This window comes from Scomber scombrus, chromosome 5, assembly GCF_963691925.1.
Source record: "Scomber scombrus chromosome 5, fScoSco1.1, whole genome shotgun sequence".
NCBI classification, from domain to species: Eukaryota; Metazoa; Chordata; class Actinopteri; order Scombriformes; family Scombridae; genus Scomber; species Scomber scombrus.
The window spans coordinates 7,730,462-8,018,819 of NC_084974.1; the positions used below are offsets into that span (position 1 = coordinate 7,730,462).

At 39.7% G+C, this 288,358-nt stretch overlaps 3 protein-coding genes across 3 annotated transcripts in view; 2 read left to right on the forward strand and 1 right to left on the reverse strand.

Annotated features, from left to right (window-relative positions):
- Positions 1–10,769, forward strand: part of mpzl3 (myelin protein zero-like 3) — a 19,610-nt gene extending 8,841 nt beyond the window's left edge. The window contains exons 2-6 of the mRNA XM_062419847.1: positions 383–549; positions 7,313–7,526; positions 8,467–8,623; positions 9,490–9,559; positions 9,824–10,769. Coding sequence (XP_062275831.1) covers positions 383–549; positions 7,313–7,526; positions 8,467–8,623; positions 9,490–9,559; positions 9,824–9,904 — 689 coding nt within the window. The 3' untranslated portion in view covers positions 9,905–10,769. The remainder of the gene's footprint in view (positions 1–382; positions 550–7,312; positions 7,527–8,466; positions 8,624–9,489; positions 9,560–9,823) is intronic.
- Positions 10,770–19,499: 8,730 nt separating this feature from the next.
- gap43 (growth associated protein 43) lies at positions 19,500–32,071 on the forward strand. Its single transcript, XM_062419299.1, has 4 exons — positions 19,500–19,604; positions 20,629–20,838; positions 25,665–26,313; positions 30,804–32,071. Exons 1-4 carry the CDS (start codon positions 19,500–19,502, stop codon positions 30,872–30,874), a joined length of 1,035 nt encoding a protein of 344 aa, XP_062275283.1. The 3' UTR covers positions 30,875–32,071.
- A 6,149-nt stretch (positions 32,072–38,220) lies between these two features.
- On the reverse strand, positions 38,221–232,953 carry lsamp (limbic system associated membrane protein). Its single transcript, XM_062419047.1, has 10 exons — positions 232,940–232,953; positions 230,648–230,749; positions 102,782–102,926; positions 101,131–101,218; positions 71,258–71,383; positions 59,106–59,126; positions 50,737–50,850; positions 49,556–49,676; positions 40,537–40,688; positions 38,221–38,438 (listed from the first exon to the last, which is right to left on the reverse strand). The coding sequence occupies exons 1-10, from the start codon at positions 232,951–232,953 to the stop codon at positions 38,341–38,343; spliced, it is 981 nt and encodes a 326-aa protein (XP_062275031.1). The 3' UTR covers positions 38,221–38,340.
- Between the last annotated feature and the right edge of the window lie 55,405 nt (positions 232,954–288,358).

A 288,358-nucleotide genomic window follows, 5' to 3' on the forward strand; every position in this document is an offset into this window, starting at 1 on the left:
CTTGTTAGAGGGTTCATCCATAGTACTGTCGTCGGTTTCCGGGGCCTCCGAGTAAGGTGTGCTCGGGGCTTCTGGGCCTGTCTCAGGTGACTCGCTCTTCTTGGCCTTCGTTCTAACCATTACGAAAAACGAGCAGAATATTTTGTTCCGGTGATTACCTAAACGTTTATATACTTAACGAAGTGGGTAACATTCAGTAGATTTGCGTTTTTGCTCAGTTTTGAACGGATTTTTGACGAGCTACCTGGAGGTGCGTCTTAGTCTTCCATTGCTCGCTCCTCCCCCCCCATATTACATTCCTCCATTTCATCTTTCACCCCTGTCCTCTTTGTCACTCCACCTTCACTTTTTTCTTTACTCCTCTCTACCATTTCACCTCCAGCCCCTTCCCTAGTCTCCTCCATCACAGTAAATTCTCCAGCTGAGATCCATGCATCCAAAGGGGACACCGTCACCTTGTCCTGCACTTTCGCCTCCACCAGTAGACCGACCAGTAAGATGAATGTTGACTGGTCTTACAGGCCCCAGAGTGGAGGACCACCAAATACAGTGAGTATACAGAACTACTGTGTGAGCGAAGCTGAATTATACATACTACTGCAACAGTTAAACTTAACATGTTTCCATTGAAGCAGTCCATTCAGAATATAAAGATACTCTCTTTGTACTTGTATTGGTGAGAAATTCATTTTTCCCAGGACAATTTTGCAGAGGAAAACATATCTTTAAAACACATGTATTGATTGTTCTTGGGTCTGATATAAACTCTGACGCTTTAAAAGAACAAAGAAACAGACACTGCGCAGTGTACTAGATGAATGTTGATGCAAGATAGGAAGAAATGGGATGAATGTAATGCTACTGATAGTTACATTTAGTTTCACTGCTGGAGGAACCATCTATGATTTTCTAAAAAAGAAAAGAAAAAAAAGGTGCATTTGAAAGTATCAAAGTATTAAGTTCATTAACTTTATCTGGTTACAGATTCATGGGTTTTTTCCTCTTTTAATTGGGTTACGATCCTGAGGGAAAAACTCACTTATTCTCTGGTTGTACTGGATTGCATTACATATCAAAAGGAGCTGAAGCGATTACTTGATTTTGATTGAGAGAAATGTATCAATTTATTGTTTCAGTCATTTGCTAATTTTCTTATGATATGATAATACGATGAATTTGGGGTCTGGGAAACTGTGATGGATATTTTGTGCCATTTTCTGACATGTTTCATTATTAATAGATGATGAAAATAATTAGTAGTCATGGTCCAACTCAGGTTTAAATGATTTAATATGCACTGAATTCAAGGCATCATTATATTCTCACCTCACACAGACTGTATTAAGTGTGCAGGTATGTGACGTTCATTGCTCACACTTTACAAACATGACTTGTTTGAATATGTGCTTGCTTTATTTGCATTCTAGCTTGCTTTACTCCTGTTGACTTTTTCTCCTGCATGTACAATATGCCATGATGGAAATACTTTGTGTTTGTACGCTTTATCAGCATCCCTCTTATACAAAAAGCACATTCCCACCCAGCCTCCATGTCTTTCAGAGGCTTTCCCAGGAAACCCCGGCTGGTCAGCTACCTTAATCCCCCTTCCTCTTGTAGTGGTATTGTGGTCTTGTTCTAAATGCGAGCCGATGTTTCCATCCCAACCCATAACTGCACTCAGTCCTTTAACCCTGCACACTCAGGGTTCAGTTTCAGTGACTAATCCACTAAAATCTACCACATAATTTAAGCACTTCCATTTTGACTTGAAGACAGCCATCAAATGTGGTTTTATGTAATTGTATTTGCACCACTGGAATCCATAGTGTGGTAGTTGCAACTGTATATGCCATAATTTCCTATAGGAGCACTCAGAGTTAAGTGGAGCCTAATGTTTTGTGGCTCCACTGATATGGAGTGCTGTTGGTGGAGTCATTAAGATGTAGTTGTCTGGTTTCAAAGTGTGTAAAGGGAGGAATGTTATATCGAGAGGGTGTTAGCTTGCATGTTTGTCTCAGTCGGCAGACAGCATGGTGTTACCTCACAGAGCTGCAAAGGTATTAGCGAAAAGGTGTGCCATCTGCTACCTAAAAAACTGCCAGTGTCCATATTCCCATTCGACCCAACCAGACTGGTTTGTTCTCTTTATCACAGATAAATAATGTGCGGCAGTCTCCTGATATGGTCCACTGATGGAACCAAGTCTGGAAGTTTCTAATTTCTATTTCTATGCCTTCATTTACTTTCCATCCAATTTCATTAGCAGTTTTGGCTGGTTTATTGGCTTGTGTGTCCCTGGCCGTATATCACACTGGGAAAGACCATGAATAAGCATGCGAAAAGCTCCATCAGAAATATAGTTTTGCAGCGAAAGCTTTAGTGTCAATCTGAATTGCTGCAGTGCTTCAGTGGCTTGCATAATAACCTCAGTCCTGATGAGAATTAATTTTGTAGATGGGAGAAAGAGAGGCTGAATGTTAAATCAAATATCAGTGGAAGCTGATGGTATAATTGGAGGATTTGGCAATTGAATTCTGTTGAATAATGCTCTAAATAAATCCATTATGATGATCTAAAACTTTAGACACTGTCGTTAATAAGCCAGTGAATGCTGGCTATGAAGCGATCGTCTAAATGCTCGACTAGGTTTGGAGCATAGGTGGCCCCAGTTGAAAACAATCCTTGGCAGTGTTTGCTGTATCTCCTGAGTTTGAAAGCACCATTGGGTCTTGTGTTTGTTTTCATACTGAGCAGACTATGCAGTCATTGGACTCAAGCTGCTCTCGTGTAGGCTGAGCTGTGCCAAGCCCTCAAATGATCAGCCGAGGATGAATAAGTGAGCAGGACTAGCTTTATCTCTGCTATGCCAGCAATCAGGCTGCCTGAAAAATGCAGTTTATAGGCTGTAAAACCATAAAGCTGTGTCAGTGATTGTTCAGGTGAGTCTATGTTTGCTTTTGATTTTTTTTTTGCCTCAGTGTATTAAAATGACATACAGTTATCTTTGCTGACACTGTAAACTTTTAGGTAGTATAAGGAGGCATACAGTTTTTTCACGCCATAATTATACATCTAGATCCTGTACATACTATATATAGATTTGATTATGAAAACACAGATTTAACACATTTTAAGTAAGATGAAAATGCTTGTTTTTCTTTATATTTTCATTTACCGTAAAAAAACGTGTATATGACACACCTTCAACGCAACTTTTTTTCATTTAAAAGTGGGGTGTGTCTTACACACTGGTGTGTCCTATTCAGCAGTAATATACAGAGAGAGTCTGGATCTGGATGTGATTATAGGCATGTAAAAGGCTGTCCACACTAAGAATGATAACTATAACAATAACTATAAACATAATCATGTGAGCATCAACACTTATAAACTATAACATCATAAACAGCAGTGTCAGGACCCATTAGGCGGGTTCACTGGCAGGTGTTGATTCAGTCTGTTGATCAGAAGTATTTCAGGACACTAGTTCGAGACTGCAACAGATGTTGAAGTGTGATATGCAAAAGATGAGCAGGTTTTATTGAGCTGTGGCAGAGACACACAGTATTTATTTATTTTATGGAATTTAAATAGTTCAAATTGAGCTGATTTATTGCCTGCATTTGTTTTCATGAAGCTTGGTTACAGGGCGATGAATAATTGATTTAGCAGTCTAAAATGGGATGTAACACTGGGTGTGGCATTGATAAAAAGATAGTGAGTTTCATCTCATTTTGTTTTAAAGTGCAAAGTGCCTTTTAGAATAATAGTTTAAATTAGAGCAATATCACAAGGCTTTCTGTGCTCACATGTGTTACATTGCTGTCTGGGAAGTTCCAATCTTGAGATAAAGAAACATCCTGATCTGGCACATCCTCTGAGTCCATTAATAGTGTGACAGGGACAGTGCATATAAATAACATATCGGAAAATATACCGGAGTTAACCAGAAAGGCTCATTTTCAGCTGCAGTCCCTGGGCAAGAATATAGTAGAAAGCACAAATGTTATGCATGAAAGCACTGAAATTAGAATGAACAATAAACCCAGTGAAAATATGCAAATACAAAAAAAGCCTGCACTACACTGAGACGACAAGATAGCTCTTAAAACACAAGTCTAGTCTTGGACTAGATTGAATCCCTGTCCGGGAAATCGACTCATTGTCTTCTAGGAATAAGGTAATCTCCTCGATCTAGTAGTTCAGCTTGTTTTTAATGTGATGTAGGTACAGAGTGGTGGAGGAGCCATATTGTGTAATACCTTGAAAACAGGACACAGTCTACTGTATTTAACCATGTTTTCCCAGCTTAGTAAATTGTGCTTTTTCAAAATGTTGATGGTATCCTCTTGGCTTCTTTTCTCAGGTTTTTATTGTTCATTTTTTACAGGGATTCTGTTGGCTTCAGTGGGTTTTATTGACGTGTGTGTCCCTAACTTGTCAGACAGTCCATGATGTGTGGGAGGATTGTTGTATTCATGAACATTTTAGCTACATTAGTGGTCATGCAGCTCCTCGTAAATTTGAAACTGGCCAGCATTCCTTGCAGCTTTTTTTTTAAATGCGTGATGTGAAAAACAGATTTGAATCAACAGTCATGCCAAAAGTATTTAAACTGAAACATTGATCTGTTTCTAGAGACTTTAACTTGATCTAGGTCCAGTGTTGAGGTTGTGAATAACATGCTGACTCTTTTTTTTTAAACTAAAGCTGAAAGCAGGATTGAAAAAGCCACATGGTAACTTTTACCATAACAGCAGACAATTTTTAATGCTTCATCTTTGTTTTTGACATGAACAAAGACAAGTTGATCTTTATTGGCTCTAATAGTTTGTCTCTGATTTCTGGAACATTTCATTTGTAAATGGGTTGAATGTGATGTCAAACTGTGAAGGGAGTAGTCACAGTGTGGCATCCTTCCATGGGTGCGATTTAGGACAAATATTCACAACCCTCCACTTGTTATAATAAAGGTCCTGGAGTGAGAAGGGCATTATTATACTAAAAACTGATGTTCTCTACTCACTAGGGAGGCTTTGTGTCTTTTTAACACACTTTGGGTCAAACACGAGGCAGCTGCAAAAGCATCCATAATGTTTTGAGAAGAAATCGATAGCTTCCCTCTGCTCTGCTTTGACAGTACAGATGATGGCCGTGAGGCTCTGATCTTATCCTGCAAATATTCTGAAAGCTTCTGTTTATTGAAGCTTTCAAGCCCCTCATCTGACTCAACCAGGTCAAGACCAGATGCAATTGAGAAGAGGAATATCTGACTGCTCGTATTACTTAATTACATACTAATTATATTCTGTAATCTTTTCTTTTTTGGTCTTTTAAAATGTTTCTCCCATTTTTAAAGCAGTTTTAAACAAAGTTACTCCTTCATGTTGATGTAGTTTGAAACCTTACTCGACTCAGATTCTACACAAGATTCTACTTGTCGCTTTGTGCTGAACTCTGCAGTCCAGATTTTGCAGTTATTCATACCACTACATAAACAAACTCAATGTACTGCTCAGCTCTACAGTACATGAACCCTGGGTCAGACCCACTTATTATCTATGTCCTTTCTGCTTGTCTCTTTCTTACTTTGCCACAACTTGATCTCTCTTTGAGCTTTCAGTGAGTTAACATCGAATGTATAGAAAGTAAACAAAAGGTTAAACAACAACATAAGACACAATGCAGCACACAAGCGGAATCTAAGACCAATAACAAATAATATTAACACTCAACCTCTCTGCCTCATCTTCACCTCCTATCTGGTTACTAATTAGGGCCTCATTAAACCTACAAAAACACAAACTCTACTCTCTTAGTTCACATATACTGTAGTCTATTCCGCCCCCTCCAATTACACACACACACACATACACACACACACACTCTGGATGACATGTTTTGGAGAGGTCTGGGTCAGCTTTTCTTGCGAATAATGCAGAGATGTAGTTTGATGTTGGTAAAATTTACCAGGGCTCTAAAATGCGACCAATTTGGTCACATATGCAACCTAATTTCTCAATGGTGCGACTACAAAAAATCTGAGGTCGCACCGGTGCGACCAGCTGTTCCAGCTGTGAAAGTCTCCCTGTGGTTCAACCTTCAACAACAGACACACATTAGGCCCATATCGTGGTCTAAACCAATCAGAGATAGTTAAGGGCGGGACCCCCCTCTGATTGGCCGTGGTCCAGATATTCCTGTGTGTAATGCGTGTGCTGCAGTCAGACAGAGAGAGTGGATGTAGAGTGCATGTAGCCGTGGATGACAAGATGAAAAGAACGATTGACAACTTTTTCGTGAAGAATGTTAAGTTAAGGCCTGATCCATCCGAAAATCATAACGAATGCTCTGACACGGAGCCACCAACCTCCCAGGTTATGTCAAGCCCTAGTCAGGAGACGGCATCAGATAATGAGCCACATACCATCGACTCTGTATGGAAGCCCATTTCCGCCACTGTGATGAAAAAAAAAAGATCCTGTAAGTCATTATAATGAAAAACTATCTCAAAATAATGACTTAGTATTTTCAAAATAATGAGAAACTATCTCAAAATAATGAGAAACTGTCTCATAATAATGATTATTTCATTTATCTTGAGATGTTTTAAGTTTAAATTTCAGCTCAGTGAGGCACTTTAAGCACCAACACTTTTCAGTGAAGTTACCTTTCTTGTGGAATTGTTCAAATAAAGAACTTTATGTTGACCAGATTGTTAGTTAATCATTTACATGTCAATACTGCCTATATGGACAGCTATTTAAAAAACGTGAACCTGTAAAAATGCGGTGTTGAATGCGATATGGTCGAAAATTTGGGTGCACCTAACTTTTGTGCTGGTGCACCTAAGAAAAAAAGTTAGGTGCACCAGTACAACCAGTGAAAAAAGTTAGTTTAGAGCCCTGTGTACTATTTTTACATAGTTGGTACACACGTGTGAGTTTTCATTTCTTTTGCTCGATAACATTTGTGTTCATATTTCTTGGATTGAGCGCCTAACTCTCTTCACTCTACTATCGACAATATTTCCAATAGAAAAAGTTCTAATACCATCTGCCTCACCACCTGTTGCTCTAGACACTTCTCCTTAACCAAAAAAAGAGATAACTTAGATGTAGGAGTCATTAGTCTTATTATACGCTTTCTGAACAAGAAGGATTTTCTTTTTTACTTTTGTGTTTTCTCCCTGCACTAACACACCTCATTAAATATTACTATACGCCCTAGCTCAGGGCATACTTCATTTAACCACACCTATCTATTTTAAACAAATAAAATCTCTTTTTTTCCCTCTCTCTTCTCCCTCCAGTTTTTCCACTTCTCCTCACAGTCGTTCCCTCCTCGTACGGGTCAGTTCGCTGGTCGTATCCGGTGGTCGGGAATCCCTGCGCGTGGGGAAGCCTCCATCTCTCTGATCAACGCCACCCTGAATGATAACGGGACATACACATGCTCTGTCAGAAACCCTCCCGATGTCCACGGCGCCACCACATCACACACTGTACTCACTGTCACTCCAAAGGGTAAAAGAGACTTACCACCTCATTATATGTACAATTGAACACATGTAGCATAGCAGTTTTTACAATCTGGACTCTTTTGAATGTTATTGTCTAAGACATCATCGTTTGGCCTGATTTGAACCCAGGTGTTTATATTTGGCTCATCTCACAATAAACTGTATAACTGTGTAAATGAAAAGTCACAGCTGAGTAGAAGATGTTTACTGCTAAACAGGCTAAATAAAGACTAATCCAAACATCTTTTTCTAGTTTGTGTAAGCTTGTCATGATGTTAGCTGTATTGCCTCACATGTTTTAGTTTTTCTCTGCTGTCAGCTGACTGCAGATGGCTGGAGGCAGAGATGTAAATTAGATTAGATGTAAGGTACCCTATTTTACAGGCTGACATGAATGTTTTTGACCTACATTTCTAGTAGTCATACTAAAATGTGTTTAACTGATGCAATATAGGGGTTCTTTAAAGGATAGGTTGACTTTTGCCACATGCTTGCACACAAGCAAGCAAGCAAAGTTAATTTATATAACACCTTTCTCAGATAACAGTCAAAGTTCTTCACAGTCAAATAAATAAAGTTAAATACAATCAGATCAAACAACGACACCTGGTTAATATATATTGGGGGAACAGACACACAATACACAATACTTATTACTTTACCATTATCCAGTGTAAACAGGAGTACCATGTACATTAACTGTTGTAATATACATAGGGGGACATCATTATTGTTTTAAGACAGACTTGGGTAATTTGAGAGAGTTTTGTTTTGTTGTGGCTCTCACAGCTCCACCACTAAATTGTTGAGAAGTGATTATTTATTGCTACTGAGTGTTACTGGATACAGTATACTATATGTGCTATGTGCTGTATATTGTGTGTCTTTGTAACAGCTTGGTAACGTGTTTCTAATGACCTCACATCCACCCTCCTCCTCCTCAGCGGCCAGCATTCGCTTCTCTGATGTTGCGGTCCTCCTCGCTTTCATCCTCCTCCCCTCCGCTATCATCACCCTTGTTCTGATTGGACGGATACTCTGTCCCAAGAAACAACGGAACCAATCGAAAGCCTACAGATCACCCATAGAGGTCACGGAGGGGTGAGTAGATTGATTCAACCAATCGCTGAAGTGGGTCTCCTGGGGGTAATGCTAGTTGTTGCTGGCTTTGATGGTTATGCTTCTGATGGACGTGCTTCTGGATTGCTAATTGAATGAAGGTTAAACAAGAATTTAAGTTAGAGTTGAGGGTTTGATTTCAGGAGGATCTGCTTGTTATAGAAAGGTGCCATGAATCAAGCGGCGTGTCCTGCAGTTAAGTCTGCAGGCTGATTTATAGTGTAGCACTGTGGTCTGAACTCATGTCCACAAGAGCTGGTATTTGCTCTTTTTGCTGATTTAATACAGGAATATAAATGTTAAACAAGCCATCGCTGTTCTAATCCATGTTTAACAGGCGACTGTATTACAGTGACAGGATTATGTAAACAAGGATGTAGCAGCAGCAGCAGCAGCAGCACCTTAAGGTCACTTTGCTTTTATTATTTTTAACAAAAAGGCAATTTATCATAATATGCTCACCATTCTTTGACATTTCTATTTGTTTTCAGCTTCGTTCTTTATTTTCATTACTTCGAGATAATATCTGCCGCACCTCTTTTGCATTTCTCATACATTGTTCTTTACTTCCTGAAACCACAATGAGATGATTTACTCTAAACTGCACACCAACAGGAAAGAAAATAATCTCAGTGTGATTCATCAGTGGGCTCTTTAAAAAGAGTAATAGCTGTAAATCAGTAAACATCAAAGAACCTTGTTGCTGAAATGGCATTTTTCTCATTCGGACTAATGCTTGAAGCATGTAAATACAATGTCAAAAATAACAGGCAGGCTTTTTCATGGTGATTGTACGTATGATTATTGTGATTACTCACTGTCTTTGCTGTCCATTCTGCATTCATCAGGGAGGAGTACAGCATCAATCCACCAGAGGCTGGAGAAAGCAGGATCACATGCTGTGACCTATGTCTGATGGTACAGTACAGAACATTTGATTATGCTTCACTGTCCTCCAACCCCATAAATAACTTAATGAGACATGTCTGCCAGATCTGTTTCAAATGTTTAATTTTACATTCCCTCTGTCTGACAACAGAACTTGAGAGTTTATAAAATATTGATTTTTTTTTTCAGTGTAGTTGCTCTATGTCTGGGTCTATATATATATGTGTGTGTGTGTGTGTGTGTGTGTGTGTATGTGTGTGTGGCTTCATCTGACTGTTTCGTCTGTCTGCCCAGGACTCAGACGGTGAGGATGAGTACTACAGCATAAAAAAGAGGCCTCCTATGGATGAAGACTATGCTGAGTCTCAGTTCTAGAGAACCCTGCTGGTTGGGAAGAGTAACTGCAGTATGTGGACCCGCTGGTGCCTTCTTTTAATGAAAGGTACTGAACAGAAATCAATGCTGGATTCATATCTTCTGTGCCACAGTCAACCACTCACCCAGTCGCTTGGGTGATGATTACTTTTCATGGTGACCGCTTTGGAAGCAACATGAAGAAGTGTATTTTTTTTAATATCTCTCCAGCATTATGAAATATGTCAATAAAGATTTGGCTTTTGTCTAGAATCTCCTAAAGTCTCCAAGCCCTCTCCAAAACAAGTTGACTGTTTTTTTTTTGTTTTTTTTTAATATCAGTGAGCGAAGATATTTTCTGTTTATTTTGTCCGGAAAGGTCCACAGCTGATTCTGTTGACGTACCCTGTAAACACAAACACATAGATTAGCAGTATATATTTTATATCTTAAACATTTATATGTATGTCAGTCTAAAACTTCCTCTTGTGAAGGAGATAGATATGTTTTGTCTAATTTATTGTCTAAGCTGTTGATACCTTTGTTTACCTGTAGTGGAGCATTTCTGTCATATCTTTAATATTTGAACATAAAAGACATAATGGTTTGATTTTGAATGCGGATGTGACCACTTTGTAGTGTTTATACTATACAGTATATTTGCAGTATCTTTAGTCCCCTGCATATTACTATAGGATGTCTTGATTTCAACATCTGCAACTCCCTGCTTGTTGTACTTTGGTGACGTCTGAGTTTGGATGTGGTCTCTTGTGGATGTAGATATTTGATATGACATGAACTGAATTTTGGTTATGGATGTACAACTTTCTTTTGCTGATAAAAATTTTAGCAACATTTTTGCTTAAATAAATTGTTAATGAGCGGATTCGTTTTTGATTTGTGAGGAAATGAACATGACTTGTTACAAAGATGCTTCCATCCACAGAATTTGTTAATTACATCGATGCATTTTCTTTAACAGAGACAATTTGTGATCTGAGAGCATACGGCCACCATTTCTTCTTCTGCTCTTGCTTTGTTTAGTCTGTTGCACTATTCATGAATGAGTCTCTTCCACTATTCATGAACGTTCTTCAATATTCCTTTAAAAAACTCTAAAGGACAGTCAGGGGTCTCTGAGATTCACTCGCAAATTGCGGCAGCATCTGTCTCATCTATGCAGTTGTGGGACTTCAGTGTCATGAAAGCATCTAATGAAAATAACCTTGCTAATAAAACGCACAGAAAGCGATAAGTCCGCATTCTGTCCCATTTTGTTTCTATTTCTCATTCTGCTCATTCATGCCCTTTAGGTTTTAATAATTCACACACTGCTATGGGGAAACAATTATCATTCCCGCTTCATCTGAATTACCATGGCAACAGCTTACTCATGTCAGCCAGGAAAAAAATAAAAAATGTATTGAAGATAGAAAATGCTCAGTTGACTGCCTGGACTCAATTTTTCTGGACAAACGTCATTGGGAAGAAGGCTTGTAGTCCCCAGGCTGATGCGTTAAAATATCATTACTGCCAAATAGTATCACTTATCTGTGAATTCACAGATTCACCATTCCAAATGTACATCTACTCAGCACTTTCTTCTCTAAATGCCCCATTAAGACAGATGTTTTTGTAAAATATCTTATCTCAACCTTAATTATATCCTTGGGCTCAGCAGAGAGGAGGGCCCAATCCTCCCCAGATGAAATTATGTAGATTTGCCATGTTTATCAACATGTATCTCAGCTGCCAGGAAATATTCATATATACAGTGGGAACAAATTTTAACAGTGAAATGCAAAACTCTCCTTAACAGCAGAATCAAAAGAGAAGCAGACGATGGCTGAACCCTTTCTATCTGGATCCACTGTCCAGATAGTTTTGAGTGCTAATACTGTGTCTAGGTATATATATTTTGGCCAATCAAAGTGATTTGGAACAGAACCAATATAGACACAGTTCAGTTTCATTAAAATCTGATATTGGTGCATTGTGTGTGTAGGACAAATGGACAATTCACTGCTCTTCCACCTAGGTTCACTGTGGTTGCATCCTGATATATACTAGTTAAGAGGTGGGAAGCCGGCCTCCTGAGAGGGTCTCCAAACAGTTTCAGGGGAGACTCAGTGAATGGAAAATTTAAAAATGCCAGACGTTTTTATGTATTTGATGTAGTCTGAAGTTATGTCAAACATCAATATTAGCCTCAAATGTTGAGTGTAGAGAGCTTTTTCTAAGCACCCCTGCACTAGTTAGATTGCACAAAGATTCAAGATACAATTCTACAAACCAGTGAAACAGACAATATATAACAAGAGATCACCAACCAGCATGCAAATACAATCAAGTATAAGTGCTTAATAAAGTTGTTACGCTAATGGAGTTTTGGATGCACCTCATTGCCAACTTGCAAAATTATTGATCCCTCCTTGTGCCACATCACAATGAAGTGAGTACATTCAGTCTCCAAAACTATTGACCGAAAGTTTGGGGAGAAAAACAAATCAATTGACTTTGTCCTGACTCAGTAAATTGGATCCTCATGGAAGAACACCTGTGGGACTTTTTGTGTGGGTGCAGCTGTGTCAGATTAGTCCCAGTTTGGGAGTGGACACCTGGTCCACTTTAATCTTTTTATGGCTGGTGGGAAAACCTTTCATTTTCAACCTCTGGGTCTTTGTCCTCTGATGTCACAGATCATACAAGAGAAATAGGTGGAAAAAGAAGTAGTGAGAAACAAAAGGCTAACCTGAATGTTCAAAACTTTGTATAAGGTCAAACTCACTAATGCTACCAGAGAATAAGAAGGATGTCATTTGTACACACTGACACATTATCACTTACATTCACGTGACCGAAAAACATCCATCTTTACTCTTGAAATGACCACAATGCACTGGAACTAGTTAAGTGAAGACTGTTGGTGTATCTGTTCTGAGAGAGAAGCTGCTTTACAACCTCTGCTGTTGATGTCTTTTACCCCAAGGGCAAAAACAAAACTTCCAATCCTCGCATCCTTTTAAATAAAGACATGACTCAGCTGGTAGTGCAACTTTTCAGAAAAAAATTGTTATCACATACAAAATTGTGAGTTTATGATCATTCAACATTTACCATATAAATCGGTGTATATGATGCAAATTTAACGCAATATTTTTTCTGTCACTGTTTCAGGTGTAATATGTGTGTTTTGATTGTGTTTCAGTTCAAAGTAAATTGAGAAGATTTTGGAGTATAAAAATGTGTGTTTATAAATGAATAACATTCAATGGTACATTCAAATAAACCAGTCTGTAATAGAAAATAGTTTCCCCAGCATTTCACCCCCCAAAATAGACTGTGTTGAATGCCAGGTGCACTGGTTTTTACTGTAATATGAATAATGCTAAGTAGGTAAATGTATTTCCAGCTGTTTTTAACATCAGAATTTCACTAGCCTGTTGTTTTGGTTAACATGTACAACAGATCTATCCCTGTATGCTTTTAGTGATTCATTTTTATAACAGTATTTACACTTTCAAGGCTACATTTAAAGGTCGAGAACTCACAATATGACCTAGAGTTACGCCTGCACTCCTTTCCATCTTTTACACTCAACTGGCAACAGTTTCATTGTAATATTTAACCAGCAAGACATGCACATAGCGATAGCTTCATTTTGATGCTTCATTTTGTCTCATCAAATTCCTGCTGCTGCATTGTTTTGTCAGTTGGTGTTCCTCTCCAGTGACGCTCAGTAAGATGTCTTCAACAGTGAATCATTTTCTGATGTGGGACATTTTGGCAGCTTCCACTTCTATATATATTTTTCCCATTGGTGTTTTAGCCATAATAATACTCATAATGTATCACTTAGTATGAAAGAGGTATGAGCGTCTCTCATTTAATAGGTAATAATAATGTTTTGTGCAAAAAGGTCACCTGTGGTTCACTTTCCATCCATTGCAGTTACATTACAGTCTGTGTAGTCTGAGGGTGTAATCAGGTCCTTCTCACAGCAGTGTTGCCATGTCAGTTATTACATCTGTCCAGACAGGGCTGTGACTTCCTATATTCACACCACTATACAACTAATCTTACTTTGTGTTACATTTTCATGACTTTTCTTCTGAATCTTTCTTAATCTTATTTTAGCACTAATGAGGCTCTTTGCTAACCTCTGTGGGGAATTCTTTATGCCAGTTACAGGACAGTATGATTTTCTGTTGAAGATCTTTGATTTTTCAGCAGTTCTTTATCACTGAAAGAGTCTGAATTATTCAAGATATCTTTACACCTCTTTAAGATCACATATTATTTAAAACAAACACATCTTCTGTAGGAATGTATTGTGTGTGTTCTAACCATTAACCCCAGCCACGTAATGTTCTAAAATATACACCCCCCAGACAGACACTGGTGCACAGAATATCAGAACAGTTTGAAGTACCAGGTTTCTCTATTTACAAAAATATATTCTGGGGCGTCACTGAAAATGCCCCCCGCCCCGAACTAGAAAAAAACACACATTTTCAGCAGGCGTGTAGAACTGTGTTTAAATAAATATTAAAAAGCTATATCCTATGCAACACAAGTATAATTGACATACATTTTACTACAACAGATGGTGAATCTTATTAGAGTACTCTTTGCCTTTTACCCTATATAAGTTGCAGCTGGTAGATTGCATTTGAATCTCATTGTCTTTCACAGATACAGTGACCTTTAATACTGCAAATGAGGAGCTTCATCAAAGTCAGTCTGAAAGGACAGACTGCATTGTTGATGTACGATGCAACAAGCAATAAACTATCAATGGGATGTATTCAAAGGTGCACCTGGCATTCAACTAGTTTATCCTTATGCAGATGAAAATTGTAAGGAATGTGAACTGAATGTTAACAGTGTATTAATGGCAGTATAAAAATGATTGTGCACCTTACCTCCATTCTCCAAATGGTCCTTCCCCACCTCAAAGACGACACAGCTTCATGTGCAGCTCATACAGCAGCTACAGCTTAATTTAAATAGTTTACAAAAAGCAGGATGATTAACACTGCTCCATTAGGAAGCACACTCAGGTAGCCTGAAACAGAAATTAAATAAACAAGTATTAGCTGATGATGTGACAAAATCACTGCAGAACAGAGACCTGATTACATATTGTTAACTGGATGTCCCATTTTTGGAGATGTCATGTTTAATAAAAGAAATACACTGTAATCACGCTGATGACTTTGTAATCACAGTAATAGCAGCAACCTTAAGCATTGCCAGAACATACTTCATGACTGTTTCTCAATACTGGCAAGACAGTGTGACATTATTGATCTCAGTGGCCAGTATAGCAGCAGATTCAGCTGCTTAACAGGACAGTCAAATCATTGGACATGGATGAGCATAGACTGGGTCAGCTTTCATTCAACTGCAGGCCAACCTGCTGCAAATGCCTCAGATGGATTGTTTTTGAAGATCATCCCACACTCTCTCCCACTCCTGCTCTGCTGTTTACTTCTTTAGCCACCACAGGCCGGCTTCAACTTGATTTGGCTCTTGGGGATTTGAGTGGTTTGGGGTTTTTTTATTTTTCAGTTGGACAACCCCAATCATTTATAATGGGAGATTACTTTTGTGTGTGTGTGTGTGTGTGTTTTTTCCTTGCCATATTGCTTTCCTCTCTTTAAGAATTTATAGTGGCGCTCAAAAGTCCCACTGTAGGGATTAGATTTAAAGTGATTTGCTGCATGATGTTTAAATGTGGATGCTATAAAGCTTTTCATCAACTTGCAGCAAATAGCTTTGTTGAAATTGGGGAAATGTACCATAATCTGTAAGTACATAGGATGCAATATCTAGTTATATACAGAAGGATGACAAACACAGTGTCTTATTGAGGTGTTGATTCTTCATGAGCCTCCAGAGCTGCTTCAGTACTCCTTGGATTAAATTCTCACAACACCATTCTTCCACACAATATTCCCTCATTAGGTCTTTTAAAGGAGAGTGTTAGGAGAGCAATAAACAATTATTTTCTTTTTCAATGAATCTGCTGATTATATTCTTGGATATATTCTTGGGTGCTTGTCAGAAAACAGTGGAAAGATGTCTATTATAATTTTCCAGGGCTCAATTGTCTCTTATATTTAAAAACTGTCACTTCAATAGAAGATAAGGAAAAACTGCAATTTGAGAAACCAGAACCAATGAATTACTTAAACTACAATTGATTAGCATTATTGCTGATTAATTTTCTGTCCTAATCAGTTAATTGACCAATCAGTTCAGCCTTTATGTGGTGACTGGTGAAGGATTTACATTATTTTCATACGCCTCGTTATGTCTTTCCACTGGTTTATTCAAAATTCTCCTTTAACTCTTTTAATTAACCCATCTGTGCATGTGAAGCTTCCTTGGCATGAACATATGAGAAGTATGATCATAGGAAGAAAAAAAAAACTGGAGTAAAGAAGTCAGTCATTTCCCTTGAGATAGGCACTTATCCTCTCGTTATTCCAGTGGTCTGGCCCAGTAGGGGATTGTGAACTGGCAGCTGTACAGTATGAATGTGCATGGCTGGGTAAAAGTAAAGCAGAGCAGTGCTGAGAAAGATCATGCGCAGTCAGCAGAACCCCGCATTGTGTCACACAGTCCGCTATAGAGCATGATGACACATAGTGATGATGTAGTACAGCCAAGTAATTGTGCTAGATTTGGCTGTATGGCAGCGACCACCGGGAAGGCTGTGGCTCAGCAGTGCAGGTTAATGATTTCCCCTCAGTGAACTGGATGTGGAATAATCCTGTAACAGAGTAGAATAGCAGAGCACAACCCCTCAGGACTCTTCCTCCTCCCTCCCTCTGTCTGTCCTGTTCTCCATCCATCCCTCTCTCCATCTTCATTGTGTCTGTAGCATCTGCTGATGCTCGCCGGTGTCAGAGCGGGGGTGGGGACTCTTCTGACACCATGGTGTGTCTGTGTGTGTGTGTGTGTGTGTGTATTATGAAAGACAAATAAAGTGTGGGTGTTTGCATGAGCATGCGGCTCCCTCCCTGACTGTATGGTAATGGTTATAAATGTAGTTGTGGGGATAATGCATGCGTTGTGCCTGTTCATTAAACCACACTGTGTACAAATGTGGGCACAGAGGGAGGGAAAAAAATGGGGGTAGGAGGGAGAAAGCTTGCCTGTCTGCCACACCCGGCCTTCTTGCTTCCACCTCCTACCTTCAACCCTTTTTCTCCCTCCATCTCTTCCTCTCTCTCTTTCTCTCTCTCTCTCTCTCTCTCTCTCTCTCTCTCTCTCTCTCTCTCTCTCTCTCTCTCTCTCTCTCTCTCACATACACACACTCACTCCTCCTCCTCTGCTCCTCTAGTCTATCTGCTTGTGTTTCCATGAGAACAGAGAGCGCTGGGTATAGGGGAATGGGTGGGTTGGTGGTGCGGGTGACGTGTCCTAAGAGCACTGTGTGTGTGTGTGTGTGTGTGCAAGCGGTGATGTGTGTGCATGCATACACACACACACACTGCTCTCTTTCACACGTCTCTCCTGGCAAGAGCTGCTCCCGGCTGTGCCAGAAAACATGCTTTTGGCATCGCTGTGGCAATTTGGACGTTGAGCTCACAGGCTCACATGACTGATCTGAGATCCAGAGAATGTATAACACACTGTCTGAGATGGAGCCTGAGCAAGCAGAAGAGGCGACTTCCATTTGTGAGCCTCTTTTTTTTTTTTTACACCCCCCCCCAAAAAAAAAGAAAAGAAAGAGAAAGAAAGACATCCTTATGTTTGTGATAAAAACAGAGAGGTAGTGAAGAGAAACAAAAACACAAAAACAAATTAGATCTGTGAAAGTAAAAATTGGAGGTATATAGTCAGTCATTAAGTGAGAGCTTTTTTTTTTTTTTTTAGGGTGGGGCCGCAGTTTTTGCTGGAGCCAGGCTGAAAGAGAGAGGGGGGAGGAGGAGGAGGGTGAGAAGATGTAGAAGAGAGGAGTGCTGATCTAAAAGAGGTGGGGGGGTTCATCACTATGAGGGAGAAGAGGAGGAGGAGGAGGAGAAAGAGGAGGAAGGGGATAGTGTGAAGGGAAGAGGGGAGGAGAGAAGGATGGAGGGAGCGAGAGGAAGGGAGGGGTTTAAAGGGTGGGCTTGTAGTCATTGTCAGGCAGCGAGTAAGAGAGAGAGAGACAGAGGTGCGCCCAGGCAGACCGACTGAAGAGCGTGTGTGTGCAAACTGGGATGAGTAAATGCACTGGGCGGCTTAGCTGTTGATACAGCCACAGAGAGAGAGAGAGAGAGAGAGAGAGAGCGAGAGAGAGAGAGAGAGAGAGAGAGAGTGTGCACGAAAGCGAGCGAGCGAGCGAGAGAGAGAGAGAGAGGGTGAGAGAGAAGAAGTGTAAAGGGAGGAAAAAAGGAAAGAAAGAAGCAGAGCAGAAAAAGGGAGGATACTACAACTACAACTATGCTGTGCTGCATAAGAAGAACCAAACCGGTAAACTGCTCTGATTTGTTTTATATTATATTTCAGCTCCTTTCATGTGTCTAAATGATGCTTTCTCAACTCTGAACTTTGTGAGTGTTACTTTGTTAGTCAGATCAGGGTGCTTGAGGAAAGATTAGAGAAAATGTTGGTGTAATTTCCTTTGACTTGGGGCCCGGCTTGTCTTATAGAAGTCTATACACAGAGCCCAGACACGCCTAGTTAATGTGATTATCCTGCATGAATGGATGTTGCCACAATGCCTCTCAGACCTCACACTGTACTTGCAGAGAGGCACAAGACTGTAACTCGATCTTGGGGAGCCGGGCATTCCCTCCTATTGATCATGCACTTGTAAAAAGTGAAAGATTATTGAAAGACACTTGATAGGTTCTGTATTGTGATATTGTCTTATAGCTCAAAGCTGAAATACTCCATCATGAATTCAGGAGCCCTACTGAACTCATTGTTCATATTAATTAGACTAACCTTTAGTGTGCTCTTAATTGATGCTTTGAACAGGAGTCTTAACATATTTTGTACTTGCATTATCTTGAGCAGAAATGGGTGAACATGGGAAAGTAAATTTCCACAGTGATGAAAAAAAAAGGGTGGGGTACGGATTGAGTGAGCAGCACCATCATGTCAGTGGCCTCCGGGGAATACAATGGGAATAAATGAGTTTAAATGGATTATCATAGCCCTCCAGCTTTATAAGTGGATGCTGTCAATGGAGGGTACAATGAAGTGTGCACTCATTTAAAGGGTGTGAAAGGGTGGTGTTGAGTTTGTAATAAGCCATGTCTATTCTCAGTTGCAGGGAATTTTTAAAAAAAAAAGAAAAAAAAAAGGTGTTGCATGGAAACGGGTGGGTCTGGACACAGTGGAGGAGAGGAGAAGGTGGCACTGCTTCCCCCCATGCTCCACTCTGTTGTATTTCAGCAGCTTTCATGGGTAGTTTTGTGTGTGATCAGGGCTGATTTTTCCTGCTGCTATCTCAAACCGATCATGATTTTATCAGACTCATAACACGCTGGGTTCCGATGGCACTTGATTGCTTCTTAAATGTCAGCCTGGATGAGTCATATTAGCTCTGGTAGGGAGGAGAGAGAGAGGAAGAGGCAAAGAGAAAGGAAGCAAGGCTCGCCAGTTTAGAGGCATGCGGGAAGAACAGGATGCAGAGAGGCAGGCGGGGGAAGAGAACGAGCAGCAGGGTGTGGAGTATAGCTGGTGCACATGGAGGCAGATACGCACCAGTAAAGATGCAAGGGGGGGGGGGGGGGGGGGAGAGAGGTAGAAGTGCAGGTGAGGGGAAAAAAGGGGGGGGGGTTTGCAAGGTATATGGGGGGGGAAGGTAGGGAGAGGCAGGCATACAGCAAAGAAAAAAAGGGAAAAAATGTATAGATGGGGGCAGGAAAACTCTAAGGAAATGTGGTGGTGACAGAAGAAGGGATGGGGAGGTGAGCAGGCGCGAAGGTGAGAAAAATCAAAGGAGGAGGAAAGATGAAGGGAGGAAGGAAAAGAAGCCGGTGTTCTGCACACATCGCAGCCATGTGGGTGAGGCACCGGCTTTTCGGTGAGCTTTTCCCACCAAGCGCCATCGCTGCCGCGAGCATGTGTGTCTCACCACAGGGAAAAATATCCCCCCGGCCTACGAGCACTTATCCTCCTGCTCCTGCTTTTGAGGAGCAGAGGCATAAATTAATCCAGACAGACTCTGCGGTCTTAATGGATGGATGAGCAAAGAGCATGGGTTTTCTGCTTTTGAAACATGGCAATACTGCTGTGGATCCTGCCATTGTAGAGTGTTAAGTGCTGTTGCAACATGTTCACAATGGGAGTGGCTGCTGTTACTTCATTGAAGTCTCCTCGGTAGCCCCAATTTTAAGCTTTATCTTTACTTGTGTGCAGATTTACAGTAAAATTCAACTTGAGTTTCAACCACAGAGCACACTGCTTGTCCTCTCCCCAGGGTTTGGGGGTAAGAACAAGGATCAAGTTCTAAGGCCTGGGTTCTTATTAAACTCAGGTGTTCCACCAACACCACCACCACCAGGCCGAACCACAACTTATCAAATCTCACCTATATCTGCTATTTTAGAGCTCTACCCCAACTCAATCCTTAACTCTCATCCTAGCACCAGGACCATACTTGACTGTCTTGTCCTGTCTCCACTCTTAGCCTTTAGCTAAATCATTCTAAATCAAACTCCAAAATCAAGACCCAGCCTTCTACCTCCTCTCCTCTCATATTGTGGCTCTACATGCACTCAATGCCCTTTCCTCAGATCTGGCTCCAGCTGAAGCGTCAGCCACAGCCCACATTTCCAGTTCCTGTCCGTGTTTCATCCAACACCCCTCAACCCCAGCCTTTTCCCTCTAGCCCCTCTCCCTCTCCTCATCCTCATCCACCGACCCCTATGAGATCAGTGGCGATTGTGGAGCCTTTGTTCAGGCAGAGAGCCGGTGTAATTGAATTAAACACCGCTCCAGAGGATGTAATGATTCTGGCGTATGGCTGCTTATTAGTTGCTGCGGAGCATCTTTTCCCGGGCCGTCGTAAAAAAAAAAAAACAGTGCACCCTTTAACATTGCTCATTTATTCACCGTCAAACGATGGACAGAGAGAGAGGGAGGGAGAGAGAGCGAGATGGCGAGCGGGGGCTGTGGCAGTCACCACCTGAGCCCCCCTTTCCTCTTCTGCAGGAGATAGCTGGCTAAAAGGGTGTGGTGCTCCGCTGTGTCTATCTATGTGTGTGTGTGTGTGAGAGAGAGAGAGAGAGAGGGAAAAAAGGAGAGAGAATGAGTGGGTAGCAGAAAGAGAGTGAAAGGCGACAGAAAGAGAGAGAAGGAGAAGCAGTTGCAGACAGCAGCCAGTCTTTTGGTCTTTGGTGTCTGGATGATTCCTGCAGAAAATCAGACAGCCATTGAAATCATGCTGGGATTTTTAGGAGAGAGGTGTCATTGTAGGAAGTATGTGTACCACCAGCAGGATGGCTAATATTAGCCTATTCCTCTGCCTGCTTGGGAACAGTGGTCATGTGACAAATAATTCATTAGTTTCTCCTTTTTATTTAAATACAATTTTATTACTCAAAAAAAATCTGCTTTAATACACACAAATCTCCAATAATTACACATTTAAAGTGAAATAGATTGGAAAAACATCAGTAGCTTCACCTGTTGGGTTCGTGATAAGAGGGGGTTCTGCAAAGCCACGTTCCTTAACTCCACCATTATAAATGCAAATATTACCTTTTATATTTCTCACCCCTCTTGCTAGCAGCACTGCATTCGATCTATTCCAAGGCTGGGCGGAGCAATGTGGTGAAAAGGGAGTCTCCCGCTTCAATGGATCAGAACTGAAAAAGAAAAAAAAAAAACGCAACATGATTATATGCTTGTCTGTTGCGTGCATTAGCGTGAGCTGTGGTCCTGTTGTAATTCAACTAACCTCGCCGCTCTACCATGTCTTCCCCCGTTTCTCTTCCTCCTCCCCCCACTCCTGAAACAAGTCTCTAATGGCACTGGCAATGAGGCAGTGGGAAGGTGGCGGATTGTTACTGTGTGTCACCATTGGGGGATGGTGTGTGTGTGTATGTGTGTATGTGTGTGTGTGTAAATGTGTGGTTATGGATCTGTCGGTAAAGCCATTGACTCTGGGGTGTGGTTCTCACGATAGCCGGTGCCCACCCAAGGACAGGCAGGGAGAGAGAACACAGACTGCAGCTGATAGGAAAAGCTGTAATAGACTAATAGACACTTCCAGCCGTCAGATAATGTATGCTACTAAACACATTTTAGCGTGGTCATTTATTACCTTTATAGACAAGACACGCAGACGGGTTTGTCCTCTGGTGAATGGCACTTCTGCGTTAATATAAATTAACCTGTGAGCTTTTGTACATTTAGATTCAAAACATGAAGATGGCATTATTTGTCACCTACATACAGTTCTGTATAGTCATCTAAAGGTGAGCTGCATGTTAATGCAACCTACAGTAAGCATTTAAGATCCCTACATCACAGCTATAATAATTGCAGGCTTAATTTGTTGCACTATCAAGTAAGGAAAATTCAGCACTTTACATTACATCACTTTACATTGCAAATATTACACTTTTTGCCAGATAATAAAAAACCCCCAGCTTTTAGCGGTTAACACTGTGTATCTATGGCAACCAAAAAAGAACGTGTTCAAAGAGGAAGCACTGCAGGCTAATTGTAATAAGTCATTTGATTAACCTGATAATGCAAATATGTTGTCTCACTGCAAATTAATCAGGGAAGAGTTTAAACGGTCATGGAGTCTTAGTGTGAAGGCTTGAAGGAAGTGTACCTTGTGGTGCACTGTACCTTTGGGAGGTGCTGCTGTATTTATGAATGAAAATGTGTGCCGCACAGACACCGAGTGGAATAGCGCCTGCAGGAGGGTACGTGACCAGGGTTCAATTAACAGTCAGAGTCTTCCATAATAGATTGGCACTGTTGAGATGATAAACACAAAGTTTTTTATTATGTGTTGCAGCTATTAACCACTGCTACATTGCATAGTATGACATAAATAGTTTGATTTTACAGGTCCAAGTACCTCAGCGGTGAATGGTCAGACTACATCAGTCAAAAAAAATCACAGCACAGCACTTTTTGGAGGGACACACTGAAAGATATCAATAATGCAAATGATGATGCTACAATTGTGGTCAAACTATTTTCTTCCCTTTCCTCGTACGCTGATATGAGATCACTTGGCACTTTTTTTATTACATTTGCACTCACACGCCCTAATCTGTAAAGTAAATGACAACCCCTCCATTCCAATAATGATGTCATACCTCCATATTCCCAAACACCCTCATCCATCGCTTTCTCCTTCCCTCTCTCTGTCTGAATCACTTGATGCAGCCAGTAAGTAATTCTATTTAGAGTTAAGTGCTTGGGTCAAATTTTGGCGATTGTAAGCACCATGAGATCAGACGTAATAAAAGCCCAATGAGTCATCAGAGACCCTGCATACTATTAAGAGCAGAGGGTGTGTTCGGTGGCGCTTTGTCTGTCTCTATCTGTTCTAATAGCAGGACACTTGCTAAAGTTTATATCCACATTTAATAGCTAATCGTTAAGTAAACAGCCAGAGTTCAGGTTTTAAACATAAATCACTATATTTGAGGAGCAGTACAAAGAACCTGAACATCGTCCCTCTCTAGTCAACCGTGTCCTGCTTTTTTTTCATTACATGGCACCGAATTGCTTGAAAAGATGGTATATATTAAAAAATGCAGGGAGGATTGGGGCAGGATTTACACCCTGAACCCTGGGGAGAGCATGCGAATAAAGGTGGAGGAGGTGAATATACCAACACAGCTGCACCTTGGCCTCGCTGCTGCAATATTGGAGTGACACACTGACCCTGAGGAAGACATGTTGGTTTAGGGCCTCTGGCTCTTAAATCATGTCACAGAGATGTGATACCTCACGCAGGCAGCTGTCCAAGTCAGACTCCGTATCCAATATAATGACACTATTAGAGACAGAGGGAATCGGGAAATAGACTGATGGATGTTGCTCCCAAGTCGCATCTCGATTTTCATTCACGTTCACTGACCTTAAAGAAGATACCACTGCTCGGTCGGTGACACAGACCGCAGCATTATTACACACACACACACACACACACACACACACACACACACACACACACACACACACACACACACACACACACACACACACACACACACACACATATATTCAACCCCTCCGGCCCCAACTGGCCCCTCACCACACCCTGCTGCTACATCAAACACAACCCCTCCTTAACCATGCCGATTGCTCTGCCTGATTTACGAGTTCCTATTGGCCCGCTCCCCTGAGGGGTCAGGTGCACTGCCAATCACTGTGACATATAGTCTTTCAGAGCACCAACCAGCAGACAGCGCTGTGATGAGTTAGCACTCTGGTTGTCAAGGTAACCATTGATGGTTGGGAGGGGTATGGCAGTGAATGCTGAGGAGAATCTAGCAGGCAGCCCGTTCCCTAGCAGCCAGAGATGGAGCCGTAGAAAGCTCCTGTACCTAGAGAATTGAAATTGGCTCATTATTTTGGAGAAAGAGCCTCACTTTTTGAATGCTTACATTTCTGTGGTGACAATTTTCGAGGAAATCATTGGCAGAGAATGCAGAAAACATTAGTGGATGCTGTGAAGAGGCTCTGCTTTGAAGTTTAATTATTACACTAAATCTAATTCAGCACCATTATCAAGAGGACAATAACAACCTCATGTCTGGATTAAATAAACACAATAAATGCCTAGAGTCATTTGTTGGGCACCAAATCCCAGTATATCCAATTCATTATGTGGAGAGAATTGACCCACAGACATCTGTCATTCCCTGATTCTCATGATTCACAATAGCACTAAATCTCCCCTCTCCAGCGCATGAAATGATAAAATGCTGTAGATCCATTCTTTTGTGAAACCAGTCGCTGGCTCCCTACAAAGCCCTGAAACCTGGAAGGACAGACACCAATACAAAACCATTCAGTCTCTGCGGTTTTCTCACATCTTTATCATTTTGGCTTAACTGATGCTGCACTACCTGCATGCTGTTTGACAATTTGTGTTTGCTTCATGTTGCTTATACACATTTATTTAAGGTGCACATTTAAGGCTTTTGATTGGTTGAACCTTGGCTATAGAATGTTTTACCTTGATTTGTTTGCCTATTCATTTTGAATGTACTGATTCATTTTGTTTGCCACTTTCAGTGCTCATCATTCATTCTTTTATTTGATTTGATTTCTTTTCATTAGATTTATATGACTCATATAGCACAACCCACTATTTGATGGACAGCTATGGATCCGGTTACCAAAGGTAATATCATGGACCCCCTTTCAATATTTCATTGTGTACTGTCCTATTCCTAACCCTGTTCCTTATCCAGTCCTACGCTTCTACTCAATTCTAAACCAGTCCTGAAACCCTAACCTGTCCTGTCCCAGCCTATAATTCTCCAGTAAGAGTTATAAATGAACTCATAAGTGAACTAACTCCCTCTCATAGCATATACTTTTGTCTTTCTCTTACTTCTGACCTTCCAACTCATCACATATTGTACCTTTTTCCTTCCATAGGATTGTAGGCTCAAATAAAATATGCCAGCATGAGATCTTGGGTTGATCATTCTTGAGCTACATTCCACCACAGTAGAGGAATACTTTGATAGATTATAGCAAACTGTACATTTCCATCCTGGCTACCAGTGTACCTTTATCATGACTTACAGTAGATGTTAAGACGCCTCTTTCTTTTGGCTCCCAGGTGGAGAAGAATGAGGAGGCGGACCAGAAGATTGAACAGGATGGTACCACCAACAAACCTGAGGACAAGGCCCACAAGGCTGCCACCAAAATACAGGCCAGCTTCCGCGGACACATAACTCGGAAAAAGATGAAAGACGGAGAGGAAGAGAAGGAGGGAGACAGTCCTGCTGCTGCAGAAGAGGCAACAGAGGGCGGAGAAGAAGCAAAGAAAGTGGAGGGAGAGGCAGCACCTGCAAAGGAGGAGGAAGCTGCAGAAGAGGAGGCTAAGAAGGAGGAGGAAACGAGCCAAGCCAAAAGCCCAGTGGCAGACAAGCCAGATAACTCTCCAGCAGCTGCCGCTGCCTCTCCTGCAGGCGCAGCAACATCTCCTGTAGCAGCAGCACCCGCTGCTGCCTCTCCTACGGCCGCCTCAGCGACCTCTGAGCCACAGAAAGAGGAGCCAAAGGCAGAGGAGAAAGCAGAGGAGAAACCCAAAGAGGTTGAGGCCCCAGTGGTGGCAGCCAAGAGTCCCACCACAGCCACACCTGAAGAGAAGAAGGAGGAGGAGAAGAGTGAAGAGAAAAATGAGGAGGCCAGACAAGCCGATGTGCCTGCTGCTGTCAGCCCGACAGCTGAGAAGGAGGAGCCTAACCAAACAAAAGATAAAGGTATGCAGATTGCTCTAGGCCTCATAACTGGCGTTAATTACAGCAAGATTTGTGTAAATTAAATCCATTACATGTCAAATGAAACAAGCTTACTTTAATTTGAAGAAGGGCAGATTCCCAACAACCTGTGACTCTATGAATCCAGCACTTAGTTACACATGTTTCTGAGGGCACTGAGTTCAGAGACAAGAATAATTCCAGACACTCACAACAATCGAGAAGTAATTACTTACAGTAAAGGACAAATAAAGAAGAATAGGTGAGCTTTCCTTTACTCTGCTTGGCAAGCACCACAGGAAATAACTGCTTGTCGAGGCTTTGGGATTTAAATATCTTTGGCAGTGCTCCACCATTCACTGGTTAACACAGAGATGGAGCTCAATATTTGATTAGGCAGCCTTGTATTTCAGACTCTGCAAGTTAAAGACTCCCTACTGATGAGATGGAGACTGAAACAGAAACACAGGGTTGCAGATGATTAGCATGGTCAACAATTATGTTATGCAATATGTCAGTATTATCTTGGGAATGGTCATATCTCAGAGGTATTGTGAAAACGTTATTGTGAAAAGTTGTTTTGTTTGTTTACGAGAAAGCATCATGTTTTGTGAGTCACAAAGATTTATGAATACCTCAGATGGGTTCATGATATCAGGACCAACATATTAATATTGCTGTTACAATAATTTATTCCAAAGAAAACAAAAATATTGGTGAAAATGAATGAGCTCATTAAATTCTTGTTACACATTGCGGCAAGTTGAAATATTTAATAGCCTAAAACAACAGCTGATAGATTTCAAAGCAAGCCACCATTTGACATCCAATTACGGCAGAAACTTGTACCTGAGAAGAAATTGGAAGACCATGAAATGACATTATAACACTGATACAACACTCTCCCAACATATACTTGACATGAACTAATATTTCTGGTCCAAGGACTCTCAGACTGGGTCAGACAGGTAGTTAATGGAGCATGCTCAGTCTGGAGTAGATGGGGGTGCAAGGTGGAAAACAAACACACACACACACACACACACACACACACACACACACACACACACACACACACACACACACACACACACACACACACTGGAGAACTACACGGAAACTAGGTCACCTAGGCAGCACTGTCTCCCTGTTGTCATAGTTACACCTCGATGGGATAGCTGGCCTGCATGGAGCTGTGCAGGGATAACAGGTGCTCTGATTTAAATGAATGATTAATGAGCTCTACTGGTCACGATCCGCGCTGGGGAAGTCTGTCACAAACAAACGCAACTTGACAAAGAACTGCTAATTAAGAATCCACTGCTGGGTCACAATCTGCTTTACTAACTGAACTGGCTGAGAGAACCAATGAATATTTATAACTTGTGCTGAAGTCACTTAGTTATAGTTTGTCAGCGCACAGAATGTAGTTTCATACACAAGGACACCAGGTACTATGATCCAATTAAATAATTTATGAGCTAGACTGGGTATGATCCAGATTCTCTGCCAAGGACAGTCTAGTGCCTTGCTTCAACTGCATAAAAGTAATTATACATCATAATGATTAACTTTATTTATATAGCACCATTAATACATGAAATGCATCGCAGTGCATCACAAAATACGACCGACAATTTAAATACAGATCAAATATAAAAATACATTTCCATAATCAGAAAATTACAGTGGACTAGTAATAACAGTTAAAAAGGGAGATTAGTTTTACCTAAATGCATTTTTGCTGTCCTCAGATTCAGAGAAAGCAGGGACTTTAGAAACGGAGTGACATGAGCTATTTTCTTTGTTCCAGTGAAAAACTGGCAGCAGCATCCTATATGAGCTGTAACTGGCTGACTTGTGAACAATGGATTGCAATAGTCGCGCCTACTTCTAATTAAAGCATGTAGAAGCTTCTCGGCAGCTGGAAAGTTAGGTCAGATACTAATTGGTGATAACACCCAGACATCTTACCTGTGGTGTGATGTGCTGAAATGGTGCTGCAAACTGTAGGCACATTTTCTTTGGGGAACTTTGCTCTTTTGAACAAATAAGAATTTTGATGTGATTTTTGGCCATCCATAAATTAATGTCAGAGAGCTCTCAAGGGAGTAAAGGCAGCTGAGGTCATTAGGACCAACAGCTATATAGAGCTGGGTGTCATTTGTGCTTATGGATGACAACCTCCGGCAGTAAAATATAAAGACCGAAAAGCAGAGGACCCAGAACAGAGCCTTATATCACTCCATGTGGAATGTCTATTATTTGTAGTGTGAGGTTTTAAATTCAGACAAGTAAGTTAGGACACGCCTTATGTTGAGGAAAACTAAAACAAATTTAAAAAAAAAAAGCTAATAGAAGCAGGAAAAAGTCATATTGCTTACTTACATTTATAGTTTACTTTAGTTGGGTTTTGGTTCCACAATAAACTATGTGTCTGTACGTCTTGTTCTCAATACATTGTTTTGTTTGGGCGTTTTGTTTCCTCATCTGCAATCGTTATTTGCAAATGACTCAACAAAACCAAACCAACATTTAAGTGGGGAGTATCACGGCTGTAGGTAACTGAAGTGGGACTGATGGCGGAATACTTGAAATGACAGACTTTGCCTCTGCGAATTGGGTGAAATTGTATTTGTATCACACAGTTCAGTGACTGTAGAGAAGGACATTCTCAAATCTGTCATAGTGGCTAACAAGCAAATTACTTTCTACCTGGAAAATCTGCTATGACTCAAGCTGTCTTGAGTCACACATGCACACACGCACATGCACACACACACACACACACACACACACACACACACACACACACACACACACACACACACACACACACACACACACACACACACACACACACACACACACACTTTAGTACAAGCACTAACACAGACATCATCGCCCCACTTCTCTGTCTTTCTCTCCCTCTCCTGCTCTCTCTCTCTGTCTCTCTGGTACACATATGTGCGCACACACACACACACACACACACACACACACACACACACACACACACACACACACACACACACACACACACACACACACACACACACACACACACAGGCGTGCACTCCATCACCCCAATCTCCAATGCAATGATGTCATCCTTTGATGCCTCCTCTTTTTATTAAAAGAGTATGAGATCATTGTAGTGTATGACATCATTGCTTGCAGGGTGCTTCAAGCTTGAATAATAGGTTTGATCATAAATGATGAAATTAATCTGAATCATATTGATTGAGGTAGCCGCAGACCCCAGAGGTATCATTTTGTCATATTTAACAGGTGCTTTATTCTATTATTCCAATTTTTCATGACTTTGTCAATCAATTTGTTGCTAATGGCTTCATATCTTTGTTTTCTGTTTCTGTTTTAATTAGTGCTTCTTTTTTTTTTAAATTACCAATGTATTGGGGTCCTGGGGGACCCCAGTCAAAAGCACCCGATTCTGCCTATGCAGTTTTAATAGATGGAACTATTTATTGAGTTCATGTTTGCCGTGGGTCCTAATTTTAAATATGTATTTATTTAAATATCCATATTTTTTTCACAACAGGCAAATTAACTGTAACTACCCTAATTTAATAATAATCTGTTTTTTCCAATAACATTAATTACACACATAATAATGTTTTGAGAAGAAATAATTTAAGGTGTCCCCAGGGATGCCAGTTTGTAGTCCTTGTATGTTAAATATGTTGATAGGATGACGGTCATTGTAGCTCAAGTGTGAAAACATCTTAACAAAATTCAACTTTAATATTAAATATAATACATTGATAAAATAATAATCTCAATCATTAATATTCTCTCAGCAACAAAATAATATTGAATATAGAATTACAAAAGCAGAACCAAATGTGACAAAGGCAAATGTAACTGAACAAGAGAGATGTATCATGGATCACTATTCAGCAGTATTCACCTCTAGCTGTTATTACTGTGCAGGTCACTATGGGCATCACACAGTATGAGATGTGACAGGCCGAGATGCTGCTGTTAGCGTGGTGATGTCAGTTCAAATGCTTCATGGGTCCATTAGGAGCACTCTCCTTTATTATTTACACAGTCAGTGTGGGATTTCAGCGATAGTCTGCATCCTCTGACTGACGTGTTGTGAGGTTTAGTGAAAATAACATGATGTGAGCAACATGCAGTTACATGCACATTATTCATATTTCTATATGGTATGATCTTTGAATGTTACTTTATGCTTGTTTTTTACTCACCAAGAATCTTTTGAGGGGATATATTTTAAACATCAAACGCAGCAGCTGATGTGATACCTTTGATGCTCAGTATCTCAGAAGAAGCAGACAGAGATTCATTATTTCAACCTCACAATGTAAAAAGTCCTCTCCACAGGCTAATTTTCTCTCTTCTCTCCAACCCACCTTTTTTATCTACCATGGCCCCATCTTTCCACCTTTGCCTCCTTTTCCTTTTTATGTTCTCTTATCTCCTCTTCCTGCCCTCCTTCCACCCAGATGCTGCAGAGGAGTCTAAAGCAGAGGAGGCCACCCCGGCAGATGCAGCGGCAGAGGCCACCGAGGAATAAGGCAAAGTCTAACCCGAAGAAAGCAGAATTAAGAGTATGAAGAATAACACAAAAACAAAAATCTAAAAAGGTTGCTCTTTGCCTTCCCAATGTGAAGGCAGTCCGTTTCTATTTGTTTGTCATTTTTTGTGTGGCAATGATTTTCTCGTGTTGGGGGAGTTTCCAGAGTGAAGTTTTTTGGCTCAAGCTAATACTATGAATAGGTGGTGGTGGTGGTGATGATGGTGTTGTTGATGGTTATGAAAATGATTGTTACCTTGATGATGATGATGATGATGATGATGATGATGAGAAGGAGGAGGAAGATTTGATTTGGAACATCTCCACTATTTAATGTAAGCAAATTAGTGGTGAAATGAGCGCTCCCAACTGGATAATTACACATTTAAAATGCATTGCAAATGCATCGTACTTTATTTGCATTGCAATGCACTTCCTTACAACACATCCTGCAAATAAAATCCGTACTTCTGCAAATGCACGCACAAAAACATGCTGGTTTTAAAATGCAAGTCTAGTTTTCAACACGGTACAAGTGTATCGAGAACACAGCAAATAAGTAATGTACTGACAAATCTGACGGAGAATAGAATGTATAATTAAATGTGTGATATTTCCAGTTGGACAGGTTTTATCCTACATCCAAAAACAACATAGAGGACAAGACTATTACTCTCTCTCTATTCTGCTTGAGTCATTCAAGCTTGGTTTACACCCCTTTTACAAACTCTCTGTTTACTCACATTTACAGTAAAGGACCTGTTGCCATTTGAATGACATAATCATATAATAAACTATAGAAATCAGCTATAGTATTGATGTAACTGGCTCTTACATGAAGATTTATGTTCTGCCAAACAAACGTGAGAACAGTAGCATGAACCATTGAACCAGATGCATGATGGGAACTCTCCCTCTGAGAGGAACGTTTTCGCAGTCACAAAAACTTAAGAGGTGTGGCGGCTTCTTTTTGATGTCTTTGGTGTTGTCATGACAGTTTATATGAATTGGAAACATACTCTTGCACTGATGTTAAGAAAATAAAAAGTGAAAAAGAAAATTCAAACAAACGAGCAAACAAAAAATACTTTTCCTATGTTCCAGTGAGTGCAATGTCCAGTTTCAACCTATCAAGGAGTTCAAACTTGTGAGAAAAAAAAAACATGAAAAAATAAAAATGGTTTCAATGTCTGTTTTCAAAATAAAGCAAATGTGCCAATTACCATCATAAACTGTGGAGTTTGTTTGAAGCTTGTTGTTACATCGGACGGTCGAACTTTTGGGGTAATATAGACTTTAAAGAAATACTTTAACAATTTGGGAAATGAACTCATTCACTTTCTTGGTGAAAATGTTGATTGGTACCATATTTATCAGTTTAATATGAAGCTGGAGTAGTTTGCTAGCTTAGCGCAGCATATTAGAGCTATGGGGAAAAAGGTAGTCTGGCTATGTCTGAAGATAAAAACTGCTAACCAGCACTACTAAAGCTCATTAACTAAACCTTAGTTTGTTTAATCTACACACACACACACACACACACACACACACACACACACACACACACACACACACACACACTCACACACACACACACACACACACACACACACACACACACACACACACACAAACCAAAGTGTGAGAACAATTTATAGTTTTCGGGGGTTATGTGTGTGGGAGTGACTTCTTGGGGCCTCCTGTGGTTGCCTAGCAACCTCAAGGTGCCATGGAGCTATTTTAATTGGTGAGCTGAGGTCTTGACATGCCTTTTTATCTCAGCACATCAGAGTACTCTAGCTAGCATATCAAGGTTTTCTCAAAACTGGGATAAATTCTCATACATTCTGAAACCAGAATATGAAGTTCACATTAAATCCCTGATCATACTGTAAAAGGGACAGTTTACATGTGAACACAGTCAGTCTTAGATATGATTTCAGTTTGTTAAAGGACAGGATCGACATTGTTTAAATCTGTCTTAATAGTCAGTTGCACATATGAACATTGCAGTAATCATTCCCCCTGGTAATACAGGCCACTATAAGTCCCCTTTCAATTATGTTAATAATGAAACCCACAGTCCTTGTTTTGTTCAAAAATGTACTTTTTAATTTATCTAAAGTTAATATGAGGCTTCAACAGTCAGAGTTAGTCAAATAAAGTGGATATATTCCAAAGTTATTTCTTCTTAGTATAAAATTCAATCATTTTGTTTCCGTGGACAGAGTTTCTCTGTTGAGCTGCAATGTAAGAATAGTAAAAAAAAATAATTTGAGAGAATCTGGCACTAAAAACACTGTAAAATTGGAAGATATCCAATTGATTGGACACATTTTGGTGGCTGAAGCCTCATATTAGCCTCAGACGAACTTTTTAATATATTTTTAGCACAGACAGTGACCTCTAGATTTCGTCTCCCATCACTTACATTGGAAGCACATAAGGAAGGAATCTCTAACCATCTTCTCAGTCACCCCTGTTGTAGCCTAAAAATAATGTGCATAAAATAAAAAGGTTACTCTTCATAACTGTCGTCTCATTTTAAAGGTAGACTTGAACAATTGAGCTCAAGATCCAATCAAATGTGAATGCTGGGAGTTCAAATGGGACTTCTGTCATGATAGTATGGTTCAGTAAAAATGAAATAAATAAGAATGACCCCCGGGGTTAATTTAAATACCAGATCAGACTCAAAGAAGTTGCATGACCTTCAAGCTAATGAAGCTGGTTTGCTGAACACGTAGTAATGAGCACAATGCATCTGAAAAGTTTCTTTTATCAGGCTCTACCTTCTGAGTCTTATATTCTCCTATACCATCCTCCCATTATATATGTTATAAGTTATGGAAAAAAACCTCTCTCCTTACTTGCAAAATACTTTTGTAGGTCTCTGCAATTTCAGTTTCACAAACTTCATACTTTTGTGAAAATGTGAAAAATTGAAGCTCATTTTCACAGTTGTGCCCGCTCTTTGTGGATGAAAACATCACCTACAGTAAATATGTAAAATACAGCATCAGTCACAGGTTTTACTCATGAACTCCTAAACAGCTTTTTACAGGAAATTGTAAGTGTCTCATTTGCTTTTCCTGCCCACATTTTCCCAGCTGGTGTGGGGGTGTGTGCTGGAAACCATGCAGACACAAACCTGTTTTTCTAACCTTCGACCTTCAGCATCTACAGACTTGCTCATTTATAAAGTTAGAGGCTAATAATGATGGAGAATAATGCATTTTTTTTGTGCTCATCCTTTAACATACCGCACCACAGTGGGAGGATAATTTGCTATGTTATGACACCTTGTGGAGAAACATTTAACCGCAGCAAGGCTGGAAATAAGCTACCGTTCCCATGGCTGTACTGTGAGCCTGTGCTGTATTATCAGTAATGTGTCACCATATGTGGTTGTGAGCAACTCAGTCTTACCTTTCGCCTTTTGGTACCAAAAGTGAAACTGAAACCTTCCCATGGCGATACCTCAGTTGTATTTCTCACACTTTTCTGAGGACAAAAATGTCTTCCAGAGAGTAAATAACAATACATATATTATTTTATTTGCATGTTACATGGTGATAAACACAACAGTACCATTAAGATTCCGTGTGTTCCAAGCTGTCTCCAAAAAGAGGTTACTTTCCCCGACATCTCAAGTCACATTCAAATACAGAACATTAAATTCAAACAATTTTATTTTGTATTATGAACATTTTCTCATATCCCTTTATTACATACCTTTTTTTTTTAGAAACTGACTGCAATTACCTTATGCCATAATAAAGTAAAGTAAAATAATAATAATAAAAAACAAAAGAAAATGGGACATTGCTGTCATAATGCATGATTGAATCTTAATTTCCCATGACAAAGGGCGGGAGGTACAAACGTGATAGTTACATTTGCTGTTTAAATTGTTCAATGTTGAGTTGTATAAACACGATCTTATGGATTTGCTGACTTTACAACATTCTACGATAGAAACATCATACTGTATATACACACAGAGGAGGAAAAAGGAAAAAAAGAAAAGAAAAATAGAATCCAAACTTAAGAATAGAAGGTTACCACTGTAACCATAGCTCAACAGAAAGCAGAAAGTTAGCTGTTCGGCCAACTCGTCATGTATATCATGCCTCACTTTTCAGGTAGGTTAATAATAATGAACAGAATCAGATAAGTACACGCGCGCACACACACGTAAGCCAGATTTGTACAATGAAGTGATGGTGATCTTTTGAGGCGATGCTCAAGAGTAAACTAGGTAGCTGTTTCTACAGTCTTCAGTAGATATCCAGGGTCTGTCTGCAGGGGGGTTGGTGCTATGTCCATAGGCTGGCTGTTGGTCTTAAAGAGTAATGGGAGGACTTGCTATTCCTTTCTGCTTTATGGATAAAACAGAGCTCAATGGCTTTTACATTAGTGTTCTTAGTACACCAGTCAGTGCTCATGAGCTGGTTTTAACCTGCGTGGATACACTTGGATGTCCACATTGGTGAGACTTGACTCAGGAAAATAGTAAAAAGTTAAGGCAATGTTTTCTGTAACATTGTCCTAATGCTATTTGCCTTGATGCGGCACATACCGAGCAGGTTAAAATAAAATGTTGAGCACAGTTTGACCCTACTCTGGTAGTCTGCCCGGGTCTCCTCCAGCTAAATAAAACACAACAAAACAAAACCTATTTTAGTTTGTCTGAGAGTTACTGCCCAAGACCAGCCTCGCTCTGCCCTGAGGTTTGTTATGTGACACTAAGTGAGACAGACAGACTTACTGGGACATGTAGCACAGACAACTCTCATGCAAACTGCCCACGAAGAACTTTTTCACTACCAGATCATTCACTTCTTATTACAGTAAGAAGATAACCACTGCACACTAAAAGCATCCTCAGCAGAAATACCAATCTCGTACAAAACATCAGGAGTCAAGTTAATCAGCATTAAAGTGGTTACACCAGAGTTGTTCGGTTTTTAAAAAATTAACTTAAAAAGCATGTTTATGATGAAAGCATAAAAACAAGAAGCTTTCTTATCACTTCCTAAACTTAAAAAATCAAATTGATGGTGAGTAACTGTTTAAATGCTTCACTTTTGATTGTGGCCTGTTTCAGTCTCTGCACAGCACTACTTTCACCGTTTCACCCACATGAAAACAAGATGGCACTACAATGTCACACAGCCACGGCCTCAGAAGCATTTACAATGAAAACACTGGGAACAAGTCTTTAATGTATTACAAAGATGACATTAATTACACGTGTGTCTTACAGTACTGTACTGTCTCGGCTTGGTTGTTAGAAGAACCGAGATGTGAACACACATCCAGTCGATGAGCTGAGCTGAGCTGGGCGCTGGAGTCTGTATGCTATTAGTCACCTCACGGTAGGTCAAAATAAATGTCAAAAAATAAAGGCAGCTAATAGTGCACCAGTTCTAGCAATTCTCCATACAACAGCAAGGAGCTATTTTCTGAAGGAATCGCACTGGTTGAAAGATCTCGTGAGTTTCACAAAAATATTGACACGTAGTATTCATTTAACCATTTTGTTTGTAAAGAAAGAAATTCAGCAATCAGCCCAAATATTGGCAGAAGTGTGATGAGAAAATTTGCTGTCAGGCAGCGCAATTTAATGGTAATATTTTGTTGAAGAGTCTCATCAGCAGTGGCCTTCAAGGATGCATTGAGGGGAATAAGCGTTCAATATTCAGTTTTGCTGCTCTCGTGTTGAATTCTTGGTACATTGAGGAACATTAAAAGTTAAACATAATATTCCATTCCCTACATTGTCATGTAAGCCAGCACTTGTATCATCTCAAGGATAGCTACAATAATAACTGCACAAAACTATTTTCTTTTTATGCTAGACCTTTTTTTTTTTTTTTTTTTAAAGAAAAAGAATCATCATTGTCTAATGGGCTTCAGTTCACATGATAGGGCAGGGTTGCCAGTTTAAGATCTACAAGTTATTCATCTTTCAACAAATTGCTACCCTATTCATAAACATGGACACATAAAATTTGCCTTTTCATATATATATGGACATTGGATTCAAGTATATATATATACATAACTAAAATGAATGAGGTAAAGACAGAAAAAAAACCTCAATATCAATATATCATGGATTTTCTGTATCATTTCATATTAAAACACACATACTTCTTTGAAAGAGAGAAACTAAAAGTAAGTCATTCATTGGTGTCATACATTTTTATCCAAATTCCAGCAGTATAGAATAAAGATCCTAAAACTCATGAACTAAATGCAAACACTGTATGTGGTACAGTATATGTCGCTAAATGCAGTGCAGTCTGCTGCGGAGCAGAGACAAACAGCACAGTGCGGTCGTTGGAACAAGCAACACTGCAACAATTCCTCTCTGTTCCCAGTTGTTACAGCGGCAGAACAAGTTGTCTTATAGAGAAATACAAAATGTTACTATGTACAGTACGCATCATTATAACCTACTGTGTATTTTTTTTTCTCTTTTTATTTTCTTTTTGAAAGTGAGAGTCCTGCTGCAAAAAGAAGAAGAGGAATTCTTTTTGGAATAAAGGCGAGTGGTTGCAAAGCCACTGAATGAGGATGTAGATATCCATCACCAGATAAACTAATTTCCTCAGGTTTGTACTCCGCATGGTTTAGCTCAGGAGGATCAACTCGATTCTATTAACTGCATCCTCCATATCTGGACTTGGCAGCAGCGACCCGAGACTGCTGTTTCTAGAAACAATGTCGTACTCAGCTAATGCTGTATATCAGTGTTTCAGTCTAATAGCGTCGGATTATAGCAGTACAGACTTTAATATCAAGCTTTAATCTCGTTATAGAATCACTTCACTGGCTGCAGTATGTTCCTTTTTGATTTCTGCACGCGTTAGTTTGGAAACCTCTAAAGTTTATCGACGTTTGGCAGATACTTTGTTTGCTGCTCTTTAATGCACTGGTTAAAACAGTTTGTTAAATCTACAATTTCAGTTAACATAATGTGACTACGAGAGTGGGGAGAAATATACTTTATGTCTTCAGTAGTTGTAGAGACAAATGATTGTTGGCGTCCCTGTGAGTGGGGCGCCTCTGCTTTCATTCCCCTGAAGACAAAAATACAACATCCCAAACCCGATCCGGACCCCGTACACAAGATATAGCAGAAACAAAGAAGTGCATATGAATTAAAAAGAGCAACGCAATTCTTTAATAGAGCACTGTTTGCTTGTTCTGTCCTTCATACTGTTTTTTTGTTTTTTGTTGTTCTTATAACATTTTACTCGTAACCCAACGCTTGTCATAATATCTGTAAGCAGTACTCGAGAGCACATAAGGTTTTCGTATGATGCAAACAGTCTGGGGACAGTAAAGTTGGTAATAAGGTAGCGATAAGGATGTCGGTGAGTTGGAGAGAAGGAGGAGAGGGAGGAAGGGACGGGGCGGGGGAGAGGAGAGGAGAGGAGAGGAGGACAGCAGTATTAACACTTGAAGAAAAGGCAGGCGAAGCAGGCCAGCAGGAGCCACAGTGATTGAGATACACAGGCAGAGCCGTTGATATCTCGACCTGTCCCAGGTCCTGCACAGAGAGAGAAAAGAGAGAAGAAGAACAGGAGTGTTAATGTAGAAGTCACTGCCAGAGAACTCATTCAGACTGGCAGAACCAACACCTTGAGAAACTGTAGTAGACCAACTGCCAAGTACAATGATCACATATATTTTGATTCTCTTGATTAATCACAATCATACCACTAATGTTTTTGAATCCCTCAGTCTGAATCATTAGATGCATTATGTGCTACTGACTGCAGTCTGTTCAAAGTTGCAAGAGGCTGCAGACTTTAGGTGTCATGGTGACATCTGGTGGCCATTATGTGCTATTTACTCTGTTGCTGTGATGGAAGCCCAGAAAGTACAAAAAAAGCTTGTACTTGCTTTAAATTTTATTTCTAAAATATGAAAAAGAACATTGAGAAGACAACTGGTTGCACCATTTTTCATGGTTTTTTGGGAGCTGCTGGGCTACATTCAACCATGCTAGTGTGCTGGGCCGGAAAACCCGCAGGCGGCAAATGATGCAGCAGGTGTGACACAGAGAGTTTTTATTAACTGATAATCAAGTAGCAGCTGGTAGTGATTCTGCTGTAGTAACCTTGCTTTGCTGGATGTTTCTATTTCAACTCAACCACTACAAACATAAAATACTTGTTTGTTGATCTGTAGTTTGTATGATGCTGCTATTGCATGTGTTTTTTTTGTTTGAGCTCTTTGTGTGCCGAATTATAATGGAGTGAAAACCATGCTGAGCCTACTCAAACCGGCATTGTGCCAATGGAGTTCTGGAGCACACTCATGAAAAACACCTGCTGTGATATCAGTGGGGTGACGGATGTGTTTGAAACAACTGTGTTGGACCTATTAAGGGGTGTGTTCAGAAACTGTGACTTTAAATCAAAATTTTAAAACAATTAACTACTAATCAAATAAGTCTCACTAGTGTGGAAGGAGTCACTCATGCAAAAATCATTCAGAATGATCACACAACTCTGCAGCCCCGCTGGGCTTTTAGTATCCTCTCGGGTTTTGTGGATTAAAACAGGGTTGGTTTCATTCACCGACTAGACAGAAAAAATGGCAATATTTATTACTAATATAAATATTTTACCATTCACATTTCTCTGTGACTGATTGCTAACATGTTAGCCACACCAGCTGGCGTTTCTGTCGGCTTACTTTGGTGTATTTCTGCCCTCTAGGGTCCAAAATCTGATTAAACAGCTCATGAAGCTTTATAACACTGCAAACATTCCCCTGTTAGAGCACTTATTAAAGACATTTATATCTTCATTTTAATCATTAAAAAATGTCCAACCTCTAAAATCTTACTTTAGATATTTATGAATTGTGATTGATTAGACCGGTAGTACATCACATATTGGGTACGTCAGTTATTATGAGATACATATTGTACAAATGGTAATTTCTCTTCATACTGGAGTGATTTTGAATATAACATTACACTGTATTTACACAGTTACAAAGACTTACAGCTTTCCTTTCAATATATTTTGGATTGACAGAGAAATTATTATAAAATGACATATTTTAGGGAAATTGAAGTGGATGTGGATAGTGTGAGAACAATAAAAACTGAACTGAAAACTTTCTCCTTATTTTACCCATATAGTAAATGTCACCTTCCCAATCCAGACAGTTTCTGGCTACATGCAGTTAAGTGCAGAGTTGAGTACACCATTAGCAAAATGACTGAAAATTACTATGTGGGGAGGTTTTAGTTCTCAAACTACCTTCAAATTGTTCAGTTCTTACCACTGAGCTTACAGAAAAGCATGCAAAGCTGTGGCGGGTCTCCTGCCCGCTGAGTTTTCAATGATTCAAAGGGAAATTGGGTTAATACACTTAACACTAGAAAGTCATTCAATCTCGCCTTCACACTCACAATGATTTGAATGACAGTGTTTTCGAACACAGTGTAGATATTATTATAACCTTGCTGTGATATTTCATGTTCAGTGCTTCAGGTGATGTCTGTATTATTAAGGTTATCACCATAATATTAGAAGAGCTGCACAACACACTATTTTCCACGCAAGACTTTGGATTCTAGTGCAATATTCTAGTGAGCTATAATAAATGGCAGCAGTGTGCATACTTACTATAGAGGAAAACGCTGGCATTCTGGACGCCCAGTCGGTTCGAGGCCACACAGGTATATTTCCCATAATCCTCTTCGGTGACGCTGGTAATCATGAGAATAGTGGTACTGCCAAGAAATTGGATTTTGATGCCCTGGGTACCCTGGGACAGCCTTTAGAGGAGAGAAAGATAAAAGGCACGCCAATTTTTTTAAAGTAAACTGCAAAGTAATGAAAATTAAATGAGTTGAAGACAGAAGGGAGTCAGTGACATTTTGGGCAAACTAATAAAGTCTTCACTGTCTGTGCAAGTAAAGGAGAAGGAAAATCCCAGTAGAGCTTAATTAACCAATAAAATATTCCAAATTATAACTAGAAAAGAATAGAAAAAAAAAGTCTTGGATTAAGCATAGTCTTCATTATCGGCCTTAGGGCACAATGAAACTTTTTACAATGTAATTGACCAGATTCGGCTGTTTCCTGAACCCGATGTGACATCCCGGAGGCACAGTGCTTCTCGAACACAATGTGACAACATTAAAAAAGATTTCTGTGAATCTATTAAGAAAATTACTCTAAATGTCACACGAATTTTGGTCAACGCGTTACATTTTCTGTTGTATTTCTTCATTCAAATTATATTTTACAACGCAGCTAAAGTAGAGTGTAAGCGGCCTCATTGTTCAATAGGGCAGAAAAGCCATTCTCATTTTGGAACAAACCTTTTCATTAACAGCTCTGAACACAATGCTGCATTTACTAGAAAGCAATTCATGACCTTTGGATTATGTGGTGAGAGAAGAAAACAGGATGTGGTTTTTCAGAAAGGCAATGTCACAGTCCAGGCGTGTACATTTCTGTTTTTCATTTCAGGTTTACAGAAATGTAATAACTTGTAAAAATGGCAAAACAACCAAAACACATTGCCAAAGCCAAAGAAACACTGTTGAGAATGTAGCTACAATTTTTGTTTATGTATATACAATATTTTGCTTTAATTCAACAATTTATGCTCACAGCAAAATGATTTTCTTTCATAATGACTGCTTACTAAGTGCTGTTTTGTGAGTTGCCATAAAGCAAACAGGATCATTATTATGCAGTTTTTGGGATGAAAGATTTAGTATGCTGCTGAAGTTCTGCTCTGCACTTCAGGGAGCTTTAATGACCACCAAACTTCTGACAATCAATTATGTCAACCTTGAACCCCTTTCAGAGCAAATTAATCAATACAATTTGCTGACTCACACTGTATACATGTAACTTTCTAATGAACTCTTCCACCTCATCATCACAACCAAATAAAACTCTTTTAATAATACAGCACAGATAATGGATTCTGCTTGTTCTGGGCTGATTGAGACCTTTGTATCATGAATGAGGTGAAGTTAATTTAAGGCGCCTCAACTTAATCCTGCTTAAACCAGGGTAATGTGGTAATCGGGATTTGAGCAGGGGAGCGAGACATTTATGCTGACACATACTTGGCTGATAGAAAGTATTAACATAAAAAGGAAACCGCACATCATGGCGCAGCATAATTTGGCTCACTGGGGAGCAGGAACTTGATAAAGTGCTGAAGTCCTTCCCACAGGGACACCTTGAGAACAGTGTGTGTGTGTGTGTGTGTGTGTGTGTGTGTGTGTGTGTGTTGTTGTGTGTATGTGTATGAGAGAGTGAAAGAGAGAGAGACCTAAGGGAGGGCAAGTGCACTAACAATGTCCACACTCCATCTTAAAGCAACCCCCCTCTCCAACGATAAGGCCAGTAGCAGATATATTCTCCAGTGTGTCTTCATGAGAAGTGACTGCACTATTAAAAAGGCTTGCCTGGCCACAGAGCATGCTGAGAGACCCAGATAATACACAGCACCACAGGGAGTTGAAAGCAAACAGCTACTTTTTCTATAGATTATAGAGCATGATTGTAATGCAGTAGCAGGGGAATAAATTGACCTAAACAGGTCAAATGAGATGGAACCATCTTTTGTTTTCACAGCCAGAGTTTCAGCTTGGACTCTGCCTTCATTTGCAAATAGGGTGTGATTCCAAATGCCCAAGGACAGAAAACTGGAAAGCTAAGAAACTGGATCTCTGGCCCCTAAAGTACTTTTCTATTAGCATTTACCGAGCTCAACATTTTGGCTGCCCATTTTAACTTTTAACGTATTGGCACGTGCAGATCTGGAGCCCACAACCTCTCTCGCTTTTGATTTTAAGTTTGTCCTCAAATACACCTGTGTCTCTGCCAGCTTCTCCATCTGGCATAATAGACTGGAATACATTATCATAAAAGTTGGCAGAAATCGTGCACGTTTACCTTGTTGGATAGAAGTTATTCCAAGTGTTTTCATCATTACTGTATTATATGTGACATGCTTCCTTGCAGGCAGAGGGCAGCAGAGGTCTGTTGGATGTCTTGAACAATCATTTATTGATGCACGGAGCCACTCTGTTACATTAAACCCAAGACTGAAATGATTTGACCCCTCTATTTGGCGGAGGGCACGCAGTGTGTGCGCAGGCCTGTGGTTGCAGGCCGGTATAGATGAAAGACCAGAGCAAATCATCAGATGGACAGATTTGATTCTGTAGCGTGTGGGAGCATCTAAAGTAGGTTATCACTGCCAGAGAAAGTGACAGGCCTGTTATGATTCAAGGCTGATGATAAATGAAATCAAGTGGAGAGTCCTGCTGAGACTTGTAACCTAGAGATGATTGAAAATGGCCCAGTGGCTGTGACAGTCATGTATCAGCTGACAAAACAACAAACATATCTGTCTGTCACACTGGCTGACAGCTCAGTTTGGATTTTGTCATATTATAAACATGGATGAAGTGCTTAACTGCACAAAGAGCAGGACTAATATGCTCCTTCAAACATTGCTTTTGTTGACACACACCGGTTGATTCCACAAATACAATTATCAAGACTTAAGTACTGTAATGTGTTATGGAGCTAATAAAATCTACTTGAATAGAAGTGGCTAATATTTTCTCTGTGCACAATCACATTTGTGTCTTCTCCTTTAGGGTCAACATTGAAGAATCATTTGTGAACACATTTAACAGAACCAATATTGTACGATATACAGTGAGGCTCAAATTCCATTATATACAGCCAGTGAGCAGATACAGAAATACAGAGTGTGTTGATGACTAGGAAGCGACAGTTAACGGTCAACTGCTGAGGTCTCTGCTGAGGATAATTGGTCTCCAAGCGCCGTGGAGACTCTCAGATCCTGGTGAAGTCACAGATGCTGTGAAGTCATTTATGTTTTAGAGGATGAGCTATGTTTCATCAGATATGGAGGTCCACAAGTTGGATATTAAAGCTGACAGAGGATGGTTATGTACAAGGTTAGGTACTCAGAGAGTAATAGGATGTGTTCACCAGTTTGTACCTAACAGTTTCAAGTGTTTACTCCTTCAGGTGAGGGTGATGCTTTTTTAAAAATTTGGCACCGAATACTGTGACTGGACCAAAAACATGCCTAAGTCCCCTTCCAAGAAAGCTGTGGTGTGGCTGGTTTGGAGTAACCGATGAAGTGGAAATGATTTCAATAAGTTGCCAAAATGAGCAAGTCGAGATTTCACTCGAAATTTGTGGGATTGTCACAGAGGGAAAATAAAACTCAAGCTTTTCTCCCTGCATTAACAAATCTGAAACAAAAGATATTAAAAAGTATTACAGGGGATTAAGAAAAACAAATGATCACTGTCAAATACAGTAAGACACTGCTAAAATGCTTTTGACTGGTATCAGTAATTAAAATATGAAACATGACAGGAAACATGACAGTCTAGTTTGTTTGTCAAAATACAGTTAAAAGAAGGGATTACAGAAGATTTAGTACAACAAGGCATCAAAGCTAATCAGAAAATGTCAATAAAACTCAACTGTACTTCAGAATTAATAAAGTACAATGTTTGTGTTTAAGGTGGAAATAACGAGAGGTGAGAATCCAAATCCATCAATACATTTTTTGTTATTTTTGTGTTTTGGTGTTTTGGTGGGTGTGAACTGGTTGTTAAATTTGTCAGTTGATGTGCAAATGTGTATACCTGTGAGGGTGCAACCTGTCATGTGTCACAGAAAGGTAAATAAAAATGTTTAACAATGACGAGAATGTACTGGTGTTTTTTTGGGGTGTTATGTTGTTATCTGTTATCACCTGAAGGAGATGCCGAGGCGCTTTGGGGTGCTCTATGTATACAAGGAGCTGCTCAAGTATAGACGCATGTTCACTTGCTTGCTAATAAAGAAGCCAATGCAGTTTGCTAACTTCTTCTCTCTGTCATATTTCACCAGAGATATATTTTCCCACCATATTCTGTGATGCGTAACACAACCACACCTGAGGATTATTGTATTTCTGAGACAAAGGGATTTTTGACTCTTTTACTGCAAACATGATAACCCTGCAATAAATGCTCATTCTGATTTAAAACACGCATTTGACTTCAGTTTACAGTTAGTTTACTTTACTTTATAAAGCAATTTTCTGGCACAGCAAATCTCACCAGGGGTCCAGATGATTACAGATTATGCAATTTAACAACTGACTCCACAACTGATTAAAAAACTGTATTGAATTAGTCCGACGTAATGCAGTATTACAATAGTAGCCAATTAACAGTTCACTAAACTAATCATAGCTCGACAGCTGGCACTGCAGGGTTGTAAAGCTTGGATTTTTCTTCATGGTGAAGTGGTGTGCATGGATCCATACTCAGTCTTTCTCTAGGTCGTGCCAAAACCAAAAGAGCAAAGATTTAAAGAATGGATTACACAACCCATTATCCATCCATCTCTGTTCCAACATGAGATGCAATCATTAGTATATCTAGCCAGCTGCTTTACTACCTGCTGAGTGTTACTTCCTTGAACAAGGACCACATCATTAAAATGTTCCAAGAAGCACATTTTAAAATAACTAAATAAGTAAAATAACAGGTTATATTAAGAAGAAAACATTCTCGTGAGCACATCCCACAGCGTGAAAGCTGATCCTGGATGCTAATCATTAGCATCATCAGGTACTTGAGATAGGTTTAAATTTGCCTGTCAAACACATTGGTTAGTTCTCCTCCTTATCTTGTAACATTAAAAGTGAAACATATAGTTTGAAAATACATGATTGAAAAGTAGTATAATCAGCCAGTTTGACAGAAATTAGTCTTATCTTGTAATTTTTTACTTATGATAGGCTACAAGTTTATACTCTACACTGCTATAACAGAATACTGTTTCTTTTTTTTTTCTTCCATTTAGCATATCATGTATGCACTGTAGCCACCAAGTGCATATTAAAGAAACTTTTTACAAATTCTCATTTTAAATCAAGCAGGAAACATCAAAAAGTCAGCCAGTGACAACGTTTTTAATTAACTCACAAAGCCAGTATCGACCTTAATTAGCAAGCTAGCTGCAGCTGATAAAATCTGAAGGCAACAGTTGCGATTCCAGCTGGCAAAATGGACAGCTGTCTGCAAGAAATGAGAAGCCTGTTTTTGTATAGTTCTGTCTAAAATCAAGGATGAATTGTTTCAAAAATGACTAGGAAATTTGATTGGGGAGTCTGGCACCTGTAAACTGCACATGTGCTGTGTGAGGTTTGAAAGCATGACGCAGCAACCGTGACTAACATTTCCTCTTTGTGATTTATATGCAGATTTCAGGGCGTCCACTGATAACCTGTGTGCTGGTGAGGTTAAACTGATTGAGAGGGAAACAAGCACAGGAGCAAGACCCCACCTTAACAATCATTTAAATAAGACACAACAGGCTACAGTGCATTAGCTTTGATTCTTAGGGACAGGACTATAAAATTAACTATCCAAGCAAGGATAAATTGTATTATTATGGTGCATTAACATCATCATCCAAGGAGAAAGTGCAATAACACTTTCTGCTGGCACAGAGAGAGAGGGGGACCATGAATAGGCACATAGCCAAAATCCTCCAGGGGAAAAACAACGGAGATAGATGGAGGTTGGAAACAATGGATAATGCAAAAATATTTCAACAACCATAAATCTTTCTTCTCAAGAACTGGTGTGATAGGCCTATTACTTTAGAGACCATATCTGTGATAACACTCGTGACACTCCTTCAATATTTCCCCCCCCTCTTTAAGGAAGTTTTGCTGCTGTAGTTTGGTTTACGAGCAAAATTGCAGATCATGACACTGTGTAATTTTCTTATCATTAGCTTCTTCCATTCTCACACTGACTCAGGTGGTGGGAATCTCTCAGGTTATTAAATGACAAGTGTTAAAATCGAGGGACTTGGTTTGTCATTGCCCTTTGAATGTCATCTTCTTCAAGTGTTTTCCAGATACATGCATGACACTTAAATTGATAGCTTTGCAATGAACATCTGTGTCTGGTCGCACAATTTGCAATTTCACAGGAGAGAGTGCAGCGCTGGAAATCTGAATTTCATTTCAGCGGAATAACTTGTGGTATGAGAGAAGGGTTACTGAGACTGCAGTATATAAATTGCATACAAGAGAACACCCAATCTGTTCTCCTTTTTCTCCTTTCAGAAGAACATCACAGAATTCATCCCTGTCTTACACAGTAATGTTCAATTAACAATGGAATAACAGCCTAGTGAGTGATTAAGTGGGTGATTAGTCATTATCAAACTACACAGATGATGTCATCAAATTAACTTTGGGATATGACAATGGAACCACTCTGAGAGCAGATTTAACAAAGGGATCAAAGAGATCCATTATAACCACCGGGTAAAATGATACAGAGCATTCCTGGCACAGAGAACAAAGAGATGAAGCTGCTGCCACAGTGGAGTAGAAATCAACTCACGACAAACCATGTGAAAAGCTCCTGACCTGTGTAATTTCAAAAAGGACAGCCCATGGAAAAAAATCTGGACAACAATGTTGTACTGTGTTGACAACCCAGAAATGAATGCTTACATTCACAAAAGGCTTTTGGATAGCAATGTACAATGTCACTTGTACCCATGCTAGTGGCATGGCTCCAGGGATGGAAATGTGTGTCAGTCAATCCACCACTTTGGTCCAGACTGAAATATTTCAACAAGCACTGGGTGAATAAGCTGAAATCTTTGTGCATTCATTGTTGGAACCCAGACAGTAAATCCTAATTACTATGGTGATTCCTTGGATTTTTCTCTAGTGCCACATTGAGGTTGAAAATAACTAGAAATGTCTCAACAAATATTTGATGGATTGCCACGTAATTTGCTATGTCCCCCTAAGGATTAAGTTTAATAACCTTGGTGATCCCTTCACTTTTCATCTAACATGTTCAAAACTGATGAGTCTCCGATCAGCCTCAGCTGTACTTTGTGTTTAATGTTTAATGACACCAAATTGACTTAATGATGACTTCAGCTTAAAATGCTTTTTAAAATAAGACTGTTTGTAATCCATATGTCAGTTTATTGCCATCTAGTGTACACTCTTATTAGTGAATCAGTGATGGTCAGAAGTTCTGTGAAGTTTCATTTTGTATGTAATTGTAAACTGGGGATTGGTCCCTGTATCTAGGACCATCAGATAAGAAAAGTGATTTGCTCCTAAATAATTGGGTCCAATTCCCAGCTGTGTATTAACTGCTGTTGTGAGTGAATTGAACCTGTATACTCCAAGTGCTCTGAAGAAGACTCTGTGCTGAAACACAGAAGCATTTTTTCTATTGTAATGTGAGCAAAATAAACAAGTGAAATGTTTGTATTTTCTCCTCCTTGACTAGGAAATTTGCATATTTTTGGAAAATATTTGATGGATTGCCATGCAATTTGGTATGTTCCCCTCAGGATGAAGTTTAAAAACCTCGGTGACCCCTTCACTTTTCAGCGAATGCCATCATCCGGTAAAAAATGCAATTTATCCAATTCTCTAGTTTCTGACCAAATCCCTGCAAAACTGATGACATGCCCATCAGCCTCATCTGTACTTTGTGTTAAATACTAATTGACATTATGTTAGTTTTCTAACAGGTGAACATTTTAAAAATTAAATCTGCTAAATTTCAATGGCATGCTGATGTTATCATTTAGCTCAAGGTGCTACTCTACCTAAATTCAATCTTACAGAGCTACTAATGTGATTGTAGACTCACTGTCTTATTAAATCAAATGAAATAGTTAAAGCAATGGTATTCATTAATAATTCCTTAATTGTGCTCATAACAATGAACAGCAAAGTCTGTGTACAGCTGCCATAGTCATGCATAAGTAAATTCAATGCAAATCTCATTATTTTGGCTCATTATTTTTTTTAAATGGTGGCAACATAAATCAAATAAAATTAATACATTATCAACATAAATTATTATAGGTATTAATCTTTCATCACATGTAGGTCACCCACAGGACTGTAACTCATCAGTCAGCCCAAACCAGAATGTTTCAATACAGTATCTACCATTAAAGATGACTAAATGATGCCTGAGACTAAAACGTTAAGACTTTTCCCATACTGTTGTAATGCATGTACAGTCAGGCCTTTCTCAAATACTTTGTTGTTTCCAGTAAGTTTCACATGTACGGGTGAAGTTTTCCATCCCATAGGCATCATAGGAATCATTACAGTAATCAAGAGACTTCAGAGCTAAAGGGTGCTAGCCTTTGTGGATCAGTCATACTTGATATGATATGGTTGATTGTGATAAAGGAGTCTAATCGCTTGTGCTCTATTTTATGGCTTGTTTGAATTGCTGCATACAACTCAAGTATTTTAGCTTAGACTCTTAACCCTTGATTGGGCCAAAATGTCAAATATAAATATCATCTTGGAAGCATAACCCTGTTTTTTTTTTTATTTCAATTGATCTGTAACTAGTACTTGCTAGGTGGTTGTTTGATCTTGAAGTGTCCTAGTCCAAAAAGAAATACTGACAAAACATACTTTGTCATATAACCTTAACCAACTTTAATTGTAATTTCTCACTGAGGAAAGATGAGGTATTAGTGGTTGTGTACAGGTGTTCCTTTGTGACGTGGGTGTTGGGGTTGGTGGTGTAAATGTGAGTCAAGTTTTTACCTTTTTTCGTCTCTGTACCATTCAAACTCTGGTGGGGGCACAGCGGTGGCCTCACACTGCAGCGTCCCCATGCGGCCTACCTGGGCCTCTGAGCTCTGGGTTTTCTTTATTGTCGGAGGGTCTGCAGAATCACACAAAACTCACGTCAGTAACATTTTCCAAACGACGACCAAACAAACTCTAAAGCACGGTAATATGAAGTGAATTGCTGCTCCCTCCCTGTGTAGTACCTGTCGGTTTTTTCCCCAGCCTTTCTTTGAAATACTTCAATTTCCTTTTCCTAAAAAGTCTTATAGTGTCAAGTACCTTTGAATGGCATCAGGGATTTAAGCTTGAGATTGAGTCCTTTCACACACTGACAAATGCTCTGTGTTGAATGTTACTGATAAAAGTAAACCTACAAACAAATCTACTGAATAAGCTGAATGACTTGAAAGATTCTTCTACATGTCACATTTTAATCCAATTGTAGACTGTTGAAGGCTCAGAAATCAGTTTAGATAGAATCACAGCTAAAATGTTCAAATTTCAAGTTAATATATCATTCAACACTGCAAATGCCAGACATACATCCAATGTGGATTAATTCCTATTTTACATTTAAAATGAAAAGTAAAAAATATGTTTAATATAGAAATCTTAATCATTTAATTCAGGCACTCAGACTTAGCTAAAGTACACTTTGGGAAAATAGCCATATATGATTAGTTCAGATCAGATCAATTCTATAACTCCTCTCCACTGGGATTAGTTTGTGATGTCTCATGAGTTGTTCATCAATCCTTAGCAGTCAACGTATATATTACACTCATCAGATCTAACATAGTCCCCTGACAAGATGTAATTAGGCGATCTTGTTTTGAAATGACAAGTGTCTCTTAAATCACCATGTGGTACGTGAGAATTACCATGGAAATGACAGTTGCAATCAAAGCTAGAGCTCTTTCCATTTCTAGCTGGATACATCTTGAGAGAAGTGAAGGGTGCTCCAAAACTTTCAAATATACAGCTTTCACTCCCCGCCACACTAAATACTGTCTGTCTCCACCCTTAACTTCAATCTTGACTTTTGTCTGCTTTTATCTGTGAGTGTATCATCTTTTCTGACATGAAATGTGATGAGACTATTGATCAGTATTCAGTTTGGAATATAGTGCGCCCTGCAGACTGTCGTTACTTACAGTTGACAACCACATTGACGTATTTGACATCAGGCGTTGCGACGTCGTTGCTGGCTTTGCATTCATAACGACCCGCTTGGTTCCGCATGATACCTATAATGTCCAGGTACTCTTCTCCATCCAACGGTTCTGCTGCAGAGAAGGAGAGAAAAAAGGTGGAATAAATGGGGTTTTTTAACCCTTACTTTCCCCAGTGACTTTGAACCAACAAAATCTACCGGCTAACAATTCTAATATAGGAGATATGGATTTCATGTGGATATTTGTGGGTGTTTGTGTTGTACTAAAACTGCATGAAAGTAAAAAGTATTTTTGTTTAAACATCTTGGTCCTTAGGTTATTTTTTAACAGTTGAAATTACACATTAATTTGGGACTTGAAACGTGGTAGCTAAAAAAAAAAAAGATTCACCACATGTGAATGTTCAGATTAAAATTTGCCAGAATTGTCATGATTCATGAGTAAAGCTGGCCTCCCCTGAATCTACTGACATTATAATTGCCACCCATGTCAGATTGTCTTGGCCACCATTAGCATGGAGGGCAATGAGACACAATAATGGGAAGGAAGCAGAATGGGCAGTCTGATTAAAATTCAATTGTCTAATATACTGTATTTTTATGTTGAAGCACAAAAAGGAAAGTGGTTTCTTTTCAACACTGCTGAAATGTCTACATATATGCATTCCATGTATTGGTATCAGATATGGATCTTTATATGTATGCTCACGTTAGAAGATGGGGCGAAAAGTATTCTCCTCGTAAAAGCATGCATGGTGTTACACTCTGGTGTAAGCAGAAAAAAATTCTAAGCAAGTTCTAAAGTAATTGTGTAAAAAATTAAAAGGAGGGCTTGAGAGAGAAGCTGAAACTTATTACTTTCTAACCTCCACACACCTGACCAATCACTGTCTGAAGTAGGCCTGCTTGTGGGAATGTTGGCTTGGGAATGTTGCAAAGATTTTCAGACACAGGGGTCTCAATTCTGATATTAGAAAGGTGTGGGGAGGAGGGGGTTTCATATGCTGTTCGACCATCTGACAAGTTCTCTGATTGAAGCACACTGACAGCTTTTGGTCCTCTGAGACGTGGTTTTGATTAAGGGGGTAAATAAATAGCTGATCCTGAGCTTCTTGGAAAGCACATGAAAATCAAGCAGCCATTTAGACAGGACCATGCTTCCACACTCATATTCTAATACATCAGAGGTAATGCAAATTCACAGCCAGGTCAAGAACTCAGACTGAATGACTCTACAACTGAGATGGTGTTTAATATTCAACAACTTGCTAAGCTGACTTATATTAGTTTGTCTGAAAGCTTCAATTAACAGAGATGATATCTGCAAATGTCAGACAAAACATCTGAACAGAGTGGGACAAAACCGTAGAGACAATCAGACAGATATCTGACTAATTGTTTAATGAGCAATCCAGCTAATTAGCCGTGTAAAGAACACAGCATCTCATTAGGAAAGATCTGCTGTGTCTTATTAAAGATGGGTCAGGAGGAGGAAATGGCAAATTCTTTGATGTTTTGCCACGTTAATTGCACTACATCTTTTATCACATCTGAAAAGAGCGTCGGTGTGACGACCCTGAGATATCATTACTTGTGACGTGACAATTTATTTATTTGGTTTATGTGGGTGTGACATTACAGTTAATTAGACAGAAATGCAATAATTGATGCTGTATATGATAATAACCTGTATTTTCACTCTATACTGAGCACAGCAGGTTAATTTGACTTGATGTCATGAATGTTCATTCAAGTTTTTCATTCATTCAAAATGCAATTACAGTGTGATAGAAAATTAAATAATTGGAAATTGCAATAACTTAATGAGGAATCATCTGCTTGTAGCCAGAATGCCAGCAGTGCAGATCTCTGGGTATTTCTTAGAGAGACACAATTATCTGCACTGAATGAAAGAGAGAGTCTCTGGAGGACCCAGCAAATGTAATAACTACAATAACATCCACTGATACGTTCCTTAATCTAAGAAAATAAGGGTTGATGGAATCTTGGCCTTGAAAATAAATTGCAAAGAGGAGATCTCTGAAATGCAAGGAGAGGGGTTGGTTACTGTTTGTCACAAAAGTAAATGTCAGTAGTCTCAGTTTTGGGCAAGTTCCTGCTCCTGTTCCAAGTGAGGGGCTGCAGGCACCATGAGACCGAAGTGCCCTGCCCTGAGAAATGAACTGGCAACTTCAGGGACTCTGATATGGGAGGGTAGTTGTTCTGCTTTGGTGAGCACACATAAATGCGGTGCCATTTCATGCACTGCTCACAAAAACACCACGTAACAACACCCCAAAAACAACAGTCCGACTTTTAAACAGGCCTGCAGCTCAAATGCCGAAATACCTACAAAACTGGGTCCATCCACAGTGTTTGAAACAGATAGAAAAAATATCCAAATTATCCAAATCAAGTGAATGATGAAGATGGAGGTCAGTTGATACAGTATTATTTCATGATGATTGAAAGATCAGTCGGACCATGATCAAAGTCTAAATAAGATCATATTCAGTTCTCCCTGAGATGAACTGCCAGGGGTAATGTGATAGGAGAGGTACGACTGAAAATCAGTTGCCATGGAAATTCTATTGAAGCTCAATCTCTTCTTCAGTGCTTTGGTTTGGTGCTGGATAAAGACAGAGAGAAAGCCAGGTGACTGCAAAGATCAAAGAATAAAGAAGAGCGAAAAGGGGGAGAGTAGAGAATTTAAATGAGAGATGATAGGAAGTGGCTCGACTCGTTGTTTAAGCGCTGCAATTAACTGTCAGTAATCTCACCTGATGTGTAAAGGGAGCGACTCAATCATAAAGAATGAATGGGACGTGATGTATTGTTGAAAGAAACAATTAATTACAATACAACATTTCACACATCCGTCCGTGCCCACGAGAGAATACCACTTCCTGCACATCGAGTGTGTGCTTTACATGTTATCTATTTAATGAAGCGTAATGAAGATAGATTGGTTAATCTTGTCTAGAGGGAATTGATTAGACTGTACAGTATATGTGTGCACACACGTGCCCACGCTGTTGCTTGGAGGCTTAATGTCTCTACGGTGAGCATGAAGCGTGCATGCGTGAATTGGGGTGAAAACACATTTTCTTGAAGGTTTCCAGGGAACAGTGAGAGCTGTGACTGATTTCGAAGTGAGCACATTAGAAAAGCCCAATGAATCTAGGCATTACAATATACTATGTCACCATATTTCTATGCTAATCTAGATAGAGAAGGAAGAGTGTGTGACAGAGAGGAAAAGAGTATAGTAAGTAAAGGAAGGATGAGTAGTAAGCATCATTTTTATCCACTCTAGCAGCTTGGCTCTAGGGATGGTCGGTATGTTGGTCGGAGTGTGAGGTTGACATTTGTGGTTCTTGAAATATCTTGACTGTTATTGGATTGACTACTCTAGTACCATTATCAGGTCAGAGGTTTCACTTATTTAGTGAAATAGCTTTGCATCTACTGCACGGATTTGCACAAAATGTTCGTACAGACAATCGTGATTCCCAGACAATGTATCCTAATGAAAATATTCAGATATAATCATGGCATTCAAAACTGTCATTCTGTTTACTAATAACCACTACACAGTTTGCCAGTAAAATTAAGGTAATACTGACAACGTCTGATAATGTTTGATATCTGACTGACAACCTCTAGTGATACAGAGGGCAACTCTACACTGTAGCTCCTTAATCTAATATTAGCCCCACTGACCACTGACTAGAATAAGCTGCCTGAATCCTGGATGTTTAAGGTGATCAGCTTAAAATGATCAGATGTTTAAAATTTAAATGGGAGATTCCAACAATTGTTCACCAGCTGTTTATCTGTAATACTCAACAGGTGCTGGGCTACCTGTCTGAAACTGACATGAACTGAAACTTTCAATGTTCTCACCATTAAAAAAAAAAACTTTTTAAAAATGGAAAATGATAAAATGTTGTTTTTCTTCCACAAAACCATCTTTGACCAAGTGTAAATGAACAGTCAGAACCATGCAGAAGCCTTCTTAATGAGACAGCCAATTTTTTGTTGTTGCTTTTTCACCAATCCATCCAATTAACATTAATGAGCTACAGCTGACTAAATTTATATCAACACTGTTATTATAGTTGGTGAGATCAACAGTCTGCAAATTACTGAAAACTTTGAAGTTACTACTACTAATACTTAATCATGTCAGTTATGTTCAGCCTCGGGCGATTTGAAATCTGCATTCTTTGTAATTGCAATTTTGATGAAAATAAACATAAATAGATAGATAGATAGATAGATAGATAGATAGATAGATAGATAGATAGATAGATAGATAGATAGATAGATAGATAGATAGATAGATAGATAGATAGATAGATAGATAGATAGATAGATAGATAGATAGATAGATAGATAGATAGATAGATAGATAGATAGATAGATAGATAGATAGATAGATAGATAGATAGATAGATAGATAGATAGATAGATAGATAGATAGATAGATAGATAGATAGAACAGTAGCTCTTTGTATGGCTGGGATGGATGCTTAGTCCACCCACTTAACTATTGGCATATTCTCAATTAAGGCTATTCATAGAGTGCTTCCTCTTATCTATGGATCAACATCCTACAACAAATATGGGATGTTAATGTCTTCACTCCAAATGTGATCATATTTCTCCCATATTAGCTTTGCTGCACTGACTTCCTGTAAAATCCAGAATAGAATTTAAAATCTTCCTGCTCACTTACAAAGCCCTTAATGGTCAGGCATCATCATGTCTTAAACAGTTCATAGTAGCCTATTACCCCACTAGAGCACTGCAGAATACAAATGTACTTGTGGTTCCTAGAGTCTGCAGAAGTAGAATGAGAGGCCAATACACTATCTACGTTTCAGAGTAGGCTTAAAAGTTTCCTTTTTGATAAAACTAATAGTTAGGGCCATTGCAGGCTTGACTTGGACCAGCCCCTAGTTATGCTGTTATAGGCCTAGGTTGCAGGGGGACTTCCCATGATGCACAGAGCTCAAATCTCTTTCAGTCCCTCTCCATCTGTACACATTCATGTTCCAGTAATGCATGTTACTAAGTTGGCATCTTCCCCAGAATTTGTTAGCTTTCTCGTCTGGCAGGTTCTTATGAATCATGGTCTTAGACCGTCTGGTTATAGATCAAGGGCTTGTATGGACTGTGACCTCATGCTGCTTTGGTCCTGCTTAATGCACATGCATCCTATTATTATTATTAGTCATATTTCTATTATTACTATTATTATTATTTGTACTGTTTCTTATTATTATGTTTTTGCTGTGCTTCTCTGTGCCTATCCTGTCTCTCGAGTCCCGCTTCCCCTCCTTCTTTCTCTCAACCCAACTGGTTAAGGTCAAAGCTCAAGTACTTGCTCATGGGGTAATGTTGGGTCTCTGTAAATTGAAGAGTATGATCTAGACTTGCCCTGCGTGAAAAGTACCCTGAGATAACTTCTGCTGGAATTTGTTGCTATATGAAGTCTGTACAAAACTGGGAAACAGGGCATTTAAGAATGCTGCCCCCTGTGCCACCTGAAACATCAAGAGCTGGTCTCATTGGAGGCATTTAAAGTGATTCTAAATTACTTGGAAGCATGCACATCTGCCTGCGGATGTTTCAAATGTTGAAGTCTGTTTTTTTTAAAGTGTTATTTGTGCTGTTGCTCCTCTTGTCCAGATTATAAGAGCGCAAAATACATTTTAAATCTCAATTAGTGTTTTACTCCTGCCTAAATAAGGGTTAAATAGCAATAAAAATAAGACAAATGCACTTACACACACGCACATGCATACTCAGTGTGTTTGCCTCACTTCTACAGCACCTGTGGATGCTGGTCAGAGTTTGAGCCCTGCCAACCAGCACTAGATTTGTTGCAGGGCCTTTGATTACATTTCCATCTTGCAAGTGATTTCTTCAAAGTTTTCTCCTGGTGTACTTTGAGTTGGGGCACAAAAGTGTCAGTAGCCTTGAGCTACTCTAACAATAGAATTTGCAGTGAGGTAAGCTGAAGGAATAGGTGGCAAAATGCATTGTCTATTTTCTGCTCCAAGAGAACGACGTTAACTGAAATAGACACTCGTGGTTACAGAAGGTGTTTTAGAGCACTGATCTGTGGAATATTGACAGATAAAGCATAACCCTGTCAAAAATATACGCTGAAGTTCATCGTTCACTAAAAAAAAATCAATGTTCTACTGTCTGCAGCTGTCATTTTGCTATGAAAAATGCTAAATGTCAAAATGTGTTCCAATTTTGTGCTTGTTATGTTTCTTTTCAAATGAAATCCCATTTTAGGGGCTGCATATCTAATGTTTGAATGAAACTATTGTATGATTATCACAAAAATATGTAAACCAAGTCCACTAAAATCCAGAGTTACCTGTGCTGTGATGCTTAGTGACTGAAAACCATTTATTTTCAGGAAGCATTATGTTAGGAACTGTTGAAAAGTAATATCTCTGATGTAGGTGTTTGAGCTACTGGGAGTATAATCCCTTAGAGTCAGAGACACAAGGAAACGTCACTCTGCTCCAGATGTGTAGTGTGAATAGAAACCATGTGATGATTGAAAATGACAAGAAACATCTACAAATAATTAAATTATAACATAAGCTGCATTTCAGCTACCTATACTGTAGCTGAGAAATGATAGCCTGAATGAGGCATTTCACCAGTTTCTCTCCAATGCTATTATTAATTGAAAGCAGTGATATTACAGGTATTATTGTTCTTTTTTTCTTAATAAGAAATGTGCTTTTTAAATTGCCTTTCACCTCTACTTGGACATCAAGCTCAAATTGTTTTTCTGCCATTTTCTAATTTGCCGTGCAGCCTGGCACTAACCATGCTGGAAAGACAATGCATATAATTGTTGCCTTTTTCCACACATTATACTGTTGAAAGCCTTGCGGCCTTTGGGATATGCAACAGCAGCCTTTTCGGAGTGAGCTGGGAAGAATTGAGGGGCCTGGAAGAAGTACACTTCTACAAATGCCTGCTGGATACTGATTTGCATTGCACTGACAATTTGAAGTTTGTGTGAACAAACACAAGTTTTCTATGGCAATTGAAGCACTCTGTTGGAGTGGACAACAGTAGGATGGGAGAGCAAACACGCATTATGTAGGGCCATACATGCACGTCATGCCCCCCACCACCCATTGCAAGAGAGGGGACCAGGGGGGGGGAGAGAGAGAGAGAGAGGAAGAGAGGAGGCGGAGGGGTGTGCGTTGTGAATCGCAATCCAGCAACTTCAGTTGGCAACTGGATGGTGCTCATTTGCATATCCTCATGCATCATTCATCAGCATCGCTTTACCACAGTGCAAAACATTACATTTATTTTGCAAATGCTAATTTATGTTAAGCAGCTGATTTGAGAAACTTCAGAGTCGAGTAGCATAAAAGGCCCTGCGACATTTATTTTCTTTTGTCTGCATGAGTGTGACAGTATGTGTGCCGGAGTCCTTATACGTGCACATACCCTCCACTTGCCTCTGGACTTTCATCTGTGTGTGTGTGTGTGTGTGTGTGTATGTGTGTGTGTTGGAGCACTTGTCCATTGTGTTTGGACAGTTGGTCCTGGCTGTATCTAACACAGTCACATGGCAGCTACCTTCCTGTTAGGAGTCGGTGTGATTTAAATGATGGGTCAAAATGACTGAGTAACTATTCTCATCAACACATTTCTAACAAAAGATAATGGACATATGTCTGCTCAGAAACTAAATGAATCTTTAGCTCAATTATGACTTTATTGACAAGTGTGTTGCCAAAAACCAAACATGCTATGAAATGCAAATATCTATCTACAAAGTAAAATACCACTATCTTAATGAGTTACAGCACTCAAAGTGCAAATGCATTTTACTTCAGTGTCTCTGGCATTGGTGTTAAATGCCAAATGTCCTTTTATGACAGCAAAAATGCATTATACACACTTCCTCTCTTAAAATAACTTATCAGTACACCAAGGATGAACCTAAAATGTCTCATATCTTCTAAATACAAGCACCTAAGTTAGAATCCTCTCACTCAACCTCATGTCCTGTTACATTTGGCAGCGGTGCTATATATCTGAGAAAGACATCCTACATGAACAATATCTTTTCAGTAGTCGGAGGACAAAAGGAGAACTTCCACTTCTTTTCACAAGCCATTTGCTGCCACTGCTGCTGGCGGTGCAGAAATAACACAGGTGTTGGAGCCAAAAACAAGACGGCTGTTTATTTGCCGCTTCTTGAGCCGAAGAAATGATACGCACAGCGGAGCGGTGCGGCCGTCTGTTTTTCAGAACATTGTCATTCCTCTCTCTATCTCATTTTCCCACTCTCTCCTTCTTCTTCAACTCCTCACATGCCTTTGTTGTTTTTCTGAGGAAGCTTCAGGGTGGTTCCTCTGGACGTGGTCGCGCATTGTATGGTGCTGGCTGTAAACCTTGTGCTTGTTTGTCCTATTGTAAGTCCGAGGCTTGAAAAGGAGATTAATTGTTGATAAAACAGAATAGGTTTTAGTGATTGAATTCCCACGAAGGGGAGTTGGGTTGTCCGCTTTCTCTCATACTCGTCAGATAAACGGATCCAGGCTATTGTTGTGGGAAGAATTCTCATTACTGTCTGGAAAGATTCGATGGACTGGTGTTGGCTATTAGAGAAGAGGCTTTGTATAAAGCAAGGATAGCAAGGTCAGGCACAGAGTATCACTGCTTACTCCTATATCACTATTTTAATCTGCCCTCTTTCCTTTTTCCTATGCTGTGTCAAGTACACACCAGCACCCATGTGTGCATGCAAAGACACCTCCACACACGATAGCATCATTCATACACCCACACTTCTTCATGTCAAGACCTGACACTGGTGGTAAGATAAATGCGTAACCACATTGCTGCATCCCTGCGTGTAAAATTTGGAGGCCTGGTTTTAGGAAATACATATCACCAGAGGGTAAACATAAAGATACTAGTACAAGGATGTGTTGATGTGAGTGTGTGTGTGTGTGTGTGTCATTAAAGAGATGTATTGACAGTAGGCCAAGGTTCTACCCTTGTTATGTGCACCTATCGCTTCACATGGCCGTGACTCTATCAGTTTTATTTAGTTACTGAACATTGCCCCTGCATAATCGCCTGTAAATCACTTGCTTCCTGCAAAAAGAAATCTTCATTTTACCGTACTGTAGCTGACAGGTGACATTGCTCCATGTCATACACGTAGACCTGTTTTACCATGTCCTATTAGACAGGCCGTTACCACTTTATTTCCTCTTTTAAAGATTGTTAGGGTAACTCTTATGGGGTTGGGGGGGTCTGAGAAGATCTGGAAGAAAGTTATGCAAATGGACTCATAATAAACAATAATTTCAACATTTTACAAAAAAGGCCCAGTTATGACAGTTATAATTGCACAAAAAAAAATTCATCATTTATGAGTTTCCTGTTTACTCTGTGGCTCTGAAAGCTCAAAGTGCTGCATATTAAGACAAAATGACAAAACACAAGCAACTGAAGAAAACATCTTCATCAATGTGACAACACGCAAAGCATTTAGACAAGTGCTACAAAGTGAGAAAACCCAAATAGATACACAAACAAGCTGCTAATACAGAAAACACGACTAAGTACACAAACGCTGCAAGTTTGCACATAGCACAGGGGAAATAAGTCTACTGTCTCTCAAATTATGTTTTTCTTGTAATCAGAATTCACCAATACTTTACACCATATGAGAAAACTGACTCTAAAATAACTATAATGCAATGTCCTAAGGTTTTCACTGCTCATACACAAAACACAAGGAAAAAACAAGACCATACTTAATAAGGTGCAAGAACTTCTAGAACAGCCACAGTGTTCCTCATCATAGAGTCACCAAGTCAGTTGAATGATACACACACTTCTCCACAAGATAGTCTCTACAGAGCACTGTATTTCTCCAACATCTCCCATTCTGTGGGTGTTAAGCTGGGTTTATAGATGTAATTTTCATACACCTCAAACTGTTCAGTGTCCCCTTGTGCCCAGGTAGAGGCATCTGGATTTATATTACTAGTCATTGATTCAGGTACTTGCTTTAATTTGTAATCCGTCTGGAAATGGTTAGCTGCCTATTATGAACGTATTATTTTACTGCTGTCTCCATAATTCTACTTGGGGTTAACTGGCTTGCTCAAGGGCATGTGAAAAGAATAGCATGAGAAGACTATGTGTCTCACTTTTAAATTTCCTGTCCGTACTTCCTTCGCTTGTACGAGGATTCAAACCAGAAACCTTCAAATCATGAGTTCACTTCTCCTTTAGGCTACCAACGCCCAGAGGGGGTGTGTGACTCGAGGCTTTTGAAAAAGTGCTTACGGACTCGAAATAAAAGTGCTGAGTTTCTGTACAGTTGTGACTTTAAGCAAGTGTGAGCTCCAGTGTTCAGCCAGCCCAGCAGTGACTACACCTAATGAGGCTGGGAAGACACAGGGCAAGCTGTGCTCGTGATGTTCTGCTCACGGTGTGACAGCAGACTGATTTCAGACCAGCTGCTGATGGTGCTGATGGTAAACAAACAAGTGAACAGTGACAGTCAGCAGATCTGAGACCTGCTGCGAGATGGATGAGCAGCTGTCTCCTCTTGCTTCCCGTCGGGCTGGTGTTCAATGGATTGTTCACACATACATGCATGTATACGCTAACACACAGCTGGAAACATGGAGGAGGAAGTTTGACCTGGCTTGCTCTGACAAGAACCTGTCACCTCCTAACACTTCACTCTCACAATCAGCAGGCTTGGCAGCCACTCTCTGTCACTGACAACTTGGCACACAATGATGTGCAACCATGTGTGTGTGTGTGTGTTTGTGTGTGTGTCTCCTAATCTGCTCACTCACTCCTACTACACAGGAGCTACACTATCGAGGCACCTATGAATCTCAACACTTCCTTGCTCGACTCCCTCCTGAGAGATAGATATATATGTGTATGTGAGGTTGTGTACATGTGTGTGCTGTGCTCTGTAGCTCCATGTCTCTCCCCAGTGAGATGAGGCAAAGAAAGGAACATGGAAGTGACTGCCATACTCTGCAGAAGGAATAGATGGGCGGAGACAGTGAGAGTGAACATGAGATAGAGGAAGATAGAGTGACAGCTGAGAAGACGGATAGACGGAGGAGTTGCAGAGAGGAACAGGGAGAGTGCTTTCCAGACAAGGTGACAGTCCAGGGGAGACATTCCTGAGTTCGGTCTTGGAGCATGGCCGACACTGCTGAGGCCAGCGTAGGAGGTATGTCAAGGGTACTCAGCATCAAACCTCTAAAAGGCTGCCCTGCCAAGCACTGTTATAAAAGGGTTATGACTTCAATATTCAGCCTGATCATATAGCGTAGGAGTGTGGGCAGCCGTCCAAATCAATTAATTTGGACAGATGTCTTTGTTGCAATGAAACTGTTGTGGTATAATTCATAGCTTACCATTTACAGTTAGCTGATGCTATTATCCAGAACACCTCAAGGGTGTCTTGCTCAAGGACACTGCGTCAGTAAACATGACTGCTGATGGACAGGTAATAGGTGTTGAGGAATTCAAACTGTTATTTTAGTTAAAGGACATTCTTTGTAGCCATTGTATGGTCTCCCGCCAGAGTGCAGCATCATAAATAAGTCAAGGCATCTTTATGACTTGAATTTAAATCATCACTGTCCTTATACTTTCACTGCAAGCTCCTCAGATGTCCAGATTTGTGTGTCTTTGCTTGAGTGGACCCAAGATTCACTGTGGTTGTCCTCTGTGAGGGAAATTACATAAACTACACATATAATCCAGTGTAAATATCCTTATTGCACATGTTTGTATATAGTTACTGCACATGTAATCATGTTTAATTTGATCTTCTGAATCTTACCATGTAACCTTTAAATGAGAGGACTTTAGCTTGATTATGTCATTAAGTGCTTTCAATGTAACAGAGGGGTCTATGGAATGTGTATGACCAAAGATATTTTGATGTTTTGGAGTTTTAGCTAATTGCTAACTGTTTTAGAAAGGCCAAGAATAAAATGTTGCGTCAAAGGATAGAAAGACAGCCACAGTACCTTGGATGGGAACATAACAAGATAAGGATGTTTATTGGAAAAAGCAGCCTTGACAAGAAGGAAGAGTTCCAAGGTATAAAAGATGTGAATACTTTTTCATCTGTGTGCATAATACAGACTAACTTTGTGCTGTGAACCATGCTTTCAGCATTAATAAGGTGTGACAATACCGTATGAGATTTGTGTCTCGTTCCTTTTTTTCAGAGTGGAATTGCAAAATTGCCATGACACCTCCCCGCAGTGCTAAATGACTGACAAACTCTGCTGTACCAGAGAGGTGAGAGGATCTCAAATGCATAATTGAAAATTAATTAACTACTGCAGTTACTATAACTAATGATAAGAATGATTGCACTTCTAATGAAACGGGCCATACTAAAACACAGTTCTGCTTGTCTCCCCTTTCTTTTCCATCCTTCCTTTCATCCTTCCTTCCTTCCCTCCCTGAGGATAGTCAAGTCAAGTCGGTCAACTCAATTTAATTTGTATAGCCAAGTATCTTAAAACACAAACTTGCCACAGTGATCTTTACAGTCTGTACAGCGATACAACATCCTCTGTCTTTAGATCCTTGATTTAAATACAGGAAAAACTCCCTAGAAAACCCCTTTAACAGGGAAAAAAATGAAAGAGACAATAGCATAAGATCTTCCAGTTGCTCCTCTTTTCAGCTCTGCGTGGGTTCCCATGTGTCATGGGATACCAGAGGCAGCCAGAGGGCATGTATTTTTCATACTTGTCTGACTTCTATTTTGGTGGTCTGAGAGGCGTGCAGTGAAGGATTCCTTGCTTGACCAGCGGCTCCATTTCCCCCCTCATCGTGCTCGATGGGGTGCCGCCGTTCCCTCGGCCTCCCACCAGGAGCTCCTGTCTCCGACCTTTAGCAACTATGCTGGGGGAGGCAAAAAAAAAAAAACAACAAAGAAAAAAACCAGCAGTGGACTCAAGCTGGGAAGCAGCCAACTAAAGAGACTAACACTAACATGCTTGCAGATCACATTTGTGTTGTGCACATATGCAAGCTTAGCCCACATGTACTGTGCCCTGTGCCACACACATGCATTCAGTCTCTCCCTCAAACACAAACACATCTCATACTCCCTCCTCAACCGTTTCTTTCATCTTCTTTCCTTCCTCCCATCCTTCTGAATATGCCTTCACCTCTGCAATCCTTCTCGTCCCTCCATGCCCTATTGATCATTTCCCTCACAAGTCTGAGCAATGACCTATTCAGTCAATATTCACAGCGCCCACATAGAGGCTGAACAAAAAGTATTTTGATCAAATGTACAAGAACTACAAAATAGTGCGATGCATACAGTCTGCCGGCTGTCACACAAAGGTAAAACAGATGTCATACTGCTTCTGCGGACTATATTGGTGCCAGCTTCAGATCTTCAAAGTTTCCCTTGTTGCTTTCAATGACTGTGTTCAAAGACACATATCTAATGAGACGCCCATGTAATGAGACACCTAATGGATGTTTTGGTTTTTGTTTTTGTTGTGGTGCACTGAGCTGGTTATCATGATAAACTGAAAGGCCAATGAACGGAGCAACTGTAATATCAGTCGGTATTTCTACTTTGAAATTCTATGCATACAAATTATAAAATGACAGCAACACTCACTCTCTTGATGAATTGCATCGATGAGCGGAATCCAGGTAAAAGCCATTAATGCTTATTGACTTTTTTATAAAACTGTCTTCCCATCAGAGACGAGGAGATGATTTAGAGGAATTTCTTAAGCTCTCCAAAAATAAAGCTGCAACTCAAGATAATGACCACTTAATATTTTGATAAGGTGGAGGCTATGAAATAAAGGGTTAATAATCCCACAGTTTTCATTCAGGCTATTATTTGTGATTGAGGTAATTGTTATACTTTGCTTGTTATCTGCTTCGCCAATGTAAGCCAAACAACAAATAAAACCCTTTAGGTGAACTGGTGCATGTAGAACTTTAATGAGCACCTTGTTTGTTGTGCTGACAAAAGTCCACATCCTTTCTCATAATGAAGTATCGCCTGCCTCATTGTCACTAACACCACGCTGAAAGGGTTGTAATATTTACCAAGCCACAGTGTTCCTCATTTCATCAGATGGCTCATCACAGCAGGTCCAAAAATGTCTACCTCAATGTATTAAGAGCCCTCAGAAAAAGTAATATAATTAATCCCCACAATAACTTAATTACAAATGCAGCTGAATAATGCACAAGAAAAAAGCTGCTCACCTGATTTCTCGTCTCATTGACAAACACAAAAAGCATCTTATATGAGTCTAATTTTATATATACATTTATCTCCTCTGCATTGAAAGCATGCCAGCATGTTTTTTGTCAGAGAAGCCCCTTTCACACTGGACAAAAAACCCACTGAAACCCACTAACATCTGGCTTTTGTCTTCAGTCTACAATTGGCATTCATTTCCATTCTCATGACTCTACAATAGTCATGGGTATTTTTGGCTCCGGTTCTAATCTGCAGTGATGGAAATATGAAACCTGGGTAGACATGCTAATTATTGCCCCTTTTCCTGATGCACTTTCATCTGTTTTTATCCGCGGATATCTGTAAACATATGGTTACATCCAATTTTTTTTATGTATGACCTTTCTGTAATCACAAAGTAATGCGTACTTTGTGATTACAGAGAGAATACATGTAAACATATGCTCACATCCATGTTTACATAGGATTAGCATACAGTCCATGAGCTGTGTTACTTTATGTACACCGTTACATCTTTCAGAGCATAAAAAAACACTGTAAACACAACTGCCACCTACCCAGCACGGTACTGTTAAGCCGTGATAAACAAAGCATGGCAAACTCATCTACTAGCATTGAAAAGCCGTCAGTCGCCTATTTCTTAGCATGTTTACCCTAATTTACACTAATTTTGGTTAAAAAAGGGGTATGATAAAACCTGACAAGTCAATTATAATCTAATTAGCTTTGTGATCACCTAGTAACAGGGACAACAATAACCTGCTTTGAAAGAGTAGTTTTGGCTTGGATGAGGGCATAGAAACAGATGACAACTGTAATCAATGTGTTAGAGAAACCCTGCTATTAACCATCTCAAAAACAAATCCTAGCATGGAATACCAATTTAGGCTGAAAACATTGAACTCCAGCATTGAAGCCATCATTTGTCATTCGGGTAAGAAGAATTGTATGAGATTGTGTTTTATTTCGGAGCACCTGAGAAAAAAGATATTCTTTACAGTCTTCAGTTTGATGTCTTTCTGGGTTCTTATAGTCAGTTTGTCATCTCAAGTTTTACAGTTTTGTCAGTTTGATTTAAAGCAAAACATTTTTTATGCTTACTCCTTTAGACTCTCCCTTGGCATTGATTGCTTTTTCAGTTTTGCAACATTTGAAAATATAATTACACTACGTCATGACCTGCTGTGTTTAATTTACTAGGTAGCATCTGTAAACAGGCTTATGCATATGCATTGCAGGAATGTCATTTGCCACAGCTGAGATACACTTGCAGGTGTGCCTAAATTTGATTAACTGAATGTTCATTAACCTGTCATGTTGCTTCACGCCACCTTCTTCCTGCTTTATATTTTTTATTTTAAAGTTAACAGTCATCAAATCAGATGGAAGATTGGCACAGAAAAAGTGCTGGCATATCTTTAGCAAGAACAGAGTGCTTTGTAAGACTTTAGAAACTAAGGCTTTCAGTTTAGTGCATGCACATTTTTTTTTGTGAGCAGGCCAACCACAAAAATATCAAATGTGGATTGTTAAAACACAGATGACAACAAACCAAGAGCAGAAACTACAGGACTGAAGGTTAATTGTTGGGTTAAGCAAGGCTAAATAAACAATAGCAGTGTTATCCACTAGGGCTTCTTCTTAAAACATGATAAAGTGTCAGCATGTGTTATTTTTCAAACAGTAAGACAGATAAACAGAGTTGTTTTCTTCTAGTCTGTCAGACCAAACTCTCTGGGTGGCTGTCATTCATTTGGACGATTGTTGTGTCATGAGGATTATGCCATAAAGTGCCCTCATTTATAAGAAGATTGCCTGTACGAGTGCGTTTGTGCGTGTAAATGTGTTTAGGTGCTCTTGCAATTCTGTTCTGTGTGAATGAGTTTGGCCTCCTGACAAATGAAGTGTGGATATTTGTAATCATTGTGATTTTAGCAAGGGTTCCTGGGTAAATCTTTGGTTTAGGTTTAGGTTTAAGATTAGGATTATGTTTCAGTTATGGACAGGTTTGAATTATGCATGCATTGCTCACAGTTTAAATCCAAGAGAATAAAGTAGTTACTTGAAGGTTTTAATGAGGACAGAAACACAGGGAATGTGTTTGTGATGAATGTTTGTTCACAGCAACATGTACACAACATCATCAATCTGAATATGAAAGTACATGGGCATGCAAGCATGAGCTCCAGACAGATTACGCACTTGAGTTGGTGACTCATACTTGAGGCTTGAATACATTTGACTTGAAACTTGTCTTTACTGATTTCAGATTTGACCTGGACTTGTTAATAATGAATAATACAAATCTTTTCAAGATTGGTGAGGTAATGTGAATATTCTGACGGTTTTGATACTGAACATATTTACTGCTATATTTAACAGTAATCATAATCTTAGCTCCTTTGCACTTTTAACATATAACAATTTGCTAATATGTAGTGAAAATAGCATTTTTTTTGTATGTCTGTACCACTGTATCATTGACACTTGATCCTTTAAGAACTGAGACTTGACTTGGGCTCTGAATCAAAGACTTGAGACTCAACATATAGACAGTTGTTCTGTGACTCATGAACATCTGTGGTCCCAGCAAATAGTAGAGAGCCCCGCTAGCTGAGCAAAGCCACGTTACGACTCAGGCGAGCAAAAGCGTGAAGCTGTGAGACCACCGGCTGCCAGACATCATTATCTCTCTCAGCAGTCCCACACATGCTCTCGAACTGGGTTAGACTTATGGATTCTAGGGTGAAAGACACTCGCAAAACAACAAAACAACGACAGCGCCAGTGTTTGCAAATGGTGTAGAACGCTCTCTAAGCAGCCATATGTGCCTGTGTGGACTTACAGGATCCAATCCTGCCAGAATGCTGACAGGATTTCCCTTCTATCGCACTGTTTCCATTTCACTATTCACACTATTTCAGTGAAACATATAGAGCTGTTGAAGGTGGTCTGCCCACAACTTCCTTCAAGAAAACAAAAAAAGTGAATAATGAATAGAAAAGCTTCCTCATGGAGGTGAATGTGCAGAAATTGCAGAGGTGTTAGTTACTAGAGCCACTTTTACTCTCTACTGTATCTCTGAAATGTTCAGGAACATTTCCTGCATGGAGTCATGTGTGAAAGGGAGCAGGATTTGATATTCAGGGAAATCTTTCCCACCAATTTCCCACCTCAAGACTTAGTAACATTTCGTGGAAAATGTTGGTATGGGTGTATTGTGAATAAAATAAGTAACACTGCAGGAACAAGCACGTAAAGGGTTACGTCTGTCTGATGAAAGATGATTTCACATAGAGCGAGTGAACCAATCACAAGACACCGCTCGGGTGACCAGATGTTCTGAAACATTCAGGACGGTCCCGAATTAGGAGGAGTTGTCTCTAATCCTGAATCCTGTCCGGTTTGTCCCTAAAATGAACCGTTAAGATAACAGTAATAGATAATATGAACAAGCTAAAATGAGAGCTGTCTGTATGCTGTAAGGCTTGACTCACTTGAGACTTAAAAGCCTAAAGACTTGACTTGAGATTTCAAGGCAAAAATGCTGAGGAGACCTGACTTGGTGACACAGTCATATTGAAAAATGCTGCACTGGATATATTGTGTCTTTTGGAGCGCTGCCAAATTGTCATGAATAATGAATAACACAACAAGCTGCTGCTGTCACCAGAATAAAATGCAGAAGACTCTAAATTCAAATGAGAGAAACCTTTCATTAAATTATCAATTAGTCTACATGAATTAGTAGCTCATTAGTTGTTGTTGTTTTTTTAACTCTATGAATCTGTGAAAATATTGTGATCACAAAACTGTGATGTGTAGGCTACAATTCCTGATTTTAGTCATCAAAAAATGTTCTGTTTTGTAAAATTAGTTTGAGTATTACTGATGTGGTTTTACTTGTCTGTTGCACTGGTTAGGCTAGCATAAATAATGGATTGGTGACGTCATCCGACTGAGTGCAGCCGCCACTGCGTGAGGAATTTGTGGTAAAAATATCTAAAAAGCGTGTTTGTGAACTGCTGAAAAGACATTTAAAATGACTAACATACCTGTCACCTGTACATAATGGTCTTGTTTACACAGCGGTTCATCCTCAGAGCCAATCTATCTCTAAATTATATCCATCTGTACAAACTGATTTTCATAATATCAATAACAAATTACCTGTCAAAGTTACAGTCTTGATTTTACTCTAAATTATTCTAACCATTTTAGTTTTTCTGACAGTTCAAATGAAGCCACCCATTTGAGTCAGTGGTTCAGTTCTTGGATTGCCATGGCATGTGTGAAAATGTGTGTGAATAGTGGAAATCCCACGCGGTGCCTAAAAGGTTATTAGTAATCAGTTATTTAACAGGAACTACGTGTGAAAGAGGCTTACGACTGCATCCAGTGCAGCTTGAAAAATCTACCATTAAATATTGCTTTTTTCTCGCCTCTATATCCACATCTCCATCCATTTCCTTGGAACAAAAGCTGTTTAAAATTACAAAGCAGCTTTACCTACAGCAACATTGTGAGCCATCTGAACCTTGGAGAATTTGAGAATATGAAAAGGAGCTCCCAGTTTCTGTATAGGAGCCAGCCAGATCCATATGGCTCACAGGATTACACTGAACAACTCACTCTCCTTTAATGCAAACAGAAAAAAGAGGCAACTATACCAAACCAAAGTCCTTTTCATACATGCCCTGCAACCCTGAATTCATCTAGACCCAGACGAGCTTTATGTGAGAGGGAAATGTCCAAATCAGTTGGACCGGACATTAAACAGACTTAACCCTGCCAGCTCCCTCGTACATAGTCTGTGTAACTGATTGACCCTACAGTATGTGTGAATAGAACAGGTCATTGTCCTCTCAGCGAGTGAGTGGGTGTGCTGATGACTTCATGCAACTGGCGCGAAAGCAGAACAAAGTCGCCTTGTCCAACATCTTCGATGTGCTGTAAATAACACCCAGCAATTTCCGAGAGTGAAGTTTTGGCATCATGCCCTGCCTCTTGCACGCTCTACCTAGACTCCACACCTCACCTCAACCAAATGGAGTATTCCCAGCAGGTGAGAAGGTGTCTGACACATACGGTCTCCTGCTACAATTGTGAGAGGGCAACTCAGGAGAGTGAGGACCAGACACCAAACGGCTCTAGTTTTTCACCCTCCAGATGCAGCAAACAGACATATTTGATGAAACGTGTTTGGAGTGCTGACAAAGTGGCGCGGTAATTGATAAAGACACACAAACAGAATGGCTTTCAATCAGCACAAGGCTGCTATCAAACTGAGATGCTGTCAACTTGAGTATCTTCATCCATCACCCTACAAGCTTATCAGCGGTTGGAGACATTATTGTTTTTCCCAAAATTGGATTCAATCCCAAAAGAGACAGTATTTCTGCTACCTGACACATATCAACATGCAGCAACTTGCACACACAAGATGACATACAGACATCAACATAGCTATCATACATGAAAAACTACTGGAAAATAAACTTTCCCTAGGGATAAATATACATTATCCACTGGGGATATAAGACAAAGCTGCTGCCTGTATCTCTTTAGAACGCAATAATGTTGAGCTGCTCAAAAATGATAAACAATAATATACTAAACATATACCTAAATGTATCAAATTGCATTGGTCCATGATATTTATAAAAACTACATCATGTATATAATGAGAGGAGGCCAAACCGAATATAAAGTTGGTCTGAAGTGTCTATGATACACCCCTGTGTCTTTAAGCCTATGGCCTACTTGTTTACAATTTGGCATATCTGCATCACAGAAAGTCATGCTGCTTTAGCTTGTAGCGGTTCTTCTTCACACTGTACAGACAACAATCACTACTTGACTTTGATCCTGAAAGAACAGTCAGAATCTAATGACTCTGAGCCAAGATCTGAAGTTACAGCGAGCGCATTTATGACTTCTAAATGGATTTATGGAGCTTATCCTTGATGGATATCTGAGATCTTGACAGCAGTGTAAAGTGTGTTCTGCTGATTTTCTCTATCAGCCCTCATATACTGCAGCAGGCATCACAGATTATGTTCTAAACCAGATTAAACTTTTTAGGTCACTTTAAACAACTAATGTGGCATTTGGATGATGAAAGAATCAGACACACCATTGGACAGACAACTAGATTAACACACGGGGTGATTCTTACCTGAGGGGTTAAGCAGCCGCCAGGTGATTAGTGGGTCCGGCCTGCCACTGGCCAAACAGCTGAGTGTCACGTTACTGCCCTCGTTCACTATCATGTCGTCCGACATCTTGTAGATGTTGGCTGGAACTGGAGACAAAAGATAGTTAGGACTGCTTTTATTTATGAGAATAAAAGGCAGGGTACATCTTTATCTCACAAAGACCTCCATGTTGACCTTACTGAGAGGTCTCATCATTTAAAAGTTATAAACTGACATCTTTGCTCTTTACTTAACTTTATAACAATAATGTTTTATTCATCCTTCTGTAAAACATTTTCACTCAACAAAATACATGTAACAGACTTTTCCATTAAGAAACTGCTGGCTTTTAACAGAGGTTAAATACAAAGGACAAGCTGACCTTGATTCTCTCAGTGAAAGGAAGTGTATAGAAAAGCGTTGGAGAACATTTTTCCTGCTTCTATAGCTCTCAGAGGTACTTACAGTAAACTTTCTCCCAGGAACTAAATATGCAATTTAATCTCCTGCCCTGGGACCTGAGCTCATGAAAACAGATTGCTTCTCTTGTCATATGGAGACACACCAGACACTTGGTGCTGATTCTTCAGAGTTCAGACACAGTCTTTCAGAAAAGTAAACTTTAACGTACTAATCCAAAATTTAAAAGTGAAATGAAGACAGTTTTTAAGTGTGCGTTTCATCTGAACGCAGCGTTTAATGATCACCCTCCCTTTCGATCACCATCTAAATAGTAAATGGTCTGCATTTATAAAGCGCCTTTCTAGTCTTCCAACCACTCAAAGCGCTTTTACACCACATGGCAACAATCACTCATTCATACACTGATGGAACAGCCTTCTGGAGCAATATGGGGTTCAGTGTCTTGGCTGAGGACACTTCAACATGTGGTTTTGAGGAGTCAGGGATCGAACTTCCAATCTTCCTATAAGTGGATGACCCGCTCTACCTCTGAGCCACAGCCACATATACCCTTAATTCCTCTACTTCATCTGTTCCTCACTCCCACTGCACAAACACCCACATAAACCAACAGAAAGCAAGAGAGAAGGAGCACAAGAGAGAGAAAACTTTACTCTGGCACAAACAACTCAGATGAATTAGGTACAGTCTGTTTTAGAGAGTCAGCAGCTAAGATGCAATCAATCATGAAGGATATAGAGAGAATACATCAGTGTTTTCACAAACTGTGGCTGAATTGGTTGGGGGGTAAGGTATCGTATGCAGATATGAGGCAAGAATTGAAAATAATGATCAATGACTTTGGAATATGATGAATGGGGGAACAAACATAATGCAGGCAAACAAAGAAGTATAAATTCATATTTTTCTCTGAACCTGTGACAAGTGGATTTACTATTCTAACTTCAGAAATGGGTACATGTTTGTGTGCGTGTGTGTGTGTGTGTGTGTGTGTGTGTGTGTGTGTGTGTGTCAAGTCTACATTATTATGGGCTCAGCACATTAGCCCATGCTGCCTTTCTTCCATTAACCCTACCAGTCCCAAGGTTACATCTGCACTCTATCCACTTGAATGAACTGATAATGCTGTATCTCTTTGTCAATCAAGAACATGCTTGTGTGCTGTTATGGCCATCCAAGAAACACACGTGTAACAAGTTTGGTTGTGCTGGCTGTAAGGAGTTCACTTTTGCCATGGTGGTCTATATCATTTATTGGTAATGGTGCTTCAAATTCTAGGTGTTGACCCTTATTGAAGTAAGAAGGGTAAACCAGTGACATGGTTTAACTGGTGTAAAAGTGGAGTTACATTTACTGTGAATGAAAATGTGTCTTTTCTTATTGGTTATGATTCTTTTAGAAGCTCACACAGTTACTGTCAATGAAAACAAGACCACAGAACTCCTTGATTTTGGGGATTAGCGTTTAATATATTCGACACCTTCAGAAGTCTAATAAATGAATTCTGTAGCTTGACGTGTAATCCTTCATATATCCTAACTGCAAGTTTCCAAATGTTTTTCCACTTTCAAATTTTACTGAAGAAAGAAGATATGCAAGAGTTTTCATAGACACATAGACTAATGAACCTGGTTTGTTACATGTATCAACTGTCGCTCCTAAACACAACTAAATTCATGACACAATCTGGACTTGCAATCACTGCCTGCTGTGTTTTGTTATTAGACCTCTCACAGCATCGGCCCATCTAAAGAATTGCTAACCTCCTTTTCCCATCAGTCTCACCTGCCTCTGCTGTTCCTGCAATACAATTCTGCCACTATCCTGCACTTACTCTAAACCAGAGAGCCGTACTGTAATGTGTTTAAAGCCACAGGAGGTGTTGCACACGATGAACACAAACTTAAACTCCTTTGGTCTTTTCATTATATTTTATTTCCTTCAGCATTGCACTCAATCACTTAAGAAGAGAGAAAACATGTGCTTTAAATGTCCATGGAGAAATAGCCACACATTTTGTACTGTTCACGTACTGAATAAAGTGTATGCCAGATGAAGTGTGAATTTTGGAGATAAAAAAGATGTGCCAAAATGTCGCTTTATGAATAAAATGATTGCATCAGAGTTATGAGTCTGTGCCCCGCAGACGTGCACGCCTGTGCTATAAGCTTTCACCGCCATGATTAAAATAACAGTCTCTAGTCTCTGCACATTAGTTTCACATTTATCTTGCAATCCAAATCATTTATGCATAAAAAGCAGGGTTGGGAAGTAAACCATTAAAGCTTATGGGATACCTGCTCAAAAATGTGTCAACAGCAGAACAATCAGATGCAAAAAGCTAGTGGAGAAAGTAACATACACTGCAAGCTCTCAGCAACTGTTGTCAATTTTGTCCATAAACAGGGCACTTAAACCCCAACTGCTCCATTAAAGTTACTCAGTAGCCTGACAATAACGAATGTGCTCCAGTTGTACTCCTGTTGTTGGTGCCAGCAGGTACAGCTTCCTGTTGCAGGAGAGATTTTATTATTTTTTTGTTTGCCTAGCTAGGTACAAATAATGGATAATATATGCTGAAAACATTTGGAAACCCACTTGTGAGACTACATCATGCAGAGATTCATATGCTATTTAAACCTGATAGGACTCTCTGTGTTGAATTGAAATAAAGCTACCCTGTTTTTTTTCTGTATCGACCATGTTTTCGAAGAAACAATATTTCAGATTGTTTCTCCACACGTTTTTTATTGAAGATTTGTCTGTGTACGGCATCAGAGCCTCCCCCAAAAAACATCTCTCTCACACACATGCACTCACGCACACACACACATACACACACCACCCGCAAGTAACCCATCTCTCTAATAACAACTGATAAGACAGTCGCAATTGTGCCACACAGCATTTTAAATGAAGTCATACAAAGTTATTGCCGTAGTCTAATGACCAAGCTAAAATGAAGATGTGTTTTCCCGATATGGCGAGATGGAACAGGGGATGCTGGGGCGGAGGCACTCGATTGAGGTGACAAAGAATCCAATTGTCTTTTTGTGCCCCCTTCAAAAACAAACCAAAGGGGGGTGGGGTGTGGCAATGAAGAGGGGGTGGGGGGGTGGGGGGTGGGTAGGGATATTGATTGGCTTAGTACTATGTGTGACTGGAGAATGAATCCTCGCAAGGCTAGATAAAAATGGATCGGGGAGGAAACAACTGCTCGTACACTGATAACCCTGTCAACTGTATAAATGGGAGGGGGGGGGGGGACTAGGAAAGATGGGGAGAAAAGTGGAAAAGAGGAGATGAAGAAAGTAGACAATAGTGAAAGGAAGAAAGTGTGAGTGACATTTCACCTCTCGTGGCGACAGCGCCCGGTGTCCAGCTGTCAGCAGAGACGAGGAAGGAGGGCCAGAGGAAAGGAATGAATTGTAATCTTAGTCATAGGTCAGCTTTCAAGGAACAATGCTGGAAAGGGCAGCTCTTTGAAAAGCACTTTACCTCTGCAACTGTAGGATGAATGAATTCCATAGAGATACTCTCTCTGCACTCTCTGCTAATGTTTTCTATATGGCTGGGTTTGAGTGAATTATGGTGCAGACAGCCACAGGCTAAAAAACGCCTACATTTAATGTCACACTCTGCACACTCACTTTCATATACAGTCACATCTCTCCACCTGGAACCTATTTTCTAACTTATTCTGTTTTAATTTCACTCCCCAAAGAGGAATTAATTTCCATATACAGGCAAATATCACAAGCTGCTGTGGAGTACACAGGAGCATTTTCCTTCTCCAGGTTAGCAGGTTTCACCCTCCTGAAGAATCCCATTGTGTCCTCTCCGGCTAATGATCTCCTATTTGGTTTTCCAATTCCTCCAAAATAATAAATCTCTAATGAAAACTTTATAAATATGCTGACCTTGCTTTCAACTCTAATTTCAAACTTCAAAGAAAGAAGGAAAAGAGAGAGTGAAAGACAGTGAGTGAGAGAGAGAGGGAAATTAATTAGGGGCGAATGTGTTTGTGTGTTTGTAGGTTTGTGCTTTAACTGTGTGCCCATGTAGAGGAGAAACAGGCGCAGCCATGGGCAGCTCCCTCGTCCATGTGACAAGTTTTTCACTACAGGGATAAATGGAAGGCGATGAAAGCAATAAACTTGTATCTCTGCATGATTAACTCCTCCTTCATTACTGCGTGCACTTACTATTGCAACTACTTCCAAAAAGTCTTATGAAGACTATAATGCGATAAATCTTTTAAATAGTTGTATTGCATGGAATCTAAAAAAAAACAAAAAACGTGGCCTGCAATTAAAGTCTAAACATTAGGAACTTATTGATATCGAGGCAGGTACTCCACATACAAATGTGTGTTTTAAGCAGCTATAAAGGATTCATCAAAATAAATAAATGACTGTGTACATTTGAAATGATTAAATTGGAGGCTGCTTATTTATCACGTGTCTGTCATGTTTTCCTCAGGTACGGACTAATTAATTCAAAGAGGCTTTTGAACAGTCTGAAGACAGCTGCGAGTAACAGATAATGGATCAAATAACATATTAATGTTTTAGCACAGTACAGCGTTTTACAGTCTGCCTTGTTATAATCACAAACTGAATAATCAAGTTTTCCATTCGCATTTGTTCACCTGATTATCATCTGAGTGGAGCCTTAAATCCAGCCCACAATCCTTTGGAATTATGTCCACATTGGATGATTCTGTACCTCACAATTACGTTCATACATTATGTGTGCTTTTAGACTGTCCTCCCAAGAAAAAGAGCATTAATCCTTTGAGCAAATTCCCATAAATTACATTTGATTACATTTAAGAGACAAGGTCACTGAACTTGTTCCACTTTCTTTTTCCACAACTTCTTGTTGTAAAAAAAGGGACATTTTATGGAAAAAGAGGCACTGCTAAATGTGGTTCAGCAAAATCAAGATATTTAATTTGGCATATTCACAACTGACTTATCCAATTTAATAAAAGGCACAGCACGCAGGAGTGTGAATAATGCACTGAGTACTGTGTAATCATAATAGGAATACAAGAAAACAGTTTGACCTGGATATTACAGCCACAAAAAATAACTAACACACACACATAGGCATAGTATCTGGTGTTGATGCTGAGACTGAAGATTGGAGCACAACACTCAACAAAAAATGCTGGGTGCACACACATCAAACAAATGGATAGTGCATTTAAAGACCAGAAAATTACCAACTTGTCATTGCACTGCTTGTGGCTTGTGCTACTCTTTGTGCTACCACAAAACCAGAAACCTAATATCTCTATTTAGTGATTTAGTTTAGTTCAGTAGGCAAACTCACAAATACGCTGACAGCCTTGCTTGGTCCACCTCAGATGGAGACATATTGAGCATGAAATTATCCTTTGAACAGAAGCAGAGAAGGCAGCAGATAATGCAGGATGCAACCTCGCCCACCTGGACTCTGTCAGATTGCTTTATATTCAAGCTAAAGTGTTCATTACAATTTAAGGATTACTGTGCCAAACTCTATTCCACTCTTTAGGACACAAACAGTACACAACCAGACAGCTTTGGGATTTGACTGGAAAATGTATTCTCTTCTCACCTCGCCAGATCACAGACTACTGCTTAAAACAACAAAATACTACACAGCGGACCTCAGGGGTGTAAAATAAGAAACAATAACCCCAACCATGCATCTTTTTTTTTTTTACTAGCAGAGCTCAGGAACAGTTAAAATTATTTTATATCAAAGGCATTAAAGTACTGCACATCAATAAATCTACTGTCATAAGTTCTGTGTATACCATTTTACATGTTTTATATTTTTCCCCTTGGGCTCATTTTGCTGCCTCTTACATTTACCCCCCACTGGCTCTCAATGTGACATTTGGAGGAGTGATGTGGCATCAAGTGTAGAAGATGCGTGCGCTTATGCTTAGCTAATTTAAAACCATTAGAAGATAATCAGGAGAAAGCACTCGCAGGTCTTTAACTTTTAGCTTTTAGTGCTTGGAAGCTTTACTGCCAATTACCTGCTTTTTTATAAAACAAGGTCAACCCAAATACTCTTGTCCAAAGGCCCCCAAAAAAGAACATTATTACAAGGCTGTTCGCCACCAGAATGGTTCAACTAAGAGACTGAATAACGTAGCCTTAAACAAGCACCTGCTGTACTCATGATACCAGAGTGTGTTTGTGTTCATACTTGAGTGCCCAGGAATGTGGTTTTTGCCTTTTCTTGGATTCATTTCCACGTTGGCACCTTGACCGAACAAGGCAATCTGTTCTTGTGGGAACTATGAGAGTGATAATCAGGGAGTCTTGACCATTCAATGGCTTGAAAAGAGGACACTATCAACCTCTTTTCTAGATTAAGCCATTTGAGGTCAAAGGAAGAGAAAAGGCATGCACAGACATGCTCACACAGAAATATTTGATAAATCTGCCACAAAATTTGCTCCCTTACAAATATTATGTCTTACTGAAAGACTTTTGAAAGAGTGAAAAGGAAGAAAGGAAAGAAGAGCTACAAAAGGAATGAAGGAGCAAAATGTAATCGTTGTGCTACAACTTTAAATGTCTGCAATGTGCTAGTGCTGATAAAGAGTATCTCTTTAGATTAACACTAAGCTTTTTGGATGAGCCGTTGGTTGTACACTTACTGCTGAAAGATACACACACACACAAGCACACGCACACACACACACGCACACACACACACACACACACACACACACACACACACACACACACACACACACATACACACACACACACACACACACACACACACACACACACACACACACACACACACACACACCTGTATGCATACACACAAGTACAGTTACAAACACACATTTTGTTTTCTGTAGCTTAGACAGTATGTCACCGTACAGTGTGACTCGTTAATATCCACAGTTGATCCCTTCAATTATTCATGCTGACAGTGTTACTCGATATAATGACAAGCTACATCTGCATTGCATGAGCTGCACACGCACACTAACACACAAGCTCACACACACACACACACACACACACACACACACACGCACACACACATTTCAACACACATTTTGCCTGTTCCATCACGTCACCTCATGCAAAATATAAAGGAGCACCGATCTCGTTTGATCTGAGACCTCAGGGTGTATTTTCTTCAGAGACACACACACACACACACACACACACACACACACACACACACACACACACACACACACACACACACACACACACACACACACACACACACACACACACACACACACACACACACACACACACATTATTCTCTGCCTGGCACTGCAGAATTGAAAGGAAGGAGAATGCATAGGTCTGAGAAGTGGGCTGACGCTGCTGTTACTGCTGTAGGAGATGAAGCACAAGTGGCCTGGCGATGCCAGTGGGACCCCCCCCCCACGTGCTCTTTGAGAACAAAAAACAGATGAAGAGAGAGAAGAGGAAAAAGTAGATGAGAGAGGTGATGACAGAGGAAAAGGCACCACCTCTCTCCCATCCCAACGGCAGCCGTCAGCAGCTGCACTAGAGATGCCTGTGAAACTTTCAAAGGAGGTGCTGGATGTGAGACAGATGCAATGGCCTGCTGGAGGCACCGATAGAAGCAAGGGAGGAAAACTAAGCTTTTTCTTTTTTCTGAATGGAGATTTTCTGCATTTGAGACCAATCACACTTCCATCCATTTCGGATATCTAGACCTTGCCCTAGTTGGGGACACTGAGGTGATTAATTAAGGAGATGTTTTTTCTGCTTTGGGAAGTGTTTTTTTCCAATGAGGGTCCTACAAGGGCAGCAACTCGTAAATCACATGAACATCTAATTGGTGTTTGCAATGAAAAAGGAAAAACAACTGAGTTAGAAAGGTATGGTAACAGTTTCTACTATCAAGCTCTACACAGGCAAGCAAGGCAGGTCAAAGAAGATGAAATGCTAAAGATAGTACTTTTTTCATATTATTTAAACCAAATAATGGCAGCTCTTGCCCCTATGAAAAATATCTCTGTTTATATATTCCATACAAGCTGTAATTCTTATCTTGGCCTCACGAAGGTACCTCTGTAAATCCTTTGCCTTCTCAGAAGAAGCTTTGTACTTTAAGCTTGGCATTCACAAAAGTGTGGGAGGCTTGCCAAAAAGGCAAAGCAGATTTTGCATTCAAGCCATCAGATGATTTAAAAGCTTACAATATCACACTGCTCATGATAATGAGAAAAACAAAGATAGCTAGACAAGCTAAATCCAAGGTTAGAGAATCTTGGCTGAAATGGCGGCCTTTCTCTCCGCAGCTTCCATTTCTATGGTTGTTTAATACCACTTCCTGCCCTTTGCTCTTCCACTTCCAAATACCATTCCTCATTATGTCACTTTGTCCAGACAGGGGTTATTGAAGATCACAAGCCCTCCCCCAACCCCATAGCCTATGCAGCTCAGTTTAGATGCCTTTTTTACGCCCCACCATTTACCATTTTCTTCCAAATGTGAAACAACCAACACCTCCTCACTCTTACTCCAAAGCCATTTTGTCCAATACAGCTGGTTCAGCAAAACCTTGGTTGCTGATGGAGTCAAATATGTTGTGCAAATTATTTTTTTCCTTCTTGTGTCTCTTCCATTGCTATTCCAGCTTGTTTGCTATTTAAAAAAAATAAGTTTTACCTATCAATAGTTGAATTATTAATAATTCAGACTAGCTAATTCATATTCAGAATCAAAATTGTTTTAATCAATATGAGCTGTGGTGGTTTAACTGAACAAATTAATATTTTACAAATGATTTGGAGTCTTTTTCATAAAAACAATACTTTTCTATCTATACTTAACAGAAGTACAGATTTAGCTCATAATAACACTAGTAAACCCCGAAAGCATTGTATGGATTAATGCAAGTTCAAGGTGAAACTGATAGTTCAAAGCAACAACATACCGTCTCATTGTTACTTAAGGATTAAAGGGCTTTATGAAATTACAGCTTGACTTAAAGTGGCTGTAGCGATTACTACTTTAAATAAATCATTTTCCTCATTTGATACGGCACCACTATTCCATCCCTCAATTTAATCAATTAATCAGTCTCATTAATCGCAAGTTCAAAACATGAACCACAGGTCTGCTCTGCTCAAAGGAAGCACACAACAAAGACTTCTTTAGATTAATACAGACAGATATTAATAGCTAAATGCCTTAATTATACATGATAAAGAGAATAATAATACATGAGTAACAAGATCTTTAAGTGATAAAAGGAACTGAATTGAAGTGTGTGGTTTGAGGCAAATGTACAGCAATGAGAAGGCTTCAGCTTATCTAAAGAATATTATTAGCCTCATAGTGTGTATCTGAGGCGTAGAGGCTGTAGACAACTATGAGCAGAAGATTTGAGAGGTGAATGTTTTTCTCTCTTTTTATTCCTCACAAGTAACATTGGCTGAGGATTATGGGTAGGCTTATGTAGTCACTCCCGAGTGTCTGAAACAGCCGAAACAAAACGTATTTCTCACAATCGAAGGTGAAATAATTAAAGCTGATGGTCATAACATTCACCCAGCATTTCGTTTAGTTATCTAGGACACTTTCTTGTATTTGTGTGAAGAAATGTTGAGGATATAAGTAAAATCGTCAGTGAATTATCCGGTCTTTCCAAGACTTATAAAGACACAAGAGGGGTAAAATCTCCTGGTCAAATGTTTAATAATATAGCGTTTATATTTTGAAAGTAATATATAATATTTGTGGATTACTGGATTTTAATCAACAGATTAAATTTTGGGGCTATTTTAATAACTACTTGGTTGCACAGGCGCATTGATCACTCGTGTCACTGCATGTATTTAAATTCGTATGATATCGTACGAAAAGTAGTGCACAACTTTTCGTACGATATCCTACGAACCGACAATGAGAACGGCCTGCAGGTCTGGGTGTTGCATCTGGTGGAGCTGATAAGTTAGCTGCCCAAGCCTGCACAACAGGCACTAGTGCAGCACGGGGCAGGGCCACGGGGCAGGGCCACGGGGCAGGGCCACGGGGCAGGGCCACGGGGCAGGGCCACGGGGCAGGGCCACGGGGCAGGGCCACGGGGCAGGCCTGTGCTGCACCACCAGACTCCTCTACGGCATGGGAGTCTTTGGGCTTTTGCTGTGGTGAATGACCAGTGGAGCATTGTCTTATTCTGCTTCAGACTGGACTGTGTCTTTACTGTCGGCTTAGCCTCCTGGCAACACCAGGAAAGAGTCTGTTGCCATATAGGTGAGCCTGACAGCAGGTTACTTAGCAGTTCAGATGGCTGTCTTGCTTTGGCCAGAGAGGTGTAAGTCCAACTGAGTCCAGGCTTTGTCTGGTTGAGGCATTGCTGTCTTCTTCAACAGACCAGACTGAAATGCACCTGCTCTAACTATTGGGTGTCAGACTGTGGCTGCCCACTGCTCCTAAATAGTTAGGATGACTATATAGTATAACATTATAATGGGATGGGTAATGCGGAGTATAAATTCCTGGCATATAAAATGTTTTTGGAAAATAAAGAGATTCTGATTTTAACAGGATGATGAATGGATTTCTGTCAAGTGTCAACAAGCACTAAACAATCCAAGACTATCTGATTATACACAATCCCCGTCAGGTTGATAAATGTGAACACAGAGTTGGAACATCGAATCACAGCTGAGACAAAAAGTGTGTGACTTCTCATCGGGTAAACCCTTTGAAAGAAGTACTACGACCTTTTACTCGGGCCAAGGGGTCTAAGGTTCAGTTTTATTTATCTCTCCTCTGTTTAAAGTTTGGGTATCAATAGAAAAATAGCAAAAGCAACAAAATGATTGGCCATGATACATGTGACTATCTCTCAGTTGTTGTTTCTGAACTATGTAAAGTGATGTTTGTGGGGGAGCATCTGCAAACACCTGTTTCCATGTGCCTTTCCCTGCTGATTCTGACTGTGAACCATTCATAAATTAAAATAAATAACACGAGTGCTCTGCTAGGCACTGATTATGAATGTATTATTTTGAAACAGCAGCCCTATGGTGTTGATTTGCGTTTCTGAGGCAATTGCATGGTTAAATCAATTAATTTTATTCTATTTAAAAAATTGCCCCCTCATTTACCTCACCCTGGCTGGGGCCACTTTTACTGAACAAGTAGCAATACCAACATATAAAAATACTCTTTAACAAGTAAAAGTCTTGCATTAAAAAATCCTATCGTACCCATTTATTATATGATCATATTATATAACTATTAAAGAGTAGTGGGCAGCCACAGTCTGATACCCAATAGTTGAAGCATATGCACTGCACTTCATGCTTTGGGGGAGAGGCTGGTCTGTTGGTTGGCTCTCTGCATATACACTTATCATGTGTGCATAAATTAACCTAAACATGGGAACAAATTGTCTTGTGTGCATGCACTAATAATACTTTGTAATATAGACACATTGAAGATGACTAGGACTATCAAAATATAAGTGGAACTCTTTTTACTTTCTTTCTCCACTTTGCTGCTGTAATGCTGTAAACTTCCCTCTCTAATAAAGGATTATTTTATCTTGTCTTATGTCCTTCAGATTTATGGCAAGGGTCCGGCGATAAGTTGAACCATAAAAGGGGAGCCTGAGTTGTTTGGTCCTTTCTCTGGTTTGAATGATCAAAGGGTCATTAAATGCTTTTAGCGCAATTGTTAATTTAGTTAATTGTCAAAAATGGTCTCTTACGAAGCATTTTTGAAGTCACCGTCACCCCCACTGGCAGAGTTGGGTTGACGTGAAGAAGTCTGTAAGTCAATTCTGCAGACATGCATGGTTGTCTGCACTTACCACGTCCAATGGGATTAGGGTTGTTGTATCATAAGGAATTAAAGAAAAACGGACAAAATGTCCTATGTGGCATTTAGATAGCCTTTCAGCTTAATTCCCCTGATCCTTTGAGGCCCTCAAGGATGTTTTGTGGAAGTCGAACCAGCAATCAGCACTTACTAATCAATACTACCTGATTGCCCCCCATTTGCTACAATTCACCACATTAGAGTGCATTGTGATGAGGGGACTCAAGCAGTGTCAGTCCTTCAGCACCAAGGACAGAGATTCACCTGGTCAGCATTGCATCTGCAGCCATGTTAGCACCACGGCTAGAGCCACACAGCACAGGCTGGGGAGGAACAGGTCGCATTTCAGTTATCACTTACAGCTGGAGCCCATCATGCTTCTTGAGCACCCACATAAAGAGAGGCTTCTCACAGCCAGAGGCAGTACAGTTTTTACCTCACCTCAAACCGCAGCTCACACCTACAGTATACTCTTTGTTCCTAGATGAAGGAGACTTACCAGCTACCTCACTAAGACTGTATTGTGTGGGATTGGGTGTGTGTGTGTTTATTTGCAACTGCCCTAAAACAATCAGAATATAATGCTTCATTTGTCTCATTCACCTGCTTTCTCACTCGCTCTCTTCATTCACACTCTAGCTTGCATGTCTCTCTCTCTCTTCCTCTGATTCTGGTTCAACTTTCTCTCTGCAGGCTGCTGTGGTGCCTCTGTGACCCTAACAACTTCTCTCCTCTGCTGCCTAGACCAGCTGCCCCTCTCCCCCAAACTTACTCCATTGGGATTCACCACGGCCAAGTCAACTACACATTACCCCCCCAGCTCACCACTCTTTCCACTAACCTTTATCTCCAGTAGAGGAGCTCTCTGGGGGAAATGTTTGCACCTTACAACTGTGTCTGTGTTGTGTCACCCCAATGGCCCTCCACCTCCTAATGGGGAAGAGGCAGTGTTTACATGTATGTGGATGCATTGCCATTTATGTGTGTGTGTATGTGTATGTGTGTGAGCTAACCTACCCCAATGAACTAAATAGGACTTAAATGGATAATAACCCAACAGTCCATATTATGGATGTATCAGTAGTTCTCTATGGTGTTATACTGGAATAACCAGTTTACAGCAATCCTTACTCCCGATCCACTCAACACAGTAAGCACTTTAACGGTTTAGTGCCTATGTGTGCACTATAGTACAGCACATTCACAACACAGCACAAGTCCAACGGAGGCTGTCACCAGGACTTTCATGAGTTGGTTGATTTCCTTCCTCAGTAAGTTCAAGCGCTGAAGGCAAACTGCTTGTTAGTAAAGGCCAAGTTGTGATTTCTTGACTGAGTTAAACATTTTCAAAAGGGGTACTTATATATATTATATAATTGTCAGATGTAGATGTTCATTTTTAAATCTAATGTTAAAGCATTAAATATTTCTTATCGTACTGAAATAATTATTCTATTAGTTCATCAATAATCAACAAAAAAGCCACATGTCCCCTGTTTCCAACTGTTAGGAATAACTGATTATCTCTGTTTTGTATAATAAAGAGTCAACCATATTTAGGTTTTAGATAGCTCATTTGACAAAACAAGCAATTTGAAGAAGCCACATGGGCTCTATCAAATTGTGATGAACATTTTTCACTATTACCTGATGTTTTAGCACATGAAAAACTGATTATGTGACAAAAACATTTTTTTTAGGAGCTTTCAGTAAAAGGGGTCATATTGCTCATATTAATGTATAGCTAATATATAGTTAGCATAACTTTTAGAGAGTATCATTGGCTCAGAAATGTGAAATGTGAAAACGAAGCCCTGCCATTGTGTTTGTGTTGATTGGGTTCCAGATCTGTAGACTCTCAACTAGCTTGTTGGTTCTCCCTGCGTGAAGAGCTGTGAACAGCTGGTAGAGTGGAGAGCACCTGACACACTCAGCTGGAGACCACCCCACAGTACTCCACACACACATACACAGACACACACACACACACACACACACTCAGCCTCTAACTGGGCTCACAGCTGCTGCTGGTGCTGCTGTTGCTGCTATAGTAGCTGATGGGAGGGGTGTGTTAGCCATCACATTTCTTTCCTGTGTCTGTGTGGGCTTTCAACTTCTTCTTTTATCAACTCTTTTTCTCTTTCTCACAAATGTGCACACTCGAGTGAAAATGTTCATTTAGTGCAGATACGGCACATACAGACAACCTCAGTCCTTCTGTATCTCCCACCCATCCCGCCTTGCGTCTTTTCTATTCCCTTTGTCTGCTGCCACTCTGTCTCCTCCACTCTTGCCTCATCACTGTCACCCTCTTTCTATCTCCTTGCATCTTCCTTTCTTTCCCTCTCTCAGTTTCTGTGTTTTGCCTTGAGCAGCAGTCTAATGAGCACATGGCTGGTGTTGGGAGAGTATTTTCTAGCTCAGATGAGAGATAACAAGCACATATGTTATTTACCACAGTGGCCACTGCAGCAGCCGACCAGTGCCAACTCTCAAAGACCCTCCCAGGGAAAAAAAATATTTCCCATCAAATCTGTAGCTGCACCATCAAAGTGCTGGGGAAAGGCACATACTCGACAACACTCAGCTTCTGTAGCTGTGTGACGCCAATGCATTAGAGAGCAGCATATTGTAATGAAGAGTCATAAATATTTTCCCTCTATAAGTGATAAGCATTTTTTTTCTCATTAGTGAGATGTATTCAGTTTCTCAGAGGGCCTCTTTTTTGATTACAGTGCATGTGTATGCTTCTAAAAGAGAAACAAAACAGAGTGTAGAATAACTTTAAATGAAGCAATATTGAGACAGAAGTTTAAGTTACTTGATCAAAAATAACTTGAAATCTATTCTGACATCCTACAGTAAGGCAATGACATTTCTGGGAGGCCTTTATACTACTTTTACATTGTTTTCTTTAAATAAATAGTCATGCGGTACCAGTCAGTGACTTGCCACTTAATAAAAAACAGCCAGCATCAGTTTTCACTTCTTTAACTTTGTCCCTAACCCAACATTTTGATAAGCAGTCCTCCATCAAAAAGACATCCAACAAGACTTGCTCCATCAGGAGAAGTATTAAGCACTCTCCTGCCACACACAGAAGTCTTGGTATGTAAAGCACTGCATCAGCGCTGGATACCATATGGTCTGACTGAATAACATGCCAGACATCTGGTGGGGCAGTGGGCACAGGGAGGGGGAGAGGGAGCAGCCAAGTGCACTCACTAGAAAGTATGGATGTGTGGAACAAGGATGTGCATGAGTATTTAATCCATGTAAAGTGCATGATACATGTTAGTCGATGGATTTCAAATCTTTTTTAAATATACCCATCACATACAGTAAGCAATGGCTTTAAAATGATTTCATACATTTCTTCTCTCAATTCAAATTGGTGTACAAAAGAAGGTGTACACTTCTTTTTTCTGATCGCTGACAGTGGAGAGAAGTAGAGGAAAGGTAGGAAAGTATGTTGGTCTGCATGGGCCCGAGCAGTGCTGAGCTCGGTGCAGCTGAGCCATCAGAAAGCCTCCGAAATCAGATATCGCTCAGCTTGCATCTGAAGTGCAGGCTTGTGCCACCGACACACTGAGTGCACACAAAACAAAGAAAATTCTTCCTCATGCTGTTTCTTTCCCCTTCAAGGGTCTATGGAGCAAATAAGTGGAAGCTATTCACAGAGCAGAGCCGTCACATTCTAGTCTCATCAATTCCAAATGAGCAATTTCTGCTAATATTTTGTCCTTTTTTTCACGTGGCAAACACGTGGAGTAGCACCTACGCCTGTGTGCCTCTCTCTGCTCTTATCCAGTCCACGGTGATAAAAATGGGATCAAGCTCTAGCACTGGGATTGACCTGAACACAGACAGGGCTGAGTGGCAGAAAGTTCACACACAAAAATATGCACACACACACACACAGCTGATGACCCTGAGTTATGTAGGGCAGAGACATTGAGGAGAAGGTGACATCATTCTATTAAACCACAGCGAGGTGGGATGTTAAAAACAGTCTTAACAGGCAGTCACAAGCCCATATATTAAACCATACACTGACTACTACATGTCGGGACACACACACAATATACACTGACACAACCTCGACCACTGTTTTGCACACCCAACTTCATCTTTTTCCCCTCAGAGAAGCAGGTAAGGTCAGGTTTAAATGTGCCACTCAATCTCACTTCCAGAGGCATCCACCAGCGTGAGGAGCACCGTGCCAAAGGGCCGTCCATCTATCTGACAGGCCCAGGTCACATAGAGGATGGAAAAAGATGGAGGGAAAGGATACTGGCAGGTTCTATACAAGTAATGGGTATTTGTGCGTAGAGGAGAGAAATAGTGGTCCTCTATATCGGAGATAAGACTGGGGAGACACTGGCCAGATCCGATGGCCACTGGCTCGTCTGGTTAGTCGGTGAAATATGACCACAATGGTTCACCTGCAGCCTTTGTCAATACCCCTGCTGTCATGAATGTCCATGGGATGGCCCCATTTAAATGCATGAGAGCACCTCTTGCAGCCAGCATAAAGAAGATTAAAGGAGACTGCAGTTTCATTTTTTTATTTTTCAGATATTCAGTCTAAGCAACATAAGCTCAGCAGCCCAGGGAGAAAAAGGGGGATGGTAAATTGTTGCTTTCATTAAAACTTCAAGGAGTGAGTTTCATTATGAAGGTTCAAAGGCAATAGAAAAAATGTGAGGGGCTGCATTCTCCTACTCTCTCTCTCTGGCTCACTTTTCCCCGCTTCATTCAGTTGGCTAGCTACATGAAATAATGGGCAATGTGACGACTACATGTAATCTTGTCCCTGGAGGGTGGGTGTATAAGGCTGTGACTGGTCTGCCGTCATGCTCACGGCAAGCATAATAAGGCAGGACAGAGCTTACTGCTGGCCTTCACACAAGCCAATGCTTCTGCAGGGTTTACTGTGGACTTCACTTTTCAAGTCCTCGAGTCTTGGACTTGATTTTCTATTGATATCCTGAATGTTTACAAGCTTAAAAAAGGGCACTTTGTGTGTTCTTAGGGATGGGTAAATCAACTGTGTCGTAATGCATTTAAAGCTGCACTGATCAATATTTTTATATTAACTATGATTCCGTTGAATCGTTGAAGTGTAGTGCGAATGGTGTCGCTCGTTGTAATAAACCCACAGAATCTGACTCTGCAGTTTCTCTTAGCTCTACAGAAAGTTTTAGCGTCTCACCTCATCGTTTTGGTTTTATGGCCTATGACCGGTTCAGTCTAACACCTGTCACTAGTGTAATATCCGGACCCAAGCAAATATACCACAATTCTAGCCCAGAACCCAACTGCAGTGAACACAATCGAGCATCTCCTAGATAAAAAAGATAGATAGTGTCAGCGATATGCTTTACAACAACAGCTCTGACCCCAGCTCTGAAATCATGACATGCATCTCTGCAAAATGTGCAATGCACTTTTGCTGCGGCAACAAATTGTAGAAAATCAATCTATATCATTTATTTATCACATGCTGGATGTAGTATCTAGATATGACTATCAGATCAGTTAAGAGGGATATTATGAACACTTAAAATTAAACCACATGACTGTGGTATCGAGTGGTGTATAAAGAGAGATACTTGGACATTCGAGAGAACCAAAATTATGTTCAAGGATTCAAGTGCCATGCTCCATGCAGAGGAAGAAATGTTGATGATGCGTTTGCTTTTTTTCACTTTGGTGAGCGGAGGCTTCATTGATCTTTCCTAATATGCTTTTTTCACAAAAGTAAGGAGGGAACATGAAGCACAAGGAATGCAGTCTGAGCTCCATGGCTGGCAGCAATACAAGCAATAATGTGTATGTGGGTGTGATCATAGCGCTGTTGCAGTAGAGCCAGACAGACTGCCGATATTTAGAATTAATGATAGCCATACCTAAACTGCAGTATCCCCTGCATCTCTTTCAATTCCTGGTCCTTTCCAAGTCTTTCTATCTCTCCTCCTCTCCATATGACCCCGTAGTAAATGTGAGAGGAGGTAAAAAGACACCTCAGCAACAGCACAGACAAGGGGCGGTCCAGGATGCAGAAGTGTAAGGCATGTGCAGGGGTAGAAGAAACAAGGAAGGAGGAGTCGAGTCGATTGAGAGAGGTGGAGAGGAGGATAGAGGATAGATGGCTTCACAGACATCACTGAAAGGCTCTGATTGTCCCATGATAATTCTTAAAAGGTCAGTCCTTCTCCTTGCCCAGACTATAGAGTAGAAGATATGTGCAAACACACACACACACACTTTATATATAAGGGTGCGCAAACACACCTGCCCCCTCCCCTGCTCGGGTGCTCTTCAGAGTGACATGGCTGCCTTTCGAGAGGTCTGCGGATTAGCTCCTTAAATACCACAGCAATGTGATAAAAAGGTGAAGAATTGAAAGGTAGAAAAGATGAATAAGTGTGGGAGAAGGGGCATTTGACAGTTTCTATCTTTTAGTCAGAAATTCAGCGATGCCAAAGGATAAAGGTTGTTGTCCTGTGAATTACAGTCAGTAATAAGGTTAGGGCATATACTGTTAAAACCAAGGAGAGGATCACTTGCCAGATACCCCTTAAGGGTAAAAACAGGAATGTAGTAAAAATGGGGAAAAAGTTTTATCCTGAGTTCTTTCTTTACAGCGAGATTAAATTAAACTTAAACATTGCACCAAACAATAAATGTAATTGTCCGATTTTGTGCCGTGGCCAAAACGACACACACGACATCCTGTTGCGGCACTAATTTAGTCATTTCTCCATGCTCCAGAGCAAGTGTCCGCAGTACATTAACATGTGCCGCTTCTCAATGGACACAACATATTGAAATGGGGTCACAGCAGCCAGGGAACAGCTGCTTATGGGACCATTCACTTTGTCTGCTACTTTATAGTCACTCTGTTTCTGTGACATTTATGAATGGATAATGCCATCTGTCTTGGAGGGAAATCTGCTCGCAAGGAAGGTTTGGGTGATAACTTGTAGATTTAAGAGCTAATCCAGATTGCCTAGCCAGACTGGTTCAGGCCGTAAACTCAACAGAAATAAGACTTATTACGCTGTATTGAAAAATAAGCAAGAATATTCAGTCTAGTGAATATGATTTGTTGTTGTCATCTGTTCTGCTCTACATTCTCAAATTAAACCAATGCAGTTAAACAAAGAGAATTGTTTGACATGTTAACATCAGTTGAATTTAAATTTTTATCTCTATATATAAAGTCAGAAATCTCTGCCTGTATGTATGTTTGTCCTTCGCATATCTCGAGAACAGTTCATCCGATCTACTTCATATCTGGTAGATGTATTGCTGGGGACTCAAGGAAGTGCAGTGTTGAGTTTGAAGTTGTCTGGATGAGAAATTATTGAGAAATATATAAAATATGCCAAATAAACAATTTGCTCCTCCCCCTTCTTTTGCATGTGAAATCAACAACAGGAAATAGAGACAGCGCCACTCTGCCATTGCAACCCACATTGTGGTCGGCGATAGGATTGCATCCATAATGATAATGATTTGAAAAGGTTTAAGAGTCCTCGGCTTCATGCCCACCTGCCCCATCCCCACTGGAGATTATGTCCCAATGTTTAAGGTTTAAATCAATAAGTGAACTTCAAATTCACTGGGGGGAGTTTGATATACACAATGTCACATCACAGCAGGGTGGGGCTTCTGGTTTCTGACTCGACTTCATACTTGGTGGTGAGCTGCTCAGGACCCAAGGAAGCGCAGTATTGAGTGTGAAGTTAGAAAGAGCAGAGACACACAGACATGTTTGATTGACAGTAGAATCAACCCATGGAAGGCTATAAACTGCTTCTACGGTTCAACCTCAGTTTCATTGCGCTGGTGAATTTTCTGTCTGGATTTAAACCATTTAATTTGTTAATTCTTTATTGTGTTAATTGGTATGTGTGTTGATAGTTGACACAGTTGATACATACATGTGCGATTCTGAGGAAACAATAAGCAATAGGGGCCCCTTCTGAACAGGCATGTTTTGAACAGGCACTGCACTAGTATTAATGATGCTACTTAAATCATTTCATAAAGGTCAATACATAATAAGTGCTGACTTTAATTCAAAAACCACAGCATCAGATCGATACTGATTTGAATCAGCTGATAAAGCACTGTTATCACTAAAGTGAAAGAAAGAAAGCAAGAAAGAAAGCAAGAAAGAAAGAAAGAAAGAAAGAAAGAAAGAAAATAAAAAAATAAAGGGGAGAATGAAGGAGAAGAAAAAATAACCAACAAGGGAGCCTATTGCAATGGGAGACGAACACATGATCAATACTATTGACAAGCTTCAAGGAACACTGGCATCTGGCAAACAACCAACACACACTCTTGTATAATTGATTGCACAGGTTAGTAAACAGCGAGAGAGACATGCATGTATGCACATAGATGCACACACATTCATTTTATGATCACTAGCAGCAGGACACTGTATGTCAAACTCCATCCGGATGTTATAGCTCCTTCAGCTCGGGAGACATGAAGCAACCGAATGACTTTCGATTTACTGGTGGCTAGTGATTAAGTAAGTGATTTAAGACACTGCAAGCTGAATCCCTCACTGGCTGTGGTTGCTATTATTTTCTGAACTGGTGAAATTGTCATGTCAAATGAACAATGACTGTTGGATACAGTAGTGGAAATCAGAGTTCAACAAGCTGTAGTATTTCTGATTGGGGTCAGCAGTCTGTAGGCCGATTGACAGTTACAGTAAGAGCTAAATGGTCGAAAAGTTCCACTCCTGTGGGATGAGTATTATAAGAGGACCTCATGAGATGAATGAATCACTCTCCAGCCTCTGCCTTTTATGAAGCAAATTTGCATAGCATATTAAGATTTGCTGAATTTGCTGAAACACTGCTGCTACAGATGGGGTAACGGAATTATTGGAGTGGGCATTGGGGCTACATTCGGGCTCATGTTTCATATTTTTAGCCATGCAAGCAGCGTGGCTCTGGGAATGGCAATGACAGTGTGTTAGTCGGTCGGTCCACCACTTTGGTTGAGACTGAAATATCTTAACGACTGGATTGCTATGAAATTCTGACCAAACGTCCATATTGTGTAGATGATTAATCCCAATGAATATGGAAGTAGGGTTCTTTGGGTTCCTTAATCTTCCGTCTACCACCACCATGACATAAATTGTTTGAGTTTTCATTGAAATGTATAAAGAACGACTAGATGGATTACCATAAAATTGGGTACATCTATTCATGGTTCCCAGAGAACTAATTCTAAGGACCATCAGCAGGTCAAAGTTTTTACATATTCAGCATCTACTGGCGGAAATTCATGGCGCCCAAATGGTGAATGACTTTGGTGATCCCCTGACTTTTCCTCTGGCACCATCATGAGGTTGACATTTGTGGTTTCGAGGGAAATGTCTTGATGTCTACGGGACAGATTTCCATGAAATTTGGTACAAACATTCATATCCCCTTCATAAAGAATGATTATAAATTTGGTGATTCCTCAACTTTGAATCTACTGCCACAACAAGATAGAATGTGTTAAGATGTTCAGTATCTTGGTTTATCACCAACTTCCTGTAAAACTACTGACATTCCCACCAGCTTTGGTGCTAATTGGCAAATGTTATCATGCAAAGATGCTAAACTTAGATTGCGAACAACAGTATCTACGAAATATAAGAAAATTGGCATTGCAATTATGAGCATATTAATGATGATGCCACATTTTAGCTTAACGCACTCAGCCTAACATAGCTGCTAGAAAGACTTTACTTTAGTCTTGCTTTAAAAAATGAGGCTCTTCCGTTATAAACAGAGCTTATATTTTGACTGTGCACCCTCTTTGAAAAAGTAAGAAAAAAAGCACCTCTCACCCTAATTTCTCAAAACAGTAGTGAGATAAAGAAAAGTGACAAGGCCTATAGTACCCCATACTTTTGGCCACAGGCACACAACACAGAGATTCTTTCTGATAATGTTCACACTCCATGTTTTTCAATACTGTGTACATTTCTTCTTTATCACAAAAGAAGGCACAAATCTAAAGGAACAAGAAAATTAAATTGTAGGTAGTTTGGCTCATATTTTTAAATTATTTTTATCAGAGGATCTGTGTCTTCACCAAAATGTAGCATATAAGTCACCAATTACAGACACAGTAAATTAGATTTTATGTTGTCATATTTTCTAATGCATCTGTATCACACCAAACGATTGTTATGATATGAACTAGATATTTAATAACACTGACCCACAAAAGTGGGTTCATTATCCATGTATATTCTTTCATGATTTATGCTGTTTTAATAGCCTTTATACTGGGTTCTTTCTTGCTTGCTCACTAACTCCCATCTCATTTTGTTTCAGAGTCTGCTATTTAACATAATTATGTTTGTATTTTAATAGTGTCTGTTATATCCCATTACATTTACTAGGTCATGTGTGTATGTGAGAATTTGTAGTGGCTGGCCTGATGATGTTTAAAAAGATAAAATGAAAAAAAGAACAATTAATGGATGTTGAAAACACAATTAATATCAACATATAATATATATAGTTATTGCAGATCATTAGATGTCCCCAAGTTACATTAATCAAATGCAAATGGACCTCCAGAGAGCTTTATCTCATTTAGTATGACAATACTTATATGAAAAGATGAAGTAATGAGTTTTTCAACTTTTTAATTTGTCAAATATATTTCTTTTACATTCTGCGTAATGTATTCCTGCTGTCTGTCCTTAAGGAGTGGAATAGTATCAGTACTGGCAGCCAAGCAGTTTATATGGGCTGCAGACAGGATTTAAAATCACGAATATCAGCATGAGATCCTAGACTGTTCCCCCTGCTGGGATTGCTGTCAAACGCAACGTCCACAGAGTGTACTTTTTCCAAGTTGATCAAGTGGTGGAATATTTCACATGAACTTAATGCAAACTACAAAAATCCCATCACTGCAGTATGGTTATAATTTAAATGTGGTGATGTTTCGACCTCAGTGTATATATCAAGTGTAAATCTTACCTTCCCATAGGTTATAGAAAAGGTGAAATGGTGGATTTACTGATAAAAAGTATAATCTTCCGAATCCTAACCTGCTGTGAGCATGAATCAATCAATGCTCTGAAGTATAACTTTGTAATTTGGCCCATGACCATGCACACACACAACTACGCACACACATATGCACGACCACACATGACCACACATACACTCATAAACATCTCTTGACTGACTAATAGACTTGGCGAACATCAAAGTCAAACCTTCAGTCAAATCATCACAACACTGGCCTGCGCTTGCCCATCGGCTAAACTTCTATGTCTGTGTTTCATAAAAAATCAAATTGGATTGGGTTGGAAAGCTTGCCATTATATTGGGATTTTTGTCATGTGCAGCGACCCTGGTGCTTGCTACCACTCGTCTGAGCCCTGCGAGTCCACCACTTTTTCATCCACCACAAATTTACTTTGTCTGATCATTTGTTTTCCAATTACATCCCTGTCCCTGCTAGCAGAAAATTGTCAGCTTTGGTTATGTGAACCCGCTCTTGGGTCTGTAACCAGGGGCAATGTTTGATGCTTGGAACATTTTCATAGCCATTAAAAGATGAAGGCAGGGTGAATTATTATCCCGCAGAGTTGATTGGGTTTTGTGGGGGTTGATTTAGGTTGTTGCATGTGATGGTATAGTGAAGCCTCAGACAAAGCCACATTCCTATCTGCTCTTAAAAACTGACTTATGCAAGATGGGGCCAAACCAACATATGGAGTAGAAAATGATTGGGTAAAACAACAACAAAGCAGAATGAAGAATTAGAAGTTAAATACGTGGCGGATTGCTCGTGAAGCCTATCTACTCTTGTTATTTAATCAGTATTCCACATTCAGTACTTTCCTATCATTTGTGTTCATTATTTGACCACACTTTAAAAGTAAATAAAAACTTCACCGTATTTGTTCACAGTGACTCTTTCACGGTAATTGGCAGAAACCTTTGCCTTCAGTACCGCTCCACAATTTTGATGAAAGATGCTGAACTGAACCTCAAGGAGAAGATTACACCCACGTGTGTGTGGAAATACAAATGATGAGCATAACAATGGCAGCAAAATGGAATGGGATTTTAAAAGCCACAGCAGAGGACAAAATAGCCGGGAAAGAAAGCAACAGAATCAATGTTTGGCTATAACTGTCGCATTAGCTGTGATAAACGAGCCTGCTGACAGAACTCTGGAAGTCGACGCATGACATTCCAATGATCAAGTACTGAATAATCGGACACAATGGATTCTGGGAAGGAGAGGCAGTTTGCTACCATATATCCCAGAAGAGAAGCATCAATTCACATACTGACCTTTAAAAACGGTAGTAATGGATAATATCTTCGGTTGATAGCACTGTGAGAAGTTCTTTGGGAGCTATTGTGTGCGGCAAAATTATACTATGGTGCATCTCAGCTGAAAGCCTCTAGTATTTATCTAGGGTTGGGTTTCATATCAGACAGTCAGTAGGTTAAAAATGGAAAGGGCAGTTAAAAGAAAAACATACTTTGATTGATGAAACAATCAGCTATGGTGAAATGTGAGCTGAGCATTAGATTTGCCACTGTACTGTACATAAACAGCGCTCTGTGTCAGGCTTTAGCATGTTGTCTCAGGATAACGGACAGATGACAGTTGAAAGATTCAAAGCTGAAAGCAAGCATAGAAAGCCACAGACCCCACAAACATATAAACAAACCAACCCATTTTTGGGCACTCATGTGGCAGGCAGCGTGTTTCTGACAGGTTAAGAGCAATTTCTGTCAACTAACTGTGGCTTTGGAAATCGAGACTACAGATACTTGGCAATGGCATTCTGATGGATAATGAACTTTCTTTTATGGTCTTGATGCATGGCTCAGTGTTTTTATGGCCCTTATTCTTTTTTTTTCACAATGTACTCATTAGATTTCACTTACAGGAATAGCAGACAAACAACAAAGAACAAGTAAGGTGCCAAAGAGTAGGTTCACAAAAATGCAATCATGTACAGTATAAATTATAACAACAGAGCAATACATTGTGTTTTAGTCCAAGAGTCCAAAGTGGGTATCCACGTGTCCAGAAGAGAGTACAATAACATGGCAAAATAACAGCTGTTATGTCACAGTAACGATTAGGTCATTAAGGCCTCTTTGGCCTTCTCCCTTTCTAAAACAAAAATTTAAAAAATTCCCTATCTTCTTAAAAGTAGGATATTTGCCGCTTATCATAAATGTAAGTGTTTACAGGGCTAGGGAATTTAAAATTGTGGCCAACCAGGCTTGTAGACTTGGTTTGCTAATAGGTTTCCAGCAATTGGCTATATTGTGTTTAGCTTGTAGCAAGCAGTAAACTGTAATTTTCTTATTTTCCTTGTTTAGTTTGCATTCACAAGGAAAAATTCCCAGGATACACAATTAAGGACACATTTTTATCTTCACACCTATAATAAATGAAAGTATATTTAGAACTTCTGTCCAGAAAATCTGGTTTTGCGGGCATTCCCATAGGCAGTGAAAGAATCTGCCTTTCACTCCACATTTAACACATACATCTGGGTTATTAGGATCAAATTTATTCAACAAAGAAGGTGTTACATGAGTCCTCATTAACCACTTGTATTGGATTAATTTGAAATGATAATTAATGGATTGTGTCTGATCTTTCAAACAGGCTTTCCGCCAGTCCTCAACAGATATTACACTATTCAATTGTATCATAAAAACCAGAGATCAAACCCCTCTTAGAGTGATTATTCACTACTGTTTCTTCAAGCAAGGTGAGGGTAGGTAAGGTTAAGGATTTTTGTGTCTTAAATATAAAACTTCTAATCTGTTGATATTTAAAAAATGCTTTGGCTGAATATCATATTTTTGTCTCAAATCTTCAAAACACATAAATGTGCCCTTGTCAAATAGATCTGAAACTTTACATATGCCTTTATCGGCCCATAATTTGAAGCCCATATCATTCTTAACAGATGTAAAGGTGCTGTTGGCCCAAATGGGAGACAATTGGGATAGTGTTGGTGTTTCAATTTTATATAAATGCACCTCATACCATACCTGAATTGTATTTCTTACAAAGGGATTGTGCGTGTGTTTCTTTAATTCTTTTAATTTAGTTGAATATAGATATGAGTTGAGTGGCAGAGCAGATGTATTGACTCTTTCCAAGTTTACCCAGGACTGCAGTGTAGCCATTGAGAACCAACAGGAGGCAGCAGAGAGTTGGGCAGCCCAGTAGTACCATTTAAGATTTGGTAGGCTGACCACTTTGAACAGTGTTTGAATGGGTGGATTTAATCTCTCAGAGTGCTTGAGGAAAAGGATGGCTGATTTTGATTCGTTAATTGTATAGCCCGATATGTTGCCAAATACACTAATAGTGTTGAGCAGATGTAAGATTGATTGACTCAAGCAGGATAACATTATAATAATGTCGTCTGTGAACAGTCCAATTTTAGACTCAATATTATTTATTTCAATGCCAATAATATTCTGATTACTTCAAATGGCAATGGCCAATGGCTCTACAAATAATAGTGGTGAAAGGGGACAGCCTTGACGCGTGCCCCTAACCAAATTAAAGGATTTAGAAATGATATTGTTAGTTGTGACTGAGGCTACTGAGTTGTTATACAATCATTTAATCCAGGCTGAGAAATAGCTGCTGAAGCCAAAATGGCAAAGAGATATGGAGATAGCAGTGTTCAACCCTGTCGAAGGCTTTTTCTGCGTTAAGTTGCATGAATAATATTTAGGACCCGACAAATACCATGAGAAGCTTGACACCCCTTTACAAATCCATTTTGATCAGGATCAGAGAGAAAGGGCAGGTATTTTTCCAGCCTACATGCTAGCACTTTTGCTATTATTTTAGCATCAGAATTCATAAGTGAGATTGGCCTGTAGGACTCACATTTTGTTGGTGATTTCCCAGGCTTTAACAGTACAATTATGAGAACACTACGCTGAGAGGAGGGTAGTTCCACTGACTTTAAACTATCTATTGGGGAGTTCAGCGCGGCTTTAGATTCTTCACTGAGTGAAGGCATTTTTATAGAATCAAAGTATTTATGCAAAGAATCAGTGGTTGCATGGCAATCTGCTGAGTAGGCCCTTATCAGTAATTAAAAAGCATTTCAGATGTAACGTATAAAGAAGAAGAAAAAGGTGTTAAAAAGTCCAAAGTCAGCAGCTGCTTTAACCCAGAGAAGTAAGATTATCATTTTAACAAGGTTTCTTTTTCCATGATTACTTTTTTTTTTCTATCTTTGTGAAACTAAAAATCTGCCCTTTCACTATGGTCAAAGGGCAGTTATTTAAACCAGAAAGTTGCAGTAATTAATGTTGCAGACATACAACTTATATATTATAGAACTTATATTAAAAAGGCTGTTTTAGTCAATGGTAATTTTGTAAAAACTTCCTTTGTTGTCTCTTGAGGATGTTATTTTTTTCTATTGTACTTCTCAAGTAAGTAAGGCAAGTTTATATAGTACAAATGACACCTTTGTCAGTGCTTTATATAGGACGTACAAAGACAAAGCAGAGACAGGATGTAAAAGAAACCTGAAATGTAATTAAACAGAAGACACAAATATATAATGCAGCAAGAAATCTGAAAAAAATGGCTCTGAATTTAATTAGCAGCTTGAAGTCTGATCTAAATATATGGTGCATGAAAATTGCTTCTGCACGTTTAGTTTTGACAAGAGAACATGTAAGCACCCCTGTTCACAAGATAACTTGAGAGATAACATAGCAGATCAGGGATTGGCCCTAAACCATTCAGTACTTTATAAATCAATATTAGTACTTTAAAATCAATATTCTGACACTTTCGAAGCTAGTGCAAAGATCTGAGGACTGGAGTGATGTGTTTTACTTTCTTGGTTTTAGCGAGGACTGAAGCAGCAGAGCTCTGAATTAGCTGCAGTTGTTTGATCAACTTTTTGGAGAGACCTGTAAAGACACCATTACAGCACTTGAGCCTGCTAAAGATGAAAGCATGTAAGAAAAAGTTCTTCAAAGTCCTTTAGAGACATAAGTCCATAAGTCATATGGCCTTACATAAGAAATATTTTCTAAGGTGATAGTGAGCTGGGGTTGTAATTGTCTTAGTGAGGAAAATGTAGGAGTCAAGATGAGCACTTAAAGGTCCTTCTTTGGCGCAAAAAGCAATTATTTCTATTGTATCTTTGCTTAAACCTGCCCCCACTAACTCCTGAGGGTAATGTCTGGCTCTTTACTTGTTAAATGCTCCACCATTTTCACTCTCAGTTTGCTGTTTGGTGCAAGGGACGTAGTGTACATTGGGGTGTTTAGTAATTTTTCACTGAAAACAGCAGACTTCTGCAGCCAAAAATGACATTATGAGAGCAGTGAGAGATGACTAAAAAAGTAAAGTTGTGGGCCAGAAAACCAAAACAATGATGTGAAAGATACTATAAATCTTTGCAGAGCTTGGGGGGGAACAGCAGAGTCAGGTTATAATGACCATGTCTCTCTTGAAATAGAGATTTTAATCTCAATGAGACTTTTGTACCTGCAGGATAGAAGAATAACTCATTGTGTGGGTTCATCACAATGAGTGACTCCTTTCACTTATACCTTAAACAAGTGTTAAAAAAAGGATCATGGTCACTTTAACTAGAGGACATTTTGGCACATCTAGTCATTGGTTTGTTGGATGCACCACAGTCACCTGGTGATATTGTTGTAGGTAAATCGGCTTGTCGTCTGCATAATTATAGTAAGCCATGTTTTTCTGAAGTACAAAAGTCGGGATTCCTTTGTTGAAATGACTTGTATGAAATGACTGTCAGCAGATTTCACTTCCTTGTGGAATTACAAAGAAGAGGTCTGAATACAGAACAATACCGTGCCTGTGTGTATGTACCTCTTTGTCAGCCCTCTGAGGTGCAACAATTTGATGATGTTTTAGAACAGCTTTCACTTTCATCTCAACAGCTACAACCTTAAAACTCACAACATAGCTTTCGGTAGACATTTTGCAAAAAAACTAAATTCCCACCTTCCAGGCCTTGGATCAAATCCTGCAGCGCCATTTCTCTTTCACTGTCTTACGATTATCTTTCAGCATTCCAGCTGCCTCCATTCAGGAGAAATAACTTCCTGTTCTTTTGAAATGGAAAACTGGTGCTGAAGGCTTTTCAAGTGCACTTAAGATTCATTTGAACTTGAACAAGAAATTCCGTTGCTGTAGGGGGGCATTCATGACATACTGTATAGCTTTCTTTTCCCTGACAATAAATATTCATGTAGACACTTTAGAAGTAAACATTTCCATAATTAATAATAGAGAGCGGTGACACTAATGTCTACTACATGTGTGCTGTTAATCAATGATGTCTCTGACTCTTACAACATTTGTAATATGATTTAAAATCTGTAAAATTATGATAAAGTTAATTTGTAGTTGATGAGCGCACACTTCTGATTAGTAAATAATGTGCTTTATTGACCAACTTTCCAAGTTTATATCTGTCCAGCTGGCATGGTGGTGTATTACATGTGTATATAGCTTACCTTGTACAATGAGGTAGACCAGTGAAGGCTTGGCTTGCTCCATAGTCTGTATGGAGCAGGTGTAAGACCCCTCATCATACACATCCACCTACACACAATAAAGCAGAATATTGTTATTTATTTATATTACTTTGTCAGTGTTACCTTTTCACAAAGAATAGCATTTCATCTTTAGATCAATTTGCTGGTTCATCATCATTTCCTTTTCAATTCTCATAACGATCAATTATCATGGAATGCTTTTATTTTTTAGTAGTAGTGAGGATACAACGACAGCATGGCAAGATGATGTCGGTCTGAATGAATTTTCTTCTTCTGAACATCAGGGAAAATCTCTCTGAATGAAAATGAATGACCATGGTTATAAATTGATGATTATTAATATATTATTTCCTTCTATTCTCCTGCCATTGCTCCTTTCTCTCTCTTTATTCTTTAAGTCAACACACACTGGCAGATCAGTATATGACTAACTTGTAATGGCGAACACATTTTAAAATAAATGTAATGCTGCCTGGATTATGTTTTCTTTCAGCACAATTAGGAAATGTTGTTAATTAAAATATTTGGCAAGTCACAATATGTTGACACTGAATATCAGCAAAATGTTCACTGACAATGTATTTCATGTGTTTCCTACAATATCTGCTTTTGAAATGCAATATCTACTTGTAACAACTACAGCTACATATTTATGGTTATATTTTGCAGCTCATAGAGACGGTTAACTTGGTTTAAAATTTGAAAAAGTCATCAGTGACCTGAGGCATGAGACAGGATGACTTTATGTTTCTGGCATGTAACCAAAAACTACAACCTAACCTTAAACTAAGTGTTTTCATTGCCTTACACAGGACCACACACAGAACTCAGGACTGTCAATGTAGTGCTTCCTTGATTAAAAGCAAAAAAAAAAAAAAACATTGCTAGGGGACATAACCCACGCAGCAATACAATACATAATTGGGAAAACAAATTTGTTGTATTTAAACATAATTTTTAGTGGATGCACATGCATTAACACTAAATAGAACACCTAAATTTTAACTAAACCAAACATGTACACACCCACACAATGACTCATCTCTTGATTGTGATTGCAGTTGCAGTTAACCTTATATTTGTCCTTTATTCTGTGTTTTGCTCTGTTCGCTTTGTCTTCTACTTTCAATTTGCAACTGAGCGTAAACTACACCCCGCACTACACACTGTCTTTTGTCTTGCACTTATGCTGTGCCTTGTACAAATTTTGTTTGGGATGTTTGATTTAATTCATTTGAGCTGGTCGCCCGCAGATATTTTCTCAGAGTAAAAACATTCCTGTCTTCTCATATTTTCAAGACTGGGAAAGCACATAGGTAGTGTAAAAAACAAAACTTCAGAATGAAATAGAAAGAAAAGAACCTGATTGAACCTGCAGAAATAAATAGTTAAACAAGTTGGCTTCAGATTAATCTTAAAAAGAATACATTTAAGGCAAAGAATGCAGTTTATTAGGGTCATGTTTTATGAGTTTTGAAGGAGGTCCTTGAAACTAAAACATTATGTTCTCTCCCATCTCTAAATGCAACTGTCACCAAATCCAGCTTGTGATAAATCAGATTTGTAAGGATTGTAGTCTAGACTGGTTCAGTTCTTACGTCAGTAGTACCTTTTGTATGCGTAGGCTGTACTCCAGCTGTCCTTTAGTGACCAGATCTATTCTGGGGTCCAGAGACCACTTGTCCTCACCGGCAAAGATGATGTTGGATCGATTGAGCCAGGCCACCTTGGATGCTTTGTCATCAACATAACACCTGCGGGAATATTAAGAACAAGTAAGGTGAGGAGAGGGAAATAAAAATAGAAAATGTGGTTTGTCGTTAGGGGATGCAGTGTGATATGCTTGAAAAGAAAGAGGTTTCTAACTTCTTTCATTCCCTGTAAGTGCAATGCCTGTTCAGAACGTGCATATTCAGAACAGGCCTCTGGTGTTACTGCGTCAATACATTAAAAAATGAATACAGTTGATGTGAAGTGTGAATACACCATCAACATAAAATAAACTGCCATTCTATTATACACAGATGTTAAATACGGAAATGGTGAATCTTTTTTCATTTCAAGTATAATGAGAGCTGCATTTAAAAATAAAATACATAACAGAGAGCTTTTGGAAAAAAAAAGCGCCTCCTAAAATAAAGCGGATTGATCATATTAGGCTCTGAGATGGTTTATTGTCTGTGGTATTCATTTGGATCATTTGAGTGGGGTTTTTTTGTTCAAAAGATTTGTGCGTATATGCGACACACTGGTTTTGAACTGACAATGGGAAGTAGCCTTAGAGTCTGTCCATTCTTGATTAAAATCTGTGTTTTTGCTCTCTTTAGAATGTGCCATGTACAAAAACTTGCTGTACAGCTCTGATAGCCATCTGCACTCATACTTATGGTTTAATTATTATGAAGAGCAAACAAATCAGAAAGATAAATACTTTTTGGTAAAAACAACTCATGCAGGGATTTGAGGGTTTAATGATCACTCACACTCAATACTTCAATAGTTTTTTTGGTTATAGGACTCTATTTCCAGCCATTTGGCCATTTCCAGTTAGGCCTGGTGCAGTTTTCATATCATCAGATTTTATCTTGAGTTAGAATATCCACAACACAGTAATCGAAATTCATTTCAGATTCATAGAAATGCTCCACTCCAGCAGGGGGGGAAAGTTGCCACATCAATACCCTGTTCTTTTTACTCCTGGACAGCATACTGTGCTTAGACACAGAACTGAGCAGTTGGCTTTTTGCTTGTTTGTTCAAGGTTTATTGATATTAAACATGTCGCATGTCCAAGCATGCTATGTGAAAAATAGTTTTCTCCAGCTTGCAGGTCTGACGTCAGGCTGGGCTCATGACACACTGCTGCAAATCACTTCAAAAATCAAAATATATTAATGTTGAAGATGTTGCATGTCCAAAATTGCACCAAATTTGGCACTGCACTCCCTTGGGTCCCCAGCAATACAGTCCAGAAGTGTGAAGTAGATTGGATGAATGGTTTTCAAGATATGCAAAGGACACACATACAGAGACACACAGACAGAGTTTGCTTGCTTTATAGTTATATGTAATCTTATTAGGAGGACAGTAATGTGAAATTTTGTAGAGAGGAAACAAGATAACAGTAATTAAGCAATCCCACAGACCATGTGATCTATATGAAACCCAGAAGTGTTCTAAGTAAGGGTTTAAACACACAATCATGTCTTGAAATAATGAGCCAACTTGGGTATATTACTATTGCAACTCAATTTAACCGTGCGGTTGATACTGCTAACCATAAGTGTATTCCAGAGTTGGTTAACCTCATCAGAAAAGTCAGCATTCCACTCCTGGGATTGCAAAAGAAACCTGAAGTCGAAGAGCATCCTTTTCTCTTTCAGAAAATGTTCCTCTTACTCTTCTCTCATTCTCGCCCTTTACCATCCCATCTCATGTTCTCAGTCTACTTCTTCCTCTCTCTGATAAATACATCTCCTTTAACAGCGAGACTATTCCTGTGGATGAGAAAGGACACCGGTATCCTCTTGTTTACTTCTTGTTGCACACTGTCAGAGCATTATTCCAAGTAAGCGCAGGCTAAGATATCTCGCACAGGAGGGAAGGGAGCCGAGCGTCTGCCCTAATGAATAAATGCAAATGTGAGAAGACGTCGGAATCAATGAGAATGGATATCAGCCGTAATGCAAGCCGACACTGAATGCGCCTCACATGCAAATCCCAGCGACTCCCCGAGCCTTGGCTGCTCATACTGTTGGGATACAAGAGAGTAGATTAGCAAGGCAGTGAAGTGAGGCTGTCTTTGGCAGGTGACCCCGGGTGATGCACAAAAGTGGTGGTGCAGTCACCCCTGCCTGCTACCCAGTGGGAGCTGGATGTCAAGATTTGTTGATGGTTTGTACTCACAGGTTGAATCCCTGTTGATGTTCCTTCCATTTGTGTAGAATCCAGATGACTCACTGTATGTATTGACTTGCTTTGACATCTACAGTCTACTTCCCTCACTGTGGGGTGTACATGTTTACCATGTTAAGTTTCAAATGTTTTCAGGCCTCTAAGGAATACTCAGACTCGATTCAAAGGCATCTTGAACTCAAAAACATTCTTCTTATTATCACTGAGAGACAAACTGACCGTGTGAATGAACTTTGCCCCTGAATCACAACAGAGGCATTTAGTAATTCTAGAGAAAATTCCTGGAATCTTGACTCACTTAATTCTGTCCATATAATACAGATCCTTTTATGACTAATGTTTAGTATGAGTTTTGCGTTTTAACCTCTGCAGATCATCTATGAATCAAGGTCTCCTGCGATATTTGATTCATGCAAGTTGCATGTTGAAACCCTCAGAACTTTATTTTATATTCTAGACAAGACTTCAACACATCCAAAGATAACAAAATCATCTTCTTTAATTACGTGGAAATGTCTACAAATGTGCACAAAAAAAACCTCCACCACCAAACAGCTGTGATATACTGTGCTTTTGTTTCAATTAAGTGTTGGTACAACTGGATGTAAAAGATATACTGTATACAGCTGTATGCATACTGTATACATTATTGTACAGTGTGGGAGAAAAACACAATCAGTTACCGACTTCTGATGTCTGTCTTTGTTCAGCACCTGTTCATACAGCATGCAATTATGCACTGTACAGTTTTATTATAGATCCACTCTTCATCATACCTCAGCTTAGCATTTCCCTTTAATCAAACATTAGTTTGACAAGGCTGGTTTTGTTTCTTCCCTATAGAAAAGAACCACAAGGATGCACATTGTCTAACCAATACAAATATAGAATGTAACACTATTGACAGATTCGTCATGGTTATGTATGATGGGTTTGTTTTTAAATTCAATTTTTAAAGAGGATGTTGCTTCCTATGTGTAAAAAGATACTGTGATTGACAACAATCCCTCCTTTTCCAAAGGATAATTACAGCACTATAGAAGATGGCAATAACAGGCAGATGATGGTACAGTATTTGGTAATGGAATCTTTTGAAAGGGATGTTAAAAAAGAAACAGGCCAGAGTATGTGCAACAAAAAAAGCGTATATTTATTAACTAAAATATTAATGAAACAGAGGCAAAAATGAAAGCCGGAAAATTCAAACAAAAATAACTGAAGCATATAACAAACAAAATCTGCAGCATAGCAGCAAGCTCCAACTACTAAAAATAAATAAACCACACATATCAACCGATGTTTTCGGTTATTTAAAAAAAACCCTAACTTAACAGTAACATCTGGCTGAAAATAAGATGATTTAACACACAAAACTATTATAATGCTGGGGAACAGGAGGTAGTGAAAAAGGCGAAGAGCAGCATTTTTTACAATAATGCTCTATATTAGTAAACCATAGACACTTCACAGCGACAACTTGAACATCCTTTAGGTGTTTGCAGTGGAGCAATAAACTGACCAGGCTGACTGAATGGTTGCATCTTGTTTGCAGATTGCTTCCTTTCCGCCGTCATTACCACTCGCTTCCTACCGTGAAGTAACCGGTGGGAGGTGAAAAATCAACAGCAGGAAAGTTGAAGACAGTAGGAGGAGACGTGAACAGAATCAATGACACTGGATTTTCTCATTTGTGAAAAGAAGACGTTTGTGTCTCTCTCAAAAACTTTGAGTCAAACAGCATGCTGTTACCGAATCCATCTGTAGGGAAGTCTGCACGGGCGTAAGCCAGTGGTATTAGCCCACCAGAGAGTATGGCAGATTTGTCATCATTAGCTTGTGATATTCACCATGTCTCTTAGTGTTACTGATTTTGAAGATATTGTACGTATTCATAGATTCACAAAGGTGTTTCTAATGACAACACCCCTCAGGGCGCGGCCCACGTTTTCTGATTAATGTAGAAAACTCCAACTGCTTCTTTTTTTAATTTGAGGCACTGCATTACTCTACATGGAGATAAAATATCTCCCCATTGTGTGAATTACTCACACAAAATTCATAGGCTCGCTGATAGCACATACTGTCTAACACAGTGTTATTTACTAATACAGGGAACAAAGTGACAGCCCTAGATGATGCTGTCACTCTCTGCAAAGTCTTGGGCAAAAGCTTTTGTTTATCACATTTGAAGCTTTCTTTTTGAGTTGCGAAGCACCCCCGACTGATGCTTTGTAATCGCTGGAAACACAGTTCAGAGGCTACAGAAATAATACTCAGCCAGTTGTAAACAGAGATTCATCATTGCAATTAATATGTAAATGGTAGAGACTTTAAACTCCTCGAGTGGATTTGAGATAAGATGGAATTTGTGTAGAAAATGGGTATTTGAACCAAGCAGCTATTGTAGTAAAATAAGAAGAAACATATAAAAAACAAACTTTCAAAAAAAAAAGAAGAAGAGATAAAGTAAACAGAAACTGTTTTGCATATTATATAAACACATGAGAATGACATTTGTACAGCTGGCAATTTAAAGATTGTGCACTTGAATAGAATTAATAGTTTCTTCTGTATAAATATCCATATAATATTTCAGCTGTTACAGAAATTTGAAATGTGACTTTGTACAAAACTGCAGTATTATGTAACATAACAGTGATATGATATGTATTATGCCTTTCCTGATTTTATTATTTAATTTTAATTTTAATACAACAAAAAGGCCTCATAGTGAGCCTCTTAAACATTTGTCTTGGACAACAGAAATCTACCACACAGATGCATTTTATATGCACCCTTGGTGCAAATATCAATGTATGCTAATTTCACTCCAGTTCAATTAGAAGTGGATGCTATTTGTACCCTGGTATATAAAGCAAACTGTTCTATTTGCACCCGTCTTGGTGCAAATATCAATGTATGCTATTTGCACATGAGTACAATTAGGAGTGCATGCTATTTGTACCCTGATGTAGACAACAATGTGTGTGTGTGTGTGTGTGTGTGTGTGTGTGTGTGTGTGTGTGTGTGTGTGTGTGTGTGTGTGTGTGTGTGTGTGTATTCGGTGAGATCTATCACTTCTCGGCGTGAGAAATGTCAGGTGTGGCGTGTGAATGTGAGAGCAGCTTGAAATGCATGTCTCACGGCCAATTCCTGAGACTTGAGAGGTCTGAAATGTATTTGGTATCCATGGCAACCATAAACTTATCTGTCAAGATTTGATACCCATCATATAACAACCTGAAGGTTGTAAATTCAGATATTTTCGGGTTGTATGCATTTACTTAACAAAGTTATGAAAATGCAGCAGAGTTTTCCTGCTGAAAACATTATCAATATATAACTGGTGCTGTAAAGATTCAAACCCATGTCTCCTGCACTAATGATAGACACGCTGCCCATTACGCCACCGCTTCAGTCCAATGTAGTGATGTGACAGCCCAATATGTTTGCTAATACGGAAGATAGGTATTGGCAACAAATTATTTCTAACTGACAAACTGACGCTTGTATGCATTCACTGAGGAAAGATTATGAAAATATAATACAACTTTCCCACCAGAAATGTCTTTAGAACAAACATAAGAGATGAAACCTTTCTAAATTCGCCCTTCTCTGCTGACGTGGAAAATGAATATCCGCCATGTTGTTATACGTCTAGGGTGAAAATAGCTCAGCTGTGTGGCCGAGGCTATTTGTACCAGGGGTGCAAATTTTATATTTGGGCCAATGAGGAGTTCAGTGGGTTAGCCTTTTTTGATGTCTTATGATTATCACCATGTCAATTTTTGCCAATTAATCTAAGAAATCTGATTCCAGTATGACCTAAATTGTAAAATAAGCATTGACAAAATGATGACCATCGTTATCTATTACTTCTTTGAGGTTTATGAAATGCAGCTGTGTTCTGAGATTTGTTAGTTTTGTGACATGTGGTTGAAATTTGAACTTCTAGGCTACTGTAAAATAACATTAAAAAAACATTTGAAAGGGCACTCCTATATGCTCTGTCAGAGGTACTTTGAACATAATATCAAAGCGGTTTACTATGATTCACAGCTCTGGGACGCATATCAAAATCTTATGGAAAATATCAGCTTGCAAGTCACGCAGGAGAGAGGACATTGTGAAATAAAAGAGGATACATCTGTAGTGTAGTGGGATGCACCCAATTAAAGCCCCTGTTTAAGTGAGACGAGCAGTTTCAACTGTGGCTCCTCCAAAGCATCGTGCCAGCTCTTGGGTAAATACAGGTGACTGGGACTATTAATCATCCAAATGCTCCTAATTGTATTACCTCCTTTCAGTTAGCGGTCACCATATGCTGCTCCATATGGGTAAAAAAAATAGATAGATAAATACATGACACACGGTGCTGTACTGTACATGATGCCACACTGAGAATTAAATCAGAGCCATACTCCACTGCTCCAAACATTCTCATCTTCACTGGCCTTATCTTTATTCCTCTCATCTCTTCACACCTCAGCATTGCCACTCCTCCACTTCACTTCCTCTCACTAGCTTTGTTTTCTCACCCCATCTGCCTGTCATCCTGGCCCTGCTCACTCCTCTCTGTAGGTTCCATCTCCCCTCTCATCTCTCTATCAACACGACAGAACAGAAGTGGACGGCGTGGAATAGAAATCAAAGGGACTATTCAGGGATCTGTGCTATGGATCGTGTTTCTCAGCTACCTCTTGCCCTCTTCTTTGTCTGTCTTCCTTCGAAGTGCTCAAACCCCCAGAGGGTACTGACAACCTCTGGTGCAGAGTGTTGAGCATGCTCAGTAGTAGCTACTTCCTGTTCCCACTAATGAGCGACTGACTGGGGAGCAGAGAACTTCCTATCACTTGTCAGAGTAGTTGTCTGCCTGTAACCCTCGCTTCCATCTAGCAGGGTAGCTGTCAAGGTGTTTCTAGGCAGGGCCGGGTTTCTCTGGCTATGCTGGGGCCCTGCTGGACTAGAATGAGAAATAAGAGCTTGGCTGTCTGCGGCTGCCGGCCTGAACTGAGACGCACTCAACAAGTCGCTTGCAGGGAACACAATTTGATTGGAATGGCGAGCCACGGTTGAACGATTTGTAATGAAAATCCATCCCATTAACTGGCTGCAGCCCTCACAATGATGCAGTAACTCAGCTGTGTTATTTAGCCAGTCTGACTTTATGTATTTGAATATTTGGTGGAAAAAAACACAAGTTTTTTAATCACAACAGCATCTCCGTGTTCACAATCCTCTGCAGAATCCTCTGCGAGCCAATAATCCTCTGCAGAATACATGGTCTATGCTAAAAAGCTCTTAAATGCAAACAAATATTTGCTGATGCTTGTAAACAAAAAGGCTTGTTAAATGCACCTTTTTTTGTTAACTGGATTTTAGTGGCGTTGTTGTTTATCAGTCCCCTCAGACAACTGGGGCTGGGTTTACCCGGGGTCTGCTTGTGATGGATGCTTGGGCTGCTATCCTGCACTGTTTTACCCTGAGCTTTGTTGATGGATGCTCTGCTGTGCTATATTACACTCTCTTTCTACCCCGCTTTGCTGTGCCAATATGGACTGGCCAATAGGCTATGTCTGACAGGGGACTGTGTGGGCTGACAGATGCCTGGGCCGGAGCTGCTGAGCTGGGCTTGTGTTGACAGGAGGGCTGGGCTGGATGGATCCCTGCTCCAGGGCTAGCCGTGGGGGAGGACCAAAGAGCAGGCTGGAGCCAGGGGGTGAAACCGTAATGAGAAGTACGATGTGCCAAGACTGACAGAACAGCCACACCACCCGCTATCCCCATCAATACCCAGTTCTCCTCAACTCACCTCCTCTTTTTGCTCTTTTTTCTGTCTCTCTTTGCCTCTCTGACACCTCTTGCCCCTTAACAAAACCCTTTTTTTCGCCTCTATTTTCTCTTTCTAGTGCGCCTGTCTTATTCTACCCTCCACCCTCTTCAACCTTCCGCCTCAAACTTGTTCCCATCCTCTCCCTTTTCTACCTTTAATCCTCACATTGACTGGCCAAACTTAGTCACAGCATGCATGTGTATGGGGAGTTGTGTGTGTGTGTGTGTGTGTGTTGTACACATCCTGATATACCATCCATACGGAGAGAATATGAAATATTTTCCCCCAAAAGAGTCAAAGAACTTGTTTCAGCAATCAATAAAGATAAAAAGGCACACTGGCTGTTCGATCGACCTCGCACACGCCTGGTGGGCAAGTGCCGGCAGAGCCTAGCCACTAAGTTTTGTGTCTTTGTGCATGTGGCTGGGGTCACAACAGACCGAGGGCCGGAGACGGAGAGATTGCCAATCAGGCTGATGAAAAGAAAGAAAGAAACAAAGTGCCATGAAAGAAAGAAAACGACACTGAGAAAGTAGAGTAAATTAAAGGGACGGAAGCAAAGCCAAAGCTGCATACCAAATCAAAGTCAGGTCATTCCTTTATAGCCCTTATAGCAGTTTCTTGCCCTAGATATTCTCTGTGTAGCAGGTTGAATGCATTTCCTGTAAGGTGTAAGTTTGTCCCCTTGGACTGGGCTTAGAAGAACAAAGCATTTATTGAAAGACTGCAATGCTGTCTTGCTATAGAATACCTTTTTTTTTTCCCACTCTTTTATATCTACCAACAACAAAATGGTTATACATCATTATGTGCTATTAAGACATTAACATGAACAGAGCAACAAACATGACGCTTTCAAAGTGAATGTATCGTACTTGTGCTTGTCCCCCCCCGTGTGTGTCGTGTTAATTGTCAGTCAGCAGGTAAAAATCTTCATTACGCCTTTGTAAATCGGTGTTGACAAGAGTGGCAAACGGGTCACATTAATAACTGCGATCTCAAAAGCTGGTGCAAAGTGTTAGATGCTTGTTTGTGAAAATGTTTCTTTTGGCATGCTTAATGAAGCATGTAAAGACAGGAATGATGACAGTAATGCGTGGAGGGTGATAAATTGTCTGCTTTCATTAACAGTGATTTTAAAACAAAGCTGTTATCAATAGGTGGAGCTGTTCCTGTGGGCCCTAGCAGATGCCACACAGACCTATTTCTCTTTATCTGTCTCTGATTAACTGTCCCTGAAATCCATATACAAAGATGAGGAATATAAAAAGCCATGGAGCTGTTTTAACCCTTTAAATTCCTCAAGACCTTCCATCAGTCACTACAATCCCTTTAGCTCTTGCACTCAGTATTCCCTCCTCATAGTGAAAACCCTGCAGGGAATTCCCCAATGATGCAATTTCATCATAATAGAGTTGAAGTAACCTTTGTTGATTTTTTTATCTCTGCTTTAGAACCACAGAGAGCCACAAATCTTCATATAATTCTCCAATCATGAAGCCCCTACATCTTGGTTGGCATGCCTCAGTGCTTAGAGCAAGCCATTAATCATGGCAGGAATGATTGTTTTTAAGACTTGGCCAGCAGACCTAGCGGGTCGAAATTATTAATCAAAAATGGTTACAAACAACTCAGGTCTGGTTGATTCAAATTTGCTTGGCAAAGGTGTGATTTCACCTCTAAGGCTTTAACAAGTGCCGTTAAATTCTGCCTGTGTGGTGTTTTTCTGCATTTTCTGAAGCCGCTCCAAATAGGAGAAGACGCTGTGCGTCCGTTTACTGTGAAGTGCAACGTTTCACATCTGTTCGGCAACTGTTGGGTTAGGGTTAGGGTTAGGCTTAGGAGGAGCCAGAATGCAAAACATGCACTAGTGAGAATGAACATTTCCTTGCCGATCAAAGTTCATACTGCACATGCCAGCTGTGCAGAAGGTCTGACACTTCTCCTGTCAGTCTAGCTACACCCTGACACCACACATACTCATTCAGTTCCTTCTCCCCTTCCTTCACGATATGGTGTTTTTTAAGCAGGTCTGGAGTTTGAGGGAGAAGTGCTTGGAAGTAACGAGCCCATGACAAATGGTGTCTCATTGAGACGTAGGCAGGAGGATCTATGGCAAGGGCAGGATGCTGCTATTAAATCTCAGGAGACGTACTATGCTTCCTTTTTCTGTCTTATCTTCCCTTTTCGTCACTCTCGCTCGCACTTAACTCTCTTCCTGCTCTTTTGTACTTTTTCTTATCTTTAAATCTTGGCCCTTCTCCCGATGTACTCCTCATTCATCCTTTATGCCCGTCATTGCTCACTCTCATTCTCTCCATGACCATCTGTCTTAACCTGCCTCTTTTGCATCTGTTGGTTGTGCTCCTCTGCTTCTTATTACTCAACCATACAGCTGTGGACACACTGTATGGCATGACTGTCAGCTGGTGTATGTGGGGTGGGTGGACAAAATAACAGTAATACTAACTTAAATCCTACTGTACCTTTGTGAAGTTTATCCATTTAAAGTCAAAAGTGCTCATGAGAAGTATTATTCCAACAGCTTGTATTGCATTGCATTAGTAGATATATATGCATTTATGCCTACAAATATAAAATGTATCTGCGTGGGTTTGTGTGGCTGAAAGTGTGTAAGTATAGGGGGCATAGTGGTATTATTGCTACTGTAAGCCACATGCCTCTTATTGCTGCAAATTATACTAATAATGCCACAATTACTGGATGCAGTGTGTCGACCTTTCCAGCCCACCGATGTCTTCACACAGCAATCTCCTCAACGCGCGCAACCTGCTCCTATTATTAGATGATGTCACATACAGTAGGTCTTGTCTCCAAGTGTGACAGGCCATGGAACAACTACCTCATTTCTCCGGTCTCCACATTCACCTCTTACGCGATCCATCACTGTGCTCTGCTTTGGTGCATTACGGGCAGAAAGAGGTGAATCAGTTGATGATGCACTGCCAGCGAAAAGGAGAGCAGAGGCAAAAGGGAAAAGACACTCTTCTAAGTGCTAAAATTCTCCAGACCTGGCTGCCTCTACTTAGGCTGGAAATGAAATGCAGCATCATAAATTCTTTCTGAAATAAAATAGGCTTATTTGAATTTGTTGGCCCAGCACACTATTTATATTTCTTGGGCAGGCTTCTGATAATATGCTCAAAAGTAGAAATAGCATGACCACCACTACATCTCAACAATATAGATCAAGGCAAGTCTAGTAGAGGTTTAGCAAGCTCAGAAAAATCACATGAATCCAAGCGGCTTTGCTACCTTTTCTTAGTTGCAGTCTTTTTTATCTCAAAGGTAACACTTTGAACTGAAGATGTGTCTTAAATAATTATGGTGTGAATCAGAGCTTGGGGCGCAGGTTGTTTCATCATCATTTCCTATGTGAGAATCGGCTTTTATACACTCTTGCTACACTAATCAGCATTTCTCCCTTGTGGGCTAATTTTTGAAAGCACAGCCTCATTAAGTGGGGTGTGAGGGATGCCATTTGATGTTGCATCTACAGTGTACAGCATTTAGTCTTTGCCTATGGACTTTAAAGGTTAGCCAGCAGTGGCGCGGGAGCCAGCCTATCAAATACAAGACTGACAGGTGTCATGTCAAATGAGACGGTCAAAAAGGTCGCCTGTGATTTGTTGCCAGTGACAGAATGGCTAATTCACATGCCGATGCAGCAGGAGAAGCTGAGAGATTGACGGCTATTCCTCATATCTCATATGAAATCTAACAGGCACTCGAAGGAGCCGCCTTTCTCATTTAAACGCACACATCACCCACTCAACACATGCAACATAGGGGACTTTTTCTTTTTTTTTTAATTTAAAGAAAAGCTGTATTTGTGTTTAGCTTGTCTCACACATGCCAGATATTCTGACAGATGGTGAGTCTGATGAATTATTAAATATTCTACTTTTCCACACTAAATTAAATTTTGCACATTACTCTGATGACACAATTCTAAGAGTTTTTTACAGTTTACTGTTGTTACTTCCAGTGTTAGCTTTATTTATTTGTTTCACTGTTTGTTTTTCACACCTATTACAATACTTAGTTGATGCATGTGTCATTGAATATTAAAGCAAGGACATAACTTGGATATCTGATCACATTGGAATGAGTTGCGAGCTGGGAGACAACGTGTGTTTAAATACGTTCATAGCCACAGTGAACATAATGTCCTAGCTATAGGGGACAGCCACAGGGCTGTAGATATAATCTTAAAGAGGAGATTTGTAGGTAAACATGAGCTCTAATAACTCCAATATTTACATAGAAAATACACCCACATAGCGTATGTACTTTGCTTATTTGATTGCATTCTTCAGACAAAAATTGCTTGTGAGGACCATCCTCCTGTTGTTCTCCCATTACATCAATTGATCGTGCAGCTATGGCAACAATATAACATACCACAATGGTACTATACAGTATGTTACTATACTTCTATTATTATCTCTTTTGCATATGGTATTATCATAATTAGTCTTTAGCAGAGCCATTTCCAAATGTGCTCCACGAATTCAGCATGAATCCCCCTGCTGCTGCTGCAAAGGTCTTTCATAGCGTTTAGCATGAAGGATAACTCCCTGCTTCAAGTGCTCCCCTGAGTCTGTGCAAGGCTAACTAATGTTAACAACCGCTGCATGCTGCAAAAAGCTTAAGTATAAAAAGGTTCTGACTCCGTTGGTTCCAAGCTATTTCTTACACTGATCTTTAATTATGCTGACTTGGTATCTGCCTGCTGATCAAAGAACAAGGAAAACATGAGCCTAATGGACTTTGACATGTAGATGTTGATCTCAATATCCACTGTGCCCTATCAGAATCCCTGATAACATGAAGGCTGTGACGGTATATTCCAGGCTTTAAGGCTCAATCTGATCCAGATCAAAATGCACGAGGATATTGAAATGTAAATCCATTGATTCATTCAGTCACTCATTTAGTTATTCATGTGGCAAGGCACAGCCCCAGATGTGCTATTAAGTTCAGCTGTAAAATTCATTCAATAAAGATACTTTAACGCCATAATTTAGACTCAGCAGGGGACTCATGAAGGAATGCTAATATATTATTATCTTATCTTTGACCTAAATTACTGCTTAATTGCATAGCAGAGGCCTAAGAGATTAACAAACATGAGACACTAGTCTTTTAAGCACCTTGTCAATTACTGTACACACACCTTCGATCACAGAGAAAGATAGAAATCGTTGAATAAACTAATCTAAGAAAAATTAAAAAAAATGACTTGCATAGTGTGAAAAAACTGTAATAACTGAAAGTAGATGCATGATTTAATATTTGTTCTTTGACATGCATTAACCTAATGGCCACACTTAATGTGTCATGTTATACAGAGCTTAGTGATTTTCTATAGAATTCCTTCTATTGCTCTCATTTTAAACCCTCTGTGAAGACATTTATCAGGCCTAAACAGTTTCTTAGTACAGAAGTTAAAGGAAAAACTGAGAAAAAGATAAATTCTGAGAATCTAAAGAAAAGACAGCAAAGGTTTATAACTTGCACAGCACAGAATCTGTGGATGCCCTGTAGTGTGTGGCAGCATGTGTGCCTCCACTCAGAAAGCCCTGAGAGATAGGCAAGAGTAAAACAGAGAATCTGGGTAATGATCCAGCAATGTGTTAGTATCATAACAGCCTGGGATCTTCTCTAAGAATGGTATAAACACAGACAATCTAGCAGATTCCCTTTTAATTGCTTTCTCTTCTGTGCGGGGCAATGAGAAAAGGGGGTCGTCATACGGATGGGGATGAGGATGAGGAGAGTTTGTCTTGTTTCTCAGAGCAACTGTTCCAGCAGATAATGCCAGGCAACCCTGACAGGGAAAAGGGATGAGAGGGAGCAGGAGGAAACAGGAGGCAGAAGGATCAGTTTTTCTAGGTTTGAAATCATCCTTACTCTTTTTCCTTCTTCTGGTCACATCTATGAAAGTGAAAAAGAGAAGGCTTGAAGCTAATAATCATGCTAAAATACTCAACTGCCACTAGAAAATAAACAACCCAGAGAGCGTAATTTCATTGTGACGTTTTAATAACAAAAGAAACTATGCCACAGTTGTAAAACTCTGACTCTGTGTGGGGGGAATAGCCTCTGGCACAAACAAGGATTAGGAGGGTTTTTAGAACATTAAAACAAAATGCCACACACTGTTTGTCTTTCCACATAGCACTACTTAACACAGCTGCCAAAGATCCAGAAATCACTGGAAACAATGACAAACTGCTATTGCCAAGGGTATGGTTTACCAGACCTGTAAGCAAGGTTGAATGGGAAGACCACAGCGATTTCTTCATAAGTCGTACAATAATAATGTGCTGAAAATTGTACAAATCAGACCACAAGTTTGCAGCCATTGGGTTCCTTCATTTTACAGTGAAACGTTCAAAGAATTCAAAGTTGCTTGAATTCTGTAGGTAATCCATCAAATTTAACATTTCATTGGTGGTGTGGTTTTGATTAAAAGTTAAACAGATGTGAGCAGGGACTGTTCTGAGACTTGTGTGAAGGCTGCAGGAAGTTTAAATGCAAGAAACTATGAAAAACTCACATTATCCTTTGCAAAGCATTCATGTTTGCTTATGCTCTGTGTTTGATCTTCCAAAAAAACATATAGCTCAAGCATGCAATGATTTCCTGCTACCATCTGTCAAGTTTTGGGTTTTTGGAACATCTCTCAAAGCTCCGGGAGTTTTCAGAACAATCCTTGCTCAAAAAAACTGCAGAATTTAATGATCACATAAGACAAAAAAATTCAAAACATTAGTAACATTTAGAGATATAGTTACAGAAAACCTTTATAAAACATACATCTCATACTACAACTAAAACCTAAGCAGCAAAACTTCTCTATCGGGGTCAAACTTTACAACTCCAGACACACAGTTTGTCAGAGTGCTGGATGAAAGGAGTTATCATGAACAGAGAGGAGATAATGAACTTATCTTTCCAGGTCCGTAACATCAGCTGCATCTGCCAATAGTATCGCAACACTCCAACAGTATGTACCAGCAGGCCACCAGACCACCATTACAGTGTGAGGCAATCTAAACCCCCACTGATTTTGATTCCCCTCCAAGTCACTTGCTTTGGTGCTCTCGCTCACATCAACTGGAAAAACCATTTTGCGCGGGCTCAGCCCGGCCAATTTCTATCTGTCACAGGTAGTGGGGAATTGACTGTGCGACATGTAGCATATCACTTTAAAGTGACAGTAAAACGGGAAATCACTTTGTGCCAGCCACATGCTCTTGTCGCCTTCCATAAGAACTTTGTTCAGTCAGAGGGAAAAGTCCTTAAAGCTAAACAGTTTGTGGGGGAAAGATAGCGAATCAGTGCCAAGTCCTGTCTGCCTGCACCCACTCAGGACACACAGTGCAACTTGGTCTCGGAGTTGTACACTTTTAAATTGGCGAGAGCATACTGGATGGGAAACAGCCTATGTGTGCAAATACAAAAACTGTGCAAGTGTGGTGTGTTCAGTTAAGACAATGCACATGGTGTTGGGGCAAGTCTAAGTATAGCAGGCAAACTGTTCCATAGCTGTATAAAAAAACAACTGAACCATCTCACCACACTATGAAAGTGCTCTCGACACATGGAAAAGATTTATAACACCTTCCACCAGTGCAAACAAAACACTGATTCACACACCTACACACCTACGCACACACACACACACACACACACACACACACACACACACACACACACACAACGAGTATAAACTTCCCACACTCAGAAACAAATGCAAGAAATGCTAGTGACACGCAGAGCTCTCAGTACTGACTGAGAAGCTTTCCATTTGTATTACCTGCTTACTAATCTAAGATAACTGGATGTGAACTTTAGGAACATTTCTATAGCTACACAACCACCGACAGATGATCGAATTCAATCCTGAGAAAAGAGACAGAAAAGACAGATGCAGTTTTTTCACCCCCGGGTATCATGCAGCCCAGCTTCATTCATGCATAACCTAACACAGCGCAGGTGATTTATAGATTTCTTTCCTTGTCATATTAGATTTGACAGTGAATGAAGCCTGAAACGACTGTAGAAAAGCAGTAACCAAGCCTGTAACCACAGTTATTTTATTATCAACAGAGGTACCCTTACAATTCAAACAATAGAAGGCTTTTAAAATATTGTTTGTGGTATGCGATTCTAAACTGCTTTGACCACGAGCTGAATACAAATGGATAAAATATCAAAGTTTAATGTAACTGGAGAAATTAAAAGGCATTGATCTAGTTTCACAGTATCATTTACATTTTTAATGGGACACAATTACAACTGCACCGGCATGGTGCTTTTACATAAATGGCGATTGAAGTAGTCAAAGTGCAATATAGACCCTGTAAAAAAAAAAGAAAAAAAAGAAAAAAGAGCAGAATTTACTGTGTGCTGTTGAAGGTTTGTGGAAGAGAGAGTCTATTTTGGTGTGTAAGCTGTTTATGCATTTGTTGGCATTTTTGATGTTTCTTTTAAATGATTGTGTCAAGTTTATCGTGTTGAATATCACCCAGTCACAGAAAGTTTATGTGTGTGTGTGTGTGTGTGTGTGTGTGTGTGTGTGTGTGTGTGTGTGTGTGTGTGTGTGTGTGTGTGTGTGTGTGTAACAGAGAGACATAGAAGCAGATAAAAAAGGTTTAAGGGAAGAAGAAAGACTGTATAAGTGTTTCGTGGAAAATGATAAGTGTTTATAATACAATACATTTCCATGTAAATAGGTAGTGTGCAAATGGTTCGGCAGTTCTTATGTGTGTGTTTATTAATATGTATGCGTGCGAGCTGTGATAACCTTGCAGTGTGGGATGCTAATCTGCATTAAAGTGAAAGACAGATCAATTTAAGGTGAATTTCACACAACTTAAAAGTGTCTGTCATCTATCTGATCGAGGACGAGGCGCTCTCTCTCTCTCTATCATAACCAGACTTTGTGTTGTAGCGCGTGGTGCACGCAAGTCGTTAATCACTCGGACAGCGCTCTGCTTCGGCTTCAGTTCAGGCAGTGTCAGAGACGAGCAAGGACCTCACACTAGAAAAAAAAAAAGTACTGTTATTTTTTACCACGGACGCTAGGAGCTGTTGGCTTATAGATTTGCATCTAGTTCTTCTGAGAGGGCCGAGGAGAGGTGAGAGCAGAGCTGGATGAACACAATCAAGTTTGTAAGGCGCATTGTTCAAGGAAAAACTCCTCTGTGATGAAGTAGCTCTGCCCGAGATGTGAAAAAAAACGTTCACTTCATGAAGCACTTTTGATTTATGAAGCTTTTCTTTGAGCCAGCTTGCTGGGATTTTTTTTTGAAAAAAGCAGCACATATCATGCTGTGCTTTAAGGTTGGATCAAGACTATTGTGATATGTTTTGTCCTTGCCGATGATAGTATGTCATGTATTTTTAGTTCTAACAATATGGAGATAAAACAGTGTTTGAATGCAAATCCATCTCAATGTTTTGTCACTGTTTTTGGTTGAGCGAAATGGCCATAATCAATATTTAATATAACAGAGATGTTGCCTGGAGGCTTTATACTCACTGTAAGGAGAGAGCCTGCAACTGTGTAGTACTGACTGTTCCTGATGCTACAGTGTTATAGATATGATAGTGTTAAATATACTTTACCTTCACACTTAGACTGCAGTCACATAATTAACTTAAAGAAAAATAAGCATTTTATAGAAATTTTACATTTACTAGATATACAGTATATTTGTATTCATTTTGTACTTCAATGATGGAATATCCAGTGTAAATGTAAATGTATGACATCAAAATTCAGTGCACGTTCATTTTAATTAGGCCACTTGGTGATGTATTTGGGCTTATTTTGCTTTTACTCTATAAAAGTGTAGCCCGCCTTGTAGCTGCTACAATTTAAGCAGCTAGAGAATAGAACTCAGCCACCATTATTATTTACACCTGTGTTTTTTCGACCGTGACAAAATGTCTTCTGTGAAAAAAGGCCCGTGCCTGTGCTATGTTCATCTATTTTAAATACCACAGTAATTACATCCCCCGCGCTCTGTGTTTGATGAGGGTGTTTTTCTCTGCTTCTAGGCAGAGATAACTTCCCATCCAACTCTGAAAATCAACTCTAGACAAATGCGATGTGAAAAATAAGTTGGTGACATGCAGATCACATTCAAACAAACAACACAAAAAAACCTCAAACATGCTCTGCTCACTGGCTGTGTTTACTAAGAGGTCATTACGTGCTACAAGGGTTTTGGGTTTAGGCACAATGCTGCCTCTGACTGCCTTGTTAAAGTGTTTTGTTGCTCCAAGATGCTGCAGCTGAGATACAAGACCGGCCAAACATCAATCCTTTTTGTCTGGCATGGCTTGCAGTTTTGGACTCAATAAACTGTTTGCACAGTGGCAGATCAACTCGAGCACTCCATGAAAAGAATTTCAAAGGGGAATTCTCTGCAGTTGGTGCTGGCAGCGAGCTAATGGCCAAATCAGATCACTCAAGTCAGAAATCCATCCAATGCCGTAGGAAATAGTTGACTAGAGCCAGCGAAGAGGGCACATTCTCTGAACTGGCCTGGCAGCTTAATAAACTGAGCTGATAAACAGCCAAATAAACGACACCTAGGATATGAATATTGTAAGTCACGTTTTAAGGTAGCACACTGAATTTTGATACGATGGAATTATTACAATTATAAAGAAGAGTTTTATTGATGGATGTGTCTTAAAAAAAACTCCCCCTTCTGTTCCACAGTAAGCTGGGCTGAACGCAGTGTACAAATTAAGACATTTTAGACAGACAGAATGAATTTAACAAATAAGTCATCAAAGTATCAGCATCTCAAAACACATGAGGAAAGCGCCCCTGGCTGTTGGCCCCTCTTTCTGTCCACTCTGGCAGCAAAGATATTAGAAGCTTAAGCTGTTTTTTCAGCAATATTTTTTCCTCATTTTAACAGTACCCTGAGCACCTCAACGTTTAAAAAGAGAGATTCTACCAACCTCTGCTCCATTATTCTCTCCACTCTTACAGAAATACACAAGGCCTTCAGAAAATAAACGATAACTTTTCTCTTCTTTGAATACCAGTCACTTAATTTAACTTAGTTTTGATGTTGACCCTCATTTAAAGGCCCAGAAATTCATTCTTTAATAATGATTGTACATAATATAATATGAATATGAGTAATATTAATGTGCATTATACACTGGAGAGTGATGACCAAAAGGAAGAATAGAAATATAGAAAAATACAGCCACTTTAAATATCCTCCACCAGGGGGCATGTCTCTGCATCTCGGTCTCAAATAGTGTCATGTCAATGACAACAGGTATTAAATGCAGCAGAATCTATTACATAATATGCTCTGTTCACTTTATTCCCTTCAGGTATATGTATATATAGCTTCCTAAGTAAGTTGCTTCCTATAATTGTCCTGTAAGTGTCCTAATGAATTGCAGCAATATTAAGTATGTTATCCATTAGGTAATTACTTAGGCTAATCAGTGGTAGTAAATGAATAGCCACTGAGTTATAAAGATGTAATTATGTTCACTTGTAATACCCCTTCACACTTTCATAACAATACATTTTTTATGTTTTAATATTTTTACTAGTTACTTTTGTTGTGTTTGTACTAGCTGGTTCATGTTGCTGCATTGCTGATCATTAAAGAAGACACTATCATACATAGAAATTAACTTTAAAAGGTAGGGAACATATGTTTGACTTATGTGATATTTGGCATGTAAATATCAATAAAGGGAGGCCAGCTTTTACCATCAAGTAAGGTTTCACGTATCATATTCTTCTATTGATTTATCACTTTCTAAGCCCAGCAGATAACAGCAGATAGAGAGAGTTGTCTGTCCTTCTCCTGGTGAGACTTCTCTTTGTGGCTTTCCTCATGAGAACCGACGCAAACAATCTAATAGCAAAGTAAACTGTTACGTTATGACTCGAGCCAAGGCTGTGTCTGAAGCTTGTCTTCAAAACAGTTGTTCACACTTCAACGTGCCACAGAGGTTACTACATGCATTGGATTTACGTATCGCAACTTTGACTAGATAGTTTAGCAAGACAGTTAAGATGATAGAAAAGCAGAAAAATGTATTTCTCCTGCACCAAATTATATTTCTTTTTTCACATTTCTAATATTTGCTTTTTTCCCCCTCCACATTAATGGATATTTTTTCAAAAATTATACAAGAAACGAAAAAGTCACTTATTGACTGAATTATTCACAGCTGGTGAACTTCATGCAACCAGCAACTCTAGGTCTCAAGCAGGCATGACTGTCAGTGACTGTTGATGACTGTTGACTGTGGGAGCCTATGCATTAATAGATCATAACATACTGCTTGCTTCCACCCATACACAAAAGCTGTCAAGTTGCAGTCCATTCTCACCTCATACTGACAGAATGGGGTAGCAGCTTGGCCACATGGTGAGAGCTGCACCTGTGAAATCTCAATAGTTGGTGTCTGGCTCTGAGGTTGATGTGGGTTAGTTCTCCACTGTGGTTTTTGGCACATATTGAATTTTGCTTCCTCAGGGAGCAATAACAACACAGATAGTTGAAACCAAAATGAAAACAATGTTTGGTTTCTCTATTAAAAAAATGATATCAATAAGAAGCCTGAAATGAAGCTGAGTTATTTTAAAATCAGCTGATGCTCTGGCTAAGCTTTGCCATCACCGATTGATGGGCTAGTTAAGATGTCATCCTCACTGCTCTCTCTGCTGCTGGCTGCTTCTGCATCTCACACCACACCAATGAAACCGCTGCTGATCGTGATCTGTTGCTCACTCACACTTTTGGCTGAGTTTAAATTACGCTTCTCAGGGAGTGATACGAAACAGAGCCTGGGCTACACACACACTCGTTCAGTATACCTGACTTGTCTGATAGAAATGCATTATTCTTTCAATTTTCGATTTGACCTAAATGTTAACAGCACAATTGCTCAGAATGGACTTCTTTCAGGCTTGCCTCTTTCTTATAGAGAGCTGTGATTGCAAGATCATGGTTTAAATCTGTCTGAGAAGAGCCGAATGGTGGAAGTGAATGGGAACAACTGCTGCATCGCCCTTGAACAGTTATACAACTATATAGGGTGCTTATAAAGAGATATATTACTTGTCTTCATGCCATATCTCACATATGCTGCCTTATGTTTAATACTTGTTCACAACATACCACAAAGTTGAAGACTGATTTTCCAAGATTTCCACTCTTCCATTCACATCAATAAAGAATCAATGACAAATGAAAATAAACATGCAGAAAGAAAAAGTTCATTGACAGTGAGAATGTCATTGCTTTTCATTTCTATACTACATATATACAGTCAAATGGTAGGCGCAGAAGGGTTATGTGGTCATGCAGTTGAAGCAAGAAAGACTTGACAATGTTGTTCCCAACGACAATTTCAATGCTATGAACTAACCACTCAATTCATGTCATTTTCACAATGTGTGCTTTTTGTCATAATTTAAAGCCTATCGCTGCTGGTTAGGAAGTCAATTTACAAAACTTATGCTATTCCTTCAAAAGTAGTTTGGAGAAATCATGTGGGTTAAAATGTAGAAAGAGTCCAATATTGGTGTTTGAATGACTGAGATTCCCTCAAACTGGAGCTAAAGCAATGGTGGTTGTGAAATGTACCTCTGGGATAAACCACATGGAGGAAGAACCCTGTGATTTAGGGACTGACGTCGCCTTGATCTTACTCATCTAATAACCAAAAAGAGTGTAAGTGTTAGAGCAATAAGTGACATTGTAATTGCTGCTTTTCAAACACTTGCAAACTTTCAGACACATAATTTTTTGGACATTCGAGGGATTAAGCAAATCCTACATTTATCTACTTTGGCAGCTCGAGGCAGTTTTTTATAGAGGATGAAAACCAAGCAGAGGATCTGTAATGACTGCTTATAATTTAGGAAAAATCAATCCTTGTACACATGTTCAGTGTTAAACTTTGTCAATTTGCGATAGTTCATATCATCTTTGTTTCCCAGAATTCCTTTGAAAAACCCTAGGGAATCGCTGGTGCATTGAGCTGTGAGCTACATGTGAGGAAAATGATGTCGCTTATAACATGCAGTGATTTATTTTTCCACTTTAAATGACTGCTAAAGACAAGAGTGAAACTGCTGATGAAATATATCATTTAACAGTATCTGTTATATAGATTTATATAGGAGCCATTTCCGAGATATGAATGTCATTAAATTGGTAACTAGCCTGGATTGATTTTTAGAGAGAGCACTAACAGATCTTTATAAACTGTCAGTTTACAGTCCTTATTCTTTGGAAATTAGAGACTGACATATGAAATATTACTATTTCCACTATGGATAGTTGAAAATGGTTCCTGCGTCAGATTTCATTATAGTTGCACCAGAAAGTCTGGAAGTGACATCATGTTTGCTCATGGAACCATGAGAATAATCGGGTTTTAAGAGTGAAATTTCCCTCTAAGTACTGGAGTGTAAAGATAAAACTCAAAGATACAACACACAGCTGTTCAAATAAAACCCATGTTATATGCAACGAGGCCTTTATCGCTATTTTGATCACAGCAACATGAAGGAAAGCCAAACACTGATTATGAGCAACTCAAAGATTCTCATCTCAAGTGTTGATCTTCAATCGATATAATGTAGGCTCGGGGTTCCTTCTGATGTGACTTCGGGGTTTGTAGGTTTAGCTTTAATGTTGTCTGGCAAGCCTGGATTTGGCTGTGTGGCACCCTGCCAATACGTCACTGGGAGCCTGAAGCACGGATCTGTCAGTGTGGGACACCGACTGATGGATCTAATCTCTTCCCAAGCACGCTGTCAGCTGGTCTATTCATTAAAGTGAAATTCATCCTCAGTCAGAATAGAGAGGTTTTCTTTCTTTGAAGGTGGAAAGTTATCTTAAATAAAATAAATAAATAAATAAAACTTTAGGTGTGAGAGTCTGGTGATGATATCCACTTTGACAGAAAATGGGAACTTTACTGGTTCATTGAGATGCTAGATGTGACTGGTTTATACTTGTTTGTCAAGAATGGACTTAGAACTTGTTTTGCTATAATCAGTCCACTTATCCATTCAATTATCAATCTATTTAACAAAGTTAGATATTCAGTTTAGCACCTGTCCAGAAAGAAATGCTGTAGCTGCCACACTGACATACCAATTAATATTCCAATGTAAACTCTACAACAGCTTATTAAAATTAATGACAAAATACACATTTGGTTTATGCACTCTAAAGAATGACACATTTGTTTGATCTAACACCCACACTGGCAGTTATCTGCACAACAACATAATTTGTCTGTGCCTTCCAAAACCATCACAGATCATCTTCCAAAAAAAAAAAAAAAAAAAAAAAAATGATGGTGTAACAACACTGTGGTTAACGTTAAGCACAAAAAGCACTTTGTTAGATTTATAGAAAGATCATGGTTTGGGTTAACGTAAGTGCCTCATTAGGGAAGCAGTGTGGTTTGGGTTAAAATGACTACGTCCTTCACATTAGAGGCCCTTCATCATCACACTTACAATTACAACCACGTAGTTGGGAATACTAGATGTCACGGTCATAGGGTTTTTAAAAAAAAGTGTTGACTCCTTGCTGAAATTGGGAAACAAATAGTGATATCACATTGCAAAGCTGCACAAATCAATATTTTGCAATAAATTAGAGTGGATCAAATGACAGTGTGTAATGTGTGAGGTGCCACTTGTTATGATGAACTCACAATTATCACTGACTAATCTGATACCATCATCTCTAATGACTGTTTCGGTGTCTCTCTCAGCTCATCGGACTGTTTTGGTTCAGTCACTGCAGCACTCATTATACAGCCTTGTTACTTATATTTACCAGGTGGCCAGAGACATGACACATAACGGACACCATAACAACTTTGTATTCAGAAAACATGCCAATGTTTTTTTTATAACTTGTAGTGTTGCAAGTAAGTGGCCAAAAAAATACAAAAAAGTTTGGTTGCCACCTACAGATACTTTAAGAATATTCAATAACTCTTTTTAAACAAATGCACAATCATATTAATTGATAGGGGATGTAAAAGTATGTGAGAAGATAACTTGATTTGGAATAGGGAATAGCAACAGTTTTTGAATGCTTTATCTTATCTACTACATTTTGATTTATATATTTAAAAAAAAGTTAATATTGCTTGCAGGCTGCTCTGTGATTAGCTGACACTTGTTCTGCTGTGGTGCATTCAGGTGCTGTGTGAACCTTGAGCGTTAACATTTCAGGATCTGAAAGTTGGTTGTTGGCTTAATGCTAGTTTTATGGGTTTGATTTTCTGACAGCTCAGCTCATGAATAGAACAATGCTTGTGCACACACAAACACACACACACACACACACACACACGCACACACACGCACACACACGCACGCACACACACACACGCACGCACACACGCACAGCTGCACAGGCACAAAGAGTGACCTGTGTTACAACTTGGAGCAAAATCACGACAGGACTTTGCTTTAAGACAGAAATCCAAACACAACCGGTCAAGGCAGATGACCACCCACCCCTGTAAATTAAACAGCACGGCCAAGACTTACTCTGTGTGAAAAGTGCCCGGAGATTACTTCTGTTGTGATTTGGTGCTAAATAAAATTGACTTGACTCGACTGAGATACTCAACGCAGCAGAAATGTACTGTGGCTCAGTTATTAAATGAGCAATAAAAGAGAGGTCAGCACCTCATGGAAAGTTCCCTTCATAGACTTTAATGAAATGATGACATTAAATTGTGTGCTATACAAAAACCTGCAAGAAATTGGTGCACAAAAGGCCAAGTCCTAAACCAGAATAGAATAGAAAAAAAATATATAATAGAATTTTACCCATTAAAGCTGCCTCACCTGGATGCTGATAATCTATAGTAAAGCTCATTCTGAGCAAATCCACATATTTGTTAAAAGGTTATTCTAAATTTTTAATTTTTTGTTTTTAACTTAAAAACAAGGTGTAATCTGGGAGGGAGGAAAGAAAAAAAAGTGAGATATGGGGAAAGGGTGAGATAACAGAGAGAGACAGCACATCTCTTTAAGTTGACTTGCAGCCCACCAAAGTAATTACAAAGAACAATGTTCTCCCGTAGAGAGGTAGAGGTGGAAAGGGACAGACATGGAAGAAGCCTGGCAATTATCCCTCAGATGCCTCTCTAAGGTGAGCGACACAGATGCCATTTTGGTGTGTTTAGACCACTCTCTGCCGGTTGAACAAGTTTGACTTGTGATGCCGCTGTCAGCTTTCCATGGTGGGATTCTCTCTCCATTCACAAACTGAATTGCTTATATAGGTTCACCCTGTGCACACACATACGTGTACCTCTGAGCGCAACTGTGTGAACAACATCTTCAGGAGTCAGGGAAAGGAGAGCTTTTGTCCGAAGCTTATTACCCAGAGTGCACAGCAGCTAGACATTTCTGGCATGGCGTGGCTTGTCAGGGTGAGCGTGCGCGCGTGTGTGTGTGTCTGTGTGTGTGTGAGTACACATCTGTAGACACACACTTTTTTAAAAGCCTGTAGAGAGGAGACAAGGACACTCACTGTCAGATATGGGCTGGATCATAAAAATAATCCTTTCAACCACATTTTAAATAAGATCAGCCGACTGTCACTTCACTCTCAAGGAAATAATATAAACATGTTTCCCCGCAAACAACTTTATTACAGTAATGTCCTATTAAATGCTTCTGGTCTGACACTAACAAAGACATTGATAAATGACTGTAATCTGAAATGCCATATTACCCTACATAACACCCATAACATTTCGAGGGACACTCAATTACTGAGGCAGTCATTAAAATGAACTTCCAGAATAGGTGACAGCATAATTTCCATGCTGTCTCGTGATTGCTGCATAGTTACATCACCGAATTTGTATTATATTGTATTTATTCTCTTGTCAAGCCTACATTAGACAACATATTCACCGTTGCCAGTGGTAGGGGAAAACCTGTCTATCCTGTGGGCTATGACAGTGCAGCTCTTGGCTAAAATAAGGAAAAAACAGTTTCTTTTTCAAAAAGAATATAAAAAAGCTTTCCCAGACAGAACTTATGCCTCTAAATGCCTAAGAAGAAGAATTCCAGAGGCAATGAGAGCACGATGTAGTGGGCATAAAATGATGTTTACATTCTCCTGTCTGCTTGTGGGAGGGAAGTTAAGCGGCTGTGGTCTCTAAAATGAATGAGTTGCCCAAGGCCTGCTCCTGGGTAGCGGTGATCCTGAGCTCACTGGTCTTGCTGCTGCGAATGTGTGTATTTGTAAACCTATGTGTGTGTGTGTGTGTGTGTGCACGTGTGTATTTTAACGCTCCAGGGCTTGTTATTCTGTCAGTGCAGAGAGGAACTTGAAAATGTGAGGATGTTTCCCAAATGTACAACAAATATATATGCATGTGATTTTCCCGCAACTGGATGCATGTAGCAAAATCATTAAACAGGAAATGTTGACAAGTTGTTGCCATATTCCTTATGGGGCTGCGGGAGCCTTGTTTGCACAATTAAAAAAGAAGAAAAAAAAAGAGTGATGTGAGCAAATAGCAGCCAGAATGTCTCATCTAATTTGATACTACTACTTTAATGAAGATCTAGCTGCAAGATGTTGCGGAGGGAAGTGATCAGAGCATTCAAAGGCTAGATGGATGTTTCTAAGTTTGTATTGATGGATGAACAGATGGATAGATAGAGAAACAGATGACTGAATGAACGATTGAGAAATACACACTGAGATGAACGATGGGTTGATGATGGATGGATGTTTTTTGTTATGTTATATACTATACTGTAAGTATACTGACAGATTGTGCTGCAACGTTGCCTCACCACACCTGGCACGCGTGCTGCGCCGACAGCTGTTCAACCACCCATCATCTGCATCCCACACGAGATATATGAACAGCTAACCCCAAATCATTATAAACTTAACAGAGTTACTGTACAAGCCAGTTTAGCTGAGCACTCCGGCTCGGCTCGGCTCGGCTCGGCTCTAATCAGTAATGTTTCTGACAACACGGATGCAACAGGTGTTGGGAAATAAATGGAGCTTTTGTGAATGTTTGTTTTTATGTGTTTGCCTATGATTTAAATGAAGCACACTACCATATATCACAGCTCTACCTCCAGATTCTTTTGATCCTGCTGCCAGATTGAATGCGGGTGTCTGTATGTATTTGCATGTGTATATGTGTATGTCATGATGCATGTGAGTTTGACGAAGGATTACACTTTACTGATCCCTGTGGGGCGAATTGCGTCATTCATTACAGCGGCAGAGCCGAGTTGAAAATCAATGTAGGTTTTGGTAGAAATAGAGACGGAGCAGAGCAGATCAAGAATAGAGAAAAACACTAAACAAATAAAGGGAAATATAAGTAGTACTTTAAATTCATTGACTTCACAGTTACACCAAATGTCTCCTCAAATATCTACATTTGAGACTCCCAGAGAGGTTGCATAATATCACAGTACTGCTATATAAAGATGAACTATGTGACATCCATAAAATGTATAACCGGGGCACTATTCACATACTAGACTGCAAGGAAACAATGTATGATACATATTCTACATTCCTCAAACATTTGCAGTAACATCTGAACAAAGATCATCACAGTGAAGAAAGTAATACAGTTTATTTCTAATGGGAGACCAAAAACAAAGCAAAAGTGCAAATCATAAACTAAACTAGGGTGAGTTCAGGTTCCTGCCAGTTAAATATAAAGCATGTTAAGTCTCTTAATGCCAGTTTAAGACCATTTTCATCCTAAAGTAAACCTGAAGATTAAAAAAAAACAAGAAAATGTATACATGCAAGCACAGTCCTCGTTTGAGGAATAAAGCAAAGACAATGTTTTTGATACCTCTTAAACCAAATCTCAAAAGGCACAGCCATCTACTGCACTGTATATGTTGGCAGAATTTCATTATGATGGGCTCTAGCTGGAATTACCTACTACTTACAGCACGGCTCTCACAAAACAAATGTCAGAAATTCACAAAACAAATATGCTTCTCCAGTTCCTGCCCCTGCGTGCTCTGCCTAAAGTCATGCAAAACAAACATTACCTGCCGAGAAGGACATTTGCAGCCTTGTTTGCTTCTTAGTCTGTTAGTTAGCAAGACATCCCAAAAAGGGCTTGTCAGTTTCCAGTTAAAAATGTGATAGAAAGTGAGGTCACTGGCTGAGGAACGGAGGATGTGCTTTTGGTTTTTTTGTAGGGATTAAGAGAAAAATGGCAATTTGTAATGCCATGACTGTCACCACCCCTATCCTCCGACTAACCCCCCCTAACAAAATCAAAAAAAATTGTCATGCAAAGTGGTGCATTATCATATGCTCATCCCAAAATGTCAACAATGAACCTTTAAATAAAATAAATGATATTTTATTTGCATTTTAATACAAAGGGCAACATCTTTTACTTCATTATCTGTGATGGATGATGAGCATCATTTTAGGGGAATTATCTGTGACTAAAAACTGATTAAAAAAAAAAAAATCAATATGAAGAGGAGGTTTGGGACTTTTACGGCCCTGAGTCTGACATGTATTTCTTTATATAACATCAGTCGTTAAAACGTTAAGCCGAGTTATGCTTTGATGAAGGCTTCCATTTCACAGCTAAATGCTAACCATGTTTAAAGCGATGTTCTTACACTGTATGTGCTAATTGAATATAATTAAAGTAGACGCTGCCTTTTTGCTTCTTCATTATTCCCTTTTATAATACTCACTACCACACATCATTTTGTCGGTTGTCTTGTAACTCTCTTCTGCTTTGCTTCCATATCCAAAACACTCTTACAAATTGTCTAAAAGTCTATCCGTCCTAAACTTATAATATAATCAAATGTATTCATAATGTGCCCCCATAGTGTGAACTTTCAGAGTGTATGTGTGTGGTTAAAGCTAGATAGAGCTGTGTATTCGTCTGATGCAGATTAAAGTTACACAGCCACATCTGGGGAGTTTTTTTGCCTTCTAAGGGCCTGCCTGGAATCTGCCAACTGTGGATAGCAGGGCTTCAAGAGCGCATATGATGATCTTTTAACAATACTGAAGCTCTCTTGACAGAGTTTAAGTCTCCCTGTCATTCCCCATTGCCATCTCCATCGTGAGTATCCCCAGCGTATTCCTCTCTTCCCAATAATCCCCCTCTCTCTTTCTCTTCTTATCACTCCCCTTTGTTGTCTTAATCATCTCTGTTCTCTGGTGAATTCCTCTCTCTTCCTACCAGCTCTTTCTGCCTCTCGTTATGATGTCGGGGCTGTAGCCCGTGGACTCGTCAGAATAAACACAACATCCCCCTATCTATCTTGCCACAGGCCATTCCCTTATCCAAATTAGACAGGACTTTTGGTGAAAGATGCCGCCAACAAACAAGTGTTCCGCTCGCCTACAGACACCAACACGCATTTGCATGGGCATAAACTACTTGCATAAACAAACTAACATTAAAAAACACATGAACGCACAAGCGGATACTAAACTTTCTAACACCCCTGCCTAAGGACAAGCAAACTTTTCTTTAAAAACCTCATTTCATGAACATAATTCAAACGATGATCTCCTATTGCTCTCATTTTGACAATTTGTTTGTTTGTCCAACATGCTTAATGCATTGTGCCTTTAATGAGCCAGCAGTATTAGTTATCCTTTTGGATTCAATTTAAGGGTGTAATGAGGCGTAGTCAAACCCAATGAGTGGACCTTTTAATGTTTGTTTGTATTATAAAAATATTATCATCACAGTTTTGCATAACTTCTGCTCTGTTGAGTGCGTGTTTATTGAGCCAACAGTTCATATTATTATTGATGATGTTTTTTTTTTCTTTTGATAATTCCTTTATCTTGCTGAGGTAACTTCAATACAAAAACGTATTATTACTAACAATACAAGCTTGTGTAGACTGGCATATATTGGCCCGTAAAATCAAGCCGAGCATGAATAACTCATCAGCTTCTGGATAACTTCAGAGTCTTTCTTACATTCTTTGTTTTTTTCTCCCGTCGGCTCTGCATTTGACATCAATCAGACTTTACTTTTGGCAAGCTCGTTTTAAATAAAGTGTGGGAGGAGAGTGGGACTTTCTTCTGCTCTTTTGGGTGATGGAGGGTCTCTCTCTCTCTCTCTTTCTCTGTCTCTTATATACACACACACACACACCACACACAAGTAAACGCAAACAGACAAGAGATTAAAGCATTAGGGTTTTTCAGCATCCAGTGCCAGACTTAGAAGATGACAATGGTGTTTGTTCAAAAAAAAAAAAAAAAAAGACCCCCAAAAAAATGAGATCAATAAGAATAGCACCACTCTTGTTTGTCTTCTCTCCTCCTGTTCTTCCATTTTTATCACCTCCTACCATCCCTCACACACCAACCCTACCGCCATAACGTCAATACTGGATGACTTTGCAATGGCCCTCGTTCAATAACAATGATTTTTGTCCAATGCCAACCATTACAAAGAAAGAAAAAAAAAACTTGGTTAAGGTTAGAGGAAGTATGTAGGATGTGATTATGGTTAATAAACAGGCGAATATCAGCATCTGTGGAGGAACAAAAACTCCCATCTGTATGCTCCACACACATGCACGTCCCTGACCTACCTATTCTTACTTTCTACCTGGCTACATAAAGGGCATCCTTCCATTGGTGCTGAGCCCCACGATAGAATATAAATTATTACGTGCGGAATCATCCTTTATGGTCGTTATTCTGAGGGACACTAACAAACATCCGATAGATGTAACTTCATGTACTCCTTCAGTCCAAATGATTTCTGATGCATTTAAATAGCCTTGTTGCTGGCTGTCATTACAGGGCATTGGGTTGAGAGATATCTTTTATTCAGTGGCCTCGCTCCCAGGATGTATCATTCCTTCACTCATACTCCCACCCAGAGGTGCAGGGAGCAGCTCTTTTTGCCGTAGCACAACTTAAAGTGCGGCACGAAGAAGGAAGCTCTCCCGTAGGGACACCGCAAAGCGTTATCAGTCTGGGACCAGCGATGACAAGAGAAGGAGGTGCAGGGTGGTGGGGGTTACTGTTTCAGTGTCAGTCTGTCACAGCCCTGAGGCAGGGTAAACGACGGAGGGGGAAAGTGAGATTGAAAGGTGGGAGAATTAAGAAGAAAGAGAAAGCAAAGTAAGGGACAGATGGCAGAAGGATGGTGAAGGAAGGGAGAGCTAGAGGGATAAAGACAGGAATAAAGAGAAAGGGAGGTAAAAGGCATCTAACAATCGGAGGCTTTGATAACAAAGGATTGTGACTGAGCGTGTAGGTGTGTGCATGTGAGTCGTGACGTGTGTATTGAAACAAGGGAGCCCAGCTGACCAGACAGGACAGAGGACAGAACTCATGTTGTTTGTGACTGAGTGAACTCCTCCCAGTAACAGTGGTGGGCTAAACACTGAACAAACCTGCCTGTGTGTGTGTATGCTGGTGCAATACGAGTGAACACACACTTTGAATCCATAAGAGAGGGCCCAAAATCTGTATTCCCCCTTGCAGGCATTAGTGAACTGAGGGCGTTACAATATGATTACACACAGAATACGAAGTGTTTTTCCCAAACACTATTTACTGAGACTGTTTCCTGGATAAATACATTACTCGCCATTTAGAACATTAAGGTCTATTTTCAGCAAAGAGATAGAAGCAGTGTTTCGGAAAAGGCACGGTAAGATGGCCACAAGCCATAACAGATATCCATAACCCCCATGTGTGTAAAATTGTGCAAATCTAGTTAGGCAGGGAAATGCTGAAGCTTAAAAGCAATTAGGCCTTGTGTGTTAAAATGTGGACTGGGACCGGAGTAGTGTTACCACACGGAAAGCTCTAATGAGAGAGAGGCTGCATCAAGTGACCTCCTCTCTCTTGCACAGGCCTGCCATGCCAAAAGAAAAAAAAAGATCAGAGATTATTTTCCATCTCCAATTCCATCTGGTGTCACCAAATGACTGTAACACAGAAGTCCCCACGAGAGGCATCACATACTGGAGTAAAAGCTTCTACTCGACACTAGGGACAAAAAGCTGGGGTAATATGATCCATAGCTGTGTAATAATGGGGGTCGTAGAAATTTCTGTTTTCTATAAGCCCTAGACATTGTTTTCATGTGATATTTGATTTTTTTTTAAAGATAAATAACAGTGAAGGGCACGAGGTGAAACAGATTCCACTCGTTTTTTTTCATTTGCAGTTGATACATTGTGTCCTCGCAGGAACGATGTAGCCTTTGTTGCATTTGACTTTTGATTTAACATGTGATTTAGCTCATAGAGGGAAATGTATTTCAGGATTTTTACACAGGCAGATTCATTCTGAGTCCTTTTTAGTCCTCAGCTATTCATTTGAATGTTAATTTAAATTGAAATTGAAACATTTGAAATAGACTACCTGACATGCCTTTTCACTTCAGTTAATTTCATGACTGATTGTTTTTTTATTGTTCTCTTTTGTGCTCATTTCTTTATATCGCTGGCGATTTTTAGAGCTTATTCTATAAAGGAATTTGATTTTATACCAACACTGATCTTACCCGTCAACTGTGCATATGTGTCTTTAAACCCACACTGTGTGTTAATCACCCTCTATCATCACTTGTAGCATTATCCTGTGATGCACCACATATGGCGCACTAAACACCAGTTCTCTCTCTGTGTGTGGTAGATGACTTGGCATGATGGTGGATAACTACTGGCTTTCAAGCCTGCACTTCATTTCCTTTTGTTTCAAAGGCCTGGCCCGTAGCCTGAACAACATCTTGCCCTCGCCGGGTTTCCGTTCATTCAGAACTGGGGCAGTTAATGTCACGGTGGCAGTTCATGTGATGGCATAAAATCAGGGATTAGTGAATAAGGCAAGGGCTTAGGGGGTGGTGTGGGACCTGATGTTCCAGTGAACATCAGGTGGTTTTCTCTTCAGCAGCACGTGACTGAAAATGGTTGCTCACAAGTGAAAATACTTTACAAAAGCTTTAAAAAAAAAAAGAAGCTTTTAACCTTCATGTCGTCCTCCCGGGTCAAATTGACCCTGTCTGTTTGAACTGTTCCTTCCTTCCTCCCTTCCTTCCTCCCTCCTTTCCTTCCCTCCTTCCTTCCCTCCTTCCTTCCCTCCTTCGTCCCTCCCTTCCTTCCTTCCTTCCTTCCTTCCTTCCTTCCTTCCTTCCTTCCTTCCTTCCTTCCTTCCTTCCTTCCTTCCTTCCTTCCTTGTTTCCTTCCTTCTTCCCCCCTTTCTTCCCTCCTCCCTCCCTTCCTTCCTTCATTCCCTCCCTCCTTCCTTCTTCCTCCCTTCCTTCCTTGACTCGAGGACAACAGGAAGGTTAAAAAGATAGGTGAAATTGCTATTGCATTTTATGTAATTGTTAATTGAAATCCCTGTTCATGATTGGCCAGAGGCTGTTGGATGCATCGACACATCAAACGATAAGCAAGCCTGGTAATCACAGATGTTTGATTAATTCCTTTGAATTTTGAGTCCATAAAGTTAAAAATAGACAAATAAATAAATAAATAATTGCTAGTATTTAAATTTTTCGGCCAATGACCGTGATATAAGTGGGATTATCTGTGCTAAAGTGTGCATAACAGGATTTTAAGGCATTCTGCTTCTCTTTGGGTGGCTCCTTCTCTCTGCGCTGTGTATTGAAAATCTTTGCTGGATTATCTCTTACATGTCAGTCAGCTGTAAGAAAGTAGCAAAACTGGATTCATCTCTGGGGAAATGGACAGAAGTACAAAAAAAAGAAAGAAGATAAAATGTTGCATAAACCTAATCTCCTCTGTTTTGACAGATTTTCTGTAAAGTGTCTGGAATTCATTTTGGCACCCTTTACTACAGCGATGCAAAAGAACCACCATCCTATATGGCATGCAATGGATTACACAAGTTAAATTGACTTGCCTCAAGGGGAAGCTACAGCGCTCATGCCTGAAATACACAAAATACCTGCAGGTGTCGTTTTTTCATACACCCCCACTTTGAGAAACCGTATTCTTAGCCGCGGCACCTTTCTGCTCTGTATTCAAATCAGACTGCAGGTTCAAGACGCTTTTCTAAGGTGACAGCTTCAAAGAGAAAATCTCTCTGACATATTGCAGCACCACTAAATGCCACAGAAAACCTGCCTTCTTCTGCTCAACCCGTACTGACACTGACTGGCAAGACAAAGGTTCTGTTTAACGTTTAAGCCCTAGCGCTCACCACAAAAGTTCAAGCTAGAAAGAAAGTTGGGGGAAATAAAGAGAAAAGGGGGGGTGGGTGGGGTGGTGGGATTAAATGAAACTAATAGATTTGTCAACACCCCAAAGAAGATAGAGGACTTTTTTTGTTTCTGTGATTACACCTTTGAGGTTTGTCTCTCATTGATTTCTGCAACACAGTCCAACAAGCTGCAGGGTTTCCAATAGGGACCTGTTACTGTCTATCTGGCTCTGCTGTGTTCAAAGGGTTAGTGGACTCTCCAGTGGAAAGCATCCAGCCTCCACGCCTCTCTGAGTTAATTGCAGACATGAATTAAGTCCTGAAAAACACAGCGCAGGTTCCAGCTGATGCAAACTTCCTCTGTGCGGTTGCTGTGCTGCACAAGCCGGCGGCGTGTGTGTGTGCGTGCATGCGTGTGTGCGTGCGTGTGCCTACACAGCACTCTCCGCTAGCTCTAACATTATTAAGTGATGGCTGGATGGAAGGCACATCAGCTGGGCGATGGAAAACAGCTGTTCAATTTCACACTTCCTCTCCCTACACCCCCCCACCCCACACACACACACACACACACACACACACACACACACACACACACACACACACACACACACACACACACACACACACACACACACACACACACACACACTCCACCCTCAAATCTGTCCAAACCTTATGCCCTCTCTCCCAACTGAATATAGAATGATGTCTGTCAGACAGAGGCCTCTTAGGTATTTCAAACCCACTAGGGTGACACTCAAACACACACGCATTTACACGCACACGCATGCACAAATACAGCTTGTTCTGACCCAGAACACTGGGCTGAGTCAACATTTCAATTATTTATCACAACTCTCCTGCAACACACAGGGGCTGTCCGGCAGAGGGATTGAGCGAGTTGTCGCCACAATAACAACAGTGATGAGTTCTTGTTACTCGGCTCAGCGTTTTTCTACTAATACGACAAACTGCACTTCCAATACCATAGGGCTGAAAAACATTTATTGTCATCATTCAGTGGAATGCTTTCCCCTACCTTCACTTGTTCCTCTGTCTCTCTCTTATTCTTCTTCTTTTTATTTTTTTTTACCTCTGTGGCACACACACACTTACACACACAAAGCTCAACTATTCTTACAGTTATGAAGAGGACTCCTACTGAATCTAGTTCAGGTGAGGGAAACAGACTGTAGAGTGGTATGTTTTTCACATAACTCACAACCCCTTTCCGCATCACTTGCTCACACAGAAACACAGTTAATCCTTCTTCTGTATACCGCTCTTGCTCTTAGATTAAAAAATAACCTGCCTTTGCCACACCTCCTCTGATGAAGCCTCAAGACTAGATTCAATTCCCAGATAGCGATAGGCAAATTAACTTGCATGGAGCCCACTGTTGCCTCCAAATTCCCATCAAATCCAGAGCACACAGGACCATATGGATGGCAGCTTCATTATAATTTGCACAGGGACCAACCGATACTCTTATCACATGATTACGACCCCGCATCTGACTTCCCTTCAAGAAAACAATGTGTTCCTGTGAGAGATTATTTTTCTTTTTGTTTTAAATTTTGTGAATAATTTTTTGTGCTGGTTGGGGGCTGATGCTTGCTCTACACATGCTTGCACTGAAAGTTTGTTTTCCAAAGCATAAACACACACATTTTTTCTCTTGCACGTTGTCTGTGTGTGTATATGTGTGTGGTTGTTTATGATTTACAGTTGTTGTACATTATTTATTAATAATTGATTGCGATTGTGAAAATGTGATTGTGATGTAAATGTGATTTAGAAATAAATAAATATCATGATAACTGACTTTACAGGCTTTGACAAAACTTTAAGAAATCAATGCACCTACAAAAGGATGTGTTAAAGATTTTTCTGTGTCTTTGTATTTTTTTGCAACTGACAATGTGTAAATATGTGCTAACCAGTGGCGGCCGGTCAATGCGGGGCGCTGGGGCGCCGCCCCCATCAAATATCTGGCCAAAATCTACTTAAACATATTAAACATAAATGAATTAGAAAATGCTAAATAATTATGAAATAAATAGTATTTGTTAGCAAGATGGTCCTGTTAGCCTCTAAGCACCTGTCATCATTCATTATAAATCGATTCCAAATGGTATTTTATTAATTTCTATATGTACTTCCTGTATGTGGGGCGCCGGACTAATGGAAGTCAATGCAAGCCCTCAAACTTTTGACAAGCACATGACCTGAGGCTGCTCTCTCATTGGCCTGCATCACGTTTCCCACGGGGCGCAGCTCAGTGCGCCCCGGACACGCCCACTTTTATTGGCAGCGAATTGTTGTTGTTTCATGTTTTTTAATCTACTGTGATTGGACAGTTCCGGCTGTCATTCACGCCTTCCCGTCAGCTGCTGTCACCCAAACTCCTGCTGACGGTAGGTTCAGGAGATGACATTAAAGTGGAGCCGCGGAAATTAAAGAAGATTATTTTGTAATTTCTCTACAAAAACCTAATTTCACAAGACTTTAACTAGAAGAGAGAAAGAGGATAAAGCAGCAGCAGGTGATGGAGGAGCTGAGAGTTTCTCCTGCTGCTGTTATGATAAACGGAGCTGGCTAGCTGGATGCAGTGTGAGTTATTCCTTTTATTGCTTAATCTGTTTGCTGTTTCAAAGTGTCAGCACCGAAGCGTTGTGGACAATGACAGGGGAACGAGACCTAAAACATCTCTCTGAAAAAAATCAAACAGAAAGCTGCAGCCATCGAGACAATAGCATGGAGCTAAGTTGTTTTTAGCAGACTTAGCATTGCTGAGCTCTTTCTGCAGCTGTTTCACCACATCTGGCCACATGTAGACCTCCGCTATGCCAAGCTCCAGAAGAGGAACATAGATTCAGTCAGTGGCTGCATCCAGCAGCTCCAACAGGACATATAAAAGATCAGGTAGTAGCTGCATTGCTGTTATTAATATTGTAAAGTGTTAAAAAAAATACTTTATAAAAGACATAACTATGAAGTGTAAAAAACTAAAATGCATAAATGCAGGATAAGAAATGATGAAAGTAATTTTGACTATTACAGTTGATTTGGGTACATTTCATTATTAAAATAAGTTAAATAAATTATGCCTAATCACAGCAGTGTATAGTGCTTAATGCGCCATCTATTGTCATCTTTAGGTTTTGCAACAACTAACAGATTACAGTGAAATCAGGACTGAAGACACAATAACTAAAATATAGGTGGTGTCTCTTTTTAAGCATATTACGTTATTGGTAACTCTGCTTTAACTGCTGGTATCTTTACGTGATGTGAGTGAAATGGGCATTTTATCATGTCTGGTTATAATTTTTTATTCCTCTCTCTGTGGGTCTGAGATACTATACTGGGACAAACCAGGGGACATTATAGTGTGTTGTGTTGTTTTTAGATTAGTTTTTCTTTCTTATTTATATTTTTTTGCTGCGGTATGAAGTGGTGCTACGGCTTATTTGACACTAACCCTAGGACCACCAACCTTCAAACTGCGCCCCCCCAAACATTTTTGTCACCAGCCGCCACTGGTGCTAACCATACCTTTCTCTCTCTGTCTTTAACTGTCAAACACACACTTACGAGTCCATGGTATTTACTTATCTGAAGATCAGGAAAACAGAGTGGAGCAAACACGACTGCAGTTACCCAAAGAAGACCTCATTTACCTTAACGTGACCTGCCTTCAATTGCTGCTCTAGGCGCTTGATACAACAGATAAGCAACAACAGGCGCGCATAAATACGGAGAATCGGGCACATTAACACCAGGGCCTCAACTAAATTGTCTCAATCTAAATGTTTTTTTAAAAAAAAAAAAAAAAAAATCAGCTTTTGGTCCAGAGGCTGTGGCAGAAAGTCGAGGATGCTCAGAGAACAGGCAATGTGAGAGATAGAAAAAAGAGAGGAGAGATAGAATAGATACAGACGGGGTAACTGGCATATATTGCTCATCTCTAACATCATAATGTATTCATTTCAGTTGGGAGAAGCCTGTTTCCAAGATAGCATGAGTTCCAATTTTATGACCAATTTCCCCATTTTGCCTTGAGAAAAATGAAGAGTGGAGGACAGATGAGAGTGATCAGTCGTGCAGCTCTCGCTTAGCAAAATCTACTGAATGAGGCTCCATTCAGTCTTGGATCAAAAATCTCATTATGTGTTACTCATCATGTAGAGTTTACTATTATTGATTCCTTGACCATAACAGTGGCAGCAGTGTTGTTTTTTTTTAAAGGTATAATTGCTCATGTGAAGTCTGTCAATATCAGAATCTTAACAATGATTTATGGGTTGTCATCATAAAAGCAGGGAATGAGTCAGCACTTTTAAGTCATGGGTTCCCTCGCCAGAGAAGTTGGCTTTTTTTAATTAAGAAAAAAAGGTCAGTAGTTAATACATGGCGGGAAGAGATTTTATCCGATACCGGATTTTAGGACATAAAGTGAACTCGTGATTTGTTTTCCAATAGAAAAACAGTTTGCAACCATGCTTTCATCCATTACCTCCAGGCATGTTAATTCCACCCAATAGAGATACCATCTGTCCTTGGTCAATCTGCACCTCCTGGACACATTTGGGTTTCCTCTTAGGAGATCTGAACTGAACTGGACTGTCCTATCTGTTATGAAAATGTTAGGCAGCAATAACATGGAGTGAAATACATCCCAAAGGGATACGAGGGGCGGATTTGACTGGAAATGCTTGTCAATAGCTCCTGACACCCACTGATGATGTTTTACGCCTCTGGCTGCAAAATTACAGACAAACATCGTTACCGCCTCCTGTGCAACTCATGCAGCTGACTGCACTTTTTATCGTGCACCAGTGATTTACAGAAACATGGCACGTGTGGAACATAATAGTTCTCCCATCTATAAAATGCGAGAAAAGTACACATAAAGACCGTGCACTGATTGTTCGCCTTACTGTTCAACACACAATGCGTTTACATAGCTACCTGTGTGTTTGTTTGTGTGTACATGTTGTTCCACTGCTGTTTACCACAGCTGCAGCTGTTTTGGCCTACCAGCACCTGTGGTCACACCTGAAGTCATATTATTTTGAGGATGACTTTTTTTTAACTCTATTTGAGAGTGAGTGTAAACAGACAGCAATCATCGGGAGATAAAGAGAGGTATGACATGCAACAAAGGTTCCCAACCTGGAATCAAACCGTAAATGTTGCATGTTAGGGTTACGTGCCTTAACCATTAGACCACCAAAGCGCTCCTTGAGTCATTTTCGAGATAGACTCCAAAACACAATGACACACCCAGAATTCAACCGAACTCTCCCCAGAGAGGTGTTAAAAATATGCCATCCATGACAGCAGCCTTACATCAGCTGGTGGATCTCTTTGTTATGTATCTGGTAGTGAGCCTGGCTGCTCTTCTTTCATTTGATTTATTCACTTTTATCTTTGTTGAGAGAGCCACATAATATCTAGCACTGAAAGTACCGCAGATTTAAACACAACCGTGTATTTGCAGGAAAAACAAAAAGGAAGCTAATCCAAGTATATTAGCACAAAGATCGCCTTTCTTTTATGTCATCCCGAGAGAAAAAAGTTAAACAGTTCCCCCCTTTAAAGCTTGACCTCTTAACTAGAGTCTGGAAAATCTATTGTAACACAACAACCCGAAGTGTTTCACATTGTTGGTTTTAGAGGCTCTGACAAATTCTGGTTGAGAGTTCATGTTGTTTAGAAGCAAAGCAGAACACAACATTTTATAGAAGATGAATGTTAAACTATTATAAGATTTGTTCTCCTCTTGAGCAGATTCACTGAAGCAAGAAATGGAGAGCAAAATTGGAAATTCTTTCTCTGCTTCTAAGTGTGCACATTCCTATGATGCAGGGTTGCTTTCAAACTGTTGATAGTCTGTTATTTCTGTTGTAACTTTTAGAAATGCAAATGTCAATTTGTCATTCACAGCAGGGCCTTACCTTTTATAAATTAAATGTCTCCAGAGTTGTTTTCGATGCCATTTGAAATTGGATGGGACTGAATGAGCCCTTGAGGTTTGCAAAAACTAATTTGAAAATCTCTTTAATTTTGGCATTTGCATATACCGTAAAAACCGGTGTATATGTCGCACCTTAAACACAATTTTTTTTTTCATTGAAAAGTGGGGTGTGTCTTAAACACTGATGTGTCCTATACAGCAGTAAAATACAGAGAGAAGTTGGATCTGGATATGATTATAGATATGTAAAAGGCTGTCCACACTATATTATTCATATTAATAATATTGATGACCCGTTAATGCTGTATGTTTTACGGAAAAATAAAAAATAAAACCAGGCCTGTTCACCGGCGGGTGATGATTCAGTGTGTTTCAGTATTTACAGACCAAACTGACCCGACTGACAGCAGCACATGTTGAAGTGCGATGTGCAAAAGCGCAGCTATTGCACTGTGGCAGCAACACACAGTATGAGCACACATCTGAAGAATAAAAGATTAACTAACTTTGTTGTTTTTCACTGGATGGAACAGAGGATGATGCTTTGTTTGACTCTGGGACTGACACAGAGTCAGAGGACAGTGTGCTTGGTGAGATAAGTCTCACCAAGCGACGTGGGCGCAATATTTGCACACAGCGACAGCTCTGATGAAGAGTTTTTGTGGCTGGAGTAAGCACACAGGTACACACTGTATCAAATATGTAAAGTTACTGTGCTCTTTTAAAAGGTTTAATTGAACCTCATAGCCTAACCCGAACCCAGTCTGACCTAATATACCAGTCCAGTTCAGTTAAGCAAATCATTACCGGACCATTAACCATTAACCTGACACATTGTTTCAGGTGTAATATTTGTGCTTTGATTGTGTTTCTAATAAAATTAAATTGAGAAAGTTTTGGAGTATAAACATATGTGTTTATAAATGAATATCTACTGGTGCAGTCAAATAAAACAGTCTTTAATATAAAAGCGTTTTTCCCAGCATGACACCCCCCAAAATAGACTGCGACTTATACACCGGTTTTTAGGGTAATAAGTAAGCTAGTACAAACAAAGAGTGGATTTGATGTTTCATTGTAGCACTAATCACTCGGGTCAGTGAAAATACACATCATTGAGAATTTACCACAACCGCAAACTACCAGATTTTCCCTCTAATACATCATTTACATTAGCGAAAAGAAGGTATGTCTGGTTAGCTTGCCTCCTATGCTACTGATGCCAACAATAAACAGTTCTGTTTCACATTCTGCAACACACCAGCATTGGGAATAAAAATTCAATATGATACTTAAAGATAATCTCCCTGATTTATCACTTCACTGCTGATATTTTGAAACGCAACTGAACAGTAAAAGTTTGAGGGGACTATTGGGGCGGCTTATTCTTAAACACCATTTGTCTAAATGTTTCATGTCTCCACACATTTACATAAAATACTAATGAAAGGTTGCCATCGCATGGTAAAATTAGAAGTTAGAACTCACGTATGCAGATTTAATCAATAGCAAACTCCAGCTTGAGTCACATAATCAGGAAGCTGATTAGGTCAGTCTCCTCACTAATCACTAGTAATAGTATTCACTGGTAATGTGTGTCAATATTCTTAGCAAGTATATGTGGCGGGTGCACTTTTGTAACATATATAGGATTTAATGGCCTCTTAAAGTAATGTTTCTTGCCCTCTCTGGTTGAAAGTGGTGTAACTTGTATGGTTACAAGAGACAGTTTAATGTAGGATTCTTTTATTTTGAAAGTGCATGTTTTTTTCTTTGTAACTCCAATTTCCTGTTAAACTGCAGTTGCAGCCATTTTGCAGATGTCAGAGCACATGGTTTAGTCGTTACCATCTCCATCCATCCATCTTTTATTTGGTTCATGAGGCATCGCCAGTGAGTGTATTTAAAATGACCTGCCAAGTACAACACGTCGCCTGTTCATTGGAGGAATACTTTTTGGAGGAATGAGTTTAGCTTGCTGTTTCATGCTTGATGAGAACAGTATATTTATCATGACATGTTATAAACCACAACATACATGGTACCACTTATGCTTAATTGTACTGTAGCTGAATGAACTGCGATCTGAGAACGTTGCTAAGAAGTTTTAAACCCTCAATTGCAGGAAAGATTAGATTAAGAGAACGTACAATGAACATTAATCATTTTCTGTGAAGAATAACATGAATGTAAATTGTGTCACATAAAGGACATGGTGACATCAAAGAATAAGAGCATCAAAGAGAAGGATTCATCTGCTCCTGTAGGCGTAATGCATCTCACTGAGAAACAAAGATCGCATAATGCCGCTCTTAGTGTCTCAAACCATGAACGAGGTATAAAAATGGCCCTGTGACACTCATGCGCCTTGTTTAGTGCACGCCTCAAAGAATAACATAGCCTTTCATTTCTCTTGTCAATGGACATTAGGCGTCTTTTGTGAGCATAGATATCTGTTGCAAAACAGGCTGAATATATCTTCTGTATCAACCTCCACACACAAGGAGCTTAGAAGCACCACTTTGGACACGCATGGTATGTATTGCATATGCAACCTATGCAGAAATCATGCATATCTTGAGACATCCTTAAACCAAAAACATGAGAAATATTAATGTTATTTGACTCCCTATTGCTGGAACTGTATGCTGACTTGTGTTTTAATTGTTGCTTCTTATGTATAAAAAATATATCCTCGGATTTCAGCTCTGAGCACAACGAATCGAGAAAAAAAATTATATTGTTCTTTTTTCCCTTAACACACATAAAGAGTGTAATTCTGCCAATTTTGCATTTTGACAGAACACTGCACATCTCCAGTCTCCAAAATATGTTTAAAAAATAATGGGTGGCATGAAATACACCATGGGATTTTAAGATTTGCAGAAAAAACCTCACACAGTAAGAATTCAGCATTTGTCACTGGGGCTGCAATTTTGCTCAACAGATGAAATTAAACTATGTGTTAGGCACCCTAGATGCGAATGCTCCCCATTGTACTATTGGTCATTATCGCCCCAGCCCTGCAGGCATATCACTCGACTGGCATGGAGATCAAGTAATACCATCAGTTATGCAGAAAGGTGTGTGAGGCCAGCACACACGTACCTGCACACAAACACACTTGTTGGCTCAAAATACAATAGTGGACATGAGTTTCAATTATTTAGACTGACCTAAGCAGCAGCTTCCACCAGCTTTCTCATTCATACTGGTGGGCATGTAAATCCACACAGCCTCTCACACACAAAAAAACCCTCAACATTAATTCAGTCTCTCTGCAGCTCTCTACCCTTCATCCTTCAAAATGACAGAAAAACAAGTCGGTTGTTCCAGAGTTGAGCTGCTGCTTCAAAATCATTCCTTCACCACACAGGCAATCGTACTGCCACTTGCTTTTCAATGGAGGTCATATGAACATGAGGACTCGGGGGCCGGGAGGGCTTGGCCAGTGGTCGGGGCTAAACAGCTGTCCTTTGGCAGTGTCCAACCCCCTGCTGGTAGGCCACCATCATTAAAAGGCTTAGTGGATGAAGAGGGTGGGTGGGTGGGGGGGTGGGGGTGGTCTCTTCACCCCGAGGTTGAGCAATCTATAATATCCACGGCCTGACAGAGAGATCACATCCAGGCGGACAGAAAGAGCAGAGAGAAATGCAGAGGCGGGCATGCAAATATGCAGAAAAACACATACTGTCAGGGGGAGAAGTGTGAAAAATGTCAGCTTTTATGTATGTCTCCACAAACACAGTATCAGCTAACCCTGCTCACAGCACAACCTTTACCATACTGTTGTCTGCTCATAATCAAACATTCAGTGTATTTCACTTTGGAATACAGTTTTGAGGTGAACATTAGTAATTGCAAGAGACTTGAAATAAATAAACATTTCTACTGCAGATCAATATTTCACAGCAGTGACTTCCATGTACTCTTTTTTAATGGGTGGATTTTGTTGTTATTTAAACAGCAATTAACCATTCAAACTTGCCGTGGTGTGTCAATAGAAAAACTATTAGCAGAGCCAGGTACTGGAGCCTGAATTGCATTAACACCCACATTAGTTCCACATTTTTGGTTCCGAGTAGAACACAAACAGTAATTACTGAAGATCTTTTCTAAATGAATACTAATCCAAGTCAGCCATGAGACCATTCAATGATTCTTGGATAGTCACCATACATCCTCTCCCTTTATAAAAAGCAGGCATCATACTGAGGAACACAATACTAGCAAAAGGAACGCGATGCAGCAATCATACCATCAGCATCAGCTTTGCAATTCTAAATCATTTCCATGGTAAACCGAGAGATAGCAATTTCACAAATTTGGTGTGCTTGTGTTGGATCATTTAAATTAAACAATCAGTGAAGAAAAACACTGGCACATAATTAGAACATATGAATAATAAGAAATGAAACAAACCAATATCACAGTCTGTGTCCCACCTTAGTCTTTAACAGTAGAGTAGCTGTTTTTTGTTTCATTGCCAGTATATTTTTTTTTTAGATAGAAAACGGTTAGAAGCACAGAACAGATCAACACTGTTAGTTTATCTTTTCTCAAAGCCACAATCATGCTGTCTAATTCTCTTGTGTTCCTGCTGTATAATTGGAACTCTATTTCCCTTCTGGACACAAATAATAATTTTATGTTTCCCAGTCCGTATAACAACACTGAAACTACATAAATAACTACAACATTTACTGGTTTCTTGTGGCTCCCTGTGCTCCATCAGACACCTTCAGGTACAGTAATGGAGGCACACGTTATGAAGAACCAGCTGGGTTCTGATGTTTAGAGGAACACATTGCCAGTTGTCAACCTTGTTTCCATGAATAACACATAAGACTGTCATGTCTATAACATCCATACCGTGTGCTGATGTTCTCTGTACTCTGTATCACTGTAGTCAATTGTAGCAGCCTGGTTTACTTTTACTATCCACTGACGTCCAAACACATCAGTGGGATCAGTTGGAAGGACTACAGGAAGAGCTTAGCTAAGATAAGTCTTATTTCCCCCTCCTGGACTTCAGGGAAGTATCATACCCTTCAGTCAGCTTTTGGATCTGAGAATGGCATTTTGGACAGACAAAAATAACTTTCCAGTATATACACACAGAGGACATTATGGGTTGCTTCATATTTCCTAGTGTACTGACAGAGTTGAAGGCTGCTGGCAGGCTTAGCCTGGAAGAAGCCCAAACACCTCCTGACCATTACATTTTTATTTAATTGTATTCAGGTGTTGCTAATCTTTTAATACCATCCAACTAAAATGGCTGCTATTCGGCTTTTCATTTTATATTATGCAATACAGTATGACTGAGTACAATACAATGAAAGATACGCCTAATAAAAGCAACATAATAGCAGCACTGTGAGAGGCTTTTCAGTGTTCACTTTATAAAGGGGATATATAGTTTATTTGAGAATTCTAAAGCTGCATCAGTGCTGACAATTTATTTAAAATGGTTAAGGACAGCAATGCAGTATAGAAAGCTACAGTATATTAACAATACTTTGCAAACAGGACTGCTGGCATACGCTGGAGTGGCACTGCATTGTATATTATGAAATCCTTGACAGACATTTTTGAAGCAATTTTCAATATCCGGACAGAAAGCAAGGTTTTCTATTCAGAGGTACAGCCACTGAACTTTGTCACAGGACTGCTTCTGCTGGCATTCATTTTACTGCCTAGACAGAGAACTGTCCTGCTAGGATGACTAACAGTGTATTAATGCTGAGCCAATTAGTAGATGAATTGATTAGTATAACAAAAACTTAATCTGAAACTATTTTGATGAAAAATACCAAAAGTTCCAGTTCACCAAATGGTAGAATTTGCTTTTCACTGTATATTAAATACAGTAGATCTTACCTTGAGCTTTGGTAAACTGAATAAATGTAACATTTTAAAGACTGAATGATTGAATTGAATCGTTTCCAAAAAAGAGACTCATCAAAGATGAAAAACAACTGTTGCTGAGTTATATGTGTGTTAAATAACACTGATATTTTGTAAATGCCATTGAGAAGAATAAGGGAAAAAACACACAAGAAAACAATGCTTTAACAGCAAGCAATTCAAAGTGTTATAGCTATATTAATAATGTTAAATGTAATAAAGGAAGAACATATAAAACATGGTCAGACAGGGTATATAAAAGTAGAAAGCTGAAATAAATGAGCATATAAAAATCTCTGTACCTACCACACTAAGCAACAGCTTGACTTCACTTGGATGTTTTAATAGATCATATAAAACACTTTGCAGGTAACTTACCAGATAACAACACTGTAAAATTGTTTTACAATTGTGCATGTAATCATTGAATAAAAAGCAATTAATTATTTTTTATTGACAGCTTACACACAGCAGATATGAGAGTCATCAGTTTGAATGGAGTCCAAACAATGACTAGAGTGTTGTTAATGGTAAGTTGTGAGCCAGAGATAATAATAATTAATATGGAGATTCTCAGGCACATATAATCGCCCGACACACAAACCCAGGCTCACACACACACACACACACACACACACACACACACACACACACACACACACACACACACACACACACACGCGCGCACACACTGTCAAACTCCACATGGTAAACTCCTCAGTTTGTTCAACATTAGTTAGAGGTCATGTGGTCCCGCATAGCCAGACCTTTCTCCTCACTTTGTTTTAGCGCAGGAGAAATGTCTGGCTGAACCCATTTTCATTCTGCTTTGGCTTGTTTGTATTTTTATTATACCAATCACAATCATCTTGGGTGGCACTAAGCTAAAACACTGTGGATGTGTGGGTGGGTGGAGGACTTGTTTTGAGGGAACATTTGCACATGAGGAGACGAGCCCTGACATTAAAATGGCTAAATCCTTCCAAAGAAATTCCCACATAAGAAAATAAAATATGTGTCAACGATGTGATATGATTTTACTGATAAAGACAGACACAACTTGATCATCGGTGACTTAGATACACTTTAGCTCATTATTTAACCGATATCACAGAATCTTGTGTGAAATGCAATGGATCAGTACATTGGTTGGGGGCACAGGCACAGGCACAGACTTGATATGTTAAAAACTTAAATTTCCTTAAACAAACCAAACTTAGTTAAAATCCCTAAAACTTATACATATAAGTAAACTTAATATTAAAAGGTTCAAAAGGGGACCACAGATGCAGATAAGATGGCAGGAGCTGTAATCTTATCAAAAATACTTTGGTTCTCCACGATTCCTCCCCTGGTTGTTAAATTAAAAAGTACGGTCTGTTAATATAAAAATTTCCAATAAATACAATAATTTTATATTACATGATTATAACCATAAATAATAAATAAATACAAAATAATAACTGGCAATTTTAATAGAAAATACTTGCCATTTTCAGTGTGTAGGTTGCTAGCTTAGCGGTTAGTGTCGTTGTTTCAAGTAATGACGGGGATTTTGAAAATGCTAACATGCAGATGGCTGAAAAGGAGGAGATTTCCAACTGAAATAGTCAGCCAGTGGCAGGATATACCTCATACCATACTTTACATCCTGTGTGTCAGACCAGAGGTCATGGAGTTCCTCAGTTGGCCTATCAGTGTAGATTATCACTGCTAGAGCCCTATGATGTTGTTTTCACCAGCAACAACACTGACAGCAACATGACGTTGTTTCGGTGGACAAAACAATGTAATTACTGCCGCTGTGCAATGTAATTTTCTGCTAATCTTCTACAATTTTTTTAGGTTAAGCTATTAGGTCCATACGGGAGGTGAGTTTGGGCGTTTGTGTGTGTGTGTGTGTGTGTGTGTGTGTGTGTGTGTGTGTGTGTGTGTGTGTGTGGGTGGTGCGATGTTATGGTTGCTTAGAGGCTTAGATTAAGTGTGCCTGTGAATTTCACAAATTAATTATGCGCCTTGACCTGACCTACAAGGTGGCAGCATTTCAGCATTGCTCTCTTCCTTCTGTCCGTCTGTCCCTTGTGATTTGCTTTTAGCGAGGAGCGGATAAACATGTCCTCACCGCAATTATTACTTCAAATCGGCTGCTGTTTTGGAGATGGGCCCCAACTTCTAATTTAAAATGGGAAAATGCAACAGGTAGGTGTGGGCGTTTATAACAGACTAATGCACCAGGCTGCGCAATAATTTGTTCAACAGAATGTACAATTTTCTGGCAGTTTTAATATGCTGGGGGGAAAAAAAGGTAACCGACTAACAAACAAACACACACACACACACACACACACACACACACACACACACCACACACACACACACACACACACACACACACACACACACACACACACACACACACACACACACACACACACACACACACACACACATTCACATACACAGCAGTGAAGCATCCATCACCTAATTCCAATCAACAAGAACAGCAAAACAGACTTCCTTCACTCACAAAAAAACAAGATCGCTCTTTCGTCCCTTCTTTCTCTTTCTCTCATTATGTGTGTGTATGTATGTGTGTGTGTGTGTGTGTGTGTGTGTGTGTGTGTGTGTGTGTGTGTGTGTGTGTGTGTGTGTGTGTGTGTGTGTGTGTGCGTGCGTGCGTGCGTGCATGTGTTTGAGTGTAGACACATTTAACAAAACAGCAGTGATCAATCTTTCACTCAGGGAACAAATGGTCTGGGTTTGCAATAAGAGCAAAGGGTGATATGTAACAGCACAACACCCACTAAGGAATGAATTCTGTTTCTTTGCATTTAATATAATTACTTTGCAATTACCTTCTGATAATTCCAATGCAAAGAAATAAGAGAAGTGTTTCCTTATGACTAATGACACCCAGGGAAGCTGTGGAATTTCCACCCTTGCTGTGATACTGCCACTATGAAATAATGAGGTGCAATATCTGACTAAGTGTTTTATTAGAAAGAGTCTCTTTACAGGAGGTCAGATTCTTAAACGACCGCAGGCGGAAGATATGGCACAGTGCTGAGTTGGTGAACGCCGTGCAGCTGACTGTTCGCATGTCTCACTGACAGCCTGCCTGAATGACAAGCTGTCTCATTTGATTGAGTGACTGGTCGACCGTCCAACTGGAAAGCGAGCAGGCTCACTTCTGACCGACAGATAAACTGACTGATATGCTGACTTAACTGAACGGCTAACCGGTTGCTGACACGGACCTGATTGGCAGATGTCACTTTAGTCGGTGGGTGGCACAGAGCAGTGGGGAGTAGGAAAGAAAGGGTGGCTAATGCAGAGCTGTTCACCCTGCTGAAGACAAGAGGAAAGAAGGAAGATGGGGAGCAGGTGTAGAGGTATAGTCAGAGAAAGAGAGAGCCCAATGTTTTCCTGCAATGCAAAAACACCTCCTGAATTTGTGTACATTTGTCTTGGACCCAGGCATCCTGGGCAGCCAGACTGCTATAATAACCTCTGGCTGTCAGCATGACACCCTGAGTTGTAGAAGAATGCCAGCGGGCACAAGCGGATTGTGTGAGTGTGTGCATGTGCAAATTCCTTTGCTTAGACTTATATGCACAAGCACATGTTTGGGTGTGTGTTTATCTGTGAAACCAGTTTGTAGCCTTTTAACAGAGCACACCTCCCCGAGTTGTTTCATCACAACAGCCAAAACTCCACAGATCACAATAGCCCCAGCTGTATTGTTTACCATATACTAGAGTATTTTTGACACAGGCAAACTGGGTTTCGCTGGCCCTAACTGGCATTTTGACAGCAACACCTTCCAAGTTGAATAAAATTGCACCAGATTGCCGTGTGTGAAAATAGCATCTTCTCTTCTTTCCGTGATACCTGCGGCAGCCTGTGCCCAGTTAAAGCTAAATCTCTGCAAGCTCACTTCAGGTCTATTGGGATTTGAAATTATATTCTGTTTTACTGGCAGTGGTAGACAAAAGGTGTCAACAAAGCTCATCTCAAGAAAATTGGAGAAAGAGCACGTCAAGCTATTTAACCCAGCTCTGGCATGCAGGTGACATTCGGTGGAGGGGGGATTGGTTCAGGTTGGCATATTTGCAACCATGAAATAACCGGAGGTCTAAACAATTCGCTGTGAAATGTGCATGAAACCAGAGGTGACTGGCAGTGAGAATGATTTCAAGACATGAAAAGGAAAGATGCAGCTGACCTGCAATTGTCAACACTATGAATAAAACATAATAGTTTGATAGTTGGATTTTTAAAGGCTGGTATATTACCAATAGTTTGGAGCAGGAAAAAGCTGATAAATGTGACACTGTTCAAAATGAACAATCTTTATTTATTTCTTTATAGACACTGGATGACTGTTGGACTGAGCATCTAAGTGAAAGTTTAGGCTTAATCTTTATCTTATCCATACTCGTGTTGGCCTGTTTCTTTATCAATACTCTTACTGGTTTATTTTTGATTACAAAAAGATCATTTTAAGAGAAGAATACATTCAGAACAGGATGAGAATTGATTCATATTTTAAATGCAACTAAATCCTTTTTCTAGAGCAAAGTCACTACGTAAACTCAATAATATCTCAGTGGGACTTAATCTAAAACATCAGTAAAATAAATAATATTCATGGCTTCAAAATACTGAGTGAAGTTTAGAAAGAATAAAGAACACAGACATCAGTCAGGATCCGTCAATTATCCTGTCCTCTGCTGCTGATGTGATTCACAGCATGCAAGCATTGCTGCTAGAGAGAGAGGGGAGGGGCTGATTTGTTTCAGCCTGTAGCTACGTTTACAAGAATTTGGCAAATTTTAAGATTTGTGGCAAAGGTAAACAGTTAGGGCTACATACTACATAAATATAGTTAACCCTAACCCTAACCCTAACCTTAATATACCATGATATCGCGGACAGAGCAGGTGTAAATAAGGCTTTTCTACATGTTCATGCTTGTTGAACAGATGGTTTTGATAAAGTAGTTATTGGCTATTTACTCAAGAGGGTTTCATCGCACTTACAGAAACAAGTGTACTGTGTCGTCAGCTCGAGTCATCTTGAGTTAGCATCACTTCACCTGGTTTACTTTGTACACTGCAGCCTCTCTGCTCTGCTGGCAACCATAAATAACAGCAAAACATGTTAGAGAACTCTCAGCATATTTTTTTTTTCTTATCATTTGGCTCATATGCACTGTGAAAAAACAATAAATGCTGTGCCTTTGTCTTATAATGGCAGGAAAACCCTGTTTACATCCCCGTGTGATCAGTGGAGACTATTGGAGCCAAGTTCACACCTTTTCCATAGTTTGTAAAGTGTCCTATCGGCACAATAAGTCAGCCAAGCCTCTATTTAATATAACTGTATATATTTAAAAGGAAATGACAACCTTTGAGAATATCTCAGCTGGTTTATTGTACATCATTTAAGTGACATTTGAGTCGAAACATGAGAGTTGTCATTTCAGTTGCATGCTCCATTCATTTCAAGCACAACCATTTGCCAATAAACAACAACAAAGCAAAGAGGGATTAAATAGATCTGTAACTGCACAGAGACAGAGTTTACATTTGTTATACATCCATTATGTTCAACTGGCAATATTCACTGCAATTTGGTGCCATTCTGTTTTTATTGTGGAAATTTAATGAAAACCATCTATCTCCTTATGGCTTGTTTGGGCCATACGCAAAGCGAGTTTTTGCATCGCGTTACTCCTTTCAGTTTGACCGTGGGATCATTTGTACTTAATCACATTACTCGTGTAATAACCTAGGGATCATTTATGTCAATTTGCCCCAAAAATACATTAGTGTATATTATCTGCAACGACAGGCACCTGCTATGTCTGGCGGTGTGTATGCATGCATGTGTGTTTATGTGTTTGTGTTCAGTTCAGCCTCTGACTAAAACTCAACAGGAACTCTGGTTCTTTCTGTTATTTCCCTCCAGTCTCTCTTCTTTTTCCCCTCTCCTCTCTGTAGGTCCATGGAGTACATTCAAGCACTTTTCCCCTCCAGTCAGCAGTCAACATGGACCAAAAGAGACTAATTACATTATAACACCTGACAGTGTAGGTCAGCACCTCGGCGGCTCGCTGCAGTAGACAAGTTAAAAAGTGAGAGTGAAGATAAATCCACTTTTTAAATCCCAAAAGTAAAAAAAAAACCTCTGACATCTCCTCCTGGTGAACGGCTGCAGATCTGAATAGAATCCAGTGTGACTCTAAGGTGTTTGTTCCTCCACAAGCTCCGGCTTTCCTCCTAGCTCTCTCCTCCAGAGTTCCCCAGCACTCAGCAGCTATTTGTCAGCTCTGTCCCTTCACTTCACCCTGTCTTCCCCACACAACACTCTGTGAAGCCCCACGATATGCAAAAATTCACGAAATCTGAATATTTTCAACTCGCGCTAATATATTTTGTGTATTTGCATCATTCACATTGCAAAATATGTGTCATTCACATCGCCTGGTGCATCTATTCCCATCTTTACATTGATTTAGTATGTAATCATGTCTTAGTGTTTTTGCAGACTATACAATCCAGTGGCAGCTACTTTAGGAGGTGCCCTACAAAAAATGTTGATAATGTTTAGCATGCAGGCAAAAGGAAGATGAGACAATATTTTATCCAAGAAAAATATATTTTGTTGTAGTTCGGGGAAGACGATCAAGAGTTTTCTCTTAACATCCTTTAGGTTTCCTCCATATGGTACTGGTGTGACTTTCTCAATTCATACTTCACACACGTTACTTCATCTCCTTGTAATGGCTCTTCGGGAGCATAGCTGTGCTGATGATAATCTCGACAGATGGCATAAGCGGTAAAACAGTAGAGGCAGCTTCTTTCCTTCATTTAAATAAATAAGTTATAACCTCGATGAGAGCCATTATCTTCCGGTCGCTCAGTCCGGATGTTGCCTTTGAGTTGAAGTAAATGAAAAGAAAAAAAATTGGATTAGGTCTATTTTGAATGCAGGTTCTTATGTATTTTAGCCACATGGTGAGTCAATCCAAACCATTAACCAGCGTCTGACCTGCTTATTCATACAGAGATGTGCAACATCAGTGTTTTAATTATTGCCACCCCACAAAATATTTCATCCTTGGATAAGTGTTTCAGACTAAATGTCTGATCTCTTTCTATAATAACAGAGGGGTTAAAACAGGCGTGCCTGGCAGGCAGTGACATAAAATGGACATGTTATGTCTCAGGGATAAAAACCTTGGATGAGCAAATTATTCATGAGGGCATGTCTTCATAAATGATCCCATCACATTTACATTATTAAAAACCATGCTGGTGGCAGAAAGATGTTCATCGCATAGTTCAGTATCAGGCTAAAGGACACGGCTGAGGTGGAAATTAATGAAAAATGCATCGACATAGCAGCAAAGTCTACACTTAATGCACCACATTTTGCCAATGGAAAAGAAAATTCATAAATCAAATGCTTGTATTTATTTTTATCTTTGCACTTATCATACTCAACAAAAGTGTTCTAACTATTCTTCAGGAATTGTGCAAGCCACAGGGATTCATCAAACTTGCGTGAATAGCTATTCATAAAAATTACCAAGAGGTCAGACACTAACAACTACATTATTCCTCTACATGTTCCCATACATGATAACTTGGTTTGTTGCCATGGAAATGTTGCATGCCATGGCAACTCATATTGCTTGGAATGACAATAAGGTATGTTTTTTGTCACTGCCTCTGACAATATTTTTTTTAAGGACAGTCTATTCTACCCAGACACAAAGAAAAGGAGATTAAATTCAGCTTTAACTCATAAGAATTGTGACAAAGAATATTTCTATACTTAACCATGGCAAGGAGTACGTTTTATAAGGATTGGTAAATCACTGACGCATTCCCCTGGAGAAATAGAGGAGGTTTAAGTCGAACTGTGGAAGTAGACCATAAAACCACAAACACAGCCTCTTTTCCCCTCTCTTTTTTTCTCTAAACCCCCTCTTTCCTAATAGAAATCATTCACTAAGCTTCTCAGGGACAACCTCATTAGAAGAGAGGAGCAGACAAGCAGACTTCCATCTGTCTCCAAGTGTACTAGTTTAATGAGCTTTTATTTGTCTGCTTCACCAATCACATGACATAGCTATATTATTCATTCAAAGCGACACACCGTCCCCGGGAGGCCAATCTACTTACAGAAAGAAAAGATGTGTCATCCTCACCATACACGCATATTTGTGTTCGACATGCCATTTTAGTTTCAGCATATGGTGTCAGATACATCTTGCAATTGACACGAGATGAGTTTAAGAACAAACTTGGAATCTTTTGACAAGGACTTTCACTTATACTTCTGGAGCCCATACCTGCCAGACACCATACGAAAATTGGAGTTTTTGACCAGGACGAACAGGGATCACATTACTCCTAGTCTGACATCCCTACATTTGCCTGTCAGCTTTAGAATTGATTTCAAGGCTTCACTCCTGGCTTTATCTCAGTCCTTGAAACAATACATCAGACAGGCTCAACATTTCGGTCACCCACTTGAACAGGTGTAGATACAGAGACACTAAAATGAACAAATGCCAGCACTCACAAGCTGCATGTTTTCAGTCAGTTTTTTTTATACTGAAGAAGGCCAAAGGCTGATTGCTCATTTCTTTGCAGCTATGCATTTAAGAAAACAAGACAGACAGAAAGAGAAAAGGGGACTGCACTCTGAAAATGTCAGTGTTTAAAACACGTTGTTTTGAATAAGGCTAGTCACGTACAACACCAGCTAGTGGGCAGATACTGGTCGAATCCTCATTTGTAGAGGGTGTATCTACCTTGTGTATTTTAAGAGGGGCTGTCATGGGACTTTTTTAGGTTTAGGTTTATTGAAAACACTCAAATATGTTTTAAAATACATTCAGAGTAGATTAGAACAATAAAGCCTTGTACTTATTTCCATCATTGTCCCTGGTGTTTTCACAGTCCATCACCAGTGAACAAGATGGGGACAGGAGTTCATTGTCTAACATGAAGAAATATTACAACATAAGCACCAAGCATTTTAGGCTGTACTCAAGATGAAGTGGTAACATAGACTCACATAAACATCGCATCATGTAAGAAAAAATGTGAAGGACACATACACACGCACAAACCACTGTCTGACATCTATATCAACACACATAATATTAGTTCTGTATTCATTTGCTACATAATACAAAATGAATGCCCCTAGTGGCCCCTACTGGCCCCGTAGGACAACAAAATGGCACAATATGGTGGAAAATAGTGAAAACTACAATTGAAGCCAGGGCTCTAGATTGAAAGCCTGATATGATAAATTGCATAATTTTATGCTGTAATGGTCATGAGATCAACAATGACAGTCTTAATGGTTTAAATGGGGACATTTTTGTCAACACATTTTATTATAGCTAGATAGAAATCCCAAATTAAAAAGCAAAAATGTCTCCAGTGAGGCATCACTCGATTCAGAAACAGTGTCTAGTAGCCATTGTGTTGCTTTTGACTTAAAGCTACAATTACTTGACTTAATTAGAGGAGGCAACATATTCCACTCCATGGCCCCAGAATACAGAAATGAATGCTTATCCATCTTTGCTACACTGGTGCTGGTGTTATGGCTTCAAGCTTCACACACTTTCCTACAAAACCTCGGAGAACTTCCATTTAATACCCTAAAAACCATGTTTAATTGAATGTGACAAGCTCTGTCCTCAACTGTGAGCCAGTGATGTAAGAACTGACACCTGCCAACATGACTCCTTGGCTGAAGGCCAAGGATTACTCTTACTAGTTTTTTTTTTTTAATTTTTATTATTTGCCCCTCATTAAATAAAGAGGTTTGTTAAATTTGGTAAAGTTGAGTTGGATGACAATTCTATGTGAAGACACCCTTCACATTATGCGTCCTTAAATAACTTTAAAAACTTTGACATGGACTTTCTTCAATTGTTCTTTTAAAAACTCTAGGTTGTGTGTGTTTTCATCAGTACAGAAGAACTGTCGTTTTCTATCCTTACCCTTCACTGAGGCCAATTTACCACCTTCTCATAATCCCCAATAATCCAACTACTTACAGTTCCTGCCAGTGCTGTACTTTGCCAAATCAAAATCCAAGGCAGTCAGCATCACAGGCAGACACTAAGCAAAGGGAATAAATCCACAAATTCGAGTTCATTTAAAAATCAATCAGGTCGTCACCTCAGCAACTTCCTTGTGACACTGCTTTCCATCTCCCTTTCGGTCTCTCTCTCTCTCTCTCTCTCTCTCGCTCCTACACGCCGCTGCCTCTGCCACGAATGATCGGAGCCACTGAGCCGTGCAAGCGTTATAGTGAAAGAAGGAGGTGAGAAATGCATGAAATAAGTGAAGGTATAAAAATTTGTTTTGGGTGTTTATGTTTCAGAGGGCAAAGGAGATGGTGCTGAGACATGAGGCACGGGTGTCATTTCCATCACGTCTGTTGGTGGAAATGGCGTGAAATACAGTCTATTTCACAGGCCGCTGGGTGGAGAGGGGACAAAAATGGCACAGACCTGCTCTTTACTCACTCTCAATTAAACAGTTCACTTTGCAATAGAGCACAAGGTGATGAACCCGCACTCGATATCACCGCACTGTGGAACGGGTGCATCAGAAGTGGGTGGTGTGAGTGTTTGTTGATGATGAAATTTACTGTCCGTATCTGTGTGTTTGCGAGGGGTTATTGCTGTGGTTGAAAGTGTGTGATTTGCGCCACACATTAAATTGTGTGCGCAAATGCATGTGCAAGTGTATAATGCATATACAGAAGCTATCACAGGAGGTTGGCTTTATTCTGCTGACTTTGTAATATATTACACTGTAGCAAAAATCTTCTTTAAAAGGTAAAATCTGCCACCGAAGCAACTGGCAAAGTAGCAAAGGGAGGTTTGCTATCAGTATTGTAGAGTGTTCTGTTTTATCTTACACCATATGTGTTTCCAAGTGTGTTATCAGTGAGTACTTCACATGTAGGTGAATATGCTCAAGCCTTATTCTGACTGAACAATGCTTCATCTGTCACCACACTCAATAGAAACAGAGGAAATAATGAAAGTCTACAATGAAAATGACACACGCTGAGTGTTAATAAAATCTAATTTAAACTATTTTAGCACCATATGGGACATGCAGTGTTCAAACTTCCATAGTTAGTTCAACCATGAAGCTTGAAACTAATTCTAAAGAGTAAATATTAGATTTATAGATGAGGATTACCTCATTTTAAAGTAAAACAGAGCCCTGTCATGGCTCCACAGTGAATGAAAACATCTTGTCAGTATTGGGCAACCTCCTCTGCCGGTACTAGCGTCATGGTTGAAGCTTTGCTATATTGATTAAGTACTGTAACAGCCCACTGGGCCAATAGGGCCCCTACAGCACCTGCCAGTCAGCATCATTCCTTCAATCTGAGAAGTGGAAACATTCCATATCTGGCACACAGGGGAGAAATGAAGTGTGTGGAAGTGCAATGTTGCCTCTTTTCCTCTCTCTGGTAAAAAAAAAAAAAAAAAAAAAAAAACTAACTAAATTTTGCTTTAAATAAAAAAAGTGGCTGAGTGAGAGAATTTTCAAATTACTTTCTGCATGTGAGCTCGCGAAGACACACTTGCAAGCTCACACGCATATGTTCAAACACGAAACAATCCAATTTAAATGTTTATAGCCCCATGAGGGGAACTCGGTTTGCAGACATGCTTTAAAATACAAATCACATCATATACCCTGTAAATAAATATAACATGCTCGCAGAACACACACACACACACACACACACACACACACACACACACACACACACACACACACACACACACACACACAGCCTCCGTAAAACACCCTCCATCCAACTTTTAACAGACGTTGGCCTAGGTTTTCTCTGCTTACTCTATTAACTCTCATGATATATATAGGGGCATTCCCTCATATGTGACTACACTTTGTCAGGGTAATTGTCACTTGGTGGGACAGACATTCACATCCGTCAAAACCAGATCAGGTACATCAGCCAGAGAGCCCTTGATGCCTTCAATACAGAATGAAGTATAGCATACCAGAAGCCGGTCGAATGGCTTCTCTGCCTCCTGCAGTCAAGGTGCACTTGATTCATACTTTCACAAATAACCAAGAGAAATAAAACAGTCCACTGAGGGCAAAGGCATTATCTGAGTAAAGTTAAAGTCAAAGGCACCCGAGGAATATGACTTTGTACATTAGTATTTGATTTGTAGCAAATTCGGGTCAGCTGCACCACTGACCCCTTAACAGAAACATAACAAACTCAATGTTTGAGATGAGACAAATCAACCTCACCTTATTCACACCCTGGTGCCAAAAATATAATAAATGAGCATTAAATATACATGAATCACTCATTAGTTCTGCACTAATAATGGTTGATGCATGAGTTCAGTGCAGAACATGTTCTTTCACAGCAAGAGGGAAAGTCTGTTAAGCTGGAATAACAACACGGACTGAAATTCAGTATCATTTTGATGCTATGAATGCAGCTTGGAACATTAAGCTCCAGTTCTAGTACAACTTGTAGCTTAATAGTCTTCTTCTTATATATACAGGTGCCAACATAACAACTTATGAGTAGAGTGCAGACGCTAATTTACACACATTACTTCAGAAATATTTTAAAATGAGCATCCCACACATTCTCCACAAATGTGTACAGCAGCTTTAAGACAAAATGTGGCTATCTGAGAAAAAAATACATCCAGTCCAGTACAGGTTGCTGTCAGCTCAATACAAGACAGGGTGAGTGTCATGTTCCTGTTGAGCTCCAGTCAAATCAAGCCAATCTCAAAACTCTACAACCGCCTTGTGAAATATGTGTTGCGTCCTAGCTATGCTTTCTTTAAACCACCACCACCACCAGCAGCAGCAGCAGCAGCAGCAGGAGGGGAAAAGCCACACACTCAGGGCATGTTACTATCAAATGTAGTGTGCGTCTAGACTCTGCATATTACAGCAATTTTAGATATGCCTTTAGCCATGGTCAGGTGCTCTTAAAACATTCCTCCGCCTCCTCTTTCTGAGGTGCATTAGTCAATTCCTGTTTACGCTATAGCTTCTGAAAGGCTGTGATAAAAAAAAAAAAAGTATCTAACTATGCCCTCAAGTGCCTCTAGGGTCTTAAACCCTGTTTTCTGTGAATGCATCAAGTCAGTATGCATGTGTCTGTGTTTACCAGGCTCTCCTAAGTGCATGCTCAGTAACGGCCCACGCTAAGATGTATCGTTGAACGAACAACAGAGAGGCACTGCTAAGCTCCTTTTCCTCCACGATTCCATCTCTGTGTGATAACTCCTTCACCATCTTCTCTTCTCCGCCTCCATCCCTTCCACCTCATCCATAATACATGAAGCGCGCCCTCGCTCGTCAGTTGCAACCGGAGGGACGCAGATGTAAAATTCACGGTTGGTGACTCGGTGACTCAAAGGGAATATGAGTATGGTCGTCCCTTCTCGTATCTTCCCATGATATGTATATCATTTCCTCTCCATTAGCAGGGCGCCTTGTGTTGTAATGTATGCTTGCGAGCGCGAGAAAGGATATGTGTGCTTTAAAGCAAGTGTACGTCAGAGTGGAGGTTCAGTCATCTGATGATGCTTTATTTGTTTCTTTACAGAGGATGGCATCACTATGGATGTCTATGTGTGTGTGTGTGTGTGTGTGTGTGGGGGGGGGGGGGTTCAAAATGCATTTTACAACATTCAAGATAGCATCAGGACCTAATTTAGCAGTAAGCCTGGCAGGTTGAGCCATTTCATGTTTATGCAACATGCAGGTGTGCAAAAGGCCAAAGGCATTATGAATTTTGGAACACTCCCATAGCATGTAAAGTGGCTCCTGTTGCAGGGTTCTGCAAAGCACCTTTTTTTGGGAAATAAATACGTTAGAACTGCATTTCCTGGCAATTCCTATTTGGCAAACATCCACATGGAAGTACCAAGGGGGGGTTGGGGGGGTCAAAGCAGAAAACAACAGTTCAAGGGTCACCTTTTTTCTGCCTCTGGATAAAAAAAAAAAAACGTGTCTTGCCCCAGGCCACTTCAGACTGGGTAGAAACAGGCAGTGACCCTCTGGCTACAGAGTGCATGACTGTGCAGCTCCATCTTCACCACTGGAGTCGTCAACTTTTTTTATTTGTTTGTTTTTTTGTGAGATTTAAATGACCACAAGAAAAAAAAAACAACCTCCTGCAATTCACACACACACACACACACACACACACACACACACACACACACACACACACACACACACACACACACACACACACACACACACACACTGCCAGTTTTACCCCAGGACTCAGCCTTAACTGATCAAATCTGCCATTTGTTCTACACTTAGAGATCAGCTTCCATTATGTTGGGCATCAGTCAACTCCAAAGCACTTTTTCAAGATCTAGGAAAGAAGTGCTTCAAATCTACTTAAAAAAAAAAAAAAGTTCCTTCTGTTGATGATTAAAGGAACATGCCAACACATCGATGATAATACTTTCCTCTCAACCATTTGCACGATCTTCTATTCATCCTGCCTCACGTTCACAAGGAAACATAAAAACACAGTGCCATTAATGTCAAAAATAATTGCCCACACTAACTTTCATGTAGCTTCATCAGTCAACTAGTGGGTAATAATTAATTCCATCTGTCCGCTATCGAAAGTGGTTTACATATTTGATATGCGGTCTTCAGGAGTGGAGCCGAGGCCCAGGAGAGAGTCAGGCTCGACAAGCCCCAGCTCCACATGGCTGCATTTAATTAGAAGGGATGCTGGAGTGGATGTGGGGGTGGTGCTTATGTTAACTGATTTCCCTCTTTAATCAGTGCTAATCTCCAGTCATTTTCACTGCACAATGCTGGCTCATTCATGAACTCAATTAATAAGTGAGGAATATAGTGCTGGCTGGCTCAGCCTGGCATCATACGATGTTGGAGTCCTATCTCTTCCTGTCTTGCTTTTCTTGATTATTTTATCTGCACCTCTCGCGGGGTGGAAAGTTCTGCACAAGAAATTGGGGGAAAGAGAGCCTGTGTGCGTATGACAGACATAAAGAACAGTGTGTGCATGAAAGGGAAAGAATTGCTTCCATTGGTATTGGATATTACTTCATGGGAGTATATATTTATGTTTACCTGATGCCCTGTCTTGTCTCTGTCCTGATAGAAGCTGGCAGCAGCCTCGGGTTGATATAGAAATGTTTTCAAATGCATCTTGAATTTTGAAGAGACAAACAGTGCATGTGTGACGAAGCGACACAGAGATGGAGGAAGTCTCTTTATAAGATGAGGTGGAATAACTCAGAATAACTTAAGCTACTATCATTAAAGCAAGCGATGCCTTGATTGTAATAATCTGAAAGCTCTGCCTGTCCCTTGTGTCCTGGAATTAAATTGAATTGGACAGCGGACAGAGATGAAATAGAGTGGAGACAGGAAAGGCTGCAGCTGCTCAAATGAGACAGCAATGGGTCTTCAGACAGGCTTGCTTTACTTAATGTTTTTATAAGGTGCTCACAAACTGTTCCCGTCTCTGTACCTGTGTGGGTGTAAAAGAAGAATAGGGTCCTCTAGCCTTGAGATGTTGGAAAACAAAATGAAGAAAACTATTGTTGGTGAAGGTCAGTGAGCCAACAAAGCCAAGATAAAGCAAAGATAGTGGATCGTAATGTGAGCCAGATACAGAGAGGGTCTCAACACAAGCCAGATTTGTGGATTTGGATGTGGGAGGGAGAGAAAAAATGGCGGTGTGGAAGTGTGTGGAAATGTGAGTGTGAAAGGGAAAGGGAGCGAGAAAGGGAGACAGAGAGAGACAGAGGGAGAGGATTATTACAGGGTGCTTTGCCAGGTTAAATGAGGCAGAAGGCGGGAACATTTGGTGGCACATCTTAGGTAACAGTTTGCACATATGAAAGTGTGCGAGTGCGTGTCTGTTGGGTGCACACACTCATTCATGTTAACATCTCATTTTTAGCATAAAGCACTCTATCAAAGTCATATTCTCTGGACTATGACCTTACTTTTTTTCTATGGCATGAACTAATATAAATAGCAACTGCTCCAATGAGGGATTAGGGATCTATTTAAGGCCCTGTCCTTTTCAGTACTATACATAAATGACATTGGGCTGCATTGTATATACTAGTGCAACCCATGTCTATGCTGATGACACAGTCCTGTATTGTAACGCTAATATGCTAAAATGTAATGCTCTACTTATAGGAATTTAACAACTGAATAACTTCAGCTTCACTCTCAACAGTCTCCAATGAGCACTTGTCAAACTACCAGGCCAATATAAGTGGCTGATTGGCTCTTTATTTATGTATTTATCAAGCTCTAGCAAATAGATTTATCTTTAGTTCTTCCGAGGAAATCTGGTTCTCAACATATTTGTTCTGTAGACTAGCTAAGCCACATGCTTCAACAGTAAATACTGAGCATGGGAAGTCTGCTCAAGCATCCTGATTTTAAAGATTTACACTCTGGTGTCTGGTGGTGGTTTCAACAAACTCATAAAGGTGATGATTAATCTAATTAGTTTTTATCAATGATTCATTGATGTTTTACTCAAACTTATATTTCCCTCCTGTGTATGTTGATACATTTAGTTAATATCTTCGACTTTGTGTCAGTGATTTCTATCTTTACATTTTATTCATAATACATACCATTATCTTTTGTTTTGTGTTTGTGTAGTTTAGTTTTTAAATTGTTTACCCAGCACACTGGTAAATAAAAAAGGCTGGCCAAGGCTGGAATTAATATACCATTCAACTATGATTTTATGTTTGCTGCTGGGAGAAAGAAATGGATAGTTTCTCCTTTAAAATATTTAATGATGTGGTTTGTGCTTTCCCCCAAACAGGTCCCACAACAGCTTCTGTCTGCCATTCCTGATGTCTCTTATTTATTTATTTGGGTGATTAACAAATCATCAAGGTCTGACATATTAACTGTAGCTACACATTATTATGCATAGTATTACATTTGGTCACAAATCAAACTTCCAAGTTTCAGTTGAAGATAAACAGTTGGACTGGTAAAACAGGCATGTCCAGAGTTCAGAGCAGCTTGCATTACTCAGTTTTAATTTACTTTTTAATTATTTCACTCCAGTTAAATCCAGTCTAATATTTAATCATAATTCAATAGCAATGCCTACTTTTCTGTAGTGGTGATGTTGATCAGTTATTCTTTCTGTCTATCTGTCTGCCTCTTTTGTCTAAAGCAACCATTGGAAATATTGACATTATTGACATTATATACTCTAATTAAGGCATAATATGTAACAAGTTGTACATTCCATGATTGCAATCAATGATGCAGGGGCACAGATGCAGCTCACTGAAAAACTACATATAGTTTAAAACTCTTACCTACCCTTTAATACAAGCACATAGGAGTCTAGTTATACTGTCTAGTTAAAAGTTAATCCAAACCTTCCAGTTTATCAGAATTGGCTGATTCATCAATCATTGGCCATTTGAGGAATGGATATTTGTGATCATCTGATTACTCTACTTCTAATGACATTGGTAACCCTCTGCACCACTCTCTGGTCAATTGTCCCATACCAACACTGACTAAAGTATCTTATTAACTAATACCATTGCTGTGGAAACCCATGTGTCCCAGAGACAACAAAAAAAATCAGTAATGCAAAATTATTAATATTGCAGCCTCCATGGACAGGTGGTAGAGGTTTATACTTTTAGTCTTTTTCATAATAAATCATGTTTTCTTTTAGCATTCCCACAAGAGTTAAGCTGTTAACTTCATTTTTATCATAACTAATGGGAATGCTCGCACCAGCTTTAAAAATAATAATTCAGAACAGCAACCTTGAAGTTTCCTTAAATACTGAGGGGGGTTGTACCAGGAAAATGTTTCCTTTAATACTGATCAGGCTTTGCTGGTAAACTGAAAAAAACTGAGAATGTGTGAAGGTGAATGAGTTCAGTTGATTCAAAGAAGCAACACACTTTATATTTCACACCACAAACTCTCTCTGATCTTACATGTAATGCTTTGAATGAATGAATAAGCATGTAATGCAATAGCCAGAAGCTGCATGTGCCTGTGTGTGTGTGTGTGTATGTGTGCGTTTACTGAAGGTCAGTTATGCTCCCTCATCCTCACAAATCCCCCTGGCACTTCTAACATACCCTCACCAAAACACCATTACACGCGCACACAGATACTTTCAGACCAGCGCACATCTATCTCTCCACACTGCCAAGACTGTGTCTATGTTGAGGCTGACAACACAACAGGACTTAATCCCTCTACCTGTGACTTTTTACAAATAGGATTAGTCCCAGTTTCCCCACTAAATTCTCCCTGAAATACCGGTAAATCCAGGGCTGCCGGCTGATCTACGGGCCGTGGCCCAAACCCTCTGTTTCATGTCCTGAATACGCTGCTGCTCTTATCTAAATGAACAGCTCTGCTCTGGATGTGAAGCACCTCCATTCTGCACTCGCATTCTCTTCAGCATGCTGCCATGTGGCCAGAAAAACATAGCTGAATACATGCATGAGCAGGGAGCATCCACCAGTGAGTGTCCAGCACTGAGAAAAAAGAAGACGCGCTAATCCCGTCCCTTTCCACATAAAAAGAAACACATTAAGACGCTGCGACACTCACACACATAATCACCAAATCTGCAGTTGAAACATGGTGTCGGTAACGCAGCAGTGGGTGCCTACCGAAAAATGACAAGCAGTGTATCAACTTGACTTTTTGAACATCAATCGTGCGCTTTAATGTGGGAGAGAGACGGATGGATAGTGGAGGAACACCTCTGATGATTTACTTATCAGGCTTTACAAGTTATACATCTAAACACTGTGAAGTAGCACATTTGCAATTTATGAGCAGGATCAGCACAACCAGACATATAAATGAATCCAGGTACCTTCCCGGGGGTAGCAGGGCTTTGGGATTTATATTAAAACGTATGGCACAGCATTGGAGATAAATGTCTACAACACTGCTCGGCTGGATTATTTTGTCTTATTTTGTCATTTATAATTAAAATGAATGTGACAGAATGAGTAAGTGTTTTTTTCTCTATGATGACTCATATTAATTGTTAATGATAATAACATGAATGTAATGGCCATTATCTAAACAAGAGCTTGTCACAGCTACTTTTTATGATCAGTCACACAAGTAAAGCAAGTTCCTATAATGGGGGCGATACAGCGTTGCTCCACGGTCATAATTTAGCCTTATGATGATGATATGGAATACCAATATGGACACATAGTGTAATGTAATAGTGCAATGTGAAGACAATTATTAATGTCTGCAAGCGAAAGACTGAGCAATGCAAATATATTCATGTAGTATATTGATTTCAGTAGCTACTGTCAAAATATAAAGTACATGGGTCATCTATAAAAAAGATAATAAATAGAAAAAAACTTTATTAACATGAGTAATTGAGAGTTTACTGACATGCTAGCACTCTGTTCTAATGCCCATTGGTGCTTGGAGCTTAATGCTAAGTTCCACTTAGTGACAAACTAACATGATAATGTTTTGCATCTTAATTTAGCTAAAATGTTAGTATGCTAATATGTAGCATCATACACAAAGTGCAACTGAGACTGATGGGTAAGTCATTAATTTTGACATTCTTTGATTATAATCCACATAATTGGACACATTGAACATTTGAATTGATGATGGAGCTAGAGGAAAAGTGAAAGGATCACCAAGTTTATCTCACTTCACCCCAAAGGGGACATTCACGTCTGTGCCAAATTGTGTGGCAATCTATCCAGTAGCTGTCAAGATGTTCCCTCTTCAAATGTCAAAGTCATGGTAGAGCTGCAGGACAAGTCAGGCTCTCTCAGAAGTCATAGGGATTCATCCTCCAGGCACAATAGATGTCTTGACAAAATTTCATGCCAGTCCATCCTAGAGTTGTTGAGATATTTCAGTCTGGATCAAAGTGGCGGACTGACAGACTGACATTGAGACATGAGCGTGGCAAAAAAAAAGAAACAAAACCCTCAGAGTAATGATAATATCAATTGTATCAACCTATTCCTTTAATTCACAGTTGGTGCCTTTAGAAACAAATGAAACTCGGTAAATGCAGAGTAAAATCAGCGACTTTGTGTCAATGAATAGCACAGTTTCTCGTACGTGGCTATATTTTCTTCGGCCTAGATAAAAAGGGTGGATGTAACAGAGCCGACGGCATGTAAGGGATACCAAGACTAGAATGGCATCAATTAATTTTATTCTTTCAGTCCAGTCCTACTTTATTTCCTCCCATTCTCACTTGGCTTTTGTTTTTGCTAATTCTCTCACATTCAGAGTATGTAACCCCAGTTTTCTCGACAAAGAAGCATATAAACAGACAGTATCCAGTATTGCAGACATCAACAATGTTATCACATGACAAATAACTCTTATTTTACTCCTTCTTTATTTTGATTCATTTTCTCTTGTCATATCTACACCCTTCATCCTTTTCCACTCCTGCTCTCCTTCCCTTTTATTCTAATCAGTTTTATTCGGACCACTGACTCTCTCGGACCTTTTGCAATTGAAAACAGTGCAACTGGAGGAAACATACAAAAGTCCCTATCCTGTGCCTTAAAAAGCTTATGAGTATTTCCTCCTTTTAACAAGAAGTGACACTGCTTCTAACATAACGCGATAGGCAAGGGAAATTACCCCAGCAAGGCTGTGAGAGACAGCTTCTAATCTTCTCCACTTTCCACCTCTTTTTTTTACTCTGACTATTGGTTTTTGAAGATAAACACTTTCACCACTTTTAAGAATCCCTTAGTCACATCTGAGAGTGAGTTGAGGAGACTATTTGGATGGATGTGGCATGACACTTCAGGCTTGTAGCTGTCCACTGGGTTTATTAGGTCCTCCCCGTTAGTGAAGAGAGATTTGAGAGTGGAGTGCATCTGAACTGATAGTGTGAGACACATCAAGCTACAAACCCTTCGCTGGGCTTTTCTTAAAACTGTCCCCTGGTTTAAAGGAGACATCTCTTATGCACACAAACACACACAGCAGTGCTTGTGTGTGGCTGTGTGTGTGTGTGTGTGTGTGTGTGTGTGTGTGTGTGTGCATAAGAGATGACAGCAGGCAGCACTGATTACAGTGTCTTCAAGAGCTAAAATTGCTCCGTGATTCATGGGCTGTGACAGCAATCTCTATTTCAAACTCTGAGACTTGTTTTCAGCAGCATATGAATATGCAATGAGATCCAGGAGTGTGCTCTAAGTATGCAAATATGAGTTTAAAGTCAGTCCTCAGTTATACATATGTGTCAATGATGCAAACTTTGATTCACATTGAGGATCACTAGTACTAAATGGACCCTGGAGGGACCATTTTGAAGAAAATTCAAAAGGTCTATTGCCAGGATGAAGTAGCTCTCTTACCTGTAGTAAGGGTTGTGCGTGACATGGATGATTCAGGTGGGCGACAGATGCACACGTTCCCAAGAGACCATGGAAGAAAAGAGTCAGATAAAGGCATGGTTAGCAAGAGGATCATTTCATATGCGTAACCATTTTATAACACTGGACATATATAAGTCTTTGTAGCACACAATCTGTTTTGAATAAAATGGCAAAGAAAAACGGTATCACACATTCTTGGATTGCATGTTCTTACGTAACTCTTACCCCTGCTGTGAATTATTTAGTTTGGCTTGCCATTCGGAACTTTTCATTCGGAACTTGCTATTCTTTTCTGAAAATCCAGGAAAACTCTACACTGCTATACATCATCTAAGATCATTTGTTTTCTGACACATCAGCAAATGGTTGAATAATGACATTTATTATACAGAATAGATAAAACAAAAAAAAGGGTTTAGCTCAGGAAGCCCCATTATCATCACCATCATCATTGTCATCACAGCAGAGGCAGCATCAGCACCACAGCTGCTACCACCATCATTACTGCCTTCATCAGCAACACCACTGACCTCGCCACCACCATTATCAATACCAATACTGGTTACCCCAGAGCTATAATCATCATCAATCTCAAAATACTAAAAACGCTTGTGGTAGAAAAAGAAAAAGGAAAACCCAACTCATACATCAGTTAAGTGTGGAAAACTCATTTTAGATTAAGCTGTTAAAGTACCTCATGTACATTAAAGTTAAAAAGTCACATGTATGTATGAAACTGCCTGTGTAGGTCCTACTCTATTTCTCCAAAGCCACACACACAGAGTCACAATGCACAGAATAATAAACAATTAAGTGTGTGAGATTAGATTCTCTTGCTGGCAGGCACCTCTTCCCTATACTACCTCCGAAAATGATATAGAACTAGTTATTTCACACCTTTTCCTTTTGAAGCAACAGAAATTCAGCTGGTGAGAAAGTTAAAGCAATTTCCATTGCCTGAACTATATCTGACATGCTACCTCATGATGAACAACCCGCCAGATGGAGACGGTTCCATTTCCTGTTCAGGTCGGGATCCAAATCCCTGTCTAGTCTGTTCTCTCGACGGATGTAACCTTTCAACTTCCCCCACTTCTCATCGCAGCTCCCCTGTGGGGCCTCACGAAGGGATAGACGTCTGTTATAAATGGCAGAATCGCTTCTCTTCCGCTGCCGGTGATTTCATGTATCAGCGAGGAACAGTCTGTGACAGATCTCTGCTGTTCCAGGGACAGGAGTTGAATTGTGGAGAGAGCCTAGGCACTATAGAGGTAAAATGGCAGAGTATTGATTGGGAAGATGGAAGTCTAAAAGCCCAAGCAGGAGCGTCCTTGAGCAAGGTTGCGCACCCTTTGTACACTATTTTGACCGACACTCACGACCACACATACTTACACATGTAGACAAGAGCAAACAAACAAGGACCCAGTGCAATTTCTTTCAATAATAACCACAATGCAATGGCAAGATGAGCTTCAGCAAGATGTTTGGTTCCCCTGAGTTATCAGTGTAATGGGAAAATGGCTTTAAGATCACAAGTAAAACAGATTGCTGATTTGATCACAAAGTTCCTGCAGTTGCCTTTGCGATATTACTTCACAATGTGTTACTATTGGTTTACACAATGATTGTCAAGAATTCAGCCAGCAAAGGTAAGAAAGAAGGGTGATTATAATTAAAAATAACATGACTTAATAAATTGGCCAGTCAAATTGGGTTAAGAAGGAATTATTCTGATGCACAACTTTCATGTGTGTACACGAGTAGCTCAATAAGCTGGCATGCCCTAACTGAAGTTAACAGTCCAATGTGTTTTAATAAGGCCAGTCTTGCCACAGGGCTCCATGCAAATAATGAACTTCTTTAGAATCAGGGCATGATAAAATTACACACACTCAGACGATATAACAACAAAAGAACAACACATTTATTATTATAATAAATGTTTTGTGATGGCAAAGTGCCTTACCGTATTCACTTCAGGGTCTCAAAGACCATGAGTGAGTTGTGAAAAGGTTATTTCCTCTGACATATTGAATTGGGGAAGGTTAATCAGCAGGCCAGAGAGATGCTGTGCCACATAGCTGGCATTTAATTAACTGTGCTTTTATATTGAGAGGTTATGGACATCTAGTACTTTCCTCGCAACTAAAGGTCCTTTGCTGTGATATATGCATGTGGATTTGATTGTGAGCTTTACAAGTCACATTTTAATTGCCTGTTAGCTGCTGACAATCTCTTGATGTGTTTAATGTGATGCACTGAGAGTATGTTAGGACATGAGTAATCAGATGCCAGTGGGAAAAAAAATAAAAAAAATTCTTCTGAATTTCTTCTGGATTTTTGAAAATAATACCACTTTTCCACAACTGTTTGTTCAGGGGTTGGTGTTCTTAAATGTCACTAGAAGCACAGAAACGTTTCAAATACAGTATGTTGGACTTGTATTTTGAATTATCGCTAGATGGAAAGATTGATTGAACCTTTAGGAAACTATGTCCTGCTTTGCTCCCAACAATGTAGGATACACCTCTATAAGTTTCCAACACTGACATAACAGATTCCAACTTTTGGTTCGGAAAAAGCATAACCATGAACTCAGTGTCCTCTAAACTTTGAAAATATAATACTAATATCTACTTTTTCTCTCACTGCACCTTCCAGAGTTGCAAAACGACTTGATAGAAGTTCTTGATTTCTTTCGGCATTGACTATGACATATATAAGCAAGGTTGGTCCCAGGGGAGAACAAATATCATTCCATTTAAAATCACTTTATAAGATCTGCTTCAACTGGTTATGTCTTCTTGTGAACCACCCGGCTAACCTTCATCTCAGTATCATAGCGTTTCAATTTGGTCCCGGGGATTGAAAAGGCTTTTTCATCTGCAGGCAGTCTTAGATGGTCGTCTCACAGAGACACCACCTTTCTCTGTGAAAGTGAATCAAGGTCTGGGCAGAAATGAGTCCAGAATGAGACAATGTTGGAAAGAACCTGCTATGGTTTGAGGTTTGGGGGCCATACTGTAGTATTAAGGTGTTGCAGGGATACTGTCAGGATTTCAAGGATACACTTTCAGCAAAGGGTGTTCAGTGGCATAATACAAAAATGATACATTTCAATCAGATGGGATTTTTTTTTAATGGGAAAAAGTTTAAAAATAAATTATTTTTCAGGATTGCTTTAATTTATATTCAGAGCCACTAGGTATCAACATGTCACCTAGATTGCACAGCACTCAGCCTTACTATTTGATATTTCATTTAAGTCAGGGTCCGTCCTGTCTTTTTGTTTGTGCCTTTGAACACTATGTTTGATTTCTATCAGAGAATGTCTCTCCTGGGTGAGAATGGCTGACAATTGGTGTTTGTATTCCGTCTACAGTATGTGTGTTTGATTCAGCCATTGATTGTTTGTGGGATTTTGTTCAATGGTCCAAAGGGGATGACAAGTGTTCAAATTGCACATTTCATTCAACATAGAATGATGATGCACAGTGATCTGCAGTCAACACTTGCACAAAAGCACACAAACACACACGTACAAACACACGCTATCCCAATCAATCTGTCTGACAACCTCTACTGGGCATTATTGGAAAGAGAAAAAAAGGATGAGAAAATCAATAGGCCAGTGACCACCCTGAAATAGCTATTGCTGTACCGTCACACGTCATTTCCACATGTGTGCCCTTCCTGTCTTGGACAGAGAGAGAGGGTAGAAAGAAATGGAAGGAAATACAAGGACGGATGTTGGACATATGGGAAAATGACAGAAGAGTTCCTTATGACAAAGTCACAAAAGAATGCCTTCGGTGATGAGTTCACGGGTCATTCTCTACATTTGTGAAATACGTGGTTGCACATTTGTTTAATTGCTGGAAATCTGATATGTGATTTAAAATAGAAACGAGTCTTCCTACACACAGCAGAGCACACAAAAACTAGAATGGGAGGTGTGAAGCGAGCAATTACTGTATGTGGTCCCCTGAAGGCCGAACACCCACTTGTTTTGTCTGAGCCATGTCCAATTTGCTGAGTTTGATTTACACAATGATGCCAGAACAGTGGGCACAAGAAGAGTATTTGAGGACACAAGGCAAAACTATTCACGTCATGCGATAGTTTAAAAATCATTTGTATACATACAGTATGATCTATGTTTTTTTATTTCTCTCTTCTGGTGCCAGATAAACCAACCAACCAGCCTATTTTTCTTGTTGGCTAGGATATTAATTTACTTACTAAATTCAAATTTAACCAAAGATACACTTAAACACTCACATAACAGTCACACAAATGGTAGTGACAGTTTTTTTTTCTCCCCAGACTGACATAATAAGATGTTTTGGAAGCTTATTTGACATCGACGGGAGTCACATATCTCGCTGTTGTGTTGCTCTCAACAGCAGGTGCCGACCTTCTCACAGCAGGATGGCAACAACAAAGTGCCAAATTTCTATTCTGACGATTTGGCTTTACTTTCACTTGAACATGAATTGATTGAGTTCTGTACTTATTGTAAATAGGCATCGATCATGTGGGAAAGTTAGTAAATAGGGAAAGCAATTGAGCACAAGAAGGTAGATTTTGGACAATTCTGCAGTGTTCAATGACAACATGCCTTTATTTTTACCCATGTCTAACAGCAGCTTTGTCTTTTAAATATAAATCATAAGTTGCAGAATCATCCATTGAGATGTAATTCCTTGTAATACTGTGTTATTTAAATTGATATCTTAACTAATTCATTTTGACTAACAATAATCCACAAATTAATTGTTCCACATTTAGTCAATAGAGGAATGAAATAGAAACAAATTGCACGTTCCTTGATTAAATTACAGTCATACAATGAATCAGTTAATGTCCTAATTCACCCTACATTACCTATATTAGTGTTTTTATTTATCGGAATATTTTTTTATACCAGCAAATAAAAGAGGAAATCCAGGAAATCTGTGGTCGAGATCCTATAACAAAATGTACCTTTTTTTTAGGGCTCAGATCATCCAATATAGATAAAATGAAAGTCAGTAAAAAAGAGTAATAATGTAGTCTTTGAGTTCTTGAAGCTGGCTTTGTATTGTCAAGTTATTACATTAAATCCGACGGAGATACGGGAAGAGATAGGTGAAGAAGTAGGTAGGGGATGAGGGGATGAGAGAGAACAGTAAGGTTTGGGTGTCAAGCCTGGATGAACATGACAAGAGGCTGAGTCTCAAAGGTCATGACTGGACCTGTTGATTAGTTCTCCCACATGCCGCCCCTCTTCACTCCTCTTCTTTCTTATCTCCTTCTCAGTATGTGTCACAGAGGTTCTCCAGATCCTCCCCTCACTGACCTTCTTGAGTCCAGATTGGAAGATAGCGGGAAGAGAGGAAACACATTGTGAATGTGCTAAAGAACACAGACACAAAGGAAGATACACACTCACAAAGGCACACAACACTCTGCAGTACTTGGTAGTTCAACTGTGTGACAGTGGGCCAGGAACAACCTGTACAAGACTCAGCGTGGTTACTTCACATACAGAATCTGAAAGTCTTTGTGTGTGTGTGTGTGTGTGTTTCTTCTAGCTGTGTGTTTGTTCCCCTAGGATTGAAGAGGATGGTGGGTGAGCAACGGGGAAGAAAGTGAGGAGATGAAGAAGTTCATGGACGCATGCAGTGTTATCTCTCTTCCTTCACTGGAGGAAAGATGAGCGGAGAGGTGGAAGATGGGGAAAGAGGGATAGCCAGACACCAGGGATTCGCAGATCGAGTCCACGGGGGTCTGCAGGACCTGAGAGACTTGGAGAAGCGAGAGGACGAAATGAAAGAGGGAGAAGGAGAGCATGAAGGCATGTCCGTTCGAACCGGCTTATCTGTTGGCTTTACCCAGGAGAGGCGGGGAAGGGGGAGGACAAAGGCGGGAGAGGAAGAGTAAAGAAAACGAGAGACTGAAAGGAAGTGAGGTGGAGAGCAAGTCAAGAGGCAGGAAGGAGGTGGAAAATTGCTGCAAGGATGGGTGAAGCAAAAGTGAAAAGAGGCGTGAGAATGAAACAAAAACGGAGAGTGAATGGTAGAGGGGAGCTAACGTACCCGTGACATTTGAGATAATTACTCGGAATGGAGGAAGATAAGACGAAGAGAATATTGCACTCATGGCGAATGATTGGAAAAAAAAAAAAAAGCAAAAGAGGAAATGTGGCAGAAAAGTTGGGAGGTGGATCCAGAGAGTGTGAAAGAATGAATAAAGAAAGCAAGACACGAGAGAGGGTAATGAAGAGTGATTAAAGGGATGAATGAAGATGGAGGAGGTGGAAGTGGAGGAGGAGATCATGACTTTGTGATGGAAAATACACAGCTGAGAGAGACTTTATAAACAATGAGGGACATCAGCCTCTGACAATCCTCAACTCTGTTTAATAAAACATCACCCCACAGCGATCAATACACAGCTCACAGAACACACCCACACAATGCACACATATAAGTATGCACACACACGCACACACACACACACACACACACACACACACACACACACACACACACACACACACACACGCTGCTTTGCATTCTACACCATCACTGGACTGAGAGCCCGAGGAGAAAGGTGAGAAAATGTGTGATCTATCTATCTATCCATTCATTCATTCATTCAGCCTTCCATCGTTTCAGCTCTTTGTCTTTCATTATGAAAAATCAATCTCTCAATTCAGGCTTACATGTCCTGTAGACGTCACACATAAACAGAGATTACGCTTTCAAAAGGCTGCCGCACAAGCAATTTAGTGTGTTCCGTGGGCCAATTTTACAAGCGCTAACTGGAGTTTGTCTTGCCGCATGTTCACTCACGCCTATCCTCCCACACACAGGGAGGTTAGATTGCAAGCATATTGGAATTGTGGTTGTACAAACAGTTTTGGGAAGCAGTGCTGCTTTGAAATAAGAAATTATTGAAATGGGAACAGCCACACACAAAAAAAAGAAACCTAAAGTTTTTACTTTTCATTTCAATTTTTTTGGCTGGCTGTGTAATGTAAGATTGATGCCAGACTGTTGCTAGTTTTACACATATCAGAAGAAAGATGCTATCTATCTGGAAGCATTCGACTTCTATTTTACAGCATGAACATACTAAATAGTTTTATAAATTGAATGTATATTTAAACAGACATGAGCTGAAGCACACATTGAGTTAATTAACTTGTTTGATTGGAATGTTGATGACAGTGGTGCAGCTGGACCGATCCACTTTTGCAATATGTGACGCCAAATGAGAGATGAATGCCTTGTAATTATCACTAGGAGTCTGCTGTAAGCAATCTTGCTTCTATTGGTGTTTAGAAGTAATCTGATATGATGTATAAATATAGCCAGAAGCCCAGCGGCTAATGTTGGGGGGGCTTCAGAGCAGAACGACCAAATGTTAGGAATTTTTTAAACCCCAAATTCCTATGAAAACATGAAAACTAGTCCAACAGTAACCACAGGTATTACTATATGGTTTGGCAACTCCAAGAGTCATAAAAACTCCAAGAGCCATAAAAACTTTAGTAAAAATCATCGGCTCATGTCTTCATACAGTAGAGACTGAACACCAGCTGTTGCAGGATCAAAGGCCCCCTACCACCCTGGACACCCTGTCTTGTCCTGCCAGAACACTAACTACAACCAAAGTTACAGACGGAAAAGTACTAGAGTCCACAAACTGATGGATGAGTGTATAAATTAGTTATCATGTTTTATCATACATCATTTATTATATAGACCATATACTGCCTTTTACAAGTTTATTCTAGTTTAGAATGGGGGGTTAAACATCATTTTCTATGCTAATAACATTCACAAACTTAACTGCTGAGAGTTCGGCAACATCACCAAAAAGAAGACAGACGCGGCAAGACACACAGGCAATCACACAGTCAGTAAAACAGCCAAATAGCTGCCCCAACTGTCTGTTGTAAACACACATCACAGTTTAAAGAAGACTCCCAACAGACAACTAAACGGCCTCCAAGATTGGTGTCAAATGACAAATGTAAACAAGATTACCAGCTGCAAACAGAACGGTAGACCTCTGCAAGTGCCATCTGTGCAGTTGACCGGAAATCAGATGACGTCAGCGGTGGAAATGAGTCATCTTCTTATGATTTGTTTATTAAACAATGTGACCAGGCTATGCTGAACTGGAGGACCCTGTGAGCTACGGATGAAAGGCAGTAACCATTAGCACATTTATTGCATCATCTGTTATCAAAATCAAAATAAGCCAAACTATTATTTTTTTAATGTTTGGGGTCAAATTGACACCAGTAATTTCAACCTACAAAAACAAATGTAATTGGAAGTGTTAGGGTTAGGGTTAAGGTTTAAACATCAGAACATCAGTGAGAAACACATAGCAGTTACTCAATAATGTTAGGGCCGTAAAGCAAGGGAACATTTTTAAGTATCAACAATTGCACAGCTGAAAAAGATCCTCATCCAACTCAGAAATTTAAACCTGCCCGTGACAATGATGGTCCACTTTTACATATTTCCCATCTAGCTCATCACATCTACCAGGCACCCCTCCTCTGGAAGGAGGTTCCAGACTGTAAAGACTTGATCCACCCACCACAAGAATAACTACTTCCCACACACAATAAAGCTCCTAAACGATTAATCACTACTACAATGCACATTCCCCCATTTCCGCTTCCATAATTACCATACATTATTACAACTCGCTGTAATCTATGCGTTCATTCATTTCATCAAACAAATTACTTGGGATGCAATTACTATACTGATCTCATCTGTTCTTCCACCGTTTCATACATACACTTCTTGTTTTGTTTAAGTACATTGTGTTTTATTCTTTCTGTCTTTAATTATACACATGCAATTGCCAAGCTAAATTGTAATGTATGTGTAAATATACAGTAGTTGACCAATAAAAGTATTCTGATTCTGAACATCATAGGATGGTTGCAAACGGTCTCCCTCTGGCAATGGTGACCTCTGCTTGGTACCATGTTTGTTATTGAGCCTCCAGGTCTTTATAGTCATCTGAAAAACGGCTATCAAATGATCCAATCATTCCTTGTGCTGTCCTAGATAATGTCATCTTTTTTCCAGAGGGGTAAAAGATTGACCACACTATCCCCAACATACCTCCCATTTCTCAGAGAAATTCTTGATAGTTTATGGACAGTTACACTATTACTTATCCAATAATAACATCTATGGTGGTTTACAAAGCTCTCACTTGCCTGAAACCAAATTATATTTCCAACATGCTTGTCAGCTATGAGCCAGTCAGGTCTCTTTTTTTTTTTTTTAGCAGATTCTTCTCATCAACTCACCTCAACCTCATTGCATGTTTGATGTGGGAATCCAGGTGTCTCCATATTGTCTTCCCACATGAAGTGTTAAAATTGGAGCACAGAGTACAACCCAACTGTGGTAGGTTTTGCTCTCTAACTGGTTTGCAGTTTTAATTATGAATGGGTGCATCTGGAAAACAGTTTGTACTCTACAGTATGCATTTGAAACTCCTTGAAAACTCAGGATTCATTTACACCCATATTTTTTTTTCAAAGAGTGCTCACATGATCTGCAACAACAAGACAAAAGTTTCTAATGTCAAAAACTATGAAGATGACCAGCTTTCACTGCTGAGGTAACATGATTTCCTGTCAACTGCAGAGATGCTGCTTTTGGAGGTCTAAAATGTCTGCTGCCATTTTGTCTGCAACCAAGTCCCTCTCAATGTAGATAGCCAAAGCAGTGTGCTTCTTTTTTTATAGCATTGCTAGCTTGCCTACTGGTACTGTAGAAGTAAAACACAACTACCCTTGAAAAAACTGGTTAATCTCCAAACAAGCAGCAAAGTGCAACAATCTAACACATCTTATTTATTAACCTCTTGCATTTGTTTTCACCTCAATTTAATTGTGAACAAATCGTGTTTCAAATGCTACACATATTTTAAAATGTAAAAATGTTAATTAGGAGAGAAACAAACTGAAGGAAGACTTGTTCCAAACTAACCTTGCACCAAAATATGACATGATCATTGTGAATATTCATAAAAATGTAGCCTCTAAGTAAATCAGGCAAAAAACATATTCAAGGATAGTGTAAATAAACCTTCCAATTCTTGAATTTTTACAGTTTTCATGTGCAGAGAGACTATTACTGACATAAACTGACTTTCTGTTTTAGCTCAGAAACTGTCTGATCATCTGAGAGTTCATGATTCTTGCCCTGTTGGACTTTGTTGCAGGGATTTGGCTCTGGTCTGAACTCTCACCAATTACTCTGTTCAAAACACTGTTATCTTAACTCAGTAAGACCCAATTTACATTAAACCAGAATAATCTTAATGTGTTTTCTTAACTGATGATTTGTATTTTACTATGATTTTATTTTCATGTTGCTAGTAAAAGAAACGAAAGTAAGGTCAACAGTAATGTCCCATAACCTCAGTCCAGTCTCATGCTGAGAACCACTATATTTATGTAACCACACAATACTTATACATATTACAGCACCATCAAATTAGTTTAAAAAAGTCACACCCTGCGAGTCCATTTGTATTATTTAGGACACATAGTCAAGTCTAATGCTCTCTACACTGGACGTGTACTTCAATAGATTCACAGCCGCAGTCATTTACACAATCCTCTGCAGAGATAACCCCAATTACTGCTTCTTAAGACCCTCACACACACACGGCCACAATATAATTTGTGATGTACTCAGGAATTGAGAGCAGAGAGTCAGCAAGAAGATAAGAATGAGAAGATAAAGACAGCGAAGGACAGAAAGGCAAGCAGAGAGGGAGAGGGAGAGTGCAAGGAGTTGACCATTTGAATTAAAGTGAGGTCAAAGGTCAGAGTACAGGGGGTAGCTGATGATGGCACTGGAGACCTGAACTCAAACAGAACCTTTGTTCTCTTCTTTCCACTCTCTCCTTGAGTGTGTGTGTGTGTGTGTGTGTGTGTGTGTGTGTGTGTGTGTGTGTGTGTGTGTGTGTGTGTGTGTGTGTGTGTGTGTGTGTGTGTGTGTGTGTGTGTGTGCGTGCATGTATGTGCATGTGTGTGCAAGCATGTGTGTAAACACATAGTTCAAATTTGAAACTATCCTCACTAAAAGGACAAATCTGTTCACTGTGAGATGCATGGTAGTCTATGTGACCAGGAGTCATACATTTTAACATACAGTGAAGTAGATTTGTGTCTTTTGGCTCCTGGTTGGTATGTGTGGAGGCTCAGACAAGGTAGCATTGCACTACAGTTGAGTTACACAGAAAAAGCACATATGAACTAAAGTCCAAGGATTATCTTGGATGTGGTCTTCTTCAAGGTTAAACCAGCTATACAGTAGGTCAGGGCTCAACTACTCATGTGTGTATTTATGGATTGTGTTGTTGAGTGGTGAGACGACACAGTAACGACAAAGATAATGTGGGATTATGTTTCCTATTATTATTATGTTTGGTATTTCCAACTGAAAATGTATTTAAACATCAGAAGTTGTTTTTCCTCCTCAAATACATCACTCAAAAGAATGCAGTCCTTTTATCGGTACGGAATAATAAATAACAGTTTACAATACAACCATATTAGGGTTCATCAAATGATGAAACAGTCATATTTCTTTTAGTTTTGCATGATATACTGATAAACAAGTGGGTGTTTGTAGTTGTACGCTACAAGGCACTGATGTATAAACAATGCATACACAAAAAACAGCATACAGCATTTCCTGCACACATGAGAATGTGCATACCTCATGCGTGCTCGAGAGCAGGTGTGTTTTTATTTTGTCCTTAGTTATGACACCCCTTGCAAAGGCGTTTTAGATATGAGCGCTACACACTAATCACTGATTACCTTTCTGAGATGTCCCTGTTGATGATGGTCTGCAGGTCCATGTGATGAATTAATGTTTTGGATGGTATAAACAGCCATGTGTAATGACCACTGTTCTTGCAACCTAGTCTCACATCAATATGTGTAATAGCTGATTCACAGCACAAAATCTTTTAGTCTCACAATAATTGCTCTAGAACGGCTCTTTGATAAAGATATCAATCTACTACAGTCGAAACATATGTTTAAAAAAACAAAAAAAAGGATGTCAGTTCATCAGGGATAGTTTTAACTAGTATTGTTGAAATGAGTTTTTGAGTTGTGTTCACTATCTGTGGGAGTTATGCAAACCTTAAAAGAGCGATTAAGGATCTTTTGTTTTTGTAATTATGGCCTCCACATCTTTGTAATGTAATAAACTTTGTTGAAATAATTCAGGTTCTTTGAAAAGGTCTAGTGGGCCGTGTATATGAAAATGCTTAGATATCACCTAGGTCAACGAGTCCCAAACTGCATTGGCTTGCGAAATAGGCTTCAAATTCCGTTTCCTTCACAGTTTATGGCTGATTAGTTTTACTATACATACATACATACATTATTTTCCTTTTACATTTTCAATATATAATCTGGCTGATGTAGCTGAAACTATCTTAAAATATTGCATTTCCCACTGACAATAATAGGAATTTCAGTCTTTTTCTATTTTAGACAGGAATAGAAAAGAACAGGCCAAAAAAAACATAGGCATCCTGCAATTTTAACGCAGTTATTTTGAAACTAATACGTTTTGTAACGTGGACCAACACAGTGTAATAGCTGTGTTGTTCCACGGTACAAAATGTATTAGTTTCAAAATAACACCTTTATGTGAGACTTTTTTGGTTCTTACAAAACCTCTCTGTTGTAATGCAATCAGTGAAGCTTCACTTCTTTCCTGTTTGCTTCATTGACAGGTGTATAGACTGGTGGAGCAGACAATATTGATAAGAGAACGGCTGGTTAAGGGCGTATCTTCATCCGTTTATATCTAATTGTTGGAGTGGAAATGAGGCTCATGCGTGCATGCCCAGTTATACAATGACTGAGATTTATAAAACAGAACCATGTACTGTATATGCACAGCTTTATAAATCCAATGAAAACAATGTGCATGCATATTTCTGGTTTTGTGAATACACACAGTCACTCATAAATCTACATATACCCAGCTACCCACTGGTGTACTGTTTGCATGGCCTTACACCAAAGATGTGTTGATTTTTGACATGCACCCTTATATATCTGTTCATGTTAATAAGTGAAATTGTCGACTCCTCTGTTGTGAGGGAGGCTGTGAACATCAGCTTTTTGTTGGAGCAAAGATGAGGTTAGTTTTAATGCTAGAGGAGAAACCAACAGTGTGAGCACAGCCTACCTTGCTGTCTAAAGGTTAAACTGTCTGTTTGCTAAAGCATGACGGTACTTCTGGTAATGGCTACAATTATTTCGGTGTAGTACAAGTTGCTGTTGAGCAGGTCTGGAAGCACACTTTAATTCAGCAACAATCCGAGATTGAGTCTGTGGATGTGAATGTGATTGTAGGCGAATGTCTAACAGTCTGTACCTGATTTTGTAATAACTGGGAACAAGCACACAAAAATGAAAAACACAGATTTAAAATGGAATCAACTTTTTCCCCCTAGCATTTCCAAGCGGTAATATTCTTTGCGCCGCTGTCGCAAAGACAACCTGATCGCTTTCTGTTTTCCTCAGAGCGTGATTCCATGAAAAAATGATCAACACCACTTTTTCAAATAAGAGATAAGAAAGAAGCATGTTCACTGAAGAGGTAAATTGAAAATGTCACAATTTTATAATGAATTTGGGAATGGGCCAAAGCTGTTGTATTGACAATACTGCTTCGCACAAACAAGTAACTACATCAGGGTTTAGCATCGTAGTGGAAGTAACGCTAGAAGTAAACAGGAGAAAAACATGAGTTTGTTCATTATTTCAGTCTATAATGGAGACATGAAAGCAAACTCTTGAGTATGTGCTGAGAAAAGCGAACTGGGCTGGTAGCATGTTTAAGTTTTTACTAAATAAACGGCAACAAACATGCTGATAACATATTTTCTGTCCATAGAGTTTCATATGAACAAGTACATCATATAATTATTATTTGTTCATATGATTTTCATATGTTGGGCCTTGGCCTAGATGAAAATACAAAAGCCTGCTCTGAGATGTCTTCAGCCCTCAATCAAAGTAAAGCCAAAGGGGCTCCCTCCCCCCCTTGGACTAGGGTCTAACCACCCTAGAACTCAAAATCCCATAATCCCTCGGTCCTCATCCCTGATTGGCTGTGAGACACCCGACGTCACTTCCAGCCGCTGACGTCACCAACATCTTTAAAATAGGGACGCACGAGTAACGCCTTGCCTTTAAACCATTCATCCAGCGAGCGCAGACGTTGGTCTCCGTTAGGGACTGGCTTAAAAATGTGCAAATAAACGTGTTTTCCTTCCCCACTGTTGCTGCGAAGCTTAAACTCGCTGGACGAGAGAAGAGACTTTCCGTGTGCACCTGAAACACACCTTTCACCAGATCCAAGAAACCCGCGACCAAACACAGCTCTAAAAAAAGGTATGCCTGCAAAAGAGAGGAAAATATGGTTTTCTCTGGTGGATGCCAAGCCTCCACCTGTATGTCCACTGCTTTTTTAGAAAACAAGAGCTACTGTTGCTAACAGGAAGAAAGCCCTTTTGAATATTAAAGACAAGTTTATTCAAGCAGTATTCTCAATGTGATGAAAACATAGTGCGTGCAAATATAATTGGTCTGTCATCAGATTTTCAGACAGAATTGCATAGTGAAAGAGAGGCCTTTAAGAAACCAGTCTTAACACTAATGGTGTAATTATTCTATAGTCATTACACTGTGCAATCATCTTTTAAGATAAGTTAAAGAAAAAAAAAGTCTATTGCCACATTAAAAGAAACTGAAAATGCTTTGTGAAATGAAAGCATTTCTATTATTTCTGTTCATATACAATAAAAACAGGCCAATTGTAGCAGCAAATATAGACTCTAGTGCCATGTACTTATCACTTTGAAGTCTGTAACAGTGAACATGTTCACTGCTTTTAATGATTTTCTCAATGTTTTTGGCCACATAGGGGCAGCGACTTGAAATCACAACATTTATATATTCCCTAATAAAATGCATATGGCAGAACTGTAAGCAAAAGGTAAACCTATTTACACATCCAGTGGACATAGAGTAATTTTATTATTCATTGGGAGTTGTGTTTGGCCACCTTGGAAATGTGCAACTCCAACATTGATTCTCCTTTTGCTCTGGTTTAGTATCCACTAATTCCAATGGGAAAAAGCTCTTTAGCTGTCTAATGCTCAACTATGTTTACCAGCTAAACTCTAACCTTTGGTGTTTGGGCTGGACAAGAAAGTCTACTGAGTGTTTATGAGAGCTTTTTTTGCTCATAAAAGCTGCACACTGCTGCTGCAGAACATGATACTGACGAGAGTTGTGAGACTGAACCAAATGAGAGATGTTCTCAGCTTTAAAACTGAAATATTGAACCGCAAGAGCTAACATTTTAAAATGCTCCATACAGCTGAAGGGAACTAGAGTGTTGGCTTGAGTGATTGTGGAAGTACTGGTTATTTTCATTATCAATTAATCTGTTGATTTTCTTCCCCCGACATATATAATTATTAGACAACATTTAAAATGTTAGACAAGAAAAAGCTGCCAATTATCGCCTTTGGGAAGCTGAAACCACTGGATGTCTTTAATTCTTGCTTATAAAATGACATTAATTTAATTGATTATCACAATAGTTGCCAATAAATGTATTAACTTTCTGCCAATGGAGTAATTGATTCATTGTTGCAAAAGTCGTGATAATTATATGTGGGTTGTCACTATGGGTGACCCCTTTCAAATTTCCAGTACATCAATTTTTAATCTAAACATATTGATCAGTGCAGCTTTAACCACAACAAAAATAATTTACTTGTTCCCTTCCACCAAATTCATTTGAAATCTTTTGAAACATACTGCAAACATATTCTCTGAAGTAAGAGAAAAAAACAAAGCAGTGTGATTCATCAGGCCTCTGATCAGTATAGTCTGAGATCACACATGTATTGAAAAATAAATGAATAGATGTAGAGCAATCAATAGTCTTTCACCCAGTCTCATCGCTGGTGAAAAATGGAGCAACAACTTTTCTCTGACTATGCTCGAAATCAGTTTCAAACCAAATCCCATCGCCTTGTTGTAAATGGTTGCTCAACCTTTCACACAGGCTTCTGAACAGCTACTACTTTATCTTTTCCACTGGAGTAGTAAGATGAGGGACCCATCACTCAAAGACTTAAATCGTGTTTCTCTGTCCCTTCTCATACAGCAAAGCCTTATAAAAACATTGTTCCCTCTAAACTAGACTCGAGCTCCGCTGGCTTCAAGCCATGTCAACAAATCAAAGCTTTAACCACTGAACTGTGTAAGTTTGTTTGGAAATGATTTGTACAGCATATGTTTTTGTAGTGGCACAATTAACTTGCATCACTTGAAGACTGATATCCTTTTCTTCGCATGAAAGTACACAAATTGGAGTTTCTTAACTCAGGCTGTTGAGGTTCTTCATCTGAGGAATTCAAATGCAGTATTTCCTTTCTGCTTTTCCCACCTCTGCTGTATAGTGGGCCTTGATCCTTCCAGCAATGGGAAGTGGTAATTGCATAACAGGATTAAAGGCTGAGACAGTTTCTGAGGTACGACTGGTGGTAAAAGATCATCCTCGATTAGGAACCTCCTCTGCCGCAGCCATCACACCCCGAGGCTTGTGGGTTCTTCTGACAAAATGGCCTGTCTTTATTGATGACAGTGATTGATCACGGCCTCTGGGGAGCTATGAGCAATAAAGTTATTCCTAATTGAAAGTTCACACAGAGGCAGAGTATGTGCTCACACACACACACACACACACACACACACACACACACACACACACACACTCTCATAGTCCTCCACAATGGTCCTGCAGGTGCTAAACCCACGTTAGGGAACGGCACACACAGATCTGGAGACAGTTTGCAAATGTGTGTGTTCCAGATCAAGCCAGACGCCGACAGGCCAAACAGAGAGACACACACACACACACACACACACACACACACACACACAACACACACACACACACAATTTTGTGTCAACCTGCTAAGAAGAGCTTGGCTGACATAATCGATAAGGAGAGGGGAGTCATAGTGCATGCGCAGCCTCATCTAGCCAGCCCACCCCAGTGTGTCATGACCAACATACCAGATAGAATCTATCCGCAAATCCACAAACCACCCTTACTCTGCTCCTTTAATTACATTTTTTCTGTGTTGCATCCTCTGTTTACACATTTTTTTCTCCCCCCCAGCTGTGACTCCCTCCCTCTTTCTCTCTGTCTTGCTCTTTGTGTTTGCACCTAAAATACAAATCTTGTTTTCTGTCCACTCCAGTCTACTTGGTTTTTCCTCTCAGTCTCTTGGCTGCTACCTCTGCCTCCCTCCCCTCCATCTGCTCCTCTCCCACCTGCTTTCCTCCTCCGTATCCCTCCCTCCATACTGAATAGATGTTTGCAAGTGTGTTGGCCTGGCTAAACTATTAATTAATCCCAGAGTGTGTGGATTTCCATGGTTATGGTGGGTGCCCTAAAAAAGCCTTAAGGGGGGGTAGGGAATACAGCAAGCTGACAGTTCAAACATTTTAATCACAAGGCAGCAACTACAATACTAAGCACAGTGTGTGTGAGAATGTATGTGTATGTATGCAGTGTGTCAGTGTGCTGAGATGGATGAACAGCATAAAGATGCACAAGCAGATATGAAGAATGTGCATTATAATTATGCAAAACACACTTCAGTGGAAGATAATGAGAATAATGTTGCATGTGCATATACTCTCTTTCACACACGCACGCATGCACGCACATGCACGCACACGCACACACAGACACACACACACACACACACACACACACACACACACACACACACACACACAGAAACTAACTGAGAGGTGGATTTATTCTGTAAGGGGAAATAAATCCACCTCTCAGGTTGGTTCTTCAGTCAGTAGAAACTGTATATCTCTGGCTGTTTGACAGTGGATCAAACTTGGGGCCATTAAAAACACTGTTAGATACTTGTGTCTGGTGCGTGTGTATGTGTGCAAAAGAAAGAGATAGAGAGTGTTTAGGGTAGAGAGAGACAAACAGAGACAGAGACAGAAGAGAGAGAGACAGAGAGAGCTCATGGCGAGCCCACAGCCAACTCAGTCTAAATGGCTCCTTGGGGAATCACTAAAGCGGAACAATCGATTTCAACAATGGATGGCTTGAAGAATGAAAAAAAAAGAGGACTGTGGTGTCCTTTCCTTGATTCTAACTTCAGTTGTTTCCTTTCTAAACTATTAACTGATTCCCATCACTTATTAACGGATTCCTTTACTAAGAGGGAAGTAATGAGAGAGGCGCCCTTGGAGCCGTAATGACTGCTTCCAAAAGTGCTGCATTACTGTGAGGTGTTCACCTGTCTCCGTTTGGTCTGCTCCAACTGTAATGACGGAGATCATAATTGCATTATTCCTTCAAACCGAATTAATGTATCCATGCGGAGGGGATCATGTGGGTAGCCGCTTACATGTAATCATCTAATTGGAGTACAATCTGCTTATTTACTTTCGCTTAGTTATGTCTTTTGTCTTTTGGGGTAATTGCTTGACTTAAAAATAGTGTAAACAAATGTGTGAAAGTGGTGTGCATGACAGGGTGGTGGTGGGGAGGGGGGGTGTTTCCAATTCATGCTGCACCAGACTCCATGTCCGGTTGTGTTCATGTATTTGAATCACTGTTCATGTACATATCTGCATTTTGGATCCTTTCATTAAATAAAATAAAGAAATAATTGTGAGTCACATCATTCTGTAATATTGCCACATTGCCATCTGGTATCGTGATGAAATGTATGCATTGAGGGTTGCTATTTGTCTAGTGCTATCAGATTTGTCTAGTGCTATCAGACTGAAACACATATCATACAGGAAGCCCACATCCCTCTGGACTGATGAAGTTGATGGGGTTACCTTCAACCATCTGATGTGTTTAGATCAAACGGTTTCAGTTGGCTTGGGGCTCAGCCGTTACTTGATTAATTACGAGGCTGCTACAGTTACAGCATGATAGCAGATGACAATAATGAGTATTTTTCAACATACACAGGTACGCCTGGTGGAATCTGCTTGTAACACTCAGTGTTTGATCAAAGCGTTCATTCTCTAATAACCTGGTTTACATACAACAATATGCATTTCTTACATACATAATATAACACTAATTATTGGAATTGTAGCCCAATTGGAATAAAAATGTCTCATTTAACCACCTCACTTGGAAGAGACTTGATCAGAAGGAATGTTCTGGTTGAGAGGGGTGGTGTAAACCTTTGATAATCCATTCAGTAGGAAAATACTGGTGCCTACTAATGATGTAAACGCTTAATCTGATCATTTCTCTCTGTTTGCAAAATAATATTCTTTCTGTGTGACTTAGTTAGCAATATATCTGTGAATGAAGCAGTGCACTGTGTGCACAGTTTAGGCTATTTGTCAGTGAATAAATGCTACAACTCCTCAAGACCCAAGCCAAGCTCCCATGCCCTGCTTGCCACCTGTTCATTAAAGCGAAGGGGGTTATCATGAGTTTGATTCGTTCCAGTTTAGAAGTTAGAAAACCAGTTCTAGCCAAGTTAGCCATTGATAGCAATACCAGTTGATAATAAAACACATTTTGCTGTATTTTGCTCATACAAATGATATAAAAATGCAAATAAACAAGATATTAATACAACTTTCACACTGCTGATGCACAGGGTTATCATCTTGGATTCTGAGGTCAGAGCTAGTGGGGTATGTTCGACTTTTCGAGTCGGAGATCCGATTTCAGGGGGCGTTCCAAATGGGAATTTGGAAATTCTGACTTCCATATACAACTAGAACGCACCATTAGTGCCTGTATGAACACTGTGATCAGAACAGCTGCGTGACTTGAGCAAAAATAATGCATTATAGTGATATATAATGCATCATTTTTGCTCAAGTCACGCAGCTGTTCTGATTGAATGCGACTGCGTGGGAAAACACCAGATTGTATTGGATCACATCCCATGACCTGAACTCTTCCAATGGGATGATTTCAGTCAGAATGATTTAAAAAAAGCATACATGTAATGGCAGTTATTTAGCAAAGATCTATGGAAGAGTTTACTGGGTTATGCTTAATCTGATTATGGCTCAACTCTAATTAAAACCATCAGATAATGATGTTTACATGACAGTTTATAGCTTCGGTGCTTCATTAATTAGTGTGAATTATACCTGGTTGGTTAATTGGTACTCTATATGCTACTTTATTTTTCCCAAAATACTAACTGAAGCTACAATAATTCTTACAGTGAATCTGACCTCAAACTTATTAAAACAATGACGTCCTCTATACAGTATCAGGACTACCAGCACACATCAGCCATGCGTATCTCTAAGCAGCTTTGGACTCTACTCATGCGCGAGGTCAACCTTGGTCAATTATGTAGTTATTTCTGCTTGGTCAAGCAATTTGGATTTTAATCTCATGGCTGTTATCTCAAAATCCACTTTATGAAGTATGGAAGGAACCAGCCAGCAGAACGAATATTTCATCCTCTTCTGCAGATGTTCTTACAGCGAACGGACCAGAACAACCTCACAGACAATAATAGTGATGGGTCAGGGGAGAGCAGGAGAAATAATCCTTGGATAATTTGTGTAGATTAAAAAAGAAAGAAAGAAATCAACACATAACTAAAAGCGTCAGGATTTCAATAGTCAGCTCGTTGTGTCTGCCTCCTCCTCCCTATTCCACAACAGGCCTTATTATGGAGTGCTCTGGAGATTGACTAAGATGGCTCCGCTTAAGAAAAGAGAACAATTAGTGTCAGAAAGCATCATTCTGTGCATTCTCTGACACTCCGCAAGGGTCATTATCTCACATCAGTTTAGTGCGTACAGACAAACAAGGAGAATCTGGCGCTGTAAACATTTCTGAAGTGAACAAAGGGAGCATACCACTGAGACGGGGAGAGGCTTTTAGTGTGGGGGTACTATCCCCATCTGTGCAGAGCGCCTGTTTAAGAGGCTTCATAAAGACTGGATTGATGTGCATACCAGTGCTTGCATATGTTTTGATGTGTTTTTTTTTCAATTTTGTTGTTTAGAAGAGGGGGAAAAATATATCATACCTTGCACACTTTAAAATTGATTGTTGATGAGCTTTATAGTTTGGCCATCAAAAGAGAAGAAGCAGACGCTGCTCCACGGGCTTAATCAATATCAAGTGTGTGTCTAAATGGGGATGTGTAAGAGCTACTGTCCTTCAAGTGTACTTGCCACACACAAAGCTGTAAACTTGACAAAATTCTTACTCTATAACATCCTTGAAATACAGAGTGGCGAGTCAATACCTCTGAAAGCATAGAACAGACGTAACTGTACTAACTTTAACAGCGCCTTTAATTATTGACAACATTTGTATCGATTCAGAGGGGTAACTGAAAGTTTCTCTCGAGGATAAATTAGAGGATAAGGAATTCAATGGCTGCTATGGGTTAATGGTGATCATTAGCACTAATATACTACAGCTGTGACAGCATAACCTTGTTTAAGTTCACATTGGTCTTTTTTTTTTTCACACATTGGTCAAACCCCAGATAATTAATAGGTTTAGTTCACCGAGAGGAATCTTCTTTTTAATCAGTTCAATTTCACTATCAACGAGTGATGAATCTTACAAGACGTAGTGATTTTTTTTTTTTTTTTTTGCTATTTGGATGACCATTTGGGATTCTGTTTGCCACTTGTTCGCACCATGCTGAAGTTTTCTTGCTGAAAGGCCAGTGCAGAATTAATGCAGATATGAATGTGCAGTATTGTAGCTTGGTATCACCTGACATATCAATAATATGCCAGGTTCTAACGTCATTTTGCATGTTATCACTATGCATCTTGTGCTTTTTATGTGTTTCTGTCTGCAAAAAACAACAACAACCAAAAAAAAGGCGGACATTCCTTTTATGCTCTGTGGAAAATGCAATATTTTAAGATAGGTTCAGCATTAAAATGTTTTTGGTAACATTTCTAGAGAGATATGTGCATTCATTTCCATAATCTACAAACAGTGAATGTATATGATATAACGTATTACTACAGAGATTCTTAAAGGCTTTCTATCATTGCAATGGTGGTTGCTATAGATGCTGCTATTGCTGTAACCACATAGTTGCATGTTGTTTGAATCACTATCTTGCATTTGTAGTTATCTGAACGGTTATGTTAGCTTGTGTTTCAAGCATGTTGCTTCCCTTGATATAGCCTACATCAGGGCAGCAGTAGAAGTAGCGCTGACAGGGACTGCAATAAATAAAGAATTGGACTTCCCAAGTGGGCAATGACCGGAAAGTTGAAATGTTCACGTGCTATACTGTTGATTCATTTCCTGAGGGCATGACATGACAGATAAACTATGTATAGCACTTTAAGTAACTTTTAATTAGCTGGTTTTGACGCATGCTGAAAATATTGGCAACTGAGAGGCACATCATAAGTAATTCTCATTACAGGTACAGAAACAAAAGCACCTCCAGCAATCATTTACATACTTTACCTTTGGGACTTTATCACGCAGCAGATGTGACAATGTGTCACTGGCGATTCTCACAGCAATACCCAACCTGATCTCATGGGATGGCATATAAATAGCACGCCACTTTTAAGGACATTTCACGGATCACGTCTAATCGTTATTTAATGCCTTATTATCATTTAATGTCTTATCATCATTTAATGCCCTTTAGTCCCCATAGGCTTCCATTACAACCCAGAATCACGCCAGTCCACATCATGTGACTGTCAAGTTTCTTTTGGCGGGAAAAAATAAAAAGGGGGGGGGAAAGAAAAAAGCTGACATTCAGTGGAAAAGGCAATATTTTAGGATAGTTGCAGTATTAAAACATATTTTGTATATTTAAACATCATATACGTTCACTGAACAAACATTATGATGATAAGATGCACATTCCATGATATAAATGTTAACAAAATGCATTTTAATGTGGAACATATTGTATTCTCAACAGAATGTCAGCCATATTTTTGTTTTTTAAATGACATTTAGGCATTGAGTAACGATTAGACATGATCCGTGAAATATGTGGCATGCTATTTATATGCCATCCCATGAGAACACGGGTATTGCTGTGAGAATCGCCAGTGACACATTGTCACATCTACCATGGGATGAAGTCCCAAAGGTAAAGTATGTAAATGATTGCTGGAGGTGCTTTTCTAGCAGTACCTGTAATGAGAATTACTTTTGACAAAGTGCCACTCAGTAGGCAGTATTTTCAGCACATATCAAATGGCAAAATCAGCTAATTAACAGTTTAGCACTAACTTTTCCACTTTCTTGTCATGTCTTGTTTTTTTGCCCTTTTTTCTCTCCGATCTGGAAAGGCCAATTCCCTGCGCACTGCAGTCCCTGTCATTGCTACTTCTACTGCTGACCTGATGTGTATCAAGGGAAGCCAAATGCTTGAAACACAAGCTTCAACATGTGCAGAGGTTAACACTGTCCCCACTGCTGTTCCTGGACAAAGAAAGAAAAAAGGACTGTGATCAGATGTCAGAACACATGTAAATATCAGGTGAAACTAGAGTAATTCATTAAATATGAAATTAATAATTCACACATGGCTTGTTTATCATGATTCTCTGTCACTGGGCTTGTCTATGATTTTCATAGAACTGCAGCAGTTTCTACAAACTAAAGAATGGTTACTTCCACTGTTTAGGAGACTGATACAAATGTTTTAAAGAAAACCTGTGAGAAATCTGTTGATTTTGGCCATCCACCTCATACATATTGTGGCAAGCACAATATTTAGCACATGAGCATAAACTATATTAATAATAATATAAATCTCAAATCACTCCTGCTAGGAAAACTCCCTTGGGAGGTTGGATGTTTGCATAGGTGACAGGCAATGGAATAATCCTTCTATTTTATATATGAGGTTATACAACTTTGATGTTGCTTTTTCTTTTTCTCCTACTGGCACTGGATGATTATGTGCAATTTTGTTGAGTGTATCACTGGCTTTGTAATATTTTTTGTATAGATTAATGGATGAGCCCTAGGCATGTTATAGATTCAAGCAATCATACAATAGTGAAGTCAAACAGAACAAAGATGCACTGTGTGTCCAATGCTGCTTGCATCTTGTTATAAGCATTCTGCAGGCTGACATTGACCTTTGCAACTGTCTTGAATTTCATTTCATTTCACACTAACTAAGAACTAACCTGGAGTCCATTCATGCTATGTGTTTGGAACTGCATTATAATTTTGCTGTCTTGAACAATGACAATAAAGCTGATTCTAATTTCAATATGTTGATAGTTGATATCTATGGTGGCACATTCACTCTGCTGATTCACTAGTGGCTGAATACCAAAACAAGAGCAGCACTGTTTCTATAGCTTGCAGCAGAAGTCATATACAGTGTCTAAGTCATTCAATTGTACAGCAGAAAGCATAAGAATCGCCTCTTTCAGAGATGAGTGACTGCATTTGTTCGATGAAGAGACAACTTGGCTGATGCGGTTCAGTAGGACAGAGATTGACAGTGATAAAATGACTGTCCTTCCTTCCTGTACTCCTGAACAAGAGAAATGTTTCACTCACTATGCAGCCAAGTAAAAAGCACTCTGTGTCTGTGTATATGTGTCACATAGCAACAAGGCAGGATGGATAAGGGAGGGATAATTAGAGCTAAGGTGATATCCAAAATCCATAGCCTGATCAGGAGAGCGATGTCAAACAGGGAGAGTTGACTGCAAAGCCTAATAAAGTTGTTCAATTAGACCGTGTTATTCATCTCTATGTGCAACCTTGACAATCTTGTTAGTGTATCTTTCATTCGGCTTCAAATTCATTGCACATCATTTTATTTCACAATACTAAAAGATGATAGATCAAGGATGGATGAGTAGTTTTCAGCACTGAGTTAAAAGACAAAAAATGAGCTCTCGTGAGTAGCGGATATGATTATTGAAGGTTGAGGGAAGGTTTACACAGATACACACCTGAAGTTTTTAACTACAGCGAATGATGGAGAGTATCTGCTGGGTGTCTTGTTAACCTTCTGTGCACTGTTGTGTTATTACACAAATGAAGCTGTAAACTCAAACTGTGTAAACTAGGATATGGGGACATAACAGCGTCAGATGATAACCACAATATAATCGAGTCTGATCTTATTACGGCTTATCTGGGAGTAGAAAAAAAAGTCAGTTGCCGATTAAATGCTTATCTGTTCGTCACATAATTCAAGTTTATGTGGAGCTGAAATCACTGTGGAAGGAGTATATTGATAATCCCATTTTAGAACATGTTGTAAACTACCAAAACAAATCAAATTCAAACCCAAAGTCAAGCTGAAACTTCTGTGTTCATTACATTCTCGTACCAATTTGCATCACATAGTTTAAGCCTGAAGAAGGCCTTTCAGTTCTCTCTTGTTGTTGTTGTGAGTCAGTGTGTACGTCTCTCTAGCTACAACAGAGGCATTCTTTGTGTCTCTGAGGCCTCTTTGCTGCACTCTCTTTCTCTGGCCCCTCTTCATCACACACACACACACACACACACACACACACACACACACACACACACACACACACACACACACACACACACACACACCTCACCCCCAGCAAATGAACCTCTGCTATTCCTTCCAAGCTTTGCGTGGAGAGGACATTCCATTCCTTGCATATTAATCACCTCATTTATCCACCAACGCAGCGTCCACACTCCGGCCAACAATTAGTCCCTTCCTTCCCCTGCTCCTCCTCCTCCTGTTCCCAGAGGAGAGGAACCCATAGCCTGGGTCAAGCAGCCTATCAGCAAGCTACTAATCATGAAGCAGAATCACTATCCTGATGGCAAAGGCTAAACCCTAGAAGTGTTACAATACTCATGCAGGTGTGTACACCCAAACACGCGCACACACACACACACACACACACACACACACACACACACACACACACACACACACACACACACACACACACACACACACACACACACACACACACACACACACACACACACACACACAGCAGTGATTGAAGCCATTGATCGTTCAAGATTGAGATTAGCAAATTAAACCATGACATGGTCAGCTCTTTTAAAGAGCTGGAGAATTTTTTGCTATTTTCCTTGGTTGTCATCCTCATAATTGTCTCAGCCGCAAGCAGAGCCGAGAACAAAGAGACAGTGATACAGCTGCAATAAATGTGATTGAAAATGGGCCCAAATTGTCCCTTAGTGATATGGCCTTTTATTTCACAGCTGGGACAAGGGACTTTAATGACTTGGGTGTAGGCCAGCCAGGCGCTAAGATGGTCAGACAGTGGGACAGCATGGCACCACTTAGCCCCTGTCAGTAATGGCCTGGACACCTCCATCCCTCTCCTCCGTCACAATGGTCTGGCTCCCCCATCCTTCACGCCGCCCCTTTCTATCTCTGCTTCTCTCTCCCACACATAGCAGCAACACACAACAGAGCCCGCAGTAGACTGAAAAGGCGGGTGATGAGTGGAAGAGAGAGCGAAGAGGGTGAAAGGGTAAATGGAGAGAAAAGAAAGAGGGGCAGTTAATGGAGAGGGAGGACAGTGAAGGCGCCATCAAAGGAGGGGAGAGTCTCGTGAAAGAAGCAGACTAACAGAGAGCAGGGAGGGGGGGGGGAAAGGCTGAGGGGGAACTCATGGGCCTAGATGAATTGAGATTGTCATACGTCTCTTTTTTCCTCCACTGACAAAGGGCCAAGCCCCCTTTCACGCCTTTGGGAATGCCTGGGTCAAATAATGAGTGCACACGGTGCATCCAATCCTTGACTCACTTCAACAGCTGACTTCTAAGCCAGCCAAGCCTCTCTGTAAAAATCTCCACTTACAAAAACAGTGAGGAAAAGAGCTGTCCTTTTTAAGCCTGAGTCTTAGAGCTTCCTTATCTGCACTAGCAGTATAGCAATTGGAAGCATGTACTATAAGCATGTGCTGCTTGTTTTGCTTGCACGTTGTCCTCAAAGAACCTACTTTTATGTTATCTGGTGTGTTATTCACACTGACACAAAAGTCTTATTGAACATTCCACGTTGCGTGCTGTGCGGGTCCACTGGGCCCAATATTGAAGCTTATTGTGTTGAAGAGATTCCAGTATGTCTGAAAGTAGGTAAACTCTCTCAATTTGAAGGATAAACTCTATATAGTGTTGTTTTCTCTCCAAGATTCACTTTGAGAAGCCACAATGTTCAGCTCTCCCTTTTTACCCCCCTCAATGCTGCTTTCACTCTTAATCTGCCTCTATTTCTTTTTTTTTTCAGTCTCCAAACTTTTCCAAGTGGAGACCAAACGCAGACTGAGTATGAAGGTTAACATGAAAGATCTAGTCATCTCCGTTTTTTTAAGTAACTTGCCAAACAAATTGGACTTCCATAGACATAATGCCAAGGGCAGAGTACACTGTACTGTGGGATAGAAAAGAGAAGGTATTATGACAATGGGAGAAATATTGAAATTTTAGGCAGAAAGTCAAATGAAAATGTCTCATGCAACAAAATACACAGTTTCACTTGTTTCAACTTAAGAGTACTTAATACAAAGTAGAATACAGTGATTCTGTTGGCTCTTTGCTCCGTTAACATTGTGCAACAAGTGGAGCGACATCCTCCATGTACTTCACTATTTATTTAGCACATCGCTCACACTTGTGATGATATAAGTCAATTAACCTCTTAAAATGCAAATATGGTACCAAGAATTAAGAGCTTCGTCTTTCTTCATTTTCACAACCTGAGCTTTAACAAGTCAGGTCATTCAATATAAAGCTAGCTCTATGCTGGTGACAGTGATACAAGTCTAATTTGTTAATAAGGTCAGCCTGTGAACTGACCCAGTGCACCAGCCAACCATGTGCCCGACATGCCAGCCTCTGATCTACTTCAGCTAATGATAGAACTGTCTCATCAATAATAGCCTCATTGAGTGTCACTGAACCCTCTCATACCCATACATGCACAAACACAAAACATCTCTCTCTCTTCTCCTCTTCCTATCTCACTCTCATCCTCTCTCGCTTTTCCTCAGTGTGTCCTAATTCAATAGTCCACTCTGCCTGCAGGGTCAGCAATCTGTCTATCTCTCATTAGAGATCTGTCATATTAATTAGGAACGCCTTTTTTTGGGAGTGGCAAAATAATTATACTTGGAAGTCCATGCTGCACTGCATTTTATACATTTAATTGAGGAAGGAGGGAGACTGAAAGCAGGAGAGATAATTCACTTCAAACATTTTTAATTTCCTCCTTATTAGCCAACTGTTAACACTCACACTGGTGAAGTGCATTTTCCAGTATTTCTGTCTGTATTGGCCCTGTGACAAAATATAGATAGACAATATATAGTGCATTAGCACAGACTGGGTAACAAGTTTAATTTCTTGCCAATAAACCTTTATCTCACCTTTATTGTCATAATGCTCGAATGTTCAGGAATGTGTTCAATTTAATTAAACCTAATCCATGTGGAAAGAAAATAACACACAGGTACGGTGATTGTGTTGTTTATTCAACCCTCTCTTGGTTTGCATGCTCAACAAGGGCATGGTAGTAATTAATTGGAGCCTGGAGGTTGGAAGACCTAGGCCTATCACATGAGGTCAATACGGCGGCAAGGGCCACGCCTGTCCTGTAATAAGCTGACATAGTTACAGCCGTAATTGGCTGGTGCAGCCAAGCGACAAGGGCAGGCCGGATGGAAGCACTGACCGTGGAAAATTAGAGAGGATGGTTTAAGATTGATCACCGAAAACCTCTCCACCGGGCACCTCCGCTCATAATAACCCACAAGGATTACAGAACGGCAGGCAGACTAATCTGAGGGAAGGGAGTATAATTGCACAGGCCATATCTCTCAGAGCGTTAGCTTTTTAAGCCTAGTCATCCATTTGTGTAAGATGACGCCTTGTGGGAGGGAAAAAAAAAACAGTAGACAAAGAACAAAGAAAAGTTAATCTTGCAGAACTACTAATTTATCCCCTTGTCCAATATTCTCTTTGATACTTGCGTGCTAACTGGATGTCACCATGTACACTGTCCTTGATCGGAAAACGCTCGACAGATACGCCCCCAAACACTCTTCGCTCATCATGGCCGGCAATAAAAATACGTCAGGAGCCAAGGTGACAGCAGTGAATAAAGACATACAGCTCAGCCCGATCCCCCACAGGACTCAGTCGGAATGACAGTATTGACAGCCGCGGCTGTTTGTCGTTTAGCCTAATTGGAATAGTGATTCCATATAAACAAGCAACAAATTGTTACAAATGACGTGTTTAAAGGGAGCGCATAATGCAAGGTGGCAGACTGCGCAAAACAAACTGGAAGGATGAACCAGCGCCTAAATACAGATTGCGGTGTTCTCAATGGACCAGGCGGGGGCGGTGGTAAAATAATGGCCCAATTAGAGCGAACAGAGAGAAGATGATAGAATGGAGGTAGGGGGAATGAGTGGAAAAAGGTATAGCAGTGTAAACAGTGGGCTCTAAGCTTCATCACACCTCTGTGTCCTGTTTTGCATGCCTCTAAGCCTCGGAAGGATTGGTTTTGACATGCATGAACACATGCACAGAGCCCTCTTGCCTACGTAATAAACTGCCATCCACCGACTGCTGCCATCCTGTGCTGACGTGAAACTCCACTCACCTCTGCAGCTGCCAAAAAACATCTATACATTTAAGTACCCGCTCTTACCACAGTGTGTCAATTCAAACACCCTAGAGTATAATGAGTATGGCTTCTAAATACATGAAATTGGCCATCCTGTCAGGTTATTCTGGGTGAAATGACATACAGTATATGCAGTAGTCTGAAACACACACTGTTATGCTGTGCAAGGTCTGAGGCTCATGTTCCCATAACCCCTTTGGTCATACATCCTAATCAAGAAGGATGCCATTCATGTCAGGCTACTGGTTGCTATGTAAAATTCATGATTTTAACATAAATATATACTAGACTCTGTGACAGTGCTGCACATTGGGATGACATTTTCTGCAGAACATGTTATATATATACTCAGTATATTGGCAATGCCCAGTGTATATATAGCTTGACAAATAAGGAGTCCTAATGGATTTCTTTCAGCTTTTACCGGGGGAAGCATATATCTTTCAAGGGTATGAAGAAATGACATTCAGACATGTTACTGCAATGGTTAACACTAGGACAGAGCAAATCCCCCAACACTGACACTGTGTTTTTGTTTTTCCACTAATAGCTCTATTTTTCTCTTGCCATATATCAAATTAATTTAGTGCCTGATATGCAGTCCCAGGCTATTCTGATTTAAATAACTAATGAAGCATTTCTTGCTGCCAAGCAAGAGCATCTGCTCAAAGAGACACAGAGTCAATTTTCATAAATTCGAAACACCCTCTGGGGAATCACAGAGAGAGAGAGGGAGGAAGGATGGAGGGATGAGGAGGAGGATGGGATGAGGAAGAGTGGGATAAACAAGGTTAATCTGTAAGTTAATGTACAGCTCCAGACAGTTACACATCTGGTGCTGTAATATACCGCAACAGCTATACTAGACCACTTATACATTCTGACATGGGAAATTAAACGTCTTATATGTAAAGAGATTATATATTATTGTTATTCAATGTTAAGGGCCGATTGTACATGTGATACCATAGGGTAATACAATAACTGCATAAATCCTATAATCTTAAATAACATGTTTTCATTAACAGTGTGTATCAACAAGTTCTGGTTAGATCTTTGCCACCTGTAGGTTTATAATTGGGTTGCGGTTTGTAAAATAAACATAAATGTGCAACATGAGATTAACAGTATGCATAATATTTAACTCTATAAAGATTATTCCCAATGACATATTATACATGATGTATAATGATTCCATCATTACTGAGTGATTACACTGAACAACACTGAGCCAAGAGGAGCAAAGCCTTGTGAAGCACTTGCAGTTCCATTCAGAAGTGGCAGCATGCTGTGCATTTAACACCTCCTTTAAGAACTGAAACAATTAAAAGTATTTTTTTTCTCTCGCTCTGACAGTGTTACTTTGCGACCACTGATTCTTCAGTCAATGTGCAAACCTGCGCCAACTGTGGCTCAGGAGGTAGAGTGGGTCGTCCACTAATCAGAAGGTTGTTGATTCGATCCTTGGCTCGTCCAGTCCACATGTCAGAGTGTCCTTAAGCAACTTACTGAACCTCAAATTGCTCCAGGAGACTGTGGCAGTGATGTCTGAGTGTGTGTGAATGAGCATTAGAAACTACTCCTAATGAGTCTTGCACGGCAGCCTGTGTGAATGTGTGTGTAAATGGGTGAATGTGACATGTATTGTAAAAGTGCTTTGAGTGGTTGGAAGAATAGAAAGGTGCTACATAAATGCAGTCCATTTACTGTTGTTCACCAAGCTACTGCCAGTCATATTGTTGCCCTCCAGCAATCCACACTTCAACCCTGGCATCCACCTGTAGACTCTGCTTCTACTTTGATTCTAGGACACACATTTTGTGTATCGCAAACACCAGCAACCTTTTATTTTTTATCTTTTTACTTATTTCTATTGAGTTAATTGAGTTTTGTTTTTTTTATTATTACTTTTCTTATTTTATTTTCTTATTACTTGTAAATACCTTAATCAAAGATATTTTATATCTTCAAAATAAATAAATATATATGGTACATTAAAGATACAAGTTGCCAGAAAATGTGTCATTTTCCTCTGCTCACTGCCAACTGTTGGCAAACGTACTAAAACCCATCAATTGACAACCAACCCCTCATTTGGACTTGGAAATTAGAAAACAAACAGCCAAGACTGGAGTTTGTGAGTCCTGGCTGTTTGTAAAACCTGTCCTATAATGTGATTAGGACCACATATCTACTGCAGGACACAACACACGAGATACATTTATTCAGGTGGAAGTAGGTGGTCATTATAATCAACGAACAATAGAATAATGATATATGAAATCATGAGAGGTAAAAATTATTGGGTTTATGGATGTTAATGCATTACTTTCCAGTCAATCATATACTTTCAAATTTCAAATAATAACAGTTAAGGTTTATTTTCAGATTAGTTTGTGTGTCTCCTCTACCCTTTCCATCCCTCATCTAAATCAGTTCTGTAAACAACAGGATTATTACTTCTGCACTGTTGCAGTATCTGTTTACGTTGCTGCTGACATAAACGATCTATAGTTAGACAGACAGACAAGACAGACAAATACACCTTGAAAAATGCTCTTTCCATCACAAATAGCAGTATAGCTGTGCCCTGAGGCTAGATGTATGTGCACCGTTGCCCCTACATGGAAGGTGCATTAGTGAAAAGCGTAGCATGTCACATTATAGGAAGGCCTGTTATGAAGCAATAAAATGTGGATCAATAACTGCACATTTCCCACTATAGTAGGGAGGGTGTGTGTGTGTGTGTGTGTGTGTGTGTGTGTGTGTGTGTGTGTGTGTGTGTGTGTGTGTGTGTGTGTGTGTGAAGGCAAACCTCGACAAAATGCAAAGGCCTGCATGTAGCAGAGAGAAGTGAGGTAAACACACTACACTCTAATCACAGCATGTATACTACAGGCAAGAGTACAATATATAGTAGAGACCCTTCATCTAAGGCAGTTTGAATACTGAGATGATGGTGAGAAAAAACATCCACAATTCCTGACACAAGGTTTAGCTAAGCTCTGTAGTGGAGAAGACAAAACAACAGATATCATATCAAACAGTGTGACAGAGATGATAAGAAAAGTAAAAATCCCTACATCAGCCCGCTTGCAATCAGAAACTGTGATGCTTCATGCTGTTGGTTGGATTCGGTCTACTTTTAAGTCCAGTGGCTCTCAAATTCTCTGCACCTACTATCCAAACAGCTAATTCCATCCACAGAAAAGTGTACAGACATTAAGTGCCCCCTGCAGCTTAATGTATCCATGATCTGTAATGTTAAGCAAGATTGGCATTACAGCACATGGGTTGCCTATGATGGATATCACTTGGATGTCAACCATGCCAATTAGTGACCAATCAATGTTATAAGACCACATTGTTTTTCCAAAATCTCCTCAGTGGCATTTCAGACATGTGATAGAGGGGTAAATGGTCAAATTTAATGCAACACTCATTCACAATTAATTGCCTTTAAGTAAATTGAGACGTGCATTTTCAAAGCTGAGCTGTCACATATTGACAAGTGTAAGCTTAATTGGGTGTGTGGGTGTGAGAGAGATACTGAGTGAATGTGCAACACATTCTGATTAGCAAGTCATTGGTAGCTTGGTTAGTGGCCCTTCGCTTCAAACTATGACACTCTAGGTACCCCTCTAGCATCAGTTTTGCACATACAGGGCTGTTCTATAGCTATCAATGGTGTGGTGTTCCAGTCGACAACATGTAAGCCTGGACTGATGGACTAATGCTGTTTATTCTGTTTCTATGCAGTTAATAGACCAACGCAAGAGCTTGTTACCACTCATGACTGGAGCTAAACTCCATTTTGAGCCCAGTCTCCCAGTTTATCCTTATCGCTTGTTTCACTCCCTGTGTTCTATGGTAGCATTTCTGTGCAGTTAACCCCTTTTTTTTATAATTTACTGTCAGTTTCCACTTGTTACATGCATACAGTGTCTTTTAAAAACGAAATGCAGTGTTCACAGGTGGCTCAACATTAATTTAGTAAGATTCTGTTTGAGGAAATAATGACATAAATTCTTGAATATATTAAGACTATTAAAATATATATTAAATAATATATTATATTTGCATGAATATGTGGCTGAGGATATTTAATAGAGAAAAACAAGTGATAAGGATGAACAGGGAGACTGGGCTGTAATGGGAGTTTAGCTCCTGTCAAGAGTGGCAACAAGTTGGTTGGTCTAAAACCTACAAGGAAACAGAATAAACAGCATTAGGCCATCAGTCCAGGCTTATACTTTTTCAACTAAAATATTACCTGTCACTATTGATATGTAGCACAGGCAAAACTGACACTATAAAAGGATACCTAGAAGTTGCATTTTGAAGCGTAGGTCCACTGAACAAGCGGCCGTATTCGGCGGGTTGGGAATGAGAATGCGTTAGAATGCGTGTGCATGCATGTCGCCAATCAGCGGGATGAAGTCAAGATCTTATACGACACCATTAGATGTGTCACAAACCAATTCATACGCCATCTCCCAAAACCCGTTTCATTACCACCATCATCCACGGAGCTCGCACAAGCCCTCACAATCACGCATGTCTCCATTGATTAGATCTGTTGCTTGTTGAGCAGTGAATCGTTTTTCCTGCACTCTGAGGAAAATAAATGTATGAAACATTGAGTGGGTATGAAAACACTGGAGAAACCTTTTGCATTGTGGATAAAAAGGTATATGCATAATACAAAGAACAACAGTGAATTATGTATGATGAGAAATAATGAGGAAATCTATTATTTATTATTTTTTATAGATTACACTTTTGTTCATGCAAAGAAACAGCTAATTGAAGGGGTTATGCTGTGTGTTTGCACGGCAAATAAAAGGCTAATGTGACATATATCACAGAGTTGTATATCATCTCATACTGTGGTGACTGAACAGTTTAACCCATAACCTGTGCACATTATTTCTTCCAAGTAATTATGAAAGAGTCGACCTCGCTTCATGTCAACAGTTATGGTAGTTGTTGAATGAAGGGAGAAGACAATTATGAAAATGAACATATACAGCAAATATTACAAGAGGAAATCATAACAAGCTGCTATTCTTAGTCTGGTTTTTTTCAGTCTTTCAGCTTCATTTGTCATTGTTTTTTCATTTCTCTATAAAACTTAATGCACCAGAGATAGGATTTACATTAGTTCAGCGGAGCAGTGTAGACAGACAGCAAAACTTAGAAAGTGTTTAAAAACATGCACATATGCTTAGACTGAAGACACTATACTGTAGCTATTTTTTTTTTTTTTTTTGCAAATCTCCAGTTTTTAATTTTATTTGTAGTGAACTCTGTCTCGGCAAGATGTTCTATATTGTTGTTTTTTCCCCCCGAGATCAACGTGAGCCTTATCACAGTGTGCCGTAGTCAAAGAAGAACTATGTAAGACACGGCTGGAATGAAGGGAAACAGAGCACATTTACAACAGCAGCTAATTAGGATTCCTCTTGCAAGGCATATCGCACATTGCCACCCAGCGTGATATACAGAGGTTGAAAAAGAGACTGCAGTAAAGAGACCATCAGAAGCTATTTGTCTCTTAACTGCCCTTGAATGTTAAAGTTCAAGATACAATGCAATTTTCATTAGCGCTATGTCATAATCCCTTGTAAGATATTATTCTGTAATGAGGTGATTTATCTCTTCTTCAAACTACCTCCTCTCTATCAACACTGGATAAAAAACAGCTTGAAGAGACGTGTCGATGAGGCCCCTTAACTTTGCCAGGTGATGCTTCAGACAGGAGTTCATGCAGTAATTACCAGAGGTGGGTGGTTAAAGTTTCAGTATGCAAACCTTCTGAGCGTACGTGCATTTTTAAAATTTATTTTTATTCTACAACAAGCAAAGCAATGAGCACAAAAAAAAAAAAAAGCATGTGTATGTCTTTGTATTAAATCAGTACCTGTGAAGTTAAATTCACTGAGAAACATTCCCCTGGTGCCCCACAAAGCTTGAAATGAAAGTTTCCCCTAATTATTGTTTATTTTTAAACTTGAATTAATAAAGCACTGTTTGCCCACATATATCAAGCTACACTCTGGGGGAAAAAAAAAGAGGAAAGAAAAAAGAACAACTTGAAAGCACACAAGGAGAAGCACGCTCTGCAAGTGAAATAAATATCGATATGTGCTCAGCTCTCATTTGCTTGTATGTGTCCTACACTTAGAAAGAGTCGGTAGCATCTGACTAATGAGCTGTGAGTGAATCTTTCAGCACCTGAATATTTAAAGCTCCTCTTCATTGGGGAAATCATGTGTGAAGTCTCTTTACATATATGTATATATAGTTAAAACTCAATATATTTTATAAATAACATCTCCTGCTTTCTATCTCAACAACTTCATATCATGCCTAAAGCCAAATGATATGAGGGTGTTCATGTGGGTTTGATGTCTCTATGACACGTGGCAGTGCCTTTGTGCATTCTTTCGCACACCTGTGTATGCCTCCTAGGTCACTAATCCTCTTATTAAGTCAACCTTTACCTTGCGATTAGTGTCCTGTCTGAAACTATCAGTTGCAAAGAGAGATATCTCTACGGGGTAGAACATTTCGTTCTTTTTGGAGGCACAGCACATCCCAAGAGATTTAAGATGCGCAGAGAGAAAACAGCAAACGCACGACAAAAAGGGAAGAAATAATCACTGCTGATTTACGCCTCGAACAGGCTTTACAGTTCCAAGGAATTTGTTTATGAGGATAAAAATGGAGAACAGATAATTGGCTTGAGTCCTTCTTAGCCTCTAATATGAAAGACTGGCGGGTGCTCTTGAACAGACAATCCTCTCGTGATTGTGAAAAATGCTTGACAAGTCTGTTAAAAAAAAAGAGTATTTATTCTGTTTGACAAGCGGTACTGCATGTTAAAATCTCTGTTCATTGGATCGTAATTTGGATTTGACCCTCAGGTATTCAACTATATCCGCTTCGCATTCTCATTTGCATGTTTATTGCCTGTCAAAGATTGACAGTACTGTATAAGACTGGCTTTCAAGAATGCGGCGCTTCAATAGTGATGTCAAAGAGGGTAGTTTACCTTCGACAGCTGATGGTAAACATCTGCTTTGAAATCACTGTGTCGGTGTGGCCAACAGAGTACTGCACTTAAAACATTTTTACCCATGAGCAGTGCAGTGGCAGCAGCTGAAAGCCTCATGCGACCTCTTGGTAATATGCAGAGGCAAAATATACAGAGAGCAAAATTCAGCATGTTGGCAGGGGACCTCGACACCCACTTCATCCCACCACCCACACTGCACACAGATGGTATGAACAACCTCTTCACTCAACCGTGATTTCTCAGTAATTTGAGTTTCAAACGACGCTCTTCTAAAGTAACCATTAAAAAAATTTGAAGGAAAGGAAAATAAGGAAGCCCTAAGTGAGAGGAAGTAAGCGAGAGATATGGAGAGGTGTATACTGAGTCGACAGAAAGGTGGTACAGTATCTGACAGAGCAGGATGGCTGACGAATGAGGTCTCCCACAGTCAAAAGCTTTGCTAACCCTGGCAGTCCCCATGAGGCAAGGTATGACAGCACACTATGTCTATTAAAACATCCTCTCTTTATTACTACATCTGCATGCAGCACGTTCCATCCCTCCAACGCGCAATATTTTCCTGTGCAATTCAATTTATCATGCACACACGCTGACAACCACTCTGTCACACAACCACAATGTCAAAACAATTACAGCTCACAGAAAACAAGATTGAGTGTGTGAAGAAGCTCTGCTCTCCACTCAAGCAGCAGCAGACCATTAGCCTTTCATTAGCGCAAACTAGCACAGAGTTGGAGGAAATGCGTGTTTAATTGTATTGTGCACTGACAAATGAAGAGATATGGAATGCCACATATGGGTTGTGGTGTTTCTTGTGTAGCTGGCAGAAAAGGATATAGTTGAAGTCTTTATGGGAACTTAACAGTAGATCGTTGCACACACCGTACATGCATGTGTGCGCGCACATGCATGTATAGCTTAAGCGTGACATTGGAGGAAAGGAGTGTAAATGTGAATATCTAGGCCAGCAGTGATGAGTTTCCAGTCCCTGCAACACTAACCACACTATGATCTATTTCTACATTGCCACTGGAGCCTGCCTGCCTCATACCATACAATACACTGTACATACGTATGTTAATGTGTGAGTGTGTGTGTGTGTGTGTGTGTGTGTGTGTGTGTGTGTGTGTGTGTGTGTGTGTGTGTGTGTGTGTGTGTGTGTGTGTGTGTGTGTGAATGAATGCTTGAGTGGCTGAATGTGGGAGTGCTGACTACATGGCGGGGGTCCAGATTAACGTAGGATGTCTGGAGAAGCCAGCGCAAGGACGTTTAATATTTTAATCTTCAAGAGTGGCTGGCATTTGCAGAAAGCTTGTGTCAGTCGTATATTTTTTTACAATCATGTTTGGTAGCTACAGCGAGTTTTATAGTGCAGCACACAATGACACTGCCGGTAATTTAACAGACGCACATATAATCACATACACAACAACACACCCCACAAGCTAACAAACCAATATGTACCCAATCAATCTTATCTGTTCTGCACACGTGTGCGCACACATACACACACTTACAATGCTTATGGGCATAGAGTTGATTAGCAGTAACCTAGTTCAATAATACCCACCACATGTAGGTCACTATACTCTAGGACCCGGGTGTGTGTGTGTGTGTGTGTGTGTGTGTGTGTGTGTGTGTGTGTGTGTGTGTGTGTGTGGTCATTATAATAGGGTTGCAGTAAACCTGCTGGATGGCAAAAAGCAGCAGGTCTGCCAGGCCTCTTGCTGGGGCTCAGTTTATAGAGGTCAAACGTCATCTGTACTAACACATCGGAAACCTTTATACTGTATATTTACACTCAGATCCATGTAACTATCGCATACAATACTAAATCACATCCATGTTATAGAAAATCATGTTCTTTTGCTGGTTGCTGGTTGAGACAGTGAGATTAAAACCTCTATCTTTGCCCTAACAAAGCAACAGTAACATGCAGGATAGATAGATAGACAGGGTATCTGTCATTTATAACCGCTTCTTTGAAAAAATGAACCAGCTCTTCAGAACAGGTGCGCAGACGGCCCAACGAGATCCAGTTGTCTGATCTGACAACACCTCACACCTCAGACACTTACCATTCACACTGAGTAAACTTCAACGTAGCCAAGTGTGGTTTTTGCCAGATGGCCGGTACACAATGTTTACGGATCAAAAAACACCATTAGTTTATTTGAAGCTGCGGGCCAGCTGGATGTTGATTCCTGTTGGCAACAAGATGTTAAAAGAACGAGAGAAATTTGATGTTGGGGACAGGGGAACTGGGTTTAAGTCGTGGATAAATAATGAATAAGCCCTGGCAGGCCTCGGTTGGCCGTGTAGCTAGAACACGAGCTACTACAGGATGTGGTGCTCCGTGCATGAGAGTTTCACAAAGTTCAGCTCAGGATTTTTTTAAAATGATGTTATTTATTTTTAGGCACAATAGTCACAAGGTGTTCCCCTTTTTCGACATTTCCTCTGTGTCTACCTGTTTGAAGGGTAGATTGTCCACATCTTCTGCTGTATGCCAAGCTGGCCTCAGTTCACTGAGACGGCAGCACTCCATTAAGAAGTGATATAAAGGGAATTGATACAAAAAAAAAGAAAGAGAAAGAATTGATGAATTGGTGAACTTCACACTCCCCTTACGGTAGCAAGCACTAGTTGAGAAACACAGCAAAAGATGAAAGGACAATTTGTACCCGAACCTAGGCGTGCTTAGAAATATGAGCTAGTATAATGAGATTGTCTAAAAATGATCTCCCCGAGGAGGATAAAGATGAAGAACTTCTCTCCTATTGGAATCTATTAGACCAAAGAGGATTACCACCCCAAAACTGCTTTTTGTTGTGATGAGTTTTTGTTTTTTTTTGTCAAAACTGTCAAGCAATTAAAAATATAATCTTGATTAATAACATGATTGTATGTAATTAATCATGATTAATTGCAAATGTATTTAATATTTTAATATGTTGTAATTTTCCCCCAGTTAACAATTTTTAAGTGCAGTGAGGTTATATTTAGAAGAGTGGACACGAGAAGCTTCATACAAATGTACTAATCAAGTTGAGGTAACTGGAACATTAATTAAAAATATATTCAGTTGTGAGGGAGTTTGATTCACTCACACAGTATGGCTGTGCAATACTGAACACAGAAAACACTAAATTGGACGTTGATTGTAAAATAGATAGCACAAATAAGAGAGGTAGTCTCATACCACTACTTCTTTCCATTGAATCGAGTGCAGTCTTTTCCATATTACCAGGGCTAATGCTGTTGCCATTAATTGTGAGCTTGACTTGCGTGTAATATTGTAGGCTGTATGCACTCTGATAATAACTAAACTGTCTGATAGTAACTGTACAAAGCCATAGTTTTATTGATTCAATTCAATTTAATTAAAGTTATCTCCAGGCACTTAATTTAAAGAGATCCAACATTCCCACATGAGCAAGCACTTAGGGACAGCAGCAAAGAAAAACTCCCCTTTAATGGGAAGAAACCTCGAGCAGGACTGGGCTCTAGCTGGGCGCCCATCTGCCTTGATTGCTTGGGCTGATCTTAGAAGGCCATCTGGAAATGTTTCAAATGGAAGTTCCCATTCAAGAGACGTTTCTCCATCATTGACCAATTCAAAGAATAAAGTGACTACAGTGGTGTGCAGCATATTCTGCCCTTTCCCAACCTCTGATTAGCTCTGACCCTGATATTGTTTACCCTAATCCCTCACCTGCATTAACAGCATTATTATTTTTAATGTCGTACACACATTAAAGTAAGTACAATTAATGTGTTATCAAGCTACATTTGACAGCCCTGATTAAAATACACATTTGATCAAAGGAAGCGTTAAAACAATTTGTGGGGCGAAGGCTATTCCCAAGGGTTGATTCATAAAGGTATATCCATAAATAGTGATACACACACACTCACACCCAGTCCCTCCAACAAAGAAACTTCAAACAGTGTGATCTCATAGGTTTACCACAGCTATAGACTCAGTGGTAAATGTAATACAACAGTCTTATATACTATAATAACGGTTAGTAATTAATTCACACATACAGTACACAGTTCTGTATACAGTCCAGTAATGGGAGTTGCAGCCTTCCTGCCATAAGGGGAAGCAAGAGACAAATCAATCAAACACACAGACATCACAGCATATGACCAACCACTGCTGGGAATTAAGTCCAGTAACTTGTTGCTGTACTAATGACCATGCTACTGCCTTGCTCTCTTTCTCCACTCTCCAGTGCATACCACAGGGGACTTATGAGAACACAAAACACATGCACTGTCCCACTCACAAACACAGCTTGCAGCACAGAAATAATAATCTACCTTTACTCCTCTCGGTTTTGAGAAAAAAACAATAATTACAAAATCAATGAGCATTCTCTGAGGCACATGGTGTACACACACAGAATGGGCAAATGCAATACCATCATCATGTTCAGGGCATCTTAGCCCGGGTTTCTCATGTGATGATAATACCTCCACCACCTGAATTTAGCTTATTGACTGGGAAGGCAGCTTTAAAAAAACCCTCATATAGCAACCTCTTTTTAATTGGCGAACTGGAAACTGCCATCGATGGTAACTCACCTTATTCACTGGGTGTCAATGAAAGTGTTTCCTCTATGATCTCACCTTGTTTACCTCAATCACGGTTTTGCTGAAACAAAACGCCCGCCACACTTGGCTCTATTTGTTTATCCCGATGGTGCTCCAGCCTGCTTGACTGTCAGATTGTCTCTCTGACCTACATGTTGCCATTTGGAGGGATTTCCACTTTGTAGCACAGACATGCACCGAAAAAAAAGAATTTGCAAATGCACTAACATGTGCACCCACGCATACTTAAAGGAACAGCGCACAAGCATTTGCATTATGTAAATAAATTCACCTCCATTAATATAATGCATGCATACCTGCACATGCATCCAGAACTAAATGCTAGAAACCTGTAACACGCTTAAAATATCTCTCTAATGAGTTAATGAGGCTCAAACATGTAAGCAAGAAATATCACTGCACAAATACAGTACATATGATGTGCTGTGTGGATAGAGATTAATCAGATTATAGGCAGATTGTCACAGGGGCCAGTGCATCTGGCACTAAGCTTGGCCTGCAGGCATGCTCTGATCCCACAGTAGAAAATGCAAAAACAGCTTTTGTTTGAAACCTGCCAGCTTTGTAATCAAAGTAGAGAGGAGAAATCTTCTGCATGAGTGTGCCCTCTTATTGAGTTCTTTTTTAAGGACCAAAATAAGAGATGATGCAAGAAACACTTGCGTAATAGCTTTGTTTGTTGTGAGATTGGATTCAGGCTTCTTGTTGGCAAATAACTAATCAGGAAATAAGTCTGTATGAATTTATTATTCTACTCTCAAACGTGGCAAAACTAGTGCTTAAGTATAACAAGCTTTGTCCAAAATTGAATAAGACCAGGATACAGTGGCACTGCCAAAAACAGCCACTGCAAATGCCATTTTGTGCTAGATAAATGTGTTAGGATATTGCAAGTGCATTTGGTTTTATTGCAGTTCCACACAATGCATGTGCAAGGTGTTGTGTGTGAACCCATGCCATAAAGAATTCAGGTTCTTCTGAAGGTGAAACACGGGGCCTGCATGCTGTCCACTGAGTGCACAAGCCATGAATATCCTGTCAACAAACAAGCCTGAGCGGAGAGCAAACATCGGGCTTCCAGCTGTGTGTGCTGCATGCTGTATATGTGAACATGCTGGCTGATTGTTGGCTGCAGCCCAGAGGATCCCCTCCTCGACAATGTGACTGAGCCGAGGGTATAGAGCGCTGAGCTGAGGGGTCTTAATTGGCGGGCTCCCATGCTGCTCAGCAGTGGGGCATTGGAGGCTGAAACTCCTGCGTGTCTCAGAAGTGGCTTTCCCTTATGATTGATTTTAATTATGGCCTTCTCTGCAAATCCTGGCTTTCCTGGGTGGGCAAGCTAACGTGCCTGGTGGAGGCTTAGATGAGAGGGTAAAGCACAGTAATATGCTGTGAGCAGACACAAACATAATCACAAACGCACATACACACACACACACACACACACACACACACACACACACACACACATATAGGGAAACAACAAGTAATTTGCAGACAAACACATACAATTTTTTATCCCCATCCTGCTGTTGAACAGTGGATATGGGAGTTTGACAAAACCAGTCAATTAAGGAGGAGTACTGGCTTCCTCTGGAGGAAGCAGATAGGAGAATATTGGAGAGGAGCGGAGAGACAAGAGGAGAGGTAACAAAATGTAATATAGGGAGGATGGTGGTGGGAATGAAAGGAAGGGACCGGCAATGTACATGTAAAAAGCTGTGGAGAAATATGTGTCCTCGACTCAACTAAATCATATAGATATCTGTTCAAAAATGAGTGAAGGAGAGGTAAAATAAGTTCCCATGGGAATATCATCTGCTCTACATGCGTGACGGAAGCCAAACAAAAGTGGGTGCCAACTGTGAGTATATACAAGCAAGAGGGAGCGAAACATAAATCTGGAGAGGGAAACAGACGCCGGGGTTGCTTGTGAGGTCTGAGAGAGAGCATTAGACACAAGTGTAAAAAAAGAGCACAAATGGCAGCTTCCACATGTGGAAAATGCATAGCCTGGAGCACACTGACATTTCCACCCACCCAGTGATCAATCTCTTTCTTCTCTCTCTCGCCCGCCCTCCCCACATCGCTCCTCACTATGCCTCTCATCACTCTCTCTTTGCCAAATCATATGAGGGCGATTTCTTTTCAAGTGCCAGATTGTGTGTCATAGACAAAACTGGCATCATGTCTCTTTGTTTTCCATAATGAGGTGGAACAAAGGTTAAGTGTATACATTATGTTTTCTAAAAGCCTTGCATTTGGGCTGTTCGTCAGTAACCAAACCAAGACACCTGGCAGATGTTGGCAACGAGGGGACCGGCTATTCCTCAGCATTAAATAAGCTTTTCCTTACTTGCTAGCTCTTCCCAGTAGCTAATGGGATTTATTTTCCTACTGTGCTTTATGCTTTCTGACAGTGACACATGTTTAAGCCCCCAAATGCTATATCACTGTTAAACCCTAATGCACACTATACACGTGAATATAAACACATGCATGCACATGAAAAAAAACACACGTTTTAATAGCATTCAAGCTCAAATTCAAACAAAGGTCTTGTTATCGGATAAAAACAGACGTGCTACATAAGCGCGCCGACACAAACGGAATCAGACGAACCCCAGTCTGGAAAATGCGGTGAGCCCAGTTGTACACACACACACACACCTCTTTGTCAGCAGTACCGTCAGAAAGCAGCAGGCGTGCACTCAGAAACATGTCCCTTAGGTTCTGCCTCTTTTGTCTCGGCTGTGATAGCGTGTCTTGTTTCTTGTATCCTGTGATCTCTCCCTCTGTTTCTCCTCACACTTTACAAACACAACATTTATCACTCCCTTTCCGCCCTCCATATGCTAGATTAACCAGCTCTGAATCAGAGATAAGTCAGGCATTATGGAGCTGTAGATCGTGCACCATGTCTAACTGTTTTTAGACTCATGCTATCAATAGACTTCCTTAAGATTAAAGGACGTTGCTCAAAATATATGTGTTTTTTTGTCGTTGTTTTTTTCCCACCTGCCTGGAAAAGAAAATTCAAGTTCTTGGGTTGTGGCATGCTATCATACTAAATGATGAAGGTTTCTCCTGTTATATTTTAGTCTTACTGTCAAAAAAGTATTGTGGAGGCACAGTGTAAAGCACTCCACTTCTTCTGTGGTACGGCTCTTACATAATCAAAACAGTCGTGATACTGTAAAGGAAGGAATCACTGGGGTTCACAGACCCTTTGTTTTATAATCAAATAATTCCCATTTAACTTGACATCACTGATCTCTACAGTAGGTTTCCTTGCAGTGCTGGTACAATCCAACCTGACCCTGTTACCACAGTGACTGACATATTCTTGGGGAAATGAAAATAAGGTGGGTTGCTAAATTTAGTGGTTAGTGATGAGACATTTCTGTCTGAATATTGTTCTTAGACATTGAACTGCGGGAACAAGGCCACGCAAGTTTTGGTAAGGTGTTACCAAAGTCATCCTTCCTTCTGATTTGTGCTCTGTTTTGCAGAATAGTGCCAACTTGTAGCTCAACCGCATAGATACGAAACCTGAGAGCTTAAAGGCAAGCTAGTTATACTTTACTTTTACTCCTGCAAGTAGGAACTGGCCCGAGGATGGAGCTACAAACAGGCAGAGAGCAACTGAATAGATGCTAATATTGCAAAGTATTGATGAAACACTGAAATAAATGCAAATAAATAAGTAATTGAGGATAAATCATGGCTTCATTACTCAATACACCCCTCACCTTCCACTGTATGTGCCTTTTTCAGGTTTTCAAATGTGCCCCAAAAATGATTCATATGGTTACAAATGCATCAGTAACATTATTGAGGTTTTGGATGACACCCTTGCACTAGAATTTGTTCCTGCCTTTTTTTTCTACCTTGCTGCTGAGATAGATCTTGTAGTAAATGGTTAGTGAAAAACAAATAATATAAATAATCATACAAATGTTTGCAGCGACTCCATTTAAGTGCAAAAAGAAAAAAAGAAAAAAGATGTAAATACACCACAGTCAATCAAACATTACATTAATGACAGAAATTTCACAGCTAATGATAATGGGGAAAGTTCATTACCATAATTTAAATATGAATATTCTCTAGAATGACAATTAATTTGCACCACCACCATGATCATTATTTCCATTATTGTCTTCCTCATCGCTATTGCCATTATCATCACCATGGCCATTATCACTCGTCCTCAATTTTCCATACACAGGGTTAAATTCTTGATGATAACTACAGTTTCAAACTGACAGAGAGCCTGCAGAGAATGGAGATGAGTGTGAGTAGGTCTATCATATGTCCTTGGGGAAAAAGTGCAATGGCTCCATTATTGTCAAGTCTTTTTTTTTTTTTTTTTTTTGGGGGGGGGTTTCTCTCAAAAAACTTCAGAAGTAGCTTTTGATAAATGAATAGCAAGATGTTTCATGGGAGAAAACTGTAGGAACTCCTGGAACTTCTTTGTTGCATCTTCAACTTTTCATCACTCAAAGTCTGCCTTTGTAATACCACTGTGACATAATTCTGGAAAGCTCCGCTCTGCTAACGGTTTTCTCATACTGAGTCTCTTCAGTGTCGGAAAAACAACACAGATATGGTGCAACGGGCCGTAACTGTTTCTGAAAGTCTAGGACAAAGAGCAAAGAGAGACAACCTGGGGGAAAGAACTCTGCTCACTCAGAGAGAAAGAGAAAAGGAGAGTAAAAAAGGAAAAACGCAGCTGGTGCATATGTGTCCTAGCTCAGCCCTCTAAAACACTTCTAAAAAAAAAAGTATAAGAGTTTAGTTAGTGGCCAAAAAAAACACACTTCACCATTAAAAGTTCAAGTTGCAGTAGAAAGGTAAAGCTTGAATACATGAAAGTCATTTGAGGAAGAGAGAAGCAGAGGAAACCATAAAGAAGCAGATTTACTCAAAGTATCAGGTAAACACATTTAAAAGTTTTCAGGAATAAGGTGTCTTGGTTGATTACCCAAAAGCTATTCTCTGAGGAGGCAAAAATTTCCCTGAGGCCTGTCCATGACAGATTTACATTTTTTAAAAGCAGCTTAGTTTCGAACAATTGAGACGTCAAAATAAGAGAGAGATAGAAGAGCGGCGAAGACGAGACGAATTATGAACGGAGTAAGAGTAGAAGTGAGAGGAGCATGAAGCACAGAGCACAGCAGGAGTCTGGAGGGCCAATTTGGAAATACTGACAGCAAAGCTAGGAATGCTGTTGTAGGAACACGACACATATAGTTGGTGGACCACTAATCGCATATCATAAAAAAAACTCAGGAGCAAATTCACTGAGACAGCACAGCATGTGGGATATACATATATTCTGCATATTCCGACTCAGCTGCTTGAGGTAAGATTTGTTTTTTTTGTGTTATTTTCTAAAAATGGTCACTTTATGACCAGTTGTGAGCACAAAATGCATGATTCGCTTAAAGGCTGATAAAGCAAAGCAGGCCCAAAAGAATCATTTGCATCGGGAGTGTTCAAGGAAAAAAAACAGTGTTGGGGAAGTTACACAAAACATGTAATCTTGTTAATTTTTTAAAAAGTAATGCATTATGTTACTTAATTAGTCCCTGTGGAAAGTAATTGCACTACTAGTTACATAACTTTTGCGGTACTCCTTAGCAACGCCGATGATGTGTAAAAATAATATATCAACAGATAAAATAATATGAGTCTTGACCATCATAACACCATATTGTACAAATAATAACTGCCTCAAAATCATATATTGACAATCTGTTTCTCCTCTGAGTCAGCACCAGACTGACGCTGCTGAAGAGCTTCTACATGAGTGCACTAGATGATGTTTCCATCCCAAACACTAACGCATTACATTACTGCGTTACAGCTAAATGTAATGTGATTACAGTAACACGTTACATTGTAATATGTTACACCCAACACTGGAAAAAACCCTTTCCTTGCCTGACAGCAGTCATTTTGTACTGCTGAACCCTACCCACAATGTTTCAAATCCACAAAGAATGGACTGTGCCCACTAATAGCACTGTGAATTGTGTCACATTTCTTTTCTCTATTTGCCCCGTTTTACGGTCCTATTCACAAACGATTTTGCGCTAATGATATGACGGTGCAAACACGCCCATAAAGTTTTGCTGCTGACTTCAATTTGCTCTTGTTTTGCATCTGTTTGAGTGAGCAGAGCTGTTTCTATGTCAGGCTTTTATCCACATTTCAGCACACAGATTGGTCCATAATGAAAACTGCAGAGGGCACAAAAGCATCAAATTGCACATCTTTAATTAACAGAAGTGCACACACACAGCTCTCCACCATCACAAACCAACTTTCATGTATTTTGCTTCTTTTACTTCTCTTGTATTTCACATCTTGAACATAATCTTCTGAAATGTAGCAATACAATTATTATTGTATTATGCAGGTCTAAAATGTCAAGATTAAGCATCCAGTCTGGGGTCAGCCCTATGTTCCCCCATTTCTAAGAAGATTTCCTCCCATCAAAATTAGGCCCTATATTTCCTTAGGCCTACATTCCCACAGCACAGGTATGGCCATTCCCTAATGCACATAACGTGTTGTTGTTTTTCATCTATGAAAATGCAGCATCATACAGCAGCTGAAAAGTATAAGTGTGTCTCCAAACTGTAGAAGAGGCTGTGTGCATTTATGCACATGGCACAACAGCAATAACTTTATGAACACCAGATCAGTCAGGATCTAACATCAATTAATGTTCTGTGTTTTGTTCTGTGTTCCAGGTTTATATGGTGAATTGTTTGCAATAAACAGCTCCGTCAGTGCTGTTATTTTTATTTTTAAATCCGAGATAAGCCCACAACATCACTTGATCCCCCCCATGTCTGACTGTAGATTTCATCCTTAATATCATTTGGTATCAATTTAATATCATCCAATGCCTCACAAGCACAAAGTTTTGCAGAGAGAGAGAGAGAGGAGAGAGTGTATACACAGTTAACCCCAACTATCTCAAGACCCTAATAACCACGGTTCAAAGTTAACTTTTGTAGTGAATATTCTAATTTTACCAGCCACTCAATAGATTACCATTGTTATTTTTTGGCCGGTGGCTGGTGCTAATCGTGTGCCCTGCTATTGAAATCACTCTAATTGCGTGTGGCATGTAGCCTGGGCTTTTTGAATTGGACTTTTCTTTTTTGCAACAGGGTTTATTTACACGAAAAGGGGCCAATTTTGTGCCAAATGTATGAATATTACCTCATTTACATACATGCAAATGGAACAGGCGCACCATGACGCTTTTTGCTTGGCAGCACAGTTTGCGGGTGTTTTGTGAATTACACGCCACCTTTTGTATCATTTGCACAGGTTTAGTGGCTGCAATAGCTGCACAATCCTTTTGTGGAATTGGCCCAATGCCTCCATGCCACCATGAGTGACATGTTACAGTAATTCAGGGGAAGTCGGGGGGCTGAATGGCATCACCTGAATGTTACGTTGTCAAAATAATGAGATTTGCATGCTATACTGTTTGCAAGTCTCTTGACAGGCACCAACACTTTCCTCTCACTGTGTAGAGTCAGTGAATAGCATACCTATCCTATGTTGTCACTTTGGCAGAAGTCGTTAGTGAATGTTGGCCTCAGTCTGAATCTGAATAAAAATAGAAGGGATTTGTGTCTAAGACTTGGATGGGTGCAGCTACTGTGAGTCAATCCTAACAGAAAAAAGGTATTATAGAGTGACAGTGAGAGGTTATTTGGTTTTTACAAAATCAGAACCCTATTTTATGCTATAAGATGCCTTGAGAGTATTACAATTAAATTGATGCCAAGAAAATGGTATTGAGAACTATTCTAATGAGATTTCTGTTTGTATTCATTAAACAGAGAACATAGAGCAGAGTTTAAAACACATATAAAACATACAGGAAATAATCACCTCATTCCTGAACATAGTTTTGACTTGACTTTGACAAGATCTACTTGAACGTATGTGTGCCAAAAAATTATTATGTTGAAATCCTTAAAATGACATGTACTCCTCCTCCCAAATTAAAAAAATCCAGAATCTCCGAATATGTAAATATTTTGTTTTCAGAAGTTTTATTGCTGGACACAAGATGTCTCCTACTTCACTGTAAAGTTCATTCTCAGTGTGTGTGCGCCAGCAGATGAATGTGAAAACAGCCTTCTAGTGTGGAGTGTGTCCTCTTGCCCTTTTGGGTGTATTCTGTCACAGCTGATTGGATAACCATAGAGGTTTCTAATCCTTTTAACCCTGGTACAGTGGGCTTCTCACATACTCACTCACTGTCAGTGCTAAACACACACACAAACATGAGAAAACGGACACACATCCAAACACACCGAGCATAAAAATGCACACGTATAAACACCAAAACTCCATTCTTCTCCTCATTTTTCTCGGAACAACACACATGCCACACATATCACACAACACCATCTTCTCCTCTATATGATTAGTTTTTTCCAGTCTTTGTTGCAGGGATACTAACAACTGAATGTAAATGCATCATTAAATAAAACAGACATTATTTTTGAGCAATGGCTTATAAGAATCTGAACCGAGCTGTGGTTAAATAGCTTGAGCGGTTTCCTTCCTTTGTTTCCTCTCTGTTTGAAGACACAAAGGAAGGCTGTTACTGCCATCTCTCCAAGGGACTGTGTATTTGTACTTGGCCACCTGTTCCTAGTCTTTGGGTACAATGTTTACTTCAGGCATACCACATTGCATTAAGTCCTCCAGTGCTGTGCAACAAAGCAATGAGATGCAAATGTCTGCAAAGTCCCGAATTCTAGGGGCTGCAATAATTAAGGAAATTGAAAAGTTAACAGAACTTAAATTAACTTTCCAAGCACATAGATGCTTATTTTACTCTTTAAAAAACAGTATGACCCTGCAAACCAAAAACAACTTACTCAATATCATGATTTGTGTGGATACAACAGAGCAGTGACTTCATACTAGATTTAATTTCAGCAGAATTTTACAAAACAGCAAGAAGACCAAAAAACTAAACAAAAAAACCACCACACACCCTGAAGCTTATCAACCACCACTTTATTTTAAAGATTTGATTCTCTCCTCTTTCACTGATGTGCTGCCCAACAAATGCTGGCAAATGTCACCCCTTGGCCTTAGGTGTTGAGAGCGCTTTCCCACAGACACCTTTTTTAAAATGTGAGTGCACCACAGTGCTACAGATACTTTAGTTTAAGTTGTGAACATTAGGTTTTTAATGAATGAGACAGGCTGTGTACTACTGGGTCAGACCAAGTTCTCTATGAGCCCATAGGTGTCAGCTGACAAGAAGGCTTTGTAAAGGGTCAGTGGTGCATTTTTTAAATTGTTTTAAGTAGAGTAAGGTTATGAATGGGGAGGCTTTCAGTAATCAATATCTGGACTACTCACTAGGGGGCCTGATTTAATTGGAAGTAATCGTACACCATGTCTAGATACAAGTGAGATTTTAGTAATTGAAAACAATGTTGCCCCATTGGGTCGAGGATTAAATTGAATTGAATGGATATAACTAATGGCTACAGACAAGCAACACTGATTTTGTTTCCTCTTTTTTTTTTTTTCCATTTGTCAGTGCAAATGCTGAAAAGCTCAATCCAACAAGCCTGTGCTGTGTGAACTGAAAAAGTATTCCAAACTTTTTTTTTTCTTTCTTTCTTTCTTTTTTTTTTTTTTTTTTACACCTGACACATTTATGCTGTACAAGTCAGAGGGGAACACAGAGCAAGTAGGCCATGGATTCATCTCCATTTCCTGAAATGCCAAATGCTCAAGAGAGAGACACTAATTCATCTCTTGCACCTGCTTCTTATCTCTGGTTCTTTTGGAGTGGGAAGTAAAACTCGATAGGATACTGCAGACAAAACATGTTTCTATTAAAGCTTACATCATGTCTAGAAAACAAATTCAAACTGTGTTCCCCCTGCTTTCTAAGATCTTACAAAGTAATTTGCAGTGATGGAGGGAATCTAATTTATCCTCCAACATCATCATATTTCATGTTTCCTTTGCCTTATTTTGCGTCTTTTTCAATCTTTCGCAATCTTCAAACATGTCTGCTATAAATTTCACAGTCCAACCAATCGTGTGTTCAAGTGTTTGCTGTTCTGGTTTCACTTCATTTACACTAAATGCAAAAATAAATAGAAACATAAATAAATAATACAATTAAATGCTTGACACATGCATGACAATTCAGTTTGCAACTGCTGCCTGTACCAAGATGTAGAATTATACAATTCAAAGAACACTCAGCTATTTTATGCTTAATGTTAATAGAATCAACGTATCCTGCATTAAGGATGACAACAAACCACTTGAATAGATCTTCCTGGTGATAATAAAAATGTCACTATGCATTATCCTTAGAAATAAAAAACCTTGGTGATGAATAGCAATGGGAGATTTTTTCTGCGAGTAAATCTTCTCATAAATAACACTGCCTACATTCGACATTTAGGAAAAAAACAATGACATGACTAAGAGGTTAATTGTCACAACATGCTGTTTGTATTGCTTGTCATAATAGTGCAGAATGTGTACACTACACCTTAAAGACAAAATTGAATTATATATATTATTGGCACTTGACTTCTACACTGAAACGCGGCTCAGCTTGGCGGGTGATGCTATTGAATGACAGTGTTCACGTTACTGTTAAGCAATTAGTTTGGGGGACTGTAACCCACTTAATATAATGGTTGTCTCATGACAGTGTGTCATCAGTCTGTGCAGAGCAAACGCAATAAGAGCAGCATCTGTGTTTGAGAGCTGACCATGCAGGGTAATTAATACATGAAGGTAAGTGATCACTGCTGGTACAACAGTGTGCCTGCAGGCTTTCACCGGGCTTGCTTGTGTACTGTAGGTTTGTTGTCGGTCAATTATTTTGCATATTCAAGAATAAAACTTTAATCCAAGTATCCAGTGGTACATTTTATGTTAAAAGCATTTGTTTATTTATTGGAAAAGAAATGAATATTTGTTAAAATGTCAATTAAAAGTCAGTGCAATTAGACACTTAATAGAATAAAGCAATAATTAATAAGTGACTTATAATTCATGACTCACCGACTCCATATAAAGCTAAATGTAATGGTAGAATGATGAAAACTAAACAACTAAACTGCCAATTAATGTGCAAATGTGATACATATGTGCTGCTCTCTAGTGGCCCAAGGGGCAGACAATGATAAGACAATTAAGAGAACTCAACACTATAATGTTGGAGTCACGATTCATGATTCAAACTGTGAAAAGTGACCTCACATCAGATACAACATTTCAAAATACTAAAGGAGTTGTCATATAAGTTTGAATGATATGTCACCAAGCGCTAACTGTGCCATCACACACATCCATAGAGCTCTTATTATCCTGTCATATGGCATTTTTTTCCTGTTTTGCTTGTAAAGTAGGTGAAGATTGCGGTCTAGGTCACCCACAGTGAAAACTATCATCCAAACCCTGCCATCATGGCTCAACATAATACTTTGCTTCACTGGTGACAGTAAAGAAAAGTATATGTCATCTAGATGTACAGCAAGTGTCACTGGTTCAGTAAGCAGATTTTTTTGCTGATCTTGGTAGAGATGGGAGGTAAACAATGAGTGTGCTAATCCAGGACTATACTTACTGAAGGCCTCTAATCTGCGTCAAAGCCATGTGGATTTGCAGCTGCAGGGACAGGAGTCATCACAGCTCAAACCCACATGCTGCAGCTTTAATTTGAATTCATCCTGACTGACTGATAGATTGAAATGTGTTTAACCTGCTTTCAGAGTTGCAGCTGACCTGACTTCAGATTGGGCACATTCATTTTATTCATATGCCCTGTCAGGGCTGACACAGTGCTCCTTGTGGATTAAAATTTTGAATTCAAATTCCTGCTTTGTTCTCTTCAGTTCTACATAACATCTAAATTTCTGCAAACCGGCTGGTTAATAGCAGTCAAGATTGAACCTTCCACTAAAGAGCTGTGCTGATTTTGTAATTAATCATGATGCAACACAAGTAATGACGCTGAACCTCTGAAAGATGAAAGCTCCATTACAGTGATAAAGCTTGACTGAAGAGTAGAACATATTTGCACAGTACAGTAAGAAAGACATACCCAAAGTGTTGCTATATTCTACACAGCAGTGCATTAAGTTATAAATTATAATTACTTGAAACATGCTCTTTGCCCTCTATATCATTTTTAACACTACATCTTAAGCCTGGGTGATAAAATGATAACAATATGTACAAGTGACAGACACTTCATTAATAGCAATAAGAAACCTGTTCAATAGAATGTTTGATAGTTTCACCTGAATACATTAAATGCAGTGTGCTCCCTCCCTGGCTCATAGATAGCCAATCATATCCCTTGATAATGGCGAGTGCTACGAGTGTCATTCAAACACCCAACCATCGCTATGTGACACGACAACTGAAACAGCGGGGAAGCAGTGTCGACACAGCACAGATCATTCAAAATTACCGATAATTATTGTTATCGACTGAAACATTTTATTTTGAATATTTTAACTTTATCGACCAGCCCTACTATGACTATAGCTCTGTTTCACTGATGTTTTAAGGTTTTCTGATAGCAATAAGAATACTCTTCCACTCTACTTCCACTGGCTTCATCCATAGGTAGCCAGAGGCTGTGAGAAATTGCTGAGTAGTTTAAACATGCACTTAAGAGACAGTCTGGTCTGCCCAACAAAAGCCTAGGTAAAGAGGGAAATGGAGTGGAATTGCTTTTAGGGGGAAGCATTGCTTTAATATTCAGTTGTATCAAAAAAGGCTCCTCTTATTGAGTTATTCACACACACACACAAAAAAAACACGTTGAAAGCACATAATGAAGAGCTGAGAGAGTCCTGGTATGTTTTCAGAGGATGAGCTTCCAAACATCAAACTACAGGCTGAAAGCATATCTGGTTGGGAGCCTTTGAAAGAAGCTCAGACAGCCCACTGAACTGGACTGGACTGTGAGTTTTCAGATGAGAGTCTGAACTCTGTTCATCTGCCGTGTCAAAAGACTTGGCTCTGTCTCTGCAGGCCGTTTATTCAGATCCTACTGACCAAGATGAAAGCTTCTGGAACTTCTGATGACTTCAAGCCGTTCCAGAAGACTTCGTAAAACTTTGCTGACTTGGCAATATATCAACCGAAACCAATGTCCCCGTGCCCCTGAAGCTTTCCCTTCACCTCTGCTCTGTCCCATCGCCAAAATGGGGACAAGACGATAATGACCCAACTGGCAGCCACTCAGCTCCCCCACTGTAGCATCATGAGTGGAAATGAAATTGATTTGAAAATCCTACGTCGGCCCAGGCTGGAACAGAAGGGATTATGTGCTGATTGTACTAATACTGTGTCCCTGCCCTCCCCCTCCCTCCCACCCTATTTCTCCCCATCATCCGCCTCTCTCTTCCCTCTATTTGTGTAACTCTTCCTTGGTAAGTGCTCTTTGGCCGGCAGTCTTTCCTCCTTTTTTCTGTTCAGTCCTCACACCAGTATCTCTTTTTTTCCCCCTTTTCTCTCGTCTGACTTCATGTTCACGTTGTTAAACAGGTTAAGACAGCACAGCTGGACACTTCAGTGCTGGCACAGAGGGGGGAAAAAGAGAGGGGGAGATTTGAGGAGGGAGATGAAGAGATAGAGGGACTGGGATATGCCTAGGGAGGCTCCAAACTGTAAAAAAAAAAAAAAAAAAAAAAAAAAAAAAAACTGCACTCAGATATGATGAGCTGTACAGAGAGATATAGAGACCCCCTGGGGAATGGACATCTCAAATTATGTTACACTGTTGCCTTCTGTGCAGAAATACAGAAATTGATCTGTTTTCCCTCCGTTTTCCTCAATCCACTTGGATTGAATTGTCCACAGTATCAATTTACCAAAGCTTTGTAGTGTCTGTGAAAATGAATACCTGCACTGCACTTCCGCCATAATTGAATGTGACAGCAGGAAATGTTGATTACAGATCTGTTCTATGCAAAAGTGGTGGAAATAAACATCATGCGTGCATCGATGTGGCCATGTTTTCATATCGACTTTAATGTTTTATGACAGTGTTTTCTATTAGTGTCAACCTCGACATATTTGCTTTCGCTAAATAAGGGCCACAACACTTGCTGTAATGGATCTGAACGTTGGCATTAGACCACTGCACATTTGTCCAACATAATTTGGGATGCTGGGCTGAGCAGATGGACTAAATTGTTTTCCGAAAGTTCTTATTTTCTAAGTGAATGACAAATCTAATGCATTTACAATTTCAAAATAAAAGATTCAAAGCCAGAATAGACAACTGGCTATAATAATGGAAAGGGCACAATATGTATCCAGCAATGCCATTATAGCAGTTTCTAATCTGTTTTTATGAATTTATTTAAAAATATGCTTTTACATGCTATGTCCTGCCATCATCACTGTAACCATGACTGGAAATATGTCAGTAAATTTGAGATGTTGTAATCCTTACTAATAACAGCATGACATTGGTTTATACAGCTTGATAAAAGAGTGATAAACAAGTTAAAATAAGTAAACTTTGTTTTGGTTTTATAGCCTCTCAACATGGTTCTAATGCATTTCATTTTGTATTTCAACCTTCACAACATGGCTTGCATGTGTTGTTGGATTGACAAACTGTATAAATTACTCTATTACAGAAAATAAAGTCTTTATTTCCATGTTGGAAAAATGCTGTTCTTTGGTGTGTGGCTAATGTACACACAGCACTCAAAGATGCATCAGCAATCAGAGTTCAATAGTTGAAGTTTTAATAATGCAAAAGAAAATAACACAATTCAAAAAGGCAGCACGAATTGTATTAGAACTCAAATTAGGCTATCATCATGTCTGAGCCTCTAGCAGAATTCACATACATAATATCTGGCTGACTCAAATTAAAGGCAGAGTTCTGGGGTAAATTTTGACAAAGATCCTCTGAGGCAAAGAACAAGTGCAGAATCATCTTCCCTGAAAGTAACAAGGCAGACAGAGTGTATTGTCAAATCACTGATAATTGACCCAGAGGAGAACAATCACACAGGCTGTGTCATTAATGCTTTTATAAGCAATTGTCAATTATCAGGGCTTTGTCTGACATTGCAACCTTCCCCTTAAGGCCACTGCCTAGTGAGGGAATCAAAAAAGCAATTAAAAAGTAAACTATTGTGACACAGAAATGACTAGGAGGAATGTGGGGGGTGGGATGTAACTTTCTTTTTCTATCTCCTCAGATTCATATTGTGACTCACCAAGGATGCGAGGGGATTGATTTCACTTGTTGGCATCATACTCGTAAAATAAAATTAAAATTAAAAAAACAACACAAAAGAGGCTAAGTCACCATGGAAGGGGGCTCTGACAAATTGTGTTTTTCATTGACCTAAATCTTATAGGTCTGAAACCCGACTGCTGGGATACAGGCTTAGATTTAACATGCTGGGGACTTGTGGTCATGCTTTAAAGGGGGCAAATGTTACTTCAAGCAGACACAAATGATCAGAAGGCCCCCTTCCCCTTAAGTGCAAGAAGACAGCTTGAGGACAAATGTAAAACCCAGACAGTCCGTAATCTTTGAAGTAATCAAAGAACCACCAGATCATTAAAATATTCGAAACCCCAGGACTCAACATGCTGACTTGGTTTTTTCAGAGAAAATAATGTTACTTAAGACCATATAGGAATCCCAGCAACCTATATTACAACCCAGTTTACACAAAATGAGCTGTAATTAACTTACCGCTGTAAATGATGGTGTGACAATGTTTATCTAAGCCAGTCGAACATACTGGCCACCTTCAAACGAGTAATCTCTTCAAGATTAACCCTTTGACGACCGATTTAGGCAAAGGACTTCAAAGGTTAAGTGTATAGCTAAATCTTTACAACTGAAGCTGACTTAACGGAGAACAAGCTAACCCTGAATTTCAGTCTAGTGCGATAGTACACAAGCTAGTAAAAGATCTGTTTAGATGCCCCGCTGTTCCCTATAGGCACAAACAATTGGTGTCAATATTTGGTTTATGCTGACTTTTGATAGAGTCGGAGGGAGAATGAGATTCCTGCGAGCTCAGCACTGTAGCACAATATGAAGTATTGTGTCTCTTTGTATATAATGAATATCGCACCCTTTGATAGTGCTTTTAAAAAAATGTACCACACAAATATTAAGTAAAGCATTAAATATTCTCATAGCATCAATTATTTTAGAGCCATTGTAAAGATTAAATATAAATCTTTGACAACGGTTTTCACAGTGAGCCAACATAGTGCTGCATATCTGAGCATTTTAAGCTTGAAGTGGGACTTTGTTTGCTTATTTATTCAGCATGACACAGTTTTGAGCCCCTGGTAAAAAATACATTTCCTTTTCTTATTTCAGTGGCGCGGCCTGCTGCTGTGTGATCTGTCACAGTGGTTGTTTGGCCACATGCTGTTTCTCTACTCCAACGTCTCTCTTCTTCTTGTGCCATGAATGTCAGGACTGCAGCCACAGGCTCCACTAAAGGAGCATAGGCTATATTACGCCCCCAGGTCACCAATATCCCGTCAGCCTTCACAAAAACCCAGCTTATGGAATCAGATACACTGTGTAGCTCGACAAATTACTAGCCGACGGCCTCCCACCCCTGCTCAAAGTTCACACATTTTAGCCCTCTTGTTTTTTTTTCCTGCTATGCTTTTTTTCTTCTCCTCCCCCCCTCGTATCCAATTTGTCAGGTGGAAACTGGGTGTGAAAAATGGTTGTGTTTTTCAATGGAGCCACAGGGGTCTGAGTTGCAGTTTATCGTTGCATGACTGACCAAAAATATAAGACTGATCACTAATGCCATCAAGATGCATTATAAACACTGCATTAATTGGGACACTTGGTGAGTGATTACTGCAGACAATTATTCAGAGATAATTTATCAGACATAATGGTAAAACAGTGAACTTGGGATGCAAGTGTTTTCTTGGAAAGGAAAATCTAATTTGGCCCTGGCTGAGTGCAAAGCCTGCCATCACCTTTCAAGGAAAACAGACAGGCTGGGTAACTAAATGGCTGAATATAGCAAAGACGCACTCAATTGGATTTGGAAAGTGAAACAAATAGCTGTGACCCTCCCGGTGAGTTCACCAGTAACTCAGTCAATTGACTAATTTGATCAGCAGGTACCTGAATGGATGGCACCTGTACGCCAGAAGGAATCCATTAAAGGGATTTATTTCTGCGTGCGTGGATATTTGTGTGTGAGCGTGTGTGTGTGTGTGTGAGGAAATGTGCCTGCGTGTCTGTTTGTGTGTCTGTGCCTGACAGGCTGTGTTAAAGGTCTAACTATCCTATAGGACTAATTGCATTCTATATTCTTGCACTCATTAGGCGAGACTGGGGTGGTACTGTAAATACAGCGTGAAAGTGGAGAGAGGACAGAGTGTAGAGCGAGGAAGAGGAAAAAAAAATCAATGTGATTGAGTGTTCTGTGTGCAGCCTATTATACCTCTGGACTTCCCTATATCCAGTTCTGTGGAGGTGGTGCGGGGCAGGGGGGTGGTGGTGGAAGGGAACTGGGGCTTTGTTTACCAAAAAAAGAAGCAAATAATCTAAATCCCCTTGCATTTTATAGCCTGACACAAACACATGGCTCAAATCACGTGGTCACTGACATCTGCCCAGCAGTAAGCAGTATCACAATACCACAGAGTTGGCAGCTTGCATTGTCTAGTAAGTGATTAAATGATCTACAAGGCTATTACAGACACAAAAACTGACCCTACCTGACAGACAAAACTGCATTTGGAGGCTGAAGCTTAATATTAATAGGGATGCAAATAGTTGCGTGTAATAATTAAGCCCTCCCCCCTGCAGGCTGCAATTAATATTTTCTAAACATCCCACAGCCAGTCGTACATCTAAAGAGGACTGCGCACTTCTTCCTCGCATCATTTCATTCATTTGTGTCCACATAGCCTTGTCTTTGCCATTAATGCACACACAAACATCACCTGCGGACAATGTGACGCACTTCGGCTTATCATGAGGTTTTTCACTTAAGTAATAGAGGAGCATCGGTGACCACTGCTTAGGTCCTCTGTGCGTCATGTGAGCGCAGGCGTTAGAGCTGTCTAGCCATGTAAATCCCCTAAAAACAGGGTGTCATGTCGCTGCAAAACTATATTATTCAGGTCAGCGTATGAATAGGAGATCACATTAGTGAATTATAAATTAAATGACGACACGAGTCTCAAAATGATATTATATATAGTGCATGGATATCATAATGTTGATGAGGTAAAAGTTGGAAAGCTAAACATTTCCCCATCTCTGTTTACTTCTCGATAATCTGGGGTCGGGAGGTAGGCTATAACTTATCTGCAATGAAATCAAGGCGACATCCAAAATAATCACAATAAATAGTCATCTGATCAGCTTTGGGAGCATGCAGCTGCCTGCTGGCTGGGGAATCTGCTGCCTGAGCATCCGAAGGGATACGGGGAGGAGAGGAAAGTTGGAAGATGAGTCTTACCTTATAATCGCTGTGTCGCCCTGGCGAACGGTGATGTTGTCGGTTGCCCGCTGCATATCCACACTCCGGACGGGGAATCCTGTGGGGATAAGACATAGCAGTCTGAAAAAAGAAGCCTGCAACTGCCTCCAACACGATTTACGTCCGACTTGCATTTTGAAGCACAGGAGCGCGCGTTTCGGGAGCTATAGATCCAAGGGTAAAAGGAAGGGAGGTAGGAGAGTACTTGTCCAGACTTCTCGAAAAAAAAAAAAAACCGCGGGATGCCTTTAAGTCCAAAACAGCCCGGGATGGATGGGTGATAAGACTTTCCTACAATACTTTTTAGGGGCGAAAACGTGCAGTGTTGTGGGGCGCACTATAGTCCACTGATGCGTAATGCTCCCCGCGTACAGAAACGGCACAGCCAGCAACGGCGATTGAGAGAGGCAGGCTTCTGCTCAGAGTCTGGGAAAATCACCCCCCTCCCCTTCCCTCCCCTCCTCTGCCTCTCTCTCTCTCTCTCTCTCTCTCTCTCTCTCTCTCTCTCTCTCTCTCTATCTCTCTCTCTCTCTCTCTCTCTCTCTCTCAGATTATCCAGCCGTCTGACTGTGATGCTCCCCTTATTGGTTGTCAGGACAACAGCACCACCTGAGGTCCCTTTCAGTGAGACACAACTGAGCGAGGACTGAGAAATAAGGGCAAAAAGAGTTTTAAAAAAAGGGCATGTTGATATTTCTTAATTTTCAATTTTTTTTTAGCAATAGCATTAATTATTTCTGTGTATAGACCAAATGAAGACAACAAAGTAGCTCAGGAGCAAAAATAACACAATTGAAATCCTGAGCAGGTCCACGGGTGATGATCTATACACAACAATGTGCTCTTACCTCTCTGGAGGTGAAGCCATGCGGAAAGACATTTTCCCAATGGGGATCAGTACAGTATCACATTATCATTAGTCTTCAAACAAAAGCAACTGTATGCTCACAGGTATCCAGTTATCTTGAGCAGCGACTCCCTTGCATCTTTTAATGCCAAATAGATTTGCATTGGACAATGAACCTTCCGGTGGATAAGACTTTCTGTAGTTAATTATGATTTAGTGTGAAATATTACATAATGGCAGCTTGCCGTCGGGTCGGGAGTAGTGAAACCTTTCATACAGAACTCTTATAGTCTTTAACTTCTGGTGTGAAAACTATGATGTTGAAATTCCACAGTTAGTATTAGTATGTTCACAATGTAACCCCCTTCAAGGACTTTGAACTCAGCATTTAAAAAAATAAGCTTTATCTACAATAACTTTTTCATTCTATTCTTGTCTAAGTACCATTGCATACACCCTTTTATAGCTAAATTAATTAACCACAAACAATCTGTTGACCGTGAGCTGGGCGACACTTGGATGTAGCTGAACAAGATGCGATCACCTCTTGTCTAGTCTGTTACCTTCCAATTCAACAGAAATGTGAATGCAGAATGAGCTTTTCATTTCAACACTTGCCAATCAAGCACCAGCTTAATAAGCCATGATCTAATGCTCATTTGGCGATGTGCTTAATGAACTGCAGAGTGACAATTTAGGCTGAGCGTTTAGCATTTTATTTGATACAGAAAGTGTATTAATACTAATGTGAATCATTGCCATTCGTTGCACGCCACATTCCCATTTTTGTTTTGTCTCAAATAATGCTTGGGTAATAATTTAGAATCAGACACACAACAAAGTATACATGCATAGATGGTAAGGATACTATCTATGCATGTACAGAGCTCATATAGGGTTTGCATTGCACAATCTTGCGTGATGACTCCCCCTTATCTCTGAATATAATGCAATTGTTCTGGTCCATATACGAGGAGGAGTAATCCTGTTCTGAGCACCAGCAGCCTGATTGAACCACAGCGAGGCAGTGTGGTTAAGCCTTATTCCCAGCATCAGCAGATTTTAAGTACCAGATCAGACGAAAAACCTAGTTTTACAGCAGCCCCCTGCAGCAGCACATGTAGGCTTTCCAGCTAGATTAGAGAAAATGGAAGTGGAGTAGGCTAGGACATGCCTCTGAACAGGAATTACAGAGACGTAATTAATATTGGTGAGTGTATGGAGGTGCTAATAGTTAGTGAGCACGAAAATGCTTTCAGTTAGGAGCTTGTGGACCATCACGCTACTTGCCCTTTAATTATGAGTGCCTGTTACCATTTCCTTGAAGCTTCATTTCACTACATAAATGATAATTCCACATGAGACTAATAAATACACCTATAGTACAGACTAGTATGTATACATGCAGAGAGACATTATCAGACCTTAATGACAACATGACTGTATGTCTTTCAACCATTTTCTGACATTAGTTTTAAATTGATTAAAACTAAGACACTCTCTTATATTTATAGGGATAGCATTCCACTGGTTTGTTACTCCAACCGAAAATGTGTTCACTGTCGAGAAATGTTTGATTTGACAGTATGCCTCAGTGATGAAGTTGTTTATCTTATTTCACCATGAGCTGTGAGAATATCTTGTTTGAGGAGTGAGGAAGCTAAACCATGCAGTGTCTTATAAAGTAAACAAACATTGTTCATACACACACGAAAATAAAATTCAAAGCTCAATAAGTTGTTTTATTGATAATCTTGCAATAGTGGTATGAGTTTGGTTTTTTGTCTCGTGTTTTAATAGATTGTTTAAAAGTGGTTGTGTTGTTGTTGTACACGCCTGTGACCAGGGGGTGGCACAGTAGGACGGATATGATAATATCATAAAGTTCCGGTACATCCTAGCTGCACCTACATTTAATCATGAATTAATATGAAAATTATTCAGCTGTGTTTAATTTCCCCCAAGATATACTTTAAAAAAAATGTAAGATCAATAATCATGCAATACTTAAAATGGTTAACAACTTATTTTCCCCTCTCACTAAGATCTCTGAATTAGGAGTGATTACTTTTTTAATTGAGGAAAAACAGTCTGACACATTTAAAGACAGACATGACTGAACTAGCCCAGCCAGCTATTTTCTCCATAGCTCTTGTGAGCTGTAAAGCCACTTGATATTTTAATTTAGAATGAACATATATGACCGTGTCATCTGCATACATTTAGATCTGGACATCAGCACTGATGATCGACAAATCATTGATACTGAACCACAGATGTCCTAATGGAACCTTTAGGTACCCCAACAGTGCAGTCTAGAAAAGGTAAATTGATGACCATTTATTCTAGTGCAATGTTGTGTTATCTAGATAGGTTGAAATCCAGTTCATTGTGATTTCAATATATTATGTATATTATGTATATATGTGATCATTTTGAAAAGAGAACCTTATAATTCACTCTTAGAAGAAGAAGCAGAAATTGTCCAGTGATCAGATGTGGTGTCTGCAGTCAAATCAGACTGTGCCCATTGGCATCAGTGCCAAGACCTGTCCAGGGAATGATGGTCTCCAGATCAACCACACTAGCAGTTGCTGCTGCTAGGGAGTCCATGAACTTATGGTCCTTCTTGAGTTGGTATAGCAGGGATGTTCTCCCCTCCAGTTAAACATATTTCTAGCTAAGCAGAGTAGTTACAACAAATTGGAGAGGGCAAGGTGTCATCCCAACTTGTTTACTTTATCACGAGAGGGAAATTCTGGTATCCATTTTTCATGTAATAATCCTGAAGACAGAGCTGGTTACATGTTGTCTTAAGTTTCTGTGGTGAGTATGGATCATCTGACCATTAAATTAGAGCAGTGCTTAAAACCTGTACTTAAGATATTAATAGCATGATATAAGTAGATATAGATACAGTTCATGTAAAAGTCCACAAAAAGTAGTAATATTAAAACATATCAACAACAGAGTTCTCTCTATTTATAAAAGAAAGGGACTACAGGGCTCTGAAGAAAAGAGGATAGGCTCTCCTTTGCATGCAGATTTATACAGGAATGGCTCCCATGAGGCTTTTGGCTATATTGTTCTTTAGAAATTCTCAAAAGTCTGTCAGTGATCTGACATATAGTATGTATAATAAGTAGAACTCTTCCTTGTATGGCAGGGAGATGGAGGAGGGGAAATGAGAGAAGTAGCAGCTTTAACCAGTTCCTAACAAAAGGCCAGTGATCTCTCGCTCTCTACCCCACACGGGTGGTAAACACAAACACACACACACAGACAAACTGAGAGCTGGATGACAGAGGGTTTATTATCATGCTTGTGGGATGCTGTTGGTTGGGCAGTGTTGTGGTTTAGAAAGCAAACCTGCTTATGCATTCGGCTGTTGTGCACACAATATAAACTGTACATCGGGGGTGCACAATACGCCCATCGTGACTGACCGGCCGATTGCAAAGGCCATGTTGGTAGATCACGTGCCATTAAAAAAATAAGTATCTTCATATATCAGATGCCTCTTCCCTATGTCATCTGCCACTTGATTGATTTAAATATCAACCAGTCTGCTGCTGTTGAGAACTTTGTTACATTAGGTTACCGTAATAACTCATTAATTAAGATCTCTTACGGCTTCTGTAGTCAGCGCAACCCAGAATGCAAAGCTAGCTGATGGAAAAATCTAATGAGCTAATCTTACCCATTCATAGCAACCATGTCCACTAATTCAAAGTAATATGTAATAGCAAAAGAACAGTACAAATAATTAGTGTGGGACTAAATAAGAAATCAAAAATGTTCCACTTCCATGCAGAATAGGAGGAAGACTTCCTTTTCCACCACATCCTATTAAAAGTGTGCTTGCCCGATCTGCTAAACTTTCATCACTATTCCAAAGAAAGGAAACGTGGAGAGGGACTTTAGAACCCTTCGTAAAAACTTGCAGTGACTTCCCCAAAAAAAGCGAATCAAGAAAGTGAAAAGTGAGGAAACAGAAATCACAGTTAATCGGACTTGAGTCACTTTTCACACAGCTGAAATCAAAAGTAATGGCAGCCACCAAAACATCCTTCCAAGTGAGTAACCATGATTAAATGTAAGAAGTCTTTCCAATATGGACAAACGAAAAAAGAGGCCTTCATTGAGACAGCAGACTCATTGTTTCAGGATTTTAAAAACAAATCTGAATGGCAGTGAGAAATGATGGCTGATGATTTGACTCAGCAACTTTGGAAGGAAATAACAGACTGCAAGTGTTTTTCATTGCAGCTAGACGAGTCCACGGACCCAAGCAATACAGTACACTTGTGCATTTTCATTAGGAGGTTGTTCATAGAAATGACAGTAAAAGAGGAACTATTAACAAAGTTACCAATGAAAGAACAGAGCATTTTTCAGACAGTCAAAAACATTGTAGACAAGCCCAGCTCCAAACGTCTAAGTTGGTGTCAATCACCACTGATGCACCTGTGATAGTGGACTGTTCTAATGGATTCATTGCCAAATGCAAGGAGGAAGATGCATTTCCAGACTTCATTAACTTACACTGCTTAATACAGTGGGAATCAATCAATCAATCAATCAATCAATCTTTATTTGTATAGCGCCAAATCACAACAAAGTCATCTCAAGGCACTTTACACATAGAGCAGGTTCTAAACCGTACTCTTCAGGTTTAATTTTATAGAGACCCAACATTCCCACATGAGTGCTATGTGTGACGATGCTGAACATGAAAGAGGTCATGCATGTGTCAGTGAAACTCACCTGTTCTATTTGTGCAAGTTCTCATCAAAGACACTGGCACTAAACATGCAGAATACAAACAACTTGATGACTGCTGCTTTTAACAGATCTGACTGATATTTTGAATAAGCTTAATTTAGAGCTGCAAGGAGAAGAAGAAAAAAGCTGTGGTCTGCGTCATCAGCTCAGTTAAAGCTTTCAAATGAAAACTACAACTGCTGTCTTCAAAGCTTCACTGCCCTGATTTGGGGAACTTCCAAAATATTGCATCTGAGCTAGAGAAGCGAGGGAAGGAATGTGTGAAACTTGACAGTGCATGCTGCAGAGAGCAGATTGAAAATGTCCGGTCACACTTTGACAAATGCTTTCAAGACTTTGCTTTACTAGAGCTGATGGCTACATTCATGTGCTTTTTCATTTGGATAAAACACTAAAGTTGATTTCCCGGCCTAAAAAAAAACACTACACTGTTTCCCATGGACTTGACTCTGCTGGAGGATGAGAGCTTGTCACTGCAGGCTGATATTCCATTGAAGTCGTGGGCCCATGCTGGGCAGCTCTGGAACATATTCATGGAGGAAAAAGATCCAAACATAAGGAAATGTGCTACCTCATTTTTCTGCTCAACTTATTTATGTGAATCAGCCTTTTCCCACATGAAGATTATTAAGCCCAGATACCATTCCACCATGATATATGATCATTTGGAGGCCTGCTTGAGACTAGCTACCAGTAGCTACTCTCCAGATTATGCAACCCTGGCTGACTCCATTCAGTGTAAGTGATCTAAATGTATAGACATGTATTGTGCTTTGGAGGGTCAATGCAGTAATGCAAAAATTGTTTGTTTATGTATGTTTTCTCAGCAATTTGATTTGTTGTGTTTGTAGAATATGTCAAGCTGGTCATTTTGACAGTAGTTCATAAAAAAACATAAAATATGTTTTAAAAAAACATAAAAGTGTGGGCATCCCTGCTATACATGATGTACTACAAGTAAATACAACATCAGATATGTAGAAACATGTGGCCAATTTAGGGAACAGTACCTTGTTAGCATAAAAAAACAAAAAAAACTTCTGTGGATACAGACAGCTAAATAAGTGGAGGATGGCACACACTGGGAAAATTTCCTTTATTATAATTTTTTCCCCCTCTGGTGATATGTACAGCACATTTCCCTCTTTGTTGCCTATACAATTCACACAGCAGCACTCTAACACATAGTCCCAAGAGATATTTTATGACAATGGCAATGCTAATGCATTATGTAGTGAGGAGAGATGCATAGTAACTGGTATCTTCTATGATAAGTCCGGCTGAGCATTTGGCTGACAGATAAATGATGAAACAAAGACGGTATAGGGGGAATTCATTTCTTTGAGTTGAAGCAGAACATGATCTATTATTCAACTCTGTGTGGCTCAACTTAAGAAGGTGATAGCAAGGAACGCCCTAGGAAGCGATTTTATCGAAACACACCAGAGACCTATGTAATATAACTAGAAATCACTACTCTCTGCTTATTCACCCTTGGCAAAGGGACGATCACACTGCATCGCAAATGACACTCACACTGGTGCTTGCTCAAAGGCTGGATTGAAAATTGAATATGTTTTAGATATTTGCTAGCAATACATGACTTGGCCTTTTGTAATTTCTTTGACACACGTTTTGTATCCAAGGGCAACCACTATAGAATGATTTTATTAATGCATATTACGAGGTGCCCTGACTTTCTCCCCATCTCATTAGTCATAATGACTCTAGCAGAGTGACTCTGCACGGCCCCACTGATCAAAGGAGAAGAACTCAGAACAGCATAAAGTATGATATAAGGGCAGAAAATCCCCCCTTAAAACTGAATTCACATGTATGTTGTATGATGTTAGTACAATTTTAAAATTATGAATTAAAATAAAGACATCAACAAACCAATGCTTCATACTGTGACATGAGAATCACATGGCACATACACATAGACTTGCTCTGCTCATTCAGTGCTGAATGGCTCATAGACATGCCACTTTTCCAGAAAACCCTTTATTAAAATGTAAAAGGAAAAAACAAAATATCGCACATTTTAAGTTATCATTCAGCTACTATCATTGTAATCAGAATATTATTTAATTTTGCATACAAAATCTTTGAAAGACTGGCCCAAAGGACTTTCTGGGGCAATATTATAGCTAATAAGTATAACTAATGACCTCATAACGCAGATATTTCAGTTTCATGCCATGTTAAAATTCATGCTTTTTTGATGTGATTACAGTTTAAGAATAGAGCTTAAGAATGGGTTACAACAACTTGCTTTACAATCTACTTCAAATAAACAACTGGCAGCTTGTGCTGCATGTTTTACATCCATTGTTCTGTGCACTTGTGAACCATGCTACACAATTTCCCATTGTTTATTTTAAGTCATGCTTGTTTTTGTTGCCCACAGTCAATTTTCACCATGTATTATGATGACATCAGTAAGGCTTCTCCATTATGAAAGTCTTCAGAGGAGCACATGTAAACATACATTGCCAAATTGACAGTGGCTGTGCATGATTTCATAACATCATCCTGACCCGGATTTCATCAGTATTAACTGGATTCATTATCACTGCCTAGATTTCATCATTAACCATCTCTCTTTATAACAGACATTTTACTGTCGATCACGTAGTCTGAAAATATACACTATGTTTAAAAGGGCCTAAGGGCTTGTTTTACACTTTAAGGTCAGTGTACTTATCATGGTTAAGGGCTTGGGATTTAAAAGAAGTACATTTACAAAGTAGGACTGATCTAAGGAAAGACACCATTAAGTTTAAGCATTATGGAAAGTGTAGGATCCAGTGTTTTTGGAGCCATTAAGCCATACTAGGAACTAATGGTCTACTTCTTAGTTTTTCTTCTTCAAAATAGGTCTCTCTGCAAGTCCTCCAACTCTATGGAAGTACAATACTCAAACACTGAAGAGCCGCTTTGTAGAATAACAATACTGTCCCTAATATTCATAATGACAGTTAACAACTTCATTATGTGTGCGTTCTAAAGTGCCTTCACAATGGCAAACTGACCGTCAAGGGCAAGTCCAACTTGATGACTGGCATGCATAACTGGTTATTAGTATAAGCTCTATATTACATATGCCTGCTGAAAAAAAGCACTTATCTTTGTTTGATAAGCGTACAAACACAATTTGCATGTACAATTACAAATAAACACATGACCAACTTGCTACAATCAATAGCTAGATACTTTTAACAAAAGTAACCACAGTAAATAATACACTGTGATATATTTGCACTAATGGATGCAAAAATACTGCCTTTTTTGTCTATGATTGTTTCTTTCAGGTGATACTTGAAGGATGTGACACATTAGCCTGTGCAGGTGTGAGGCAACATAATTCTACTATTACTACTACTGTTATCTATTAGGCAGATATTGTATGCATCAAATATGGCATTTCATATAAATTATTAGGCTGCTGTTAAATATCAAACAGAGTGCTAATGGCATTTGACTCAAAGCAGCTCAAAATCTGTTCACTTAATAATCTACACAGATGGAAGACACAGTAGGAAGAGACAAAGTGGAGGAGAAGGAGTAAAATGTTAACACACAGTATAACCATGAACGCACATACAAAAACCAGTCAAAGGACACAATCTGCCTTTTGCTGTTGGTGGTGTTTTTTTGGGTGGGAGAGTGTTCAATGAGGCTGCGCAGAAACCTAAACAACATTGACATTTCAGCATGCGCAGACTGCCTCGTCAAAGCCAAATTCTTCATTCCATTTCACTCGCAAACCTAACATTTTACCCGTGTGAACATTTGGAAGAAGTAGCGTAGTCAGTTTAAAGGTTGTCTGCGAACTTTTCCTGCAGCAAAGGGAAACTCAAGCACAAACTTTCTAAACTAGCCGTGTTGCTGACCAACCATCAGCAACGGCAGCATCCTCTGGCTCACTTTGCTACATTTCCTTGCTGATGGGCACAGGGTCATTCAGTATATTCAGTGTACCTCCACTCTGACAACATGTTATAAAATGTGAATCAGTCAATACAGTCTTCTGTGGGCATATATTGAGAAGTAATTTTGGCTGACCGAAATAACATTTTCAACTCCATTAAAGTAGACTGAGCTGCAGCAACATCCTCTGGTCCCTCAGCGATTCAAAGGAGAAACTACATTTGGCTGTGTGAACTCTCCATATACTTCTTTCCCCATTGAGATCAATATATGCTAGTGGATGATGGAAGTACTCTTACATATATGCCATCCCTTTGATTAATTAGAAGTTAGTTTTCCCTCAGATATATATTTTTTTCTTCTGCCTGTTGTCGTATCAGAGCTGGAAGAGTTTTTGTGTTTGTGTTTTTTAAGATGTCATTTTGGAATAAACCTTCTTATAGGTGAAATTTGTTTCAAGATGTATTCTCCGTCTTTGGGTTCCATATCAATACTGGCTTATGAAACACAAACACCAGAACACTTTCAACCAGAGGATGAGCTATAATGGGATTCTGATTCTTCATCCACCTCCATTGTACACTATCTAACCTCTGCATGAAAACAAATGGCATTCGGCTCTGTCGTGAGCTATAGGAGATCAATGAGCCTGGCTCGCCCCTCAGATTCTTTCCCTTTTTTTTCTCATTTCTTTCCCAAGCCAAATACAGTCTGTGTCAAACGAGAGCAGGCTGGATTAGCAAAACGTGCAGACACAAACATACATAGTGTGTGTGTGTGTGTGTGTGTGTGTGTGTGTGTGTGTGTGTGTGTGTGTGTGTGTGTGTGTGTGTGTGTGTGTGTGCGTGTGTGCGTGTGTGTGTGTGTCCAGGGAGATAAAAAGAGAGTGAGTTTTCTTCTCTTCATAAAAAAGGAGTGTATGCATAATTTGCCCTGGCATTCCTATCAAAACCTGAGTCTTGGCAACAAAATGCATGATATGCAGGAAAAAGGATACCCAGCAACATACTCAGCACTATACTGTATCACCACCACCAACTCACACACATACACACACACACACACACACACACACACACGGATACACACACATACATGCCCACGTAACAAAACACACCTTGGCCTGAAGCCACTTCTTCTTCATCCCTCTCTTTCTCTCTGTCAGCAGAAACATAAAATAAAGCAAAACTCTGGCACAAAGCTTGCTATATTGTATACAACATGCTAAACTGATATTTCCAAGTATATAGCTTAAAAACAATGTCACTCTGAACAGTTAAGTGAATTTCTGCTTCTTTCAATTTAATTCCAGTATTTTGTGCAACAAGCACAAACTTTCCAGCACACAATCTGATAAGTAGGTGACCAATCTCTGGCTGCACATTTATTCAACACGGCAGGTGCATACTGCATTTATAATAACTTGCTGGCAAGAGAGGAAAGTAACAAATGATCACCTATGGGTTTTTTAAATCTTTCTTTTTTTACCCTGCTTCTGGTTAGATTAACATCTGAATAATGTTTTCTGCATTCCCAAAGAAGCTTGTTTATGCTGGCATAACGCCTACATACAAAACTGCCAACACCTACTTGCATAAGACAGCAACAGACACAAAACACTCTTCAAAGGACACATTAAGCATAAAAAAAACACTCCAAAAGCCACCTTTCGGGGCTCCTTTGCATAAATGCATAACCTTGACAAAGTTTCAGCTGGCCTGTAAGTGGTTTTGTTTGTGAGCAGATGTCTGATTGCACTGCGGTTCTGATGTTGTTTTTCTTTGTGAGGACCTCTGAGCTCTCTTATATGTGAACTGAGCAAGGCTGGCTGTTGAAGAGTGATTTCCTTCCCTGGTCGCTTGATAGCGTGTTCCCCAAGATCTATAGGCCAACTTCTGTACCTGTGTCGTGTAATGTGATCATATCTAAAAGGTTGTTTTCTCTTCTGCTTGTATGCTCTGTCAGATAAACACAATGTGTGTTTGTTTGTGTGTTCCTGTGTGTGTGCGTGTGGTGTTTGTATTATCTCATAAACAGCAATGTGCTTTCTATTTTCTATTGGGTTTTCCTCTTGTGCCTCACACTTCCCATCAATATGTGCTTTGCCAAAAGCTGTTTCAGTCCCAAACCACACTTGAAATAATTCATGCTGTCTCACAAACAGTAAGGACCACAAACTCAGATCTGCAGAGATTAAACCACAAACATTTTCCTAATGATCACGGGACATTTCCTCCTGCGGGAGTTGGATTTTATTTATTTGTCATTTGTTTGTTTGTCCTGCGTTTGTGAGACGGCTAGGACCCTCATTAATATGTGCTGAGCCCAAAAATTACCTGGTCAAGGTGTAATTGTGCACAGCTACCAAAGCAAAAGCCTTACTCCTGAGGTACAGCAAGCAGCAAGCAGCACTGTGCATCATGCATTTTCATTTCTGCTTGTTTCCAGTTCATTCACACTCAGCTACAGCTGCTGACTTTGAGTAGGTTCATTTCATTCAGAGCTGAAATACAAAATGCAATGATCAGCAAAAACCCTGAATAACATTCCTGGATGAGCTTGCAGTCCACATCCACATTTTCTACGGATTTATGTGAGGGAGGCGAGCCAGGCCAGAAATGCCTGGTTACAATTCTACAGTATAACAGTGGAATACTTGGAGAATCTTTATGAAAGTACAAAACATTTCATATTGTCTGATAATGTAAAACAACATCATCCTTTTATATGAAAGGCATTTATACTATCTCAGCCTTTGATTGTTTCATTGCTTTTTTGCTCTCCCGGTATATTATAAGATAAAAGGAAAAGCAATTGCATGTACTATGAGTCAATTGCTGATGCAAATGCCCTAACGCTCCAAGCATGCCTGTGGTTAGGAAAACTAATTACGCTGTGAATCAAGCCATATTTGTGAATTGACAAAGTCTGACCACAGCTTTCAGCACCTGTACATTATCTATCTCCTCTACTGGAGATGCTCGCACACTGACTTTACTCCCACACAACATCACCTTCAATCTTCTTGCTAAAGAATTTCTTTGAGCTGGCCCCTGATGGTCATTCCTTCTTTTGCTATTCAGTTCTATTAGAGAGTTCAGGCACAGAGAGACCTTGCTGAGGAGGATTGGTTTAGCTGCAGCTGTAATGTTCAAGGTGAAAGCCTAGGGGGTAACAAGATGAATTCCTCGCAGAAGTACAAGGATGTACAGCCCTGATAGAATGAAGAAGCTCGTCATGCAAGTACAAAGACACTCTGTGCATCTATCGAGAGTAAGTCCATGCAAACCATCACAAACACACTTTTCAATTAAATCCTTGTTTCCTTGTACAACCCATTTAATATATTATGGGATGCATTTCAAGAAGTGATGGATGACTCGTTAAGTATGCGCTGTTCCACAGCCTAAATGGCTCTGAGGGCTGTCTCCATATATTGAAATCCAAGCCATGGTGGGAAATGTTCTTAATCGTGCACATATACACATACAATTAATAATGAAGTGATTATTAGTGTCTTTTTAGACATAAGTTGCTTGGTGTGCAGACAAGAACAGCAATACATGTTATTAAAAAAACTACTATTTAAAACTACAACACAGACAAAGCACTGAGACATACATAACTTCATTAAAGCTGCACAACCATTTATACTGTATGTGTAATGGTCATAATAGACAGTGTTCTACATCAACCTATAATAGACCTACATGAGTAGAAAAGAGCTGGATTGAGGTATCCTTTAAAAAAAAATAATAATAATAATGTTGCTTCTACACCTTATAGTAAGTTATGTACAAAACTGTAAATGTTCTGCACAACCAATCTGACCCTTGCCCTGCGCATGAACTAACTTTCTGTTAAATTTCACCAGAATTTCCCAAAGTAAAATGTGAATCAAAATATCCCACAAACTAGCAGACAAACTGGACTTACTGTGAATCAAAACCAGCTTGGCCACATCACTAATGTGCTTCTGATGATTGACCTCCCTGTATCATGGAGCAAGTTAACAAACAAAACAGATTTCCACCTTTGTCTGCTGTCAGTTTTTTTTTTGGCAACCCTTGCTGCCAAACATTTGACTGTTTTCATTTACAGAGTTCGGTACATTCGTAACAGATCCGATTATTCCATTTTCTCTTTTGGGATTTTTGTCCTGAATTAAACACAGACCAACATGTGAGACAAAAGGCTGCAAATAATCCCAGTGTCCCTGTGACCCATTCAGATATCATTGGGTAGCATGCAAACACTCCTTGGGAACTGCACATGAATTCGCTGTGTAAATCTCAGTAAGTTGTATTTTCCCGTTTGCAGGAACCCCCCGCTGATACTGACCTATGTATTGATCCTGCAGTAGCCAGAGGCGCAGCTTTGAAATGCAACTGATATGATTCTTATAGCTTAGCAGTTCCTTTGAAGGTAGAAGGAAAATCTAACAAGTAGGCTCAGACCTATGAGATATTAACATCTGATTGACATCTTCATTTTCACCTGCACACTGTACTGATAATGATGTCCACAACCTGATCCAGTAAGTGAAAAATAAGTGAGTAAATCCCTTTATTTCAAATCGATAACACCAGTTATGTGGCAGAGATAAATGTCTGATGTGCAGAGATACTTTTAACACTCTCTACAGATTTAACACATTGCGGAGGCAAACGAAGTGAGCGTCTTCATGCAGCGCTGTCATTTGTTGGCAAGTTGTTACAGCACAGCAGCACCATCAGGAGCTAAGAGGGTAACAGTCATTCTTTGCTAAATTGCATGTGATTGGTAGTTGGAAACGCTGCAAATATGAGCTGAGAAGGATTTAACCTGTGAGTAAAAGTAGAGGAAATTGCTAAAAACCCACACATACTGTTTTTTCTCTATAAGCTCTACCGTAACCACATGTGTAAAATCACCCTTAAGAGAAATGAATCTCAATTGTTCTTCTCCCTTGCAGTCCAGTGTGCCTCTGTGTCTCACTCCTGGAGATGAATAATGTAGACCTCCTCATTGTTTTATATGAACAGAGAGATTCCCTGGATGAAGTTCTCTCTGAGGACTGGAGAGCCACAGGCCTATCTCCAGGCCCTCCCCTCTAATCTGCATTCTCCCTCTGTTCTCTTAATTAGAAGGCCATAGATGAGGAGGCACAGTAATTGCAGTCAGTTGTTGCAGATTGCTCATTTTATTCCTCCCTTGTGACAAAGCCTTATCTCCTCCTTTCCTGCATTTTTTCTCTCTCCACGAGTCATATTTCTTTTATCTTTTCACCTCCATCATCTTCATCATTTCCATGCTCATCACACTCTTCATCACCATAAACACGGCAAATCTGGTGTCTAAACCTCTTTCTCTCTCTCTGGTGAATTACAGAGTAAATGTGTACAGCAAAGGAATGACAAGCCTAGAGCCTCTGAGTACAGCAGCATACAGCACACAGTAGATCTCCAACACCCTCACACAGTATATCAACTATAACACAGCTTTACAATCCAAGATGGTGCAGCAGTACCCTACTGTGTGTTTACATTAAGACCTCAGGCCGTATTAGTGTCATATTCTCACTCCTCTGCACCCTATAGGCGGTGGTTCAGACAGATGACAGCGCTACATCAAAAAAAGCAGACCCCCTCATCCATTTCAAAGAGATTAGTGCGTTGGCGCAGTTGGGTTCCTAAAGCAAAGGGCTCTAACATGAAACGCAGGGTGGTCTGGAAAATAATGTTGAACTTGATTTAACTTTTGTCCGTGCAATGCACTGCAACGGCAGATCAAATACGTGTCAGCACACATTCCTTGTCGGTTAATGTGTAACATTGAAGTGAAATTCATGTTTAATACGATTGGTGAGACAGAGAATACAATCTTTGCTGTCCTGATAACTTGATTAGCCCATCGACAGAAAATTAATTAGCAACTACTCTGATAATCGATGAATCATTTTCAGAAGTGTTTTTTTTTTTTTTTTACTTTGGGGAAACATTGATCAACATTATTCGGACATTTCTAAAACCAAACAACCACTTGATTAATGAAGAAAAAAATTGGCAGAATAATAGATAGTTGAAATGAATCATTAATTGCAGCCCTGTCTCATATGCACTGTGTTGTGTGGTGTTTCAAATTAGATAAACTGTCAGAACAACGGTTGTATAACTCAAACTGGACTTTATCTTCTTACAGATACCTGTCTAAACAATGTCGTCTCATTTTCAGTCTAATTGCCCTCGTGGGTTGTTTTTTTTTCTTCAAATTAGTTTGATTCATTAACGTTATATTTAATAGTGAAGTGTAAAGCAGACAAGATTGAGCATGATGTACATGTAACTGCATTGCTTATGAAGATTAATCCTTAAAGGAGTAGTTCAACAATCAGGGAACTGGGCTTTATTAGCTTTTTTTTGCTGAGAGTCAGATGAGATCAATACCACTCTTATATCTGTACACTAAAGTGAAGTTAGAGCTCTTGGCTTAACTCGGCTTAAAGACTAGAAGGTGAAGCGGGGGCAAACACAGCTTGCTGTCTCCGTCAAAAGGAATATCCATCCTGTGACACCCTCACCAGTGCATTGTGATTCAGTGCCTCTTCAAAGATGTTTCATAACGTCGCTGTTGGGTGCAAACCTTGTATGTCCAAAACTGTTACTTTTCAGGAAATATGTGTAAAGCCCATAGACAGATGTATAGAGTGAGATAGCATTAATTTATGAAAAAAATAAATACATACTGTATATATAAATATAGTAACAAGTTCAGTTTGAGTTATGCAATCCAAAATATTACTCGATGGAACTAGTAACAGCAAGAACTTTACACATACTGACTTATGAGAAGCTTGTACAACCCCATCCTTACCATCACCACCAAAAATCACTAAACTTAATGAATTCATTTCAAATTTTAACAGTTTAAATCTCAAACTATTCATCTGTTGTTTGTTTTCCTTTTTCAAACTGTATGTGTGCTAATCTTGAAAGACTAATACTTCAACCAGAACCTTGAAGGCAGCATATACTGCTCACTTGTTATGGTTTATTTTCACAAATTTATACAGAACACTGTCAGCTCAGCATTCAGTGTGAAGAGCAGAATGTACCGAAGTAAATGGAGGGAAGAGGGATGGATGTGTCAAATTTATGACCCCGTATGTGAGTACACACACACACACACACTCACACAAACAAACCTGTTAAGGAGCCAGCCAACCAGTCCATAGCAGAAACACAGAACAGCATGGGGTTGTTTTTACTTTTCATATCGGTGTTGACCAGGCCACCAGGCAACCACCCACCGTTCTAGTTGGTCAGTCTGCCCCTGGGGCTTGATGTACTCATGCATACATTACTGCAGCTTTTGTCATACATATAAATGACAAAAAAACACGACTTCCTATGGTTCAGTCTTCTCAGCTCTCTCAATATTTTTGACAGAATGTATTATCATGATAATGACTCTACTGAAATGCAGTCAGACCTCTGTCCAGACCTGCGTGTCCATGATTATCATCCCATCTGCCTGACTACTCTTAAACAGGTCATATAAAAAGTTTCCCTCCTCCTCTTCCTCTTTACATTACTGTTGGAATAATTGTATATACGTTATCTCATATGTTGTCTTTATACTTTTTAAAGATGTTATTATCTTGTGCAAGAGTTGTGTGTGTGTGTTTTGAAGTGTTTTTCAGGAAGTTACACCTGGCTGACGTAACTGCAGGTCGATGACTCAACCACGATATCAAAAGAGGAACTACAGCCCAACCGCGATATCAAAAGAGGAACTGCAGCCTGACCGCAATATTGACCGAAACCTAATAATAACTATTTTCCAGGGCGATGTCGAGAAAGAGAACGTCATGGCTAGAATGTTCATGTGTATATGCAAACATATTATCATTACTACATTGTTTCAGTGTGAAATCCCCTCGTTAGAGCAACAACTGTAATGTAACTAGGAAACTCCCTTGTTGTGGAATAAAAAGAGAGGGTTCGGACAGATACGTTTCAGAGCGGGTTGGAGGTAACTGGAGCGTATCTCTGTCCGTTCTCCTTGCAAGTAAAAAACTCTAACGCTGTGTCTTGTCTTCCCTTGTCTGATATTTATGATGTTTTAGGTTGACTGAACCTGACATTTACTTGGTCCTTCGAGCCGGATACCAACAGACCTGAGGATTCCAGCGGGTGTGGTGGACTCCAGGAAGACCATGGCCATGGCAAGCTCCGTAGTGTGAGCTTTTAAGATCCTTTACAGGACTGGATATCGGCCCACCTGTTGGAATCTCAAAGGTTGACGGTAATCCGAGAGGGGAAAGACGACAGCGGTGAGTTGAGTTTGTTTAAACAGAGCGAATGACTGAGGGTCATTGCGCGTAGAAAACCCTGTGAATCCTAGGCAATGGCAGGTAACAATGGACGACGGAGTCCGATAAATTCCGTGTAAAAATAAATGGACAACAGAGTCCAATAAATTCTGTGGAATTAGTGGACGGACTGTAAATTCCGTGAAAACAAACTGTGTGATTGTGAGTGTGTGAGGAGATTAAAATACCACTAGGTATCTTGTCTCATACAAAACAGTAGGATTGTAAACAGCAAACCTTTTGTGGATGCAAAGGCAAGAATTCTCCACTCGAAAGAGTTGAAGTGAGAATTACCACAAAAGGGAGTTTTATTGCTGTCCTACTGACGAAAAAAACAGTTTTTAGAACACCCTAGGTGTTAACAAACTGGACCAAATTTCCTAAAATGGGGAAAGGGGCGAGTAAAGAAAAAACTAAAGAAGAATTATATTCAAAAGATTGGAAATATGTTGAAGCCCAGGATCCTGATAAAATTAAACACTTGAACAAATGGATAAAAAAGTATGGATTCGACGGTCGACTGAATACAGAAAAAATAACCACCTTACAAGATTCTATAAGAATAAAAACAAATGGAGATCCTAAAAAGATGAAGAAAGAGGGGTATGATCATACAGAGTTTTGGAAGAACGAGGCAGAGAAAAGGAAAGAAGGAGACAGGAAGTATAAGAAAGAAAAGCGAGAACAAAAGGAAAAAGAGAAAGACAAGCAAGTTATGTTCCACAGGAAAGAAGATGATGAGACAGGGCCAGTAAGTAGAAAAGAAGTTAGAGATGAGGTAGATGGCGAAGTTGAAGTACAACCATTGTATCCTGAAATACCTGGTACACAAAGTGATCCACCTCCTACTTACAAGGAAGAGTCTAACAAAATGAAAACTAGACAGGACGGACCAGCAGAGTGGAACTGGTCAACCAAAGTAGGAAAATTAACCTCACCACTTAAAAATATGTGGCCACCACATTCTCCATCTGCACCTAATGCAAATGATACTACAGAATTTCCAATTTACCCGATGATTGAAGTAGCAAACCCTAATGCAGAGGCTGAAGATCATACTATCCTGGTCTATAGGACCTGGACTATAGAGGATGTTAAAAAGGCTGTAGCTGGAGTAACTCCGTATAAAGATGATGTTGCTCAGTTCTGTGTTGACATGGAAAGTCTTAGACGCTCCTATCATCTGAATGGTGAAGAGGTGCAACAGACTTGGATGACTGTTTTGGGGCCAGATTGGCACTATGTGAGAGGAACGTGGAATCCTATAGGGGTTCCAGCAGGGGCTCCACCCATTGCGCGAGTGTTAGCTCATGATTCCAGAGAGCTGACTACTCGAGTTGAACGACTCATCGAGAGAGTTACTCAACGCTTTAGGCGTAGAGCTAACTATGTTGAAATAGGAAGAGTTAAACAAAAGGAAGATGAACCTTTTGAGGAGTTCAAAATTAGAATGACCACTGCTTTCAAGACCCATAGTGGGTTACAGGAAGATAATGAGGTAAATGGAGCATTCCAACAACAGCTAAAAAATGCTCTCCATGCAGGGTCTAGAGATGCAATCCGTAGCTGGGTCACCAAACATTACATAGGACTTTCAACAGGGAACCTTGATGAATATGTTAATCATGCCTTGCATGCAGAGAAAGTTGTGAAAGAAAAGAATAAGAGTAAGAAAGATGTAGGGACCTTTTACCATGGAGAGGAAGAAGTTTTCTACCAGAGAGGCGGAGGTAGAGGAGGTGCTAGAGGAAGAGGTATGAACTACAGAGGCAGAGGAGGAGGAGCAGGAAGAGGGAATTACAGACAGAACCGTAATCCTTTTGGTTGTTGGAATTGCGGCAAAGAGGGCCACATTGCTAGAGACTGTCCAGAAAGAAATCACACCTCAGCATGACTAGGCCAGAGAATTGCTGTACCAATGCCAAGTGTTAAGGAACCAAAATCAGATTTTAATCAGAAAAATGATTATGATAAAATAAACGGAGATCTCCTAAACTTACAAGATCTACTCTCATTGGACGATGTAAAGCCTGAGATAACATTATTGGTAAATGGAAAGCCCATCATATTCTTGTGTGATACTGGGGCTTGTAGAACCACCTGTAAGGAAGAGATACCACAGGCTAGATCAAATGGCTCTTTTGTGATGGTAAGGTCAGCAAGTGGAAAGTTAACTGATGTTGAGGAGTCTAAACCAGTATGGTTAAGAGATCCCTTTGGATCGTCTTGCCACCTGTCCATTCTGATGTTTCCAGAATGCCCAGTTAACCTTCTAGGGCGAGATGGTTTGTTGTCATTGGGGCTTGCATTGGTGCCCACGTCTGAGGGGCGAATTGCAGTAAAAAGAAAGGAAGAGTTACAAAAGGGAGACTTCTATGTTCTCCAAGGGACAGGACAACCGTATTACTATTATTCTCTCGACGTACCAAACAAACCACCTCACAAGACGGCAGACGCACTTATGACTGAAGGAAGAAATGCCATATCAAAACCACATGACCAAATGAGTAAAGATAATTTACACATCACCCTTTGGTACAAAGCAACACCCGGTCCAGACAAAGAGTACGAGTCCAAATTGGCTAAAATGACACCTACAAAAGTAACCGTGACACATTTGTATGGGGACGGGGAAAGCACAGCAGTTGCAGCAGTCTCCTTAAGAGCATATGAAATGACAAGCATCAACAGGTCATGGTACCCACCTCATATCTCTCTGTACAAACAGAAAAATGAAGGTTGGAAGGATTTGGGGAAAATAGTTCAACAAGGGGAAAATGCAACTGACTGGGTAGCTACATCAGTAAACACATGGACTAGTGCATCCACAGGCCTGTTCAAAAAGGCCCTATTTTGGCAAGTCCAAGTACAGGAGGGAATACATTTATGTCCATCAAAACAGTGACATGTAATGCTGACCGAAACAGAAGAAGATCTGTTAAAGGATGTTCCTGATAAACTATGGTCTAAAGGACCAACAGACGTCGGCTTAGTAAATAGAGCCTTACCTGTACAAATTAGACCAAAGACTGAATACAGACCCTGTGTTAGACAGTATCCACTAAAGCAAGACGCTCTTGAAGGAATTAAGCCAGTAATTGAAGACTTAAAAGCAGCAGGAGTCATAATAAAGTGTAACGACTCACCCTGCAACACCCCAATATTCCCAGTCAAGAAACAGGCACCATCTGTAGGATGGCGCATGGTTCAAGACCTACAAGCAGTAAACAATGCCGTAATTCAGAGAGCTCCATGTGTTCCAGATCCCTATACATTGCTAAACTCTTTAAGACCAGATGCTAAAGTATTTACCATTGTAGACATCAGTAATGCGTTCTTCTCTGTACCTGTAGACACAGACAGCCAATTTTGGTTTGCATTTACCTTTGGAGGTCAAAGATACACCTACACCAGGTTGCCTCAAGGCTATTGTGAAAGCCCAACTATTTACTCTCAAGTAATGAGCGCTAGTATGGCAAAATTCCAACCTCCAGGAGGCAGTCAGGTCCTGATATACGTAGACGACGTATTATTAGCCTCACCTGATTTAGAGACATGTAAAGAAGATACTTTAGCATTACTAAAACACCTAGCTGAAGAAGGCCATAAAGTGAGCAAAAATAAACTTCAAATGTGTAAAATGCAGGTAAAATACCTAGGACATAACTTAAGTGCAGGAGGAAGAACAATTGTAGAAGACCGAAAGACTGTAATCCTTCAAGCCCCAAAACCTTTGACTAAGAAACAGATGATGTCATTTCTGGGTCTGACTAACTATTGCAGAAATTGGGTGCCTAATTATGCTGAAATAACGGCACCATTAAACAAACTAATGTATGAGGAAGACCTTAAAATGACATCTCCACTTAAATGGACTGAAGAAGCTGAAGAAGCTTTCTGTAAAATAAAACAAGTTCTAGTGTCCAGTACAGCACTAGCATTACCAGATTATGACAAACCATTTGTCCAAATGGTTGATTGTAAAGGTCATTTTATGACCTCTGTGTTGGCACAACAACATGGAGATAAACTGAAACCCATAGCGTATTTCTCGTCTAAACTGGACAGTGTCGCTTGTGCATTACCTCACTGCGTAAGAGCAGTAATTGCAGCCTCTATGGCTGTAGAGACAAGTGCTACAATAGTGCTGTTTCATCCTTTGACCTTAAAAGTTCCACATGCTGTTTCTGCACTACTGCTACAAACAAATATGACATTTTTGTCTCCTGCAAGACATTTATCTTGCATGTCCACCCTGCTCTCGCAACCACACCTTACTATTGAAAGGTGCATAACCTTAAATCCAGCCACTCTGTTACCATTACCAGAGGATGGTATGAAACATGATTGCCAAGAATTAGCTGAACAAATGGCAAAAAGTAGAGCTGATTTAAAAGACCAACCTTTGGAAGCAGGGGAAGTTTTGTTTGTAGATGGATCCTCAAAAAAGAATGAACAAGGCAAAACTCAAACAGGATATGCAGTAGTGACGCAAACCACGGTGTTAAAAGCAGAACAGTTACCCTCACACTATTCTGCACAAGCTGCTGAACTAATAGCCTTAACTGAAGCATGTAAATTAATGAAGGATAAAGAAACAACTGTTTATACCGATAGTCAATATGCATTTTCTACAGTACATACATTTGCACAATATTGGAAAAATAGAGGTATGATAACCTCCACTGGAAAGCCTGTAACACATGCTGCGCTTCTATCTGACCTATTGCAGTCAGTACAACTGCCAAAAAAGATAGCTATATGCAAATGTGCAGCACACACATCAGGCACTGATAAAGTCTCTCTAGGCAACGCATTTGCAGATGAAACCGCTAAAGCAGCCGCGGCAGGACAAGTTAATGTGTTAACCTTAGATAAACACACTAACCTAGACGATACCACGTTAAAAGACATGCAACAACAAAGCCCACAATCTGAAAAGGAGAAGTGGGAACAAAACGGAGCTAAACAAAAAAACGACATCTATATATGACCAAACAATAAACCTATCCTACCAAAAAACCTTTACAAATGGGCGGCAATATTGAGCCATGGTGTATCACATGTCTCAACAGGAGGGATGGTAGGACAGATACATCAATATTATACCACTTATGGATTCAACTCTTACTCAAAAAATTTTTGTAGAGCATGCCTAACGTGCGCTAAACATAATCCACAAGGAAATCTAAGACCACGCAGAGGACGTTTTCCTACTCCTCAGTATCCATTCCAAATTATCCACATGGACTTTATAGAGTTGAACCAGAGTGAAGGGAAAAAGTATTGCTTGGTCATAATAGATGCATTTTCAAAATGGATTGAACTCTTCCCAACTAAACATCCAGATGCCTTAACGGTAGCCAAAGCACTTTGTAAGGACATTATTCCAAGATATGGAATTCCTGAGAAAATATATAGTGATAATGGAGCTCACTTTGTCAACCAAGTGGTTAAAAAGATTGGTATAATGTTTCACATAGATCTAAAGAATCATTGTGCATATCACCCTCAAAGTGCAGGATTAGTGGAAAGGATGAATGGAACAATTAAAAATAGATTAAAGAAATGTATGGAAGAAACAGGAAGATCATGGACTCAGTGTATAGATCTGGTAAAACTGTACATTAATATCACAAGTACCTCCGGACTGACACCTTATGAGACTCTGTTTGGAAGACCTTATAGGTTACCTCAATTTAAGAATCAATGGGAAATCGACAATGAAGCAAATTTAGCTGATTATATGAGAAGCATACTGGAAAAGCAAAAACAGAAACAAACTGATGAAAATCCTTCTGTTTCCCAGCAGGAAATCCAATTAGTGGAACCAGGAGATTGGGTGCTAATAAGAAGCATAAAGAAGAAACACTGGCACTCACCAAAGTGGGAAGGACCGTATCAAGTACTAATAACAACCCCCACAGCATTAAAAATAGCGGAGAGATCAACCTGGATCCATTTGACACATTGTAAAAAGCTCATTTCAACTGAAAACTCCAACAGGGGAGGTGAGCCAAAATCTGATAATAAGGTGGACCCAGATATTTAGAGTCTGGGTAAACCTGAAAGTCAGTGAAGGTCTTACAAGACACCAAACCTAGTAGAGGAGAATTTCGGTCAAAATGACTCCTAGATGGTTGTGTGACGCCATCCGCTGCTGGATGGTGTCCCTTTTGGCAATCTTGATTGTACTGTTTGTCTGGTATTTATGGGAGCCACCTAAAAGTGAGATATCCACTGTTACTGGGAACCAGACTCAATACCAGAACAATACTGAAGACTTAGTTAGAACAAGACGTAGAGTGAGGGGAGCCCACAGACGAAAAGAGACCCTACTCGAAACTTTTAAAAATCCCTGTAATAACATTGGAAAACCAACCTCTGAGCCTTATATGTGCTATAATTCTACAACCTTTGTCAGTACAGTCTGGATTCCTATGACATCTTTTAAAATAGGCAGATACCCCGGAGATCAGTGGTATGACTGGACTTTCTACCTTGATGCTGTAGGCTACAAACAAGTGGGAAACGATTGGGGATGGGTGTTTGCTTCCACTGATAAAAATTGGCCATCCAACTCTATAGGATGGAGACCATTAGCACAAAACTGGTCTAAAATACTAGACGTAGAAAAACAAAGAGTTAACAACCAAGCATTCCTGAGGCTAAAATTTAATACTACTACAAGACCCCTACTAAAACAACCACCTTCGGTCCCAGGTTATCCCAAGCCACCGTGCTATAGTTTAGGTCTGTGCATATACAAAAAACATGCAACCGACCCATGCACATTTCTAGCTCTCTGTCCCAACATAACAGAGGCTGATAATGTAACTACCAGCCCGGGTACCCCTGGGCTGGCTCCTGGACCTAGATCCACATCCACCATACGAATGAGAATTCTTAATCATGAGTTGACTGTGGATGACTGGTTCCAAGTGACGACTGGTGTCTCTGGAACTAATAATAATTGGTTGCTGATGGCAGAGCAGGCTGCTAATATGACTAAAACTGATTGTGTTGTTTGCATGGGGCCCCGGCCCCTTCTGCAGGTCATCCCCGCTGCAATGCCGCAACAATGTGTTACTGATTTAATGAATAAGACAAATCCTAATCGAAACTGTAGTAACTGGGATTCAATTTTCCCTGTCACCACAGCTGAAAAGAAGAAACCATTGTTTTCTAAGAAAGTAGCTCAAGGAAATTTTACGTGCATTAAAAGGACTGGAGGTGGGAAGTCTCTAGGCAATCTTTCTGAAACCTGGTGCACCGAAGTAATAACTGTAAATGAAAACTTCAAACCGGTGTCTCGAGGAGACATCTGGTGGTGGTGTGGTGATGGAAGACTTTTCGACAAATTGCCTAGAAATGGGACTGGCTATTGTGCTCTAGTGACGTTACTGCTACCAATTTCTGTATTACCTATGACTGCGGAAGATCTAATGCTTAGAACTCTTAGTCTTGTACCACAGCAGTGGCATTTTAGGAAAAGATCCACGTCTTGGTTAAATACTCACGACCCGACATACATTGACGCTGTTGGCATTCCACGAGGCGTACCTAGCGAATACAAACTAGCTGATCAAGTTGCAGCTGGATTTGAATCCACCATTTGCTGGTGGTGTACTATAAATAAAAATGTAGACAGGATTAACTACATCCATTACAACGTTCAAAAGCTTGGAAATTGGACTCAGAGCGGTTTTGAGGCAGTACATGGTCAGTTGGCTGCAACTTCCCTTATGGCTTTTCAAAACAGGATTGCACTAGACATGCTGTTAGCCGAGAAGGGTGGAGTGTGTGCTATGTTTGGAGAACAGTGTTGCACCTTTATCCCTAATAACACAGCTGCAGATGGCAGTCTGACTAAAGCCATTGAAGGTCTGCGTACTCTAAATGGTAAAATGAAAGACCATTCTGGGGTTGATACCACTTTGTGGGATTCCTGGATGAATGCCTTCGGGAAGTATAGAGCTCTGGTGTCTTCTATCCTGGTTTCAATTGCAGTATTTGCAGGGATTTTGACCTTGTGTGGATGTTGTTGTATACCTTGTCTGCGCTCTCTGATTAATAGATTGATTACTACCGCTATTTCACCTGTGGAAAATCGATTTGCTCAAATGTATCCTTTGCTGGGACGTGACCCTGATGACGACTCTAATGATGTTGATCCTGGCTGGTAAATATGGGAGGAAACAAAACTCTGAGTGTAAATGTATTTGTGCTCATAAAAATGAACTTACAACTGAAAATCTTTCGAAGTGGTTGACATAAGTGATATGAGAATTTGGGCAAATATGTGATAAACAGGAGGGAAATGTTGGAATAATTGTATATACGTTATCTCATATGTTGTCTTTATACTTTTTAAAGATGTTATTATCTTGTGCAAGAGTTGTGTGTGTGTGTTTTGAAGTGTTTTTCAGGAAGTTACACCTGGCTGACGTAACTGCAGGTCGATGACTCAACCACGATATCAAAAGAGGAACTACAGCCCAACCGCGATATCAAAAGAGGAACTGCAGCCTGACCGCAATATTGACCGAAACCTAATAATAACTATTTTCCAGGGCGATGTCGAGAAAGAGAACGTCATGGCTAGAATGTTCATGTGTATATGCAAACATATTATCATTACTACATTGTTTCAGTGTGAAATCCCCTCGTTAGAGCAACAACTGTAATGTAACTAGGAAACTCCCTTGTTGTGGAATAAAAAGAGAGGGTTCGGACAGATACGTTTCAGAGCGGGTTGGAGGTAACTGGAGCGTATCTCTGTCCGTTCTCCTTGCAAGTAAAAAACTCTAACGCTGTGTCTTGTCTTCCCTTGTCTGATATTTATGATGTTTTAGGTTGACTGAACCTGACAATTACATCATGTTGTCCTACCATCTGTGAACCTTTCAGAACCATGTTCTAATGAGGCACCGCTTATAAAGAATTTATACATTTTAACAAAATGTTTTATCAATGGTTAATAGACTGCTATCTAATACCATTTGTTAATTAGCAGGTGCTTATCCTTTCTGTTTGGTAATGTTTAGATTGGCGTGTGGCAGGGATGTGTGTTCTCACCCTTTCTCTTCTTCCTATGCATGGAATGGCTCATGATCCAACTACAGTAGCAACATTAGAGCCAGCATGTGTTGAACAGCTGAACAGCCAGATGTCAGAATTCAAGTGTGAAACAATCAAATTAAATAAAGACAGAAAGAGTGGAGCTCAAAAATACAAATTAAAGGAATAAAGGTCTGAAAAATATTGAGGCTACTGCTACAAAATGTTTGAAGTTAACACATTTATCATTCACAAATAATGTTACCGATGCCAGTACCACACAAAATCCTGCTAGCTGGAGTGATAATGTTAACAGTCCACCGGTGCCAAATGAAGAAGGGAAGAGAAGAGAAGAGAAAGGAAAGAGTCTGGACACATGAACAGCAGGTTGATTCCAGCGGAGAACAGGCGCAAGAAGAGGAAGCTGCCGCTGAGGATGAGTGAAAGGTGCATGACAACCTCCCAGCAGGTAATACTGCCAGCTCATGCAGTGACTGTCTTCACAGCGGAGTTAGGCCATAGGGGATTCATCATACTGAGCACAACTTTTCAACTTTAAAATTCATCAAGAATAGATTATAGTACACTTCATCACAAGAGCAGCATAAAGTATCTGTCCACTCTCATGGCTTTGGACACGGATGGATTAAAAAACAGGATGGCAGAGAAGAGTCGAGTGCAGTGAAGGTAGGACATGTTATTCTATTCTAGTTTAAGGCTGCTATGCTTTTTTACATGATGTCAAACCAAAAGTGTTATTATGGCTCAGAATATCACTCTGGATCTGCTCCAATAGGGTGCTGCTTGTCACAGCCTGGCAATAGCAGTAACTGAACATTCAAATCGTGTCGGTAGCATGAAATCTCGACTGTTGAGCCTGATGTGTGAATCAGCTGCAAACACAATATTGGATGATTGACTACAAACAGAGCGCTGTTAATTAACGTCCAATTTCAGACACATTTCCACGTCATCATAAGTTTGGCCTAAAAGCCAAAGCTTTTGTCCAGTGTGAAACTTAAGTTTTGGCTATGTTGTTTCATGATGACAGCATTGCATTTTGTCTTAGACTACATTATATCATTATGTCATACTTCTTTATTTGTGAAGTTACGGATTGTAGCATAAGTGCATCGAGAGTTGGGTCGTCCATAACAAATAATGCGCCCACTTTTCCTCTAGGCTCTTTCTTGGCTATTTATTTATTTATTACATCATTTTATGAAACCCTGTAAGTACACCTGTTGTTAGGGGTGCCAAATTGATATCTATTGCTTAGCTTAGTTATAAATAGCCTGATATTGTTTGATGCAACTTGTAAGTGCATATGAATAATGGCAATATTGGGTCTGTTCCAGAAGAAAATTGCCAGGGCTGAATTGTGTTCCCAGTCTGACCCTGGGTCTGCAGGTGTAAGTGTTAATAAATTGTTAATGGATATATTTTGATCCAGGAAGTCTGCAGCTCTTTTGTAGAATTGAAGCAGCCAAGAGGATTTTTCACACCCTGGCAACCCCCCAATGGTGAAAGATTAATTAACCACCCTTTATACTGTAAGGTGTGCATTATTAGAACAATTGCGCTGCTATCCTGTTCTTTATCGTTTCTGACAGATCAAAAGCATGTCTGCTTCCTTTGCTGACATCTCCAGTGTCATACAATGTTTGGCCTGCACACAGATTACCCTCACTTCATCTCTGACAGTAGTGACCCATGACCCACTTACATTTCCCCGAACAGATGAAAACAAAGGCAGATCTACCGTTAGATCTGCAGTGGGGAAAAATAAATTCTCCCACATAGCTTTGGTGCACACTGCTTATCAACAAAAATGAGAAAATAAAATGTAAATATAACAACAGACTGCCGTGCACCCTTTAGTACAAAACAAAAAATAAATGGCACACTGTAATGCAGCCCTATACACTCTGGAGGTATCTTTTTAATACAATTTTCTTTTACATATATATAAACAGCATAAATAGACACACATGTTTAATGTTTTAAACTCAATTCAGCTCACAACATGTGTGTTAATTCCTGACTTTAAAAGAGTTGTGGCCTCTCTTGCTGTGATAATAACCTTTGCAGAGAGCTGCTGCTGAGAAGGAGGGAAGGAGAGATAGATAGAAGAAGGGAGGAGGTGTAGAGGAAACTGGGGAAGGTCAGGAGGGAGTGGAGGTGACCTGATTCACACAGACGCATACACACACACACACACACACACACACACACACACACACACACACACACACACACACACACACACACACACACACACACACAGACACGAGCATTCACACCAACTATAATCCATCACCACATTACTCGTCATTCCTGGACCTGCCATAATGACCCAGAGCCGTCTGTTATGGTAGGAGCCAGAGGTGAGTCCTGGGGTAGTATCACACACACACATATGCAACGGTGCACACACACATGTGCAGAGGCGTCGTGGTGCAGAGCAGCACTGCAGGTCCATCTGCTGCTGGACCAGCTCTAGTTATGTAGCCAGCAGGTCTCAGTCTGCTGATGTTCACAGGTTAATACTGTAGACTGTAAAACTTTACTTCCCACCAATCTGCAACCTTAACTCAAGTGAACATCACCTGCAAAACAAATTGAGAGAGAAACTTAAGAAACATATTCATGAGCTGATTTTTGTCACCTGACTATACTGATGCAAGCATTCTGTAACTGAGTCCTGGATTGAATTAATTTGTGAGAGCTAGTTTGGCACGCATACAGAGAGGCTGTGTCAGCTCAACACCAGGTCCAAAGTTGTGCTCGACAGCATCTGTCCATGATTCCAGGAAACAGTAGGTCTCCTTACTCCAGCAAATAATATTATGCCAACTTTCGTACACTCACTTTAAAAGTCTAAATCACAAAGAGGTGATGCAACTGAGTTGGATATTCAGTATGTGACTGAAACTGAGATAATGCAAATTTGCTTTGTTTGGTCAAATCAAAATTGTTGTGTCAGGTGAAATCACTGGCAGAAATTGCTATGCTCCTAAGCACAGCGAGCCAGTACTGTATCTGGAAGTTGAGCTTACCAGTCATTACTGAACTGTTTTCACAACTTTTGCACCTACCAGCTAGAAGAGAAGAACATTTAGTCTACTCCTATCACATCATATACAGTGAAGTCCTTCAGTATTAGGAACACAATATGTTTTTCCTTATTTTGGCTCTATTCAAGCACACTGAATTCCAAATGAAACACAATGATGTGCTGACTTTCAGCTTTAAGGGTGTTTGTATTCATAGTGGGTAAGTAGTGTACTGGAGGACTCTTTTTAGCCTTCGGGGGAATGTATGAAAAAGGTTACAGTTTTTACACAGTTCATCGCATGTGGATGCACACACTAACAAATCAAACGTGTAGGTCAGCACTTTAATCTCAAAGTTATTGTAACATTGCAAATCTAATTTGCTGGAGTATAGAGTCAAAACTGTTCAGTGTGCACATTACTTTCTTTTTGTTAATGTGAAGTCTGTCACTGACAAGTAAGAAGCAAAGCAGATACATAGCTTACTGTACTTTTTTTTAGGGATGTTTTTATGGACGATGAATGATAAAAATTCAAAATCATTGCTGATGATTTTATTACTGATTGTTTCTTTTTTTATGGTTTCGTAATGCTCACTACTGATGGAATTACACAGTCATTACATAGTAATCACTCTCTATGTGCTGATGTGTTACTGTGTGGATTTACAGTTGAAATTTTGCAAATTGTGTCTCTGTTGTACATCACTCTAGAAGGAAATTGGGTTTTCAAATTCATTTTCAAAGCTCCAGCTCTGTAAAAATCTACCTTAATTTTTTATTTTTTAACGCTTTACTTTGTGAAAATATATTTCTTTGGTTTATCTCTTGGGTTGTAATTAACAGAAAGTCCTCTAGACCGCACACAATGTTCACTGTTTTGAGGAGAGAAATTAGAGAAGCAGAAAGAGAAGGGCAGAATAAATTTAATAGGAATTGATCAATAATAAATTGATTGACTTTTGCTAAACTGATTATACATTTTTTCTGTCAAGTATTGCATGTTTTGATTGATAGGTTTGTTTGTTTCCTGCACCAAAAATGGTTCCAAAAAAATTGGGCTCACAATAAATGTGACAACATGGGTTGAAAAATGGACAGGAAAAAAATAAGTAAAAAGATGAATTGTCCATTAGGGCCGGTTTATTTTCCTAAAACACATGAATCTCTTTTCTTTCCATTTTATTTGTGGTTTTGTTTTCGTTACACAGGGGGGGAAAAGTCTTGCAGTATAGCTTCTCCTGTAATATTGATTCTTTACATTGCAGTCAGTTCAGCACTTTCCTGGCAGTAAAATGTCACTCAATGTCTGCACTTTCAGCTGATGTCTTTAGCTTGTTGGAGACCAACGCTTCAAGATCAACAAATGTAGGACGGACACGGACACACATAAAAAAAACACTGGCCTATGATTCTGTTGTTTCTGTCTGAGATTGTTAAAGTTAATATTTCATGATTCAATCAGGGTCACCCAGAATTCAAGCAAATAGAGAGCTCAGATTTCTATTGACAAACTGAAATGTCCAATGCAAAACCTGAACCTTTATATGATGACTTCCTATTTTGTTAGAGGTAAACATAGGCAAAATATTTCAGTCATCTAAAATAAAACTTGTAATTGGTGGAAAAGTGAACTACAAACTTATCTTTAGATACGTATCACAAATAAATGCCAATCTCCATCATGTGGTTGCAAAGTGTGCAGTCAGGTATGGGAATTCTAGGCCTCACGGAGAGAAGGAAGAACAAAAAACAGAACACTTCAGTGAGATTGTAGGTTAATTCTCCAAGACAAGTCATTCTCTTATGTGCTGTTTGACACACTGAAGATGAAATTGAGGTTGTCCTGTGGGTGTGTGATGAAAGGCGGAGCTGTGCGTCTGTGTTGTGTGCACTGCTGCTGAGCACTCCTGTGGACCCAGAGGGCACGTGCACAGTGGGAGGAGGAGGACGGAACAGCTGATGGACTGTAACTACTTTAAAATTAATAATATATAAGCTGTGCTCCGCTGCCGCAAGCCAGCTGCCAACCTACAGTAAGTGACTGCCCATCATCGACTGTAATCCGCTGACTTTAACCATTGGACAAAAGAGGCTTAAATATATAACTTTAAGAGTAATTATAGTGATTTTGGTCATGCAGATTATTCTACCTATACACACTGACACCACTGAGCCTTTCGGCAATGTTTAAAAAGTGTCAGAATATGTCATGTATAACCTTATTGCACAGCAGAAATTCACGGAATGATAACATTTCAGTGATTTCTATGGCTGTACTATACATAGTCATTGAAGTAATTGTCTTGCCAAGAGTTAGATCAGATATAAAGACAAATACCCATCTCATATCTGAGTGAAGACAAAAATAGTTCACCATGTTAGCCAGATTACTTTTTTTAACACTTCTTTTTTTTTGTTGGTGTTGTTTTGTACAAATCACACAATGTTGGTAAGTAAGCTTTACAGGTGTCCTTTAGTAGATTTTGTTAGCTTTGGTCAGAGCCAGCCTAGCTGTTTCCCCGTGTTGCCAGTCTCAATTGTTAGGTAGCTTCATAATTAGTGGCAAATTCAAAAAAAGGACTGCACAGCTTTCACGGTCACTAAACTTGCACAAATAAGGCAAAAACTGTAATTCACAAAACACCTGCAAAGGGTGAAATACACCCCTAACTGTTAGGGAATTTTCCATATTTAGGTTCAAGTATGGGCCCATACTTGAGGTCACAGTAAAGGCTGCACTGTCACCTGATAGAGAGACATACTGACTCTCTCCTTGAGACAGTGAAGGCAACCAAGGTCAGAGGATATGACTGTTTCACTCCGTAAACCCACAGATGGGTAACTGTGTTCCCTCTTTGTAGAATAACAAACCAATTGGCTAATTCCATTACTGTAGCTGCATTGAGTATGATCATGTATGGGCATAGAGTTTTTGTACCATCTGTGAAGGCTTAAAGACGATCCCTGGAGGACAGTTTCCTCAGAATCGTGGTGGCATCATGCAGATGGGTGTATTGATAATATTTTGATTTTCCTTGGCCAAGCTTCAATAAACATTTTCAGCATAAGACATCCTGGGCTCCAGGGAACTTTGATGTGATGAGGTTAACCACTGATCAACAAATTCTCCATAACAAACATCTTTATTTAGGCTGGAGTGCAGGCTGAGCTAAACTGAAAAGAGCAAAACTAAACAACACAGAGCAAAACAAAAAGAGCAGACTGAAGAAAGGATCCAACAAGACTGAACTGAAATGCATGACTTAAATACAGAATATGAGAAAAACACGAGACTGATGCAAGGCAGGTGTAGAGGTAAAGTGTAGAGCGAAAGGCAAAACAGACACAGGAAGAAAAAGCCAGAGCAGCAGAAAACCAAGACACCAGAGGGCTGTTGCACAAAACCTAAATAGCGGATTAAGCCAGGATTTTCCGGTTATCCTGGTTGAATTTAGCCAGGACTCGGTTGCACAAAAGCATAAGTTACCATGGAGATTTATTCTGTGTGGCTAGCCTGCTCCCGACCAGGCTAACTAGTTAATCCTTGTGTTGTATTTATTCAGTCAGCTGTTACTCTGGTCGGAAATAAATGTGTTTTAAAGTTAATTCATGGTCTTCTGTATGTATCCTGCCTCATTTTCATTAGCCTGCATTAAAATACCACAGATACATTATAATTTAAAACATTATAATTATATTTTTCATAATCATACATGTCAGTCATTATTAGCTGTCATATCGTTTTTATGAAGACTGTCAGAGATTTGATGAATATTACTGCAGGTACAAATCATTACTCAGTGAGTGTAATACATAAAGTCCCATTCACATGTTTCTTTCTTTACAACGGCGTGCCCTTGTTTGGATGTTAATGTGTTAGATGAAGAAGCTCTAATACTGAGAGGAGCTATGTGCAGACTGCTGTGTCCCAAAGTTCAGCACCGTGGAGCACCGAGCCCTCACAATCCACAGAGGATCTAAGTAATTCATTCATTCACACAGAGAGAGAGATTTGTGCATATGGTTATAGTATATTCTTGCATTTTTGATAAATGTATGTAATTAGCCTTTATTGTAAATATCCTGAGTGACATTAACTTCCACCACTCACTTTAAATGAGTTACACAGACACTGCAAATGCAAATTAGTCAAATCTATGGAAAGACATGTTAAACTGACATATGTTAACCATTTACTGTTCCTGTAAAAGGACTTCTCCATCTCAATCCAATACAACAGGGAAAAAGTCTGAGTGCATTTGGTGGTACTGGTGGAGAATGTCAGCTAGGGACACAGAGTCAGACTGTGTACAGAACCATAACACAGCCAGCTGTGGGCAACAAACAGAACATCAGTATTGATGTTTCTGCAAAATCCCGCTGACACGTGAACATTACTGTAAGGTTCAGATAGAACACTTTTCAGACCTGCCTGAGTCACATAAATAGCTGTATTTTGACACTGCAGTAGATTATTAAAAGATGTGAAATACTAGAGAGGTAAAATATGCACAAAAAAAGGAAAGTTGGTTTTGATTGTGAAGAGCTCTGTGTGTGTGCACTTCTGTTAATTGAAGACACTCAATTTGAGGCTTTTGTGCTCTCTGCAGTTTTCATTATTGACCAAACTGTGGGCTGGAATGTGACGAAAAGCTTGAATCACTTGAAACCGCTCCGCTCACTCAGACACAAAACAAGGGGAAATTGCAGCCAGCTGCAAAACTTTATGTACGTGTTTGCGTCGGCATATTATTAGTACAAAATGTTTTGTGAATCAGACCTTAAAGCTGGGTAGATCAAGGCTGCATATGACTCACAATTCATGGTGCTATCAGTCAATCCATTCTTTGTGATTTCGCTCCTTGGTGTACGGCCATGAAAGTGTATCGACCTTCTTATCCAACTCTCAGCAAGAAAGAGAATGAATGTATTTCCAAAATTGTTCAACTTAAGTGTCTTAAATGGCATCATAATGTGCCAGTAGCATATTAAATAACCGACTCTGGTCACATGTAATATTCCAGATGTTTACGGAGCAGAACTAGTCAATACATGCCAAATCATGAATATATTACATACACAAATATATATTATTGATATTATTGAGGAATTGTACATGTGAAAACACTCTCATTTAGTTAAAAAAAGCCAACAAAATCAATGATTATCTGTTCTTTAATAGGTGGTTGTATTTCTGGCCAAACACTACTCTTTCATTGGTACAGCACTCTACCTGAAAACTCACAGCAATTTCTCCTTCCTTCCTTTATACAGTCTGTCTACATCTTATTATCTGTATTAATTTAAATGCCTAATATGATTGTTCTGGCTTACATAACATTCATACATACTGCTCTAGTGTTTTTGCACTCATGACCTTCACATCGCAGAACTTTGAAATACATTTTTTTGTGTGTTTTAAAATAGGTGAAGCTGAAAATGAAAGACAACTGAGAGAAACACTGTTCCTATCAAACATCATTTAAACAAGTATAAGCATTGTTTTCAGAGGATTCCTTATCTAGTCTAAGAATCAAAGCAGACCTCTTGCTTTTATGTGGCACTGTCTGTGTCTACTGCATCTCTTTATGTTCTCCTATAAGATCTCATATCAACCGAATTTGGCCCCAATTAAGCCCGTTTTCAAATGTGCATGAAACTGTCCTGAGAGGTAGAGATTTCACGTTCCGGCCCTATTCATGGCGGACTAATTATGAAGCTGGTTGAAAAGGCAGACTAGATAGGCAGCTCTTCAAAAAACTCCTTTTAAGGACAAAAGGAAGAGATAAAAAAAATACAAAACCTGCAATGTCTGAAAGTCACTTTAAATCAACATGTCATCATTGGCACAGTTGGAAGTGTAAAAAATGAGATCTTGGAAATCTGCTGGGGAACATTTTGAATTGCCATTATGCAAAAAAACAAAACAGCCCACTCACTGCGAGCTGAAGAGGATTCTTTTACATCATAATAAAAAAAATACTGTGGATGAATAATCCATGGTGAATTTATTTTATTCAATGGAAATGATTTAAACTTCCTTCGAATATAATTACCTAATTTATTCTAATTTATTGATGACATCTATTACAAGAACAGACATTATGTTATAATCTGTCAGAGGTCGTTTAGGCCTAAAGCTCCTATAGAAATGGTTCCAGTCTTTTGTGGCTAAGTCTCATGAAGACGATATGAGAAAGAATATGAAATAGTGTACAGCCTATGTTATTTTCCCTTAAGATACAACAATTGATCCCAAAATGGAAACTAGCCTGTTTTAGAACAAGCCAAGAGTGTTTCATTTGAAAGGATCAAGCTTTGAGATTGTGGCTGTCACTGCAGTCTACAACATTAATTCACATTGTTCCATATTGGTCCTGTTTTTTCTTTTTTTAATTCTTCAACTCAGTCTTTAGTTGGTGGAGACTGTCTGTGCTTTTTATCATACCCTCAGCCTTGTTGTCTGTTTATCATTTTAATAATGCTCCTGTTGTCTTGCATCAAAATGATGAGGCTTAAGCAATAGGCTGAAATACATGTAAAATCAAAATGGATGTCTCAAACTACAAACTTGTATTTATTTTTATATCAATGACATTTTAAAGCATTGCCAAGAGTCCTCTTAAAGTGTTTTTTTTTTCTTTCGATAGGGGATGGGGGATGAGGCTGGTACTATTGTTAAACTGATTCTTTCTTCAGATAAGACAAATTATGACATGCTGTTCAAAAAGAGAGAAGCATTTTTAAAAAAAAACATGACACAGAACTGTCAAGCTCAAGTCAAAACAAGGTCTTGAGATTAATAAGAAAAAACAACAACAACAACAAAAACTCAACTCACTGCAAAGTAGTGAAACAGAAACAAAGGTTACAATATAGTAACTCTAGTTCTATATTCTATTCAATAGGTAGAGGACTCCACCTGTGCTTATAGAACAGGAGTTCATGAACTTGGTCATCATACTGCCTCACTGAGCCTGACTGACTTTAGGTTAGTCACTGTGACCCTCCTACTACTGATATACAGTGTTGGGGGTAAGGCGTTACAAAGTAATGCATCAGAGTACTTTGATTGCTTTTTTGATGTAACAAGTGATCTAACGCGTTAGGTCCGCAGTTTAAGTACTCAGTAATATTGTTACATTTTCAAAAAGGTAATCCATTATTTTTTAACAAACTACTCCTGTAACTTTTGTAACAAGAAAATAAAATCTGCCACAAATTCGCACCGTTGGCAGGCAGGCACCCGGCTACATGCTCCGGTTATATCACTGCGCATGTACAGCAACTCGGCGAGCAAGATGGGACAGCATTCATTTCGGTGAAATATTCACATTATTTTGATTTTATGGGAGGAAATAAGAGCAAGAACATTACAGTGACATGTAAGTTGTGCCTGGGTAACAAGAGCCTGTTGCCCTGTTGCAGTGATGTAGGGATGTGTTTGTAAAGCCTATAGCCTATGTAGTTTTATAACTTGTATGTGGGCATATGTTTTGGAAGCCACTTTAATACAATAAAGAGCTGTAAATGGGACATTTTGTCTGTTATTACTGCTATTAGTGTAAAGATTTACAGATTATGGGCCAGACTTGGCTGTGTGATGATGGTACTCATTATATTAAAGGAGGTCTGGACTAAAACAACATGTACAAGGAATTACAGTATGAAGAGGTTTTTCATTTTGTTACGAGTTAGTTTTCTCAGAGGGTAATGCTATAATGTAACTAGTTACTTTTTAATGGAAGTAACTTTGTAATGTAATTAGTTACTTTTAAAAGTAATGTTCCCCAACACTGCTGATATAATCCCAGCTTCTTGATTGGAGCAGTAGGGAGTCCTACCCAGCTGGATTAACATGAACATTAAGTGGGTGTAACCATGGACTAAGTCATCACCGGGCATTTTCTCCTAACCCCCTGTAGGATACGTTTCATGAGGGGTTGAGTGAAGACTGCTACACCAAAGCCCCAATGCCAGGAGAAAATCACTGCTGCATACACTTACCTACATACCCCAATTCCACTGAAAACTGTAGAAAAGAGAGAATATCTCCCTCTGCACATGACAAGGGGTCTACTCTTCTTTCCATGCACCAGCGTTGGAATCCCAACCACTTTGCTTTGTAGCAAACAATGGTGGAACGTTCTGTTGTGTTCAAACAGAACAGTCTGCAGCCTGACTGAGTCAAGGCTGACTCCAAGATACTCCATCTGCTGGTGTGGCTGGGGGGGCGCTCTTCTTCCATTTGATAGCAAAACCTAACTGGGTTGGGTGCAGCACCACCCTGGCTGTGTGGAAAATGGCCCATTCTCTGGACTTGGCCATGATAATGAGGTCATCTTAGTAAAAGAGAACCCTTGTGCCCTGGTTGCACAGCAGCTGCAGTGCCACATGTACACATTTGCTGAATGTGCAGGTGGACCAGGTAATAGCCAAACAGCACCCTGTTGTACTTGTAGGCTTTCCGTTCAAAAGCTAAACGCAGGAACTTCCTTTGTTTTGGTGCCACCTCACTGGGAAAGTAAGCCTTTTTCAGGTCAATTGTTGTCAACCTGTCACCTGGTAGAACCAGTTCCAGCAATCTTATGATAGTTAACATGGGATTTATTCGTTCAGATTGTGTAGATCCAAAAATGGGTCTGAAAACTCCTGCCTTCTTGGGAACCAGAGAGTACATTCTGTCTGTCATGAGTGGGAACGACAGACAGACAGACAGACAGACAGACAGACAGACAGACAGACAGACAGACAGACAGACAGACAGACAGACAGACAGACAGACAGACAGACAGACAGACATACAGACAGACAGACAGACATGATCTTGTTTGTTTTTTCTCCTTGGAGAGAAAATCTATCTCCTTGATGCCCAAGAATGGACGAGGAATGCAGCGGAACTGGAATGAATAACCCATGCTCAGTGTTTTGTCCATCCACTCCACTAATGCTCAGCTGTGACAGCTGTGAGATGCTGCCTTTTATACTGCTTGAGACGCATGTAATCTATAGCGCATCCTGATTGGGTGGTTACATCCATGCAAATTTCAGTGAGTGATTGCAAGCGTGTGATTGGAGGAGAGTATTATCCATAGACTCCAGCAGAGGATAGAGCCTGTGTGAGATAGAACATAGTAATAATAATCCATAAGGAAATATTGTACAGTAATACTAACATTATTAAATAAATGTACTGCTCAGTTGTTGAAATTACCAAAGTTGCATTACAATTCAGGACAGTATTTAGCTAATTTACAACATCTGAATCCAACAAGACAAATCCTTGCTGTTGAAGCGTACAGCCATCTATCATTATTGCATTCTGTACTCTGCTACCAGGCGATTAGGAAGTCTTCCAGTGTGGTGATTCATTAGGTTCTGGGTATGTGCTCTTTTAAAAACCTGGCTGATTGATTGCTTTTCTTCCACGGAGCTGCGAGTTGTCTAACTTTGCCAGCATCTTTGTTTGACTGGAATTGGCTTGCAGTGAAAAAATAAATAAATAATCAAATCCCAAAGATAGATGCGCAACAGTCACACATTATTGGACAATTTCTGATAATAATGGTTCTGGCAAAACACTTGAAAATAGCTCATTTCATCCCACATAGCACAGCACAGTACAAGGACTTTGCAATTATGAAGGACTGAACACTTAACTGAATCACCAGCAAGCCTTTCTAGTTCCAAACATTTAATTCAACGGCTCACCAATTACCTCTCTCCACCAGTTATTAAAATACTGAATGAAAACTGCAACCACAACAACAAGACGACATTTAATACAGCCTTAATTTCTTCAATTAAGAGAAAAGAAATAAGCAATGTATCTAAACATTTTAATATGCATGCTATGGAAAAAGACAACAGGAAGAAAAAAATCCTAGTTGATTTATAGAATTAAAACACATGTCTATCATGAAACTAAATTCTAATAGTAATATGTTTGAAGTGAAGTGTTAGATGATTTATACCACTCTCAAGTGTATGCTAAGTACGAAAGTTAGCTTAGCTTAGTATTAAGACAAAGCTATGCTGGCTCTGTCCAAAACAAAATCCACCTACAAACACCTCTAAAGCTCATTACTTAATATGTTATATCTCATTTGACGCTTCATATTTTAAATGTTAGAGTGGTATCGATCTTCTCGTTTCACTCTCTTCCAGAAAAATCATTTTCCAAGATATCTACCTATTCCTTTAATATGCATGCCATGGAAAAAAGACAAGAAGAAGAACAATCTTCAGGCTGGCTGATACAACCAAAATACCGTCTACTCTGAAAGTTGTGCAAAAGCAATTGTGTTAGGGGCTCAAATAACCCAAGCAGTAACTTAAAAAAGAGTACTGATTAATGCTTTGGCTTCCATTCACATCCCAGCGGATAGAAAGAGTTTAAGTTGCGGTCTAACAAGCTCACTGCAACCAAGAAAAAAAAAAGGAAAGGAATGATAAAAAAAGAGAGGGAGAGAAAATAAAAGTCATATAAGGATGAGACAGTGTACAACATAGCAGACAAGCGGTATATGACAGTTAATGCTGTAGGTCTTTGGGGAGAAATATATCAGTATACAGTATGTCAATAAATTTGGTCTGACAGTCTTAACTTTAGACAGACACAAATCTGAGCAATTTTCTCCTCAGGCTTGACTTCCTCACCAGATTGCCAATCTACTCAGAGCAAAAAGGAAAATTAATCCCCTTAAAAGTTAACAAATCCACTTCTTTTGAAACAGGGTGAACACTTTGGGGAATATCCAAAGCACAAATACTTATAGACGCTCAAAAGTAGGCACTGGAGACATTTTTTCCTTTTTTTTTGGTTTTTATCCCCACTTTAGTAAACACGGTGGATTTAACAAAGGGAGCTCAAATATTAAATTGGTAAAAGGAAGAGAGAATGTTCCAACTAAATACAGTATGAATCAAACAAGCTTAATTAATGGTTTGTATAGCATTTCTTTGTCCCACTTTGTTCTCTTCATATTTGGCCAACATGCCACTCATATTTAATTCTCTTTGTTACAGTCATCCCAACTACTCCGGAGAGAAAAACAGTCAGCAAGAGAGAGGGGAACGAAAGAGAACAAAGGCTCTTCCTGGTCCAAAAATAATATCAACGAGAGTTAATGAGCCTCCCATTGAATCGTGTCTTAAGTCTACATGAAGTTGAACTTTCTTAAAGTATGGCTGATGTTTTATAATAGTTTTAAAAACTTCAGAAAAAGGAAACTGGTTATTGCATATTTTGACTTCTTCAACTATAAATTGATGTAAGTATTTATAGTAAATAAATAAAACAACTTAACAAGCCACAAGCCAGTAGACTATATATATATATATATATATATATATATATATATATATATATATATATATATATATATATATATATCAATTCAAGATGTATTCTACTAAGTGCATCTAACCTAGTATGACCTACGTTTGCATTAGTTGAAGTTCCTTCTCCTCATTACTTTGTCTACAGCCAGTATGTATTTTTATTCATTTTGTCATTGCAAGCGTTTCAACATGTGCAATCATAGCTGTGCACACTGTGAATACATTGCACTACAATACACTGTTTTTTTTTTTTTATTACAGCTGACTGCACCCATGCTGCTGTACTTAGTGGAACTGAACTGAGAAGATTTCTTGCTTGCCAGTTTTAAGATTTAGATTAACTTTGTTATCCCAGAGGGAAATTGGTTTGCAATGTGTGCACACAACTTTACAGACACAATAACAGAAAAATACACACTGGGAAGAACATAGTCCACACATGTCAAACATCATTTCTAAAATACACAAAACTATTCTGTAGTGCTGTCTAACAGTGCTCATGGAGTACAAAGATTCAATGTGAGAAAAGACACAATGCAGCCCATAAATATACACAATATGATGCAGCACTGACTGCTACTGCTGTGAGTACTAGGAGTTTTTATGTGCAAGACAAACACATTCGCCCCCTTGTGTTGCATGTGGGATTTCTATGGCTGATGGTATAAAGGTATTCCTTGCCTTGTTATGTTTAAAGCTTGGGGACCGAAGATGTTTTTAGGGACTGAAGCTCACTAAACAGGGGGTGTCATTGGTGAAGTAGGAGGTTTTCAATCTCTAGAGGGGTTTTGAGAGACTGAGACACAGGCAAGAACCAACCATCTCACACAGCTGGATTTACATTTACTGTGTTGTTGAATGTGTGATTGTACTTGTGTTTCTGCACTTTGGAAGAACAGATGTCTTCCTGTCAGGATTGCAAGTTGTGGAAACCACCAAAGTTAGGACATTTTGGTGGTCCTTCTATTAAGAGATAAATGCTTGAAGCCTAACTTTAAAAAAATATATATATATATATATTTGTTGCAATGCACTGATCAATGGCATTCACATGCCTACATTGTTCACCAGTTCATATTGTATAACACAGCTCAATCAGATTTATCTACAAACACGACAGTATATTCCAGCACTTGTCTTGTATCTGATTTAATAAACCAGAAGCTAATTGTGTAAACAGCCAATATGATGCCTTCAAGGGGGATTAAAAAATCAGTTCAGTGATGAGATTAGCTTGAAATCAGAAAACTCAGAGTAAACACGACACATAAAGATGCTGAATTAAATGCATTACTACGGTGGCCGAGACCCGCCAACGCTGCAAATAAAAGTAACGCTGCAAACAAAAAGAAACGCCGCTGCAAATAAAAAGAAAGGCTGCTGCAAATAAAAGAAACGCTGCAAATAAAAAGAAACGCCGCTGCAAATAAAAAGAAAGGCTGCTGCAAATAAAAGAAACGCTGCAAATAAAAAGAAACACCGCTGCAAATAAAAGAAACACGCTGCAAATAAATATTTATTTGGATGAATGTGAAGTTTAAGCTGTGTGGGGTGGCCAGGGGCTTTTGAGAAAGTACGATGACCATAATGTCAGATTGAGGTACTAGGCCGTAAGGTGAACCACGAAAAGTCTTTCAGAAATTGGATTCCGCTCCGACGTCTGCGAACTACACGATCTTTAGTTGATAAAAAAGATAGTTATTTTAAGCTCACAGCAAAAAGTTCGTTGCAAAAAATCCTGCCCGATCTTTACGAGGAGGCATTTTACACAGGACTAGTTTCTACCTGGGCGTAGTAACATTTTGGTCCGCGAGAGGTGGCACGGTCGACACGTGACCGCGATAGCCCAATAGGCTTGCTCCATTTGATAAACAGAAAAGCAAGGTGGCGGCCTCCGGTGTTTTATCCAACTTACCTTTATAGACATAACTCGAAAAGTTATGGACGGATTTGGATGAAATCTTCAGGAAATGTCCGCGATGGGACCAGGAACAACTGATTAAAATGTTGGGGGACGGATCGCCGTGCAATAGTTATGCCATATTCGCGACTGTAATAACAAGACAATAACACTCGCGCCGTCCGAGTTGTGTGGTGTTGCATCTGTATATATTTCACTACGTGGCTATTGTGTATGAAATTATTATGTGATTAATTGCTCAGTGTCTTCTGCCCTGGGCACCAGTGCTGCTCAACACTCAAATATACAAATCAATCCATCCAACAATCAGTCATTTATTCACTCATAACAAAAAACACTAATCAACCATAAAAACAATCTTGAGGAGCAGCAGCAGCGTTTCTTTTTATTTGCAGCATTTCTTTTATTTGCAGCAGCGTTTCTTTTTATTTGCAGCATTTCTTTTATTTGCAGCAGCGTTTCTTTTTATTTGCAGCAGCGTTTGTTTTTGTTTGCAGCGTTACTTTTATTTGCAGCGTTGGCGGGTCTCGGCCACCGTACATTACTCACTATTAACGTACTAAGATTTCTTTTTTAAAGTGCAATTACAATTAAGCTTAAACTAAGAAAAACCTTAAGACATGTATTGCTCATGATCTTACTCATACAGTTGTTATTATTATTATTATTATTATTATTATTATTATTATTATTATTATTATTATTATTATTATCATCCATACACAGTATGTTGTCCAGGTGGAATAAGGAGACCTCTACAACACCTTAAATGGGTTAATAAGGAGCTTAGTTCAGTCCTGCTGCAACACAACCGTCAACAACCACCGACCCATGAAGGCAATCAGGCTCTGTCTCTCTTGGGAACAAATTAACATTGTATAAAAACCTGAATCTGGCCTCTTTCTGGAGCTCTGGCTGGTGATTCACAAGTGAAGTGCCCTAAAGTGCACTGTGCTCAATTGATCAGAACTGTCTGCAAGGATGGCTCAGTCTTACAAAGGTGCAGCTGGTATCATCATTACAGTATAATTTAAACAACTGTTTTGGTCATTGTTGTTGTTGTTGTTGTTGTTTTTTTTTCTTTTCTCACTTAGCATGCAATATAAGGGTTAGGGTTATTAAAAATACTAATGGAAGACAGGAACGTACGCTACATACCTGATGGAAGATTAAAATAAAGAACTGAATTTCATCCTTCAGTATAACTTGAATATAGATTAAATTTGCAAAAGCTAGGAGAAGAAAAGAAGAAAAAATAGAAGAAAATATATAATATACGTGTTAACCAAGCTTTTATGTTTTTGTTCCATCTTCCAGTAAATCTGTGGGTCAGGAAGAGTTTCCCAACAACGTTTAAGTGTAAAGTTGGTCCTGAAAACTGTTATAAAAGCATGCTTGAGACAATTTGAAATGCCATATATAATCTGTGAACCAATTTTATAGAGTGCATTAGTCTTTTTTGTACCAACTCTTCCAGAAATGATGTGAAGTAAAGCCGAAATAGAGGAAGGTGAGGAACTGAGTTGAAAAACGTGGCATATGGTGCTGTCCAGCACAGTCAGTGGTAAAAAGATTCATTTCCTTTTCTAGCCCGTCTTACCAGAAATGTCAGTGTCAATTTGGGAAAGGTCTCTCTAAAAATGACTCACATGAAATCATCATCTTCACCCTCTTAATAAAAGGGAGTGGTGATCCGCTGGGAGGACGATTTTGTATCTTCTGAATTTCAACTGTTGCTCTGAAGCAGACAGACCTGGAAACTGCCTGAGGACATTAGCTGTCTTATAGGAATGATGCTGTAATCGAGCTAAGTTATATCACAAAGTCAATATCGTCAGACTGCTCTTTGGGGAGATGGACCATTATGTCAAAACTGGTCCTTACTGTCATGATGCGTAGACGCATAATCATATCTGGATGCATGAAATTAGTTTATATCAGGAACGATTGATGAAACCACAGTAACAGTATTTCTGAGAGGGAGACCTGACTTTACAGCCTAAGAATGGATGAAGAATGAGTAACTTAATGAATGTGTTGCTCAAACCGATTGCTGAGGAGGCTGTGGGCTATTCAGAGCTGCCCCGCTAATCTTCTGCAGAAATTTCATTAACTTAAGTGCAGTGTTGCACAACAAATACAAGCAACATATGCAAATAAAGCTGTAAATAATCTATGGGCGAGTATGCATCACGGATAGAGCTTCCACCTCTACAGCTCTATGAATTATGGAATTGTTTTGACTCCTAATGCTTTCTAGTCTAATTCAAAGTCATTTTGCAGCAAACACAAGAATTTATTCATTGTCAGTGCAGCGTTTCAAGATGTAACCGATCCTGGGTGGCTTGGCTGCTGCAATTCATGGTTCAAGTATCATATCTCTAATGGAAATGTACATCAAAATAGAAACATATGCACACACTGTGCCATATATTTATTTCAGTAAAAACATTTTGTGTTACACAATAGGGGTTTTGAAGTTATAGGGAAGGCGACTTGAGCGTGTTGAGTTGCAAGTATCAGATGATGTATAGTGTTTATACCAAAGATGAAGTGATCTATGTTGCACATTAAGGGGCAAATTACAAAAGACATCATCCCTAAGAATCCTCAGCTAAAGAATGATCCTATAAGACTTTTTTATGGGTGTATGAGAGGGTTGTTGAGAGAAGAGAGAAAACCACAGCAGGACAACACATTTGAATGATCTCTCCAATCTTGACATTTTTCCTATCTCGATCATGTCTGGAAAGCTGTCACTGTGAGAATCTCCACTCATTTAAACTGAGAAGACACGTGTTGCTATAGCAACATGTGTAACAACGTAGATGGATGCTCATTTACAGATGTGGTGATGGATGGATGAAAGGATAGAGTATGAGGGAAAAAGATGGGTGTGTCAAATTACAGAAAAACATCCTATGTACATGTAATGTACAAAAGAGTAAGGTAAACAAGCTTATCTTGATGCCTGGATGTGAGTGTGTATGTCTGAGTTCAGGCACACTAATATACAAGGGCTTTAAAGCTTTAATCGACTGATCACAACAGTGTAAAGACTTGGAAGCTCTAGTCACGTTGTTTTTGTTTTGTTTTTGTTTAGTCAGTGTAACATGGAATACAGCTGCACTTGGTTCCAAGATCGTTATCTCCTAAACAAAGCAAAGCAAAACAAAAAAAGAACACACACACACACACACACACACACACACACACACACACACACACACACACACACACACACACACACACACACACACACACACACACACACACACACACACACACACACACACACACAGTATATGATTCAAAGTGTAACATTTTGAATTGTGGAAAGGATATGCAGTTGTGTAACTCCTGTCTGGACTCCATTTTTTAGAGATGTTGTATGAAACAGTTAAATGTCATGTACTCAGTGATTTTTTCCATAAAACAAAAAAAAAAAACTGCATTTGAAACAAGAAAATATTTATTTAGTCTTTGTTGTCCCCACCATGACTGAAAATGGTAAGGGGGTTGAAAGCCACCTTACAGTTAAAAGAACAGTAGGAAACACTGGCTGTTTGAGCAACTTTGTGCTGCAGATGAAGATGTATGTCAAAAACGTCAGAATCAGACAAAACCTTTTTTGTCACAAAGCCACATTTATTTTTCTTTAATTCTTGTGTTTTCTCACACGCATTTTGCTCTCCTTTTTCCAGCTCAGCTCCATTTCAAAAAAGCAAATCTGTCTCCTGGGTTCCATGAGAGTAAATAATGAATAAAAAAAAAAGGAAATCATAATTAGCTCATTTGGGGAGCTGCATGCATACATTCAGGGGATCATTCTGATTTCAAATGGGTTTCTCGTCCATGAAATTGCATATAATGGGAATTTGTCAATGGCTTATGCTCTGATTGTATTTCCCTGAGCAGTAGCAGTAGACAGAATTAGAGTCAGAGCAATAGCAGAATGGTTGGGAGGGTTGGAAAAAGGCGGAGTGAAGAAGAGAGGGGTGTAGATGAGTACAATTGAGCACCATTTGTGTCTGCCATACTATTATGTCCCCCATTACACTCCTAATCGTATTGGGAGGGAGAGGAAGTGGAGAGGAAGGCAGGCATGCTGCCTTGTTTACAAACTATATCTATGTTCTCTGCAAGTGTGATACATCATTAGCAATGGACACAACAGATAATTGAGATTTTAATACTAAATCAACAATCAGTGCTTCCATTCATTCATAAATAGAGACCAACAAACTCCGTCAAATTAGCCTCATCTCATCTTTAGAGACTTAAATAAATCTTCCTCAAAGTGACATCTCATTGTACTTCCTGTCAGTCGATGCTCCATATCTTCACACTACTCCATGGCCACCCAGTCAATGCTTCCCTCCCGGCCAAACAGCCAGACGTCGGCCTCATTTATTTATGACTTGCCCCTGAGATCCGACTCCGCTCTAGTCTGAGTCCAACTGCTTGCCAACTCCCGTACCCTCCCCAGCCATCAGTGCTCAGCTATTTCCCCAGCTCTTTAAAAGTTCACCCTATCTGAAAGACAGCATCAAGCCCTGGCTTAGCAACAGTCCTCTCAGACGCTTTCTGCATTTCAAAGTGGCTGAATGGGCTGCGATGCAGAGAGAGAGAGAGAGAGAGAGAGAGAGAGAGAGAGAGAGAGAGAGAGAGAGAGAGAGAGAGAGAGAGAGAGAGAGAGAGAGAGAGAGAGAGAGAGAGAGAGAGAGAGAGAGAGAGAGAGAGAGAGAGAGAGAGAGAGAGAGAGAGAGAGAGAGAAGGCCTTGGAGATTTCTCCAATCAAAGGTGGCTGGTAGTTATACACAAAGTGGAGTGGTGCAATACATACAGGGCATTGTACGCCTACACAAACACACGCCATTCATATAAATACATATGATGTGCACAGACAGACATGACCCTACACTTTTATCTGTGCTTGATTAGCCTGACCTGTACTGTAACAACACAATCTGAGAAGCAGCAACACCACAGTGCAGAGAGCTGCCACTGTTCTGGGAACGGTTCCATAACCCTGTTACCCCTCCCAACAACTACACACACACACACACACACACACACACACACACACACACACACACACACACACACACACACACACACACACACACACACACATCCTTACCTACTGTGAAAAGCAGGTTACTAGTCTCTGTCTGACTCTGACATTATGAGAACACCAGGTGCTCTGAGCAATAGTTCTTCTTCCCTAACACGTCCCCTTGAAGTGTATTGTTTTATGAGGTGTGTGTTTGTGTGTGTGTGTGTGTGTGTGTGTGTGTGTGTGTGTGTGTGTGTGTGTGTGTGTGTGTGTACGCATGTGTCATGTCTTTTATCTGCACCCATAATTGCATGCATTTGACAAAGCTATTACAAGTCCTGATGCCAACAGCTGTGTCATCTCCTTGGCAGATTTAAATGACGCATTTGCACAAAGGCACATCAGATCTTTGTTTCTTAGAATTATGGTTTGATTGTAATGCATTACTCACCACAGATTCGTGATCTCCAGAATGCAGATCCACTCTTGTTCAGATCAATCTTTTAGTTCTGCCTTAATTATTTGAAAACAAGGCTTTTGCATTTCACTGTCAAACCTCTAAAACGCACACGCACACACGCACACACACACACACACACACACACACACACACACACACACACACACTCACAAACACAGAGATAAGAAACAACCTCCTCTCTGCTGTCATTAAAACTGTGTTCACACTAATGTAGATACATTTGAAAATTGCTGTTCCTGTGTCAGAGAATGTTTTCCAGATCATTTTCAATGTTTGTCATCTGCACCAAAACTCCAAAACCAAATGAAACCTGTCGAGTTTCTTTTATCTGCATAGCCTTTCATTTGGAAAACAGTGCAATTGCAATTAGAACCACCAGCATTTCGGGGTGTGGGGTCGAGAGGGTGGACTTTGTTGACAGGCACAATAAAATACAAGTTCAAACCTCCATTCTGACACCTATTATGTTGTGTTTAAGTTTAGCTGAACATGTTACAGGTCTTCTCAGTGCTGTATATTTTTTAATGTGTTGTCAGTTTCAAAGGCAAGGACAAACAACTTCATTCTATCTTTCAGTCTGGAGGACTTGCATTCGCTACAATGGAAGAGCAAAATTGTCAAAAATGATCTTCTCTGCAGACAGGTTTTTAAATGGGATAGAAACACCAAATCCAGTAGAAAACAAGCCAAAAAAGTGTGATGTTTCCATGTGAACAGCAGAAATCATACAGGAGTAGAAGTATTGCCACTTTGGAAATCATTCAGGTTGGCTTTTTCTGCAGCACTTTGTGTTCAGTAATGAGAAACAGCGGAGAAATAAAGATCAACAGTTTGATAAATCGCACGGTTGATTCATTTAGTGAGTAGACAATGTCTGTGTCTGACACCAACCCGTGTTCTGTAGTAAACCTTGATCAGGTGCTATTAACTGTTATTTAGACCTCAATTGTGGAGCACGGTGAGGATTTTTGCTCGTGAGTGCGGTAGTAGAACAAATTGCACAAAATCTAATTGAATACTTGACTGCTTCATTGTACCCATCCACAAATAGCCCTCAGGTGGAGGCACGCATCCTCAAGGACTCAAGATTCCTTCTGGCGTTTTACAGTGTCTTTGATTTATCATTTACCATCAATTTGAAAATTAAGTCATGCCACGTCTGAAACTGCTACAGCCTATTAGAATAGCCATCAGCCTTATGGGCCTCCGTGGGACATAAAGGAGACAAGGGAGAGATAGAGGAGCAGGGAGGGGAGTGAAGGGTGGACAGGAGGAGGAGAGGTAGAAAGATAAAAAAAAAGGGGTGGGGTGGGGGATAAATGATACAACTAGATGGATAATGACAGTGAGGGCTAGTGGAGATGGATGGGTGAGAGAAGGTAAGATGAAGAGAGATGAAGCACGGGAAGAGACAGGCTAAGAGAGATGGGAGCAATGTAAAGAGAGTGAGCGACGGATAGAGAGCAAGAGAAAGTCAACAAAAAAAACAGAGGCAGGAGGGGTGAGATAAAGTGAGATACAGTAAACAGGGAGGGGAAGACAGGGTTAGAGAGGAAGAACAAGGGGGGGAAAGAGAAAGACAGACAAGCAGGGGATAGCGAGAAAAGAGAGGCGTGATGCGGTCTGACACTAGCTAACCCTCTGGAACCAATCCCACCCCCATCACTCAGAAAAGCAGAGTGCTCTTCTTTGATCCTGAACACTTTGAACATTCTGTCAGCCTTGTACTTTTACACCAATGAAAAAGAATGAGAGGCAAAAAAAAAAAAAAAAAAACTCTATGGGAGATGAGTTGCTTGTAAGCCACCCCACTAACACTCCTCCTTTTTCCTTCATTCTTCCCATGTTTTGATTCTCTGCATGTGATGTAAGGAAGAGGAAATTTGTGGAGAGAACCCCTGAAAGGGGTGGGGGTCGAGCGGAGGAGGGAGACATTTGCTGAAAACGAAAGTGAAAGGAAGAATGGGAGTTACAGGAAATATATGGGGAGGGGGGGAAAAAAAAACAATTAGACTTTTTTCTTCACAAATCCAAGGCATAATTGAGAACAAGAGTCCCCTCCAGCATCCCTGGTGGACTCTCTGTCTGTATCTCTCTGTCTCTCTCTCTCTCTCTTTCTGTATGCCTTTTATCTTCCTTCTTAGCTTTATCGCTCGTCTTAGCAACAATGAAAGTGTGTCTTTAAAGAGAGGCAACAATAAGGCGCTGATGATTACACAACTGCTAGCAGCTACCATGGGCATAATCGCAGCCTGGCAGGACGCTCTTCTGCCTGTAGTGTGTTAAAACAGGAGACACACACACACACACACACACACACACACACACACACACACACACACACACACACACACACACACACACACACACACACACACACACACACTCGCACTCGCACAGAAAGACAGATATTTATGAGCCTGAACACACAGAGGCCCCTTCACTCATCATTAAGCAAGTCTTGGTCATGGGGAGGCCTGTTCTGGTCTGTTGCGGCTCCCTCACAAGTGGCAGAAGGAATATAAAGCATTGGAACCTTGTTAAGCAGACAATGCAAAATGCAAATGCGAAGGTATTGTTTGATGGAGGACTACTGCGGTGAAGTCGTGTAGAGAGTGACTGCAATAAACTTCAAGATAATAAGGGCTAATTAGAAAATACTTGGCCTTGGCTGTTTTGTCAAACAAATAAAGCTGCAGTGGAATGATTACTAATGGGTGACATCAAAGGAAGATAAAACAGTAAGTGCATTACCATGGTTGTTATAAATCTGTCGTGAGTCACTTTATTTACTGCTTGGGAATAATATCACAGGATATTAAAATAGGAGTTGTCCCCTTTGGGATTTCTGCAGTGATTCTAATAACATTTTGTGAATTGGATCTTATCTGGTTGTGTTCAATCACCAGAACCAACAGTTTTACTCCAGGAGATGGCTCAATTATGATCTAAAATTGTGATTTTAAAAGTTAATGTGAAATTGTTGTAATAGTGAGAAAAAATTGGAAGTCTGTCTGTCTACAGCTATGTTAACAGCTTTGTGAGGTTACTTGGGCATGCTGACGTTAGCCAATTAGCACTACACACAGAGAGGAGATATCCAGACATGATGGTACCAGATGAAGAGTTAAGGAATCACCAAGGTCATGACAGTTCCCTCTGACAAGAAACATGACATTTGGTACAGACGTGAAGTTTGGAGCCATGTACACCACATATCAAGGCATTCCATTAAAAAGTTGTCAAGTCATTTCATGGAGAAAAAAAAAGTCAACCTAGAGGAAAAGGTTGACTTTTTTTTTTTTTAGTTAGAGGAAAAGTCTGAGTCTCACCAAAGTCAGAGGGCTTCATCCTCTAAACATTGTGTATGTATGAACACAATTTCATGATGAACCAATGACTGAGCAAAGCCATCCCCTTTAAGTTGGCAGCTAAAGTAGTTAAAATTACATTTCCAAATTCTGAAAAACAAATGACACCCACTTTTACAACACATTACAAATTACATCATTTACAGCCAAAAATAAACTGGATAATATAAAGTCGACAATTTAAATGATACATTAGAACCTCAATATTCTGCCTTTTAAAAATACCCAATAGTCAAGCAGTCTTTTTGTCTGGATCACTTTTAAAGATGACTCTCTGGATGGTGATTCTTCCTGTGCTTCGATCTGTAAGTGTGTGAGTGTTTTTATGACCATCGATCAAGAAGGGCTCTATACAAAGCGGTTCAGCCGGCCATGGTGCAGACTGAGTTGCTGATAAATTGTGAGCAACAACATGTCATGGTGGTGGTGGATCCATGGAGAGAGCTGAGGGCCTAGACACTAAGAGAGAGAGCGAGAGAGAGAGAGAGAGAGAGAGAGAGAGAGAGAGAGAGAGAGAGGAGAGAGAGAGAGAGAGAGAGAGAGAGAGAGAGAGAGAGAGAGAGAGAGAGAGAGAGAGATGGCTTTGTGGATGATAGATGGGAAGATGAAGAGTTGGTTGCAGTTTCCATGACAAGATGTGCAAAAATAGACTGAATTATCACAATGGAATTGCTATGAAAAACACCACAGGGATGGATCATAGATTATCATATTCACCTACTATAAGTTATCACATACACACATAAAAAATTACAGTATAGACAGCTCTAATTAACACATGGACTCACTTACTATTACTATTAAAATGAACTTACTGGATAGAGTGGGTAGCTGTTCTTACTGAATCTCACGTCACGGCTCCCACAGGAGAGGTTCATTACATACTCAGTCAGGAAGCCTGCAAATCTAATTATATTAACACAGGCATACGTATGTACACACTGTCAAATCAACTGTGGTAAATGGGACCATGCGGAGCTGATAGTGTGTGCATGTGTGTGTGGTAGAGGAGATATATAGGTGCACGAGCCGCTAAAACAAACACGTCAGCTTGAAGCGTGTCTTTTGGGAAATACTTTCTCTGTGGTTGACAAAGAACTCTTTGGTTTTCATGGTAGAGAGGTCACAAACTAACACAGACACATTACAATCAAACTCTACAGATATAGAGATAATAAATTTCCCTAAAGCAGCGCTATCTCCAGTGGAAATATATCTTACAATGGAAGTGTGCCTTTGAGTAACTGAGCCACCGAAAATGTCCTCAGAGACTGCGGCGTAAAGTGTACCGGTGCAGTCACACAAAGCAGCAGTATGCAGAGGGTGAATGTATAGCACGACCTGATTGTTTTTCTTCACAAAACCACAGTGTGACAGCAAATACAATGTCAATGGACACAGTTGTCCCACAGCCATATAGGGAAAATACAGGCATCTGTCTCTTTACTGCAGATGGAGAGTCAAATGGGCACTGGGATAAATTACATATCATTTTCTTTAATGAGTAAATTACTACAGAGAGGCAGTGGTGCATAGAAGAGCTTACTTGTATATCCTGTTTTTTTGTTTTTTTTCAATCAAATGTGTGGATGACTTTTTCAGTTGGGCTTGTTCCCCTAAGGCACATGATGCCCTATTTTCTGGAATCAAGGTGAGTGCACAGGTGGTGGCACAAGTTCATGGTGCTAGATCACATGGTTGTGACCAAAGGTGCTGGCACACCAGTGACACAGTTGTAAATTAGGTTACATTATAGGCAGGGGACAGCATAAGTGGACGTATTAAGAGCTGCTTACAATTTAAAGCGGCTCCTCTTACCCAATTTAAAAGTTGCATCCTCTATTAAATCCTGGTATTAAAACTTAGTACTTAGTATTAACCTCCTCCAAAGAGAGATTCTGTATTGTATATTGTAGTACCAATTAAAAGTTTGGACACACTTTGTCATAGAAGACAATGGGAAGGTGTGTCCAAACTGGTACTGTATGTACACACATTTACATGGTTGGACTAACAGACTTTCCGCCTTGTTTTCATGTAGTCTCACATCTGTTATAATCCTAGCTCTGTTTTTGGGTTCTATTGGTTACACTGTATAAAGTGATGGCTGTGATTTCAAAACACTGTGACATAGCTTAAACAAAATCATATGAATACAAATGAGAGGTTCAAAATAAACCTTGGTTAGTCAACACTATTTTTAAACTTCAATTTTACACCAAAGATCATATGACAACCCTACAATATCTGTTGGAAACATCCATCACGGCATACAACCCTGGTTCACCTTTAAACAATTGTAACTGCTGTAGTTCACTTAGTGTTTCTGTGCAATTTGGGATTATAAACAACATTCAGGCACTTTCAGTTTTAAATTAAAATGTGATATGGTCTGGCAAAAGTAATGTTTTAGATGCAGTTATTTCCAAAGCCATATATGAAGTTCTTTCTTGGAGCTTTCTTTGTAAGCCATATTCTGAACAACTTTATAGTGTCTTCAAAGTCCCTGATGAAGGCTACAAACTATTGTTCTTTAAACCATGTTGCTGGAGTTCTCTTCAGACCTACATAATAAATATGTATATTTTTTTCTCTATGAGCAACAATGCCACACACACTTATCGTACAAGTGCTCACTTTTACATTGCTACTAGTGATGACTGTGCTGTGTCAACGTACTGTGTTTCTACAGAACCGTCGGTCGCTTCTGTCCATCTCCTTTATTATTGATGATGACAGCAGCTGTGTGTTTGGAAGTTATGCAAAACATAAAGCACCTAAGTCGTTGTTTACCTATTTCAAAGAGCACGCTGATAGTTGCTAAACATTTAATCCAGGAAGTCACACTAGATGGGGCTTGTGAAATTGTGCAGCGCTTTGGAAATGTACACCACATTCCTCAAATTAGAAGCTACAGATGGAACATGCACACCAGTCCGGCTGTCCCCAGATGGCTGCAGAAATTTAATGAACAATAGCTTATGGGCAGTAAAGGATAACTGGTGAGAATCACCTCTAAATCTAACTTATTAAACACTCCCTTCTTTAGACCAAAAAATACATGCAAAAACATGAATACCAGAAGTTAAAATGCTTTTAGAAAGGTTTACTTTGTCAGCAGCTACTGCACCGAGAGCCACTTCAAATTTCTAGGGAAGAGGGCAACAGTGCACACTTTCATTTTGATATTAAAATTGCATTGTGTCACCAGTGTATATTCCCATTAGTGTGCCCTTGACCCATTTTAGCTCCAAATATTTTACTGTGAGCCACAACAGAAGAGACGAAGGTAAGAACACATCTGTTTGCATCTAGTAACACTTGACTGTCAGTTCATCTTTAAATGGAAGAACACGATAACAGGTTCCACTTGAAACAAATACCAGTACTCTGGTTTGAGATAAATGTAACCTCTGCTGTATTACTCCGGGGATCACAACAAGCTAGAACTGTATTATTTCAATAGAACTTGAATGCTGCAAGACAACCAAAAAACAATAGTCTTTTTTTTTCTTAACAAGAAGCTAGTTTTATCAGTGCTGTAGTTCTGATTTGTTGCTGTTTTGCAGCAGTAAACTATGCAGTTAATGATCACCATAAGCCACAAAAAAAAACAACCAATATAAATAAGTAAATTAATATCTAAACTGAAATTGATGTTATTTTGGTTAGTTTTTTTAATATAATTTTCAGCAGTCTAGTCAGTTACCACATCATATTATTTTATGCAAAAAGGCTTAAACTAAACCATAAACAATGAAATAGTTTCTTTGGTTAACAATGTGGGATTACACCTGACAATGTTATTGTAAAGGTCTTTCAGCTGAATTACGTGCTGGCTTGGATTTAGTCTGGATCTTGTATGTGTTTAAGATGCCGGTGCTGTTACAGAACTTTTCGTCATCCTCCAACTCAGCACCTTGCCAAAGAAAGAAATGCACTGTGTTTCCCAACTCAAAAGTTTCAATGTCGCACACACCATATCATCATTCTTTTCATTCTTCCATTCCTTCCCGATAGGATATAAAACTAAACTAGATACTCCCTTACTATCTGCACCATGGTACAAATTCGACTAGCGGGATAATTCGATCATCAATGACAATGAAATTATGTTTTATTTGCTCATTTGCTGCGACAGAGGCTCTCTGGTATATTGGGCATGCACAGACTGTTGTGTAGCGAGCGAATGCTAGCATCAATCATTATTTGGCCTCATTGGAAAGCTCTGGCCGTTCCATATGCCAGTGTGTCCATGGTCACTGTCTCCCAGCAGAGAGGATTTGGCTCTCCGTTGCTCCGCAGATGTTCTCTGCTTGTGTTTGCCCACTCCTGCTGATTGTATTACACTGCTGAGTGTATGTGTCCATGTGAGAGTGCGAGTCAGTCTGAGACAGAGATAGGCAGACATGGTGACATGGGGGTGAGTAAGTCTCACTCACACACACACGCACACACACACATTTTCAGCAGTATGAGCCCATCTGGCGATCTGTCTGCCAACAGTAGACTTTGTGAGGTCCTCTTTTAACACTGTGTTTGTGGTGTGAGACAAAAGATGAACTACATGGCTGCTGTGTTAAGCAGCTTCAGTCATTTCATCACCTCTGTGATCAAGGTTTAACAAGGAATGACCAGATTCCTCACAGAAAAAAAAGAGAAGAAGCTGTGATTAAAACCACAAACAACAAATAACAAATGGTTGCAACATGGTAGATTGCGAGAGAGAGAGAGAGAGAGAGAGAGAGAGAGAGAGAGAGAGAGAGAGAGAGAGAGGAGAGAGAGAGAGAGAGAGATAGAGAGAGATAGAGAGAGAGAGAGATAGAGAGAGAGAGAGAGAGAGAGAGAGAGAGAGAGAGAGCGAGAGAGCCAGAGAGAGAGAGAGAGCGAGAGAGAGAGAGAGAGAGAGAGAGAGAGAGAGAGAGAGAGAGAGAGAGAGAGAGTGTGTGGTTGAAAGCCCAGTTGAGGATGGCACTTCATTTGCAACTGCCGCAGCCAATAACAAGGGGCCATGCTGCACATTAATACATTCATACACTGATAAATGAATTTCCACAGTGAACTTGAAATTGAGCCGAAATGAATAGTCAACTAGACATTAGACAGATGCAACAATTTGATATTAGCAAATGTGATAATTTGCTACTTTTTTGTAAATTGAAAATCATAGAGGGCAGGCAAAAACAAAAAAAATATGAAGGTGTCACATTGAGCTCTGGGAACCTGTGACAATATTTTTTCACCAATGCACTGGATAATGAAACATATAGTAGTGAATGTACTGTATAGTGTGAATGCTGCTCAGTCATTACAATGCAGGCTGTGTGTCAGTTTCACACTGTGGTCGTGCACGTCATATTGTAGGTGCAAGTGACATGTGACATATGTGTGAAGCTTTTCTAAACAACTGTACATAAATGTGTGTAGCAGTGCAGATAATTTGTCTCTCTGTGTGTGTGCAACAACGTGGCTCTGAAGA

Coding starts and splice junctions, on each gene's coding strand:
- gap43 (XM_062419299.1), top strand. CDS start 19,500: ATGCGGGAAGAACAGGATGCAGAGAGGCAGGCGGGGGAAGAGAACGAG. Junction 20,839..25,664: donor TAAACACCGCTCCAGAGGAT/GTAATGATTCTG, acceptor TTTGGCTCCCAG/GTGGAGAAGAATGAGGAGGC. Junction 26,314..30,803: donor TAACCAAACAAAAGATAAAG/GTATGCAGATTG, acceptor CCTTCCACCCAG/ATGCTGCAGAGGAGTCTAAA.
- lsamp (XM_062419047.1), bottom strand. Junction 101,219..102,781: donor ACAGCCTACGCATACAAAAG/GTACTACTGACG, acceptor TATTGTGTGTAG/GTGGATGTGTATGATGAGGG. Junction 59,127..71,257: donor GCGGCTGCTTAACCCCTCAG/GTAAGAATCACC, acceptor AAGGCATGTGAG/GAGTTGAAGAAGAAGGAGAG.